General features: G+C 28.5%; 1 protein-coding gene across 2 annotated transcripts; it reads right to left on the bottom strand.

Annotated features, from left to right (window-relative positions):
• Positions 1-61,082: 61,082 nt before the first annotated feature.
• On the bottom strand, positions 61,083-280,824 carry LOC129912169 (uncharacterized). Of its 2 annotated transcripts, XM_055990311.1 has the most exons (5): positions 280,614-280,824; positions 280,487-280,558; positions 241,366-241,404; positions 73,563-74,035; positions 61,083-64,535 (listed from the first exon to the last, which is right to left on the bottom strand). In XM_055990311.1, exons 4-5 carry the CDS (start codon positions 73,594-73,596, stop codon positions 61,897-61,899), a joined length of 2,673 nt encoding a protein of 890 aa, XP_055846286.1. In that variant the 5' UTR covers positions 73,597-74,035; positions 241,366-241,404; positions 280,487-280,558; positions 280,614-280,824; the 3' UTR covers positions 61,083-61,896. The 2 variants fall into 2 exon arrangements, with proteins under 2 accessions (XP_055846286.1, XP_055846285.1); XM_055990310.1 differs by having other exon boundaries at positions 280,487-280,824.
• Between the last annotated feature and the right edge of the window lie 7,534 nt (positions 280,825-288,358).

Genomic DNA, 288,358 nt, shown 5'->3' with positions numbered 1-288,358 from the left:
TCCTTATATTCAATTCCATAAGGATAAAAAAGGGAAACTCGCAATAAATTTTGATGATTATTTGTTCCTGTCGCAATGCGGCTGTAATTTAAATCTCTCTTGAAATTCTCTGGAAAATTGCATTGTGTGCACTAGCATCAGCATCAGCCCCAGCCCCAGCCCAGGGATCGGCTTCAGGAGTAATATATGCCACTTGTTTGTTTGCTTCTTGTTGATTTTTTTTTTTCTTTTTGTTTTCTGTGCAGCATCAGGATATGCCGCATGCATTTTACATGTATGATTGTTATATGTCATTTAAAGCAGAACAGCAGGAGTTTACTACACCACACACGACGAAACCGACACACCTACTGTACAGAAGAGAAACTTATACAAACATTTTTATTGTGAGTGGGTGCTTGTACTCAACTCTGGGGGTTCTTGACCGAAGAATTATAAATAAATTTTCTGTCTACATTTTCTTTTGTGGGTGGATATGAGTTTTCAAACAAGTTGCCAAAATCTTAGAGGTTTTCATGGGTTATCCATATGGAAGTCTGGTAAAAGCTTAAAAGCCAATTTTTTTTTTTGTATACTCCATCAGTAAATTGGAATTAAACTCTCAGATAGAAAGGATTCAAAACATTTTTTTTTGAGAAATTTTACATTGTACCTACTTCTTTTTTTATGTATAGGTACATGCACGGAGAAATAAAGGGCACGTTGAAATAAGACGATGCCTAACTTAAATCCCACCTGCTTAAAAAATACGATTTTAGCTTAAAATAAGTCCGTTTAATTTAAGATGAAAGTCATCGAGGCAAAAAACCATGCAGAAATCCGTTTAATTTAATGCGGAATAGGTTGTAGTTGTAGGATCGATCCCCAGTGGCTGACAGTATTTTCAATACAATACTTCTGCATAAAAATAAGATGATTTTCCGCTTAAATTAAGAGGATTTCTTTAAATTTGCACATTCCAGAAATTTAGAAGGTTTGTCTGTTTAATTTAAGACAAAAGTCACCTTGTAAAAAAAAAACATCCAGAAATCCGCTTAATTGAATGCGGAATAGACCTGTTGTTTTTTAGGATCTTTTTTCTCATTTGTAGGATTAATCCCCAGTGGCTGCCAGATTTTCTTTTACTAGAATGTTTCCACATACAAAATAAAATGATTTTTCGCTTAAATTAGGCGGATTTCTTTTAAATTTGCACATTCAAGAAATTAAGAAGATTTGTCCACTTAATTTAAGACGGAATTAAAAAAAACGTGCAGAAGTCCGCTTAATCGAATGTGGATTCCGCTTGTTTTGAGGTGTTCTTTTTTTCTCAGTTGTAGGATCGATTCCCCAGTAGCTGCCAGTCCACATAAAAATAAGATGATTTTCCGCTTAAATTAAGAGGATTTCTTTAAATTTGCACTTTCCAGAAATTAAGAAGGTTTGTCTGTTTAATTTAAGACAAAAGTCACCTTGTAAAAAAAAAAACATCCAGAAATCCGCTTAATTGAATGCGGAATAGACCTGTTGTTTTTTAGGATCTTTTTTCTCATTTGTAGGATTAATCTCCAGTGGCTGCCAGATTTTCTTTTACTAGAATGTTTCCACATACAAAATAAAATGATTTTCCGCTTAAATTAGGCGGATTTCTTTTAAATTTGCACATTCAAGAAATTAAGAATATTTGTCCGCTTAATTTAAGACGGAATTCAAAAAAAACGTGCAGAAGTCCGCTTAATCGAAAGTGGATTCCGCTTGTTTTGAGGGGTTCTTTTTTTCTCAGTTGTAGGATCGATTCCCCAGTAGCTGCCAGTCCACATAAAAATAAGATGATTTTCCGCTTAAATTAAGGGGATTTCTTTAAATTTGCACATTCAAGAATTTTAGAAGATTTGTCTGTTTAATTTAAGACAAAAGTCACCTTGTAAAAAAAAAACATCCAGAAATCCGCTTAATTGAATGCGGAATAGACCTGTTGTTTTTTAGGATCTTTTTTCTCATTTGTAGGATCAATCCCCAGTGGCTGCCAGATTTTCTTATAATAGAATGTTTCCACATAAAAAATAAAATGATTTTTCGCTTAAATTAGGTGGATTTCTTTTAAATTTGCATATTCAAGAAATTAAGAAGATTTGTCCGCTTAATTTAAGACGGAATTCATCTTGGCAAAAAAACGTGCAGAAATCCGCGGAAATCTAATGCGGATTCCGCTTGTTTTGAGGGGTCTTTTTTCTCAGTTGTAGGATCGATCCCCAGTAGCTGCCAGTTTTTACTTGCTCAATAGGGCAAGTATTGGTTTCGTGTAAAAAAAAAAATTCGAGGTTTTAATCAAAACTAACATTACGATGATGGAGAAGTCCGAAAAAGTGGTTTTCGTCATGACGTCCGTCGGTCTGTGCGTCGGTGCGTCGGTGCGTCGTCACAAAAAGCTGTACATGAAGCTGCAGCCTAAACGGGTTGAGGGATTTTCTTGAAATTTGGTACAGATGATTTTTTTGTAATTTCCAAGGTTGGTTTTTTTTTGTTTTTTAATATCTCGCTTTAAACGTATACCTCCCATACAAAGTTTTGGAGTTATTGCAACTTTCTCGAAAACGGCTCTAACGATTTTGATTAAATTTAACATACGTAATGCTGTTTGCAGTTCTAACATAACTGCGTTTTTAGTTTTTCTCAAAAAATACGGATAATGGAAATATGACTTTACATTTTTTTTAATCTTTGATGTCGGCTCTTCCCGTACACCGTTAATGAGTTATTACAATTTTCTAGACTAAATTTCATATACATAATGCTTTAAGTGATTTTAATATATGTAGCTAATTGCGTTTTTTGTTTTTATCAAAAAAACACGAGTAACAAAAATATGGCGTAAGAAAAACTAAAAAAAATAATTTCGTATTTAAAAAAAAAAAAAATCTTAAAAAAATCAAATTTTAACTAATTCAATATATTTTTTTTTTAAATCTTTGACATAAAAGCTACTTTTATCATAAGAGCAAGTACGTGCGGCCCCAGTCGTGCATTTTATTTTTTTTACTACAATGCTTCCACATAAAAATAAGAGAATTTTCCGCTTAAATCAAGCGAATTTCTTTTAAATTTGCACATTCACGAAATTAAGACCCCTTAATTTAAGACGAAAGTCATTAGTTTGACAAAAAAAACAATGCAGATATCCGCTTAATTCAACGTGGAATCCGGTTGTTTTTGGGGGTGTCTTTTTTCTTGTCTATTATAAATTATATTAATAAAATAAAAACAAATCAAACTTTTATTACCAATCCTATCTCAACATTAAAATTATTACACAATCTAACAAAAACATAACAAAACCAATAAAACTTTATCCAAAGGATTGTTTTGATTGTTCTAAAAAAAAAAATAAGAAAAAAAAAACTCATACAAACTTTCAACAAGCATAATTTTCTGTGTGATTAGTTCTTATAATAAAAATCAACAAAACAAAAAGTTTTTTTTTTTCATTTTTTTTTTATCAATACGTAATAGGTAAACTTTCAAAACGATTCGGGTGGTTGCGTCTAATAAAACATAATAAAAAATATAAACAAAACAATTTAATCCAATTAAAAAGCAAACATTCCATGCCATTGATAAAGTTGTGGTGAAGTACCGCCATTATATTTGACTCAAGCAAACCATCAGGATCACCCATTTACCACCAACGGCAATGGTAACACCGACGACCGCACCAAGCCACCTCTCTTTTAGTCGTCCAACCGACCAACACTTTTCATATAGAACGCCCGGTTGGTTGTTGGGGGTGCCTTGTCGTTTTGTTTGAGGGTATTTGTGTTAGCAAAGTGCTTTGTGGTGAACGAGAGAGAGGTAGGAATATTGTGTTTATTCTGTTTACGCAATCTTCACACATATACACCTACAAAACCAATAGTCCTTCAGCATTCAGCTTCAGTTCAGCCAGCAGCAGCCAAAGCCATAGAGATATCGTTCTCTCTTTCATTCTGGAACTGAACTGAATGTTGGTTTATAAACCACCGTATTATACCTTGTGGCCAGAGTGAAATTGTTGTTCCGTTATTAAAATGTTTTTCTTTTTGGACCTTAATGGAGGAAGCTACGATTGAGTTGCTGCTGCAAAGTTTTGATGAGTTTCGACTTGAATTCACAGTTGATTGAGTCGAATAAAAACCGATTTTATGGTTTTATTATTTTTTTCAGAATTAAAAAAAAAAAAAAAGTTCAACATTTCATGCTTGATTTATCTCATATTTTGGATTTTTTTTTGTTCTAAAGAAAAGATTGTGTAAATAAGTGGAATGCATAGATACAATAATAAATATTTAAGAATACTATTAAAAATGCAATTATTTTGAGTGAACAAAATTTAAACCAAAATGCACATTTTAAAACATATAAATGGGAAAATTATTATCTTGTAAGTCAAAAATTTACGATTTTTACAAACTTATATATAATATTTTTGTCATAAAATAAAACAAATGTTATTATAGATACATAATTAAATATTTAATTTTTCCATTTAACTTTTAAGTTCATATATTTTCAATTTTGGAAATTGCTAATTAAAAAAAAAAATTAAAGAAAAAAAAAATTTGTTCCATCAGGGACTATTTAACCGGAAAAATTTAAACACTCTTGAACTGTAGTGTTTTTAGCACATTAACACTGAAAACTTGCATGAAAAATACCTTCTTGTTTTCGTTTTCATAAAAAGCGATTTAATATTATTTGCATAAAATTTTACAATTATCTTTCAATTTTGTAGGATATGAATAGGATAAGATTTTTAAATAAAATAATTTTGTTTCTAAAGTTTTAACTTCAGCTCTTTTGTTTTGGACGTTATTAGATTTTTAAAAATTCAACCATTAAATAGGAAAAATAGGAATAAAATGAGATGGTTAAAGAAATTATTTTCTAAACCGCAGGTCTAAGTAAAGAAAAATTAAAAAAATTAAATGCTGAGCTATGAACAGTTTTTTAAAAATAATTTAAGGGAAAACCCTCGAACAAGTGCTTATTATAGGTAGCAGAAATTTTTTTCACAGAAACTTGAGTCATCACAATGAAAAGATAATGAAAACAAAATTTAGAGGTCTGGTACGGATTTTTTTAACTTTTTGCAAAAAAAGAGGTTGTCTGTAAAGTCGGTTTACGGACTATAATTTCACGTGATAACGTCGTAAGAAAACAGGTTGTTTGCTTTTGTTTAAAATGAGTCAATCGAAGTGTTTATTTATTTCAAACAATCATAATTTTCAAAAAAAAAGCTAAAAAAATTACCTTTTTTCTTTTCCCTTTATATGAATTTTTTTATTTTAAAAGCTTACAAAAAAATTATACCATTAAAAAGCCAAATATTTCTTCTTAAGAATAAAACCATTTTTAAATTTTTACAATGCGCAAAAAGTATTAAAATAATTTATTAAAAACAATCATTTCTTATGGAAAAAGTAACAAAAATCACATCCAAAAATCAATTTTTTTGATAAATATAACAACCTATAATAAATTTTATACCACCTGAAAGCTTATTGCTTCAGCTCAAAATATATATCGATCATGTCTATTAGACATCTACAAAAAGAGCTAGAATTTTTTGAACTCGATCAATTTTCATCAAAAATAGCAAAAAAAAAAAAAAAAACATATAATTTTATCTTCTCACGCTATTGAATAAATTTTTTTCAATGACAACCTATAAAAAATTTTATATCATGTGAAAGCTCATTATTTCACCTTTCATTTGACGTTTCAATCTTATTTCTGCGATGCCTTAAATTTTTTAAAGCCAACCATGTCGAAATTCCAAACTGAGATTACGCTGGTGGCTGTTCATGATCTACAGATCTCCACAGGTGTTTTGAGGTATTTCGCAAGTTTTTTTAATTTAACATTGTGTAGCTTGTAGTGAATGTATAGTTATGTGTGATATATCAAATGAAAGGTAATATTATCAGGATGCTCAATAAAGTTAAATCTGTTTTGTATCTGATCTAGATCAAAAGATATAACCTGTTGAAAAATAGAACTTTATTTTACCTTTATCTCAAAATTGTGTTTACGAAATTGTTTGAAATTTTGCACAAATATAGTCTGTGTCTATTATTTATCTACAATATAAATTTCATTCATTTATCTGTTGAAGAAAAAAAGATGAAAATAGAAAACGGTTAAAAACAGTCAAAAAACTAGGGACAAAAAAAATTGTTTTTCCCGTTATTCGATCAAAAATCATTTTAAAATACCAAATTTTTTTGCACATGTATGCACACGATCATGGACTAAATGTTCTATAAGCTTGAGATTTTTTGAAAGCTACGAAAAATTTTAAAAAATAAAAACTCACCCAAAAATACCCCAAAATAAGTAGGTGTTTTTCAAAAATTCATATTTCGAATGACGTTTTTCAAATTGTCAAAAAAATTTTCCCTACCTATAATCACTACTTCGTCAAAGGTTTACTTTATGTTTTAGTTTTAAAAAACCAGTTATAACTAAGTTTTGAAATTTTTAAAAATTTTTTTCAATACCATTGTAAGTCTTATAATGAATTTATCTATCGATTAAAAAAAATTCAACTCTTTACATTGTCACGTTTAGAAAATAGACAATTTTTTGCAATTTTGTTTTACCCCTATTTACCCTATTAAAAGATAGAATTTTTTTAAATCCTTCAAATATATTCAACTTTAGGTTATTATCTTTCAAATAAGCTATAGAAGATTTTTGTATCTCTAATAGTTTATTTTTAATTTTCAATTGAAATTTTTGCCGCACTGCGAAAGTGCGAGAGTGGCGTCACTTTTTTGTGGTGGCTGCCATGGATCATCGATTTGTAAGACGTTATCACGTCAAAAATTTGAAAATGCAAATTTTTATAAAATTTCGACCGTTACGTATGAGATTTCGTCTTATTTTAGTGGGATCTTGAATAGCAAATAAAATGATCGAGCCACAAAATCAAGGTTTTCGTGTCTCATCTGAGTTTAGGTTACTTCAAAATTCAAATTTCTGCAAAAAAAATTTTGAATTTCGCATTTTTGGTTTTGATAGACCGTTTTTGGGCTGACTTTTAATAAGAAAACCTTGAATATTTTAAAAAGTATTATAGCTACAAAAAAGGGGTTTGCATCAAATATTTTATTTTAAAAAGCTACAATTACTACCAAAAAAAAATTGAAAAAGTAATTCTTTGAAAATGTCTCCACTAGCCTGATCAAACCGGAATCAAAACTGATTTGAGATACAAAATAATTTTTCTGAACAAATTACCCTTTTTTTATTCCGCTAATTTCAGTCTTATTTAAGTAGAATTTTGTAAAAAAAAGCTTTTAAGGCTATAAAAATGAAGTTAATGTAATTGAAAAGCATTCAAAAAGATGCCAAATCATTGTAACCGCCAAACTAAGTTATGAGTTATGAACAACACAATAATTGAATTTTTCCAACAAAATTTACGAATAAGATATAAATCTACAACTTTCACATTAAAATTGTCTCCAATAAGAGTAGGTAAGTCTAGGAGCGAAAGATAATAAAAATTTTTTTGAAAACTTTAAATAATTTGGCGGAAAGTGCTCGATGTGTTATAAATGAAGTCGCCCATAAAAATTTTCCACGGAAAATATGAAAAGGCGCTTAGATAAGAGGGGAGTAGGAAAATTGTAATTAACCATTAAAAAAAAGGCTCTTGGTAGAATAGTGGCTTTTGAAACATAAAATTAAGGTAGTTTTCAAATCCATTGCATTTGTTAATACGAAAAAACTATACTTTGAAATCAAAAAAATATCTTTAAAAGAAATTTTTAATCATGGTATGTAATTCTTTACATTCTATGCTGGTTTTTTTTTTTTTTTTTTCCTATATAAAAACATAACAAGTTTATTTGAAAACTAAAAAAAAAATAGTCAAGTAAAAATTCACCAATTCTGAAAATCTAAGAATTTTCTATTTAGTATATGCTACTTTATAACTTCAGAGCTCTTTTATCATTTTAATTAATTCAAGTTTCTTTTTTACAGAAAAATATTAATTTATTTCACTTCAAACGGTTTTTTTTTCCTTTCCTTAGAATACTAAAAATATTTTTTTTTTTTTCTTTTAGACACAAACTCCCACAAGAGCTTTACAATATTCACAAAATGTTGTGTGGTTGACAGTTTTCCTTCCCGTTTAAGTTTTTGTTAATGATACGAGTATGAGTTGAGTACCAACATGCTTCTTAACAAAATATAATGGTTTTCTTTTTTTTTTTTTATTTCATCTTCTTATCTTTCATTCGTTTAAAAATATAAAAAGAAAGAAAAAAAAAAAAAGAAATACTTATAACGGAAAATAAATTTACCACTATACATGGTAATTCATCATTCCATCTTGACATAATGAGAAGTTAACGTTTGATCATAATATATACACATGCACCAGTGCGGTGGTATCAAGAAATAGCTACATCCACCTCTCCAACTTCGCATCATCACCCGAACTCAACTCATACTCTGGCACAATCCTCTTAGGGTCCTGACATTACATTAACTTATTTTTATGTTACACTCTAAGCTCTCATGTTTATATGAGACTTCTGGGGGAGAGGGAGAAGATGTCGACTATACATATAAGGACGACAAAGACGACTCCAAAAACGACGACGAAGACGATGACGACAACAACGAACATAGAAGACAGCGATGATGGTGAACGACACCATAATGACAAAGTCGAAGCTCTAGAGAACCTCTTAAAGGAGTCTCAACAGGATATAAGGGAGCATAACTCATATGAGTCCGGGAAACTTAAACCGCATGCATAGAACTTCACAGCAAAAATGATGGCAATGGTGAAGGTACCACAAAACCACCAAAAAAGAAATCATAAATTTAAGTTGAAGTTTTCCCAAAGATTCGTTTATCATTAATGAAATATTTTTTTTTTTTTTCAGTTTTTTTTTTTTGCTCTTCTTGTTGATGTTACACATGTGATATGTTCGTGACATCAAGGAGATGTTAAATAATGTTGCGTCATAAATTTTTCATATATGTGCAACATTATAAAGGAAGTGAATTTTAAATCTGTTGCTGCTTCTTCTCTACTGATGACGAAACAGTTTTCTTTTTGTTTTTTGACTGGATAATACATTGATGAAAATCAAGTTGAAAAGAAAAAAAAAAAAAATATTCGTCATAGTTTGCAGTTAACTTTTGTCTAACAATTTCTGAACAGCTTTACTTTAATAGACATCAAAGAGATTGATGACACCATTCAACACCAATTTAATACGTCACGGATATATCGCTGTATTTAAAGGTGGAATATATTTTTATATTAAGTAGAAAAAAGGAGCAAAGGGTGTTTTTTTTTAAGTCGATGATGTGCCACCCTAATGAAATTTGATAAAAACGTTGCATTTTTTTGATAAAAACGTTGTATGAAAACTCTTTATTCTAGCTTTCTATCCCAAATGCAACATTTTTACAAAATTTTTATTAGTGGCCCATCAATAATTATTTTTTCACTCATAAAAACACCCTTTTAAAAAAGATATTCTCATAGACATTTAAGATTCTTGTTTAGAATATCGAAAGCAAACATTATCACAACAAAAACATTACTGTTAAGAAAAGAGCCAAGTTCTCCTATGTTGAAATTATGCTGGCACAAAAAGTACTGAGATGTAAAAGTGTACCAAGTTCTAAAGTTTGGGTTCAAATTCGTATCAATAAAATTTTGATTGTTCTCTTGACAATTTTTTTTAACCATCGATTTTTAAAGTTATTTCAAAAATTGCCAAGTAAACAATCAAAATTTTATTGATACGAATTTGAACCCAAACTTTAGAACTTGGTACACTTTTACATCTCAGTACTTTTTGTGCCAGCATAATTTCAACATAGGAGAACTTGGCTCTTTTTTTAACAGTAATGTTTTTGTTGTGATTTCACTACTTTTTGCAAGGTATGGCTGTAGAATATAAAATCTCTATATTTGATGAAAATTCAATGAAAATGGGTGGTTGCCACGCCCCCTGCCTGAAATTCTCAAACTTTAAATTTTTTCCTTTGTGTAAACTACCAGCGCCACCATTCTACCAAATTTCAAGATTCTACGACAATCAGAAGTGCTCTATAATATTTGATGAAAATTCAGCGGGAATGCCGGTTGCCACGCCCCCTGGCTGAAATTCTCAAATTTAAATTTTTTTCCTTTGTATAAACTACCAGCTCTACCATTCTACCAAATTTCAAGATTCTACGACAATCAGAAGTGCTCTATAATAATTTATGAAAACTCAGCGGAAATGGGCGGTTGCCACGCCCCCTGGCTGAAATTCTCAAGTTTTAAATTTTTTCGTTTGTATAAACTACCAGCTCTACCGTTCTACCAAATTTTAAGATTCTACGATATTCAGAAGTGCTCTATAATATTTGATGAAATTTCAGCGGAAATGGGCGGATGCCACGCCCCCTGAATTGAAATTCTCAAATTTTCGATTTTTTCCTTTGTATACACCACAAGTCCTATCACCGTGTAAAATTTCAAGTTTCTACGATATCGGGAAGTTCTAAATAATTTTGATGATCTGTCAGTGAGTCAGTGAGTCAGTGAGTCAGTGAATCAGTGAGTCAGTGAGTCAGTTACGGTTTTCGCGATTTTTGAAGCGCTATATCTCAGAAACTACTCATCGTAGGAGGCTGAAATCTTGTGATGTGTTTGGTTTGGACCAGCTCAACAAATGTAGTGAGTTTGAAATTTCTAGCATCTTTGGTGTGGAAGTTAGAGGGGGGTCGAAAATGGCCTGAGTTGTTTCCTGTAAATAAGGGTGTAGTGCCAAAGTTGCTAGAGAACTTGGCTGGGCACTACCGTGCCCCTTGATTGCTGAACTTTATAAGGGTACCACTATTATTACTTAGTCTTTTCAATAGACCCTCATCACTACCCCTAAAAAAAACACCCTTACGCATGAAAAAAAAAACTTAAAGAACTATTTGATTCCTTATTGCCACAGTAAAGACAACATTTTAATATATTTCGTAATGGCACATTTTATACCATTGATTTTATCAGACTTATTGACTATTTTTTTCCCCCCAAAAAAACACCCTTTCACCTAAAATATTTGTATAAACTGGTTAGATTATTTTTTTTTTGTAATAAATGAAATATTTATACCAAATTACATTGGGGTACCACTTTTGTTTTTGTGGTACTAATTCTAAATTTCATCATTTCTTAAAAAAAAAACACCCTTTTAGGCAACTTTTCCAACTTCTAAAATGTGTTGAAGAAAAATGGTTCAAAAAGACCAAAAACAGTAGATTTTGAAAGTCAATATTTTATCAAATTTTAGCCGTATTCAATTTTTCATAGATAAAGTATCTTCTTTTCTCCTTTACATGTTCAATATCTATAAATGCTCAAAATATATGTGATGTAAAATCATCAAAAATTTTTTTTAAGATAAGATAATGGAGTTTTCTGGGCTCAAATCTATACGAAAAGTAAACGGCAAAATTTTTATTTTTTTGTAAACTAGTGTTATTGACAAATCACTTATAAGGAATTACACTGTGTTACAAAAAGAAGGTTTCAAAATATACGCGGGTGGAGACCTATCACGTTTTGTAAGTCCCTAACACCCCCAAAATTTGGAGTTAGGGTAAAAAAAACGGTTTTTTGGACGTTCACCCACTGAAAAAAATTCTAGCTTCGTTACCCATTTCTGATTTTTTTATAGTTTCTGATAGATAATTATACCTTTTCAACAATGTATAAAACATATGATTCGGTAGAACTTATAAGATGTCAAAGTTCGAAATTTTCATTTTTTTCGTCATTTACCCAACTTCGACATCAATTTAAAGTAGTTTTTAAAACAACATGCTGATTTAAAAATATATTCTTAAATAATATTTATTTCCAAATGAAACGAGGTATTTTTACTATGGGCAAGGGGCAATTTTCTAAAAAAATTATTAAAATAAAATAAAATAACTTAATAAATTAAAATAATATTATTAATCGACACATGAAAATAAAGTTTTTCAAAAAAAAAATTTTTTTTAAATGAAATAAAAAAGCAAATTGTAGGTACTTCAAATAATTTTGAAAATTTAGATAGGTACATGCTACATGGATTTTTTTTTTTGTACAAAGATTTTCTTTTAATTCAGTTAAATACACTGAACCAAATCCTTACGTAAATACAACGAAAAAATTCGTTGAGCCAACGAAAATTTAATTAATTTTCAGCCGATGAAAAATTTAATTGGCTCAACGAAATGGCTTTCATACGTTAATGAAGAACTTCATCAATCAACGAAAACTGTAGTATTTTAATGAAATTTTTCATAAAAATTTTTGATCGAGAGTTAATGAATTTTTACATCACTTTACGAAATTTTTCATCGATTAACGTAAAATTTAATTAACCACGGTGATATTTTTCGTTAGTCAATGTATTTTTTGATTAATTTATGAAAGAACTTTCGTTAGCTAACGAATTTTTTCGTAAATTTAATGAACATTTTAATTAAATTACGAAAAAATATTTGTTAGCTAACGAAACTTTTCGTTGTATTAATTGTATTTTTTTATTGGACTTGTTAAATTACACGGTGTAACACTCAAAAAATACGCGGGCGGAGACCTATCAGGTTTTGTAGAGCTAGTCGCACTGAATACGAAACGGTATTTAAAAATCCCCTAACACCCCCAAAATCTGGAGTTACGGGCAAAAAACGGTTTTTTGGACCTTCGCCCATTGAAAAAAATCTAGCTTCGACAATTTTTTACCCATTTTCGATTTTTTTACAGTTTCTGATAGAAGATAAATATACCTTTTTAACAATGTATAAAACATGTAACTCGGTTAAACCACTTAGAATTTATAAGATGTCAAAGTTCAAAAATTCAATTTTTTTTGTCATTTGCCCAACTTCGGCATCAATTTAAAGTATATGTTTTCAAAACAACATGCTATTTAAAAAATATATTCTAAAACTATATCTATTTCCCAATTGATCGAGGTATTTTTTATGAAAATCACTTCAACATTGGCTTAGAAAAAAAAATTTTTCGATTTCAACCCAGATACAGAAATTGGAACTTTTAGGTATAGAACAAAAATGTTGTTTCGGCACGTAGTAGGATAAGTTGGGCGCCAGGATTTGATAAAAGGTTTTTGTAGAGGAGCTCAATACAAACATTTTTTTCTTTGGAAGGGGGGTCTATCTCCCCCCGTTTAGGTGGGAGGGGCATTTTTCTAAAAAAAAATTATCAAAATAAAAAAAAATTATTAAAAAACAACGGCAACACTTACAGTAATAAATGATACCATTTCCAAAAGGCAAAATTGTGCATTTGATTCTAATTTTTAAATCAATATAATATTACCAATAGTTTTTGAAATAATCGATTTCAAAGTTTAAAATAGGGGAAAAAATTTTTTTTAAAACTCATTTTATACTATTTTTGTCCAGACTGTGAATTTTAGTAAATAAATTACTCACACAGAAAACTGCCTCAATTGATTCCTTATCGAACCGTGAAAACTATATGTTTCTATGTCTTCTAGTTTTTGAGAAAATTGAAAAATAAAAAAAAATAAAAACAAAAAATATTTTGAAAAAAGAAAAATCTGATAAAATAATTTTTCAATTTTCCCAAAAACTAGAAGACATAGAAACATATAGTTTTCACGGTTCGATAAGGAATCAATTGAGGCAGTTTTCTGTCTAAGTAATTTATTTACTAAAATTCGCAGTCTGGACAAAAATAGTATAAAATGAGTTTTAAAAAAATTTTTTTCCCCTATTTTAAACTTTGAAATCGATTATTTCAAAAACTATTGGTAATATTATATTGATTTAAAAATTAGAATCAAATGCACAATTTTGCCTTTTGGAAATGGTATCATTTATTACTGTAAGTGTTGCCGTTGTTTTTTAATAATTTTTTTTTATTTTGATAATTTTTTTTTAGAAAAATGCCCCTCCCACCTAAACGGGGGGAGATAGACCCCCCTCCCAAAGAAAAAAATGTTTGTATTGAGCTCCTCTACAAAAACCCTTCATCAAATCCTGGCGCCCAACTTATCCTACTACGTGCCGAAACAACATTTTTGTTCTATACCTAAAAGTTCCAATTTCTGTATCTGGGTTGAAATCGAAAAATTTTTTTTTCTAAGCCAATGTTGAAGTGATTTTCATAAAAAATACCTCGATCAATTGGGAAATAGATATAGTTTTAGAATATATTTTTTAAATAGCATGTTGTTTTGAAAACATATACTTTAAATTGATGCCGAAGTTGGGCAAATGACAAAAAAAATTGAATTTTTGAACTTTGACATCTTATAAATTCTAAGTGGTTTAACCGAGTTACATGTTTTATACATTGTTAAAAAGGTATATTTATCTTCTATCAGAAACTGTAAAAAAATCGAAAATGGGTAAAAAATTGTCGAAGCTAGAATTTTTTCAATGGGCGAAGGTCCAAAAAACCGTTTTTTGCCCGTAACTCCAGATTTTGGGGGTGTTAGGGGATTTTCAAATACCGTTTCGTATTCAGTGCGACTAGCTCTACAAAACCTGATAGATCTCCGCCCGCGTATATTTTAAAACCTCATTTTTGTAACACCGTGTTATTAATTTAATATATAGTCCAAAACCAAAAATTGGCGTTACGACCCGGTGGAGCTCACTTAAGTCAACTGATGAGTCCGACTTCTCGTGAGACACCTTGTCAATACGCAAATATTTTTTATATTCAGCTCAACTTACATAGATTTTTAAACAAAAACCTAATGTGAACTATATAAAGCAAGATTCAATTTTTAATCATTAAAACAGAAATGCACCCAAGTCTACGTTTTTTTTTTTGTAAGGCAACGATTTTTTTCGTTAACTGATGTATTTTTTCATAAGCCAATGTAATATTTCATTAGTATATGAAGAATTTTCATAAGCTTATGAAGATTTTCGTTAGTAATGTTGAATTTCATAAGTTAATGAATTTTTTAGTTACTTAATTAAAACTTTAATAAAGTAAGGAAAAAATTCTTATTTTTATTCTTTAAAATGAGTATGAAATTTTTTCGTTAATTGATGAATCTTTTCATTGAATTGGATTTTTTGGCACTAAAAACGGAGAAAAAATGTATGAAACGTTTTCATTAATTGATGAAGGTTTTCATATTACGAAAAATTTCATATTTTTGTTGAGCCAACGAAAGTTTCGTTGGGCCAACGAAAATGTAGTGTATGAAACGATTTTCGTAATTTTACGAAATTTATTATTTTCAGTGTAGTTTTTGAGAAAAGTTAAAAAAATATATAAATAGTTCTATGGTAGGTACACTGGTACATACTGTTAATTTTCATCCTTAAACGTTTTATTTAAAAATAAGTCACCAAAAAGCTCAAAAAAGACAGAGAAAGACAGATATTTGAATTATGAAAAAGAAACATTAACATTTTTTTTTTTTTTTTTTTTTGAAAATTTTATGTTTATTTTATGACGTGTTGATGCTTGTTGCACAGCGTTCTTTCCTACTTTTTCTACTTTTGGATGGTCACTCATCAATTAAAATTTATCAAATCACAAAGCATAATAAAATGCAGACCTATTCTAATGCTTTTGATATGCTTTTTATGTCACTTGTCACACACACCATAACAACACAGCTAACAAGTTAAATTAACTTCTCGTTGTTTCGATTTAATTAAAAAAGTTGTTGCTGACCCCAACTCCCCACTCAATCCGAATGCCACACATTTGTTGACTGTCGCAATTCACAAATGCAAACACAACCCTGATACCCTTAACCAAACTAGGCACAGTCAGAGGCATTCATTACTAAACGAAGCTTACCCAAAAGCCTGACATTTACAGCTGCTATGTATGGAGTAAAAAATTCTACCTATATAAACACAAACATATTTACTCGTACGTTCCTGTTATATATAGATTCAAAAACAACAATTTCAGGAACGTGAACCAAACCATAGATACAAAATACAATCAATGACAACACAGTCCAATAGGAATGAGCGGGGAAAATTGTACGGACGGGGATAATCTATGAACAAAACCGAGAGACTGTCATTCACTAATGAAAAGTCACTCCACAAAATTTTGGTAATGTAAATGTCGTCGTCCTTGAAAAGTGCCATCTATTTCATTAGCATGAATGACATCATGTTGTTGTCAAGTCAAGTGTTTTGCTTAAGGGAATTTTACAAATTCTTCTTCATGATGATGGTCCTTTGTAAATATTTTGTTAACTAACTATTAGATTAGATAGATTTGACTTCCTTTACCTTATTTAGATACACAAGACATACCTACATGGTTTTACGTTAATTCTTGTGTAGTTTTGGTTTAGTGATAGTAAAGAAATTTTTTCATTATACTTACCATAAATTAAAAATAATTAGTAATATTCTTTTATTTAATTTTGAGGTACTTGTAAAAATGTATTGTTTAAAGTTGTAAAAATATACACTATCTGATTTGTATACTTTTTCAATTCTCTGCAAAAATAGAGCTTAAATTGTTTAAATTTTCAAAACTTTTAATGTAGGTACAAATTTGGAAGATTTATAAGAGAAAATAAAATAAATAAAAAAAAAATAAATTCGTTTTTCAAAGAAAAAAATAGCATCTTATCTAAATTTATTAAATGTTTTCAAAATCCAATTTTTTTTTATAGAAAATTTTGTTTATGAAATATTTTTAAATTATATAAAGCTTTTGAATAAAAAATCTATCAAATCAAACTAAATATTTATTTTGAAGAAATTTATAACGCTTCTATGGGACTTAATGGTAGTTATGATTTTTGAATCAGGTTTTAAAAAAAAAATTAATTTAAAAAAAATGGGTTGGGGTCAAAATTCTGCCGGGGTCAAAATTCTTTTGTCAAAATTCTGCTTTCAAAATTCTGCTTTACAAAATTCTGCTTTCAAAATTCTGCTTTTCAAAATTCTGTTTTTCAAAATTCTGTTTTTCAAAATTCTGCTTTTCATAATTCTGCTTTTCAAAATTCTGCAAAAAATTAAAAAAGGGTTTGGAAAATGTTAAAAAGCGCGCGCTTTTTAACATTTTCCAAGCCCTTTTTTAATTTTTTGCAGAATTCTGTAAAATCATCTTTTTGAAAAATTATCTGCTTATTTGATTACTTACCTACATAATTTGTCATTTTTTAAATGCGAATTAATTTTTGTTTTATAAATGAATAAATTTGAAAATATTAAGAAAAGGTTTTTAATATTAAACATTTCCGAAAATAACTAAAAATTTATTAATTTATCAAATAAAGATGAATATTCAAATTTTGAATAAGAAAAGGAATGTACAACATCGGTTCCAATTAGTATACATATTTTATTTGAAAGAAAGTCAGTATATGCATTTCAAAAAATATTTGCGACACTTAAATAAAAAAATTTAGGAAAGTACCAATGTTGAATTACATTAATGAGGTGTATTTTTCTTTAGCCAGCGCATATGCTATAAAAAAAAAAACAGAATTAGCAGAATTTTTTTGTTCAAATATAATGCTGGCAGAATTTTGAAAAGCAGAATTTTAAAAAGCAGAATTTTGAAAAACAGAATAGAAAAATAGCAGAATTTTGAAAAACAGAATTTTCGCTGAAAAAGCAGAATTTTGAAAAGCAGAATTTTGAAGCCAGAATTTTGACCCGATCCCAAAAAAAATGCCTTTGAAATAAAAAAAAAATTGTTGCAATTAAAAATATTTTGCACTAAAAAAAAAATTTTATCGCAAATAAAAAATTTTCTGGGTTGAAAAAAAAAATTTCAATGCAAAATGTGTGCATTAAAAATACTTTTTTTTTAATATTCGTTAAATTTCTTACAATTTTGTCTATTTTACATTACATAAGGTTAACTATTATAGTTGAAATATAGATAAATATATGGTCAAATAGCCAAAATTATAAGAAATTCGACGAATATTTAAAACAAATTTAATGCACTGAATATTTCTGCATTTAATGCAGTTTCATTGCAATAACATTTTTTTAATGCAAAATATTTTAAGTTGCAGCAAATACTTTTTTTAAAGCAAATATTTTTCAGTTCCATTAACAAAAATTTTTTAAATGCAATTTTTTTTCCAGTTGCAGTGAATATTTTTGTAGGTAATGCAAATTTTTTTAATTGCAATAAAATTTTTTTTTAATTTTAATGGAAAGCAAATGCATACAAAAAATGATTTTTACAATTAGGATTTGAATACAAATTTTTAATCAAAATTTAGAACAAGATTCAAAATTACACTTGAATATTATTTTACCAAAATTGATTGAACCTTTTTCGAGAAAATTGTAATACTTTAAAAATGTTATATATTATGTATTAAGATTCTATTTTTTTCATGCAATATACAAGATAGCTACTTTTAAAGTTCATTTCAAACGAAATGTGAATCCTTAAAGCTCGTCCCAAAATTAAAAATGCTCAAAATCTTCGTTTTGATAAATTGGTTTAATAAAAGACCAATGTCGAAAATTTTTGAAACTAAAAAAAAAAATATAACAGTAGGATGAAACCCATTGGGAAAAGGAGGTGAAAATGATAAAAATGAAAGGAAAAATAAATTACTGGCAAGCCGAGTTCGGAAATTGGTTGAGTTTTTAGTGGTTAAAAAATGGTATATCTCGATTTCCGACAAAACTACAAGTTATATGGAAAAAAGTTGTATGGCAAAGTTGTAGCTTGTAGGTAGTGAAAAAATCTACAACTTTTGTATTTTCAATTTTTTTCACATAACGTCAAAATTTATGTGAAAAATTAAAAAAAAAACCTAGTTTTTGGTTTTTTATTTTTATCTTTTTCAAAAAACAATTTTTTCTATGAAATTTTTTAAAAACTTATTTTATTATGTCCCAAATACACTTTAATTTATTTGATTTAAAATATTAATTTTTTCACCTTAACCCTTTTGTAAATCAAGATCGTAAAAATTTTTAAATTAATAATAGGTATGTCAATCGACTTCATTTTTATTAGTTATTTCAAATTTTACGGAATTAAAACTAAAAATAAGTTTAAATATTTTTTTTTTATATTAATGCAAAAATTCAAACAAAAAACTATCTAATATTTATTTTCAGACACTTTCCAAAAATTCAAAAATAAAACACCGTTAGTTTATGCAGGAAAAATATTTTTTCTGAATTTCGTACTTTTTACACAAATTTGCTTAATTTCAAAAAAACATTAACTGCCAATCAAAGCAATATTGAATGATTATGTTATTAGCTTCTTAAAGAAGAAAAATATAGTTTGAACAGCTTTTGGGGGATATTTGTTGGTTTGTAACAGATATGTCGCATCAGGCTACAAGGGGTAATATAAGAAAAAACACCCAAAATATCAGCTTTTTGGTGTGAAAAAAAATTTACATTTCCTAACTATAGTAGGTACGTGTTCTCGGAAAATGCAAAAAATGAATCAAATGTACAGTTTTGGCCTATTTATTAAAATTTAATAATTCTGTGGCAATAAGACAGCGTAGCTTAAATCCAAAAAAAAAAAATCATGTGTGCAATTTACACGTGGTTGAAGTGAAACCTTAAAAATCATTTAAAAATAAACGGAAAAAATATAATATTTTTTTATTCCATCACTTTTTTTTATATGACAACCTACAATAAATTTTATACCATTTGAAAGCTTATTGTTTCGGCTCAAAAAATTTATATCGACCATGTCTATACAACATCTACAAAAAGAGCTAGATTTTTTTTTAACCCAATTAGTTTTCATAAAAAAAGCAAAACAATAAATCTTTTTTCTCTTCTAAAGCCATTAAATAAATTTAAAAAAAAAACCTATAATAAATTTTATATAATTATAATTTCATCTTTTATATGACTCTTCAAACATATTTCTACCATGCCTACAAAAAAATTAAGAATTTTTTAAAGCCAACCATGTCGAAATTTCAAACTGATATTACGGTACTTCCTCTACTGCTGAACCAGCCAGCAGTAGTACCATCGGCAACAAATCTTCACAGGTGCTTTGAGGTATTTTTCAAGTTTTTCAATTAAAGATTATATCACTTGTAAAGCACGTACCGCTATGTGTGATATATTAAATGAAAGGTAATATTATCAGCATGCGTATTAAAGTTAAATACATTTGTTATGTGCTCTAGATCAAAAGATATAACGTGTTTAGAAAAAGAACATCTTTTCACCGTTATCTCAGAATTTTGAATATGAAATTAATTGAAATTTTGCACAAACACTATTTATTTAATTACCTATCTACTGTATAAATTTCATTCATCTATCTATGAAAACAAAAGTTATGATCAATTAATTTTTCGTGTTGCTTTTTCGTTTCATCTTGTTTCAAATCACTGCGAAACTAAAGAAGTTTTCACTTCAAAAATTTTAAAACCAGTCAACTCTTATCTGAATTTACTCATTACATACCTACAAGTTTTAATTTAAAAACAAAATTACAGAAATTTAGCTAAGATTCACCCTTAAATGTAGAGAAAAATTTAAGTCGACATAAGCTACTCTGTCTTATTGCCACAGATTTAATTACTCAAAAACCATAAGATTTCATGTAACTTTGATAAATCTTATGGTTTTTGTTACTGTTATTTTTTTTTTACTTTTCAATATTTTTGAAGACTTCGACCCTGGTCTATAACCTTATCAATGCCCATGCACAGTGGGTCACCTCCCAAACAAAGTGCGGTCAAAAATATAATGACCATTTTTTTTTTAATGAAACACCTGTATTATCATTTTATATGATTTATTATTGCAAAAAATATATCAAGTCAGTTTTTTAAAATTTTGGTTATTTTCAAGAAAAATAAAAAAAGGTAAAAATTTTTTCTTTTTTCAAAATATAAAAAAAAAATGGTTAATGCCGGAAATGGACCTGCCTGTCAGTGCCAAAAGGAATTTTTTTAGTTTTACGTTGTAATTTTTTTTTCTCCGTGTATCGTCATTTAAACTCGTATTACTCGAAAAGGGGAAAAAATGGCGCTATTATTTCGAAAGGTAGAACGGTATTCTTCATTTGAGAACTTAAATTGTAGAGGGCACTCGACGGCAAACCAACTAAATCTCTAATTTAATGAAAATTGAGCTAAATAAAAATGGTTAAAATTGCTTCGTTAACGAGCCCCATTACAATTAGCCTTAATGTTATTTAACAATATAATTTATGTTTTTAGAAAGTATTAACTTCCTCGTTTAATATCCATAACAATTTAATACTGTTCACAATTTTTAACACCCGCTATCACTATCGCAAGTTCACACCTTATAACTGCAGCGATAAAAAAACTGTACCTTTTTTATATACCGACTTTGAATGAAAAAAAGGGTAACCGTCAATTTTTTTTTGGTTTTGGTTCGATGCGAGATTGTAGAACGTTGTTTAATCATTGGATTTTAAAAAATTGACATTTACTTTTTTTATTTTTTACCTATGGCGGGACCCACTGTGCAATGGTTTAAAAACTGACTATTTGGTTTTTATATGCGTCAATATTGAATAGCAATTTAACCAAGCTGTTATACGGCTCATTGAATAATAAATGACAAAGTGAATCCTTTCAGACAAAAATAAAAAAAAAAACAAAAACCTATTAAAGTATCATCTGATTGTAAACAACAAGACCAAGGTTACTTTCAAAAAAACACCTTTCATTTTCCTCTACAATTCAAGCTGTTAAACACAAATATTTATTAATTAAGAGATATATTTTTGAATCCTTGAACAAAAACAGGATCTCATCACAAAATACAAAGTCATTAATATCCCCCAGAATTCCCTTTTCTCTTATATTTTTAAAGTATCCTCAATTAGAGATCCTTGTTGGAATATTATCCTTTCCCAGTCTATATGGTTTCATTAAGCCACCCAGTAATAATTGTGTCCAATGTGGTGCTTCAATATAGCCCTTTCCCATGATCAACACCATTCAGAGCAGACTTTGAAGCACCATAACAAGAAGGAGGTACCCAAGGATTCGTTTCGCATTTATTTATGCAAAAAAAGAAAAATACATAATATAAAATCAAAACCAAAGAGAAGAGAGATATAAAAATAAAAAAAAAAAAAACATGAAGAACGATGCCCAAAACAAGGACAATAACGAAGCATTAGAGCGACTCAACAGAAGTTGGTTTATCTCTGTGCAAGTATCTGCTGGCTGTGTTCTTGTAGCCCAGCTGTGTAGCCACTAGAGCATTACGTCAAGGTGTTAAATTAATGCTTTACCGTTGAGAGGAAAATTCTCATTAAAATGTAATTACCTTCTATAATTTTTAATTTCCATGGTGGAATTGGGTTTTGCTTTTCCATCACTGCGCTCCGCTAGCTATTCCCAATTTTCGTGATGTTATTTTTCTGTTTTTATTTTACATTTTTTTCCATTTTTCGTTTTTCGAAAATCCAGGAGGGGTTATAATTTTAACTTTTGAAGAGACGTTGTTAAAATATTTTTTTTTGTTGTATTTTTTGTATTTGCATTTTTTGTGTGGGGAATGACTTTTTTTTTGCTATGTGTAGGTAAAGATTTTATACGAGAGGGTCCTTGAAAATTTATTATGTACCTATTTGAATTAAAAATGTTTTCGAGCATCAAGGTGGTTGTTTTTTTTTTTAATAGAAATTATGAAAGCTTTTCATCTCAGATATCTCAATTTGGGTTATGATAGGATGTGCTAGATAATTTTGTTTTTTTTTTTTTTTTTTTTTTTTGAAACTAGATGTCTAGAAATAATTGGAGATAACTTTTTTTTTTTGAGTATTGTTAATTTGATGAAACAAAATTAAACCTTGTCTAGCTTCTCTCCCAAGAGTATCAATAAAATACAAAGCTATCGTTTACCTGATGTGGTAAACGAGTGGAATTTTCAATTATATCGGTAGCTGAGGGCAATAATTAAGGTTGTCTGTTTGATTGATAAATCATGCACAGACATACAACCCCATAATTCTCAAGGATTGAGGAGTACCCAATATTAAAAACATAGAGGAAGGATAATCTTTCCTTTCTCTATGAACAAAAAAATGATGCTTGATTATAACCAAGCATCATTTTTTTGCTTTTTTTAAAAACATTTTAAGTAATAATAGTGATTTACAAAATTGGACTTTTTTACAGTTAGAAAATGAAAAAAGCATAGTTTTTTTGACCACATGGATGTTCTTTTTTTCTTGCTTCATACTTTAAAAAACAGCAGGCAAGATTTTTGTTGTGAGTGTATAGAACTTTGAAACGAATGGTGCAGAGTCCCATAAAAACCTAAGCATTAGTGGTTTTCTAAATATTTTTTTAGTAAATGTTGAATTAAAAAAAAAATAAAATATAAAAATCTCTATTTTTCTTCCCTTTTTTCAAAATTAAAAAAAAAAATAATAATTCTTAAAAAAAAACCATATAATGAAATGTTTTTTTTTTATTTATTTTTCATGGTTATCGAGTTCTCATCAAAATAAAGTAACAAAATTGTGCTTAAAGTTAATTGAAACAAAAGTAAATGCACGATGAGGTCCCACCATCTTCCTGTTAGTGTAAAGTTGCTCTTATTTTAAAATCATTTATATTATACAAATTTAATAAATGTAAAAAAAAAAAAAAATCGCTGTTCAAACGAATAAAACGTAGGTACTTTTTGGAACTCATATTAATTCAACCCAATCACGCAATACGTTGAAATATTGAAATATTGAAAAATAAAACAAAGTTGGTAACGCATTTTTTCTAGGACGATAATTAAAAAAAAAAAACCATTCACCTAAAAGACGAAATTTTATTTTTTTAATATTTTGGAAACGCTTTTATGCTAAATTTTTCAATCAAAACCTCTTGTATTTTTCAATTCGTTGCACCAAACATTTTCTTTTGAAAAGATACAATAAATTTTATGAACAATTAAAAAAATCTTTCGTTTTAAATTTGTATATTGGCTTGAGCAAACAGAAAGTGTACTTTTTAAACTTGCTCTTAGAACTCAAGTTTTTAAAATTTTAAATGATTTTGATATAAAACTTGGTAAATTTAGGTAATTTTCTGAAATAAATAAACAAAAAATAAAATTCGTTCTTAAAAAAAAAAAAAAAAAAAAAAAAAACACATACTTTATTAGAATTGAGTTCTTAAACCAGTAAAGATGTATTTTTTGAAAAAAAAAATAATTTTTTTTTTAAATCGTTGGAGTCGTATTTAAGGAAAGCTTTTTTTTATAAATCACTTTTTAAAAGAAAAATATAAATAAACCAATTTTGTATTAATTATTGAATATAAAAAATCTAATAATCATAGCATTTTGAAAGAAATTTATTCATCTTTTTCTTATTAGAGCAATGCTTATTAGGAAAGAGCGATTTTTTATATAAAAAAATTTTTTTCGCAAATCTCGAGGAAAATGTGAATTTCAGTCCTTTTTTCGATAAAAAAAAATTAAAGGTATGATATTTGACTAACTTTTTGTAATAATCCAGTAACTAGACATTATTATCTTTCAATTAAGCTATGGAAACGTAAAAAATTGTTTAATTTAATATTTTGTACGGATTTTTAAAAAAATGTTACATGAGAGTAACGCTGGGTCCGAAAGGGTTAAGGTATAAAATGTAGATAATTTAAAGCTTTACATTTTTGCCAAAGCATTTTATTCGACTTAAATTATAACAAAAAAGTTATGATAAATACAAGGGTTTTTTGCTCCGAAAAACCCTGTTTTGTTGAGTTCAAACTGTAATATTTTTTTTATCTAACTTCAACTTTGGAAACTTTTATACTTTTTTGAAAACTGCAATACCGGGACAAGTTTTAAAAATAATAAAAAAGAGTCACACAATACAAATTTTTTTGGTCTTGTTGCTCTGAAATAAAAGTAAGAAATTGAGTTTTTATGAAACTCGGAACTGTTAATTAATTTGCAAAAAAAATGGCGTATGAAATAGAAACTATTTTTATTAGTTAATTGTTTCTTATTATTAGGCAATGTTTTAGTGAAAGAATAGTAAAAAACAAAAATCAATTATGGGCAGAGGAAGCAAAATACTGTTGCAAAGTAGGGATTTTAAGAAATTTCACAAGAACTGTAAGTATTTGAGAGGTCTTAAGTTAGCCTATCAGCCCATTGCTTTTAATCCATTACTTTTTAGACAACCTGTATATGCAACAAAATAATAAAAAGTACTAAGCAGAAAAATTAATTTAACTTTTCAATAAATAAAGAATTTCATTATGAACTAGTTTGGCTACAATTTGGATACAGTTATTTGTGTAAGCAGTTATTTTTGTATCATAAAAATATCATCAGAGTGAATTACTTTTACCATAAATATTGAAAATAGAAGGTATCAAATAATGCCTTAAGGTTCCCATTTGACAAAAATTTGAAAAAACGAAAATTTCGATTTATTTTTTCTTTGTTTTTTCTTAAATTTTCTTTTTTTTTTATTTTTCTGAATATGAATATGAAAATAGCATTAAAATAAAGAAACCAAAACAAAAATCAGCCAAAACGGGTAAGACGTTTCCGAGTTTTTGCCAAAATTACGCACGACAATTTTTGTAAAAGTCAGATTTACTTGAAAACTTTATATTGCTCTGCTGACTTCAAAAGTAATTAAAAAAAAAAACATATTTTCCAGATGAGTATCAATATATCTATCATAATTTCATAGTCACAACCCAAGCACAAATTTCGTGTTGACCTGTGTTATTGTTAAATAATTTCCATCTTGACCTCTAATTTTCAAATATATTAAACTTCTCACGTATTGTTTGTTGCCTCATACAGCCCTGTTTGTCTGAAAAAACTAGTTGCATTGAAAATAAGTTTGCAACTCACTAAAACATACATACATACTCCGATTTGCTGCATTACATTCGTAAAGAACCTATTCCCATATAGCAAATAAGAAACAAAAATAAAATCTTTTCTTTTAGAGTAAATCAGAAAGAGAGAAATTTCGATTACCTAATGGTGGATCTAAACAATAGACGCTATAAGAAAACTGATATCCTTTGCCCGACTTATTCACAATAGGTAGACAAATCACTGAAAACTATCACGTCCAGTGTAGGTATCCATACCTACATAGAGAACCAACTGTATCTTTGCTTTAGTAAATGGAGTTCAATTTTTTTTTTTATTTTTGTGACTTGATGTTTTTTTTTTTGGTTGAACTCATAAAATATTAAGACTTTAGAAGATATTCGTTGAATTTAGTAAAAAAAAAAAATGAAGGTACCATCTAAAAGAGTATATATACGGTCATCCTAAGAAAAACAAACGAATTGGAATTCCAAGGAGCGTACCTAAAGTTTTCATTTTTATTATTTTTGTTTTGTTTTTTATTTTTTCGTTTTGTTCTACTCCAAAAAGAGAGGAGATCATGGACAAAAAGTATTGTGTTTATATTATTATTATTGCTGAATTTAAGACATACGATGAACCATCTGGATTCGGAATGTGTTTTTTTATTTTTATTTTATTCGGTTTAGATGTCACAGAATCAAACAAATATTTGTTTAAGTATTTTCTTTCGCTTATATATAGTTATAGAATTGTGCATTCTACCATTTGAGTATATAGAGTAACTGTATGCAACTTTTATTTTTGAAACAATTATACATCCTAATCGGTAATTAGTCTTATTTTTAAAGAATATAGTTTTTTTTTTAAGTAGACCACTTTCACTTACATACACAATGCTATCTTGATTTTATAGGAAATACATACCTTTCTATAATATTAGTTATTTAAGAAACATTTAAAGTAATAATAATAATATGTTTCATTGCACATGTATCACAAACAGCAATTTGTATTTAACTGTTTTTCTATACATGGAAATGTTACGCATACGCCACAGTGACCCAATATTTGTTTGAATATCAAGAAATTTAAAGAGAAGGATAACAAGGTTTTGACGCAGGCTCTCGCATTAAATTATAATGGACGCTCACAATACAATTGAGCAGGATAAAATCCACCACATTAAAAAAAGAGACTGCAGAACCATTTATTATTATCAATATTCACTATCAAGTGATGAATTTATTTCGTTAATGATCTTTTCTATGGAATTAAAAAGTGCGACTTTATGTTTTTAATGGAACGCAATTAAACCAACTGTCTGGTAGCTATCAGCATAGGCGGATCCAGGGGGGGGCACGGGGGCACGTGCCCCCCCCAGAACTTAAAGTTCATACTTAAAGGAAATCAAACTATAAGAGTTTTAAAAATATATGAATAATAACAGAAAGAACTTGAGTGAAACTCTTGTCTATTTCTGGCTGAAAATGCGAATTTTGTTGATTGTTGCATCCCTTTCCCATGAAAAGCTCCACCTCACAAATAAATAAACGGCTATTTGTTGGGTACACACGAATTTTTTTTTTCGATTTAAAAAAAAGTGAATTTTCAAAGTGATTTTGGTGAAAAATTTTGATATGGACATCGAATGAGATTGAATGATATAATTAAAATAATTGTATATGCAACTCTATTTTTTCATACAGAGGGGTTAAAAAATTTGCACTTTTTTCGTTGTTTTTTTTTAACATTAGTGTTTTTAAAATAGCGGAACACGTCACAAAATTGCATAAACTATATATTATAGAACTGCTGGATATGTAGAACAAACTTGCATTTCAGAAGTTTGCCCAAGTTTCCACCCCGAAAATAAAGACCCCTTGAAAAAAAAAACTCCTCAAAAGCGACCCTTACTTATAGATTTTTATAAATATTATTTTATTTAGAAAATTTCTCCAGGGATACCTTTAAAAATATGTAAAAAAAAATAGTGTTCCAAATTTCAAAAGAATCGGTGCAGTAGTTTTGAAGTTATGAGGAGTACCGGCGTTGAAAACATTAGTTGTGGGGATAACAATTTAAAGTTTTGAACTCTGGACTAAAAGACTAAAACGTTCCTAAGGGAAGTATTAAAATACTCATAACTTGGTCAGTTTGGCTCCAAGAAACCTACAATTTGAACACAATATTCTTGAGATATAAAACAATTTAACCCCTTGTAGCTCCATGTGACATTTCTGTAACAAACCGAAAAAGATTGCATAAAAGCTCTACAAACAATTTTTTTTTTTTCTTTTGAAGCTTCTAATATTATAATCTTTAAGTATTGCTTTATCGAAATAATACTTCAAATTTCTAATAAATAGCACCAATAGTTTTTAATTGACAGTTAATGTTGAAAGTTGGGCTTTTTTTTGAAAATAAGCAAATTTGTGTAAAAACTACGAAATTCAGAAAAAAAAAATAGTTTTTGTTAGTAAACCCCACGGGGTTTTATTTTTGGATTTTAGAAAAGTGACTAAAAATTAATATTAGATAGTTTTTTGCTTGAATTTTTGCATTTTTATATAAAAATAAATTAAACTTTTTTTACTCAAAAAATATCGAAATAACTAAGTAAATAATGACTTTATTGAATTTTAAAAAAATACGTGTTTTATTAAAGATTAAGGCCAATCGATTGACTTATTAATTTTTAAATTTACGACCTTGGGTTACAAAAGGTTAATGCAAATAAAAAAAAAACAAAACTGGGTTTCCCGGCAAAAAAAGTATGATTCAGTTTTTTTTGTTATTCTTAGGAACTTTAATATTTATTAGAATGAAGTCTTTAGTATTTGACTAAAAACTACTAGGTCATTAACTAATGGTATAATTATGTCCATAATATTGCAAAATTTTATACAAAATCAATTAAAAAACGTAAACATTTTTTTTTTCAAAATTTCATCTTTAAAACTTAATTTCTCAAAAACTATTTGGTGAAACAACTTAAGTCAAAAAATGAAATAAAGAATAGATTACTAACTTTAATATAGCACAGAATTGTACGTTCATTTTCTGATTTTTTATATTTTTTTTCTTCCGGCTAATCCAGGAGTAAGAGGGTTAGCACTTAAGTGGCTTTTACTGTAACAAGAAAATGAAAATTTTGCCTTCCGAATAACTTTTTGGTCATTTGGTACCTATTTGATGTGGGAAATGTGCCTAATATTTTTGGCCAGGTTTAAGACCACTGTGGGTCGTTAAAATTTTCTGCTTGTTAGTCAGTCGTATGGCACTTCACTTTATTTCTAACTGTTATTGCTGTTTTTTTTGCCAATCCGGCCCTTGTGCCCCCCCCAGAAAAAAATCCTGGATCCGCCCCTGGCTATCAGTTCAAAATATAAATAGTTTTTGTTTTTAAACAATCTTGTGTTATATATATATTTTTTTTTTTTGAATAGCCAATTTCTTGGGAAAATATGTCGAACTTTTTGTCAAGTGTTTGATACAAAAAAAAAAAATTAAAAATATAAAGTTTCAGGTCTAGCTCATGGAAATAAGTCAAAATTATGGTCATAAAATCGCATTTTTTGCGAGACAATATTTTTTGAGAATCACCCAAAAAAATTAAAAGTTCGTCAGATATTTCAATAAAATGTCATTTTGCCTCCATATTGTGAGACAAACCTTTGTTTTGACCAACTAAAAAAATTGAATTTAACTCACGGAATTCTTTTGTATTTCATTTTTTATTGTGAGCTAGCGGACCCGGCGAACGTTGTCCCGCCTCAAAGCAAATAATGAGGAAATAAGGTTAATAAATATACAATAGTCGGAATAAGTATTGAATGAACATTTCTAGATCTGATGAGAATAATATATAACGGTTAAAGTTAAAAGATCCAAATAAACGGTCATTTATATGGGTGGTATTATGCTTCGGTGTTGACATTTTTGTGTTAGCAGTGCGAATTTCTGAGTGAAAAAAAAGTATTTTTACAAAACGTTGTTTTTCAATGTTGGTAAGGTAAGGTACCTAATGCATTTTACATTTTTCAACCATGTATCAAAATGTTGAACTTATTTAGGCTCCAATCGTAAAAAAGTGCAAAACTATTGATTACCAAAACAAAACAACGTATGCTACCCAAAATTTGCTAAGAATGGGCAATTAAAAGAAAAAATGCACTAAAAGAAAACAGGTACATTTTGAGAATTTCACTTTTAATCCCAGATTGACCCATAAAAGACTGCAGTTGAAAATGCTATTCTGTCACCAAAAACTTCATTGCCCAAAGAACAATTCGCAGAGAGTTCGGGAAAGACAATTTTAATTTCTTAACCGTGTGATAACAATGTTTTTACCTCATAGAAACAAATGCATTAACAATGCAGTTTTTGTAAGTACTCTGTATCCTTCTCCTGGTGCTAACCTACCTCTCCACCAATTTTCAACTAAATCGGTTCAGCCGTTCTTCAGTTATAAAAACACCTAAGATTTAATAAAAATCATTCCAAACAATAATATTAACAATTTGTTTGGAGTATTCAAAATTGATTTTTGCCGAACCTTAGACCTACCTGATATGCACACAAAATTTCATAACAATCGTTCCTAAAAAAATTGTTGGCCTACCAAAATGGTTTTGTAGTTTAGGCAAATACATTTATGTATAATAAACTTAGCTTTTTTTAATTAATTTGCCCTTTTTGGATTTATTTTTTTTTTCCAATGATATTTGCTTCAATTTATTGATTTATTAATCATTCGGAAATTTAAAAAAGCAAATTATGTGAAGTAATTAATTTGATAATCTCATAATTTTCAAAGCTAAATCATAAAAATAAAAAAAAAACAAATTATTGGACCACCCTAACCATTGTGTATGAAAAATAGATTTTGACGGATTCTTAGACCTACCTGATACTGTTATTCACATACAAATTTTAAAAGAATCGCAAAAAAAAAATATTTTTGTTGGACCACCCTAACTATTAAGGATAGGCGTATGGTATGACCTTTTAAACCTTCCCTGGACTTCCACCAATAATTCAAGACCAAAATTAGGAAAATCTGTCAAACCGTTCTCGAGTTTTAGCGAGACTAACGAACAGCATTTAATTTTTATATATATGTACATACATAGATAAGTAAGTATTTACATTAGTGGATATTTTGGTTAAAATGAGTAAAAATGGAGCTATTTAATAAAAACGGTACCAACCTCTTTTCCAAGATGGCGGCTGCTCCCGACATCCTATCATCCCAACAAATTGACCTTTACCTTTCAAAGAGGTAAAAAAATATTGGTGTTTGCTCTGAAACCCTATTGTTTAAATACTCAATTTTTACATGGGGCGTGTTTTACTATACTATTCCTTTAAAATCTAAACTTGAAAATACAAAGTGTCACATAAATTAATTTCATATCTACCTAGTAAATTGCCGAATCTTTATTTGCTATTGAAATTATCATGTTAATAAAAAACACATTAAAATCCATGTCGTTTTTTTTTTTAATTTAATTTAAATACCTAGAATGCCACAGTACGTGTTAGCATTTAAGTTTGGAAAACTACTTATATCAATATTTTCAGCATAAATGCACCCGAAAAGAGGTATTGTAAATAAGCAATTCTATAGCAAACAGTACCACACACAAATTGGATATACAGAGTATGCGGTAAAATATGGATAATCCTGACAAAACTGATACTTGCACTACGAGTATTCTATATAAAATGTATGTTAAATAATCCGTGCCTACTCGCAGGAGAATATCTTAACACACACAACATCTCAACGAACAGGAGATCAGCGAAACATTATGTGTATCTCCTTTTTCCTTCTTCCTCCACACACACCCGAATAGTCAGTCTCAACAAGATCTCTCAATAAAGAGGACGTCCAGTCCTATTGCAAATATAAACTTGTGTTTTATTTATTTATAATTACAAATTTATTATACAGTCCGCTAAAGTTATGAACAGATTATTGTTCACGGTCCTTCGTAGCCCAATATTGAGCTATGCACCTATTAAAATTACGTGTTTGTAAAGTGAGAGTGCCAAAATTAATAAAAAACACAAACAATCCACGCGAGTACAAAAAAAAGATACAAACAGAAAAACAACAATAATAAAACAAAATCGAAATGCCGCCATAAAACAAAGAGGATAACAGAAATTGAAACAAACTATAAAAGAAATACCTACAAGTGTAAAATAAAAAAAAAAAAAATAAATAAATAAATAAAACAAACAAAAAGTATCAACAGATGCATTAATTTATGAATGTGATTCAACTGTGCAATATATGGATCTTCAAGGACTCCCTGTTTGTTTGTGTTCATTGATCGAAAGTGAAAATCCAGCGGCAGATCTGGCTGTGCGTAGTTTCAACTGGGCAAATTCCTGTGAAAGCATTTCACATATCTGCACGCTTTTGCATTATAAGTAGCTAACAGCTACGAAATAAAAATATATAAGTAAGTCATATGTATCAATTCCAATTCACCATTTTCATATTTTATTATATTCAAACTACATACATACCTATACATATCTTGAGCCATAAAACACAAAACAAAACATTTTGAAATATCAATTCCCAACGATTTATAAAGGTACATAACACCATACTTAAAAACACACTTCAGTATGTACACATTACATTTTGTTATGTACCTACCTACAAATGTCGATCTTACTTCATTTACAAATGTTATTATTTGCTTGATTTTGCGAATATTAAAAAATATATATATTTTTACCTTTGCACATTAATACCCACTCTCAAGCTAAAAAATAAAATTAAAAAAAAAATTATATAAAAATAATTCCATTTTGCAGTAGATACAAATACCTACCTATGCATGTATTATGTAATGCAGAAGATTGAAATTTTTTAATATTACACTCTAGAACTCAAGCAATTTCGGCGCCAAAATAAATTAAAATCCTATTTACAAATCAGATTCATCATATTTACATGAAATATTTTCCCAATTAGATTTCCAATAAGGAAAACGATCAGTATAAATTCGATTACATTAAAAATACAATTCAACCTCAAACTACAAAACAAGAGACATCGGCCAATGGTGTCGCGGTCGCGTACACATACATCAACCACCGAAATGTATAATTCGATTTAGGTAGATGGTAGTATTTTTTGCACTATGTAGGTACGTAAATGATCTATTTTGCTTGAAAAACTATCCCATCTTTTCCTTTCCTATTTGTTATGCGACCAACTTTGTGGTGCAGCTGTTGGAAAAGAAAACCCCGTTAGGTCATCTTCATAGCCCTTTTTTATGTGTGTAGTGAGAATTTTGTTTTCATCAGTCATTTAGAGGTACATTATTTTTGTTGCTTGTCACTACACATTACCCCTTTTTGTTTTTGTTCGTTCAGATGAGAATTGTTTTTATGCCACAGGTAGCTTTGTGATCCATCCATCCAGCACAGGCGAGGCGCACAGGATCGTTAGGATTTATTTTTTGAAGTCTAGATAATGTTGTTTTGTATTAGGTGCCTATAATCTCGCGCCGTTTTATTTTTTCTTTTTTTTTTCCTCTCTTTTTGGGTGGCTATATGTATGTCCAAGTTTTTATTTGTGATGACTGATGATTCTGATGAGTATCTCTGATTCTGGGTGCCTATGCCTATAAAGCAAGGCTAAATTTAATTATGATTGAGCGGACGCATGATTTGGCATTTATGTCTTTAAAAAGGAGACAGTCGATAGGTACATAAAGAAATGAAAATTCATTTTATACGTTACAGACCTATCTAGGACCTACTTACCGATTTTATAAAAAAAAAAAAAAAATATGATGAACGAAAGTATGTATTATGATTCGTGCACCTACATACACATGTACCTATACCTATTACTTTGAAATTAAAAGAACAGAAACCAAATTGCATACCTTAATTTGCTCGTTTAGAAATCGCACAATTTCTGGATATATCATCCACCGAACTTTTTGTATACAGGTACCTACATGGGTCGTATGTATGCACACATCTATTCTTGGAAAATATATCAAAATCTATTTGCATCGATTTGTTGTTGTGATATAATATGTCATTAAGAAAGTAAACCCGTTAGGTCATCCTTATTGCCCTTTTTATTTGTGTAGGTAGCAAAAGAGTTTTGTTTTCGTTTTCATCAGTAATTTAGGGATGCGTTGCTTGTGTCGCGTGTCACTCGAGTACACATTAGGTACCCTTTTTATTTTTATGGCGTTTTTTGTTCAAATCGCGAATTGTTTTTATGGTGCAGGTAGGAAGATTTATTTTCTTTTATTGATGAGTCTGTGTAGGTACCTACATTCCTACATGAACACCAAGTAACAACATACATCTTCACACACAAAATATGCGATGAGATGATCGCATATACAATAAGTAAAGTAGATATACCTACCTATATATGAATCAAAATATAGTAAATAAAAATATCAACTCCCACGAATAACAAGACCAACGATATATTTACAACTTATTAAAACAGAAGATTATAAAAAAAAAACATACCTAATAAGAAAAATAAAAAGATTCGTTTTTTGTAAATTTCAATTAATTTAAATTACAATTCTTACATATTAAAATATCATTTTGCGGAGGTATATAGGTATGACCCACCAAACTATTTGCAGAAAATAGAAATAGCGGTCTTACACCAATAGTGTAAGAATGTATCTATTTATTCGAGAATCTACCTACGCGCTACGCATTTATCTATTTGTTTTGCAAAGTAAGTATGTAGTTTTTTGTGCGAACAATTTCTTTTCCTTTGTTTTAGGGTTTGTTGTTGTGAAGAATCTATGCAGCTGTTGAAATAGGAAATTCCGTTAGGTCGTTTATTGTCCTTTTTGTAGAAAAAGAATTTTCATGTCATTTGGTTCAATCAAGTAGGTAGGCAGGCATACATTTGGTTGCACAACACATTTTACTAGACAGTAAGATCATTACCATTTTTTGTCGGCTTAAATTGAGAACTCGTGTTTTATGGTGTAGGAAGGTAGACGAAATTCTTTTATGAGAGATGGAATCATAATCTTAGACAGCCACATCACAGGCAATTAAGAATTATTTTATGATACCTTTTGGTATTTTATTTTCGTTCTGATTTAGGTAGGTATCGTGGTGAGTTTGAAGTTCAGATGTGTCAAGGATTAATTGAGTTGTGGTCATAATTCAATTACTTACAAAGCCAATTGAAATACATTTTCCTATGTTATAGCGATTGATAGATAGTGGCTGTTAGCTTTTTCAGTTGTTGTATCTCCTTGGGTAGGATTTGGAAACCTTTAATGTTTTATAGTTTTAGGCTATAAAACTTTATGCAAATGTATTCATTTCGTTGTTTGAAGTAATGCATACAAAACTTGAGCGCTTGTACCTCATTCAAAAGCAAATCAAATAAAAAATAAACAATAAAAAAAAAAAAAAACAAAAGCAAGCAATAATATTATAAAGACAACTGCCATATTTCACCACCTAAATCGTTTCTTGACCTAACTAAGGGTTTATCACATACTTATGCACTTAATAGGAAGTGTATATGTTAAATTTCTGGGGTTAAGAAGAAAATTGTCTCAGAAGGAAATAAAACAACAAAAACTGCAAAGAGTCCGGAACAAGTAGAAAACCATTATACAATCACAGTTTCATATCATATCAAACGTTTTAATCGATTAATAAAACCCACCTTCTGAATGCATAAACAGTTGAACTCAATTAATTTTTCATTTGAAGGAACTCATATTTTTGTAAAAAAAAAGACAAACAATTAGAACATAATAATTCATTTCATAAAAGAGGATTTGCCTATATAGAACTAGGAGTGTGAAAACACACATTCTTGCAGGAAAGTTGTTGTCTGCAAAGGATGCACTTTTGATATCTTTTATTGAGTGTGCGTTCTTACAAAACGCACATTCTTGCAGACAAGTTGTTACAAACGATAACATTTTAATTCTTATATTCCAATTTTGAGTGTACGTTCGCAGGATGAATCATTTGTTAATGAAACAAAATTCATCCCAGCGTACATTCTTGCCGAAAAACAGATCGCCTACATAAGGTGTCCTTTTCTCAATTACATTTTGAGTGTACGTTCTTACAAAACGTACATTCTTACAGAAAAGCAGATCGCCAACATAGGGTGTCCTTTTCACAATTCAATTTTGAGTGTGCGTTCGCGGGATGAATCATTTGTTCAGGAGACAAAATTCATCCCAGCGTACATTCTAACATGAAACTAGGATGAAGCATTTGTTCAAGAGACAATATTCAATCGAAAAACATCCGTTGATATCAAATGTTCACCAATACAAAACACTTCAAACAAACATACATAATAAAAAAAAATGATTATTCCATTAAAACTGCTTTAAAAAAGGCAGCTATATCAATTAGATCGCATTTTATATCCATAAAAAAAAAAAGGGTTAAGCAATTGAAAAATAATAAATTGATAAAACCAAAAGTTCTTCATCCACACCTATGCAAGAGACCTGTTCAATTAGTTATTTTCAAATCACACAAATTAACTTAGGAATTAAATCATTGGAAGCAGAGTCATAAAGCAAACTCAATAAACAAAATTCAACAAACTAAGCAAAATCAAATCATAAAAAATTTCAAAGAGTATCATGCAGAACAAAAATCCTAGTACATTTACATTTTACATCTATGTATGTATTTACTAACTTAAACTGTGTTATTTATGGGTTTATTGTGCAAGAGAAATATTAAAAAAAAAAAATTTAGGTACCTGTACATATATAAAATAAGGTACACAAGGTTGGTGTTCGGGGTTTGACTTTGGTGTTTTAGGTTGACTTTGGGTTGGGTAACTTTTTGACTTTGGGTTGGACTAGGAGTGTGCATCCACACGAGGTGCACATTCTTGCAGAAAAGGATCTACCTACAATGGGTAACCTTTTGACTTTGGGTTGGACTAGAGTGTGCGTCCTTACAACGCGCACATTCTTGCAGAAAAGGATCTACCTACAATGGGTAACCTTTTGACTTTGGGTTGGACTAGAGTGTGCGTCCTTACAACGCGTACATTCTTGCAGAAAAGGATCTACCTACAATGGGTAACCTTTTGACATTGGGTTGGACTAGAGTGTGCGTCCTTACAACGCGTACATTCTTGCAGAAAAGGATCTACCTACAATGGGTAACCTTTTGACTTTGGGTTGGACTAGGAGTGTGCATCCACACGAGGTGCACATTCTCGCAGAAAAGGATCTACCTACAATGGGTAACCTTTTGACTATGGGTTGGACTAGAGTGTGCGTCCTTACAACGCGTACATTCTTGCAGAAAAGGATCTACCTACAATGGGTAACCTTTTGACTTTGGGTTGGACTAGGAGTGTGCATCCACACGAGGTGCACATTCTTGCAGAAAAGGATCTACCTACAATGGGTAACCTTTTGACATTGGGTTGGACTAGAGTGTGCGTCCTTACAACGCGTACATTCTTGCAGAAAAGAACCTACCTACAATGGGTAAACTTTTGACATTGCAGAAAAGGACCTACCTACAATGGGTAACCTTTTGACGTTCAAGAAAAGGACCTACCTACAATGGGTAACCTTTTGACATTGCAAAAAAGGACCTACCTACAATGGGTAACCTTTTGACATTGCAGAAAAGGACCTACCTACAATGGGTAACCTTTTGACGTTCAAGAAAAGGACCTACCTACAATGGGTAACCTTTTGACATTGCAGAAAAGGACCTACCTACAATGGGTAACCTTTTGACGTTCAAGAAAAGGACCTACCTACAATGGGTAGCCTTTTGACATTGCAGAAAAGGACCTACCTACAATGGGTAACCTTTTGACGTTCAAGAAAAGGACCTACCTACAATGGGTAACCTTTTGACATTGCAGAAAAGGACCTACCTACAATGGGTAACCTTTTGACGTTCAAGAAAAGGACCTACCTACAATGGGTAACCTTTTGACATTGCAGAAAAGGATCTACCTACAATGGGTAACCTTTTGACGTTCAAGAAAAGGACCTACCTACAATGGGTAACCTTTTGACATTGCAGAAAAGGACCTACCTACAATGGGTAACCTTTTGACGTTCAAGAAAAGGACCTACCTACAATGGGTAACCTTTTGACATTGCAGAAAAGGACCTACCTACAATGGGTAACCTTTTGACGTTCAAGAAAAGGACCTACCTACAATGGGTAACCTTTTGACATTGCAGAAAAGGATCTACCTACAATGGGTAACCTTTTGACGTTCAAGAAAAGGACCTAGGTACCTACAATGGGTAACCTTTTGACATTGCAGAAAAGGACCTACCTACAATGGGTAACCTTTTGACATTGCAGAAAAGGATCTACCTACAATGGGTAACCTTTTGACGTTCAAGAAAAGGACCTACCTACAATGGGTAACCTTTTGACATTGCAGAAAAGGATCTACCTACAATGGGTAACCTTTTGACGTTCAAGAAAAGGACCTACCTACAATGGGTAACCTTTTGACATTGCAGAAAAGGACCTACCTACAATGGGTAACCTTTTAACAATAAATTAGAAGTATGAGCCCACAAGAGGCTCACGAGATAAAACGTAATAAAAAAAAATCAAAACATGCACATTTCAAACATACATTTATAAAATTTATATTCCTTCAAGTAGGAAGCATGACTAAATATTTTCTTCTTTATTTTCTTTTCTTTCCGAGCATTTCCAACACAGAAAAATGGCTAAGAAAGCCATATGAGCCACGACACAGCTTTTTCAATTCTCTTGATTCTGTAGAATCAAAGTGGGCAGGGACATCTGTTCATAGGCAGATCAAACCCACAACACAAGGCACACAATGCAGTATATCAATAGCAGCAATATTTCGTCATACATCAGTATTTTAACGAGGATAACAACCAAAGCAGCAGCAAGAACTACAAGAACCACACCACAGCACCAACTTGTGATTCATCAAACCATCAACAGAATTCACCAACAAGTTTCAGTAGCTCTTCAATTTTAACCACAAGAATTCAGCAGTATCTACAAGTCTCACAACAATCATCACCAAAAATTTACAAAATAAAACGGATCAAGTTTTTCCACACACAAAGTAGAAAAATTTTCATCAAAAAGTTATGCACCCACTGAAAACACACCAAGAAATCTCCAGATATCTATATTTGGCAATAATAGCAGATATGACACAACACAACAGCTTTCACAACAACAAAACTGGCCTTGACATTTTCAAGTTTCAAAACTCTGGTTCATTAAAACCGCCAACTACGATATTCTCCCGACTCTCAAATCAAAGTCTCCAAGGCATCTAACAGGCTTTCAGTCTGGAGATTCATTTGAACAACGATCTCCTCTGTCACTATAGTCACTTCTTTACATAATACCCGAATCGACTTGGTTTTTTCCATTGGCATTAACAAACATTCAGGGGCGCCAATGGTTTTCCCAATGTCCTTGAGCAAATGCTATTCGGAAGAAGCCCCCAACGCATCGAAGATCAACAATCATCAAATATTAAACCGAAGGTTTAAAGTGGGCAGGATGTTAAATAATCCGTGCCTACTCGCAGGAGAATATCTTAACACACACAACATCTCAACGAACAGGAGATCAGCGAAACATTATGTGTATCTCCTTTTTCCTTCTTCCTCCACACACACCCGAATAGTCAGTCTCAACAAGATCTCTCAATAAAGAGGACGTCCAGTCCTATTGCAAATATAAACTTGTGTTTTATTTATTTATAATTACAAATTTATTATACAGTCCGCTAAAGTTATGAACAGATTATTGTTCAATGTATAAGTCTTTTTTTCGTTCAGTTTATATAATAATTAAGTTTTCGTTCATCACAACCATTAGTCATGAGTGAATGAGTTGGCTCCCGGAAATTACGCAAGAAATTCTGGAAAAATGTCTAGAAAAGTTTTTTTAATTTTTTCCTAGGGAAAAAAAGTGAGAACTTTGTGTGAAAAATGTTTGTAATTTCGGGGTGCCGAATTTTTAAAAACTCCTAGCATTTTTGCCATTTTCATAAAAGTAAAATGAGCCTAAAAATTTTTTTTTTTAAATGCCAGAAAAAAATTGATCCTTTATCTGTTCATGATTCTGAAAAAGAGTGAAAAAGCAATATATCAGTTTTAGATTTAAGTTTTAGTTCTTTAGTTCTTCGCACTTCCCATTGTGCCATGGGTTAAGGATCGAAGTTTTAAATCTAAGGAATTTTTGTTCTCCCTTGTAAATCTTTTTTTCATATTCTGTATTAATAACAACTTGCATTTTGTGAGAAATCAGGTAAGGTACAAAAAAAAATAGTAAAAGCTTTTACTAGAAAAATTGTATATTGAACTTTTTCGATCCACATTTTGTGCATATGAAAACAAGTTTATATTAATTAATTTCCTAGTACTAGTATTTACTATTTTTTTATGCATATGTAGCAGTAAAAGTTTGTTTACTAATGAATTTTTTATTTTTTCCAAATCGAGTTAGGACCTGAGTAAAAATGCCTAAAAAGTGATCCTTAGATTTTGTCTATATGTCAAATCTTTCATCCTGCTTCTGAGTTTTTCCTCTAAACCAACTATAATACACGGAAGGATATCAAAGGGAAGGACTTCTTATGTCATGTTTCATGCTTCTTGAAATATTTTGTATGACCAAAAATAAACGATATCTCCCTTATACCAGTTTTTATGAGTCACAGAAATTCTGTGAGTTGTAATCTTCTATAGAGCAAATCTCAACTTACCAGAATCTTAAAAAGAAATATAAATTCTTTTTGTTAACCTTACATGTTTTGGCTGTAAGGAAAAATTTTAGATATTCAGTCAGAAGTGCCTCTGAGAATAAATCAGTAACATGAATTTTTGAAATTCTGATTTCTAAGAAACAGAACAAGAATTTTGTCTCATCACAATATTCTCTTTATATGCCTACCTATATCTTTTTTCCTGGAATTCAATATATTTTTGCACCAATAATGTTTTTAAATCACTTTTAGCTTATCATGTAAAGATATAGTTTGAGTCAAAATAATTTATCCCCGCAACTTGTCACCTTTTAAGATTGATTAAATTCATATAAACCTCTTTTTCTCGTTCTCTCTCTCTATTTCAACGATTTATGTGTATTATTAAAAAATATCTTCTCATTCCAAAGATGATCCCTCTTAATCTTTAATTTTGCTGACTTTTCTTCTTGTTGTTGTTTTTTTTTGTTATTTGTTTTATTTTGTATGAACCTTGAAACAATTCCAAAACTACACACACACACACCATCTAAATGCTAACAAATCATCCTTCTTTTAAGCACCAAAAGCAGCTTACTACTTCACACAACACACGCCACCATCATCGCACCACTGGGGAAAAGAATATAGCAAAGTGAAACACGATTGTTAATCTTCTCCTGACTTAAACAATCTGGCTGACACTCATACTGTCATGGTTAAAAAGAAACAACAACAACAAAAAGAAGGGTTCTTTTCCCGCAGCTACATTTATACTCTTGTAGTCGAACATAACATAACCTAGCTCTCTAGATGTTCTATTCCGCCCACAACAACTTAGAGTAATTTTTTTTTAAGCTTTTTTTCAAAAAAAAAAACCCGCCCATGCATCAAAAACCATGTTGATATGCTGCTGTTGAAGGTTTTTCTTTAAATTTCTCTCTAATCTTTTCTCAAAACAGCCAAAACAAAGGGGTTAACAATATTTTTGCTGAATAAAAAAAAAACATACATAACATAGTCCTTCCTACTCCAAGTACAAATGTGCTTGTGTTTTTCTTTTTTTTTTTTTTTTTTGTAGGTACTGTTAAGGGAGTCAATTTATCCTTAGCTTTGCATAAATTTTTGAAATTCGAAGAATTCATTTACAGTTGAGGGTAAAAATGTCTGCACGTGCAGGGACCTCTAATTTTTTGTCTAAATGTCTGTCTCAATAAGATTATTGAAGTTATACTTCTTATGGGAGGGTGAGTATGAAAATTTACTTTTTGACAAGAATGTCAAAGGGATTATGACGCGATCACCCTGGGTAGCAGGGCTGTCGTTTCACCTTTAGAGTAGGCAGTACTTTAGTATTTAAAAATGCAGTACGCCGAAGTACGGCAAACATAAAACACACAACACGTTGCAAGTAACATGTTTCATGTGGCAAGTTGCATGTGGCAAGTTGTATGTGGCAAGTTGTATGTGGCAAGTTTTTTGTGGCAAGTTGCATGTGGCAAGCTGCATGTGGCAAGTTGCGTGTGGCAAGTTGTATGTGGCAAGTTGCGTGTGGTAAGTTGCATGTGGTAATTTCCATGTCAGCTCAGCTCACAGCTCAGCTCAAATTTGAGTAAGCTCACTTTTGAGCTAGGTACCATAGCTCAGCTCAAATGAGCTGAGCTGAAAGTGAGCTGAGCTGAAAGTGAGCGCCCCCAACTTCCAACCCCTATATCTCGGAATTTTGAAGAAAATGAAAAAAATGTTTTGATGCCAAAAGGTAGCGGGGACTCTAACCTACATTTGGGTACAACTCCCATCCCTGTAGGTCCACGCGTTCTCAAACCGGGAGAACTTAAAAGTAAAAATAAAAATTAGCCCGATTCTGAAAAAATAGGCATGACGTGGCGGTTTAACATGGAAGATGATTTTTTAAATATCTGACAATGTGCAAAGCGTAGGCCCATGACACAAGCTATCATTTGGCATCATTCCCAAAAATTGCTCTCAAGCGGTTTAGCTTCTAGGAGCGTTCAAAGATTCGGGGATTTTTCGAAAAAAAATTTTACCCCAACTTTCAAAGGCGATTTTCTCGGAATTTTGAAAAAAATCGAAAAACCGGATTATACCACTATCAGGTACCTGAGAATATAAGCTTTCATATTGCACCACTCCCCTGTCTCTAGATCAAAGCGTTCGAACGCCTATATCGCGGAATTTTGAAGAAAATGAAAACAATTTTTTTGATGCCAAAAGGTAGCGGGGACTCTAACCTACATTTGGGTACAGCTCCCATCCCTGTAGGTCCACGCGTTCTCAAACCGGGAGAACTTAAAAGTAAAAAAAAAAATAGGCACGATTCTGGAAAAAAAGGCATGATGTGGCGGTTTAACATGGAAGGCGATTTTTTAAAAATCTGACAATGTGCAAAGCGTAGGCCCATGACACAAGCTATCATTTGGCATCATTCCCAAAAATTGCTCTCAAGCGGTTTAGCTTCTAGGAGCGTTCAAAGATTCGGAGATTTTTCGAAAAAAAAATTTACCCCAACTTTCAAACGCGATTTTCTCGGAATTTTGAAAAAAATCGAAAAACCAGATTATACCACTATCGGGTACCTGAGAATATAAGCTTTCATATTGCACCACTCCCCTGTCTCTAGATCAAAGCGTTCGAACGCCTATATCGCGGAATTTTGAAGAAAATGAACACAATTTTTTTGATGTCAAAAGGTAGCGGGGACTCCAACCTACATTTGGGTACAGCTCCCATCCCTGTAGGTCCACGCGTTCTCAAACCGGGAGAACTTAAAAGTAAAAAAAAAAATAGGCACGATTCTGGAAAAAAAGGCATGATGTGGTGGTTTAACATGGAAGGCGATTTTTTTAAAATCTGATAATTTGCAAAGCGTAGGCCCATGACACAAGCTATCAGTTGGCATCACTCCCAAAAATTGCTCTCAAGCGGTTTAGCTTCCAGGAGCGTTCAAAGATTCGGGGATTTTTCGAAAAAAAAATTTACCCCAACTTTCAAACGCGATTTTCTCGGAATTTTGAAAAAAGTCGAAAAACCGGATTGTACCGGAATTTTTTTTTATGATAAAAAAAGAAATATTTTAGTAAAAAAATAGAAATATATTTACTATTAAAAAACCAAGAAAAAAATCACGAAAAATTATCTGTTTTATTTATAAAAATATCCATGTGTTAAAATAATTCCATTAATAACTAGAACCAAACATCTTAAGCTATGGTGTTTTATAAAAGTTTAAAATATCTTCATATTTCATTATACTTTCCAAATAAAAATCAATGTATCCCCTCACCCATCACAGCTCAGCTCAGCTCACTTTACCTTAGCTCACCCAACAGCTCAGCTCAACCATCAGCTCAGCTCACTTTCAGCTCAGCTCAAATGAGCTGAGCTATGGTACATAGCTCAAATGTGAGCTAGCTCAAAATTTGAGCTGAGCTCAGCTAACTTTTGAGCTTTGTAGCAAATCTGCAAGTTCCATATTGCTACTACTAGTGCTGAAGCACACACAATTCTTATAAAATTACCATATCGCACATTTTATGCGCAATTCATTTACTTTCGTTAACCATATACCGTACGTTCTGAACCGCACAACATGAGTAAATTTCACAGAATAAATTGAAAACTACATGGACGCAAGGAGGATGAAAGAATTAATTTATTGTTCACTTGATAAAAATGTAAAAAAACGAATTGTGGATTAATTAATTTAATAATAGAAATTAAAAATATCAAATGAAATTCATTTACATATACTGAATGAGAAGTATAACTTCAGTCGCGTGTACATGTGTACACACACTCTTTTTTTCACCAGTTAGACAGTAATAGATTTCTGTTCAGATTAGAACTTTTATGAAGAAGCTTTAAGAAAATTGGGAAAAAGAGAAGGAAACCAGGATACACAACAATTATTTAACAAGATTGATTACCAGAATTTATTTCTGTATGACAATATTTCCAATTTTCAGGAAAATAAGTTGAATGGAAGATAATTTTTCTATGTGATAACTTTGTTATTATTAAAGTTATCATTATCAAGCTTTTAATATGTAAGTGGCAGAGATTTACTAATCTTATTTAACTACAAAGCTGGTTTACTATTTCGAAAGACATAGTTATGCTGTTAGTACTCAACTATCACTTCTTATTATTGCAATGTTTAAAATAATGTGGCATACTAAACAATTTCATAATGCTTTTAATTTCCTTGTAAAACAAATCAGAAAAAAATATTTTAATATACTACCTTTAAACCTTTATGAAAAGTTTTGTTATGCATCATTATTTAAACATTGCATTTAAACGTGTTGACGAAATTTGCAAAAAATTGTCTGAGTCATTTTTGAGAAATCTAAAAAAATGTATAATAATATATAAGAATAATAATAACGAGTATATTTTTAATAGTATCTTGGAATGCAATGATGATTTTTAGTATAATTGTGCAAAATTAGAAGAAAATCAATCAAGCCCTAGAGGAGATACATGGGAATAATTCAAAAGCCAATTCCAAGTACCTACAAGAATTTCACTTTGATACAAGGCAAGTTAAGGGGTACCTACCTACCTATAGAAAAAAAATCTAAAAAAAAAAAAACTAGAGGATTTGTTTTTTATTTATTTGAAAACGATTGAGTAAATGTCTTCCTTAGTTTTGTGTTAAGGACCACCCTAGTCCACATCCATATCTACGTAGAGATATAAAAAAATGTCTTTTTTTTAATAAAATCTTATAAATTAAATGCACTTGGTAGCTATGAGTCTTGTGTGATTCTCTAGAAACGAAGTTGAAATTTTATTCTTAGAACCAAAATTTAATAAAAGTTACTTAGGATCCATCGATTTTTTTTTTATTTTTGTGTGATTTTTTGTGATTTTTTTGGAATTATGAAAAAAAAAAAAACATTTTTTGAACCCCTTTATTAATGGTATGGAACAGGTTTCAGAGAAAATTTTCATACAAAGCATAGTAACCGTATTAACTTTAAATTTAAATATAAATAAAAATTTATGATCCTGAACTCTGCTGAGGTTTGGACAGTCGCAAAACTCGTCTGATTTTGAAAAATTAAACTTCATTCGCTTCGTTAAAAAAAAATCTAGGGGCGGTATTTTTTAGTTTTCTTTTTTTAATTTTTCTTAACAAAAAAGTTATGGCCAAAAAACGCAAAAAACATAAAAAAAAATATTTTTTTTAAATTTTAGACTTTCGTCACCACTGTAATAATGGACACATTTTCATAAAATAAACGCTATTCGCTTCGTTAAATAAAAATCTAGGGGTGATATTTTTTAGTTTTTTTTTTTATTTGTCTTAACAAAAAAGTTATGAAAATGTGTCCATTATTACAGTGGTCACGAAAGTCCAAAAATGTTTAAATTAATTTTTTCGTGTTTTTTTGCGTTTTTTGGCCATAACTTTTTTGGTTAGACAAATAAAAAAAACTAAAAATATCGCCCCTAGATTTTTATTTAACGAAGCGAATAGCGTTTATTTTATGAAAATGTGTAAATTACTACAGTGGTGACGAAAGTCCAAAATTTAAAAAAATATTTTGTTGATGTTTTTTGCGTTTTTTGGCCATAACTTTTTTGTTAAGATAAATAAAAAAAAACTAAAAAAATCGCCCCTAGATTTTTATTTAACGAAGCGAATAGCGTTTATTTTATGAAAATGTGTAAATTACTACAGTGGTGACGAAAGTCCAAAAATGTTTAAATTAATTTTTTGGTGTTTTTTGCTCTGTTTGGCCATAACTTTTTTGTTAAGACAAATAAAAAAAAAAAACTAAAAAATATCGCTAATAGATTTTTATTTAACGAAGCGAATGGCGTTTATTTTATGAAAATGTGTCCATTATTACAGTGGTGACGAAAGTCCAAAATTTAAAAAAATATTTTTTTTTGTTTTTTGCGTTTTTTGGCCAAAACTTTTTTGTAAAGATAAATAAAAAAAAAACTAAAAAATATCGCCCCTAGATTTTTATTAAACGACGCCAATGGCGTTTATTTTATGAAAATGTGTAAATTACTACAGTGGTGACGAAAGTCCAAAAATTTTTAAATTAATTTTTTGGTGTTTTTTGCGCTGTTTAGCCATAACTTTTTTTTTTAAGATAACTAAAAAAAAACTAAAAAATATCTCTACTAGATTTTTATTTAACGAAGCGAATGCCGTTTAATTTTTCAATCTCAGACGAGTTTTGCGACTTTGGTGGCTGTCCAAACCTCAGCTGACAAATTGTCTGCAAAGTTCAGGATCATAAAAATTTTGAAGAAATTTTCAAATTTTGTTCTGTCGAAAATGGGTCGATAAAGTTTTTTTAAAATTTGTTTTTAGGTATAATATGTCCATTAATTTAATTCAATGTCATACTAATTTTTATTTTTTTTTTTTTGAAAAATAGTTGAAAAATTTGATATACATATAGTACTTTTTTTTAATATTTTGTTCTATAAGAAATGTAATTGAATGCTAAGTTTTAAGATTAAAAGCATAGATGTTTTAGTCATAACTCATAACATTAAATTAAAATATATTTATATTTATGACGCACAGAAACTTAAATGTCCTCTTTTTTTAAACAAGTATAAAAAATATTTTTCCACCTGAAACATTCTAACGGACTTTCTCTATACCATATATCTTTGCCGCCGGGTACAAAGAGGTTAAGTCATAAAATTGTACTTTTTTGATTTTGTTGAAATAAGAATAAGCTCTTCGTTCTCTTTTATTTTGTATCAAAAACATAAATTTAGAGATACTCCTTTCTATAAAAATAAGAGGATCAATGCTCAAAAATTCATCGATTCAGCTTCAATCGCATTTTCTGGCAAACTATCATTTATGACTTAACCCCTTTGTACCCGGCGGCAAAGATATATTGGTTACTTTTGGTTTCATTTGATACATTTTTTCAATATTAAGAAGAAAGTAAGAATTTGGTAAATTTTGTTTTGGATTTTTTTTTAATTTAAAGAATGGAACCAGAGATAAATTTTTAACTATAGATATGAAAAGACTTTCAAAAAGTTCAGTTTCAATTAAGAGCGAATATTATTCAAATCTATGCTTTTAGTTCATTCAAGTGATTTAATTTTTCTTAAATTTTTCTTAAATTATTTTTTTTTTTTCAGCCTACACATTTTTTTTATTTCACAAATCAGTCATTATTATATTGTTAGAAATCGTAATTTATTTTTAAATTCTGAATATTTTGTTTGATATTGTTCAGCACACCTCATTTCAAAAACAGTTCTTTGTTTCTTCTTTAAAAACTTCATAAATAAAAAATTTCTTTACTCACTTAAATACTGTAGAAATTCAACTAAAACTATATTGTAAATAAAACTACCAAAAAACTATAAACTTACTTTGAACTTCATAAAAAAAAAAAAAAAAATACCACCAAAACGATTGAGGCACTAAAAAAACTGAAAAACTAACTATTCCACATGAATTCATCCATGCGATTATTATCGCAGGAGTAGATTCATCATTTGCAATGTCATTCGCAATATCCATCATAAGCCATCAATTCCAGACTTCTTTGTTAGATACAAATACACATTTGAAATCAGTCTTGAAAAAAAAAACCAGTTCATTCGTGTCAAAAAGAACAAAAAAAAAAAAAAAAAAAAAAAACAGTGAAAAAAAAATAAAAGTTCACTTCTTAATTTTTCTATTCATGGGTTACGAAATCCTTTTTAGCATTATCGGATATCCTTTTTATTCAAATATTTGATGGAGATACGAACGAGAAAATGATAAAGAAAATGCAAGAAGAGAATATTTTAAGATTCTTGCATATTTTTAGGAATTTTTTTTTTCTTCTCGTCGACGAAAAAGGTGTAAAACTTTCCACTTGATTTACAAATTCCATTCGAGTGGAATGAAAAGTGAAGAAAATTGTTGTTGTTTTTCTGAGATATGAAGGTTTGGGTTAAGATAGCATCGTATACTCGTACCTTTAGAATAAGAATATTTTAAGCAAGAAGTATCCTTTTTTTTTTTTGGTTGATTTTAGGATCAATTTTTTTCTTTTTTAAACAAAAAAAAAAAGAAGAAAAAAACAAAATAATTCTTCTTCTGGGTGTCTTAGGAATAAAAGAGCCTTTCAAAAACAACATGAATAGCACTCGAGTGTTAAGTGCCTTTAATGATGGAAGGATGTGCTGTGGGTGGGTTTAAAGGGTATTTAAGAGTTTTTGAAAATTTAGTGGCACTTTCGTTTTTATTTTTAAAGAAAAAATGAAGGGATCATGGAAAATCTCATAAAAAAACATTAAGTTTTGATTTGTATAGTTTTTCATATTGTTCTAGTCAATGTTTCTAAAGGAGTTTTATTGAGGAATAAAGAGAGCTTATTGAAAACTTTAAGGACCTTAAAAACAGTTCTAGGATAAAATTAAAGGATAATATTATTTTATGGTAAATTCGATAAATAAATAAATTATATTCAAGAACTACTAAAATCTTGAGAAAATATTCAGCCCTATCGAGGTATCCGTTTGGAGAAATTTTGTTTCCGATTTGTTCGAAATCGAAGATTTTTCTATCGAGGTATCCGTTCCGATTGACATATCGGAGAATCTTCCGATGAAACACGACGCCTATCAACGCATTACGATGAAGTGTGTTCAGCAAAGACTATTTGACAGTTGTGCTTTGAATTTCGGAAATTCTCCGACATAAAATAGTTGCGGAATATTTTCAGAAAAGTTGAATTTCACAGAAAAAAAATCGTTAAAGCCGTTTTTTAAAAAAATAATTTTGTATACACCTATAAAAATTTTCTAACATTTTTTTCAAAAAAATGTAGGTATTCCATTTTGAAGAAATAATAATTAATTTACAATTTCTCGTTTTCAAAAAACTTGATTTTTCAAAAAAAAAAATTTGAAATATTTTTTAAAAATCTAAAAATGTGTTTTTTGAAAATATAACAAAATTTTAATATGACTTTTACTTAAAAGATTTTGTAAAAAATCATGTGTGCAATTCACACGTGGTTGAAGTGAAACCTTAAAAATCATTTTAAAAAAATCGAAAAAATATACCTAACTTTTTTTTATTAAATCACTTTTTTTATATGACAACCTACAATAAATTGTATACCATCTCAAAGCTTATTGTTTCAGCTCAAAATATTTATATCGACCATGTCTATACAAAATCTACAAAAAGAGCTAGAATTTTTTTAACCCAATTAGTTTTCATAAAAAAAGCAAAACAATCAATCTCTTTTCTCTTTTAACGCCATTAAATCAATTTAAAAAAAAAAAAAAAAACTATAATAAATTTTATATCATTAGGTATTATTTCACCTTTTATATGACGCTTCAATCATAATTCTACCATGCCTACAAAAAAAATTAAGAATTTTTTAAAGCCAACCATATCGAAATTTCAAACTGAACTTACGGTACTTCCTCTACTGCTGGCTAGTCATCGGCAACAAATCTTCACAGGTGTTTTGAGGTATTTTTCAAGTTTTTTCAATTAAAGATTATATAACTTGTAGAGCACGTACCGTTTTGTATGATATATCAAATAAAAGGTAATATTATCAGCATGCGTATTAAAGTTAAATAAATTTTTTATGTGCTCTAGATCAAAAGATATAACGTGTTTAGAAAAAGAACATCTTTTCACCGTTATCTCAGAATTTTGAAAATGAAATTAATTGAAATTTTGCACAATCATAGTTTATTTAATTACCTATTCATCTGTCGATTAAAACAAAAAAGTTATGATCAACTGATTTTTCGTGTCGCTTTTTCATTTCATCTTGTTTCAAATCACTACGATACTAAAGAAGTTTTCACTTCAAAAACCTTCTTTTTTAGGTTGGTATAGTTAATAAAGGTAGGTAAGTACAAAAAATATTTTTTTTTTTATTTTAAAAGATGGCTCATATCTGAAAAACTACACACAAAAATTTCAATCAAAATCGTTTAAGCCTTTTTTGAACAAAATTAATTTTTTATTTTCTTTATATGACAGGTAGGTATACCGTTAGTTTTGGTCCCAAAAAACAAAATGCAATTTGCCCTCTATTGAACCATTTTCTTCACACTTGGTAGTAAATAGTTTTACTACCAAGTGTGAAGAAAATCGCTCCATTACTTTAGCCCGTAGCTACAGACAGACAGAATCGGCATTCTCCAGCATAGTAATGTCATGTAAAATTGTCATCTCGAGCACGAGTTTTTTTAAGAATCCTAAGCTTACCCCACAGAACAAATATCGCAAGTAAAAGAAAAACTTTGTAAAATATCTGTAAACGCACTTTTACACTTCGAGACGTTACAAAATATTTTATCAATGCTGGCGAATATTAACCATTTTTACAATCCATTTGCTCATACTCCAACTCGATAACACAAACATTTAGACACTTCTCTATAAACCTACAAGTTATACCAGCAATTCGATATAAAAATGTAAATAACTAATTTATTGGAAAAGTTTATCAACACTTTTATGCTTAAAGTGTTTATTTATTTTTTTTTATTTTCCATAGCAATATTTTATAACAATTGTTTAATAGATAAAACCCACATCCCGAGCCTACCTTTTAGGTCAATAAAAAATAAAAATACATTGAGTTAAATCAACATAATCAGTATCAAAAGCCATAAGTATAATTAAATTATTTTACCCTTAATGAAAACCTTTTTATTGACATTTAAAACTAAAAGTCAATTAATTATGTAGCTGATGTTGGTAAGAGTGAGTACCAACCTATATTATGAAATGAATGCATGTATTTATTTAAAATGTAGGTAAGTAAAAGTTTGGATTAAATTAAAAGGCATTTTAATTAAACATTCATGCCGGATATTTTTTGTTTAATTTATTTTTTTTTTTGTCTTTATTTTCAATTCGAAAAAATATAAAAGACACACATAGAAGAGAATGCGTCACGTCACGTTATTAGTGTGTGAATGTAAGTACGAATATGTGCGTCCGTTCAAGAGTCCCTTGGGGTAAAATTTTTTGATGAACACAAAATAAATATTTATTTCCGCTACGGATGTGTGCAAATGTATTTCTCTCTATAGAAGAAACACAAATAATGCAAAAACGAAAACCAAAGAGAGAGAGTAGAAAAAAAGGACACCTCATTCCCATGACAATGCCACAAAATATTATTCACAGCATCAGAATTTGCCCCCATAATCTGATGACTTCATAAAATGTGAGAAAATGAATATCATCATCTGGAATAATTCTACATAAAAATGTAACCATAAACTGGCCATTCATGACAAACACGTGCTTCACGGCCAGTATCAGCTTGGTATGTCAGTTTGTTGTGTCTCTTGTCTTTTTGTCATCCTCCCCTTTTATTTTTATTATTTGTTTTTGTTTTTTTTTTTTTATTATTCTATTGTTTTGTTTTGAAGCAGCAAAGTATTAAGGAATTTACCGTATCTCCTCTCTTTTATAGATGGAAGAGAGGGGTTTGGGGGCTGACTGCCCACATCCTGAAGAAAATTACTTGCAGGAAGTTGGCATGAATTTTTATACTTAGTCCTTTTGTCCACTCGAATTGCCTTTTATTATTCCAAAGCACTCTTGCGCTCGTGTATGAATGAGCGCAGTGTATATATGCGGTTAAGTAAGCTTTATATAAAAACAACAACAACAACAAACCGGAAGTGGTAAGGAGGATGTGTGTTTGATACAGCTGGCTGACTGGCTAACTTAGACCAAAAAAGACTGGCCACTTAAGATGTGTGTGCAATAATATCGTAAAATGAATGGACAAGAAGTGGACATAATTTCATTGCGATGATGACAATGAAGGTAGATTATAAAAGATTTCATTTGCGGTATGAATTCTACTCCTGAGTGTTTGTGTAGGAGTATTATAGTTGTAGGTTGGTACTTTAGCAATTATTTATTATTTTCTCTTAGAAAATACTGTGAATATACACTCAGCATCAAAGAATGAATAAATAATGTTTGAATTTACTTTTTTTTTTTAGACAAAAATGTACCCAAAACACTACTTGGTTGAAAGGGCTATATGGGTAGGTGCTGTAGCCATCATTCAAACTTAAACTTAAAACAAAACAATTTTAAACAATCATAAACCCGCTTCTTAATTCAGTATCAAGTTTTCTGCTCAGCTCTTTTGTTTTAATAGTTTGAACCATAGTTACCTTATTTATCAAAGCTGAGACTATTTATTTTCGGCAGACATGTTCGTATAGTCCTAGAAAAATGTTAATCTAAGTTTTTAATTCAAGTGTCGAGCCCAACATTGCCCATATGATCCGAAAAACGTAAAAATATAACCATTTGTTTAGATTTTTTTTTTTTGTGACAAATTAATAAATGAATGAAATGACTTTTTATTTAAGCCTAAGACTGTCTTTAAGGACGTGAATAGTTTCTTCAAGGGATCCCTTTACAAACATTTTAACGTATGTAGATTTTGGCAAACTATTTACATGAATAAGGATTGTTTTTAAGTTCAAATTTTTATAAACATATTGTTGTTTGATTACAATGACTATCTTATTTTTGTACATCAAAAATGTTTTTGTAATAAAAAATAGTAGATTATAAGTTTTTGTTTTAAAGTACTTTGTCAATGTCAAATGTTAAATATGTTTTAATAAGGACGTTCCCTTTTAGTTACTCTACAGACCATAATTTTGATACTAGTACTGTACCGTAACCGCTGATATAAATTTTGTTTTATTTTTTTAAAACTTTTTGTAAAAGCTTTTTTTTTGGTATACTAGTACGAATTAAGAAATTAAACAGTTAAAAAACAATGTTGAGCGTGAGAGAAAAGTAGTTTTTTTTTTACAAATTAAATTCACAATTAGTACCAAAAAAAACAAACTCTGATAAAAATAATACCCAACATAATTGGTAAAAAATATATAATTTACCATAAAAACCAAGAATGGTAACACTGGTCATGGAAGAAAAGCTTTGAGACTGTGGACTGTTGAGATATTTTTAACTATATTTTTTGTCGAAAATAAAACTTCAACCTTATTTTCAACTTTTTTCCAAGTCTCATATGTCTCAAGAATTTTTTGTATTATATTGATAATATTATTAATACAGTAAAATAAGGAGAAAAAAGGGGTAAATCTCGGAATGAATGTTAGTAGAAATTTTTTTTGCTCAATATCTTCCTTTTGCCATTCTATAACATATCTCAAAAGTCTAGAAAAATCTCATGTCCGCTTGTCGCGATTTCAAGGTCAAATCGCGAAATGGAGATTTTCAAAACTAGCAAAAATAGGCTATGGTATTATATACACATATGATACATGATTTCAAGGTATTTTTTAATGCTTATTCCAAAAAATCTAAAATCAAGACAATCTGACGTCTCTGAAAAAAGTTATACCTGTTTTTCATCTGTCAACTCATATTATTATAACAGTTGCAAACTTACTGCCGAAAAACCCTTAAAAGTTATGGTAGATGAACCAAATTTTGCATGAAGATTTTAGAATCCATCATTATTAAAAATCAAAACAATCCATTACAAAAAATATATATACCTACGAAATAATGGTATTTTTTGATGGAGGGGCAAATTTTAGGATATGCACTAAAGAAGATTCTTGTTCATCTTAGGAATAAGTGCGAATAGGCTAATTTTTTCATTTTAATCTTTGTTTGGATATTCTTTAACTACCCTCAAAAATCTAAAAAAATCTCATGTCCGCAAGTCCTAATTTTCTTGGTTTGAAGATAAGTTGCAGATTTTAAAAAATTGAAAAACTACACTTCAGATATTTGTGTCAGATCAACATGAATAAGGTGCATTACTTTTCAGTAATGGTCAGGTTGACTTGTTTGTGAGTTTTGTTGGAATAAGTGTTAAAAAATACCTTTAAATCATGTCGCTTATGTTGGTATACATATAAAAATTTAAACTTTTCTTATTAATTTTTTAAAATCTGCACCTTATTTTCAAACCAAGAAAATTAGGACTTGCGGACATGAGATTTTTTTAGATTTTTGAGGTTAGTTAAAGAATATCCAAACAAAGATTAAAATGAAAAAATTAGCCAATTCGCACTTATTCCTAAGATGAACAAGAATCTTCTTTAGTGCATATCCTAAAATTTGCCCCTCCATCAAAAAATACCATTATTTCGTAGGTATATATATTTTTTGTAATGGATTGTTTTGATTTTTAATAATGATGGATTCTAAAATCTTCATGCAAAATTTGGTTCATCTACCATAACTTTTAAGGGTTTTTCGGCAGTAAGTTTGCAACTGTTATAATAATATGAGTTGACAGATGAAAAACAGGTATAACTTTTTCCAGAGACGTCAGATTGTCTTGATTTTAGATTTTTTGGAATCAACATTAAAAAATACCTTGAAATCATGTATCATATGTGTATATAATACCATAGCCTATTTTTGCTAGTTTTGAAAATCTCCATTTCGCGATTTGACCTTGAAATCACGACAAGCGGACATGAGATTTTTCTAGACTTTTGAGATATGTTATAGAATGGCAAAAGGAAGATATTGAGCAAAAAAAATTTCTACTAACATTCATTCCGAGGTTAAACCCTTATTTGACTGGATTATATTAATATTGATGATTTAACACATACATAATGAACCTACATACATAATAATCCTATAATCATCAACTTTGACCCATTGGTGATTTTTACTTGCGATATAGGTATTATAAGGCAAGTTTAGGATTCGTAAAAAAAAAATCGAACTCGAGATAACAATTTTACGTGACATTACGATGATGGAGAATTCCAAAAAAGTGCGTCCGGCAATTCTGTCTGTCTGTCTGTGTGTCTGTCTCTATCTTGAGCTGCAGCCTAAACGAGTGGAGTGATTTTCTTCAAACTTAGTATTTAGCAGTTTTGGGTGATTCCCTAGAGGGGAAATTGAAATTTTATTTTTATGACCAAAACTAACGGTACCTGCCATATAACGGAAATAGAAAAGTTAATTTTTTTTCAAAAACGGCTCTAACGATATTGATTAAAATTTTTGTGTGTAGTATTACACATAAGAGCCAACTTTTGAAATAAAAAAAAATATTTTTTTTACCGTTATTAACGGTACCTGTCATAGAACGGTTTTTTGATTTATGAATATCTCGTACAAGACCAACTGAATCGTTTATTTCAGAAACAGCATAAGTCCATGAGCACTAACTTTTAAAATATAAACTTTTTTTCAAGTCTTAGCTGGTTTTTAAGCCTTTAAAGTCGCTGGACTTATGTCGTTTCTGCTCAAAACGAATTTTTGTTGGTAAAACTTTTATTTTCATCTAGCTATAGCTTTTGAACCCTGCTTATGATTTCAATGAATAAAATAGCAGTAGATAGAGTAAATCTTTACCTCTTCATTGATGTATAATTTTTAAGCTTGCGTGTCATGATGGCTCCCAAAATAATTAAAAACTGGTAAAATGATATATATTTAACAGTTAAAAACGCTACCACCGCGAGAAATCTGGCTATAACTTTTGAACCCTACTTTCAATTTTAATGAATTTAATAGATATAGATAGAGTAATTCCTAACCTTTTATAGATGTATAACAAAAGGGCGTGCGTGTCAAGATTGCTGCCAAATTTACTTAAAACTGGTAAAAAGTCATGAATTTAGCAGTCAAAAATGTTGTCACCGGGTGAAATGTGTCCATATATTTTGAACCCTTTTTCTTCAATTTTCGTATTTGACATTCTTAATTTTTTTCTAGAAGATGAATACATAAATGAGAAATATTCAAAAAAAAATTTTTTGGGAAAAATGGACTTTATGCTGTTTCTGAAATAAACGATTCAACTCGCTTTCAACGAAAATTTTTATGCAAGATTGTTTAAGTAAAGGTAATATTAAAATTTAACAAAATTTTCAAAAAACACACTTTTGGATTTTTAAAAAATATTTCAAAATTTTTTTTTTTTTCGAAAAATCAATTTTTTGAAAACGGGTTAACGAAAAACTTTTAAATTTCGTTTTTAAGTGTAAATTAATTATTTCTTCAAAATGGCATATCAACTTTTTTTTTTTTTGAAAAATGTTAGAAAAATTATTTTTTTAAAAAACGGCTCCAACGATTTTCGAAAATTTTTTTCTAAAAATACCTTTTTATACAAGAAATAAAATGGCATATACTTGGTTTTTTGTAAAAGATCATTTAAAACGGTGTTTTATTAATTATAAAAACAGATTTTATTTTTTTATACTACTTATGAAATTTCTTCAAAATATCAAACTTTAAATTTGTATAAAAATTTTAACATTAGAATTACTTTAAGCAGCCGTGCAATTTATTTATGATAGTCCATGAACATTGTTTCCTCCAAGAAAAACCGAAGCTTAGTAAAATTCACTCTATAACGACGCGACGGGAGGTAAGAGTTAGCACAGGATAATAATATATCTACATAATATAAATTTATTGGTGCTGTAAATTGTAATGTAATAACTTACTGAGTTTCTAAATATTCTTTTTTCAGTAAGTTTTGAAATATAAAGTGTAGGGTGAGTTAGATTTTCTATTAAAATTTCCAAAAAATTAATTTGGACAAAGATTAGCGTAGGTAACTAAAATTTTGCTCATTATTCACCTGCTATAGTTTTTCATAATTTTCATAAACTCTTACTGCTTCTATTTCTTAGCTGAAAAGTAATGTTCCAAATTAACAATAAAAAAACACATTTTTTTTCTGTTTAATAACCATTTTCTTTTATTTTTCCCAATTTTCAATTGTCATTAAATTTTCTCTTTAACTATAGTACAAAATGCTTTTGGTTTTATTTTAAATTAATATTTTTTTTTTGTTTTTTTTTTTTTTAATTTTTTATAATGTACACTTATATATTCAAAATTATACTTAACGGAAAACTTATAATTTTTTTTCTAAATCATTTTTTTTTTCTATGATGATTCATAATAATATTTTTTTGTTTGTAATTTACATTTTTTAAAGTCAAGTCATTGTAGATATTTTGTTTTTTATAATAAATGTTTGATGTTTTTAATTTTTTTTGGTTTTTGTCATTTTGAAGAAGCTCACTTAAGATTTTTGAGAAGGTTATTGAAAAAACTTTTTTTGTTTGTTTAAAAAATTTTGTTTTGGTTTTAATATTTTTTTGTCATATGAATTTTTCACTATAGAGTTATTGGTTTTAAAAAATATTTATATTAGTTTTTTTTTTTTACATAGCTAAATGAATTGAAGTTTGATTTTAATTTTCGAATTCATTTTTATTTTTACTTAAATTTATAAATATGCAATCCCTCATAATTTATATTCTTTTTACATTTATTTTGTTTTTTTTTTGTTCTAAAAAAATATTTACAATTTTCATTTGTTTTTGTTTTAATTATGATATTTATTGTAATTATTAAGATAAATGCATTTTAATGTTTTTGTTTCATTTTTTTTTTTAATTTTAGAACTTATATTATTTATCTGAAGAATAATACAAGAAATTAATTTTGCTGTCTAGTGATATTATGTAAAGAATTTCTATGAAAATAAAATAGACCGTTTTTTAATAACTCAAAATTTTGAAGTAATATTTTCAACAGAGCATCAGAAAATTTTCAAATACAATAAAATGAGGTCTTGTAAGTATTAGGTAACCAACTAAAAAATCCATAAAAACTTTAACCAATTTTATTAAGAATCAATTTTTGCTAATTTATTTATATATTTTATTTTTTCTTGTTCTAAAATTTATTTGGACATTTTTTTGATAATTTTTTGTTTCCTTTAATTTTAAATTTATAATAAATTTTCTAATTTAACAGGTACTAATACTCTTTTATTTGAAATAAAAAAAAGCAAACATAAAATACATATATCCAAAATAAAAAAAAAATTGATACATTCTTTTTAATTTTTTTTATCATATTCATTTTGGCTTCTTAAAAAAAAAAAAAACATTTTTTGTTTAATTTATTTATGGAATTTGTTTGATTTAAAAACTAATTTTATTGACTTTATTTTGGCTGAATTGATTTTGTTTCACTTTTACTATCTACGATTTTATAACTTTTTTTATGATCGATTTTTTAAAAAAAATTGGTTGTATTTTTTGTTTATTTTGGAATTTATATCAACATTCATCATTAATGAAAAATTTACAATTTTGATTTTAATTTAATTTGTATTCAAGTGCAATGTGTTTAATTTCTTTTTTTTTATTATAATTATTATTATTTTCTTTTATTTAATTTTAATTTTGAGAAAGAAAAAAACTATTAATTTGTTTACATTTGAAGTTTGATACAAATTTTGTTCATAATAAAAATTGGATGGTGGCTTTTAACTAACAGAGCAAATATGGAATGTTCTATGAAATGCGTACAAATTCCAATTTATAATAAAATTATAAATCAAGTTTAGAAGAAAGCATTTCCAATTAAATAACTATATTCTAAGAAACCAGTAAATAGTTTCTGTGTTCACTGTTTACAATCTTTTCTACTCCTTTGAATGAAACTTGTTCTGTGTAGAAAATCAACAGTCGTTAATAACTCCTGTCTTATTTGAGAAAATAACCACGATACTGTGAGATAAAGTAATAGTAGGACTTTTTTGTAAAATAAATATAATGTGCGTTAAATTTGAGCAGGAGTGTAGTTTTGAAAATTTTTTCATATACATGAATCTGACAAGCAACTTTTTCATTTTTTTTTTTAATTCACACTGCGTTGTCACCAAAAATATGGTGAGAAAAGGTGAAAATTTAAACAAAATGTTCCCAGTTATTTAACTAATTTTTTCTTTCTACATAAGGTAGAAAAGTGATAACATGGAAAAATTAACATTTTGATTCGAATTTTCCAGCAGTTAAAAAATCTTGTGTAGTAGAAATTGAATAGATGACTTCAGACCTAAGATTGCAGTGATATTAAAGAAATCCAGATAATTTTATTCACAATAAATCTTAGGATGCAATTAACATTAAGTTACAATCTGCTATCAGGAGCATCTAATTTTCTTAAGTTTAACAGCAATGAAATCTTTCTCAAATAAAAACTAACGATTTTGGATTTTGAAAAAGTATGACCAAGAATCTTTGCACTTCTCTGTTGGAAGTTAATGTTGACGGAGATAATAGAACATTTTCAATTTGAAATAAATGTCTGAACTTTTTTGAAACCAAAAATATTCTGTGTAATCATTGGTTGTTGCGATATCGATGATCAAAGACAAAACGGTAAATCTTACGCTGAAAATTCGATGTCCCAACGAAAAGTGGTCAAATCAATATTTTTTAAAATAGGAACTTTAAAAAATGTTTTTTTTAAATCAGCTTTAAGTTGCTTTTTTAATCACTCTAATATACTACTTTTACCAAATATAATTAATTTTTGAACAATCTCTTAAAAAATGAATTTTTTTTAAGACTCTTTTTTTCTGATCATACAAACTCTATTTTGTTTCCAATTTCCTGAAAACTATTCGAGTTTATCGTGAAAAGCAATGAAACGCGTATAGAAAAGACATTCTTGAGGTATGTATTTTTCCGTAAATGGAAATTTGTAAACATGATAGCTTTTGTTAGGTTTCAAATTACTCAAATTTTCGAAAAACCCTTTGAGTGATTTCTATTTAAAAAGTCAAAAACATCAGTTTCGAATACGAAGTATAAAGAATTTAAGATTTGTTATTATTTTTTCTTGTGAATACTTGTGTTATTTAAAAAATAAAAATCAATAAAAAATGATTCTGCAAAAACTTATAGGTACAGTACTTATAGAATGTAAGTAGGTAGGTAGGTTTACAAAATAGCTTAGAATTAGCAATGAAGTTCTGTTTTCAACTGATTATTTTACTCTGTGAAAGCAAAGTGAGGGCAGCAAAGTCGTTAAGAGATTCGCTTTTAGATTAATTGGAATAACAAAAACTCATATTTAACAAGACCTCTTCAAAAACAGAAGGAAGCTTGAAAATTTTATTCTTTTTTTTTTAGACTTGACAATTTTGCGTTTAACTGTTTCAAAACTGAAGAACAACTAGTTCTGTACTTCCCATATTTAAACAATAAATAACACTATGCAATAAGCGTTTTGTTTTATTAAGTTTGATGAAATTTTGCAAAAGTCCGAAGGATTTTGGTCAAAAGTAAAAAATTTTCTATCACCTCTCGTTTGTGAGCCGTTCACGTTACAAAAACTAAATAATGGATTTGTTGCTACTTTTCGAACATTTCCCTAGCTTACAGTGATATTGTTTCAGGAACAAAATAATACTTTTTTAAAGGTTTTGGGTTGAATTGTTGAATTCGAATCCGAAATCAGAATTTTTCTATCAGTTCAAGTTATCGAGATATTCCTGTTATAAAATCTCAATAATTGATTTTTTTTATCCTAGTACTTGTATCACCCAAACTAATAAAAATGAGACCAGATTTGAAATCAGCAATGCCAAATAAGGAAAAAAAAAAACAGTTAAGAAACTTCATTAAAAATAGAAATATTGCAATTTTGTTTACCAGTTTTATCAATTTTAAAACGATGAAGAAAAATTAATGAGCTTGTATAGTTTTTTCGGGAAACCGACAAAGTTATGAATACCAGAGTTATGCGCGATAGAGTTACGCAAAGCCGAAGTTACGAAAAACCGAAGTTACGAAAAACCAGAATTATGAGCTATGAAACGATTTTTTTTTGGGTTGGCAACCATTGAGATGAACAATATACGGGAGGAACGTACCAAAAAGCTAGAGCGTATAGGTTGAGTCAAGGCAAGAAAAAATTGTATGGGACGAGGGTGTCCATTCCCCTCCGTTTAGCAGGGAAGGCGGATTTTCTAAAAAATGACTTAATTTAAAAAAAAAAATATTTAAAATCAACTGTTGCCAACCCAAAAACCACGTTTCATAGCTTTGGTGTTCATAACTCTGGTTTTTCATAATTTCGGTTTTTCGTAAATTCGGTCTTTCATAACTTCGGTTTTTCGTAACTTCGGTTTTTCGTAACTTCGTTTTTCCCTAATTTTGACGCGCGTAACTTTGTCGCGCATAACTCTGGTATTCATAACAACAACTTGTCGTACAAGACACATACAAATATTAAAAATGCCTTCCAGCCACACATCCAATTTAAAAACAAAAGAAACGAACAAAAAACAAAAAAAAAAATGCCATAACAGTATACTTTACAATTTTGCCCTAATTTAAATTTAATTTAATTTAGTTGTTTTTTTTTTTCCTACATTACGCTATGTGTTTTTATCATTTATACCACCTACATACATCTTGTCTGTCTTTATTTATTCCTACACACTATATAACTACTACTACAGTGATACAAAATCACTACCACCCTGCATTTCACTTTGGCCGCATGTTTGCGATTGTTTCGATGATGATGATGATGACGATGATGAGGACGAACCTGATGATGTTGTTGCACCATTTATTTCTTGCTGCTGTTGTTGCTGTGAATCCCTCTGGTGTTGTTGTTGTTGTTGCTGCTTATTATTGGGAAATGTAGTTGTCAGCGGGTTACCCTCATTAAATAACGTCTCATTCTCAAGCCTCTCCTCATCAGGCAGTGACAACGTCGAATTACCACTGGCTGTTATCCTTCGGCCCATATTGTCGTATTTCAAACAAGCACCACCTAAAGCTGAACTCTTCGCTCCCAACGACCGCATTTGACCACCAATGCACGTTAACGACGTTCCACCATCCGAGTCATTGGCATATGCCAACGGCGGAGGCGGAGGTCCTTTCATACAATTAACACACGTCGGTGCCTTTAGGCCACAATTACTCGAACAACTACTTCCGGTTGCCGTTCCACTGCTACTATTACTGCTACTGCTACACCTGCCGCCACCCCCTGACGCCGCCGATGTATGTTGCTGTTGTTGTTGTTGTTGTTGTTGTTGCTGTTGATGATGATGCAATGCATGCAACTGATGCTGATGTTGCTGTTGCTGCTGCATTTGTTGCTGCTGCTGCTGCTGCAAATGCTCCTGCTGATGATTGTACCCCTGACTGTAACTAGTATCCAAATTGTGATAACTCACAATCTCATCGTGTGGATATAAATTCGTCTGCACCGAAGGATCCTTTTTAAGTATACCCCGACGCTGATTGTTTCTGGGCAAAGTGGCAAATGACGACACATTAACTGGCAACATTGGCTGTTGCACCACTGAACTACTGCCACTGCTGCTACTTGCCGAACTACCATCCACCACTCGTTTCGGTATATTCAACAGGTCCGGATAGATGTTGATGTCGGAACTGTCAAGCATATCCTGTGTCACCGAAACGGATATAAATATATTTCCATATGCCGGATTGGTGACGACATTTGAACAGAATTCTGGTGGCGGTGGGAAGACTCCAACGTTGAGAGGGAATTCCTCAGGAATTTGATTCGGATTGGAATTCTGCAATCCGACAACTCCACATTGACCTTCCGCTGACATTAACTGTTGTTGTTGTTGTTGCTGTTGTCGATGTGACGGATGGCCGGATTGCATTGGAATACTGACCTGTTGATGATGAGGACCGATTCCTCGATGATGGTTCTCTACTGTGATTTCCATTGGCTCAAACCCAATTATGGATTCAGTCTTATTAATTACGGGGCCGTTGTTATCGATGCCTGCGCAGCTATCACCACGATCATTGGTTGTTGTGGTAATGCTCAAGTCTAGTAGTTTTTTCTCCTGATCGTTGAAACTGACGCTGCCTTTGATATTCTTATTTGGGTGTCGCCTCTGGCGCTGGGTTCTTTTGCAGAGGCAGACTACAAAAGATATTAGAATCAAAAGGAAAACGGTTCCGAAAGTGCCCATGATTAGTCCGAAGTACCAAAAAGTTTCAGGGGTCTTCACCAAAACATGCTGAACGATTTCAGTCAAGTAAATGCTTATGTTTTGACTTGCAGAGCCAACAACGTTCTGGGCGGCACATGAATAAGTTCCTGCATCGAAACTGGTCATATTGAAGACTGTCAAGTTGCTCCAAAGCTTGTCGCTAGTTATGCTATCCTGATCGAAAAGGACATTGTCGTTGTCAAGGATTTTTCCATTGAGTTCCCAAGACACTTCGGGCATAGGGTCTCCATAAACAAGACAGCTGAATGTAGTATTGCTTCCAATATCGATATTTTGAACATCTTCGTTGCTGAAAATTTCCACTCTTGGAGGACATCCGAATTGGGCTTCTTCCACAACTTCCCAGTGTTTGTCTTTGTGCTGATAAGGACCTTTGCAAGTTAGACTTATGCTGTTAAGTTTATTTTGGACATACCACGTTCGGAATTTTCTCAATTTGCAATTACATTGCCAAGGATTTTCATCCAATACTAGAGTCTTGAGATTGGTCATGTGTTGGAAGACATATTCCGACAAGCTTTCCAATAGATTGTTTTTGAGATATAGGAATTCTAACAAATTCAAATTAGCTAAAGCCATTGGATCAATATAACTAATCAGACAATCATGCAAATCTAATGTTCGCAAATGAGGCAGTATTGGAAATTGATAGGCTACAAGTTTTTTCAATGGATTACCATTTAAATAGAGTATTCGCAGCCTGTCATTGCCCATAAAAGTATCTTTATCGATCATTTCTATTTTATTATCACTCAAATCGATTTCAACTAATATTTTCAAATTCTTAAAAGTTTCCTTGTGTATGTATTGAATTTCGGATTTCTTCAGATATATTCGTTGTAAATTTAGCAGACCTAAATTGGTGAATTCTTCGCGGTTCAAATTTGGTATATGGTTGTCATTGAGAACGAGTACTTGCAGTTCGGTGCTAAGGGTAGTGGGTATGGTGGTCAATTCGAGAGAACTGCAGATGGCTGATTTTTTGCCATTGGTCCATTTGCAGGTGCAATTTGAGGCACAGCTTGCTGACCAGTCGTCACCCATGATCGGTGGGATGAGGGCCGTGAATAGAAGAGCAACTGGAATGAGAAAAAAAAAATACAAATTCAAAATTAATTGAGATGAAAAACAGGCACTTGTGTTTTATTAAGTGAAAATGAACTTTCATGTCCGATTTTTTTGGGAAAAGATTTTAGGAAAAAAAAAAAAAAAATCATTCTATCGTGAGTGAAGAAAAATTATATTTTTTTTAAAACTTGTTTTACTTCTCTAAATACATGAGGCATACCAAATTTGATGGAAAACGTTTAAACTGTTTTGAGAAAATTGCAATATTTACTTCGAAAAAAAAAAAATTAGTTTTTGATTGGAGGTACCTACACTCAAAAAATTTATTAGTAAAACGGCTACGAATGGCATTCGTAACAAAAATATTTGTGCATTGTACGCATATTCGTAAAATACACGCAGTATTCGTGCAGTAGAAATTTTACGAATGCATTAGTAATATTTTACGAATAACTGTAGTAATATCCACGAATTTATTCGTTCAATGTACTAATTTTATTCGTAAACAAAAATTAAACAACTTTTATTAGTACATTGTACGAATTATTGCGTACATATAACTAATAACATTCGTAAATTCTTCGTACGAATGCATTCGTAATTTCTTGCATTGTATTCGTAGTATTTACTAATAAATTCGTACTATTTACTAAGTAAATACTAATATTCGTAGAGAAATTTATTCGTAGGGTGCCTGTACGCATTATTCGTAGAATATAAGAATAATTCGTTGAGTGGTACCAAATTTGAACCGAAATATCCGTTGTTTCCGTTATTTGTTAATCATTTTCCATTCCTAAATAGCATCAAAAAGTTAGTTGCTATACGCGTGTCGTCGCTAGTAGATCGCCTATATTTCACGGAAAATATAATTAGATAATTTAGTAACATAAAGTTTGTAAAAATAGTGTTTGAAGTGATTACAGAACCAAGGATCGACTGAACAACCAGAATCACAACAAAAATCAGGTGAGTAATCTATGTTTAAGATTAAATCATTGTCCTTTATAGCTTATTTCATTTATCCTAATTTATTTTTTGCCTTTTAACTTTCATTTTAGAATATTCTTCCAACGTTTGCATCAAGAATTCATCAACAATCAGCTTTACCAATTGGCAAATGGCGGACCATATCAAAACCTCTCTGGTTAGAAGTACTTTTCTAAAATATTTATTGTAAGTATAGACATTCTTTCGAGCGATTTTCAATGTTATTATGTTTATGTATATATTTTCAGTGGTCTTCCAAGAAAAACAATACAAGAACACCAGGGAATACATGTGGTATAATATGTGTATGCAATAAATTATTATAGTTTTGAAGTACAGTTATATGCTTGGCACGGGTCGTTTGAACGCGACACTACTCGAAGTGTCTTGCACTCCATATGTTTTGATGCAGAAATGTTCCTTGGGGTCTAAATAGTAAGAAAAAAGCTTTTTTAAAATTTTCTATCGAGCTATTCGTTTTTTATGAGCTTAATAAGTTATGAAAAAACGTACTTTTACGTACTTTTTCACACGTTTTTGTTAATAACTCTGTTAATAATAATGGTAGAAACTCAAATAATGGCTCTATTTTTAGAAGAAATATGCCTCTTTTTAATGGCATTTCAATGAAATTAGTGGCATTTTTAGATCTTCAGATATTCGAATCTAAGTCCCATCATTTTTTCTGCCCAATTCGATTTCACTAATCAAAAAGTTTTTTTTTATAGAAGTCAGGGTATACTTTTCTAATGGTTTTTCGTATGCTGAACTCGAATCTGAAGTCAAAAAAATTCCATCACATCAAGTTTTTGAGATATTACAGTTAGAAAATCCAAAATACCCTTTTTTAACAGTTTTTGAGGTTATGTCATCTTGCGTGATAATTTTTTATAATTACATTTGTAGCGGTTTCTTAAAGAACTAAGTTTCTTCTTTTAAAATCCGTTTAAATCATTTCGATATCGCTTTTCTTCTCCGAGAAATCTTAAAATCAATTCAACATGTTTGGTGAATATTCTCTATGAAAAAAAATCTTATGTTCGTTTGGGTTTCATGGCAAATCGCTAAAAATTTTTGCATTCCTTTAAGTTTTTTTGTTAGTTTATGGGTAAGAAAATTTTTGACTAACCAAAAAACTTAAAGGAATGCAAAAATTTTTAGCGATTTGCCATGAAACCCAAACGAACATAAGATTTTTTTTCATAGAGAATATTCACCAAACATGTTGAATTGATTTTAAGATTTCTCGGAGAAGAAAAGCGATATCGAAATGATTTAAACGGATTTTAAAAGAAGAAACTTAGTTCTTTAAGAAACCGCTACAAATGTAATTATAAAAAATTATCACGCAAGATGACATAACCTCAAAAACTGTTAAAAAAGGGTATTTTGGATTTTCTAACTGTAATATCTCAAAAACTTGATGTGATGGAATTTTTTTGACTTCAGATTCGAGTTCAGCATACGAAAAACCATTAGAAAAGTATACCCTGACTTCTATAAAAAAAAACTTTTTGATTAGTGAAATCGAATTGGGCAGAAAAAATGATGGGACTTAGATTCGAATATCTGAAGATCTAAAAATGCCACTAATTTCATTGAAATGCCATTAAAAAGAGGCATATTTCTTCTAAAAATAGAGCCATTATTTGAGTTTCTACCATTATTATTAACAGAGTTATTAACAAAAACGTGTGAAAAAGTACGTAAAAGTACGTTTTTTCATAACTTATTAAGCTCATAAAAAACGAATAGCTCGATAGAAAATTTTAAAAAAGCTTTTTTCTTACTATTTAGACCCCAAGGAACATTTCTGCATCAAAACATATGGAGTGCAAGACACTTCGAGTAGTGTCGCGTTCAAACGACCCGTGTTGGGTAATTATTTCAACAATTAATATTTCAAGAAATTTCAGGAAAAAAACCAATGGCGGAAAGTTCTACAATAAATAACATTCGTGCATTATACGAATAGCACTGTACAATGTACGAATTATTAGTAAAGCCATTTGTAAATATTACAATGATATTCGTACAATATACGAATAGTGGTGTACAATGTACGAATGAATGAGAAAAGCATTAGTAAATACTACAAATTATTCGTGCAATGTACGAATGGGAATGTAAATCTACTAATAGTATTCGTACAATGTACGCATGATTTTCTACGAATACTAATAAAATATTCGTAAAAGTACTAATAAACGTCCATTTTACGAATAACATTCGTGGCTGAAAACCACGAATAAAATTCGTAGAATGTACGCAGTTATTAGTACTATTTACACATGAAATTTTTTGAGTGTATCCGTTCTTAAAAAATATTAGAAAAATGAAAAAAAAGGCCCTTGTAAATAAGTTAAATAATCATATATACAGTCTACACCAATTTATATAAATATTATGTTCCTTTTGGTGATAGAGTGTTTTTTATGTAATGGAGATAAAATAACAGCCAAAATCTAGTTTCAAATATGGTATTTAATTGAAATGTGCTAATGATGTCATATTTGGCGTAGAAAAAAAAATAAAATTTTATTTCTTAAGAATTTGTTTTAATGAAAACAAATAGCAAGCTAACTAAAGTATCAAAACGAAATACTTCTTTATTTCTACACTGAAAAAATTATTATTCTTAAAAACTATGAATCTTGTTCATAAACCAAAATTCATACATTTTTAAGAAAAATTCATTAAATTTAAGAACAAATTCTTAAAAAAAAAGTTTAGATTTAAGAAAAATTCATAAAATTTAAGAATCAGTTTTCATTAAAATTTTCCTATGGAACAAGTTTTTATGAATTTTTTTAAGAACAAATACGAAGGTTTATGAATAAATTCATAAGCTTCTAGCTCCAATTGTAAAGAATATTTTGCTAAATCTTAGAATCTGGACATACTTTTATGAATGAAATTCACTATTATTTTCCATTCAGTTGTATTTTGAGTTAAAATAATTTTTAAAATTGACTTTTTTAACTTCTAAAATTGAGAAAAATCTATTTTTAAAATTACATTTGTAAGGAGTTCATAAATTTTGTGTTTTTAAGTATTTTTTCTTAAAATGAATGTATTTTTTCATTAATTGAAAAATAACGAAAATTTTACCGTTATCCTGCATTCGGTATTGAGAACTTATTCTTAAAATCTAAGAATCTGTTCATACTTTTTAAGTTCGAAATTCATATTTTTCCAAAATTTAAGAATTAATTCTTTAATTTTATGAAAGTATACATATAATTTATGAAAAAATTCTTAACTTTTGAGTTTTTAAGTATATTTTCTTAAAGTCTATGTATGTAAGTGTTGCATGTTATTTAACTCCTTTAAATATTTAAATTTTGTTTTAATTTTGTTTTATTCTATATAATGATGTATCTACCTAAATTTTTTATATTGTGATCTTTCCCCAACTTATTCAATTTTGTATTGTTTTTTCTTTCAGCTGCAGAGCCTAATGCTGCCGGTTACAAAAAGGTAAAAGATAATTCTACCTCCTATTTCGATTTTTTGAACCAAATAGTACATAGTCATTTAACTAATATAAGCTTTTTTTATCTTTCCAGATGATGCATCAATTAAAAAAGAAAAATTAAATTAAAAAATAAATGTATAGTGACAGTGACCAATAAAACATTTTTATTACGTTTAAACTCAATCATTTCTTTTATTTTTAAAAATTATTTCATTTGTTTGTTTTAGATTTTGGGTTGTTTTCTTTGGCTGTTTGTTTGATTGGAATACAATTTTTTTCAGGAACAAATTAAATGCTTGGAATGGTAATGTATATTATATGCATCTATATAAATAAATGCATACATTTTAATGAAAAGTATATTACATTTTATGAAAACAATCATAAAACTTTAAGAAAAATTCATAGTTTTTATGATTTTTTTTCATAAAATTTAAGCAACATTTCATTCAATTTTTTGCAAAATTTAAAATTTAAGAAATAATCATAAAATATAAGAAACTTTTCTTAAAATTTGTTCTTAAATTATAGAAGAAAAAAAAAAAAAAAGATTTAAGAAATAATTCTTAAATTGTATGAATTTTTCTTAAAATCTAAGAAACTTTTCTTAAACATGCTCAAAACTTTTCGAATTCGTTTATGAACAGAATTCTTAAAATTTAAGAACTTATTCTTTATTTTTAAGAAAGATTCATTCCCTTATGATTTTTTTTTAAAAAAGATTCTTAAATTTAATGAATTTTTACATTGGCTCATTTGCCATGAATTTTTACATTAATTTAATGTACAAATTCATTAATTTTATGTACCTTTTTGGTTCAGTGTAATATATAAAAAAAAAGTAGGTTGTTACGAGTTAAAATATGGTCGTACGAACAATTTGGTTTATCAATTTTATTTTTTTTTGCGATTTTTAAATTGTAATAAAAAAATTATTTAAACGAATAAAAATTTCTGATGTTTGTAACAGCAGGTACCTCTCCAATACCTGTTTTTTTATTTCAACTTTTTCTTTTGACTCCTTATCAATTCTAATCAAACTTCTTCTATTGATGAATCAAGTTTTCGAACCGAAATGAACCATTTTGTACTTCAAAAGGTAGGGTAGAGTTGCCTAATTCCGGGCCTCTCCAGTAGCCGGCCACCTTTCAGAAAAATCGTTATAACTAGTGAATTTGTAGGATTTATTCCAAATTTTTGCTCTTATGCTGTTCGTTTAAATGTCCCTCCTAAAATAACAATATTCTTAATATTCTTGTTATTCAGTTTTCTTAGAAAAAATAACTTTTTGTGAAGTGATCCAATCGGGTATGGTTTTTTTGTAATTTTACTGCCGAAACCCACTATCGTAATTAATGTTTTGCGGAAACAATTTTAGAGCTAATGCTTTGAAGTGTTGTTTTTCTTATTAAATATATATTATTCTTCAAATAAAATATGTTTTTAACAGGAAAAATATACGAATTTTGGTAATTTTAAGGGGGGCCGGAGATAGAACACAAAAAAAAGCTTTAAAATTCAAGAGTTTCCTGTATTCGACCCCCTTTTATTGATAAAAGTTTAAAAAATGGGGAAAAATAGATACATTTTTTAATCATTTAATGTTATAACTTATTAACAATCAAAATTGTTTCTAAATTCTTAAAACACAAAGATTTAAATAAAAAACATTCAATTTATTTAAGCTTGACCTAATAAGGTCAGCGGCCGGAAACAGGACACTAGATGGCCGAAAATAGGAAACAAATGTCGGATTTAGGAGAATCAGACTTTTTTAGACAAAAATTAAATATTTTTGGGAAATATTATTAATTTTTTTTTTAACCATACCGAAAAATTAATAAATAAAGTACATTTTATTTCAAGAATTATTGGAAAATGTTGATAAATGACGTTTCTGTGCTTGATTTTATGAGACAAAATCCTTAAGAGGCCGGCTATTAGCAACTCTACCCTATACAAAAACTCGATTTATACTATTTTGGTAAAAAATTGTTTTAGTCACACAAGAACAAAGAAAATGTGATAAAATCAGGAGAATGCAGTTTTAATGAAATTTCTGGGAAAGCCATAAATTGAAGCTCATAATAAATTTATTGAACTGTTACGTCTTAACCCTTTCGAACCCAAGCTATGAAAATCAGTATTAAAAAATGTTTTTTCGGTATTATCGGGTCATAAACATCACAACTAAGAAATATGAATAGCAAAAAGTTATTTTCCAAAATAATAAATAGCAAAACTAATGTGTTTTTCTCATGTTACATGTAAGCAACATGCACTGCCTGTGACAACCAAAACAAGTCGGAGAGCTGAGAAAATAACTTTTTATGAAACTATAATGTATGCTACTTCTTCTAAGCAAAAAAACAAAACACTTTCTGCATTAACATTTTTTATATCTTTTTTTCAAAATTATGACCATTATAAAAAATTTTTTTTTGCAAAAAAAAAAAAAAATGTGAATTTCAGTCATTTTCTCGATAAAAAAAAATTAAAGGTATGATATTTGACTAACTTTTTGTAATAATCCAGTAACTAGGCATTATTATCTTTCAATTAAGCCATCGTAACCTAAAAAATTGTTTAATTTAATATTTTTTACGAATTTTTGAAAAATGTTACATGAGAGTAACGCTGGGTCCGAAAGCGTTAATTAACATTTTTAAGTGATTCTTGTAAAGGCTTTTTCAATTGATTTTTAAGGTCTTATGATCACAGTTCTTGCCACATGCAAGTTAATTTTCTCAAAAACGGTTAGCTACTTCACTTCTTTTAATGAAAACGAATTTTTTACAACTTCAATGGAATTTATTATAACTAAGTATATGGCCCATATCTAATACAAACTAAAATTAATAATCTTTTTTATCAAAAAACAAAACCGACTTCCATGGATCAAAACTGGGTTTTATGGTTTTTGTAATAGTTCCTATGGCTTTAACTGAACGAAATTGAAATGGGACCACATTGCAGCCACCAGCTTTACAATACAAAAAGAATTATCAAAATTGGTTCACTCAGTCCAAAGAAGTTATGAGGTAACAAACATAAAAGAATACCTCCTCCTTTTTGGAAGTCGGTAAAAAATTTTCAAAAAGGAACAACATTTTAGGACTTCTAAAAATGCTTGTTTTTTTTTTTTTTTTTTTTTTAAACCATCATAAAGAAAAAAAAAATTTTTTTTGATAAGTTGAATTTTTGTGTGTTTAATTTCAAAAATATGAAAAAAAAAAAAAAATAAGTTGTAAGCCAATAAATTTCGGCAATCCGAGTCGTCACGTTAACAAAAATTAAATACTTTCAAAAATGTTCACAACTTAAATACAGTTAAAATCCCCAACGATTGATTATGTTTTTGGTAAATAGGATAAGCTAGTGTACATTATTTGACACCGGGGAAGACTTGACCTTGCGTTTTTCAGTATGATCATGACCTTAATAAAATGCAAGATTGGGTGGGTAGCACGTACTTGCTCTTATCGTGAATGTAACTCTAATGTTAAAGCTTTTAATTGAACAAAATTAGGGAAAATAACTTGATTTTTTTAAAGAATTCCATATAATTCAGTCAAATAAGAGTTTCACCTCGGAATGAATGCTAATAGAAATTTTTTTGCTCAAAACCTTCGTTTTGGCATTCTTTAACATACCTCAAAAGTCTAGAAAAATCTCATGTCCACAAGTCGCGATTTTCAAGGTCAAATCTTGGTTCATTCTTGGAATTAGTGCTAATAGCGTAATTTTTTTGTTTCTATCTTTGTTTGGATATTCTATAACTTATGTCAAAAATCTAAAAAAATCTCATTTTCTAATTTTCCTGGTACTGATTTTCAAAAAATAAAATGAAATATTTCTTAAAAACTTCTTAAAATATAACGATTGTTTTAACGTTTCTAGATTTTTTTTTTTAATTTGGTAAAGTTAATTTTTATGAAACTATGTAGGTATTAAAATATTTTGAATAGCTCCCATTAAATGGATGAGTGTAATATAACTGTTCTGAACTACTGCAATTTCCTCCAAAATGGCTATATCGGTTTTCATAAAAAAAATCATGTTTTCCTTTTTGGCCTATCTTTTAATGATTTTTTTAAGTCATTATCAAGGGAGAACTATCTACTTTAATTTAACATTAATATGAATAAAAAAAAAACTTTTATTGAAAAAGAATTAAAAAAAAAAAAACATAAATTGTCAACAGTAGGGGTTTAAATAAGGACTCATACATCGCGAGTTTGATTCTTCGTATTGAATTTTGATTTATTTTTGGTTTTGCGTAAAGTGCAAATGAGCACATTGAAATTTATATCTCTATACTTTTTTTGGTTGATCCTAAGGGAAGTGCATCTTACTAAAAGTACCTGTTTATGCACAACCTACCCTAAATGTGTGCCAAAAACTAACCAAATCGTTGACCCAACAATTGAAAAAAACCTTGTAAGCTATATTAAAAACATTTGTTTTACAAATTACTATTCCCTCATATATGTTCTTTCTACATATTTAGGCAAAAATGAATAATTTTAGTAAACATAAATTAAATTTTAATACAAATGAATATCCTTACCTGACAAGCGAATTGCAACGCAATATATTTTCATATTGATAACATTTAGTTGTATATCCTTGATCCTTTCAACTATGAAACTGCATTTTCCAATTTAATGTTCCACTTCCACTCCAATTCTTCAAATCCAAATACAAACACACATCAAAACACGTTCAACTCTCGGTACTCTTCGCATCCGTAGCCTCGTTGTGCTCTTGCTTCTATAGGTATTGTATTTCTATGCCACATGCAATAGAAAGGTAGATACAGCTGAAAAGTTTCTCACATGACTTAGGCGCTAAAACTGCAATTGAATAATTTCACTGTGGTGTGCATCCTTTCTATTTCGTGCGAAGAATCGATTCGAAGCCAGCATCCGTAAATATTCTTTTTGATTTGATGCTTTGAATTCGTGAATCTGCTTATTTCAACAATTTATTTAAGCTCAAAAAACCAAGAGCAGTAGTTTTCTGTTTCAATTATGGTTGCAGCTGGAAATACAAAAAAAAAAAAATACAAAATTTTGTATTACTTTTACGAAAAGCCACACCAAGGATAATTACATTTTCCTATCAATAAAAATTCCAAAGTAAAAGGAAAACACATAAAATAACACAGCAGTAAGCATTATTTACTGTGAATTCTTGTTAATTAAAAGTTCAAAGAATTATAAGGGTTTTAAAAAAACTTACTATATACAAGATGAAAAAAAAAACAAACAATATCCTTTCCCTATCCCAATGGTCCTTCAATTCTCTTCTCTCGTCGGCATCGTCGTTGCGCTATACAAACGCACAACGAAATCCTTTGATTCATTTCCGGCGGAAGGGAGCCAATGTTAAATAAAACAAAAAAGGATCCATTTGTGTTAATTAAGGGAATGTCAACGGAATATTTAAAAGAATTTCCAACGCGATGGCATAAGCGTAATGGTCGAGAGAGAGTGAGTTTGCCTATCCAAAGAGCATCACGTAAAGGGTTTTTTTCCTTTTTGTTTAAAAATAAAAAAAAAAAAAAATACAATGTTTTCTTGTGTAAATATTAATTTTTATATTATAATACTTTTTTTTGTATTTTTAAAAGTTCTGTTTATGACAAGGCATAGAGGTAGGTATAGATAGAAATGTAAAATATTATAATGGTCAGAATTCAGGAGTTATATCAATTCATTAAATTTAGATATGATCTGATTATTTTATGGGAGTATATTTTCAAAGCATATTTTAATGTTTTCTTTTGTTTTTGTAATTCACCCACATAATAAAATCACTCGTTTTTTTGTTAAATATGTCAATTAGAATATTTTATGAAATCAAACATTTTAGTGAGGGCTTTTTTAGCTGGAAAAATATGTTGAAAGCCTCGAAATGGGAGACAAGATGACACATTTTTGTTCGTAGAATTCGATTATATTAAGTATTTTCCGTATTCAATATCATTAAACATATTTTAGAATTCCAGTAGTTTGTCATTATTCAGGTTAAAATTAGGTAACTGAACTCTAGATTCGAAAAAAGGGTTATTACCATTTTATGTCACATTTTCAGCTTCAAATTGATGAGATGGTATTATGGAGGATATTTAAAACCATTCGTATCGACAATAGCGACCTTAAAAGATGTCATAGGTATTTCAAAAATACTGTTTTTTTTCGATAATCAAGTGAATTTCAGTGAAAATGATTAACGTTACATCGAAACGAAACGTTAAAACTAGTGATGGGAACTATCGAATAAAAACTATCAAACTATCGATAGTTGTAAAATATTCATTCATTCGATAGTTTTAAATCATTCATTCATTCATTCATTTAGTTACTATTTTCATTCGAATAGTTTTTTTAATTCGATAGTTTAGTTACTATTTTCATTTGAATAGTTTTTTAATACGATAGTTTTTTCATTCAAATAGTTTTCTTATTCGATAGTTTGTTCGATAGTTTTTATTCGATAGTTTTATTCGATAGTTTTTATTCGAATGAATAAATGAATGAATGAATGAATGAACTATTCGATAGTTCAAATCATTCAGTTACTAACTATCGATAGTTAAAATCATTCGATAGTTCCAATCACTAGTTCCAACGTTGCACAGAAATTATATCTTAAAAGCGTGTAAATAGTATAGGATTTTTATTTTGTATTAAAATTAAAAAATTTTGAATTTTCAATCTTGTCCATAAAAAAAAACTAAATTGGTAAGAACATCAGTAAACTCAATACAAGTGATATAATGTTACTTTAAGAAAAATAAAATGCACTGGGACCAACCAGCCATATACCTAGCTTCAATTTTAAAATTTTGTATGACAAAATTTATGGAATAATTAAATTTTTGACATTTTCTAGAATAAATTATTTAAACAAATTATACAAGCTTGTTTTTATAATTTATTAAACACCGTTTAATATGATTTGTACCACGAATCGAAATATTATCTATTATTTAGTTTCATCGATAAAAAAATGAAAATTTTTTTTGGATTAAAAAATTTCTATCATTCTTCAAAACCAAAGTTTGGTACCCATGCCATGTTCAACAAAATTTATACCTACAAAAATTTAAATTCGAATTTTTGTTAACAAAAAATTGATTTTTCAAAACTAAATTTAAAATATTATTAAAAATTCAAAATTATATTTATATGTTTATAAAAATTAAATATACTCGTAAGGGTTCAATAAACGCATTTGAAACTAAAATTTCGTTGAAATTGTCTAATTTGTTCACGAGAAATATAGAAATAAAAAACGGTTCTATGGCAGATAATGTATATCGGTTCAAAAAATAATTATTGTTTTTCCGCTTCTTTACACACACAAGTTTTAAACAACATCTAAACTCTGTTCTCTTTATTTCTTGTCCTTAGAAAATAAAATGCTATGACTGGATTGCACGAACTTGCTCTTATTATTCAAGTTGCTAACATTGTTAAGATAAAATACCTATACAAATTTTGAAAATGTACAAAAAATAAAAAAAAAAACATCATCCTAAATTTAACTGAGCTACAAAACAAGTATACAGTAGACGTGCAGTGTAACGAATACCCGATGTATCTAATTTCGATATAACGAAAGTTTTTTAAAATTTACTGTAACATCTCTAAATAGCGAACGATGGTCACAAATTGCTATCCGATATAACGTATCAGATCATCGTTTTTATTTGCTTTACACAAAAGCATCAGGATCTCGTAAGGCTTACAAATACAATGACCTAATTTGAATCACGGGAATAATAAAACATAGCTATTGAAACCAATTTAGATGAACAAACTCTTTGCAAAACCGTTGAACCTAGTTCTGAAAGCAAAGGTGAGCAGACTGTCAGTAGGAATGTTACTGCAAAAAAAAAAGCACGTGGAAGCTGCCAGTTTCTTATCATTTATTCTCCGATGGGAACAAAAAGTGAGAGTTGATATGGCTTAATTGTTTAATATTAAGAAAAAGCTAAACTGATTGAAATCTCATCTTGAAGGGAGAGAGTGTCGTTAAGTAATTAAGTAAATAAATTTATCAATCATTTATTCTTGTTTTAAATTGAAAAGAGGATCAATATACGGAACGCTCTCGATATAGTGAATGACGTCGAACATTATATCATTCGTTATACTGGACGGACACTGCATGCAGTTTAATTTCCAAATTGTAATACCGTATTTAAAACTATTTTTTATAAATTTTTAAATAAAATTGTTATGCCATTTTGTAGAAATTACCAATCAACACCCAAAACTAAAATTTCAGAAAAGTTTTTCCTGTGGCCAAATTCCGCAAGTTGAACTTTTTTTGTGAGTTTTTCTCTGCTTTGTTCGCAATGCAATTTAGACGTTTTTTCGTGTACACAATCAGGAACTCAATCAAATTTGTCAAAAAAAAAATTAAAAACCAAAAATTATTTTTTGTAAATTTTATTTTTTTATTTAGGTATGATAAAATCATATTGGTACATAAATTCTTTCGTATAAAAAAAAAACTCATCTAAAAATATTCATTAATAGATAGACCTTGTCTAAACACTAATATTTTAACTTTTTTAACCAAATCCTTGGATCTGTTTTCGAGAAAATTTAACTTACAAAATTGATCTGCATATACGAGAAACCGACGAAGTTATGAATATCAGAGTTATGTGCGACAGAGTTATGCGGGTAAGAGTTACGGGGGGAATAGAAACCCCCGTCTTATAAAATTTTTTCTTTTGTCTTGACTGAACCTACACAATCTAGCTTTTTGGTACTTTCCTCCCGTATATCGTTCCTCTCAATTATTACCAACCCAAAAATTACGTTTCATAGCTTTGGTGTTCCTAACTTCCGTCTTTCATAACTTCGGTTTTTCATAACTTTGACGATCATTACTTCATTAATTACTAATTCTAGATATACAGATCAGATATTTTAATACGACAAAACAAAAAATCTAGACTTTGAAGGGAAATCTGTCAAAATGAAAAATGTATTTTTAATTTTTTACCATTTAATACCTATCATTTTTTACGTTTTTTACTTCTTTCATTCTTATTTACACAAAAAATTTAAAAAACAGTTTTTAACAACAAAACGTCCAACAGTTATTGTTTTTTTTATTTTCAAAACAAAGTTTGATATTTTTAAAATAAACAGATCATTGTGAAGTAAAACAAATCATGGCATTAGACTAAAATGTTTTATTTAATTTAAGCTTCATCTCAATAAGAACAAATAAGTTTATATAAAAGCAAAGTCTATAATAAGTCGAACAACCATAACCTTAAAAAAGAACAACCTTTGAATCGTTTTTCTGATCCTACAAAAATACCCAAAATAAACTTCATGCGTCTTAGCAAATATCCTTTGATTAAGTATCAATCTTTTCTTCTGAATTAATTGAAATGATTCAACATTTTTATCTTTTCGTATCTTTTATAAAAGTAAGCTCATGCGGCACTCATACGAAAATCTACTCTTCATTTTTATACAAGAGTAAAAAAAGAAAAAAAGATTTTATTATTACGTCTTAAGTGCTAAATCCTTTTCCAGCTGTTATTGTCATCCCATGAATTATAATCACAAAACAAGAAAAGCATTAAATGTCTTCATAATCCTGCAACTGCTCTCGGCAAGCCAAAACATTTTTATTGTTTATTCTCATTTAATTCTAAAAAAGACTGCTGATGGTTGTTATTGCTTCTGCAAGATCCAACTCAGACTTGAGACCATAATAAAACTGACCTCTCTCTTTCCTGATTAAGTTCAATGATAAATGAAAGACTTCCACATATATACATTTCTTCTAGCATCATCCAGAAGCACAGCAACAATGTTTGCTACAAGCGGAACAAATCACCATCATTGCCGTCACAGAAAGAGATTTACTAAAGCTTCCAATGGCCGCCTCATCTTTTTAGTCTCTTCTCTGTATAGTCTCTTCCACTTGTTGTTCGATTATCCTTTTGATAATAATTCATTATAATATCATTGTTGTATATCCTTTCTTTCCATATAACCCAGTTGATGTATGTATAGGTACATTGGGGGCGAGTATAGTAGAGGTGTATAATATGGGACAGGGGTATAATAAACTTTCAGATAATGTACAATCCACTCACTGACTAAGCAATTTAGTTATACAAGATGATGACGAAGACGACGATGGACGACGACGACTTACTTCCTTCCTTCACTTTTCTTCTTGTTTATTCAATTTCTTAACGTTGCGAATTCATCCACTTTATCCCAATTGACCCTGAGAAAAAAAAAATAAATAAGAAAGAAATTATATAGGCTTTGCGAAGATTTGCTATCCTCTTATATCCTGAATTCTTTGGTTCTCTTGTTCTTAGCTTTTGTGTATGCGAATAAACATCTTACCAGAACAACCAAAAGAAGAAGAAGGAGAGATTTTTTTTTTAATAAATTACAACCGGATGTTTATTGTTACTCTCGCTATGGCTATCAGGCTTTGGTCACCATGAAGTAGGTACTAAGTGTCCCAATGGTAGACAACATATATTAACAGTAAAATATGGTATTTTGCAAGGACTTTGAGATGGTTATATAAAAATAAAATTCATTTTAATTTGTATTAACTGTTATTGTGTAAGTTATAAAACATACCAGTTAAATTAGGATGTTTTGGTTTATTTTTTTTGGAAAATCAAGTACGACTGACGTACACCTCCAAAATTAAGTTGTTTTAGCATTTATTAACTTATTGTTTTAATTAACAATTACCTACATTTTTTAAAATTAACAGGTAGACCTGAAATTTTCTATCTAAGCACAATTTAAATACCTCAATCTTGAAATCCAACTACAAAAACTTAGTTTTTATAATATTTGTATTTTTTTTATGATTTTTCATATTTTTCAAAAAAAAAAATTAAATAAAAGTCTGCAAACCCATTTTGAAAGGCTCATTAATGACGAATTATACTGTCGATATAAGTTTTGTAAAATCACAATTCAGTTTTTGATGGAAAAAATTTTGACAAAGCGTGGACACTTCTCCTTTTCAAACTTTTAAAGAAAACAAGTTTTATGAGGTTCTTGTCTGCATTAAATAGAGTTTTATAAAAGGTATAAACCATCTTCGTAGAACCAGAGGTTCAGTCAGGATATGTTTTTTGGGTTTTATTAATACAAGGATTTTAAGAAGTATGAAAAATAAAATCTGAAGAAAAAAATTGCATGCATGTCCGGACTGAACTTCTGATCCTAGGAAGATGGTTTATACCTTTTATTTATTTTTTATTATTTTGAAATAGTTTTTCCACACTGAGTCAAAAAAACGCAACGTAAAATGTTCAACGTTTATTTAATGTTGAAAAAATTAACATGAAACTTTTTCAAAATAAAATTGAAACAACGTAAGAAATTTTTTTATTTTTGTCGGACTTCAGCTTTTGTTGCATTTTATCACTCTAATTTTCAGGCCGTAAATACAATTGCGAATTCTATTCCTCCAGGTCGCCTACTTACTGGCCTTCCGATACTAACAAAATACCAGACCTTATTGACTTTTTCGTAGCTAAAGGAATCAAACGAAATCACATTAGTGTCGAAGGTAATTATGACTTGTCATCAGATCATACTCCAGTGATTCTAACACTAAGTGAATCGGAAGTAATAGAAAAAAGTAATCCAAAGCTTGTAAATAAGAAAACAAACTGGAGTGATTTTAGAGAAAGGCTTTTAAGTTTTATAAATTTAAGATCTCCCATGGATACAATCGAGCAAATTGACCATGAAGTGGAACAATTTATTGCTGATGTGCAACAGGCCGCTGAAGAAAGTACTCCAACATTTTCTAATAGAAGACAAAATGAAATAAAATATCCTTTAGAGATAAGAGAGTTGATAAAAGAGAAAAGAAGAGCTCGAAGAAAATGGCAAAATACTAGATTTCCAGATGATAAAACAACGTTTAACCGTATAAGCAACAATCTTAAAAAACAAATTTATAAATTCAAAAATGATTCACTCAGTACATTCCTAAAGAATTTAACGACTGATGCTTCAACCGATTTTTCGCTATGGAAAGCAGCCAAGCGCCTGAAAAGACCGCAGTTACTAAACTCTCCCTTGAAATCTCAAGATGGGAAATGGATCGGTAACCCAAAAGAAAAAGCTAACCTTTTCGCGGAGCATCTTGCGAATGTTTTTAAGCCATACCCAACAAACGCGGCTGAAAATAGCTTGCAGTTAGTTGATAAGATAGATGAAAGTGAAATACCAATTGTAAGATTAAAAGAAATAAAAACTATGTGTTTACATCAACTATCAAATAAAAAATCACCAGGTTACGATCTAATTACTGCTCAGGTTATGAAAGAAATGATTTTGAAAGCCTTCATAAAACTCCAATATATAATAAATGCATGCCTTAAGCAACGGTATGTCCCACACCATTGGAAAATTGCTGAAGTGATTGTCATACCCAAGCAAGGTAAGCCACCTACAGAAGTGACGTCTTACAGACCAATATCGCTTATACCAATTATGGCAAAAGTTTTTGAAAAACTGCTTCTGAAGAGACTTAGCAAAATTATAGCAGAAAGAAGGTTAATCCCAAATCATCAGTTTGGCTTTAGAAATAAACATTCCACGATAGACCAAGTTCATAGAATAACGGATGTAATAGAAAAAGCATTAGAAGAAAAACAAGTATGTTCAGCTATTTTCTTAGATGTTGCTCAAGCCTTTGATAAGGTTTGGCATGAGGGACTTGAGTACAAACTGCAAAGGGATCTTCCCAGACAGTACTATGAAATATTAAAATCGTACATCTCAGACCGATTGTTTAGAGTAAGGTACGATCAAGAATATTCGGAATTGAAGAAAATAGAAGCCGGTGTACCACAAGGAAGTGTCCTAGGTCCTACCCTGTATTTACTATACACATGGGATATCCCAGTTGGGAATCACACCATAATGGCTACTTTTGCAGATGATACCGCAATTTTGGTACCCGACAAATGTGTCTCTAGGGGAGCAGTAAAGCTGCAATATGCCGTCGACACAGTCAGAGATTGGACCGAAAAATGGCGTATCAAACTCAATGAAACAAAATCTTCACATATAAACTTTACAAATAAAAAGATAAACAATATTCCAATATTCATTAATAATAATCAAGCTGTACCTTACGCCAATACGGCCAAATACCTTGGAATGACTTTGGATGCAAAGCTAAAGTGGAAAGAGCACATCAAAAAGAAAAGAGAAGAACTAAACTTGAAATATAGAAAAATGTACTGGTTACTTGGTAACAACTCTGATTTATCAACCCAAAACAAAATAATGCTGTATAATCAAGTACTAAAGCCTGTTTGGACCTATGGTATCCAATTATGGGGCTGTACAAAGAAAACAAATACCGAAATCATCCAAAAATTCCAAAACAAAGTCCTTAGTGGAATAGTTAATGCACCTTGGTACATAAGAAATAACGGTTACAGAAGTTGTTAAAAAATACGCTGTATCCCATAATCAGAGACTGCAAAGTCATACCAATTCTGGAATGGTGTCCGTCTTGAATACCAGAAACCATGTTCGGAGATTAAGAAGAACCAAGCCTCATGAGCTTATGGTCTAAAAAAACATGGGAAAGTATTAAAAGTTTAAACTTCCCCCAAAGTGATTTTACAAAGTTAAGAAAGAAAAATCTGATGTCGATCTCTCAAGATTGGTCCTGATAAAGAGGTGGTTTTAGTGGTTAAGAGTCCCACACTACTTGGTGTCGAATACTGCCAAGTGTCTTTTGAAGATTTCCTCCCGTCAAAAAAAAAAAAACTCTAATTTTCAACAGTGAGATAGCACGTTGGTAAAGCATTCGCCTAGTAACCCAAGAGTTGTAGGTTCGATCCCCAGCCCATTTTTTATTTGTTTTTTTTAATAAATTGTTGCTTTTTTTTTAAGTTAAAACAACTTTGATTTAAAGATGTTTTATAACGGTAAACCACTTTAAACTAACGATCTTCTACTTTGATTTTAAAATTTTCTTCTTCAACGCAAAATCATTCCGAAAAATAGTTGAATCAACGTGGTTTTCGTTGATTTTAAGTTGTTTTTTTTCCTCAGTTCACTTAGAATTTTTTTCTGGAAAAAAAACCCTTAAAACGAACACCCTGAGCCACACATCTTTAAGGTGCCGAATACCTAAAGTTTTTTAAGTGACAATTAAATAAAGTTCTTGACACTGGTACCAAGAAATTTTATTTTTAAGATCCAATTTTAAATGGAAATAAAATCGATTCATGGAATCTAAGTAGATTAAGCACAGTACACTTTTTAATTTTTGATAATAGCAAAGCAAAATAGCAAAGAAAATAAAAATCTGATAAAAAAAGTAGTAAATTTGAATAAGTAAAAAACTTACTTTTTTGGAAACTATATGAGTCTTTAAATTAAGTAAAAGATAAAGAATTATTTTCTTATACTCATATATTATATGTTGTTTATTTACTTTAAAGAAAGTAGTTTTCCTATTTTTCAATTTTCTCAAAAACTAGAAGGCTATACAATAGGTATATGGTTTTCAATATTTGATAAAGAATTTATTGAGGTAGTTTACATTATCGATTTAACCCGTATTGAAGTTCATAGTCTTGATAAAAATATTATTCAATGTATTTTTTCATACTTATTTTTTTTTCACAAATGTTGAAATCGATTATTTCGAAAACAACTGATTAAATTAGCTTGATTTAAAAACTCAAATTAAGTGTACAATTCTAGCTTTTGAAAAAGGTATTATTGATAACTGTGATAAGTGTTGCCGTTGTTTTTTTAGTAGTTTTTTTTTAGAAAATTGCCCCTCCCGCCTAAAGATGGGGACATAGACCCCCCCCCCCCCTCCCGTAACAAAAAATGATTGTATTGAATACCTCTACAAAAAACCGTTTTCAATTCTCAATTCAATTCTTCAATTTCAGTGTTATTTTAAAAATTATTATAAATTATAAATTTTTAATTATATTTAAGAAATAAAAAAAAAAAAATTGAAAAATTTTAAAAATATTTTTCAAAATATTAAATTCCAAAAAAAATATAATAAAATTTTAATTAATAATTTAAAATCATTTCTGCATCAAAAGCTGAAAAATGCCTGACATCTATGCAAGAGTAACGAACCTAATTTTTATTTCGAAGAATTGGTGAAATTTGTTGTTATTTTTTTTTTCCTTTCTTATAAAACTTGTGTCATGAATAACAAAAATTAATTGTCCTAAGGCTAATCACGTCAAATTCAAATTTCCAAGAATTTCAAATTTGATGAAAATCATCATCATCTATTTTTTTTTTTCTATTTTTTGATTGAACAACAATAAAAAATCTCAATTACTGCCTTTATACGTACATATTTTTCTGTAATGAATTCAATTGTACTAACTATTGAATTCATTCAAACTCAAATTTATTTTCATTTCAATACTCAGAATATTTGAAAAAAAAAAATGTGAAAAATTGCAATCAAACTATAAAATTTATTGATTTGTTCTTTTCCTTTAAAAAATAAAAATTCAGCATTCAATTTGCTTTTGTCAAAGGAAAATCCAACCAATGTCGAAAATGTGTTAATAAACAATCCTATAGATATCCTGATTCACCATTAAAAATATACAACTCATGTTCTTTTCCAGCCACAAATAAAGGAATAATACAAAAAACAAAATCAAGCGCCTAAAACACTACTTCACATTCAAAATTCATTCACTTTCAACAATATGTCGGTATTGAATTGTATTTTTTTATTTTTTTCTAATACCCAATTTAAAGCACATACTAACCCTAAATATTCTCTTAATTTGCATTCTATATACACTGGCAAAAAAAGTATGAGGTCCGAATAAAAAAAAATATCTCCCCCAATTAAATTCAATTTGCTGCAAAATGCAATTGATTTTTCCATACAAATGTAAAATTGCATAAAACCCTTATACCAACAAAATTTTCCCAAAGTCACCTACCATCACAATTTTAAGCTTACATATCCCTTTGCAAAACTGTTAAATTTTCCAGGAAATAGTGAAACAACTTTTTTAGCACCGATACCGTTTTTTTTTTTTTTTCTTTTTTTTTTGAAAATGTCCTCCAAGACCTCAACCTCTCCCCAACATTCATGAAATAAAAGTTTTTTTTTTTTTTAATAAATTAGATTGCGACAGGAATTTTTTTGCTTTTTTTCAAACAAAGGATACCTACAAAAAAAAGACAATGTCAAAAATTCCTCTAAATGGGTCTACAGTCTGCTTCTATTCAAATCACAGCCAATTTTATACACATGATCGGACCCATAACCTTCATAAGAGGAGCAAAAACCGAGACAACTATCATCCAATAACTATTATATAGACACTATTACAAGGTTTGTTTCTAGATTTAGATATTACCTTGGTCCTTTGCAGGACTTTAATTTAGCTAAGGCTCAATACCAATTCCCAGTAGAGATGCAGTAAAAAACTTGGCTTCAATTCAATACACTCCTTTTTAGTCTCCGGATTAGCATCACTATTGGCAAGGGCATTCAGTTTGAATAGTTTGTTGCACCCTCTGGATGGTGTTCCAATTACCCCACAGGCTAAAAGGCTTGGAATATTCAAAGGTTGACTGTTATAATACAAATACCTTCAACCTATAGGTACTTAGAAAAAAAGACTAGAAAAAAATTCAACGAGAGTTAAATAAAAAGCGATTATTTGCTAAAAAAAACAATACAATACTAAAACACAACCGGAAATGCCTGAAGTAAAAAAAACAAAAACAATGCAGGCTCAGGGGATATAGTCTCAACTCAGGAGGAGATTTTTATTCATTCAAAACTAAAAGAATAAAAAAAAAAAAAATAAAACAAAAAAATCTTTTTTTTTTTTTTTAAGAACAGCCAAATGGAAACATGTTAAAATTTTATCGCGGCAGAGTTTTTTTTTTTTCTTTTTGTTCATTGTTTTCAACGAGAAACTCTGTACAATACTTGAAAGCAGTTGGCCATACCAAACGTTATAATAAAAGCAAAAAGCTTTCAGCAGCAAACTTTGGAGTCTACGTTGCTCCTGGATGGTTGGCAATTTTAGTTTTTTTTGTTTTGTTATCGTCCCTTATTTTTTTTTTTTTTGGTGGTGTATCCACACACGTAAAATTTTGTTGTGGCTTCTGGGTTATATTTGACACTGGAATGTACATAAAAAAGTACGCGAAAAATTCGACTGTAAAAAAAAATGGGTTTTAGAAATTGGCTTTGAGGTTCAAAGTTTAAGTAACGAAACATTTATAGCAGCAGACGTGTCTAGGATTAAAAAAAAAAATTGGCCTACGAAAAAGTTCAAATAAACAAAAAAAAAAAAAACTGAAATTTAAGTTCTTCCCCGAGAGATTTCTACACAAAAATTATTGCTTGATTTTAAATAAGTTGGAAGACTTCTTCTAGCAGTGAAAACTTTCAATACAACACACCAAAAACGAACCCTTCCTTCAAAATAGGTTGAATTAATATTCTTCAATCTGTAAATACCTACTTCACCAAAAATCATATTTTTGTTTCAAGAAAATCTCAAGGGAAATGAAAACATTAATTGACATCATACAAGACAAATTATTTTGTGCTAATACACATAGACATTGTCAATTCAATTATTTAATCAACAACACGCACAAGTTTTTCATGTTCTTCATAACGTGTATAGCTTGCTTTTGCTATCTTTTCTGTCACCACTCGTGGCCTTGATTTCATAATAATTTTATTTAAAAGCGCTCCTGACAGGTACTTTGGTAATACTTGCTTTGCTATAAGCTGTCTACAAGAATAATAAAATAATATTGTTTGTCTACACTCTGTGTTATTGGAATGGAGCTATTTTTTTTAACAACTTAAAAAAAATATCAAAAAACATCTGAAACGGGGTCTTAAGGCTATACTTTTTTCTCCGTGGGGTCCTAATTCGTCATGAAGACTTTTTTCTTTCATAAATTCGCATCTTAAAAGAGGTCTTAAGGTCATACTTTTTGCTTCGTGAAGCCCTCATTCATTATGAAGACTTTTTTCTTTCATAAATTCGCATCTTAAAAGAGGTCTTAAGGTCATACTTTTTGTTTCGTGAAGTCCACATTCATTATGAAGACTTTTTTCTTTCATAAATTCGCATCTTAAAAGAGCTTTTAAGGTCATACTTTTTGTTTCGTGAAGTCCTTATTTATTATGAAGACTTTTTTCTGCCATAAATTCGCATCTTAAAAGAGGTCTTAAGGTCATACTTTTTGCTTCGTGAAGTCTTAATTCCTCATGAAGACTTTTTTTTGTCATACGAATCCAACGTAGTTTGAAATTCAGGATTTATTGGATAATAAAAACTTATGAGACCACCAAAAAGTATGGAACTAGAAAAAAGTTTATCATACTAATACTTTTTAAGGATTCATTCATTCGATCCAGAGTGTATCAATCTCCTTATAACATCTATTATCTACTTTTTCATCTCTTTTTCGTTTTTAATTTCACCCAAACCTTTGCTCGTCTTCATATCTTGTTTGTTTGTATAAAATGCCATTTGTCAGTCATGTTAAGAACAAACAAACAAGCTGGAAAACATCCTTAGGGACAATTTATGAATGATGATTGCGGAAGTTTTTCGCCATTTCGTCATATATATAAAAAAAAAACATACTCGTACACTTTCGCAGAGGGAATATAGAAATGATATAGGTACCGAAAATCCATGGTGCAAAAGAAGTAGAAGAATATAATATTATTTCGGGGGATATGTTTATTGAGCTTCCTGGCGTATATTTGTGGGAGTTTGTTTTTTAAGTTCATATGAGTGTAAGATTGTAAGTAAGTAAGTATGTATTATTTTCCACCCACTCGAGCACGTATTTTTATCACCATTCTTCCTTACAGACAAACACACAGAATATATTAGGTTGATGATGTGGATGGTATGTATAATTGTAGGACCCACAAGTTGATAGGAAGAAACCAACAGATTTTTCATTTCAAAATCTCTTTCCTTTTTCGCTCTTGATAGATAGAAAGTATATCTCTGTCGCTCAAAAAACATGAAAACTTGAAGCCATATGTGTGGCATTCTACTACTCTCTACTCCTTCGGAAAAAGTTGAAGTGAAGAAGCAACATCCTGCCATAAAACAACAAACAACCCAGAAAAAAAAAAACCAAAAAAATGAAAAAAAAAAAGGAAGAGCCTATGGCAATCAACATGACTCGAATGATTAAAATATAAATTGTTTTCTGACAGAGAGACCCTGATGGGTGCGCTCGCTATGGTGAATGGTGGTGCGATGCTGCTGAAATGGAACTCTCTGCAGGATCTCTGCAATGGTTGTGGGAAATAACTTTTTAAGTGAACGTATTTGCTTTTGCGGTTTTTATTGGGGCCGCTTTACGCACATGTATACTTACCCCCAATACCTACCCAAACTCTCTAATCCCACATCCTAACCCCAACTGTTACATCAACCCCCTACTACCCCCTCCCTTTTTTTTTTTTGAAGCCTCTATTTAACTTTGCTTGGGGGAACAACATCAGGAAAGTAAGTAGTATAGTGCGTATGTGGATGTCGTATATGCCCCTGATCCTGAAAGCTTCCTGCTGCGGAGATGATGATGATGATGTGTCAGGCAGCTACTCCGCACAGAGTGAAAGTAGGTTTATTTTTCAATCCCTAGAGTCTTGTTGTAACCATTGGGACTAAATAATATAAGCATTTTGCAAAAGTATGGTAAAATGATATATATAAAAATGGGTAAACTAGCAAAATTAAATGCAATTTGACAGACATAGACTTGAATTTAAGAGAGTGTTGGTACATGAGTTTGAATGTGTGTGTGTGTAGAAACGATACGAGTATGAAAGAAGATGACTTGTGGCGCATGATTTATAAAGTTAATTAAAATTATATTATTCGATATATGTATGAGTGTGTGTGTGGGTAGTAGTAACCTACCTATCTATTAGAGTTGGTATAACTCTGCATTAAATATTCTTATTTTTTTTTTTTTTTGAGTGAAGTAGAATGCGGTACGTTGCGGTGCGCTCAGGGAAGAAATTCAATTACTCAAATATACGAACTCTATGCGGGTGTTGTGTGCTAAATTTAATAAATGAAGGCATTTTAAGCCATATTTCAATGGGACCACTTTCACCACTCTGCTGCCAGAGGTTTGGAAGAATGTCTTGAAAATTGAATTTTAGCCTCGGATGTGTAATTAGATTATATGGTTTGTATATACCCAAAGGAGTTTATAGTAGGGCGAAATAAAAGAAAGCTATGTTATGATATTAAAGGTTGAAATGTATTATAATCTTTTTTTGGGCATCCTCCTATTTTATAATTTTCATCATACAAAGGAGCCTATCTCTTGGTAGGACGGAAAAGTGGTTACACCGTGAGAGCTTTTAGAATAAAGGAGGAGGTATCCTTATCTTTAGGTAAGGGAATACTACTTAATAGATAAATTTATCATACTTTTGACTCCGTCTGAACTTATGACTTCTAATAAGGTATACAGTCCTAGAATTAAAAAAAAAAAAAAACAAACTGAAAACACACGGAAAATACCCTGGTGACTTCGGCAATAGCACTTTTTACTTGCGATAAAATTACCTACTAAGGGCAAGTTAAAAATTCGTAGAAAAAATCAAACTCGAGATAACAATCAGCGATGAAAATACGATGATGGGGAATGCCTAAAAAGTGGGTACCACAATTTTGTCAGGTCCGTCTGTCTGTCTGTATGTGTTTCTGTCTGTTTTTATCTTGATCTTCAGCCTAAACCAATGAAGCGGTTTACTTAAAACCTTACCTATGTTTAATTTTATTATTTTTGTTGATTCTCTAGATAGGGGAAATTGAAATGTTATTTTTCGAATTTTTTAAACCGTTAGCAACGGAAGGTACTTGTCAAAGAAATTTTCTTGATTTCAGACTTTCTCATAAAGGAGTTAAGGGGGAAATCCCAAATCTTTTTTTTTGGAAAACTGAAAGCATTAATTAAAGTTTGGAAAAATACATGATATTATTGACATCATGAAGTATTAACCCAATTTTTTTTTTGAAGTAATAAAAAAACAAAATGGCGGCTCTACAGTCGTTTAAAGTTGATGCCTCGCATTTGCGCCGTGCAATGCCCAGGTCCAGTTAATTATTTATAATCAAAAGAGAATTTTTTTTCCATTAAAATATATTTATACGCATTGCATGAATCTAAATTTAGCAAAAAAAAGTGTAAAATAAAAATTAGAGACCAAAAAAACAACAAATATATAAACAAATTGTTAAAAAAAATATTTATTGTGAAAATTATATTAAACTTTTAGGTTCATGCAATTACCAATGAGTTAACGAGTAATTTGCACTTTATTTCAAGTCGATATCTTCATTCGTTTTTGAGTTACGTTGCACGGCGCGGAAAAAAACGTGTTTCGAGAAAAATTCGTTTTCATTTTTGTAAATAGTTTCTTCGGTTGATAAATGATTTTTTTAGGCAAAAAATTAATAATGCAAGAATAAAAAAATTCCAGAGGGTTTTCCGCAGTTAAGCGATTTTAATATTAAAACAAAAAAAATATTTAAAAAAAAAATATTTTCGGATTTTAAAATTTTTGTTTAAATTTTTTGAAAAACGGATAAATGAGTTTCATTGAAGCTTTGTTGTTATGTGTCAATTAATATTTTCTAACCAAATTTTTGTTTTGAAAAATTTTTGAAAATTTTTATATAATAAAAACTATTTTTCTCTAACGATTTAAAAAAAATTTCTAAAAACTTTATATATTATGTAAGTATTTCGTCTTGAACTCAAACCCATTTATGGAGATTTTTTCTCAACGTTAAACCAAATTTGTATTACTTATATTTTAAGTTTTTGTACATAGCCGTGCATTTTATTTAAATTTGTACGTAAAAAGCTTAAATTCCACATTCAACAACCCCGTATACCTCCCTTCTCCCCAGGCAAAACTTTTGTCTTACTAAGTAAACATACGAGGAGATATCTTGCAATCTTGGTGCTAGGAAGCAAAGAAAAAAAGTGTTTTCGGAAGATACTTCCGACGGATACCGTCGAAATGCACGAAACCAATTCCGATAACGAGTTATATCGTCAGTATTTTACATGTTATCGGTCGCTGTATTTACTGCATCGATCCCAATCTTCCATCTATTGCCTATGAAGCCTAAACTATCCATTTTCATTGCACGATTTTCAATAAGATTGCATGCATGAGCTTCCAAAGCTTTGAAACTGTTTTTTTTTTTTATACAATTTTGCAGATTCGTGGTTTTGGCTTTGTGTCACCGATATAGTTTATAGATAAGACTAGTCAAGGCTTAGCTACAAAACTACAAGAAAATAATGTGAAACGTACAACTTCGAATGGACAACAAGCAAGTTTAGATAATAGTTGACAACATTGACAATTTTCTCATAAAATGACGCCTGTAGACAAACTCGGATAAGGTTATTTTCTATTTATATACTCAAGCGAATCCAACCGAACCACTTGAATTGGATATGGAAAATTTGGAAACCTTGTATCGATTAACATTTAATTTTGAAAACCCTACCAGGTGAGTATCTTTGGTTTTAATCTAAGTACACATAAAATAGGCATTTAAAAAAAATTGTTAGCCTCAGGAAACTTTGCAAAAAGTTTTCTATTGCTATAAGAACCAAGGATACAAAAAAACTGGATAGAAGGCTGTTTTTTAGCGGAAAATAGGGAAGGGGTAAAAGTCAAAAATATAGTGTACCTACACTGAACCAAATCCTTACGTAAATACAACGAAAAAATTCGTTGAGCCAACGAAAATTTAATTAATTTTCAGCCGATGAAAAATTTAATTGGCTCAACGAAATGGCTTTCATACGTTAATGAAGAACTTCATCAATTAACGAAAACTTTCGTATTTTAATGAAATTTTTCATAAAAATTTTTGATCGAGAATTAATGAATTTTTACATCACTTTACGAAATTTTTTCATCAATTAACGTAAAATTTAATTAAAACTTTCGTAAGCTAACGAAGTTTTTCGTAAATTTTATGAATATTTTAATTAAATTACGAAAAAATATTCGTTAGCTAACGAAACTTTTCGTTGTATTAATTATTTTTTTAGTAGATTATTCTTACATTCTTTTCGTAGAGTAACGAATTTTTTCGTTAACCTACGAATTTTTTCATTAATTTTTCTTTTTATAAATATTTAATTGGACCTGTTAAATCATTGATTTAATAGTCCAAACAAAAAATTGGCGCTTATCCCGGTGGAACTCACTTGGACTCATCAGTTGACTGACTTATCGTGAGACACCAATGAGACGTCAATACGCAAATATTGTTTATATTCAGCTCTACTTAAATGGATTTTTAAACAAAAACCTAATGTGAACTATATCCAACAAGATTAAATTTTCAATATTAAAACAGAAATGCACACAAGTCTACGTTTTTTTGTTTTGTAAGGCAACGATTTTTTTTCGTTAACTGATGTATTTTTTCATAAGCCAATGTAATATTTCATTAGTATATGAAGATTTTCATAAGTTTATGAATATTTTCGTTAGTTAATGTTGAATTTCATAAGTTAATGAATTTTTTCGTTACTTAATTAAAACTTTGATAAAGTAAGGAAAAAATTCTTATTTTCATTCTTTAAAATGAGTATGAAATTTTTCGTTAATTGATGAATCTTTTCATTGAATTGGATTTTTTGGCACTAAAAAGGGAGAAAAAGTGTATGAAACGTTTTCATTAATTGATGAAGGTTTTCATATTACGAAAAATTACATATTTTCGTTGAGCCAACGAAAGTTTCGTTGGGCCAACGAAAATGTAGTGTATGAAAAGATTTTCGTAATTTTACGAAATTTATTATTTTCAGTGTATAATGTTTTCAAGGTATTTTTGATGCTGTTCTAAAAAAAGTAATTGCCGATTAATTTTATTTTTTGTTTCGATGACAAATAGAACGTTTATACTTAAGTTCTTAGACTTTATACACGAATCATTGGCTTTTTGGGACCAATTATACAGATCTTACTATCTTTTCGAAAATACACCCTTTCACCCAAAATTTTTTTATGATAACTCTTTATTCTTGTTTTCTATCCCAAATGCAACCTTTTTGTTAAAATTTCATTTTAATTTTAAATTTCTTACTTCCAATCTCAAAAGTAACATAATTGCTAGATTTCATTATAATAAGTCTGATAAAATCAATGGTAAAAAAAGGTACCCTTGCGAAATTTATTAAAAATGTTGTTTTTACCATTGGAATTACGAAAAAAGAAATCTTAAAATTGTAGAGAAATTGTGGGTATATTGGAAAAATGAAGTAATAATAGTGGCTGATGTTCCTATCTCCCAAAAAAAAAAACACCCTTTCAAACAAAATATTTTTATAGTATACAGCTCAGATTCATGGTTTCTTCTTTAAATAAAACATTTGTTACAATTTTCATTGGGGTAACATTTTTGTCCTAGTTTTTGTGGTACCTACTAGTTCCGAATATCATCATTTCCTAAAAAAAAAAAAACACCCTTTCAATCAAGATAATTTTGTAGAATCTGTAGATTCTAAGTTAGTATAACGAACGAAACTTTTTCAGAATTACTTCTTTGAGAGCAATCGTATTGACTGTATTTCATTAGATTTTTTTACTATATTTTCGGCCTTACCCCTCGCTCTTTTTCTCGAAAAAGTACCCTTCCACCCAATATTTTTAATTGCGATATGCATATATATATGTATAGTAATATATCAAGATACGCATTCTTAAAAAAATATTTAATAGGCGCGTCCCACCAAGAGAAAATCTCTGTGAAAGAGAGCAAAATAATTTTGTGGGACAAGTTTCTCACATGAATCCAATTTTTTTCAAATCAATAACTTCAACTGCAACTTCACACAGTTGCAACTTTTCTTCGAATATTAAATTGTGATTAAAATTTCTTCAAAATATGAGTTATTTTGTGAAGTAAGCTCAAAATAGTAACATATTCTTCAAATTTTTATTAAAATTTTCAAGTTTTTAGCACTTTTATAACAGAACACCCCCATGTTTTGATGTTTGTTATTGGGCGGTGTGCAGTTATAAAAGTGCTAATAACATAAAAAATTTAATGAACATTTGAAGAAAATTATTTTGAGTAAGAAAAGTAGGTAGCAGTTGTGTGAAGTGGCAGTTGAAGTGTTAAATTTGAAAAAAATTGGATTCATGTGAGAAACTTGTCCCACAAAATTATTTTCCTCTCTTCCAAAATGACATTGAGCCCTCAGAGATTTTTCTTGGTGGGACGCGCCTAATATCGCAATCGCAACGCAACGCTTTACTCGCAACAAGTTGAACAAAAAACAGAAGAATGGGAAGAGAAAACAAAAGAAAATAATAATAGCTTAAAATACAGATAATTTTGTTGCTTCTGATTTATTCTGCAGACACCCCACCAAACAATATCCCTTCTATAAAGCTTTACAGGAGCAACAGTTATACCTGTAAAGCTTTATAGAAGTAGGTATAAGAGGAGAAGGTTTAAGGCAAAAAAGTAATTAAGATTTTATAGGGTAAATAGGAGTAACACGTCATTGAAAAAAGAAGCTATTTTCTAAACGGTAAGTCGTAAAGATTTGAGTTACACCATGAGAAAGATATTAAAAAAAAAATTAGGGGTCTAAAACGGATTTTTTTCATAGGCCCTGTATTTTGAAATAAAAATTTTTGAAAAACAACCTAATTTTTAGTTACATTTTTGAGTCTTTTATTTTTTTGGAATTTTTTAAAGTCTGCAAAAAATCTCAAAGTTATAGGAAATAAAGGTTTCAATCATGCGCATGCATGTACAAAATTTTTGTCCCAAGTTTTTTGTCCGTTTTTAAAAGTTTTTTATTTTTATCTTTTTTCTTTAATAGATAAATGAATAAAATTTACAGTGTAGAAAGATAATGGGCAAGACTATAAAAATTTGATTTATCTTTATTGAGCATCCTGATAATATTACCTTTCATTTGATAACACATTTTAAGCGTTAGAAAATAAAATTAAAATTTGGTTTTTTGTACGTTCGCTAACCGGCCACACCGGCTAACTTATTTTGCTTATTTTTTTTAAATCAAAGGGGAATAAGAGTAGAAGGTTTTAGGCTAAAAAATTAATGATTTTATAGGTTAAATAGGGGTAACACGACATTGAAAATAGAGGCTATTTTCTAAACGGTAAGTTGTAGAGAGTTGATTTTTTTTTTTTAAATGATAGATAAATTTATTGTAACGTTGAAAAAAGTATTGCAAAAATTCTAAAAAAAATCAAAACTAAGTTGTGAAGGTTTTTGTGCAGTGAAAACATGTGGTAGAACTTCGACAAAAGGCTTATTAAAGGTAGGGAAATTTGTTTACGGAAACTTGAGTTACACGATTGGAAAGATACTAAGAAAAAAATTTAGGCGTCTTATACGGAAATTTTCCATAGGCCCTGGATATTGAAATTTGAATTTTTGAAAAACAACTAATTTTTAGGGACATTTTTGAATAGTTTTTATTTTTTTTGTAATTTTTATAAGCCTCCAAAAAATCTCAAGCTTATAGGAAATAAAGGCTTTATAATGGAGTAACTAAAGCTCAAAAATTGGCAATATTAGGGAACCCGGCCGAACAGCTTAGATTTTGATGATCTTTTTTTCAAACGTCGGTAATTAAAAATACTTTAAAGTCTATAGATTAAAAATTGCCGGTGTTGCCGTTTTGATTTTTTAAATTTTATTGAAGATTTTTGTGAACAAAAACAAATTTTTTTCAAAAATTTTTCTTAAATTTCATAAATTAATTGATGCCAAAAGATTGTCTAGGAAATGCAAGGAAAAAAAATATATATGAGTGAGGGACAATCTTCCATAGTTCAGCGATAGATGCAATTTTCTTATTAATTGATTTCAAACACAAAAAAAAATATTTGAACACAACAGCAACACCTACAATATTCAAATATACATTTTTTAAAAGCTAGAAGCTTAGTCATATATGTAAAATTAAAATTAAGTTAATTGAATGAACGGCTTTTGAAAGAATGGTAATTGAACTCAGATTTTTGAAAAAAAAATTATTGAAAAAATTTTAACATGTCGTTTTTTAAACTTGGTCGTAATATAAAATGCATTTATTTTCAAATTTTTTTGGCCGCATTTATTATGATTTCAAATTATAAAAGGAAATGTCAATATGTATTACGGTTTATGAAAAAAATTAAAAAGTATTTCATTTTCGAAGAACTTTTTTTAATAAAAGTTTTGAAAAAAAAATGTAACTTATTTTTTTTTTTTAAGTTCAACATCTAAACATAAAATTATTTTTTATTCATTTAATAACCCTTACTGTTGAAAGTTAAATAGCAAAAATTTAAAGTTTCTATTTACCACAGTCTTTGAGAAAATTAATTATTTCAATGCAAACATTCAGTTTTAATAAAAAAAACCATTGAAATTGAAGTAATTTTTCATTTTTTGTTTCAAAAGTGTGATATATTTTATCTTTTTGGCTTCGAAATTCAACTGATAATATTTATGGCCAAAAATTTTTTTAAAATAAATTCATATTTTATTAGAAAAAGTTTGGAAAAAAGTCATTTTAAATTTTTCTAATAACATTTTTTTTTTAATTCTGAGTTTGAGGACCATTTTTTCAAAAAGTCTTGATTAAATTTAGTGGATTTAAATTTAAGAGATAAGCATGAGCTTCTGGCTTTTTAAAAATGTATTTTAAAATATTGTAGGTGTTTCCGTTGTTTTCAAAATATTTTTTTTGTGTTTGAAGTCAGATTGTGAGAAAATTGCATTTATAGCTTAAACGATGGAAGATTGTCCCTTACTCCCATATATGTGTTTTCCTTAAATTACCTAGAGAATCTTTTGCTATCATTTGTTTTATGAAATTTAAGCAAAAAAAATGGTTTTGTTAAAAAAAATTAATTTTAATTTAAAAAAACAATACGGCAACACCGGCAATTTTTAATCTATAGACTTTAAAGTATTTTTAATTACCTACGTTTGAAAAAAAAAATCGTCAAAATCAGAGCTGTTCGGCCGGGTTCCCTAATAATTTGCTTTAGTTACTCTACTATTAGTCATGCGCAAGCATTAACAAATTTTTAAATTTTAAATTTTTGACCGAATAACGGGAAAAACAAGTTTTTTTGTCCCAAGTTTTTTGGCCGTTTTTAACATAGGTCATATTTTACATAGGCCACTTTTGCTAAAAGTATAAAAGTGAATATTTTTAAACTCATTTTACGAACTTTTCAAGTTTTAAATCCCTTTTTCATTTAAAATGTTAACTAATTATAGAGTCGAAAATTAAAAATAAATACAAAAAATAGCGGAACGAAGTCCGCCGGGTCAGCTAGTACCATCATAAGTGTAATAATTTTTCGTTACGTTTTTTCTGGGTTAGTTTCCCCATGCCAGGCCTGCATTAAAATCTATGCAATAATCTTCACTTTGAACTTTAAGAACATCCATTAAATAGTAATGTTTTTTTTTCTTGGTACACTTCAGCAGAATTATAAAAGAACAATACCATTCCATCACTTATTTTTAATACCTTTTTTTTCTACAAACAATTTTTATGTATCTTTTCCATCATCTCTTCTATCATCGGTTAAAATTCTTTTGAAGTCTTCAGCCATCTGGGCACCATACTTCTCGTATACATGTATGAAATCACATTGAACAAACAAACACAAAAAAAAAAAAAAACCGAGAAAAAAAGTGAGAGGATTTAACGGGAAAAACCCCTTATAACAACAGGTTCAGAGGAGAGGTTAAAGTACCTCAATGACGGGTGCTGACGCTGATGAAATCAGTTCAACCAGCCAACCAGCCCGAGCGCCATGCATCTCCTCGACGAGTATAACGAGTCACAAATACAGCGCATACCTTTCCTCTAGGTTATTGGATTTCCGAATGGAGGAAGGCATGAAAGGAACATTCGATATTTATTATTTGATTACGAAAATGGTGTGAGTTGAGACAAGTACCTAGTAGTTTCAGAGAGGAGCTACTACCGCCGCCGAAGGTACTCTGATATCCAGGAATCGAGTAGTATGTCCGTTCTTACCTCTCAGAGTAATCGATAATTTTTGCAAAAAAAAAAAAAAAAAAGTAGAAAAAGAGGTAAAAGCTGAATAATTCCTTTGGAAAATTAATCATAGATGTGGTACACCTTCATGTGAGTCTGAGAGTGTTGGTGTGTGACTGAGGGCTTAAAGGTACATAAGGGTCATCATTCAATTTCATTGGCATTCGTGCGCTGCACCCATTATAAACCATCAATAATATTGTCATCGATCAGGTAGAGGTATTAAGGATATGCCATTGGGTTGCTGATGGCAGTGTGTGACTCTGTCGAGTATGGAATTCTTCATTGAAAATTGAAGATTTTGAGGAAGGATGCAATGTATTAATTTGTAGTTTTAGTGTAAAAGGATTGATATATGCTGGGAAATTTGATGGATATGTTATTTTAGTGCAAATTATTGGAACTTTGAAGAATGCGTCAAGATCGAAATAGATGCTACAAGTTATTTCCATAAACCAAATAAATGAACTTAAAGAAAAGTTTTAAATCCTTTAAAAATGTCATTCAACTGTTTTTTTATTTAAATAAGCCCTTTATAATTTTTTAAATCTTATTGTTAGACCGTAAATCATGCAATCAAAATGTTGAGAACGAAAAAAACACAACTCAAACAAAAAGATATAAAAGAAAAACACAAAATACAATAGAATATAACTAATGAAAATGTATCCTTCTTTAGAATTGACAACAACAAGAACAAAAAAAAAAAAAAATTGATGAATTTCGAGAAGATAACAAGAAGAAAAAAAAAAATAATACACGATGGTATTTTTTTTTTCTTTTTTTTTTGTAATTTCCGTAAATAAGAAATGATTAAAGGACCCTAAAGGAAGACAATCAATTTAAAAGACAATTCGAGTGGTAAACACAAAAAAAAAATAATACATAACGAAAAAACGTAAGAAATATAAAAAATTTCTCCTTGAAGTCACACAAAAGGCATTATACGGTTCAATAAAAGGAATTTGATGTAATGGAGCAGACAAATAGAATAAGAAAATAATCTTAGGTGTACTTGAGGAGAGACAGTTTTTATAATTTTTTTTTTTTTTTGGCAACACTCAATGTAAAAATTTAAATCTAGCTTAACAGAAAATAACAAAAATATACTTATATAGGAGCTTTATGTAATGATAAACACCAAAAAGTGCGTTTTTATTTTGTTGGCTTTTTAAGAATATCGATTCTAATTTACGAGTCAGTATAGGTATATGAACACTAACAGATCTAAAGAAATTTTTGATGACAAACATTTGCACAAGGTAAACAATTTTTCATAACATATTGTTTTTGTTTATTTGATCAATGCTTCTTTGAATTAAAATATGTATTCAAAAACATGTTTGAGATTTAAAAAGCTTTTTTTATTTAATTTTTTGTTTGTTAAAATGACTCAAACACAAGATATTCTCTTTTTCTGATTCGAAAAACAATGATCTTCCTTTCTTCGATACATCAATTTCTTTCTTTCTTCTTATTTTCAAAAATGAATTGTGCATCTGGAAAGTTTGTGTGTTTTTCTTGATATTTTTTGTAATCATTCTTACTCAGAATAGAAATTTTTTGAAATACAGCTTCCAAAATTTGCTGACTTTTACTTTATTAATTATTTCATATTGATTTTGTTTATTTACTTAAATCTTAAAACTTTAAAAAAAAGTTAAATGTCAAGTCAATGTTAACTCAGACCCTAACTTTAATTAATTATTATTTATTGTGTAAATAGTGCTAAAATATTTAAAATTTGAAGTTATTGATTTTTTCAAAACAAAAACGTTTTTTTAAAGGTACAATGTCACAAAATATGTCACACCCGTTACATTTTTGAATTGTTATAAGAACACAACTTTTTCTTAAAATTTCATTCAAAAATATGCTAACTGGAAACTTTATAATACATATCTCTTTTTATATTAGATACATCTACGACTTTTCATTCAAAAAACTTGAATACTGCTTGTAAAAGTCACCGAAGCAAACTGAAACGGGTTTCTAAAGTCACAACTGTTACATCTTATCTTAATAGACTGTAACGTTGAAAAACAAGTAAACAAAATATAATTTTTCCAAATGTATAAACAAGGGTCTAATCTATTTAATTTACAAAAAAAAAAAATGCGTGACCAATTTTCAAGTTTTTGGTCTTTTATCATTAGCCAGAATTTCGTTTTGGAAAGGGCTTACTTGCTTCACGAGCAATAACAAAAAACGATAAATTTTTATACTACACAGTCCTTTTTGGTATGAGACAAGGAAGATCTGTCGTAATGCCAGTAAACTTTAAGGTACAGAAGCTATTTGATAATTTACTTAAATTAAAATCATGTGGAAGAAGTTTTCAAAAACCAAAAAGTATGTCTTTTAAGAGACCAATTTATGAAAGAAAAAAGTCTTCATAATGAGTTAAGACCTCACGAAGCAAAAAGTATGACTTCAAGACCTGTTTTAAGATGCAAATTTATGAAAGAAAAAATTCTTCATGATGAATGAGGACTTCACGAAGCAAAAAGTATGACCTTAAGACCGCTTTTAAGATGCGAATTTATGAAACAAAAAAAGTCTTCATGACGAATTAGGACTACACGAAGCAAAAAGTATGACCTCAAGGCCTCTTTTAAGATGCGAATTTATGAAAGAAAAAATTCTTCATGATGAATGAGGACTTCACGAAACAAAAAGTATGACCATAAGACCTCTTTACGGATGCGAATTTACGAAATAAAATATCTTCATGACGAATTAGGACATTAAAAACGAAACAAAATTGTTGAAGTTGTATTGTGAATTTTTTTAAATAAATTCAGTTTTATTGGTAGGTATGTTTGTTATATTACCTTTAGCCCAAGCATCATCTTACTGATGAGCCTTACTTTTATGGCTGAAGAAAACGTATTGCTTGGACTTAAGGTTATTCTAAACCAACAGAAAATTTGTGTACCTTCTTAAAAAAATATTTAAAAAAAGCCATTAACTATCCTTCAAAAATCAATTCACAATTATTTTATAAAATAATTAATGGCAACTACGAAAAAAAGGACATATTAAATTCTGCAAAAAATAGTGTTTAACTAGAAATTTCAGTTTTGATCGGATTAAATTTTTATAACAAATTTAAATCAGATTCATTATTTTTAGAGAATTTTCAAAAATAGTTACCAACTCCAGTTTCACTGAAAATTGAAAAAAAAAAAACATTTTTCAAAGGAAAATTATTATATTTTGGTCACAGCAAAATGAAAAGCCAGTCAAAACTTAAATTCTCTTAACATTTTAACATAAATTACCTTTGGTTTTTTCTTAATATAGTATGTGTGTAACATGTTCGAATTTATTCAAAGATACCCTATATTTCTCATATAGAAATCCAATTAAATGTGTCAAACTGAAAATTGCTTTAAATATTATTCTTCTACTTTGTGTATGGGTCCACTACCTGTATTCAAAGAAGAGTTTAGAATACGAATTTTACAGAAAATCCGATTGGTATCTTTTAAATAACAATTTTACAAAGTATAGAAAACCGACATAACTACATACAAATACAATCTACATAACCAAATGCCATTGCACCAGAATATGAGCACAAAGGCAACCTGTAAATTCAATATACTACAATATATTCTTATACAATATTTCACCCCCCTAGAGCCATATAAATTGATTATGCAGAACTTCAAATACATTTAAAATAATAATAATTTCTCAAAATCACATTTATTATATCGTTGGTTCTCTTGTGCATTCTAAATTTAGAAAATATTGATAATCCTGGTTCGAAAAAAAACCTTTAACAATTTTTTGCTTTTGTATTCTCTGAACGTCTATGTGCTATACGTGGAATATAAAATTGTATTTTTTTTTAAGAAGAAAAAATTCTATTTTTGCTCTGAAAAGACGTCAGGACGATAATTAAAAAAAAAAAAAAACCAACAGATGATAAAAAGTAAAAAATTATATTCGTGTGTTTGTTCTACACACATACTTTACTGCACTCGCAATGCTCCATATTTTAATGGAGTACACTCGAGTCCTATTAAAGATGTTGTTTATACACATTCACATTTTTTTTGTGAAGGAGAAGCTAGGAATTTTCATTCGGTTAGATGTCACGTTCAAGGAAGAGCATCCTCCTTTTTTTTTCTTAAAGCTGCTGCCTTTGAATTTCCATTCAGGATTACTATTTTGTATTCTTTTTTTGACTATACGATAAGATATAAAAAAAAGCGGTCGTATTAACTTCATTGTATCTACTTTAGTGGGTTAATATTGTATTCGAGCGTGTGTGTGTGTGTTTGTTGGTATAGAGCCTTAGCCCTTATAAAGAGCCTAAGGTATTTTCGACTTTTTCCCGATTGAATATACTACAATATGCTGAATTCGAAAATTCGTTGTTGGTTTGGGTGCTGCAGTTATGTGTATTTCTATTTTGCAATTTAAATTCAGTATCACTGGTGAATCCTGGGATGTGGTGTTTCGATTATTGGTATCTGATTGAGTGCCTGTGGGGTATTATTATTGGGATGGAATTTTGTTTTTTGGTGAGATTCTGTGTGTGTGTGGATATAGGATGGGATAAATTGGATTTATATTATTTTTACTGAATTTCATTATATTTTCTTGCAAAGGAATGTCATTATTTTTCTGGATTTGTGTTTTTTTTTCGGTCGGAAAGGGAATGTGTATAATTTAAAAAAGCTCAAAAGATAATCACAATTTTTTTTGTACATTCTTTTTATTTATAATGTATAAATTATTATATAGCTTTGACTTTTTGGAACACAAAAATAAGGTTGTAATCGAAATCATAATTTCGCATGTTCAACGCAATTTTCTTTATGAAAAATAGTGAAATTAATTGTTTTTTGTAAAAAAACAACTTCACAAAAAAAAATAAACCATCATTTCATTTAATATGTAATTATTAACAATAAAAAGTGTTAAAAAAAACCACCTCGCAGGAAAAGACAAACATTTACAGACTATTAGACACACAAAATAGTTATAGTTAGAATGAAAAAAAAAAATTGGTACAAAAATTCCAGCAATTTAAGTTGAAAGAATTATTGTCAGAAATGTTCTCAATATTGCCTTATAAACTCCAAAAAATCGCATCAAACTTTTCATTAGACTTGAAAAGTATAATACACTACTGGGTCCCTTAAATTTGCTTTAGCACTCAAGTGGCTAAAACTTTTAATTTATATAGAAATTTAGAAAGTGTAAATAAAAAAAAAAAATAACATCGGAATCAAATTAAGCTCCAAAACAGGTATGTAATTTGATTCCTTTTATTAGGATGTATTTTTAGAAAAAATTCAAAATCATTACAGTCGATTTAAAAAACAAAACTAATTTAATTTTTTGAAAAAAAAAAAATAAAGTTGGTACCTATTCTATTTTGTAGAAATTATTAATCAATTCCTTAAACCGAAATTTCCAAAAAAATTCAATATCCTGTAAAATATGTTGATGTTTTTTATAAGTGCAACACGTTAAGCTATGCACATTAGGGTGGGTCAAAAAAAAATCGAAATTCTTTTTTTTTTTGATTTGGCACTCCGAAAAATCGATTGCTAGACACTTCTAGAATAAACACCCCAAATATGAGCTCTTAATATTAATGGGAAGGTTCTCCGCTTCGCAATTTTCCATTTTTACATCAAGCTTCAATTAAAAAAAATCATTTTTATATTCTTGTAGGAAATTGAACGCTCTACAAAAAAGGCTTTGTACACTTTTTTCGTTTATCTACCTAACCGTTTAATAGATATTTGAGGTCCAAAAATCGAGAAAATCCTTCAAAATTCGTTTTTTGTTCTTAATTTTGTAACCAACTGAAAAATTATAATAATCACACGGGCAAGACATATTCTTGTAGGAAATAGATTTTTCCACAAAAAAGGTCTTGATAACTTTTTTCATTAATTTAACCATTCTAAAGATATTCGAGGTCAAATTTAAAAAAAAAATTATAAAAACAATTTTTACTTTTCAAAATTTTCTAATTCACTGAAAATTTATTATTTTCAAATTTGCAAGATATATTCTTGTAGGGGCTTAAACGTACTATAAAAAATTTCATGGAAACAAATTGATTGCTTTAACCGTTTAGAAGATATTCGTATCCAAACCAAAACCCACTGATTTCAGTAGTTTTGTTATGACTCGTATGCATTGCGATGCAATCAATTTGATTCCAAAGAATTTTTTGTAGAACGTTCAAGCTCCTACAAGAATGTATCTTGTTAATTTGAAAATAATGAGTTTTCAGTGAATTAGACAATTTTGAAAAGTAAAAAATGTTTTTATAATTTTTTTTTAAATTTGACCTCGAATATCTTTAGAATGGATCTAAATTTTTTGTGAAACAATCTATTTCCTACAAGAATATGTCTTGCGCGTGTGATTATTATAATTTTTCAGTTTGTTACAAAATTAAGAACAAAAAACGAATTTTTAAAGATTTTCTCGATTTTTGGACCTCAAATATCTATTAAACGGTTAGATAAACGAAAAAAGTGTACAAAGCCTTTTTTGTAGAGCGTTCAATTTCCTACAAGAATATGTAAAGGAATTTGCTAAAAAGTCGATTTTTAAAAAAATTATTTTTTTTTAGTAGAAGCTTGATGTAAAGATGGAAAATTGCGAAGCGGAGGACCTTCCCATTTATATTAAGAGCTCATATTTGGTGTGTATATTCTAGAGGGGTCTAGCAATCGATTTTTCGGAGTGCCAAATCAAAAAAAAAGAATTTCAATTTTTTTGACCCACCCTAATGCACATCCATTAAATATGAATAAATTTAAATATAAAGTTGATTTTATGATACTGTAACTAAATTTTTCGTATAATAGATCTGCAAAGATACTCAAACGCAAAGCAGGTGTGCATTTTAAACTGATTTTATTTTTTTGATTTTATGTAAATAAATAAACATATTACCTACCCTCATTAATGTCAAGTAGTGAGTTTTTTTTTGCGGAACTTTCATAAAGAAAACAGTTTTTTTTTGTAGAAATTATTAAATAACCAAAATTTCAAGAAAAATCAATACCTATCGTGTTTTTGAAAATTTGATTTTTCAAAAAAAATTTTTAAACTTTTTTAAAGATCCAAAAATTATTTTTTTTTTTTTTTTTCAAATTTGTTGCTGATTTATGTATAGAATTTAAATAACTTCTATTTTTTTAATTTTTTTTTTTTTTTGAAATTGAGTAAGTCGTTTGGCAGAAAATCAGATTTGAAAGAAAAGGAGGTACCCTTAATAATGATTTTCAAAAGGAAACTAAGATTTGAATTTTGTTTGACAAAATTGTAGGAGCCGTTTTGGAGAAAATTAAACTTTTTCAAAATCGGAATATGACAGGTTATTTTAAAAAATTATTTCCGAAAACCCACAAAACGCCATATACCAACTTTGGTGTTAATCAGTCAACCCTCTTAGGCTGTAGCTGTACAGACTGACAGATAAAATAATAAAAAATATCTCATAATTTTTTTACTTACCTTATGAGATCATTATAGCATTAAGAAAAAAGTTTGATGAGGTTATTGTTTGCATTAAACACCGTTTTCAAAAAGGAATAACTCATCTTTCTAGGACCAGGGATATGCATGTTTTTTTTTTGGGTTTTTATTAAAACAAGCAGTTTTCACTAAAATTATGAGCTTGATTCTCGCAAAACCCTTAAATAACGAACAACCTAACCTATCGCAAATAAAAATTTATAACACATTTTAAGGTTTGCCTGTATAAAAAGACAATATAATGTAGATAACTGTTTTTGAGTATTCAATACATTATACATTGTAAAATATTCATATTTTTGTAGGTTATTTAAGTTTAAAAACGAAATTATTTGTGGGTCACTGTGGTGTATGCGTAATATATTATTCTATGGAAAAACTAAAACAGTATAAAAATCCAACAAACTTATTTCTTATGATCAATTTTTTATTTTTCTTAAATGGGTATCAAAACTGGTAAAAAGTCATAAAAAATCCTTTTTGTGAGAAGAATTCTTATTGTTGAGCTTTGGGAGTTAAAAACAAGAATGTGCAGAAGAAGTACATGTTTTTTTTATTTACTCCGTTTTTGCTATCTTCAAGCTCTTATGCCTCGCTATAGGTCAACAGCATATTTCATAAAGGTTTTGTATAGAATAAATATGTCCAGAAAATTCTATTTATAAAAAAAACCCCTTGAGTAGTTATAAAAGTGTTATGAAGACAAAGTACCAAAAAATTCCAATCACCTTTTTCGTATTTTCTATAATCGCTGTGTCATAATCGATATTGTGTTTTTTTTTTTCTTCCATAAAATCTTTTTCATTTTAAGTAGATAATCAGCAGTCAGAGTGTGAACAAAATATCAATTGTTTTCTCTCCTTATTTTTCTAATTTCCGTCGATGATGACACACTTAAATTTTTAACATCATCGATTTGGCTTAATTTTGATTCATATGAAATACGTGCTAGCCATTTAAACTTTTTTTTTTTTTGTTTCGTTACGAAACAACACAACACACAATCTTGCTTGCTGCTGATGAAGCAATTCAAAAAGGATATAATAATAACGGATGCTGTACAATCAAATATAGGATAAATAGGCCATTGCCAATTTAATCGGCTGTACTAAAATCAAAGATCTAAAAAAGGAAGCAGACTGTGTGTAAAAGCAAGACAGAGTAAAAAAAAAAAAATTGGAACCTATTATCATAAATTTATTCATCATGATTCCCCTATGGCTGCGTATGTTTTTTTTTTTTTCATTGTTGTGAATGTGTGTGTGTGTGGGAGGGTGTCTTTATATGAGTAGAATCCTTTTTTGATGCGTATTTATGTTCATAAGAATCCCCTCAACTATATAGTTTCGGTTAAAGGTCACTCTCGCTTTTTCTCTCTAACCGAATGGGATATTATGATTAAATCAAATTTGTGTATTAAATGAGAAATGAAACAAAACGAATGGATTCGAAGAGCTTATATATATGTATACCTACTCCCTAGTCCCTAAGCTTTTATCCTTGAACTGATGGAATGTAGGTTTTTTAGTGGGGCATGATGTTGTGGTATTTTGAATTTATATTTTTTTGTGCTTGAAGCAAAGTTTTTCAGGGTGTTGTTATTTTTGCTATTTTGTGTATGACAAAGGCAATCCAAAAATTGTTGTGTTGGCATTTTTTTTTTCGTTTCATTTCTAAGTTTGTACATATATTATTTGAAAATGGCTTATATTCATGTGTGTATATGCGTATTATGTCGACTTGTATTATATAATCAGAAATATTTAGGCTCACAAGTATTTTAGACAAAGTTAAGAGATTTTCTTGTTGTTGTTGTTGTTGTTGTATTTGATTGAATGAGAGCTTCAAAGAGAATATGTCGTCTGGATTAAATCTGTTGTATGTTGTTAGGATACATAAACATTTTCAATGTACATACATAACATACGTATGTTTTGGGATTTTCTTTAAATGCTACTGGGTATTATCCTTGAGACTCTGGACAGGCCAATAATTTGGTAACTGGACAATGGACATAATACTTATTAATCTACCCTTTTTGGCTCAGGGCCACAAAGGGATTATTGTTTTTTGCCTTAATTTTTTTTTTTTTTTTGGTTCACATGTAATTTGGTTACTCTTTGAAGTAGTAATTTTGAATAGAAAGAGGAGTAGAAAATTACTTTATTTAATACTTGTTTTGTATTACAAAAAAAAAAAAAAAAAAAAAAACAATAAGGACTTTTTTTAGAATGGGAATTTATTACAAAAGATTAAATTGTGGTAACACATAATGCTATGGTTTATAATTCCTCTATTCTAAAATTTTTTTTAATTTCTTTTGAACCAAAAACCAATCCACCCATTCAATTGAAGGTTTTTGGAGATGTGTTAATTTGTTTCATGTTTTCTAGATGCAACAGGTAAAGCTACACGTCAGATAAATACCAAAACAGAAATATAAATTCTGTTTTTATACTTAAGTAATCACCGTTCTAAATGAACTTTTAAACAAAACTAAGTATGCTACTAACTTGTATTCTTGTATAAAAAAGAAATTTTTAGAAACAAAATTTGCAAAATCGTTAGTGCCTTTTTTTTAAATAATTTTGTATATATAAAAATTTTCTAACATTTTTGAGAAAATATTATTCAACACATAAAAACAAAATTTCGATAAAATTCATCAAACCGTTTTCAAAAATCTGATTTTTCAAAAAAAAAATTGTACATTTTTAAAATTTCAAAAATGTGTTGTTTTAATTTTTTTTTAAATTTTATATAACGTTTATGTACAAAAATTTTGTTGAAATCGGCTATGGCATCTACGAAAAATTCATAAATAAAAAAACCGTTCTACGTCGCGACGATGCGATAGTACAAAAAATATTTTTTTATATATAAGATGGTAATACTAGTATTAGTATACTACACATAAATTTTAATCAAAATCGTTAGATTCGTTTTTGAAAAAAATTATATCCATTGTATGTAAAACATAATTTCCAAAAAAGTGGATTTCATTTTTTTTGTTGAAATTTTGATAATTAAGTATCTACTTAAAATAGCATAGTTACCATTGTTCTTAAACATTTTTTTTTATTTTTTTTTTAAGTACCTATACATTTTTATAAAAAAAAATTGATTTTTGTTTTTTTTTTTTGTTTTGGAAATAGCTAGTTTTAGGTATTAATTAAAAATTAAATATAGAAAAATTAATTTATTGGATTAAGGGCCAGTTTGTTCATAGTCGATTATCTTCTAACCAAGGACTATTCAATACGAAAGTCATTGATTAAAAGATAATCGAGTGTGAACAAACAGGCCCTAAGAAAAATATAAATTTTTCCTTATTACATGACCTTTTTTAATTTAATTTATTCTTCGTTGCCTACAGGTCGTATTTTGATTTTACTTTTTCTCTTCTGTCGACGTTTCGATTGTGCTTCCAATCTTCCTCAGAACTCTAAGAAAAAATGTTCTAAAAATTGCTTATATATTTAAATTTTATACTAATCTTTATCCTAATGGCTTTCTTATAGTTCTGGCTTAATTTCTTATTTGTTTTCGCTGTTGTTTAAATATTTTAAAATTCAATAAAAAATGTCTTGAAAAAGACGTTTATAATCATTGAAATTTCAAAATATAAAAACTTTTTTATTTGATAAGAAACTCGAAAAAATTTTCTTATCAAATTTAATTTTAGGAATTTAAGTTGACTTTAAAATTCAACTTAGAAATTCCTTCTATCAAACTGACTATAAATACTGCTAAGCCCTTCACAATCTGTTCTCCTATTAACAGTATTCTCTGTATCTAAAATATGTAGCATTTCTTATAATATTCTTTTTATAGTGCTATTCTGTTTGTAAAATATCTACATTGTTATAATCTGGTCTATGTCCTTCATCTATATACAATGTAAAGCTAGAGCAGTTTTTTGTGAATGTTCGTTATTTATATGTATCTGATCTATGACCGGCTATACGGTTTTTCAATTTTTGCATGGACGTACCTACATAAACTGATGGGCAATTGTTTGTTCCATCACCTAAACATTTTATTTTATATACGATATTTGATTAATCATTTTTAGAAAATTCACCTTTTAAATTTGAAAAAAGTGAATTTTTTAAAACATTTACTGATTTAAAAGCTAAACGAACATTATCTTTGTTTCTAATAAGAGCATCTTGAAGTCGATTCGAAAGATTAGGAATATACAAAAAACTTCTGTACGAAAACTGTGTTGTATTTGTAACGTAATTTGGTTGAACCAATGGATTAAAATATTGGTTCAATAATGTTTTTATTATATTTATTGGAAAAGAATTTGAAAGCAAAGTATCCATGATTTTGTTAATGTTATTCTGACGAAAGGCAATGTCGCTGATATCCAATACTCTGGTAATAAAAGTAAAATCAAAATACGACCTGTAGCCAACGAAGAATATATAGTACCTACCCTACATATATTTTTTAAATATCAATTTTCGAAAACGGGACATATTTTTCAAGTCTTAGTTTTAGGCCGTGTGTGAATTTGGTTAAATTTTTAGCCGAGGATAAGTTTTTGACATTTTCATCTATGTCTGTTGAATAAAGAATTTATCTTGAGCTTTATTTAGCTGTGAGAATCAGGATACATTTTTGAATTCGCTAAATACTTTCTTAGTTGCAAAACAAAAGAATTAATGGTGTATAAGACATTTATAAATATTAACAATTTACAAACTTCCACCAAGCGTTGACCTGTGAATTTTATTTTTGCGTTTCCATTCACTTAAATTTTTTTTTCATCATCAATAAAAGCTGTGTTTTATTTATTATTTGTACTCTGAAGATAAAAGCTTAACCGGCTCCCAGAGCAGGGTAAATATTTGGCAGCTGAAAATTTTTTTTCTAAAAAAATGTATTGTCAAAAATTTAGCTCAATTTAAGCTCCGAAACAAAATCTTCTCGAAAATACATTTGATCTAAGAATTTGGATAGAATTTTGTATGTTAGCTAAAATTTAGCATATATTTTGAGCACTTGACCAATTTTTTGATTATTTTAGAAGTAAGTTTTGTTTTAATCCTGTGACCATTGAAACAATTGTGCTAGAATTATGTACATATATTTCTGCCTTGAAAAAAAAAAAACACAAACTTTAAATTATTTGAATAAATTCAAACTTCATTTTCACCAGTCTTGCCAATTGACAACCACCAGTTGTCAATCTAACAATCAATTTCTTGTCCATGTTTAGTATACTTTCCAAAGCAGAATCCTTTCAAAAGCATTGAAATATTTCATGGAGAATATCCGGATAGCAAAAAATCAGTGTCATTATTATATTTTCTTGAGAACAAGTTATGAATACTTTCTTTCTTCAACCCTTTTTCTTATTGCCCATCTTCAAAACCATCCTCATATCTCTAGAAAATGCATCATTTTACACAACCAAGTGTTTCTGAGTGTTGTCAACGGAACAAATAATATAGATACATTCAGCTACACAGACACTTTATTCGTATAGACAAATTGTATGGACCGTATAAGAAAAACTGTTCAGTACACAACAACAAAAAAGTTAGATGAGGCAATGAAAAATGTTGATAACAATAATGGAATCCTTGCTTGTTTGCTGAGTGGAAATTAAAGGCGACAATCTACATTTTACACTATAATAAACCATGTCCAAGTTCCAATGTCCTCCATGGTCCATAGAAAAAGAAGAAGAATATACCTATACTGACTGTATATTATAACGATCGTCTTGGTCTTGGTCGTTCGTTGGTCGTCATCAACATCGTCGTCAGTAGTTGTTGTGCCAAAAAGAATCTATCTAACGATATATTCTTGTGGATGAACATGAACAACAACAAATAAAAAGATAGAGAAAAAAAAAACCATCTTGAAATATAGAGCAAATTGGATTTAATAAAGTTGTCGACTTTATGATGACATAACAATAGATCTTCAAGGATGTGGAAGATACTGTTACGAAACTGAACGGAACGAATAAACATGGCAACAAGCTGACTACAACTACTGCTACTAGATGAGTCGAGTCAAGTCGATTTTCAAACACAAGGAAGCACACATAAGGACGAAACGAAGAACTTGTTGTAATTCTATTTCATTTAATACAATTTTGTTTTGTTTTTTTTTTTTTTTTTGATTCTTTCATAAAGCGAAAGAAGTTGAAATCCTAAGTTTCTTGTACATTTATGCTTTTTGTATAGCTCGTATATATCATCGAAGTGGAAAATATGAATGGACATTTCCTTGTGTGTGCAACTTAAATGCGAACAGATTGAGTTGAGCGTTTTTATCAAATTCATAGTATTTTTTTTTTTTTCTATTTGTCTTTCTTGGAATAAATAAATCTTTTCTAATAATTATAGTTTTAAGATGTTCGTGATTCGATTTTGTACGGTTGGATTCATTTTTGAAAAAAAAAAAAAAAAGATTGATCAAAGTCTTAGGGTTGATAAACCATTTGTTTTGGTATCTGATAAAAAGGAATCACATTATATAGTGTAGTAGCAAATTATGTACTTAGGAAGCCGACCAAATGATCCTGTTTTTCTAACGGATATAGCAATTTGATATTTTTAAAATTTAAAATAAAATGTTTTTGAAAAAAAAAATTTGTTTCAAAAATTATGTTTAAATTTCATAAGTTATGATTTCGAAAGATTGTCGAGGTTATTTCTGGAACAAAAATATATGTATGAGAGTGAGGAATAGTTTTCCATGTTTAAAAATAAAAAAAAAAAACAACAACATTTAAACAGAAAGGCAACACAATATTGTGAAAAACAGTTTTTTAAAATACAAAATACAGAAGTTTATTCCTTTAATTTGGTATAGAATGCAAGCGTGAAGAGTTTTCATAAAAAAAATTTAGATGAAAGGGTGTTTTTTTTTCGAAGAGACAGTAAAATCAGTAGTTGGTCCAAAAAGCTAATGATTCGGTTTATTTTTGGTTTCGATGACAAACTGAACGTTTATACCTAATAATTTTGGGATTTTTCTGTTTTTTCGAAAAAGACACCCTTTCACATAAATTTTAAAAAAGCAAACTCTTTATTTTTGATTTCCATATCCCAAATTCAACGTTTTCCCCAAATTTCATTAGGGTGGCTCATCATTTTTGTTTTCACTCAAAACAACACTCTTTTAACCATTATAATCGTATAGACACTTTAGATTCTTGTTTATAATATCAAAATTAACATAGTTGCTGAATTTCAATAGTAGGTATACCAATACTAATAGTTACTTTTTCCAATATACCTATATTTTCTCTACACCTAAAAAAACACCCTTTATATGAAACAAATGTAGGTATAGACATATTTTATTCGTAATTCCCATGGGAAAGACAACATTTTTAATAAATTTCGTAAGTGTAATTTTTATACCTACCATTGATTTTCCCAAAAAAAAAAACACCCTTTTACCTAGTTTTAAAGACTTCTTGATTCCTATTATGAATGAAACACTTTTACCAATGTTCATTGGTGTGACATTATTGTCCCAGTTTTTGTGGTACTAATTCCGAATTTCATCAATTCTTAAAAAAAAAAAACACCCTTTCACTCAAGATAATTATGTAGGCTCTTTAGATTCTTAAAAAAATTAATAAAATTTATGTCAGCTGTTATGATACCTTTCTCACACAAAACTCATCCCATAAAAAAAAAAAACACCCTTTCACCAAAAATATTTTTAAAAATTGTATGAATCCTTTGTCCGTGTTTTATCTTAAACGTTCATCATGAATTTTGTCAGTGTATCATGTTTTTCACATGGGTTTCGGTTATATTTTATTTTTTAACTGTTGAAGAGGTCAAAAAACATTCAGCCTTGTTTTTAATCGGCAATAATTTTTCATAGGGCATGAAAAAATACCTGAAAAACATATGACACATGTTTTTTAGGTATTTTTTCATATCAATCTCATATGATTATATTCCACACAAAAATTCTTTTCACTCCCTCGCGAAAAAACACCCTTCTCCCAATTTTTCTAATAGACTTTTTTGATCCTTATTTCTCATCCTAAAAGCAAACTTTTTGTCAAATTTCATGAGTGTAACAATTTTTTTTTTATTTGATGATTTTATAAGGTCAAGGCCATTCGATTGAATAGCTTACCTTAAAATAAAAATCCGCGATGTTTTCCGCTAGTACAAAATTATTTTAAAATCAAAAATAAAAAAATGTTTTTTCATTTAATAACTGTCGTATCTTTTGAATTAAAAGCCTATATTATTGACAAATTTCTAAACAAGTTTTATAGGTACCAAATGTTTTGTGACTGCTTATAATTTTGGAATACCTCGACCAATTGGAAATTAATCCGAAATTTTATTTAAAATTTTGTCTTCTAGATGTCAAATCTTTCTATAATTGTGCCAAGTCTGGGAAAATTTGTAACTTCTAACATTCACTAAACATGTTTTGAGATAAAACATGTTTTGAAATTAGTCAATAATATGGGCGTTAACTTTAGTTAAAAGATGATTTCTTTTCTAAAGCCAATAGACATCTTAATTTAAACAGAATTTAATCAACTACCTACTTAAATTAAGCTATCAAATTTAAGTTTTTTTTTTTTTCCTCAAAAACTTCTCCTCGTATTGATATTAGTCATTTGTCATGTCAAATTGTATAACAACGGATTTCTTTGTTTCAAAATCCTTCAGCAATAAAATTTAATCAAATGAAACATGGCGCCATCCGTTTTGTCTTCCGCTGCCTCAATACATCATCAACTAAGTCTCTCTATTTTATTGATAAGTATCTCTCTAGCCTATTTGTCATATAGTATGAACACACTGAACACACACTGACAATCTTCTTCTTCGGTATTTTTCATCCTGTTGCATGTAAACAAGTCACGAACGACCACTTATAATTGAAAGGATTGAGAATATATTCTTTAGGTATATTTATTTTTCTTCGTTTTTTTTTTAGAATTTTATTCTCCAAAACATCACATTCAATCTAATATGTAAATCTTTTCTCAATACAATAGTCTCTTCATGATTTTTATTTTCTTCGTAAGACTTTTTTAACGAAAAAGTATTGGCTTCTGAATAAGAATTTGTGTTTCTTATATTTTAAGGGTCTAAAAGGAGGAAGTAAAAGTTTCACATTCGTGAAGTACGGTTTTATAAGTGTAATCAGTGGTATTTTTATTTACTTTGATATAGTTATTTAAATACATTCCCTTTTGATAATGCTCAGTTTTTAAGTAATTTTTTTTAAGGATCAAATATTTTCCCTTTAAAACAAAACACATAAAAATTCAAAAAAAGGATAAAAAAAACAAACGAAATGCGTTCACTTGGAATTCAATTCAGTAACGTAATTTGGAATGTAAAATTTACACCCTTGAATCCCCAGAACAAAAAGGACGAAAAAGGATTTGTAAATTCGTAAATTGAGGTGAAATCGAAAAAAAAAATGCTATTATTTTCTTACGATCTTATATTTACCTTAAAGTAAAAAAAAAAAAAAAAAAAAAAAATAAATAAAAACATTCACATGGGAATCCTGGCAGTGAAAAAAAAAAAATAATATAAATTTTTTTTTGTATCATCAAAAGGATCGATATTGAGGTAAAAAGAAAAAGGATTACAGCGACAATCCTTTCGGGAAATAATTTTTTTTTTTTTTACTCTGCACAATCCCCTTAAGGATAATGGCGGAACATTATGCAAACATTTTATTTCCTCCGCTCTTCGTTCATGTTAAGGTATGCATAATACTATATACCTATCTACTGTGGTTCTCTCTCACTGATTTCCATTGTTGCGTAGGTTCTCGTCCTTGGTTTAACATTGTGTTGCGTTCCAACGCAAAAAAAAGGCAACAAAAAAAGAATAAAATTATTCCAACTTATATTTACATATATATTTAAGTTTTATATCACAAAAAAATATATATATCCCGATAACCTACCAGGATACACAATATCTCTCTCGTTGCTGTGCTTGAAGCATATTCATTTTGGTCACTTTTCAACATGATTGAGAAGTGTAAATCAAGTAATTTGAGCCTTTTGTCAAAAAGCCATAAAAAAAGAGGCAGCGAGTGCTTAAAAATTCCATTTTCATGTTTTTTCTGATTTTCGACACATCGATTGGCCAGGACGTGTTGGCAATTTTGTTCCTTTGATTTTCAGATATATATTTTTTTTTTTTTTTTGAATATGTGATTTTATTTTTGTGTGTATGTGTGTTTATATTGTTTGTTCGTAAATACATTGTACCTTCACAATGAAAAAAAACAAGAAAATTGTTGAAAATTGTCAATAACCCCAGTTACCATTGGTTTTGGTGTCCTTTAAAAAAAAAATTACAAATAGGTTGGACTTTCTGTTGCACACTAATACTATGAAAACCCAATGAAGATTTTGACAACGTCGTACACACACACACATTTACCTAAAAAAAAAACGTGTGAATAGAGAATAAGCATTGTTAAAGCTAATGGTCAAAGTCGTTATCCTTAATGGTTTTGGGGGGTGCCAAAAGGACAATTTGTTAGGATTTTATTTCAATGAGAGTGAAATTGAAAGGGACACGTAATAGGAGATAACTACTCCTACTAATGCGAAATAGGCATGAGAAAAGTTTCTTTCCTTTTTGAGTGTTGTTCATTTTTTTTTTCACTCTGTTTTGTTGCTGTTTTTGTTGTTGTTGTTGTTATGTGTTCTTGCTTTTTTAAGGGTCAAAAGATACACTTGGTCTTGAAGCAATTAGAATGAAAACTCGCAAGTGTCCCCAAAAACTAATGTCGCAAGGTCGTAAAAGTGCTCTTTGATTACCTTTTGACACTTTTGTTTAAGAGAGGATACCTATAATAATAACCAGAGAGAAAGGAGTTTGTTTTTGGGACTTAACAGGCCTTAAAATGTTTTAAAGTGTAAAAGGTTATAGAGGGTACATACCTATACACCTACCTTACTAACACATTATTGTGAAGCGTGAACTTTTATTCAATTACTAAACAATGAAATTTTGTGTTTTTCTCTTTGTTTTGGGATTTTGTTAGGATATTTTAGCTAAATGAAAACATTTTGTATAGCAAATAATAAAACGATAATAATAATAATAGAAAACAATATTATTCGTAGTTTTAATACTTGTCAACTCGATTAAGCAATTATTGCTTGGTAATTTGATATTACACTTTGAATAAAGTTTACAAATTTGTTTCTAACAAAAACATTAATTATATTATGTATAAGAGTATTATTAGAGTGGAAATAGTTGAACAAATAATTTCAAGAGTCGTAGTTCAGATTTAACCTATCTTACTTTAGTTGATAAACTATAAATTACCTTATATTATCTAGATGCAAAAGTGATAAATTGAAAATTTTGTTTTAAATGTGTATAGTGGATCTGCAAAACCTTTAACAGATAAAAAAACCAACTTAAGTTCAACAAAATAAAAGCTAGTTTGTTCACCATTTCTTTCTCTAGAGGGCTCCATACTTGAGAACAATACCAGAAAATAAAAACGATACTTTTAATGATACTTTCGGACTTTATACACTAATTTTTAAAATGGGAGACATACACTAGCTCAGAAAAAAAATATCTCATTCGGATGAAATCCCCACAAAATTTTAGTTAAAAAAAAAATCTCTAGGGGAAAAGGGGTTCAAAGGACAATATCCCCAAGAAAAAATCAATTTTTTTTTAATATATCCAAAATCTCCAAAAATGTCCACATAGCGTAAGGGGTACAATGGTTGGCATCTCCGATTTTTCTACCAATTATTGGCACCCTTCATGCAATAAAGCATTTCACAAAAACTACTACGCCCAGGAACAAAAATCATGTTTTTTTTCATAAACTGTATTAATTCTCTACACTTCGATATTTTTATTTAGGTCTTTTTCATTCTCAGTTCCTTTTAATTAGTAAAAAAGTAAAGCCGTTCTAATTTCATGAAAAAAGTGCAAAAAATACTAAAGCTAAGGACACTGAATTTGGTAACTGTCCGTTTTTTGATTATTTTTTGAGTTTTTGGATGAAGATTTACTTTTTTTGGCTTAACAATATAATTGTTTTTTATATAAAAAATATTTTCAAATTAATTAAAAATAATTGTACCTTTAAGAATGCCAATAATTATACCGTGTATCCGTTATAAGTCGGTGACCATCCGTCCCGGTTTACCCGGGACTGTCCCGTATTTCTACAGCTTGTCCCGGGTTTTTATTTAAGAAACCCGGGACGTATAAGTGTCCCGTATTTTGTAATTTGTCCCGTGATTGTCCCGTATTTGCACATTCTCTGATTTTTGTATTCAATATTTTAAAGACTTTGTACGAAAAACAAGAAAACAGTGATTGGAAATTAAAATTTTTCTAGTACGCTGCTGAAGCAAAACGAAAAATTTTCTAAGTCTCCAAAGTAAAAAAACGATAAAAAAAACTCTCCATATATTCTAGCACAGGTAAGAATTTCGTTGCCTAAGCTGCGTACTGTGCAACGAAAAGCAAAATTTTCGTTTACGATTTCGTTTTGCCTCTAGATTAGGCTTTAGTTTTTTTTAAATGTTCGTCCACTCGTATTTAGTTCCAGCTTCTGTTTGTCAGGTTGGTACACCAGGAAAAATGTTTTCAAATAAAGAACAATATATGGAAGAGTAAAGAACCCAGATAAGTTTCAAAACTTTTAAGGACATGTTAAAAGTTGTGTTAAGGTTTATACAATTTCAAAACCATTTAAATAAAAATGTTAAAAACAGCTCTCCCGATTTTGATTAAAAATATATTTTTTTAGAAGTTATAAACAGACATTATTAAAAAAACCATTTTCTTGATTTCTGATTTCGTAAACGACTTAAATGATTTCAACAAAAACGCTCCCTAAAAATCGTTTAGGAAATCTTAATATCAAAAAAAGGAAAAATTATGAAAACTCATTTAAAAAAAATTTAAATTTTTTATCCGTCCCGGGTTTGGCTTCCAGAAATATGGTCACCGTAGTTATAAGTTTATGTTTGAAAAATTGGGGAAAAAGAGCTCAAAAGGTTTGATAGATTTGCCAAAAACTCGTTACAGACCATTTGTACGTGATTTCCAAGACCCGTTTTTATTTTATTTTAATATCTCGTTCTTAACGGATATCTCCTATATAAAGTTTTCTAGATATTGCAATTTTCTCGAAAACGGTTCGATTAAATTTGGCATACGCAATGTTCTAAAAAAATTCTAACAAAAAAGCTTGTTTAGTTTTTCTCAAACAAATTGTGGAGCTGAAATATGATGTTTCTCTTTTTTGCGAAAATGACATAATTTTTAGTTAAATTTAAACTTAAAAAAAGATTTAACTTCCAAAAATTATCTAAGATAAAGGTATGTAATTTGAAATGCAAGAGTAAGTACACACGACCTAGTCTTTTATTTTATTAATTTTTTTTTTATTGCGTTAAATGAAGATTGTTTGTTATATTAAACTGTTTTTAACTAAACTTTGCTAAAAACTATCATGAAAAACACTTGGGATTTTCTCTTAGGGATTTTTTGTTTGACCTTTTTTTGGGGGGATTTTGGTTTTTTACCATTTTGTTTTTTTTTTTTTTTGCTGATTTTGGCTTCGGGGGATTTTCTTTTTGAGATTATCGGTTTTGGCCATTCACCACTTACCCGTATAAAATTAAAAGACAAAAAAGTCCGAATTTGAAGTTAAAAATCTTTCATTATTTAGATCTAAACACGAAATATTTTTCAAAATGATATGCATTACACAATCCTAATGAATTCCGTTTATTTTTTTTTTTATTTTTGTTTTTTTTTTTCATTAAAAATGTGAAAAAAGTGGATGTTATACGTTTTAAATAGCAAAAATTTCTATCCATTTCTGAGTTTTAGACCCAATTTATTCACTCTCCATTATATTTAAATCGCATACGAATTTTAAAATTTCAAATTTTAAATGGCGACTTTAAATTTGATGGAGAGTGAATAAATTGGGTCTTAAAAGATTAAAACAAAAGAACATCAGGCTAGATAAAATTTGAACTCTTAAAAATTTTGAGTTTGAAATTGCTCCAACAAATATAGGTACAGCTTTTTAAAAAAATTCGGATTTTTTTTTTTGGTTGATGTACCTAAATTTTTTTCACTGGTGTATTTTGAACTGATTTCTGTAATAAACTGAACAGTAAATAAAAAAAGAAAAAAACTTCTTAGATTTATCACAAAATATACTTTTGAAAAAAGCAGGTTTAGGCAAGGTAAATTAAAAAATAAAAACAATTTTTTGAAAATAGACTAATGAATTTATGTTTTAAACTTAGTTTTTTTTTATCGATTATTATTTTATTTTAAATGATATAATAATTTTTTTTTAATTTATTGAAAATTTTTAAAATATATTTAAATTTTATTTTCTAAAAGTTTTTCGTTTTACAATAAATTTAATTGCATACTTGTTTTGGAGTTAAAAACATTTAATAAGATGTTTATAATTATAAAAAATTTGAATACAAATTTTATATTATTTTAAAATTTAATTTAATTTTGATTTCAAACGCTTAAAAATATAGGTACTAGAAAATGCGCGTTTTTAGGGTTCGTCTGTCGTTTATCATTGGTGTTTTTTTTTTATTAGTTAAGTGATGGGGTAAAATTTTTTCTTATTTTAGTTTGTTTTTTCCGAAAAAATTTACTTTTGATGCACATTTTCTCTGCAAGATGAAATTATTCCAAATCACCATGACTTCGACTAATTGTAACTTTCATATAAAATGGTTACCTATCACGCATAATCTGCTGGGACCTCATGGTCTAAAAGAAAAACAAACCCACTATAACACACTTTAAAAGTAATTTACTATGTCATTGTGGTAATAGAAAAATAAAAAAAAAACTTAAACATCTTCAATAAATTACTCTTAAGAACCTTTTCTAAAAGTGCAACTTCAAAGTAAACCCAACAACTTCGTTGACTAGCATCTAAACTTACTTTAAAATATATCAGTTTGTACCTATTTTTAAGTTTTCAAGTCTTAGGAAAAAAAAAAAATAACCTTAAAAAAAGCAAAAGATTTCTAACTTTTCCTTGATGCTTTGGCATTAATTTGTTTGTCTTGTTGGGAAAGAAAACTTTTCAAACTCTAAGTTGTTTTTTCCTCATTTTTAAAGAAAATTCATCACGCCCCCTTTCTTCCACCACAGCCAAACACACATTGACTTTTGGTTTAAACAACTCCAAATATATTTTTTTTTATTCCTGTTAAAATTGAAGTAGACATAGACGAATTGATGGGTTTTTTTTTTTTGGTGGGAGTGATTTACAGCAAACAAAAATCGGAAGTCGTTAAAATTGTGTGCGCTTTTTCTCCCAAGAATAGGTTTCTATTGGTTTTGGCAATATTCAGTGCAGTATAAACCTTCAACAACACAAAAGAGTTCAGTTTTATTTTTTTTTTTTTTGCTTTAGCTTTATTTTACTCCCAGGATGTGTGCCTTTATGCGGTATTTAGAGTGCAACTGCATGGTACTTTGAACTATTTTTAGAAAATTCTATTTTTTTTTTTCTGAGTTCCTGTTGGCAAAGTTTTGTGCTCCACATCCTTTTAGTTTATTTCCTGGGAAAAGTGAAGGACTTCTTTTTTTTTTTAATTTCAGAAGTTTCTCCCACAAATTCACAGCTACGTTTGTTTTTTTAGGGCGGCAATGCAATTTTTTTCAAAAGTTTTTATTTTTATGGAATATTAAAAAAAACTAAATAAGTGTCACTTTTTATTTAAAAATAAAATCTCACTTGAAAGGAATATGAATTGAATCTTCATCAAGGATTTTTGTATTTTTTTTTTTTTTTTCATTTGACTCTCTATTACAATTGCATACTTTTGACTTATTCGGAATCTCAATTAATCGTTGACAAAGAGTAAAGCTGAGTGGTTAGAATATTGTAACTAATTAAATATTTTGGTTTTGTGTAACACACCAAAGAGCCATTATGCACCTCTCAACCAAGTGGTCGACTTTGAATCCTCGACACAATTTTTCTGTGTTTTTTTTTTTTTTCTATTATCCATATCAAGGACCCAAGATTGGCCTTAAATGAAAATTTTTCGTATCTACTGACCGAGAAAAAATATTCAAAAAAAAAAAGAGCAAAATGGCAAGGCGTGCAAGTACAAACACTTTTTGCCTATGAGACGATGCTATGATGCTCGACACCCGACACCAAAAAAAAAAAAAAATCCTCAGTGAAGACCCACGAAAGGACAACACACAGCCAGCACCAGCTGAAGGATATAACAACTTGGGATAATTTGGAATGCAATTGCACGCTCACAGTCGGTTGCATTTTTATATTTATTTGCTTTATAAATTCGCAAGTGTAGCTAGAGCTAAAGCCCTGGCCAATTCACTGACGACGACCGAACGACGAGTAGGTATAGCTAATGCCGGTTTCTTTTATTTTTATTTTTGTTATTTTTTTTGGGAAACAATGCAGTTTCATTAATTGGATTTTTCACCAGAAATATCCTGAATAAGGATAAGAGCGAGAGAAAAAGAGAACTGTAGAGAGTCTTTTATTTTATTTCCCTTTTGGCAAATGATTTCAACTTTGTATGCAGTCGAGGCTATAAAATGGCTAATTAAAGGCCAAATCTATTTTGTGTTTTTTTTTTTTTTTTTTCCTTAGGAGTCCTTTTTTTTTGTGTAATTCCAATAATAATGATGGTGTTCATTTGAATTTTTTGTAGTTTTCTTTTTTTGTAAATTTTATTACTTTAAATATACGCAAAGGATTTGTATACTTGGAAATTGTATAATTAGTAAAATGTGAATACATATTTTTTGGTATTGCTCAAAGACTTTGTTGTAAGTTCTTTAAAAAAAATTTTTTTTTAAACTCAAGGATAACTTTGCATTTGAAAAATCAATTAGGCCCCCTAGATTTAATCAAAAACTAAAACTGAAATTACAGAGAAAATAAAATACACTTGCAATATTTTAAAGATATCTAGTTATTTTTTTTTTATAATAACGTGTTTCGTGTTAGTTTTTCTTTTTCTTAGAAAAAATTTCAATTTTTCTTTTCTTTATACGAGTAGTTACAGAAGGAAAAAGTTAAAAGAAAAACTTTCTGTTTTTGCTAAACTATTTGAAAAAGCCATACATTTTCTATGTACAGTACATAATGTGTCTTTAAATCAGTCACAAAGTCTGAATAATTTGGTCCCGTAATTCCGTCGCACAGTGATGCCTTTGGTGTTTTTTGACGTCAAAAATCATTAACACGGCTCATTCTTAACGATATTAGTACGGAGAGTACTTTTCAACAATGTATATAAGCTAGAAAATTGGATGAATTCATGTCAAAAAGGTGTTAGATCTATAATTTAGGTAAAATTGTGCATGGGTACATATTCCATCAAAGAAAATATGTAAAAAAATTTTGAAAAGTGCCATATTAGTACATACTGAAAAACATGATTGGTATCTATATGTAATGAAAAATTGCAATGTTCACTCAAGTAGCACACTGGTGTATAAATTGGTGTAAAAAAAATATGGTGTATTTCTCAAAATTATTGGTATAAAATTTATACCACAGTCTTTTCTGTAAAAAATTTAAACATTTTTTTAAGATTCAGTGCAAACAATACGCCGATATTAAGTTGTTTTTATAATATAGGTACCATTAATGGTGCATAAAACAATTCGATTCTGAAATCAACCAAAACGTTATATTTTGTACACTCTCTTTGGTGTAGAAAGTACACCCTGTGGACATAAAATTCACCAGAATGCAAAATTGGGAGACGACATATTTTTCAATGGCCGCCATTTAAAAAAAGAAGACATCGATTAATTATTTTACTATAATAGTATATTTATCGACCTAATTATCCCGAATTCTTGGTTTTTTCGATTCGGTATATTATATTATAAAAGAACTCTTCTAAAAATGTAAAAACAACGAAAAAATTATAATTTTTGAAAAACTGATCTTTAAAATCGAAAAAAAAAAAATCATTAATTCACTGACTTTTTTGAGGCGCTCGATTTTTAGAGGGGGTAGTATCTGAAATTAGTAGACAGAATGTGTTTCGTTTTAAAATTTGGCAAACAAATTCATATTTAACCATTAGTTTCTTATGGCAATATTATGAAAGTGAATAAAAATTCATTTTCATTTATTTCATAAGAAATGGTGTGAATTAGAATTCATCAAACTGTTTGAGGTAAAAAATAAACTTTGGTTAAAATTTTAAATCAGAATAATAATTTAATATACCACTAGCGCCATTTATACACCAAAAATCGGTATATTTTTTTAACCACCGGAGTTTATTATATACGAGCAAATGGTGTATTTTTTATATTTAAAATTAGTGATGGGAACTATCGAATAAAAACTCGTCGCCTGAGAATTGTTTTGTCGTATACGCCAATTTTGGAATTTTGGGAAATCGCATTTTAAGGTTTGAGCTTCTATAAAAAAAAAACTGGCCGATAGATTTTTTTCAATTTTTAATAGAATATTTTGTGCGATATCTTCTTTATATTTATGTTGTCAAAATTGTCACATCTAGTTTGGCTTTCAAATTATCGGGGTTTTTACCCAAAATCAGTTTGTCGTAAACGCCACCAAAATCAACTTTTTTTCCATCCCATACACGTACGACAAAGTAGGCGCACGTACGACATTCCAATACCAAGACATAAATAAAAAAGTAAATTTTCAATTTTCACAGTTCGTTTTTATTTATTAATTAAACATTTAAAAAATAGTTTCTTATTACATAGTAGTAAAATAAATAGATTAAGAACAAAGAATAAAACAATAAATATGACCATAAACATGGAAAAAAAAATTAAAAAAAAAAATTTTTAACAAAAACTAAAAGCCATTCTATGACTATGAAACATGAAAGAAACAACAAATAAAACAATAAAACCGCGACCTTTTTTCACTTTAAGACAGCGCGCTTGAACGAAGCGCCGCCCGCGACCGACGGTCGACTTGTTGTTCTTTTGTGCTCGATACAAGATCAATAAGTGTAAAGCAATAAAACAATAAAACAGCGACCTTTTTTTCGCGAAGAACAATGGCGCCTTAAAAAAATAATTTTCGACCAGCAGGTGTTTTTGCGAGCGGGTGCAATAACAAAACTCACAGCAACCCTTTTTCGATTCGTTCACGACAGCGCGCGTGAACAAAGAGGCGCCACGGCGAGGCGCCCATGACTACAGTCGACTTGTTGATCTTGTGTGATCGATACAAGAGCAATAAAATAATAATACAGCGACCTTTTTTTCACTTCACTTCGTTGAAGACAGCGCTCGTGAACGAAGCGACAAGATCAATAAGTGTACAAAAATAAAACAATAAAACCGCAACCTTTTTTCACTTCTTTCAAGACAGCGCGCTTGAACGAAGTGGCGCCCGCGACCGACGGTCGACTTGTTGATCTTGTGTTTTTGATAGAAGATCAACAAGTGTACATATTTATGAGCCACACCCACTTCCATATTGTGTCAGATCGGTTCTTGCGACCGAGGATGAGGTCAAGATACTTGCGGCAGGAACAAACGACAAGAACCATTAATTAAACACAACATTTGAGATGTCTCTGAAATAAACTTTTTTCTTCTTTGCACCTCTAGGAATAAAGCAAAACCTCAAGTAGCGCAGAGCTTAATGCAGCCCATAGTTTTTAAAGTCGTTGTCCCTATAGCACATGAAGTCCTTATTTTCAATAAATACTTTTCTAGTAGGTATATTATATCTGTTTATATTCTATTTCGGATATATACCTACTTTTACATACATGTAAGAAAAAACAATTTTAAAATTTCTTTCGAAATTTTCTACCGTATCGGTTTTGTACGACGTACGACAAACCAATACTGAAGAAAAAAAAGCTGAAATATACATAGAATTTTTGTCGTAAACGCCAAAAGTTGGCGCTTACGACAAACCAACGCTAATCCAATGCGTATTTTGTGGATATACGACAAAATGCACACTAATTATCTCAGTAACGGTAAACGATAGGACAAATCTGATAACAGAAATGAAAAGAGAACGTTCTAAAACCTATTACTACACATCCAGTTTAAAAAAGTCCATTTTGGCGTTTACGACAAAACAACTCTCGGGCGACGAACTATCAAACTATCGATAGTTGTAAAATATTCATTCGCTCGATAGTTTTAAATCATTCATTTAGTTACTATTTTCATTCGAATAGTTTTTTCATTCGATAGTTTTTTATTCGATAGTTTTTTCATTTGAATAGTTTTTATCCGATATTTTATTCGATATTTTATTCGATAGTTTATTCGATATTTTTTATTCGATAGTTTTATTCGATTGTTTTTGTTCGAATGAATAAATGAATAAATGAATGAATGAACTATTCGATAGTTCAAATCATTCAGTTACTAACTATCGATAGTTGGAATCATTCGATAGTTCCCATCACTATATAAAAATGTATATCACGAAAGTGCAAAAAATACACCAAATATTTTGGTGTATTTTAGACTTTTGTGCTACTTGAGCAAAAACTGAGAATTCATTTTTTTCTAAGATATACTTTTCTTTGAAAAAATCTAAAATCTATGACGTCACATTTTTGAGATATGAGAAGTTCAAAATGAATTTTTAGCTTCAAAACGTGGTGCCATAGTTTTTTTTAGCTTAATTGTACACCAAAAAGCACCAAAGGCACCACCGTGCGTCAGTTGGTCTGCGCTTGCATCCAGTAGACCGTTTTTTTTTAATTTAATACAAATGATTTTTATTGAATTCTGAAAGTAATTTTTTTTTGTGTTTTTATATTTCATTTAGAAAACGTGTACCTTTTTGGTATACAAGATTTTCAAGTTATTGAAAACTTTTGAAAAGCCGCTCTAACGATTTTGATAAACTTTACAAATTGCAATATAAGACTGCATTTTTGTTTTTTTTTTTCAAAGAAAGTAAAATTACAAATAAAAGTACCTACCTAAATGTAAAATGTAAATGAAAAAAACATAAGATTCGATTTTCAAAGGAAAAAATTATTTTTTATAATTAATTTTTTGAAAAAAAATACCATTTTGTAGAAATTACTTATGAATTTTTAAAACCAAAATTTCAAAAAAAATTCAATGTCCTTTTCCGAAAATTTTATAAAAAAAAATTAAATTAAAAAAAAAAAAAATTCTTTAAAAATTTTATTTTGAATTTGTATTAAAATGGTATAAATTCTTTAGCATAAAAAAACAAGTAAATATAGTTGAAATCGAATAAGAAGCTTAGTAGAAAATAAGATTTTAAAAATGTTCTATGACAGGTAAGTACCGTTAATAATGATTTTGGAAAGAAAAATTTTTCATTAAAACATGGCAATTGTATAAAAACTAGCATATATGAATCTTTGGAGTCATTTTTGTGTAAAAATAAACTTTTTCAAAATCGGCATAAGACAGGCAGGTGCTGTCATTTTTGGGGCAAAAAAATTAATTCCAAAATTCCTAATATATAACACTAATATAAAAAGAGCTTTGAAATGCAATCACGTGCAACCCAGTCGTGTATTTAATTTATTTTCTATGTGTTTGTAAAATATTTTTTTATAATTTAATGAAAAGGATATTCATAAGAGGGCTATGTTTTTATAACACACATAGGTACATTTTGCATAAAAGGAATTTGTCATTCTGGTAATTAAAATTGACCTAAATTTTCTTCTGCCATGTGACCAAAACTAATATTTAGAAACAGAAGGTATCTAACCACAACTTTCTTTTATTAAAAAACAAAAACTTTGTTCTGTATGCTTGCCAATATCAATGTTTCAGCTGTAAATCAATATTGCACAAATGTTATTGTAATTTTTCCATCCAAAAATATTTGTCTTATACTTTGTATGTTAAAAGTTATATGTGTAAAATTCCAATATCTCATCCTCAAAAATGGCTGAATATACAATTTGTAGAAATTCCACATAACACACACGCACATACACTTAAAAATATATCCACAATAATGTACTGCTGCCGTTATATTGTGTTGTTGTTGCAAATTTTTATATCTAAAAATAGGTACATCCATAGACAGCAAACAACCTTTAAGATATCAATTTCACACTCAACCATTACTCACTAGGCACATTCCATTTCCTCTTCGTTCCGTTCCTCATCTAACCAAGGTATGTATAAGTCCCTTCATTGCATTTCATTTTACCAAAATATTATGCGGATTGCATTTGCAGAAAATGTTTACGAAGAAAACCTATAAAAGGAGCAGCATCCTATACAAAATATACACCGACAACACAAACATGCATCCCATTCACAATATTCCTGAATTTCTCTACAACATCCTTTCCTCTGCTGCTGCACCCATCCTGGCATAGATAAGTTCATCACCTAATACTCCGACACCATATGCATGCATGCACAGCAGCATGTGAGATGTACAAATTGGAATAAATGTAGGTAAAGGACACGAGCGGGCGATATGTAAAAGCTTCCAAAAAAGTTGATACACATATCTATACCTCTCCTCTAGCTCTACTTCAATTCGATATGTGTTGTGAGAGAGAGGTTTTTGGGGGGGGGGGGGGGGGGGGAACTGTGGGGAAAAGGAACTGACAGGCCCAAAAATGCTACCGTTCCAAAATTTTATGTTTATCTCGCACCAAATACTATTTTAATGGCTTTGCGGTTCTGCAGCAGAGTGCCAGCGATAAAAGTTTCTCTTTGCTGCATGACGACGACGACGTTTGGTTGGACGACAACATTACTGGAGTGGGAGCTTGATGATAAGGTGGAGGCGAAAAAGTGGATATGAAAGCAAACACAACAACATAAAAGCAAAGAAGCAAAATCGTATAGATGTGGCCACATAACTGCGACAACGTCAGAGATGAAGAAGGGAATTATTTTGTTGTTGCGGAGGAATGTTTTTTCGGTTTGTCATTGTTGCCAACCAAGATTATTCAATCAGAACTTATCTAAACTACATAACCAACATTATTTTTCATAAATTTTTCATCCAAGAAATTTGATTGCACCTAGGGATGAGAACAACCGGCCCGTTTAAACCGGTTTCGTTTTTTTTTTGCTTCGGTCAACCGGTTTTTTTCGGTTTTTTTGTCCTCCCGGTTTATACCGATATTTGCAAAAAAAAAAAAGACAAAAAAAACGAGACAAATAACTGAAAACCGTCAAAACTTTCATTCCCTCTCTCAACTTTCCAAAAACCGGTTTTTTGGCCCGGTTTAAAACCGACCGGTTTAACCGAAACGAAAAAAACCGGAAAACCCGAAAACCGGTTTTTGTACTTACAACAGCAATTTTCACCGCGATGAAGAAAACCAAATGCCCTAATTATTCTTTCTTCATGTTTCTTTATAGCTCGAAACTCGACCGGAATTTAAGGGTCTATTTCATGTATGAAGGTTATCTTACTAGTATCCATTATGTATATCACCATTGCTTGAATTTAAAATCTCGAGCTTTCCATGTATCGGCTGAAATTACAACCGAAAATTGAGAGCTGAAATTACTAATATTATTTCCACTACCAAAACCGACTCTTCATACTCCAGTATAAGCTTTAAATTCTTTGCCTGGAAGCCTTTTCTCCATTTGGAAAGAACAGTCTTTCAGTATTTTTAACAGCGAGCCAATAGTTTTCAATGGATTATATTCGCAGTTCTTGAAAGAGTGGCTTAACTTTTTAAGTGGCCCCTGTCCACTGTCTTTATTTGAAACGATACTAGACCGTAATAGTCTTAACTTTAAAAGTGCTACAAGAAGCCATCAAATTATAGGTCGTCTAACTCCTTAAGATTTGAGTGACTATGAAAAAAATCAGCTCTTAGAAAGATTGATGCCAACTCGCAACAGTTAAACCTTAATCTCTCTTAGTCCTTAAGTGCGTTTTTCAATAAAATGTACGACTGGGTCGCACGTACTTGCTCTTATAGTAAAAGTTGCTTAGAAAGTTTAAGTTTTTTTATATCATTAATAAAATTAAAATTTTAATTTAGGTACTAATTTTATGAGAAATGTAAAAAAGGATTAAAAATTGTTTTTTAAATTACGAAAACACCTTTTTAAAAAGTTTTAATTTCCAAACTAATTATGCTATTTAATTTCTGGTGTAACAATGAATTTCATTTTTGAAGTGAAAACTTCTTTAGTATCGACAGGAAAAATCAATTGATTATAACTTTTTTGTTTTAATAGATAGATGAATGCAATTTATACTGTAGATATAGGAAAAAGAATGATGTTTAATTGTGCAAAATTTCAATTAATTTCATATTCAAAATCCTGAGATAACGGTAAAAAGATGTTCTTTTTCTAAACACGTTATATATTTTGATCTAGAGCACATACAAATTTGATATGTCACACATAACGGTACTTGCTCTACAAGTTACACAAAATTGAAAAGCTTGAAAAATACCTCAAAACACCTATGGAGATCTGTTTCTGATGACTAGCCACCAGTGTAGAAAGTACCGTAATATCAGTTTGAAATTTCGGCATGGTTGACTTTCAAAAAATTCTTACTTTTTTTGTAGGCATCGTAGAAATATGATTGAAGCGTCATATAAAAGGTGAAATAATAAGCTCTCAGATGATGTACAATTTTTTATAGGTTGTCATTAAAAAAATGGATTTAATGGTGTTAGAAGAGAAAAAAGATTGATTTTTTTTTTTGCTGTTTTGGTAAAAAGTGATTGGGTTAAAAAATTCTAGCTCTTTTTGTAGATGGTGTACAGCCATGGTCGATATAAATTTATTGAGCTGAAACAAAAAGCTTTCAGGTGATATAAAATATAGAAAATATGGATTTAATGGTGATTTAATGAAAAAAATTCAGATTTTTTCGATTTTTTTTTGCAAGAAAAATTATTTTTGAAGGTTTCACTTCAACCACGTGTGAATTGCACACATGACTTTTTTTTTTAATCATAGAAACCGTTTTTTAAAAAATAGTTTTCACTAAAAAAAAAATTTTTTTTAATTTTCTCTCCAAATTTTTTATCCAACACACAGAAACAAAATTAAAAAAAAAAAAAAAATGATCAACCCATTTTCAAAAAATTGATTTTTTAAACAAAATTTTAAATTTTTTTTAAAAATACACAAACAAATTTTTTGAAATTTTTTCTTAATTTTAATTGAGGCTGCTAAAAGGTTTTCGTACAAAAATTTTCGTTGAAATCAATAAAGTCGTTTATGGGAAAGTCCGCTATTGCAAATTGTACTTGTTAGAATTTCATGTTATTGCTGGGATTATTTGGTAGGCCTTGTAAAACTTCATTACACCACGTTCTTTATCATCCAGACAGAAGCAACAAATATTTTGTTAATTAAAGAAACTTGGCGTCGTTTAGAGGATCTTTAAAGTATTTTTTAGTAGAAAAAATGCTCCACGTGCATGTAACTACCAAAAATTTTGAACCAAATTTCGGATTATGTAAGTGTTCTTAAATTTATCCACGCATTTTTTTTTTCTTACAAAATACCTTGAAACCAACTAAAATTCCAAACCTAATCATTTGATCTGCAGAATTTTACGTAAGTTGGCAATGTATTTGCGTGAAGGTATCTACAAAGTTCCAATCTAGAAAAGCATGTCTGTAACGATACATATCTATACTCTTAACGAACGAGCAGGAAAAAAAATTTTTTACGATTATACTGCCTGCCTGATGGTTTGCTATATCGTATAGAATATAAACGTGTAACGAACATTACACAAGGATATTGAAAAATACGAAGCAGACAAAATATATTACCTCCTGCTATACTTTTCAAGCAACCAAAAATCTAGATATAGGTATAGAGAGGGAGCAAGCTTGAAAAGGTGATGGTGGTCTTTTTGGTTAAAATTTTTGGATAGTGTGTATAGAAATTTTGCTACTATCTTGGTTGATACATGAGTGGATGTGCCCTTCATGCGGTCTACGGCATCGTCGTCATCATCGTAGAGCAATTTACATAAACATTTGCGACTTGATGCCACAAAATTCGAATAAACACCGACGAAAAACATTTAGAAGAACGTTCGTTGTACCTAGAGCCTAGGTATGGATGAAAAGTCTATGAAATGAAAGGCTGCTAAGGACTTATAGAAGAAGATGAGGACAAATTTTCATTTCACGGCGGATTAAATGCGGTATAAGGCGATATTTAAGAGCGCAAACCATCATAATGTCAGAGGGTGCCTACAAAGCATAGGTATTAGAGAGCTAGAAAGAGATAGGGAGAGCATTTCAAAATCTTGTTTTAGTGGCAACCTTGCTCCGTTCGAGTTCAAAAATCCATCAATTCGGAAAATTTTAATCCATAAATATTCATATAAGAGCATCGCATATCGCATAAAGAGCTTATATGAGCTTCCGGGAAAGACCGATAAAACTACGACGCACATGAGAAACTAAAACGATAAGGATGCGTAGCACTATACCTCCAGTGAGTGCGTTTTCCATAAAAGGGCCTTTTAAAGTTTTACAAGAAGCGGCAGAGATACATATTTGATTAGATACCTCTCCGTATCTTTCGAAAAAGGTTTTTGATGTTTTCTTTTTTTATTTTTGTTAGTTTTTTAGGCTTTAAGGCTTTTAGTCGGCAAGTTGGTTGTAATATGAAGGTTTTATCAAGCATTAAAAATGGGTTCGTGTGCAAGAGTAGATTGAGAAAGAATTTGCATTTCGGTCCAATAAACTAACTTATATTAGTTTTCATAATTCGTTGCCTTTAGCCTCTCAGAGATAAGTGTTAAATGTTTCTCGTTTCGAAAAAAAAAAAAAACTTATCAAAGATCTTTACCAAAAAAATTTACTATCATATCAGGTTAAAAAACAAATCGTGATAGGTTTTCCTCTTGAACATTAGAATTCACAAGGTCAACTTTGTTACTCAGAAAGTTGATTTTAAGCGTTCACTTATCATTGTCAAATTTGTTTTGTATTAATTGGTTATTATTTTTTTATCAGCGATAGAAATTTCATATAAATCCATTACATTTGTTTACGGAAAAATATCACGCATACACCACAGTGACTCAGAAAAATATTTGATTACTCATTTGAAGGACCTGTCTAAAAAAACTTTCTTAAATTTATTCTATCTAATACAAAATAGATAAATGCATAATAATACTATTCCGTTGGATAATTTCAATGAAAGGATAGAAAACAATGCTGCGAAACAGTACTCAAACTAGTGATGGGAACTATCGAATAAAAACTATCAAACTATCGATAGTTGTAAAATATTCATTCATTCGATAGTTTTAAATCATTCATTCATTCATTTAGTTACTATTTTTATTCGAATAGTTTTTTTATACGATAGTTTTTTCATTTGAATAGTTTTTTATACGATAGTTTTTATTCGATAGTTTATTCGATAGTTTGTTCGATAGTTTTAATTCGATAGTTTTATTCGATAGTTTTTATTCGAATGAATGAATGAACTATTCGATAGTTCAAATTATTCAGTTACTAACTATCGATAGTTCAAATCATTCGATAGTTCCCATCACTAACTCAAACCCTATATTAAGGAAAATCGTGCGTGTTGTCTGCTTGGACAGTCCACCTTCGATTAAAAAAAGTTTTTCCTATTGTATCACTAAAATTGAGGTCTTTAGTAGGCTAAGGAAAAATGACAACAATCAGCTTTTATATTTGGAATGAGCAATAATACGTATTTAGCCTGTTAAACAATAATTGGAAAACTCTCGAAATTTGACCATAGTGAAAAGAGGGGGTTCGATTTTGACTCAGTCGACTTTATACATACCTAAATCAAAAATTAAACAAACAAAAATTGATTTTAAATAATTCACACATAACCTTCAATCATGAGTATTTTTACTCATATTAAGATGGTGAAAATCTGCATATACCTACTGTAATTAATTAAAATTTTTTTTAAAACTTATTTTAACATATTTTTGAACACTAGTATGTAGAAGCCATTTAACTATTTATGATATCATAAGCTGGCTTCCTGCAACTTAAAGGGCTTTGTTGACAAATTTATAAATATAAGACGACAAGTATGTGTATTAGGGTGGTAATTATTTGGGACATGCAGTTGGAAATACCTACTGAGAAAAATGTTCCCTAATTTTTTTACTTGCGATATAGGTACTATATATCAAGTTATGCATTCGTGCAAAAAAAAAAAAAAGTTGAGATAACAAATTTCCATGATATTACGATGGTAGGAGAATGCCAAAAAAGTGGCTCCCGGAAGTCTGTCTGTCTGTAAAAGGAACTACAGCCTAAACGGATGGACCGATTGACTTCAAACTTGGTATGTAGCATTTTTTGGAGACTCTCCAGAGGGGTTTTTGAAATTAATCTTCTTGGACCAAAAATAACGGTACTTGTCATATACCGATTTTAGTAAAGTTGAAATTGTTCAAAAACGGCTCCAACGATTTTGTTTAAAAAAATTCAAATTTAAGTTTTAGAATAAGGTCTATCTTTAAATGAAAAAAATTTTAATCCAATATTCTCCGAAACGGCTTATTCGATTTCAACGAAACTTTTTGTTGAGAAGCACTTTTATAACTCAAATATAAGCCAAAAATTAAATTTCGAATAAAATAATTTTTAAATTTTTAAATAAAATTTTTAAAATTTTTTTTTGAAAAATAAAATTTTTGAAAACGGGACATTGTATTTTTTTTAAATTTTGTTTTTTAGATGTTGATTAGTGATTATTACAAAATGGCATATTAATTTTATTTTAAAAACTTTTTTTCCAAAAAATTAGGTATTTATAAAAAAATAGTTTTTTTAAAAAACGGCTATAACGATTTTTTAAATTTTTTTTCTAAAAATTCATCTTAAGATATTTATCAAAACTGCATACCTACTTGTTTTGGAGGGCAATTTAATTTCAGATTTTATTTTATTTTTTTTTAAACGAATTTTATTTTTTTTCCAAATTTCTATATAAAAAGTCTTAAAAATTTAAGAAACTTGAACTCTAAGAGCAAGTTAGTGCGTCCCAGTCGTACATTTTATTAGATTTTTATTTGTCTCCTTTTCTCTCCCGGACTCAACGGGAAAAAAACACAAATAATATTCTTATCTTTAGCTGAAATTAGCCCAATTTTCTTGAGACAGGTTGTTTGTAATGTCAGTTTACAAAAAATTAAGGAATTAAAATATACTAACAGCTATCAAATGTTCAGCTTTTGAAAATGTTATGCTTTTGAAAATGTCAGTTGTAAGCAACACAATAGAAAGCGCACATTCATAATATGAACTGCACACGGTAATATCACAAATATAGTTTCGATATTGGTTTCGATATTCTCTAAGATAAAATTTATGAAAGGGGTGAATTTCTTCAGCATAAACGCATTTTTGTTGATATTTTTTATGTTTTTTTTTTTTTTTTTATAAAAAATACTGGAGATGACAAGTGTTAAACTAACAAGCATTTTTCGAACTTTAAATCATGACACATCTACCTATTTGGCTTCGCAAGAAAATGTTCCTTTTTACATGACATGTGACAGCTCGCAGATTCTAGCAATATCTATAGCAGAGGATTCAAGTGAAGGATGACAAATACTGACATTTTTGATAGATAGAAAAACTTGCCTCGTATAATGATTTACCTTGTGATATAATCCGTAGTAGGTACATGGTGTCAAAAAAATGCTTAATACTTTCGTTTACAGAAATACTTTATTTTTTTGTACAGAATTTTTTGTTTGCATAAGGCAATTAATGGCAGTTCTTAAATTTTTATAAAAAGGAATTTCTTTAGGTAAATGGTTCCTAGAAAAAAAATGAAATATTGTTAACATAAAAGGTATTCAAATAAAAGGTCAAAAGCCAAACTCCTATTTCTATTAGCATTTTTGAATTAGCATCTCTTAAAACTCTTAATTAAAATATTTATTTAAAATTTAACTCTTCTTCACTGGCTGTTTCCACCTATTTAATTAAATGATGAATATTTACACATCTTTGGCTTTTAGTTTTGGGGAGAACCTTTTAGCAAAGTTTAAATGAACAATAAAATCTCCGCCATATTGCCTTACCATCAACACTAATCAACAAATTTAAATTTCCCTATAATAAAACTTAAATGTTTATCCTTTTCCACATGTGAGGACCCCTTCTTAACAAATCTATCTATACAGAGGTTATGCGTGTATATGTATGTTTGTACATAATCCTTCATAAGTTCGTGTGATGTGCAAACACAAACAACAGTTCTAAACAAACTGAGAATATCCTTTTGCTTTTGGCCACCATGCCAACATATTCACCAAAAACGTCTTCATTAAATATAGCTGACTTGGTGAATATGCAAAGTGATTAAGTATGCTAATCGAGGCGAAAAGGAAATTATAAGAAAATTTATTCGCCTTTTCATCATCATCATCATCGTTTTCATCATCTTCATCGTCATCATCATCATAGCTATAATGCGACTATGGAATTTTTCTACAAAGTTTGTTGCCTTTTTATGCTAAAACAAAAATACACAAAAAAAAACTCACAAGGCAATATAAAATATCCACAAAATTGTTTTTTTTTTTTCTTTTTTTTTTTTGTATAATAATCATAATCACCCATAAAATTCTATCGGAGGACTCAAGAGTCAAGTTTTCAAGATGCAGCCTGGACGTTTTTTTCTTCTTCTTCTCTTTAATTTTTTTTTTCTTTTTTTAGTACACTTTGAAAATGCATATAAGAAAAGACAAACAAAAGCGACAGTTTTCAGAGAGAGTTATTATTATTAAAGCTATACCACGCCGCTGCATGATGATGTATATCCTTGACATAGTTATTATATATATATATATTTTTTTAAACTTATTTTCACATCACGGAATTATATGAAACATGGGGATAAGAAGGAAGCCATAAAGAAAGTTTTGTACCGAGGCTTAACAATGAGAATTAATTTTTTTTTTTCTTGTAGGACCTTCAAAAATTAATCAAAGTTGATAATATATTATATGCTTGGGAATACCAGGCAAAGTTTCTTATTTTCAAGGTAAATATAGAGAGGATTCAAAGAAAGGTCTTAATTGAAGTACCTAAGGAGCCTATATTTCTAATATGGATATTCATACAAAGAGATCAAACCATTTGGGAGAAAATATTAAAATTTCTTTCGTGAACCTTGAATCTTGAATCATTGCACTGACCTTAAGACTCAAAAATATGATCATTCAAATTTTTTTTTTCATGCGCTACATCATACATGCATAAATTATATTCCCTTAAACTTACAGAGCAATTGACTAATTACACTAGTCTGCAAAATTTATCTTTTTTTCTCCTTCACATAATTTTTTGAAATTATGAAAGATTTGACTTTCCTAAATCTAAATCTGGTTTCAGAAAAATTCTAGGACGTACCATTTTTTTTTTTAAATTGATTTTTGAAAAATATGAGTAGTTTTGTTGAAAATAAACCTTTTAGATTCGGTTGACCTAGTACAAAAAAAAACAACTACACTGAGGGAAAAAACAACTTAAAATCAACGAAAACCACGTTGATTGAACTATTTTTCGGTATGATTTTGCGTTGAAGACGAAAATTTTAAAATCAAAGTAGAAAATCGTTAGTTTAAAGTGGTTTGACGTTATAAAACATCTTTAATTCAACGTTGTTTTATCAATTTATTAAAAAAAAAGGAAAAAATTGTCAGCAACTGGGAAACGAACCTACGACTCTTGGATCTCTAAGGGAATGCTTTACCAACGTGCTATCTCACTGTTGGAAATAAGGGTGATAAAATCCAACAAAAGCTGAAATCCGACAAAAATAAAAAAAAAATTCTTACATTGTTTCAATTTTAATTTAAAGATGTTTCATGTTAATTTTTTCAACGTTTAATCAACATATATTACATTTTACGTTGCGTTTTTTCCCTCAGTGTAATATTCGTATTGAGATAAAATTTGGAGGACTTACTTTAAATAACATGATCTATTAGGTATATGACACCAAATTTGTATTTATTAATTAAAGTTTACACACAATTTATGATACTAATTGACAAAAACAGCAAAAATATTGAAATCCTGCAGTTTTTAATAAATCCCACATCTTAAAATCTTAAAATTTGCCTCTCCTAGGAACAAAAGTATACTTTTCTTATAATGGTCTTTGATGTGCTCAGTTCGAATCTGAAGTCAAAAAGAATCTAGCACGTCAGGAATTCAGGGAAATCAAGTTTTTAGTTAAAAAATCTAAAAAAAACTACCTACTATATCTCAAAAACAGGAGCTGATCGAAATTTGTTTAATTCGAATTCAAAATCAGCGTACTTAAATCTATTAAAAAAGTATACTTTTGTTCTTGGCAGAAGAAATATGAATTTTTAATAATTAATTGCTTTATGGTAAGATATGCCAAATCTACTTAACTTACTTAAATTTAGATATATTGAATAAAATAAAATGCACGACTGGGGTCGCACGTACTTGCTCTTATGCTAAAAGTAACTCTAATGTTAAAGCTTTTTATTCAAGAAACACCGTTTTGAATTATGTTTAACAAAAAACCAAGTATGTCATTGTATTACTTACATAAAAAGGTATTTTTAGAAAAAAATTTTCCAAAATTTCAAAAAAGAGCCGTTTTTTAAAAAAATAATATTTTATATATATAAAAAATTTCTAACATTTTTCAAAAAAAAAGTTGGTATGCCATTTTTAAGAAATAATTAATTTACACATAAAAACGAAATTTCAAATTTTTTCATAAACCCGTTTTCAAAAAATTGATTTTTCAAAAAAAAATTTTGTAATATATTTTTAAAAAATCCATAAATGCACTTTTTGAAAATTTTCGCTGAAATCGGGTTTATTTTGTACGAGATATTCAGAAACCAAAAAAATCGTTCTATGACAGGTACCGTTAAAACGGCACAAAAAATATTTTTTTTATTTCAAAAGTTGGCTCTTATGTGTAATACTACACATACAAATATTAATCAAAATCGTTTGAGCCGTTTTTGAAAAAAATTAACTTTTCTATTTCCGTTATATGGCAGGTACCGTTAGTTTTGGTCATAAAAAAAAATTTCAATTTCCCCTCTAGGGAATTACCCAAAACTGCTAAATACCAAGTTTGAAGAAAATCACTTCACTCGTTTAGGAGGCAGCTCAAGATAGAGACAGACACACAGACAGACAGACAGTTCTTTTATAAACCGTGACTAGTTTAGTTGAAAAAGTTTACATTACGCCAAAATATTGCTTCGAAAACAGCAAAAAAAAATGGGTTTTCGAGATTTTCTAACGGGAATATCCTAAAAACGTGACGTGCTAGGCCAATTTTAGACTTCGGATTCAGAATCAGCACACTAAAATCCTTTAAATATTCAAAGAAATCTCTACGACTCTGCGAGGCAAGACATACATACAAGTGGAAAATATACAAATGATCTGCTTAACAGTCGGTTTTTGAAAGATTCAGACTTCAGACCCCAAAGTCACAAAATGTACAGGATTACTTAAAAAAAGAGTCTGTCGGAACTCTACACAAAAAATTAGTTTTAAATATTGCAATTGTATACACAGTTTTATATATTTTTAATTTTAATTTTTATTTTTATATTTATTTCAAATATTTTGAATACAAAAACAATTAAAATAAAATAAAGACATTTTAATTAAAAACTAATTTTTAGGCACCTAAATTATAGCTTAATCGTCGAAAAAATCGAAATTAAATAATCGTCTACTTCTTGCTTAAAACATGAATATTAAAATAAAGTAAAATTTTATTAGAAAGGTTAACGACATCTCAAGTAGCACAAAAGTCTAAGATACACCAAAATATTTGGTGTATTTTTTGCACTTTCGTGATATGCATTTTGAATATAAAAAATACACCATTTTCTCGTATAAAATAAACTCCGGTGGTTAAAAAAATATACCGGTGTATAAATATATTTTGGTGTATAAATGGCACTAGTGGTATATTAAATGATCTGTTTTTGGTGAAAATTATCCCTTTGAAATTGAAAAATACACAATAAATCTATGAATAAAATACACCATTTAAATTATTCTGATTTCAAATTTGAACCAAAGTTTATTTTTTATCTCTAACAGTTTGATGAATTCTAATTCCCACCATTTCTTATGAAATAAATGAAAATGAATTTTTATTCACTTTCATAATATATTGCCATAAGAAACCAATGGTTAAATATGATTTTGTTTGCCAAATTTTAAAACGAAACACATTCTATCTACTAATTTTAGATGCTACCCCCTCTAAAAATCGAGCGCCTCAAAAATGTCAGTGAATTAATGATTTTTTTTTCGATTTTAAGAATCCATTTTTCAAAAATTATAATTTTTGTGTTGTTTTACATTTTTTTAAGAAAAGTTATTTTATAATGAATCGAAAAAACTAAGAATGCGGGACTATTAGGTCGATAAATATACTATTTTAATAAAATAATTAATCGCTGTCTTCTATTTTTAAATGGCGTCCATTGAAAAATATGGCGTCTCCCACATATACATTTTGGTGAATTTTATGTCCACAGGGTGTGCTTCCTACACCAAACAGAGTGTACAAAATAAACCGTTTTGGTTGATTTCAGAATCAAATAATTTTATGCACCATTAATGGTATATTATAAAAACAACTGAATATCGGTGTATTTTTTGCACGGAATCTCAAAAAAATGTTGAAATTTTGTACAGAAAAGACAGTGGTATAATTTTTATACCACTAATTTTGAGAAATACACCATATTTTTTCAATTTTCTCAATTTTACACCAAAATTAATGAATTTACACCAATTTATACACAAGTGTGCTACTTGAGATAGGAAACCAATAAAAATAAAAATTGTTGTGTGCGATTTCATAGTGACCTTTCCCTATAATAATATACCTATATGTAATATTTATAATACATTTGTTGCATAGACCAGTGCCAATCCGGGAGAAAATAGTATATGAAAAATGAAAGGGGAAAAATAAATTCCTCAAAAACAAATTGGGGAAAAAAGTGTGGGTGGGCGAAAAAGTGGGATGTTTTTCTTGCAATTTATGTCAATAGAAGATCTCCTCTATCGAAAAACAAAAGTTTTTGAAGTTCAAAATTCGATATTTCAATGCGCGTTAGAGCAATTCAGGTACTAGATTTGAATTCAAAAGGCAAAGACTATATGAAAAGTATAAATTGGTAATCTGGTCAATATTTGTATCATTTATAGAAAAATCAGTCAAAAAAAACGTTTTTTTATTATTTTTTTTTTTCAATTTTTCGCAATACATAGATAAGTTCGGGTAATGTGGTATAGGTTGGTAATGTGGTACACATTGTTTTCTAAGAAACTAAAGATAATAGAAGGACGTCTTTTGAAGCAATAGGTGACAACTTTTGTTAAACAAATAATGCGCGTACTCAAAAACACAAAAATATTCAATACATTTCAAAAAGTTGATAAATCTTTATAAACGGTTACGTGGACTTTTTTTGAGAGCCTTACAAAATGCATTCCCAAGCGTTTAAAAAGCAATATTTACAAAAATGTATTTTTTAAATAGAACAGTTTGCTATTGATTTACGTGATTTCGATATGAGTTTGGTTCAAATCTAACTTTAAATATATTTTTTTTAGTGTTTTGTACAATATCTCTGTTTCCGCTAATGTGGTATACTTACAATACTCTAATGTGGTATAGTAAACTACTTTAGATTATGCCAAAATGAAATTAATATTTTATCTTAAATTTAACAAAACATAAGTTATTTTTAACCTTCTGATGTTTTTTTCTTTCATTATTTCAAAAATGAAGACACTCATAAAATATATAATATTGTATATGAAAAGTTTATACCACATTAGCAGACGTATGTGTACCACATTACCCTCCACTTTCCAAATGTGGCATTTTCGAGGTCATTTCACTTTTTGATATAAAACTTTTTTTCTGAAACGAAAAACCACTGCAAAACATTCAAAACACGAAAATAATATACCATTGCACATCTTCACAAATTTTCGATTACTTTGATATAATATTTTTCGAAATATATTCCGAAAAGAAACATGTATACCACAATACCCGACTTTACTCTATTACATAAATTAAATGTATAATTCTACATAGTTGTAAATAAAAATCTTAAATCTTTTCAAAAATCAAAATTTTTTTCGGTGACATTTTTTGATTTTTTCAAATCCCCAAAAATACAAAAACAAATATTTTAGTTTGAAAAAAAAAAAATTAAATAAATTAAACATAATAATAAAGTAATGGCGTTTTCGATTGGCAGTCCGGAAGCGTCCGGAATCACTCTGAAAAAAATTTATTCACACAAAACTGTCAGTTTTGTACGAATAAAACGCTTTCAGAATGATTCCGGACGCTTCCGGACTGCCAATCGAAAACGCCATAAGTTTAAGTTTTGTAAAACTCCAACAATTTTTGTAAAAGATGAAAATTTAAAACCAAAAACTCGTTTATTGAATTTTTCTATCCTAAATTTTCCCAACACCCATATGCTACTAAACCTGTTTTTGATAAAAAAAAAATTTAAATAAGATATTGGAATTTATACTAATTTGAAAGCGCTTTGTGTTTTTCAAAGTAATATTAATGGTATTAAAAAAAACTAGAAAGAAAAAAATATCATTATAATTAACTAAATCTTAATATTCACTTAAAACACATCATATATTTGTTTTTTAATATAAAAATATTAAATTTAAAAAAATTTTTAGATATTGAAATAGAAATGTAATTAATTAAAATATTTTTTTTTGGCGCTACCTCATAATGAACCCAAATTTTCGTAAAAAATACACCAAAAATTTTTTAAAAATTTTTTTAAGAACAAGGATTCAGGTTATGAACAATAGTTCGGTTTTCTGAATTAAAAAAAAAAAATTCTGTGTTTAATATCTATTTCGCACTAAATCTTTCATTGTCATCGCTTTCCTTGGTAACAGCAATAACTGACAACAGAACTTCAATTCATGAAGAACTAATAAAAAAAATTTTTTCGTCAGAATGCCTTGATTTGTTTTGAAAAAATTAGACAGAAAACTAATATGCGATGGTCAGGTAAAAAAATTTCAATAGAATCATTGATAAAACCAAATTTTGATAATTTGTCAATTCGTTATCGAACAAATTCCCTTTGTCAAACCTTCAAGGAAACCGAAGTCAAATTCAAAGTGAATTGCATCACCAGCTTCTGTAAAACGATAATAATAGATAAATATTTATTTTCTCTATGCAATTATCCTTCAAACTAGAATTTCTCATGTAAAAATATAGAAAAATTCAAAACAAATTAAATTATTACAACATAAATGTGCCAATTAAATGCTTAAATTATAATAAAAACTAAGATTGCAATAGAAAACCGCAATAATTGCACAAAGAGAAAGAGAGTATTTCCTCCATTAATTTAACACCAACTTGGCTACATGGGGGTCCTTTTCAAAAGCTCATTCAATGAGAGTGACACCTCTTAATGAGAAATATAACCACCTGGTAATGCAATTAAACCTCTGGCAAGTTCCTCACGATGTATTCTATGTCGTTGTCGGTCTATAATGTGTTTTCTTGCTTGCTTTAGCTTGTGTATGAAGCTTATTTTCTATTCTGCTAAGGATTTCAAGAAATAAGAAAAAAATCCTTCCATGATGGTTGTATTTCTACTAATCCAATCACCATTCGTTTCGTTTTCATTTGTATTTGTGTATAAGAAGGTTTAATGTTGCAACATAAAGCTGTTGACTTACGAAAATTGCTCGCACACGAAGCGCATTTAAAAATTTTCTTAGCAAAAAAAGCAATATTCCCAAGACATCAACCAAAGCCAAGGTGTGTACTATATAAAAACGACGACTACGACGCTCACACGCACTTCAGAGGAAAAAAAAAAACCTTTTATCCTTATGCCACGTAGGTAAGTATTTTCTATATACCAACATACAAACATTATATAAGTATACACTTTGGCACCTGAAAATAGCTTTCTTCTCACAAATGAAATGATGATACTATCCTTTTAGCTGCCAGAGAAAATGAGAAAGAAGAAGAAGAAGGCACAGAGGAGCCACCCAGAGCAAAGGAGCAATTAAAAAGTAACCCAAGTTCTTTTGAAAGAAAAAAGAGAGAGTCTCCAACCAAAGCTATCGTTCAGTAATTTCTCGAAGGTGGCTAAAATTCATTCAATGGGTAAAAAGTTATCCCTTGCTATTTGGATTAATGTTTTGTCCCATATTTTTGTTTTTTTTTTTTTTTTTGTCGACTTTGTTTTTCTTTAAAGTAATTCTCTATTTCAAAGGATATTCCTTAACACCAGGATCAGGAAAAACGTTCATACATATATCCGTTTATAGTGTGAAAAAAAAAAAAACATTAAGAGCAATTAATTTTTAATTAAATCCATAAAACGATATATTTATGAAATTCATTTTGTTTACCGAAAAATTTTAACCCTTTTTGCAAGGAAAATTGAAACATTTTTGAAAGGTGCAAAAAAGGATTAAGCAAGCAAGCATAGGTAGGTACATATATAAACGGTGAGCGAACGTATAAAGATGTTACATTTTAATGGCCACCTCCTAAAGGGCTTAAGTGACGACATTATATTTCTGACTTTGACTGTTTAAAAGTCTTAATTATAGTATTTGGAACAGAAAATGGCTGTCATGTTTTTTTTAAAGGTGTAGAGAAATTCAATTTTGTATGATATTTGAATTTGTAGTTTGGATGTGAGAATGAGTACAAAAATGAGTCATTTGTAGTGTGAGTAATTGGTTGTATGAAGAAGCCATCAAAACAACTCGAATTTCATGTTTTTGAGTCTTTAAATATTTTAAGGTACTTTTTGTCATAGGCTTCAATATAATCTTTGTTTTGGAGGTTTTATTATTCACATTGTTTCAAAAGGTTTTTACAGTGGGTTTCTAATAGTTCAATATAACATAAACATATACCTTTAATACTTAACGTAACTAAGTTTTATTTGAATTTAACTGCGTCAGAAGTATCCACTATAAAACCACAGCTTAATATAGCTGACATCGTTGATCGTTATAAGACCACTGTCTGAGATTGCAGAGACCACTCTTAACCCGGGATTCAACCGTCACTTCTTGAATACTTAATGGGTTAAAGTTTAGGGTAATACTTCATCACAAAAATAGTATTTTTGGAAGTTCAAAATTCGATATCTCAAAAACTTTGCACGTTAGAACCATTCTAATGCTAGATTCAAATTAAGAAAGTCAAACGCCATTAGAAAAGTGTAATTTAGTTTCTATTGAAAAATATTTCTCGCCAATATTATTGTCATTTACGGAAAAATCGATCTTAAAAATCATTTTTCTTTTTTAATTTTTTTCAATATTTTCCAAAACAAAAGTTAGTTTTTCTACATAATCTTAAAAACCTAAAAGGTTTTAATCTAAATAACTGCATTCCAAACTTTTTCAAAAATCAAAAATTTTTTCAGTAACTTTTTTGATTGAAAAATAAATTCGTCAAAAATCCAAAAATTAACTTTTTGCTCAAAAAACATTAAAAATAGATTAAAAAAAAAAACATAACAAAGTATTTTTTAACTAAGTTTTGTAAAATGTAACGATTTTTGTAAGAGATAAAAATTAAAAACCAAAAAATCGTATATTTTCATTTTTCTCAATATTTTTAGGGCTATATGTATAAAAAAATAGTTTTAGTAAAAGTTGTAGACATTTTATGTATAAAAAAATAGTTTTAGTAAAAGTTGTAGACATTTTTACCATCTACAACTTTTGCATCTAACTTTTGTCGATAGGAGGTCTACTTTCTACAGAAATTGTAAAAAACGAAGATTTTTGACACCCCTTTAAACCAATTTGTTTGTGGGCAATTTATTTTCCCCCTTTTATTTACCAATTATCCTAAATTTTAAACCACCTTTTGTCTGGTATATTTAACTTTACTTCTGATTACATTTAATTGATTTCAGGTATATTTAACTATAATATGATTAAATATACCAGAAGTAATGTTACTTCTGGCGTTATTTTTTCTTCATATGTGTGGATGGGATAAAATAGTTCTTACAACGTCTGATGAAAGGTTACATTTCGGTGCATTTTTAGTTTTATATCTTATTATTGGTCCCTTCATAAAAAACAATAATGGAGGAATTCAACCTTAAACAACAGCAAAAAGATTTTTTCTTTTTCCTTAGTAGTGATTTTAGCAAAAACGATTTTGACCTAGACTTCCTTTTAGGGATGGCGGTTGTTAGTACAGAAACCAGTTTTTTTTTCCTTTCGGTTAAACCGGCCGGTTTTAAACCGGGCCAATAAAGCGGTTTTCGGTTTTTTTTTTGCTTGATTTAACATACAAAAAAAAACCTAATTTGAAAAAAACTTTTCGAAGAAAAACCGCTTTAAAACGCTTTTTCGAAAATTGATTTTTTTAAAGTTCAGGGTTTTTTTTTAAAAATTTTTGAACCTCTAAGTTCAATATTTCCAAAGTTAACGGTCGATTTTTTTTTTAAGTTTTTACAATATTTTTAAACTTTTTAAAAGAGTTCTTAATATTGTTCCTAAATATTGAACTCGTTTAAATCATATTTGTTATATAATAAAAACCAAAAATAAAAAAGACACAAAAAAGGGCTAGAATTTTTTTGTTTTCTAGTTCTAACCTTCGAAATATTAAAAAACATTAAAAGACTTAATTTTATCAGATAAGGAAACCCTACAGAAATTAGTAAGATCATATCATTCTATCCTTCCTTCCTTCGAATGCTACCAGTTAAATATTTTTAAGCTTGTTTGCAAGAATAAAAAAAAAATTTGAAAATTTAAAATTTTTTATTTCCATTCTGATTTTTTTATTTTGTCGTATTAAATTACAATTTATATCCTTATTCCTTCCTTGGAAACAATTTAACAATATTTAAATCTCAAAAACCTACAAAAATACCTTCCAGCTAGTCTTATATCATTTTCCATCAAATTGCTTCGATATTAGAAATCGAAATTTAATATCCACACCATAGATATAGATCACATGAAGCACAAATATAAGAAAAAAAAAAAAAAAAAAATACAACAAATAAAAATATATCGTATGACATTAACATCATTCACCATCATCAGCCAATTTATTCGCATCATTTTCTTCGAATGACAGAACAATCATTATGCTTGGAAAGTACTATATAATATATTTTTCAGCAACACCTCTATAATACCCTTGAGGTCGTTGTGTGGGATTGAAATTCGGGAGATTTTTTTTTTTTTTTTTCAATGCTTTTGTCTCTATTTATATGCGTACATTCAGGCTCAAATTCTTATTCTCCTCTGTGCAAAAGAGGTCGATTAAACTGATAGATGAAGCCTCAGCAAAGAGTGTCAAAAAGAGGAGATTGGAATATTGGTACATAAACATCTCCTCTGTCTGTCATCCTTTTTAAAAAATAATATTGAAAATCAATATAAGAGTATTGAAAAGAATGAAATGTTTGATGGAAAATCTCAATTCAAACTGTTACACAAAATTTCTTTAGAAAAATCCACCTCTTCTCTATACGCGTTAGCATAAAAAAATTCAAAGAAATATCCTTGTGCTTTGATGTGTGTATAAAGAATAAGCTTGAACTCAATATCAGTGGAAAGGTTTTGTTGTACAAATTCTATTAAGGACCTTCATATAAATCAAACAAGTTGCAAAGTGAAGCATTTTTTAATTGGATTTGTTTGCGATTAGTATTTGCTCAAAATTGATTTGTTATGTAATAATTTTGTTGCGTAAATTTTGTATGTTTCATCTGTTGTTGTGTTACGATATGGGTAATAGACTGATAGAAGTATACGATATATCAATTTTCCAGTTCATTCAGCTGAAGCTATTTATAATTTTACACTGCCAGCAGAAAAATATATGCACATAATGACTTAAAGGACATTCAAGACCTTTTGGTATACAAAATTTGTTTTGTAGTCTAAAGACTTAGTGACTTTGAACTGGCAACCATTCCTGTGTACGTGTTATATATAACACACGGTTATAAAAATATCAATTAAAAAAAAAAAAAACATTTGAAAACAAATGTTTTGCACATAAAAAATGTTCTGCATTGAAAAAAAAAAATTCATACAAATTGTGTGCATTGCATGTTTTTTTTGTTTTGTTTAATATTTGTCAAATTTCTTACAAATTTTGGCTATTTGACCTTATGTAAGAGTCAATACTTGAAATCGCTAATGTATGGTCAAATATCTAAAATTGTGAGAAAATCGACGAGTGTTAAAAAAAATTTTAGTGAAAAGATTTTGCATTGAATTTTTTTTATATTTGAAATACATTTTTTTTAATGCAAAATACTTGTATATTTGCAATGTTTTTGGAATTAATTTTTTTGGACCAAAAATAACGGTACTTGTCATAGGTATACCGATTTTAGTAAAATTGAAATATCTCGAAAACGGCTTAAACGATTTTGTTTAAAAAAATTCAAATGTTAGTTTTAAGCAAAGTTCTATCTTCTTATGAAAAATTTTTATTTTGAAAATCATTATTAACGGTACCTGCCATAGAACCGTTTTTTTTTTTCAAATCCGATTATCTCTGAAACTGCTAAATCGATTTCAACAAAACTTTTTGCGAAGAAGCATTTATATAATTTAAATATAAGCCAAAAATAAAATTTCGAAAAAAATAATTTTTGGATTTAAAAAAAAAAATTTGAAAATTTTTTTTTTGAAAAATCAAATTTTCGAAAACGGGAATTTGAATTTTTTTGAAATTTTGGTTTCAGATGTTGATTAGTGATTTCTACAAAACGGCATACCAATTTTATTTTAAAACTTTTTTTCCAAAAAATTATTTATAAAAAATTAGTTTTTTAAAAAACGGCTCAAACGATTCTGAAAATTTTTTTTCTAAAAATGCATCAATCAAAATTGCATATTTTTTTTTTGGAGGGCAATTTGATTTCAGATTATATTTTATTTTTTTTAAAAAACGAATTTAATTTTTTTTTCCAAATTTCTATATTAAAAGTCTTAAAAATTTAAGCAACTTTAACTCTAAGAGCAAGTTCGTGCGACCCAGTCGTGCATTTTATTTTTCTATAATTTCGATAAGACTTATATTAAAGAGCTATACAAGCTCTTAAGATGCTACATATAAGTCAAATTTCAAAGATTCTTTTAATCTTCTTATAGACCTTATATATGAGGAAATCGTTATTAAGGGTCCTATTGGCATAACGTTCTCCTTTTTCCATGCCAAACCCTTAATAAAGTTTAACACAACCTGAAATGTAGCTTCGGTAATACCTTTACTGAAGCTGAAATGTTAGTTGGGAGACATTTCGACCAAAAATCTCCTATGATTTAATCTATCAGTGATCACAGTTATTGTCTTCCTTGCCAAGATCAAAACATCCCATAAGGATTTTTTGACCAAGTGCTCATATTCATATTCAATAGTTTTGAAGTATTTCTCCAAAATAGGAGCTTCCATTTTCAAAGAACATCCAAAGAAAGGTTTAATAAAATTTTAAGCAATCTCCCAAAAGGCTTTACTACACAGGGAAAATTAAGGCACTTAGAATCAAGTGGATTACCTTTTAAAATGTATCTTCTAAAAATAATAAGATTATACCTAAAAATATAAATGGAGTCCGTTTAAACTCTGTTAAAGCCTAATGTCATTTAATTTGATTTAAAAAAAAAAATTTAAGTGTATCTCTGCCAAAAATGAAGTGATTTCTCATAAATTTTGTTTCTGGCTTTTGCATATAATTCATACTGTGTTTGTTCCAAAAATAAGTAGGAACCTCTGAGGTTGTGTAGAATTTCCTAATTGTTCTTACTTTTTATGATATTTTTTTTTTTTTCTTGAAAATCTCCTTATGCAACGTTACGTTAAAACATTTCCACAAAATTGTATCATTATGTATGGAAAAAGTTGAAGAACGGCCAAAATTTCAATTCTGAACTGAAGTAAACAACTTTTCGATAGACAAATACATTACAGTACTCAAGGATATTGGCATAGCGAATAACAATTTATACCCACAAAATACAAGATTACCCTTAAAACATGGTATTCCTCTCAACAAGAAACAATATTTCAAATTAGTCGAACATCTTATTCGATTCGAACATAACCTCGTACCTATAACATTTGTATTCCATAACCATTTTGCTCTTATACACAAAATTTATACACAGAAAGCAATATTAAGAACATAATTACACATATATCCTCTTTCTCTCTCTCTACTTTACACTGGACATGCACACAAAGATGAAATCATCCATTAATTGGATAATAAAGCAAGAACATGAATTCAATTGTAAGCCAAAAGTCCTTATCATACCTCTGCTACATAATAGATCCTTCTTCTATAATGGAAAACATAACATTCAGAGAGAGAGAGAATTACAGAAGGTATGGCATATGTCGTAACTAAACTATAAGTAGTAAGTAGAGAGTTAAGTCCTCTTAACCTACAAAACGTTTTATACCTCTGCACTATTCACAGACAAAACACAAATTTCAATTCTAGAAATTTGCATCTTGGACAGCAAAGTGAAATTCCAACAAACAAATGGTATAAACACCAGTATAAAATAGTAAGAGGACTTTATGAATTGTTTTCGCACATAACATTTCACCATACATTAATGTTAAGCGAGAAGTGTGTTTTTTGAGGTTACATATAGTGGAGGATTATTATAGTTTATAGATGTGTTTTTGTTGAAATGCATTTATATATTATAGTTTTTGATGCCAGTAGGAGAGAAAATGTATGCATTTCGATTTTTAGTTCACCCTCAATTTGGACTTATTTCACTTGATTGGTTGTAACAAGAACAAAATTGGCAACAATAACCAATATGAGACAGGCAATCATTATAAGTTTCATGAAGTAGTGTCCTTGTTCTTAAGACTCTCTAAAATTGAGGTTGTTGAAGTAAACAATATGGGTCAATAACTATGCAATTATCTCTTCTGTCAAAATATATGATATTTGAAAATAAATCACATGGTCAAAATAAGTGAGTGGTGATAAGCTCCTTTACTTAACAAAATAAATTTTGTAGTAGTTCAGTCAAATAAGGCGAAAAAAAGGGAAAAATTAGGAACTCATGCTAAGAGGCTATATATAATTTTTTTGAAAATTTTATAACTTATCACGAAAGGATAAATCTAGTGCCCACAAGTCGCGATTTTTATTAAAAAAAAAAAAAAACTAAAAAACATTTTTGGGTTTTTTTTTAAATATGCGACACATGAATTTATAATACTTTTTATAATCAATTTACCATTAAAAAGTACTTTGATTTCATATGTTGCACGTTTCGAACCAGCCAAAATATGTTTTTTATTATGAAACTCCATCTACCGGTTGGGCCTTGAAAATCGTGCATTGCAAACATGAGATTTTTTAGATTTGAAAGTAATGTTATAGAATATCCAAACAAACATAATATAACTTTTGGTCTGTTGGCATTCATTTCAAAGTTAAATTTTTCTTTGATTGACTAGACTATTGGTTAAGAAATAAAAAAAACTAAAAAACAAAACAAAAAAAAATCATCAAACCTTAAAAATCATTTAAAAAATATATAACTTTTTTTTATTATATCACTTTTTTTATATGACAACCTACAATGAATTTTATACCATCTGAAAGCTTATTGTTTCCGCTCAAAATATATTTACATATATCGACCATGTCTATACAACATCTACAAAAAGAGCTAAAACTTTTTTAACCCAATTTGTTTTCATAAAAAAGGCAAAACAATCAATCTCTTTCCTCTTCTAACGCCATTAAATCCATTTTTAAAAAGACAACCTATAATAAATTTTATATCATTATTATTTCACCTTTTATATGACGCTTCAATCATATTTCTGCCATGCCTACAAAAAAAGTAAGAATTTCTTAAAGCCAACCATGTCGAAATTTCAAACTGAGATTACGGTATTTCCTCTACTGCTGGCTGGTCATCGGCAACAAATCTTCACAGGTGTTTTGGAGTATTTTTCAATTTTTTCAATTAAAGATTTTATAAATTGTAGAGCACGTACGTGTGATATATTAAATGAAAGGTAATATTATCAGCATGCGTATTAAAGTTAAATAACTTGGTTATGTGCTCTAGATCAAAAGATATAACGTGTTTAGAAAAAGAGCATTTTTTCACCATTATCTCAGAATTTTGAATATGAAATTAATTGAAATTTTGCACCATCATAATTTATTTAATTACCTATCTACTGTATTAATTTCATTTATCTATCTATCAAAACTTTTCGTTTCATCTTTTTTCAAATCACTACCTACTATACTTAAAAAGTTTTCACTTCAAAAATGTATAAAATTTAACTTTCAATATTGAAGTTAATTTTTAGTTTTCATTTTTGTATACGGGTGCATATTGAAAACTCCCACACATTGAAACAAATTTTTGATAAGCTTTAAAAATGTCATAACTAGTCATTACAAAAATGAAAGTTATAACTATTAAAAATCTTAAATTTACATACAAATTTCTAATAAGCTGATTAACATATTTTCGTTCACTTTGTGTTAAGAAAGTACCTATACAATTTTTTTTTGAATTTTTGATTAACTTATCTTGACTTGTTTAATGAAAAAGTACTTAAACACATAGAAAGCAGTTTTTTGAGACACTTTTACGATTGTGTGTCACCCAAAAAAATAAGTTTTCTCCTTTATAGATTTACATTTAATTATTTATTCATTTAAAATGATTCTTTTTGCATGCAATTGCCATTTGATACATTTTGCAGTTCACTATAAGTAACATTTTCTTCCATTTTATCTTTCAACATACACAGGTAATTCAGTAAGAAAATATCAAGTAGTTGTAACTTTTGATCAGTAATAAAAAATAAATACCTATTTATATTAAATAATAATAAAATGAAAATGTTACTCATACGTCACAGTGCACTTAAAGGTTTTAACTGTAAAAACAAGAAAAACGCATCTTCTCTGCAGAGTTCTGGCTTCTGGGATAATTTGATAAAAACAATTATAATTTTAAAATATTAGACAGAGAAAAAAAGAAACACAATATAAAGATGAAAAATATTTATGTATTACAAGAAATAACTTTGTATGTTACAAGAAAGTAGCCAACATACTTTATAGTTTTAAATAAATAAGTCTGATAAAATTGAAAAAAAAAAAAGAATGAAATAAAATCTTTCATTTGGTTTTGGAAAACATTGATCTGCAATCCTGTGGATTTATAATTTGGTTTTGTTAACCCTCAAACAAGTCTAAAAGGAAGGTATTATTCAGAATAAAGTGAAAATTGTTTTTTGTTTATTAAAAAATGGTTTTCACTTTTCATATAGAATTTTCCTTTTGTCTTATTTTTACTTTTCATAGAAAATTTTAAAATGGTTCAAATAATTTTACATCTATACTATATTACTTTTTTAAGATTTTAAAGAAATTTATTTCCGTTAAAAATAAAATACTCAAACCTTTAATTTGTTTTCATCTTTTAATGCTTCTTACACATCCATCGAATAGATTCTTACCTAGAATAAAAAAAAAAAGAGAAAACAACTTAATACTCATGAATATGAATTTTATTTATTAATCTTCTAATTAAATTACCTAAACAAAAAAATTAAATTTCATCAAAATAAAAGCAAACGATTTTCTGTTTTCGTTGTTTTCATAATAATGATTAAAAATGTTTTTTTTTTTTTTTTGTAAAACGTAATATCAATACATAAAATTTACATTTCTCAATTTCTTACTTAACTTTCATTGTCCTTCAATAGAAATTATATCTTATAATGATGTATACTAACAAAATAACAAACAAAAAAAAAAAAGCTCAAATCTCACTCCAAAAAAAAATTGAATAAAAAATAACAATTTTAAGGATCTAATGATTATCCACCCTTGCATAATGTTTACTCTCCTTCAACAGACAGTTCTCTATAAATGAAATTCATCTTCATTTCTTCATTTTTATTTTAACATTTTAATACATTATCTCTTCGTAGTGTTGCCAAAGATGCTTTATTAATTTTTTTTGTATTCGATTAATAAATTTTATTTTCTTTAGATACACTTATTAGTTTTATGTTTTTCTAATTTAAGTAACAATTTAACAATTTTATTGCATTTCTTAAAAAAGAATAGTTACTCATACACCACAGTGACCGTCTAAATTTTATCTGAAAAACCGTGTTTACCAGTTTAAATTTAATTGAATTTCTCAACAATTTGATAATTTGAATTAACACTGATCTGCATGAATTGACAAACAATCTTATTAAATTAAACATTTATCTGTTTAAAAAAATATTTTAATTTTTATTTTATTTTAGAACTAAGATAGCAAGATTCAAAAAGGACATAAGGTCTCAATCAGTCAAACATTTCTTGAGATCCCATAAATCAAACACCCAGTCTTGGCAACCCTCTATTTCTTTCTTAGAGGGAAGCAAAAAAATACAAAAAAAAAACACACTCCTAGCTAAAATACAATTTTGTATTCTCTTCACGATTTCAATACGAACCAACAACTCAGCTATATCGGCAAAGGTTATAAGAAAAATTGAAAATAACAAAACAAATGGCATCTTTCAAAAAAAAATACAAAAAAAAAAAACAATAACAACTGCCACAATGATTTCAAAAAAATAGGAGCTGCCGGAAGAAGAAAATAAAATTCCAATCCACACTTTGTTCATTCAAATCAAATGAAAGGGAAACACCAAACCGCAAAAAAATAATAAAAAAAAAGAAAAAAAAAAAAAAAAAAAATGTAATATTATACAATTTTTTATATTCGCGTTTTTCCTTCATCTAAAATCCAAATTCAAATCCAAAGCTAAATCCAAAGATCGAAACGAAAAAAAAAAATGAAAAACCTCCACCTCATGAGCAATTTTTTATTCATCACAGGGAACTTATCATCAGAAATTCTTTTCTTGCCATCAACCTAATTTGAATTCGAAAATTGACAGGGATCTGAAGTGCGGAATCCTTTCATTGAAATGAGAAACAATAGCCTTCCGCGTTTGGTTCGTAATTTTTTTTTTTTTTTTGTTTTCTCTTTTTCTTTTTCTATCGAACTGCCAAACCATGACCAACCAATAACGATTGCAAAAAAAAACAAAAAAATAAATTTAAAAAAGAAAAATACTCAAAAAAAAAATAAGAAAAAATGTGAAAAGTTACTTTGAAATTGGATCATTTGTATTTGGTGTTTAGGCTTCACATTTACACACACAAACACACACAAACACACACACATTTTTAAACCAAAAAAAAAAGGACATACAAAAACCATAAAAGAAGAATTCGAAATTAATAGAACATAGAAAATCGAGAAGGCGTCAATTTTAAAATGACATCTGCATTAGACACGAAAAAGGCCTCCTATCGAACTCGTCCTTTCGCAATTTTATATACCTAAATTCATCGTAAATGTAAAACAGTAGGAGGATATCAAGGACAACATCATTTCACTTCACTTCTGAAGCCCTTCCGATTTTTATTTTTTTTTTTTTTGGAATTAATTTTGTGTTTTTTTTTTTTTGCTTTTTCGTGCTAATCAATGCCCGATTTCCATTGCCTTTGTGATGTTGATGTATCCTGGCCATTTTATGTAGAAGTGTCCTATCGATCCTTATAGAGAGTGTCAACGAATAGAAAGAATGAAGAGAGAAAAAAAATTGAATTATGGTAAAAAGGATTTCGAAAATGTCATTGATATGAACTAAGGATTCTCATTTGCTTTCTCTTCTTCAACCCCGCAAATTGGTTAGCAATTGTCTCCCTCTTTATAGTCGGCGGCGTCTGATATCATAAATCGACACTAGAGGACACGTAATCGGATAAGCAAGGACATTTTTTTTTTTGTATAGAGAAGAAGACTTTTCTCCTACTTTTCTTTATATTTTTTTCTTCTTAACTGTAACTGTTAAAGCAATGTGAATTATTACGAGAAAAAGTCCTTTTCGCTGTCACTTAAAGTCCTAGAGAAGAGAAGAATGAATAAGAAAGATTTTCGGTTGCGTAGGAGTAGCGAGTTAGGTGGGAACGAAGAAAACTTTTTTTTTTACAAAATGCGGTCAAAAGGGAAAGGGAATAAGAAAGAAAAAAAAAAAAACTAAAAAGAAAAGATTTGACGAAGGAGTAAAAAGGATTCTCTTTATATTAAACAAATTGCATTTGTATTGTAGTTGTCCAATGAACAAAACCAAGGATTTATTGGGAACCATTTTTTGGAAGGTGAATATTGTATATATGTGACTTATATATGTATCTTTTCTGCCTATAGAGATATGTAACTCGATTTTTTAGAAGGCTTCTTATAAGCCGGCTTATATTTTGTACAAATTGAATTCAAAGGTGCACAAAGAAAAAAAAATCTTTTTTTTATTTAAAAAAAAAGGGTTCATGGATTTGATAGGATTTCACTAATAGATAAAGTGAGTAACAAATTGCTTTGAGAGAGGATTGTTGCTTAACATAATATACTAACAAAAAAAATTTGTAATACATACATAGCTCTAACCATCAAAAAGGATATTTTCGATTTTGAACTTTTATTTTATTTTTTTTTTTTTTTTTTTTTGGTAGGTACCTATTAAGGTATTGTTTCTTTTGTATAAAAGAACAGCTTTTGTAAGAGTTCAAATTGGTTGCAAATATTAAGAAAAAGATTTTGGAAAATTAATGGATGTGGAGGCAGGTTTTACCTACCTTAAAAGTAGGATTGAATGAAATTGATCGAGTTTAAGTTTTTAAGTACGGTTGTTTCTCTTGTTTTTTGTTTTTTTTTTTGCAAAAAAGGGGCAGATTTTAAATTTATTTAATTGAATTTAGAAATTCAACAATGGGTAACTAAACCAATTAAGGAAAAATTTTTCTTTGAAACTAAAATAAAAAAAAAGGTCAATTACGAAATTAGGAAAAAAAGGCTTCTGGATGATATGAAACAAAAGAAAAAGGTACCCTGTCACTGGAAATTATATTTATTTATGGAAAAGGCACAAGAGATTTTTTTTTATAGAATTTTACAAGAAGAAATAAAATTTCATAAGGTCAAAGTTTTGACCTTATGACACTATTCAGTTCCTTGGAACCAATAGAGTTTAAAATTGTTTTTATTTTACAATATTTCTTAAATTCAAAATTTGGTTGTTTCGGTTGATTGAAATTTTTGTAATATAATAGTTTTGCATTTTGTCTCAATACAAAATTTAAAAAAATATTTTCGGGTCATTTACATGTTTTTTTTTTTTGCAAGAAAGGTTACAAAGATTTATGTATCCAAAATCTAAGGTTTGTAACATACTTTTGTATGGGAAAACTGCCTTATAATTAGAGATGGGAACAATCGAATAAAAACTATCAAACTATCGATAGTTGTAAAATATTCATTCATTCGATAGTTTTAAATCATTATTTATTCATTATTTTCATTCGAATAGTTTTTTCATTCTATATAGCTTTTTCATTCAAATACCTAGTTTTTCTTATAGGTACGATAGTTTTTCATTCGAATAGTTTTTTTTATTCCATAGTTTTTATTCGATAGTTTTATTAGATGGTTTTTATTCGAATGAATAAATGATTGAATGGATAAATGAACTATTCGATAGATCAAATCATTCGAGAGTTCACATCACTACTTTAAGGGCGATTTTGTTCACTATTGATCAACTTGAAGCAAACTCTCAAGTTGACAAACTTGAGAGTTGACTTTAACTCGAGAGTTAAAACAAAAGTTAAGAATCTATTTTGTTCACTATTTTTTTCTTAACTCTCGAGTTTAAAAAACAAAAGTTGACCAACTTTCAGTTTTGAAAATATCCTTGGGATATTTGTGACAGTAACACAAAAACTGTCAGTTTATAATCATATATTGAATGTTTTACGTCAGTATAAAGGTTTGTGTTATATTTGGTCTTCAAAATGTCGAATTCTTTTTATTATATGTGCGCCGTTTTTCAAGAATTAAAAATCCAAATCAAATCAATTTTGACGTACGAATTTATTTGATAAAATTATATTTTTTGTGTGGCTGTTAATAATATACCTAAATGCGGAATAAATGAAGTGTATTGAATTGGATAGAAGTGAATAGTAAAATTATTCAAGCCTTTGCCCCATCGGGAGTGATCTTAAACAGAAACTTAAAAAAAATTCAAGAAAAAAACTACAAAATCATATACTTCAAGATCCATAACACCAGAAAAAAATTAGTTTTGTCTAAAATAGAATGCTTTAATTTAAAGGTTTTCATAAAAATACATAATAAAATATACAATACAATTCTTTCTCTGTTTTATGTTTTATTTTTTTAATGAATTTGTTCTTTATTCGTTAACACAATAACTGCCAAACAAAATTTTGACAGAAAAATTAAAAAAAAAATTATTTTGAAGCAAACTCTCAAGTTTGGTTGCTTAACTTCTACTTTTTTGGGAAGTTGAGAAAACTGGAAGTTGATAAACTCTCGAGTTTAAAATCGAAAGTTAAAAACGTCAACTTTCAGTGAACAAAAGCAAATTGGGAAGTTGAAGATAAAAATCCTCAAGTTATGTTCAACTTCGAGTGAACAAAATCGCCCTAAATGGGTTTGAAAATTTTTAACTTTTGGATTTTTTGCCAAATATATTCTTAGACTAATGCAGGGCCAAATTTTCAATTGTTAATGAATGGTAACTATTATAAAACACTTTTTTTTTTGGTTTCTGGCTTTCTCTAAAATTACTTTTAATGAAAATTTGTATACAAAGCACTGGAAAATCCATAGTATTAAAATTCTTCCGTTTTTGGAATTACTTGTTTTGGACCAAAAATAACGGTACCTGTGATATACAAATTTTGAAAAAGTTTTATTGTCTCGAAAACGGCGCCAAGAATTTTAGTAAAAAAATTTAAATGTTAGTAGTTTTTAAGCAAGGTCTGTCTTTTGAATGAAAGTTTTTTTTTCGAACATCATTATCAATGGTACCATACCAATCATAGAACCATTTTTGTGCCAAATCTGATGTTCTAATTCAATTTCAACGAAATACAACAAATACAAAAGAAGGTATGTATTTGTATAATTTAAAATTCCCACGCCTCTTTCCCCCCCAGATACCGCACGCGCTGGGGTCCATTTTCACCGAGTACGAAGTCATTTGCGGATGATTATCGTATCGGCACTTTTTAGTGTTTTTTGAAGGTAAAAACAAATTACAAAGAACTAAATAAGTAAAGAGAATGGTGATACGAATATCAAAGGAAGGTAAAAGATTGGGACTGCTTAGTACAAGCATTTATTATATCTGTGCAAAATAAAAAAAATTTAAAATGAACAAAAAAATAAATTTAATATTTCATGTTTAATTTTCAGAAAGTGTCAAAATTTTAAAACAAAAATGTTTTAATAGTCAAGAGTGTTGATAAAAAAATAATTCAATATACATATGTACATACAATTAGGTATAAAGACATTAAATGAGAAAAGAATCAGTAAACATTGAACATAAATACAAACAAAAAAGTTTATGAGCGTGGTACACTGGTTTTTAGTATTTTTTTCAGACTAGTTTTATTAATATTAAAATCAAACAGATTAGTATTCTAATTTACAAGCTTACACATGCGAGTTAAGGGCACATGCATACCATAATTAGTACGGTGTTGGGGTAATTTTATTAAATCTAAGCTACGAAAGTTATAAGCACCTCTCCGGTAGTTAAAATTAATAGAATTAAGCAGATCCGGGCCATCAATTACACCCGTTATAAGTTAATGAATAAATACAAGGTCGTTATTTACTCTCCTTTGAGACAAGGTTTGGATCTGCAGTAGGTTGATTCGATGCTCATAGGAAGGAAGGTTAAAAGGGTCCGTCCATGGTAAGCCTTTTAAGGCAAAACGAATAAAATTACGTTGGACTGATTCTATTCTTTCTATATGGATGCTGTAAAAAGGTGTCCAAACTTGAGATGCGTATTCTAAGTGGGGGCGAACTAAGCAGTTGTAAAGAGCTAATGTAACGTAAGGGTCCCTAAACTCTTTCGACCAACGCTTGACAAAACCTAACATAGAATTGGCCTTGTTTACAATCAGGTTTATGTGCTCTGAGAAATCGAGGTTGGAGTTAAAGTTAACACCAAGGTCTTTAAAGCTATGCACACGGAGTAAAGTGTGATGCGATATCTTATAATCGTACAGACTAGGAGTTTTTTTCTTTGAAAAGGTCATCGTCTGACACTTAGTCGGGTTGAGATTTAAACCGTTCCTTGTACACCAAATAGCAAATCTATCAAGATCATCTTGCAAGGATATGCGGTCATTCACAGAGCTAATGCTTTTGTAAATTTTCATATCATCTGCGAAAATAAGAATTTCACTCTTACGTAAACATAACGGTACGTCATTAATAGCTAAAATAAAAAGAAGAGGTCCCAGGTGACTACCTTGCGGGACGCCCGATTTGGCAATGAACGATTTTGAGAAGGTCCCTCTGAATTTCACCTGATATGATCTATTTTTAAGGTAAGAAGAAATCCAAGTGATAAAACTTATAGGAAAACCAAACATTTTTAATTTAAACTTTATGATGTCATGAGAAAGTTGATCAAAAGCCTTAGAATAGTCTGTATAAATGCAGTCGAGTTCCTGTCCACTTTCTAAAGCGAAGGAGCAATTTTGCAAAAATGAAAGTAGATTCGTAACCGTTGATCTTTTTTGCATGAAACCATGTTGTTGATTACAAATAATATTTTTACAGTAGAACGTTAAACTATCACAAATAACTTGCTCAAAAAGCTTTGGAATACATGAAAGTTTAGATATTGGCCTATAGTTAGTTATGTGGGCTTTATCTCCCTTTTTAAAAACAGGAGTAATATATGCGCTTTTCCATATGTTTGGAAATATACCCGATTTAAGAGATAATACGAAAATGTGTTGAAGAGGGAGAGCTAAAACGGATCTACAGTTTTTCAAAACTATCGGAGGAATTCCATCAGGTCCCAGAGAGCAATCATCATGAAGAAGTGAAAGACAGTGTGAGATCTTATCGAGCTCAACTGGAATACTGTTAAATGTAACTTGGGGGTAATCACGTAAATAATGGAAGTAATCTATATCTATATCGATGGGGGTATCAATAAAAGATTGACTAAAGTTATTTGCAAACGCGTCAGAGATCTCAATAGTACTTTTTAAGATATTATTGTTATAATTAAAGTTGACTGGATAGCCGTCAGACTTTTTTTTTGAATTGACGAGTTTCCAAAAACTTTTAGGGTCTTGTTTGATAGAAATCTCCATCGACTCAAGATATTCTGCATAAATACTATTAGAGAGAGTCTTAAACTCATCAAAAAGAGAGATGTATAAATCATGATTTTCCGGGGACATATTTTTCAAATAATTTTTCCATGCTTTATTTCTTTTGTTTCGGAGAGTTTTAAGTTCTTTGGTATACCATGGATGGCATATGCTTGTGTATTTGGATCTTTTCAAGGGAACTATCTCCGCTATACAACTATTTAAAACGTTATAAAAATATGACACCGCGTTTTCAACGTCACACGAAACTGGAATATTTACAATACCAGATGCACTAAGTTTATCAGATAACTGATGAAAATTAGCTCTCCTAAAGTCAAATTCATATGAATTGTCTTGAGAATTACTATTTACAAGTAAATGACCTCCTAAGTCAAGAAATATGTCAAGTGGGGGATGGTAAGGGTCTATGTTAGATATAGCAGAGGAAGATTCTACCACTACTGTATTAACTGCGTCAGATGAGAAGACTAAATCGAGTAATCGATTTTTAAAATTTTGAATACAGCTGACTTGCTGTAAGTCTGTAGAGATAATATTATCCAAATTCTGGAGCTCCAGTTGAGATGAAGTTAAAGAAGCTTCGAAGTAGGACTCGTCTTCTGATGGCACCCAGTCAATGTTAGGAAGGTTAAATATAAATCAGAAAAAAAATTTGAGAAATATAACAATTTTTGGATTTAAAAAAAAATTTCGAAATATTTTTTGAATAATAAATTTTTCGAATACGGGAAATTGAATTTTTTGAAATTTTGGTTTTAGATATTCATTACACTTGTCTGCAAAACTTATTTTTTTTTTCTCCTTCAAATAATTTTTTGAAATTATGAAAAATTTGACTTTCCTTAATCTAAAACTAGTTTTAGAAAAATTCTAGCACTTACCATTTTTTTAAAAATGATTTTTGAAAAATGTGAGTAGTTTGTAGAAAATAACCCTTTTAGATTCGGTTGACCTAGTACAAAAATAAAACTAATATTCGTATCGAGCTTAAATTTGGAGGACTTATCTATCTATTATATGACATAAAATTTGTATTTATTAATTAAATTTTACACTCATTTTAAGATATCAATTGACTAAAACAGCAAAAATATCGAAATCCTGCAGATTTAGTAAATCCCACCTTAAATAAGGAAAATGTAAAATCTCAATGCCTTATCTCTAAAACTTAAAATTTGTTTCTACTAGGAACTCTTACGGTTTTTTTATGTGCTGAATTCGAATCTAAAGTAAAAAAAAAAATCTAGCACGTAAGGATTTTGAGATATACACAAAATCATGGTTAGAAAATCTCAAAAAAACTACTATATCTCAAAAACAGGAGCTGATCAAAATTTTTTGAATTCGGTTTCAAAATCTATTAGAATAGTGTACTTTTGTTCTTGGGAGAAAGAAATATGAATTTTTAATGATCAGTGTCTTTATGGTAAGGTATGCCAAACCTACTTAACTTACTTAAATTTATAGATATCTCGAATGAGAAAAGAGATATTGAGGAGATTGAAACTGAATTTGAAAGTAAAAAAAAATTCTTTTATAAAGCGTGACAACTTTAGTTGAACAAGTTTACATTATGCAAAATATTGCTTCAAAAACAAAAAATAAATGGGTTTTCGAGATTTTCTAACGGGGTTATCCTAAAAACGTGAGGGGACTTCGGAGTTTCATTAAAAGGAGGATAAGGTAAGGAGGTAATTCCAAAAATAAATCACTGTTGAAAGAAAACTGTGTTTATGTTTGAGGACTCCGATGCTTATAGCTTTCAAATTACTTAAAAATCCAATTGCACGAAATATAACCACCTTCATACTTCCTGCCTTTCAATGAAATTTCATTAAAATTGGTTGGGTACCTTAAAAAAAAAGGTTAAAATTAAATCCTTTAACGTTTGCACCACGTGACGTCAAATATAGTACAAACTTACATCATAAAATCGCACGTGAAAAGAAAATAATTTTTTTTTACTTTCACTGCACTTTCTTCACAAAAAAAAAAGTGAACTCAATTTAAATAGAATGGAAGTTTTCATTTAAAATGGATGAGAAGTTCGGAGATGAAAGATGCGATGGGGTGGGTACCTTTAGTTGAGTATAAAGCTTTTCTTTATCAATACATACAAAAGAACTACCACACAAAAAGAACTTGATACTGGCTGTGTGCAAATATGCAAAGACTTTGAAACTGTGTGTACACAAAAATTGCAAGTTATCCAAGAAATTATTACATTCAAGACCTTTGTTAGCTTCAAGGAGCAACCACACATGTCACTGTGACAGCATTCCGATTCTACAGAATAGATAAAAAGAGGCAGTTGAATGAGCTCAAGTATACCTATATGGCAATTGTTTGCTCAAGTATGTGGCAAGGTTATAAATTTCCTTGTAAAGCTTCAATTATTTCATTGACTTTTTTTTTTTGTCGTAATATATTTTACATTTTTTGTCTCTACAATCTATTCACACACTAGAGCTTAAGCTATGAAAGGCGGAGGTAATCATTGTTTATTTATGGCTTTTTATTTAACACTAAATTGCTTTGCGTTATCTCAACTGAATAGAATGAAAAAAAATTGAAAAAAATCCTAGAAATATGCAAGAAAAAACGACGAGATGATATTAAATTTGTTTACTGTTATATGAAAATATTCTGTGAATTTATAAGAGTATGAGAGATAAAAGATGTTAAGTGTTTTGTCAACTTGCCATGAGCCAAGTATTTGAACCTATTCCTATTCAAAGTATGAGCAAAAAAAACTAAGATATAAGCACATATCATTGCATATTTTTTGGATGAAACATGAAATAAATTCAGGTGAAAACTTAATATGCTGCTCTTGATGGCATAAAGCTTCAAACCAAGTGAATATGTATCTACACACGTACACATAGATATTATAAGGACTCCTCTCTTTCAGTTCGGTAAAGGACTTGGGAGCACAACAGTGATGCTACAAGAATAATGGCTCCTGAAAGTATGCAAAAATGTTATTAATTTTCATGTTTGTTGGCCATAAAAAGATATTTATGAAACATTGAGAATATTGTTGTGCAAAAAAATTATTTGCGGCCAAGTTGGCAATAAGTCAAAAAAAAATGTGTCTTCTTGTTTTTTTTTTTTTTCTTTGATGGTTATTCTACTTTCTTTTTTTTGCGTAACATTTTTAGGAGCCTCCAAGTAATTTTACTTCGAGTGTGGTTGGGGGTATCCGTTAGTATAATTTATTTTACGTTTTTATTGTATACTCTTTTTCAATTTGTGTATCATTAAAATTATTTACGTTTAATTTTTTTTTTTTTTTTGTGTCCTGATATTGTAGAGTGATATGGAAATTGTAGTGAAAAAAAAAAACCTTAGGAATCTCTTAATAAGTCCGGGTTTATGATTTGTTGACGTCTCTTCTTAATGTGCATTTTATCTCTTTGGTTCGTACACCTTAAAATGGTAATTTAATTTGAATTGAATGGCAATGTTAAGGTATTTATGTTTGTATACCTTCCTATGAATATTTCACTTTCGTCCTTGCTTTTGCGTGCAAAGGTAAATATTTATTTTGTAGCTTTTCAAGCCATAAAGGTATTTTAGATATTTAAATTGTCTTATGTACCTCTAAAATATTTGTATATAAAATGCAATTAGTTGACAATTTTTGACATTAAGAGTGATTGATATTTGAAGAAGAATTTTCATGATGAGTTTCCTTTTCCCATATGAATGTCACAAAACATAAATGATGTAAAATTTAGTGGTAACATGGTATTTTAATAAATGGTTGATGGAAAAGTCGTAAATTTATTGCTTTTAAGGAAACAAGAATGTTTTCTTAGAATTTTAAGAATGTCAAAAGGTTTACTACCTACGCATATATGAAAATCTTGTCAACATTTATTATTAGATCATGAAGGAACATCACTTTGTACGTCAAGAACTAAAATTAATTAATTTTTATTTAGTTAGAACTCAAACCACAAAAATTCGGTACTAATGGATTTTATGATATTATTATAGTTTGTTTTGTTGTGATTATCTTGCTTAGAATGGATACCTCTCATATTTTTAGATGCTCTTAGAATTCAAATTACTAAAATATTTAAGACTAAGCTTTACAAATTTTCACAGATTATGAAAATAAAAAATAAAATTCGTTCTTTAAATGAAAAAAAAAAAAAAAAAAAATAGCAATTCCTTAAATTAAATTGAGCTTCAAAAAAAGTATGCAGTTTAACTTCTATTATAAAGAAGAATTTTTAGAAAAAAAATATTTTTATTAATATTATTTGAAAAAATAAAGTTTTAAAATAAAGTTAGAATGCCTGTTTATATCATAAACAAAAAAATGTTGTAATTTTTTTAAAGATACAAATATTATTTTTTTTAAGAGTTTTTTTTATAGGTATAAAAATTCTTTTGTTTAAAAAACTTGGTCGTTTGCAATAAAATCAGATTTAAAAAATACGGTTCTATATAGGAGCTATCGTTAATATCGATTTTTGAAACAAATTTCATTTAACTTGAAATGTTTGATCAAAATAATAATTGGAGTCGTTTTGGATAAAAGTAAACTTTTCACGACAGGTGCTGTAATTTTTTGTCCAAAAAACTATTTTTTCCATAAAAAAAAACGTAACAATGGTATAGGTACTTTTTAAAAATGTTGCTTTTTTTTTTTTTAATCACTTTGACTATTTTTTGATATTTATTAACCCTTTCGGACCCAGCATTACTCTCATGTAACATTTTTTTAAAAATTGGTAAAAAATATTAAATTAAACAATTTTTTAGGTTACGATGGCTTAACCCTTTCGGACCCAGCGTTACTCTCATGTAACATATTTTTAAAAATTCGTAAAAACTATTACATTAAATATTTTTTTAGGTTTCGATGGCTCAATTGAAAGATAATGATGCCTAGTTACTGGATTATTAAAAAATTTAGTCAAATATCATACCTTTAATTTATTTTTTATCGAAAAAGGAACTGAATTTCACATTTTTTCTTTTTTTTTTTGCAAAAAAAAAATTTTTTTATATATGGTCATAATTTTGAAAAAAGATATAAAAAAAGTTAATCCAGAAAGTGTTTTGCTTTTTGGCTTAGAAGAAGTAGCATATATTATTGTTCCATAAAAAATTATTTTCTCAGTTGTCCGACTTTTTTTGGTGGTCATAGGCAGTGCATGTTACTTACATGCAACATGAGAGTAACACATTAGTTTTGCTATTTATTATTTTGGAAAATAACTTTTTGCTATTCATATTTCTTAGTTGTGATGTTTTTGATACGATAATACTGAAAAAACATTTTTTAATATTGATTTTCATAGCTTGGGTTCGAAAGGGTTAATTGAAAGATAATAATGCCTTGTTACTGGATTATTACAAAAATTTAGTCCAATATCATACCTTTAATTTTTTTTATCGAGAAAGGGACTGAAATTCAGATTGTTTTTTTTTTTTTTGCAAAAAAAGATATTTTGAAATTTAAAAAAAAAAAAGATATAAAAAATGTTAATGCAGAAAGTGTTCTGTTTTTTTTTTTTGCTTAGAAGAAGTAGCATACATTATAGTTTCATAACAAGTTATTTTCTTAGTTCTCCGACTTTTTTTGGTGGTCATAGGCAGTGCATGTTACTAACATGTAACATGAGAAAAACACATTAGTTTTGCTATTTATTATTTTATAAAATAACTTTTTGCTGTTCATATTTCTTAGATGTGATGTTTTTGACCCGATAATACTGAAAAACCATTTTTTAATATTGATTTTCATAGCTTTGGGTTCGAAAGGGTTAAAAAGGTGCATTGTTTTTTCTATAAATACATTTAAATTTAAAAAAATCAAGTTACTCGTTTTTTAGAGCTCAAATTTGTTAAAAAAAATATGTTTTTTTCTTGGAGGAACGAATTTCAATTTTTTTTTTGATTGGGTTCGATAGCCCGCTTTATAAAATTACGCTTTTAAAATCCCTTTTTTTATAGTGCCGCTTTTTATAGTCCCGGTTTTTTTATTATCCCGATTTTGAATTCAAAATGTAGTTGTTTTATTTTGAAAAATTACACGATTTTTGAAAATAAAACAAATAGTTTCGATGGGAAAATTGGAATAATAAAATAATTAAAACCCATTAATAAATTAAGAATTTTCTAAATGCCTTATTTTTACTTGCGAGGGCAAGTTTAGGATTCGTAAAAAAAATCGAACTCGAGATAACAATTTTACATGACATTACGATGATGGAGAATGCCAAAAAAGTGGGTCCTGCAATTCTGTCTGTCTGTCTGTCTGTCTGTCCGTCTGTCTATATGTACCTCGAGCTACAGCCCAAAACTATTCGAGTGATTTTGTTCAAACTTGGTAGTTAAGAGTTTTGGGTGATTCCCTAAAGGACAAATTGAAATTTTTTTTTAGGACCAAAACTAAAGGTACCTGTCATATAACGTAAATAGAAAAGTTAATTTTTTTCAAAAACGGCTCTAACGATTTTCATTAAAATTTTTGAGTTTAGTATTACACATAAGAGCCAACTTTCGAAATAAAAAAAATATTATTTTTACCGTTATTAACGGTACCTGTCATAAAACGATTTTTTTGATTTATGAATATCTCCTTCAAGAATATCCCGATTTCAATGAAAATTTTTACACAAAAGCATTTAGGTAAAGGAAAATTTTCAAAAAACTTATTTTTGGATTTTTAAAAAATATTTCAAATTTTTTTTTTGAAAAATCAATTTTTTGAAAACGTGTTTATGAAAAATTTTGAAATTTCGTTTTTATACGTAAATAAATTATTTCTTCAAAATGGCATACCAACTTTTTTTTGAAAAATTCTAGGAAATTTTTTTGTATAAAAAATTATTTAAAAAAAAAACGGCTCTAACGAAATATTTTTCTAAAAATTCCTTTTTATACAGTAAGTAAAGTGGCATACTTGGTTTTTTTGTGAAAGATCATTTAAAACGATAGATATTTAATTAATTATAAAAACAGATTTAATTTTTTTTTTATTTCTTGAAAATATCAAATTTTCTTAATTTTCTTGAATAAAAAGCTTTAACATTAACTTAAAGCATAAGAGCAAGTATGTGCGACCCCAGTCGTGCATTTTATTTTGTAAGCTTTAACAAATATAACATCATAAAAATATAAAGTACCTAAAGTAGTAGCAGTAGGTACCTACTCTTTTAAAACAAAACAAAAAATAAAATTAAATCAATTATCTAAGTACCTATTAATATTTTTATAATGTATTTAGTTAAGCTGTAGGTAAACCGTGGGCTATATGATGCAAAAAAAATGGTAAGCCTTAATTATGTACATTGGCTTTAAAAGTAAAAAAGTACAAAAAAGAACATTTTCAAACTTATTTTGTGATGGTTTCAAAGAATTACAAATTAAGAAGAATGAAGCAGAAAGATTAGTTTTTGGTTCAAAATATATATTTGTTACAATTAAATTGTGTTAGCAAGATAAAAAATATTTGTACTTTTGTACTATTGTAACAAGAGGTCAATGTAGATAAGCCTTTACTCATTTTTTTTTTCTCTTTTTCTCATGATATTTTTTATTAAGTTCAATCCATGTATTTTGTTAAAAAAAAACGGGATTGTCGGAATTTTACGGGATTTTAAATGAGGTCGATCACCTTTTATTTATTTATTTATTTCAAGTGTCACAACTGCCGGAGAGGGTTTGCCTCCAAAGAGGATTAGTTGCCAGTGACAACATTAAGCAGTGTCTTGCAGTCTTACCTCTGATCAAAGCAGATATTTTCAAGTCCCTGTAAGAGTCTTAAATGGGAATGTAATTTAATTTTTTATTAATTTATTTAACTATTTAATTTTTTCTTTATTATTAATTTGTTCTTAATTTTTCTCTATTGAATTTTAGCGAAAACAATTTAAAGTATCTCAAACTGTTCTTAAAAAACGGCCTTGTTTTTTTTTTTTTTTTTTTTTTGCGGAACCCAGTCTCTTTATCAAACTTTACACCAAACCGAATCATACTAACTTAAAAAAAAAACAAAAACTTTAGCAAATTATCAGGTTACAAAAGCAAACCGTCTGAATTATTTTTATTTTATTCTTTTTTTTGCCGAAACACCATCTGCACAGGTAAATTAATACAACTCACGCACGTACCAGCAATAAATAACTTCCGAAACAAGAAGAGAGCACGTATTAAATTAAATCTCGTAGCAAGTTATTTTTTTTTTTTTTTTTTAGAAAATTTAAGTTTTTGCCAAAAAGAAAGGTGAACATTTTTCCCGGTTCACTATCAACCATAGCCTTCAAATAAAGTCAAGGCGAAAAAACCGCAGTGAAATGTTACCAAATTAAGGAGATACAACTTTTTAGTTGCAAAATTCCCCCAAAAAAAAAGGATGGATAAAAATGCAATCGACGACGACGAAGACTAGTTACGTCCCGCAGGATACAATCAAGGCGCTACAACAACAAACTCATGTTGTATCTTAGAACGAACATTTTTCCCCAACGCTAAACTAACTAACTATAACTTTATAAAGAAGAAGAACATTTTCTGTAGAAACTATGCATTTGATAGAAAAAAAGGAAGAAAAAGCCAAATGCAACGTAATAGAAAACACCAGTTGCTAAGGGTAACTTCAGGCTTCCTATACACAAACCCACATGCTTTTTTTTTAACCTTTATAAACAGATAAAATAACAACCTTTAAAACATCCTGTTTTGCCTCTTAGATTTTGAATCTTTTCCCACAAAATTATATAAAAAAAAAAAAAAAAAAACATGTTTTGTGTTGAAAATAGGCGTCTGCTTGCCCTAAAAATGGAAAATACTTTCGGCGCTGTACCGTCATAAACTTGTCGGTCTTAAAGAATCTCTTGCTCTCTAGCAGCAGCTAGCTAGAGTTTATGACAACATTAACTCTGAGGTTAAGATATACAGATAAAAGCCATAACTTGGAAAATGGATGAAGTTAGTTTAATGTTTGTTTATTTTTTCTCATTTTTCTTTGTTGTTCCCTTTTTTTTTTTTTTGGAAAATCACAAGCTATCATCAACTTTGCTGTTGTGTTTTTAACACAGAACAGAAAAAAAAGCAAAAGGCTAATATTTTGATAATAAAACAATTATTTTTAATTATTTCAATGAGCTTCTAAAGGTTATTTTTATGGTTTATTAAATAACAACTGCGGATGGCAAAGGGTGGACAAAGAAAGATTAATTTTGATGATTTTCAATTTACCAACCTTATCAAAAGTTATCAGTTTTATTTATTATTTTTGTTTTGGAAATATTTGAAGATATAAAAATGATTTCCCTTAAAAATATAAACCTTTTATTTTATTGATGGAAATTATCGTTTCATAAAAAGAGTTTTTGAGATTTTAATCACACAGGAAGAAGGATCCAGCAGAAGTCGAAAATATTTTGATACATTGTAGTGAGTTTTTTGAATTGCTTGGTTTTAAACATTCAAATCAAGATATTCCGAAAAAAATTTTTTAATTTTTTGTTTTTTGCTAAAAAATTCAAAACTAAAAATAAACACAAAAATGTTGAAAACATCCTACAAAATGTTATTTTTATTTCGATCGTGGGTGGTTCGATTTTAAGTCCTTTTCATTTTTGAGTAGAAAATCAGGAAATAATAGTTTATCTATTATATATATTAAAGTTTGATTTTTTGTACGTTCGCTATTCGGCCACACCGGCTAACTTATTTTGCTTTAGGTTTTAGGCTAAAAATTTAATGATTTTATAGGTTAAATAGGGGTAACACGACATTGAAAATTGAGGCTATTTTCTTAACGGTAAGTTGTAGAGAGTTGAATTTTTATTTTAAATGATAGATAAATTTATTGTAAGGTTGAAAAAGGTATTGCAAAAATTCTAAAAAATTTCAAAACTAAGTTGTGAAGGTTTTTGTGCAGTGAAAACATGTGGTTAGAACTTCGACAAAAGGCTTATTAAAGGTAGGGAAATTTTTTTATACGTCTTATACGGTTTTTTTTCATAGGCCCTGGATTTTGAAATTTGAATTTTTGAAAAACAACATATTTTTAGGGACATTATTGAGTAGTTTTTAATTTTTTTGTAATTTTTATAAGCCTCCAAAAATCTCAAGCTTATAGGAAATATAATCTTTAGTCATGCGCAAGCATTTACAAATTTTTAAATTTTAAAATGATTTTTGATCGAATAACGGGAAAAACAATTTTTTTTGTCCCAAGTTTTTTGGCCGTTTTTAACATAGGCCAAAATTTACATAGGCCATTTTTGCTAAAAGTTTAAAAGTGAGTATTTTTAAACTCATTTTACGAACTTTTCAAGTTTTGATTACCTTTTTCATTTAAAATGTTAACTAATTTTATCAATCATCAGTAATTAAAAAATCTTTAACTTCGTTAGGTTAAAAATTGCCGCTCTTGCCGTATTGATTTTTTAAATTTAATTGAAGATTTTTGGAAAAAAAAACGTTTTTTTTTTCAATAAATTTGCTTAAATTTCATAAATTAATTGATGCAAAAAGATTTTCTATAAAAAAAAAATATCTTAGTTTAAGCGATAGATGCAATTTTCTCACAAATTGACTTCAAACACAACATAAATATTTGAACACAACGGCAACACCTACAATACTAAAACATACATTTTTAACCCTCTGTATGCACACCTCTTTTTTGTGACGTGATAGGCACACGGGTGCGAATTTGGTTTATACTTTTTCATGTCGCTAGAACTTTTTTCGGTCACAATATTTTATAGAGAATCAAGTATGAAATTGATGTAGAATATTCCGGAAAAAAATATTTTCACCCTTATAAAGAGAATTTTTTGTGACCACTTTTTTGAAAAATCGTAATTTTTTTATTTTTCTCCTTCCAAATTCGCACCCGTGTGACGACAGAGGGTTAATACTTTTTTGTAATAAAATATGCATTTATAAATATATATATATAAATTACAGTTTATGAAAAAAACAAAAAAATAAAAATGTTTTATTTTTGAAGAACTTTTTTTAATAGAAGTTTTTGAAAAAAAAATTAGCTTATTTTTTTTTAAAGTTCAACATTTAATATAAAATTATTTTTTCTCATTCAACAGCTCTAATTGTTAAAGGTTAAAATTTAACTATTTAGTGGTGAAAGTTTGAACGTCTTATTTGTCAAAGTCTAAGAGAAAATCAATTGTTTCAATACAAAAATTCAGTTTTTTACAAAAAAAAAAAAAAAAATACAATAAAATTTAAGTAATTTTTAATTTTTTTTTCAGAATTAAGCTATTAACATCTTTGGTCAAAACACTTTTAAAAATAAATTCATATTTTTTTACGAAAAAGTTTGAAAAAAAGTCATTTTAAATTTGTTTAATAACATTTTTATCAAAATTCTGAATTTTAGGACCTTTTTTTCAAAACTTCTTCATTAAATTAAGTGGATTTAAATTTGAGAGAAAGGAATGAGCTTCTGGCTTTTTTTAAAAAGTGTGTGTTTTAAATATTGTAGTTTGTAGGTGTTGCCATTGTGTTCAAAATATTTTTTTTTTTTTTGTGTTTGAAGTCAGTTTGTGAGAAAATTGAATTTATCGATGGAAGATTGTCCCTTACTCCCGTATATTTGTATCCCTGAAATTATCTAGAGAATCTTTTGGTTTCATTTAGTTTAGAAAGCAAAAAATAGTTTTATTAAAAAATTAATATTAGTTTATAAAAAAACAATACCGCAACAACGGAAAATTTTTAACCTACAGAGGTTAGAGTATTTTTAATTACCGACGTTTGAAAAAAAAAAATTCGAAATCGCAGCTGTTCGGATGGGTTACCTAATAATTTGCTTTAGTTACTCCACTAAAATAAATCTAAAAAAAAGACAAAACGTTCATTGAAACTTTTAATGACAGTGATGTTCCGAAAAAGTTATGTCAATTTTAACTACTATTTGATTCCTAAAAGCTTAAAAACATCATGGAAGTTAAGTTACTCCATTTTTTTTTTGTATTCAATGTTTATGTTTTGGTTTGGTTTGGCGCTTCTAACTATACATCACTTGTGAAACGAAACTAAACCGGAATTTTAAAAGTAAACGTACAAAAAATATTCACTCTGGTGTATACTTACTAAAAAATTTTCTTACTAATTTTTTAAAATTGAAATATAGGTACTAAACATTAAAATTAATATAAAAATACTTGAAGCTTAAAGGAAACCCTGGGAAAATTGAAACAGGGACTAGTTTTAAAACTAAACATTTAGTAGAATCAAGTGCAATCTATATTTTCTCGCAAGTATAAGTAAGACAACAAAAATTTATATAAGCATTGTCCATGAACACGTGTTTAAAAATTCTTTTGAAACTTCCTTACAATGTGAAACTGAAATTAAAAATTGTCAAAACAAAAGGCAAACTATTCAAAACACATATGTTTACATACTCGAATACCAATTTAATTACAAACTTCATTAAATTTCAAACTTTAACTAAAACTATCATCATCATTACAAAAATGAATTTCAATTTCAACATTGAAGACAAAATTCTTTGAAACACTGTGTATAGAAAAATGACGCTGCTGCACAGTGCACACATACACTGAGGGAAAAGCCACCATAAAACAACGTGAAATCAATGAAAACCACATTGAATTAACTATTATTCGGAATGATTTTGCGTTGAAGATGGACATTTTAAAATCAACCTGGAAAATAGGTTAATTTTTTATGTTTTCGTATCTTAAAGTCACATAAATCAAAGTAGTTCAACTTTAAAACAACGACGTTTCAACTTCAATTTATTTTTTTCCTCAGTGTACATGTGCACAAAATACAGAAGCACAAACCCCATTATTATGTTCTTCTACTTTTGAGAAATTGTTTCCTTCTTTTCTTTTGTAAAAAACTCAATGTGATATTGAATTCCAAGTAAAGCTTGAATTTCTTTGAAAAAAATATTGTTCCTTTTTATACTTTTATGACAAGTGCAAACATTTTTCCTTCTGACTGAAAGCAAAAGGCAAGTTTAAAGTGTTGCTGGTAGATTTTACATCAAATTCAGGGAAATAAATTAAGGTAGATAGAAAATATGGCGGCATTTCATGTTGATGGTAATTTTGCTTAAATATTGATTTTGAAGTTAAATTAATTAACAAGAGTTAGACTTTTTTTTAATAATTTAAAGTTCTATCCTCATGAAATAGGATAGGTATTTGGTCCATTGTTGTATAAAGTTCCTTCTAAATCCTGCTTGATATTCATTCAAAAAAAAAAATTTTTTTTTCAATTCAAAAGTCAATTAAAAAGACCTAAACGATTCGCCTCTATAGTTTTTAATTTTTCAAAATTCTCATGAGATCCTTTTTTTTTTGTTGGTATTGGAGATTTTCAAATGATTTTCATGGGTATCCTTTTAATAAGCGTGTCTACTTAAGGATTTTGTAATTGTGTGACAGCTCACAGTTTATTAGTCTAGTCTTTACTAGAGACGGAAATTAGGCCTCTGTCTGATTCTTTCTACGATTCGCTAGCCCTTCTTAATGAACTCTAAAAAATTTTTGTTGAGAATTACTACAATTATTTTATGCAACTAATCGGTTACAATAATTTTAGTAATTTTCAAAACAAATTTTCGGTATTTTTTATTCAATATTGGATAAAAATTAACATTTTTTGTTTATTTTTCAACACACTAAAAAAAAAACAATTTCTTTGATTGTGTATCGTAGATCGTAAATTCTAGATCTAAGGTTTTTTAATCAATAGGTATTCGGTGAAAAGTAAACATATTTTTACCTATACAACTTATTCCGGATTTATTGAAAAACCAACATTTATAGTAAAATAACCAACAAATAATGTCAAATTTTCTTCATAAATAAGAAAATAATGTTTTAAGTAGGTACAGAATATATTTTAAAGAGTAATTTTAATTATTGTTCAAAATTAAACAATACTTAGATACAGTTACCTACTAAACAATTTCGCTGATAATTCAACATAAAATTATGATTTTTTATAAAAAAAAACGCTAGAGAAAATTGTATTCAACAAAAAATGTTGAATTATAAAAAATTCGATGTACCTAAACATATTTGTGTGGGATGTAAATATTATATCGTATTTTCTATAATTAAACTTTCGGGATGTTTTTGAAATATTTGTTCGCTCAAAATAGTTTATGAATAGATAATGAAAACGATCAAATTAAATTAAACAAGACATGCTAAAAGAGAGAAAAGTGATATCCAAAAAAATACGATCTGGGATATTGAATTTTTTTCTCAGACAATTTTTAAGCTACAACTACATATAAGCATTAAGCCTGTATATAGTTTCAAGTCTTTGGAACAAATAGTTTGGCTGAAACTTAAAATTGATCGGAAAAGGTAGGAAATTTCATGTTATTCCCATAAGAAACTTCAACCGCTAGAAGGCACGAGTTAGAATTAAGGTAGAGGTTTCAAACTTGGGTAATATTTTTTGAAGTGAAAACTTCTCTAGTATCGTAGTGAATACACGTTGAAACGAAAAAGCGACAGGAAAAATCAATTGACTATAACTTTTTTGTTTTAATAGATAGATGAATGAAATTTATACTGTCGATAGATAATTAAATAGTTAATCTATAATTGTGCAAAATTTCAATATTCAAAATTCTGAGATAACTGTGAAAAGACGTTCTTTTTCTAAACACGTTATATCTTTTGATCTAGAGAACATAAAAATTTGATTTAGAACGCATGCTATTAATATTACCTTTCATTTGATATATTACACATTTTGAAAAATTTGGAAAATACTTCAAAACACCTGCGGAGATCTGTTGCTGATAACCAGCCACCCCCACCAGTGTAGGAGGTACCGTAATCTCAGTTTGAAACTTGGATATGGTTGGCTTTAAAATATTCTTACGGTAGAAATATGATTGAAGCGTCATATAGAAAGTGAAATAGTAAGCTTTGAGATGATAGAAAATTCATTATAGGTTGTCATTTAAAAATATGGATTTATTGGTGTTAGAAGAAATAAAAATTGATTTTGTTGCTTCTTTGATGAAAACTGATTTTTTTTTAGAAACTTGGTTTTGAATTTTTTTTGAATTTTTTCAATACTTTTTTTAACTATTGAATAAATTTGTCTATCGAAATAGGTAAATATTTTGAGCTGAAACAATAGCCTTTCAGATGATATAAAATTTATTATAGGTTTTTATTTATTATAGATTTTTTCGATTTTTTTTTTGCAAGAAAAATGATTTTTTAAGGATTTTTTGTTTATTTATTTCTAACCATAATAAGCTTTTATTAGCAAACAAATTCATTTTTTTAAGTAGATAAGGTCGAAATAAACTAAATAAAAGTCATCTATTATATATATTAAAGTTTGGTTTTGTGTAGGTACGTTCGCTAACCGGCCACACCGACTGACTTGTTTTCTTAATTTTTTTTTAAATCAAAGAGGCATAAGAGGAGAAGGTTTAAGGCAAACAAAAATTTAAGATTTTATAGGGTAAATAGGGTAACACGACATTGAAAAAAGAGGCTATTTTCTAAACGGTGAGTCGTAAAGTGTTGACTTTTTTTTAAATGATAGACAAATTTATTCAACAGTTAAAAAAGGTATTGAAAAAATTCAAAAAAATTTCAAAACCAAGTTGTGAAGGTTTTTTTTGCAGTCATAGACCTTCGACAAAAGACTAATTAGAGGTACACAAAATTTTGCACAGAAATTTGAGTTACACCATTAGAAAGGTATTAAAAAGAAATTAGGGGTTTAAAATGCATTTTTTTCATAGGCTCTGTAATTTGAAATATAAATTTTTGAAAAACAACTAATTTTTAGGGACATTTTTGAGTAGTCTTTTATTTTTTTTTTTTTTTTTAAATTTTTAAAAGTCTGCAAAAAATCTCAAACTTATAGGAAATAGGTATAGGTTTTAATCATGCGCATGTATGAGTATTTTGCATAGGCCACTTTTGCTAAAAGTTCAAAAGTGAATATTTTTAAACTCATTTTATGAACTTTTCAAGTTTTGATCCTCTTTTTCATTTGAAAATTAACTAATTACAGAGTCGAGAATAAGAAATAAATACAAGAAATGGCGGAACGAAGTCCGCCGGGTCAGCTAGTAATTTTATATATTTTGAACTTCAAGTTTGAATAACTTCAGTAGGGTTCACTCTATGAAAAAATTTATTGAAGATTTTTGGGAGAGCTCCCAATTTACTATTAGAATCATAATTCAGTTATTTTTTGCATTGCTTCATTGTAAAACAATAAAAAATAAAAAAAAATTATTTTTTTTATCATGTTATTTATAGCTATGGAAAATAGAAAAATTTCATCTTTTGAGAGAATTTTTTCTTCATAGTTTCAAAAATGTTAAGCCAAGTGTTCTAACCTGAAAATTTGTAAACTGTTGCCATTTGGAAGAACATTTTCAATTCTATTTACACAATATAAAAAGAAAAATCAACAAAAATCTCCAGGAAATTAAATACACACGTCTCGAAAATCAAAAACAAATTACCCAAAAAGGCTCAAGCATTATCATTTAATTCTTCATAGACTCAGACGATCAAACAAATAGGCAAAAACAAAAAACAAACGAAAAATGAAAACACTTTGTTCTAAATGGCGTTGACAACCCCCAAAACTTAATCTTCAAAAAATGTCCCTTATATAAAAACAAAACATCCAAAAAAAAAAACAAGAAAAAAAGTAAAAAAAAATCCTATCCAAAAGATAACACTAAACTCATAACGTATACAAATCACTACCTTTCCTTTCCATTTAACAAATTGTTTTTGATCCAAAAAAACAACAAAAACAAATAGCAACAACTTAAAAGTAACATCAGAGACAGCGGAAGTAGCAAAAAAAAAATAAATAATAAGAGATTTCCAATAGATAAAATCCATCGATACATCTCTTATCTCTTTCTCAAGGAGAGTTACAAAGGATTTTTACCATTCTATCGATTTCCAATCCAATAGATAATAAGCTTTATATTCCGGTCCGGTTCAATAGCAGTCGCCCTTTACAATCCATTTTTCCACTTAATAGATATTTTTTTTTCCTATATCCTTATATACGTTCCATAGTAGTAATGTGTCCTTTTACTATACAAAAACAACATACACACAAGGATTTGTGATTTTAAGTTAAAATTGAAACAAAACGAAACAAAATAATAGAAAGAGAGATGCATTTTTTTCTAAAAATTGTATAAAACAAATGCCAGGGTGAATTGAGCCCTCCAACGACCGCCTCTCTGGAGGCTTTATTTGGATAAATAAATAGATTCCCTTGAGCATATAACGGATGGCAAAACTGAATGTAAAAGGTGGATACAATGGATTGCAATATCACAAAACATCACATCCCACCAGCTATTCCAGCCTTAGCAATGAAGATTTCAGCAAGCCTTGAATTCTGTGAAACAACATTTTTAGAATGAAAGAAAACCTGTGCAGGAAAATTGCAGATCAAGCGATAAATCTGGTGGTGGAGGGAACTGCATCCAGGACCGTTTCAAGTCCTGTCTACATATTATGAACACAGACAAACAGCAAAACTTTGGCCATCAATATTGATATACTCTCTGTATGAACGGATGACATGCATATCCTGAAGACTAAAAAAAAACCCACCTGAGGGGGGCAGAGCCCGCATTGGGCGCCATTTATTTTGTTTCTGCAATTCTTCATATAGGTCTTATAGTTCTTTTCGTGTGCATGTGTATGTGTGTGGGAAAATATCTGCAATCGAAATTGTTCCACAGAGATACCTTCAATCTATTTATAGAGATACTCATTCGGGAATCTGGGCTATGTTCCTAGGAGAATACATACAACATAGGAAGATACCTTTTACCCCTTCAAAATGGTTTGCAGAAGTTCCTAGGATAGCAACGACGACGATGATGATGGCATCCTTACGCTGGCACTAGTTGCCTAGGTAAGTTACGCTTCTTGTTCTTCTTATTTTTCTTTAGCCCGGAAAACAATGAATTCCCTGACTGTGTTTGAACATGATAGCGAGGTGGTAGGATTAGAGAAAAAAAAACAATGCTTTGTCATTTCACATTCTTTTATTTTGTTTTTTTACTCCTTTTTTTGTCCTTCTATTTTCTTCATTTCTAGTTAGAATAAAAAAAAATTCTTGTATTTGTAATCGAAATATAGAATAAAAAAAAAATAAAAGATAGACAGGAAAAATCTTTGAATTAGTGCCAACTTCATTGGCGTTGTTTACAGGAGACGATAAATTTTACAATTTTTTTCTCCATCTCCAACTTTTCTTTTAGCTATTTTTTTTTTCTCTCTCTCGTATATCCTTTTTCTCTGTGGGTTTCTGCTGATGGTCTTTTGTACAAAGGGCTTAGAATTTTTGTACTGCAGTATGTTCACAATGTTGGCTATGAAAACAAGGAGCAGAAGAATGTCCTTTTTTTTTGTGTTTATGTTGTTGTTGTCATTCTTGTTGTCCTGATTGTTTTCTATGGACAAAAACAAAAAAATGCAGACAAAAAACAATATCGGTGAAGGAAAAGGATTTCCCATCCAGTTCGAATGCGGACATGCTGCTGTTTTGGATTGTAAATGCATATATGTACGACCGATGTATATTTCTTAAGACAAACTCTCTGCCTCTCTGTTTTTGTCTGTGAATACAATCGATTTGTTGACTGCCAAAAGCCATAATGTAGGCGATGAAAATAAATTGGTAAAAATAACAAAAAAACAAAATCAAAGAAAATGAAAGAAAAACCTCAAATGAAATGCCTTTTGATTGACAGTGATTGAATTATATTTCTAGGAAATCAAAGTTGTAGACCATCCTTAACTGAATGAAATTAATGTTTATTCGAATTCAAATGAAGACTGAAAATAAAAAGTGAATAGTTCAGAAGACAGTGGGAAGTTTCCAAATTTAAAGAGTTCAAATGAATTTTACCGTCTTCATCTTGAATTCGTCAAATTTTACAAAAAACTATCGGGAGCCTGCTTTAAAGTTTTTCATAAATATACTATTTGAAGAGGCCAAAAACTGACTTCTTAAAAAAAAAAATAAAATAAAAACACCCTAAATGATAACTAAATTTCCTTAAAAAAGTTTAGCCACGTTATCGTTCTGTAATTTTGATCCCAAAACCGTCTCGGAAGACCTAACAGTTTAAAAAATTTTGTTATTAGATACCATACATTTTGTGGAAATCGAATGAATTAAAAAAAGTGGTTGTCTGTAAAGCCGGTTTACGTTTGATGATTTTACGTGATAACGTCGTAAGAAAAAAGATTGTGTGCTTTTGTTTAAAATGAGTCAATTGAAGCGTTTATTTATTTCAAACCTTTTTTTTTTCTTTTCTCATTATATTAGTTTTTTTATTTGAAAAGCTTAAAAAAAAATTATACCATTAAAAAGCCAAATATTTCTTTTACAGAATAAAACGATTTTTAAATTTTTACAATGTGCAAAAAGTATTAAAATAATTTATTAAAAACAATCATTTGTTATGAAAAAAGTGAAAAAATCACATCCATCACCCAAAAATCCATTTTTTTTATACAACAACCTATAATAAATTTTATACCATTTGAAAGCCTATTATTTCAGCTTAAAATATTGATATCGCCCATGTCTTTGCGACGTCTACAAAAAGAGCTAGAATTTTTTGAACCCAATCAGTTTTCATTAAAAAAAAGCAAAAATATCAACCTTTTTTATCTTCTCACGACACTAAATTAATGTTTTTCTTTAACAACCTATATTAAATTGTATATCATGAGAAAGCTTATTATTTTACCTTTCATATGAAGCTTCAATCATATTTTTATGATGCCTACAAAAAAAAGTTAGAATTTTTTAAAGCCAACCATAAAAATGTAAAACAAATAAATTTTACTTTTAATGTATGTATTTTGAAATAAGATTTTACGTTAAAATTATTGAACTAAGAAGGATAAACAAAAACAGTGAAGCAATTTGTTGGAATAAATACCGTTAATTCAAGAAATGTGTAAAAAATATAATTTTTACACTGAAAACATTTTTTTTTTTATTATTAAGAGGTTGATAATTAGAAAATAAAATGTGTCTGTCATAATTTTTGAACTAAGGTTGGGCTCACAAAAAAAAAAAGTGATTTAATTTGTTGTAATTAGCATGGTTAATTGAGAAAAAGTGAAAAACGGACAATTTTTATACAAAAACAAAAAAACAAATTTTGAATTTTAGAGGTTTGTAATTTGAAAAAAGTTTTTTTGTTATAATTTTTGAAGGATGGGTGGGCTAACGAAAAAAAGGTGATGCAATTGGTTAGAATTGTCAAGGTTAGTTCAGAAAGGTCTAAAAAGTTTTTTCCGTGTACTTTAGAACTGAAAAATAAATCACTTCACGCCATTTTATATTTACTGTTACTTTTTATAAATGTTGGGATATATTTTACTAAGCACGTAGCTTTTCTAGGTGCTTATATGGCAAACCAGAAAAATCAATGATTTTTACACTTGAAATAATATTTGTATGGTGTGGTTTTTTAGGTGAAATGTCAACTTAAGCTTCTTAACAGGAATGTTTTATGGACTAAATACAATCAAGTAAAAATTCCAAGTCAAATAAAAAACATTTAAGGCGCAATGCAAACACCAGGTCACTGTGGTGTATGCGTACTTTTTTTTGTGCGGTGAATAAAAACTAATACTTCTATAATTTTTAAACTAAGCGTGGGATAGCGATAATAAAAGCTGGGCTATCCTCGGCAAACGTCTAGATTTCTAAAAAACCGCAATACTATTTTTTTTTCAAACTTTTTCAACACGTTCCTAGGCAATGTTTAAATAAAGTTGCATTTTTGTAATTTTTTTTTACAAGAAAATTAAAGCACGTAGGTATATGAAAACTTTTTTGATATGTAGGTAAGTGATTTTATTTTAACGCATGGAAGACTTTAAAAAGAAAAACATTCCTCCAATGTGTCTTATTTCCTAAGGCCTTTTGTGTACATTTCTTTTTTACAAGAAAATCATAGGTACTATTATAGTCCATTCAATTCATCATGGATATAAATGTATAACACAAAACCCAAATTTAATTATGTTACATGTTTATTTTCTTTTTTTATTTCTCTTCTTTTGACATACATATTTCAGCCATTTTGTTCTTAAAACAAAAACAAAAAAAAATAAAATAAACGGTGTACGAAAATAAATATGCGCAAAAACGAATTTTGATAAAAGCGCAAGATATAACAAAAAAAAAAAAAAGCAATTTGTATGCCAACAAAAAAACTCAAATGAAAAGAAGGACATTGTCGATTTTATTTTTGTCGTTCCGCTTGTAATGTTTTCATATACTAACACTCTTACACGCTCTTGTCCTTGTTGGGTAAAGATAAAAAAAAAAAAAATATATAATATTTTTTTTTTTACCCACTGTGGTTACTCATAGTTTTGGCATTGTAACACGGCATTGAATTCAAATTTATTACCTCTCGTTTTTTGTATTTTTTTTGTAAAAATTTTCACAATGAAAACATATCAATCGATTGAATTTATCAGCTTTTATGCGATATGAAATTTTACTCATTGGATTGATATTTTAACCTAAGGGATTGAGTTATATAAAATGAAATGAACGAAAAAAAAAAAAAACGTTTTGAAACCAATTGTATTTGATTAAAACATAAATATTATAACCTTATACAATTTTATTTATCTGCCCCTAAGTAAAATAGATCAAAATAAAAAGAACAACAACTCTATTGAAAATAAGTCAGATTTAAATGTTGTTCATATAAAAATATAAGCTTATGAAATTTTCATTTAATTGATAAAAAAATATTAACACAAGTGAAAAAAAAAAAACATTTTTGAATTTACGTTTGTTTATGCATTAAAAACATATACAAATACATACATTATACACAGGGTATATTGAATGTAATAGTTGATTTTTATTGATGTGTTTTATGAAAAGTCAATAAATACAACATCCGCTTATATGAACAGGAAAATAAATTGGAAATTACTTTGAATTAAAAATGGGAAACATAATTAATCCGTACTTTTATTTTTCATCGAATTATTTTTTTGTTCAAGTGATTAATATTTATAAGTAATATGTTTAAGTATTTAACTTTTTAAATGTATTGTTTTTGTATACATTATTTTTAAACTATTAGGTGCATTTTTTCGCTGGCTTTGAGCGCTGGACCGAATCAAGAAATTTCTTAATGAAAAAACCTAACACTACCCATTCAGGTGCTTCGCTTAACGAGTAAGTTTATGGTACAACTGTACGAAGCGAGAGACAAGCGTAAACAAAACACCTGTGGGAGATCGTTTGCCGATACCAGCCACCAGTTTTTATTTTGAAATAGTTGTCTTTCAAAAATTGTAACTTTTTTTTATAGGTGTCCTACAGATATGATTAAAGAAAATTTTTAAGGGTGCAATGATAAGCTTTTCAATGATACAAAATTTATTATGAGTTGTCAAATAAAAAAATGGATCAAATCGAGATGGAAGAAAACAAATTTGTTTTTTTTATGAAAATATATGTATTGCTTTTTTTCTAGATGTCGCACAAACATGATTGAGGTTAATATTAAAAGCTTAAATAATAAGCTTTCAGAAAAATATAAAATTTATTATAGGTTTCATGTAAAAATATTGACAATTTGATGTGTAAAGAAAAAAAACATAATTTTTTTTCTTTTTTTTTCATGAAAAATAAGGGATTCCAAGAAATAATTTTTATACTTTTTACAAAACATATAGGCTTTAGTTATGGTTTAATTCTTAAGAGTAAATAAATGGTTTATTGAAGGTATAATTTTGTTTCCTATAATTTAACATGTTAAAATATAATTAACATAATGAGAAATGCTAGTTTTTAAATTAATATTTATATTTTTTTATATGTATTGAGCTTCAAAAATTTGGAATAAAAAAAAAGTTGTTAGCCTTTCCGTGATGTTCAAGCTAATGTACTTCAGTGGTCCAAATTTCATGACTTTTCGTCAAGAAATTCTCGTAATGACAGGTTTGTGAAGAAACCACTGCTTCACAGAACAGAAATGGATTTAAATGGTAAATTTGTGTCAGTCAGAGAACCTTAATGGATCAGAAATCCGTCAAGTAAGTAATAAATTTATAAAAACTCGTTAATTCAAAAGAAAATTTATAATATTTTAAAAATGTTTAAATTTTAAAATATGTATCAAGTTCACACAAAATTTCCCAACCCACCTAAACCCGACATTCAAAAACATTTACGTGCTTTAGCTTTTTGTCACATCAAATTCCAATCACTCCGTGAAAATTAAAATTTTCTTAAAGTACTTGAGTCCTTAATCCTGTTTAAATCAACTCTTATTGATAAAAAAATTAAGGACTGTCAAATTATAGCTCTGGCACTGTATTTATTATATAAACTCAATAGAATGGGATTTTCAAATAGAAGCAAATAAAAAATTACCTATAAGCAATGTATTTGGCAAAAGATTCCACTGCCTTATATATAAGTCTCCAAGGGCTTATATTCGAAGAAGAGCAAAATCGATGATTATATTTTCCAAATCATTCTTTTTCAAAAAGAAAAAAAAAAAAAAATCAAGAAAAAAAAAATACCTCCAATCTTCCGTTTGAAATGGATCCGCAATTCCCAAATCGATAAATTATTGTCTGCGTTGACTGTGTGGCATATCTAAGAATTATGTCTTATACAACCTTTATAGCAATAAATTTATTTTTATAAAAAAAAAATTATATTTTCCGTACAGACATAAATTATGCCATTTTCCATTAACCTAAGGTTTGTTATCTAATTTTTTTTTTTTTCTTAAAATTTGTTTTTCCGATGAAAATTAACCAAAAATAATATTGGTTTAATTTTTTTTTTTTTTCATTCTTCTTATGCTTAACCAACCAGACATATTACCACACAGACACACCTACTGTTATTTTTTTTTTACTTGATAAAACAAATTATACCTACAAACATTCCCACAGAAATTGTAGAATTTTTTTATTGTACTTCTTGGAACCACAGATTGTAACCGGAGACTTTATGGAGGTTTGGGGTTATTTTTTTTAACTCGTGTTTACTTGTTTTTTATCTGTTGACTTTATATTCAATGAATTTGAAAGAAATCAGAAACCACACACAAAAGGATTTTTTTTAAGCTTAAACACAAGAATTTAAACAGAGGGTAAGCAGTTTACACTGGTTTTTACATAGTACTTTTTTTTTGTTGGATTCAAGGACATTCCATTTTAAAAAGTTACAGATATTCTTTTTTTGACATAGTTTAAATTTTGTTAAAGTATATTAAATCCACTTATTTAATTAAAGCTTAAAGAGTTAGACCACATGAATATTCGAAAGGACATTTATTATTGGGAGCCTTAAACTTGGTTTAAGCCAGCAGTGTTTCTTAAATCACGAAAAAGCGCTAGGTGAAGCTCTACAAATTTCTAATGAAAACTGGTCGGCCCGAAAGGCCAGTGCAGGGTAAAAAGTTCAAAGCCGAATGATAAGTCTGATTGCCAAAAAGCGCAAGTTAAGAAAGATAAAATTTAGTATGAGTTTAGAGTAACTACATCTGAAGGTACAAAACATCTTGAAAAAATGCATAAGATGAACATTTTAGAAAATATATCACACACACAGAAAAAAAAAAATCCGAAAATTTCACGACTTTTCGCAAAACACACAGTTAAAACAGGTCTCTTCAAGCTGTAAAATTGGTTTTAAATAGTTTATTAAAGCAAGCATGTTGTATTTAAACAAACAAATGTAATAGCATGAAAATTAAAAAAAAAAAAAACATGCATGTCCTGACTAAACCTCTGGTCCTAGAAAAATGGTTTAAAATTTTTTTAAAACTGTGTTTAGTGTAGACAAGAACCTCATAAAAAAAGTGGCCTCTTAAGTTAACATTTACCTATTTCAAATGAGAAAAAAACTTAACGCTCTTGCTGCGCCATCTGATGTCAAAATAAAAATCTGCAAATATTAAAGGATTTTTTTTATTATTTTGGTATAGTTCTTTTTTTTAAGCATCATGATTCTCTAAAAACCCTGATATTATGTAAATGTATGTACGTTATTATGTTGAGTTCTGTTTAACCTACTTTAAAAGAACTTTGGATTGTTAAGAATATTTAAATGAATTAATTTTTGACGTCTTATAAATCGATGAACCATGGCAGCCACCACAAAAAAGTGACACCATTTTCTAACATTACACTCTCGCGGCAAAAATTTTAATTCAAAATTAAAAATAAACTATTAGAGATACAAAAATCTTCTATAGCTTATTTGAAAGATAATAATCTAAAGCTTAATCCAAATGAAGGATTTTTAAAAATTCCGTCATTTAATAGGGTAAACAGGGGTAAAACGGAAAGATGAAATTTAGGCTAAAATCTAAACGCGAAGTTGTAGAGAGTTGATTTTTGCTATAGATAGATGAGACTAATTTAAGAATAACTGCATTTAAGAAAAAAATTCTTAAAAAAATTTTAAACTAAGCTATAACGTTTTGTTTGAACATTGTACACGTGTTGGGGCTATTACAAAATGATGATTTTGGGTAGGGAACATTTTTTTTGACAATTCTAACAAGACATTTCTTACAAGAAACAAGTTTTTAAAAAACACGTTTTTTTACCGTTTTTAACCGATGTTCATCGTTTTTTATTTTATCTTTTTTTCTTTAATAGATAAATAAATAAAGTTTACGGAGTAATGATAGACCATGACCACGACTAAATGTTGGCGAAGTTTCAATCATTCATTCGTAAACACAATTTTGAGATAACTGTAAAATGAAATTTTAGAATTCAACATGTCATCACTTTTGACCAAGAGCAGACAGAAATTTTATTAGCATCCTGATACAATTACCATTCATTTGGTATATAACACATAACGGTAGACTAACTACAAGCTACACAATGTTAAACCAAGAAACTTGCGAAAAATCTCAAAACACCAGTGGAGATCAGATGCCCCTCGAATAGCCAAAAGTGTGGGAAGTACCGTAATCTCAGTCTGGAAATTCGACATGGTTGACTTTAAAAAATTCTAACTTCTCTTGTAGGTATCTTTGAAATGAGATTGATACGTCATACAAAAGGTGAAATAAAAAGCTTTCACATGATATAAAATTTTTTATAGGTTGTCAAACAAGAAAATTGATTCCATAGCATGAGAACATAAAAATAAATGTTTTTTTTTTTTGCTTTTTTTAATGAAATTTGATCGAGTTAAAAAAATTCTAGCTCTTTTTGTAGATGTCTCATAGACCTGATCGATATATATATTTTGAGCTAAGACAATAAGCTTTCAGATGGTATAGGTTGTTAGGAATTAATGACGTGAGAAGATAAAAATTTATGTTTTTTTTTTTTGCTTTTTTTGATGAAAATGATTGTTTTTAATAAATTATTTTTATACTTTTTGCGCATAAAAATTCAAAAATGGTTTTATTCTTAAGAAGAAATACTTGGCTTTTAAATTGCATTATTTTTTTTGTAAGCTTTTAAAATAAAAAAAAATTAATATAATGAGAAAATAAAAAAGGTATATTTTTTTTAGCTTTTTCTTCTAAATTATGATTGTTTGAAATAAGTAAACGCTTTAATTGACTCATTTTTAAAAAAAGCACACAACCTGTTTTCTGACGACAATATCATGTAAAATCATCGTCCGTTAACCGGCTTTACAGACAAAAACTTTTTGAAGCAGATTTGAAGTAAAATCCAGTTTCCGACCACTGATTTGGATAAAAAAAGCAGCAAAATATTGCAGAAAAATATACATTTTAGACCAAATATCAAAAAGCATTTAATTCAAAAGTCGTTTTTGAGACTTTATAGCGAAAGAAGTGATGAGTAGAGCTAAAAAACTAGACGTGATTTAATAAATCTGTAAACAGTTTTGAGTTTAGCACACTCAAGTCAATTAAAATCACCTCACACAGTTCTTGCTCCCAACTTTCTTTTTTTTTCGTTTTTTGCCGACCAGTGCAATTAAATGTTGTTTTTTTTAGTACAAGGTGGTATTATTTTTATGCTAAAGAAACGCCGGAAAAGAGGTATAATTTCAAAAATGCCTGCAACCCAAATTTGTCATCTGGATAAATTTAGTTTTAATATATTTACCTGACCTCAATTCATCTTTAAAGTCATTGTATTATATATGTATTATTTATGTCATATAGATCTTGAATTACCTGAAAGAAAAATAAAAGAAAAACAATTATTAGTTATTGAATAAATAAATTATTGGAAAACTAATTACCTACATTAAATTTAAATTTATACAAATATACACCTGAATGTACATATAAATTTTTTTCTTCTCTCAAAACTCCTCTCAAACATAAAATAACAAACTTTTATTCTCTTTGTGTATTTGTTATAGGTATTCTCAGAAACAAAATATATAAATTTTACCCCTAAGGGTAAAATTTCATTAAATTGTATGCATATCTCTCCCTTACTTTTGAGGTGAACCTGAACTAAAATAATAAGAACATTATTTCTTATTTGTTTGTACTTTTGTTACTTTCCTACTACTACCAACTATCTGTCTACCCTTAAAAAATGAAGATGAATTAAAACCCTTTTGGCTTTGCCCACATAGATTAAGGTCGGTTGTAAGATTTGATTTAAAGCCTGGAAGGGATAAAATAGTGATTGATTTGTATGAAATTTCTATTGTTTAAAATTCCTTGTATTATATAGTTTGTAATTTATGTGCAGATGGTTTTTAGGATTTTGATTTAAAATTCCTTTTGAGAGGTTTTGCAAAAGATTATATTTGGGAATTAAAATGGAAGAATTATACTAGGTAGGTAATTATTATTTGAACCAGAAAATGGATTAGAAAATGTGTTTGAGTAGCTTTCGGGCAGGTAATAATTATTTAAAAACATTTTTTTCAAATAAAAATCTTTATCATATTGCTTTAAGTTTGATAAAAAGCTAGATAAAAATTGTATTTCAATTAAGTTTGTCTATTTTGAGAAAGTTCAAATCAGATTTTATGATTTATTTCACAAAAAAAAAAAAAAAAATACTCATACGCCGTAGTGAACATAATAGTTGCATTATTTACATTAGAAGTAACTAAGTAAGGTACTTAAGAATGGTGGTCTAATAAGATTTCTAGACTCACGTTAGCTTATGTGTGTTTTAAAGTTATTTAAAAAAGACACAAATTCCTAGAAACCAATTAAAGTGATAGAACGGCTCAAAACCAAATATATACTCAGAAGATTTTAATCTCTAATGTAGCACATAATTTAAAAAGCCATCACTCTCAAAGATTTTCCTTGATTTTTCTTACTCTACAGATTGTTATTTTCCTGATTCAAGTATAACCAGATAAACGCCTTTGGAAAATTTTAACCGTAACCAAAAGCAATACCATAGGAGATATTCTATTATCCTGGGGACAGCATACTATCCTATCTGTTTGTGATGCTGCTTTCTATGTCATCAATGTCAATCAAGAGAATTTGATTTTAGAGAAAATATTCAATTCCAAGAAACTAAGATTGACTAAATTTGGAATTTTTCAAAAAGGGTGTTTTCCTACAAAATTATTGTCCTTGTACTACAAGCGTGCAAAGAATTTTGTCAGAGGATAAATTTTCTTAGAAACCTCTATTACCTACTGGAGTTCTACGAAAAATAAGTGAAAAATCAATATGCTTTATTTTTTCAATTAAGCAATTTTCAACGAATTAAAAATAAAATAGTACGCATACGCCATAGAGACCAAAATACAAAAAATTCCTCAAAGTATAAAATTCTTATATTTAAAGGTGCTTGAATGTTTTTTTTTTTTTCCCGGAAATTGATAATTATTGATAAAACTGTAGAAATTTAGGATCTTTAAGCATTTCGGTAAAGATGAGAAGAAAAATATTAAAGTTATCACGAGAAAACAGACAAAATTCTTGTACAAAAATTAATGTGTTTTTTGTTTTCAAAGAAGGAAAATTCCCAAAAACCAAAAAAAAAACAGTACCTATATCGCATTTTAAATGAGGTCTTAAGGCAATGATTTTTGATTTCTGAAGCCCTGATTCATTTTGAAGACTTTTTCTTTTATAAACTCGCATCTTTAAAGAGGTTTTAAGGCCATATTTTTTGCTTCGTAAAGTTCTTATTAGTTTGGAAGACTTTTTTCTTTCATAAATTCGCATCTTAAATGAGGTCGCAATTTTTGTCATGGCTACTCTAAAAGAGGTCTTATTTTCGTGTTGAAAAATTCCAATACTGAGCCGAATCGATAATAATCCAAGCTAAAGGAATTTTTTTTTAGCCGCCATGAGACAAATAACTAGCCCAGTTGCCGAGTCTGAAAATATTTATAAAATACATAATTTCAAAAAAAAAAAAGAAAACAAAAGGAAAAAATAAAAAACCCCTCTTTTTATCGGCTTCTCATCAAAACAATTTCAAAGTCATGTTTTGATTAAAATCTTGATATTAATTATTTTTTTCGAAGACTTAACTTGTGCCTTTATCGAAATTATAAAAGGCTAAGGAAAAAAACACAAAGAAAGACATCTATATTATTATGACAACCTACCTACAATCTATCTACCTTTCTTTTCGTTCGATTTTCTCCTCTCATCCTTATTGTGTCCTTAAAAGATGAATTTCATCTTATGATGTCTACCTCCATCCTCAATCTCAAAACCAATCAAAAAAAGAAAACGAAGAGCAAAAAAAAAGAAAAAGAACGATGATGGTTTCCGATTTTTATCAGAATTTAATATACATAAGGACATAGACTGAAGAGAAAGGGGAATAAATTCATCTCAGACTGAAGCAGTATAGGTAAAATCTATATACGGTATAAGAAAGTGGGGCCTTTATTACATACAACCCATAATGGTGGAAAGGATAAGTCGTCTCTCTCTCTGTGAGAATGTTTTGCTGATTAAGTAAAATTGCTGCAAGGATATTGTCATTAATTTTGTGTTATTTTATAAAATTGTGTCTATTAGTCTTGTGCCTTGTTTGGGTTAAGGTATTTTAGGTATTCATTTATGTGGAGTTGATATTATGCTTGATTAAGTATTGAGTTATTGAACTGGAAAGAATTGAAATATTACATCAGAATTTTCTTTTTCTTATCTTCGAATCAAGATCCATAATTCAGTATCAATTTATGGGGAGTGTATATATTTTTGGTTTATTTTTGTTATGAAGAGTTTTTTTTTTTTTGAAAATCTTATCAAAAATCAACCAACATGGTATAGATTATTTATTTAAAATTTCTTTGGAACACTTAAGTTCAGTTAAGAAGAACTCTTTTGCTTAAATGGTTCTTCATGAAAATGAAAGGAGAGATCTTAATACAGTACATTAAAGCTTTGTAAGTTAACAATCATGTGTGTAAGTTGAAAGAACAATTTTTGGTATGAGAGATTATCTAAACACCATCAAGCATGCATGAGTGAGGAATAAGTATAGCATTAAAAATGAAATAACACATCAGAAGGATAGAAATGGAAGAGAATTAGAAAAGCCGGAAATGCTTCCATAAAATAACAAAAATTATGTATAAAGATGTTGCTTGTTTTTTTGGTGAAAAAAAATTAATCTTTCAGATCCCATTTAATTAATAAATTGAAGTTGGTAAACAAACAAAATCTATTTATTGCTGGGAAATAAAAAAAAAATCAAATACTTGAAATTGAAATCAAATCAATAAACTCCTTAGTGATTGAAACCTTATGTCAAATCCGGTCCTCAATTGAAGAATAATCACTGCTTCAATTGGAAAAAGGGACCCAGGTGGTTGTATTAGATTTTCTTTTAATTCATAATGTCATTTCAATTAATATCCAAAGATTTTGTTAGTTCATTAAGCAGGCTTGTGAGATATTATGTGAGATGCATCTTGAATTAGAGTTACAAAAGTCAATAACACTTAATACCCAAAATATTAAAGACAAACAGTTTTAATTAAATAACCAGACATACCTAAAGTTAAAAAAAAAAGAAATATGTATATTAGCAACTGGTATTTTGATAAGTCAACTTTTGCAAAAACATTAAAATCAAACTTTTGACATATCAATTAAATTTGACATTACAATGATAGAAAAATACAAAAAAGAAGATATCATTTTTTTGTATCACTTGAGCTTAAAGTCAAACCTGAAAAAGGTCAAAACTGAAGTAGTTTTTGTTCTCTTGATTTTTCACTTTTTCGAAAACTATCAAAGAAAATTTTTAGATATAAAAAAAGATATAAGAATTCAAAGAAAATTTTTAGATATAAGAAAAAATTCAAAATTTGTTTTTGAAAAATTATTATTTTGTGTATGGATTAATGAATTTTCTTCAAATTTTGTTTTAATAAATGCGGATTAATAATTTCTTCAGAACGGCGCACAGTGGGGCAGCCTCATATATGTAGTGGTGATGTAAAGGTTATTTTTTAAACTAAAGCTATGGGAAAAAAGATCAGGAGTTCTAAACTTAACAGTAAAATTGATTAGATAAGCTTGAGCATATTTGTTTTGTTCAAAGTCTTTAATTTATGTTTAGTCATGCGGTTGAAGTTGAGAGTTTTAGAGAAAAAACTCAGTTTTTAATAAGTAATAAAAAAGTGTTCTTTTGCTTTTTTTTTATTTAAACTCAAAATTACTTGAGAAAAAAATAAAATACAGATTTCTTACATAGATAAAAATATGTAAATTACTATTCTTCTGAAAAAAAAAATTTAAAAAAAAATTTCTTGTATTTAAAAATTGAATAAGCAAATAAGGAAGTTTTTGAAACGCATCTTAAAGTTTTTTCTCAAAATCTTCTGTTAAGGCAAATATTTAGAAAGTCTAAAAATGGAGAAAGCATGATAAGTAATTACTCTATAAGCCCATACAAACACTTTTGCTAAATATTTGCCTAAAATATTTTTTATGAAATTTTGAACTTCAAAAAACTGTTTTTTTTTTTTTTTTTTGTTTTTATTAAAATAAATTACAAAACCATTCTTTTTTGACATTCATGCACTGATTATACTTACAAACAATGTTTTTTTTCGATTTAACCCTCTACTGCATGAATTAATATTAGCGGACGAAAAAATTAAAAAATGCTTTACATGGGTTCTTTTGGTTGTTTCAAAACGGTTTTCATTAAAAAAATTTGTTTAAATAAATTTGTTTAAAAAAATTGTTCATAAGCCAAATTTGGCTTCGTATGCATTAAAAGGTTTAAGAAATTTTACTAATTTTATTTATTCAGATTATGTAAAGAATACAATTAAAAATATATAAAAAATAAAGTAAAATAAATACATTTGCATTACAATAGGATAAGAACTAATTCAAATTTAGCTCATTTTAAGACATTTTTTGCAATTTGTTTTTGTCCGTTTTAAATATTTCTTCTGGTTCACATTCTTTCCACATGTCGAAGTTAGTCTTGCTTCAACATTTTCACCCACTCCCAGATCTTACAAAAACTAAAAAGTAATAAAATGATTGAAAAATGTTGTAGGTGAGCCCCCTGCCCCTAAAATTTTTCTGGTTACGCCGCTGGAAATGGGGTTAACATGAGAAAAATGTCTCTAAAGGCGAAGGGGCTCCATTTCTGAAGCAAAATAACAATGTAAAGAAACAAAATTTTCCAATAAAAAAAATTTAAGAAATTGTGTAGATTTACAACCCCTTAATGCATACGAAGCCAAATATGGCTTCCGTACTTTTTGCCCTCCCAAGACCAGGCCAATAATTTTTTTTCAACAAAAATTGGTTCATAGCATACGCAATAACACAATCGATCAAAAATAAATTTTAAATTCCACTTTACTTTCCAAACAAATGCAGTAATTAACACTTAAAGTATGAATATATTCTACACTTTCGATTTCAATGCAGACTACTGATCGACTCACCTGTGATCATAAAATACACCTTTATTTTGTGTCGGACACACGATAAAACTATCTCTATGGGTTCTCAGAAACACAAAGAAGAGGATTGTATTTAATCTTTACCATTTTTTTGTGACAGAGAAGAGAAAAGTGCATACAAACAGACAAAACCATATTTGGCTTAGTATGCAGTAGAGGGTTCAAAGTTGTTTTTTTTTTTTTTTTCTTTTATTATAAGAAGATTCGTGAAACAAGGTGATTTGTTATATTAAGTTAGTGCTTTTGTTTTTTACTTTTTTTTATTAAAATATTTTTTAATTTAATTTATTATTAATTTTTTTCCAATTAAAATTGATGCGGCTATAAAGTTTTTTAAAAAAAGCCCCACCTTACAAAGCAAATTTGAAAAGAAAAATAACTTGAACATCAAATTTGACAATTTTTTTTTTTCAAAGTTTTGACTTTGAAATTTTATTTCACAAAAAGTATAAGCGAAAACTACTTAAATCGAAGAACATTTGAAAGAATGCAAAATAAGCTTTCAAAAAAGCTACTGCACAGTATTCTAGGTCTTTTTGTTGATTTTATGTATTTTTTTTTTAAATTTAAGGTTAAATTTTCAGAAAATTGCCCCTCCCACCGGAACGAGGGGTAATACAGCCCCCTTCCCATAAAATTTTTTTCTTAGATCAAACTAAAGAACTATTTCTTAAAAAAAAGTTCACTTTTTATACAAAAAAAAAAGTTCATAAATTTCAAGAAAACTGCTAACTTTTTAGTTACAAAACCAAATAAAAGTGACAAAAAATGTCTTATTATTAGTAGAAGTAATTAATATCACAAATCGACCTATTCTGCCCCACTGTGCGGCGGCGTACCAAATTCTTTAAATATTTCAGTAGAATTTCCTTACACCAATCTTCAGCTAAACGAAACAAATTCTAAAAGGGTCTTAGTTGTTATATGAGAAAGCTGATTGGGTTGGAATCAACTGCTTTTTTTTTAGTAATTTTTACTGATCAGTTTATTATTTGGATAACGAAACTAGTTCGACTGCTAATATGATTTCCTTCTATTTGAGTCTTTTTTTTTTTTGACCTTTTTTAACCGAACTTGCAAGCTAATTATTTCTTATTTCTAAATTGGATGGTTCCAAATTATTTTTTTATGTTGAAATCAGCGTTGTAGTGGTTAGAATGTATAAATTTAGTGTAGCAAATTTGTCCCACTTTACGTCCTTTTTCTTGCAAATGCTATGTTGATCTTACCAAATTCTCTAACCAGTTTAATAACGACAATTTATTTAAAGTTACTTACAAAGATATTTAGATTGAAAGTAAGGCATTTATATGTACCTAAACGAAATAAAATGCACGACTGGGTCGCACGAACTTGCTCTTGGAGTTAAAGTTGCTTAAATTTTTAAGACTTTTTATATAGAAACTTGGAAAATAAAAATAAAATTGGTTTAAAAAAAAAAATAAAATAAAATCTGAAATTAAATTGCCCTCCAAAACAAGTATGCAGTTTTGATTGATATATTAACGTGCATTTTTAGAAAAAAAAATTTCAAAATCGTTAGAGCCGTTTTTTAAAAAAACAATTTTTTATAAATAATTTTTTGGAAAAAAAGTTTTAAAATAAAATTGTAATGCCATTTTGTAGAAATCACTAATCAACATCTAAAAACAAAATTTCAAAAAAATTCAATGTCCCGTTTTAAAAAATTTGATTTTTCAAAAAAAAATTTCAAATTTTTTTTAAAAATCCAAAAATAATTTTTTGGTTTATATACAAATATTTTTTTTTCTACTTTGCATTAAAAAAAAAGTTAAATTATTTTTTTATAGCCATTGTTCAACGGTTATAACACTTTTTTTAGTAGTTATGTGTAAGAAGAATTATTGTCAAATATGACTGATTAAAAAAACTGATGGAATCCATGCATTTGTGGCAGCAATGTGAAAAACTTAAGATTTTACAGTTAAAATAATTTGTTAAATTAATAGGCTTTTTTTGCACTTTGGTACCAATAACTTGCTAGTAACTCTAGATTTGATAAAAACTTTTACCATTCTGCAATCCCCTTTGGACGCGCATATTTCTAAAAAAGTTGGCCACCTACGTTCCTATGGATCTTTTTTATACCACAGGTGTTTGAAAATTTTCATAAAATATTTTTTTTTACATTTTGCATCGAAAAACTAATTTCAATTTTTTTTTTAAAGAAAAGATGCAACAGTTTTTAAAACTTTTAACTTCTTATGTAGTGAGCCAATTATTGTAGAAAGTAATAAAAATAAGAAATTTATAAAATTCATTCATTCGTGGTTATGGTTAAAGAAAACGTAAGATGATGAAATTTAAAGTACACTGAACGAAAAAAAGCTAATATTTTCTAAACTGGTTGCGATAGAAACTTTTTCTATTCGGTTTCAGAACAGTCAAAAGTGCACCTATCAGCCATTTTAGGCTTATCCATTTTCTACCGGACACCCTGTATATAATTTCAGTTTAAGGGCATGTATCAGTACCTACCTATTTATTTCAATAATAAATTGTTCTCGCTTTAATTAAAAAGAAATTATTTTTTGGAATAGAATATAGTATATTTAACTTATTATTTTGTGTCATTAATTAATTTTTAATCATTTTTTAGTATAAGCAAATGAAATATGTGGACTAGATTTTTTTGTACTTTTTTTGTGATTACTTTTAAACTGTTGCCGCTAGACTTACATTTTTTTTTTTTGGGTTCAGACTTGTTATACCCTTAATTTCCATATGTATATTTTTTCTTGGAAACGTTCGGGACGACAATTACAATTGAAAAAACATCTTACTTTGACTTAAGTATACAATTTGGCGGCCATTTCAAGGAACAAAACAGCTTATTGTTACTTAAGCTGTTTTGCAAAATTGGTTTCGATTCAAAATACAATTTTTTAAAATGGCTTAAGTCGACATAAGACCACAAATGGTTTATTCGACCACAAGTTTAAAATAGCTTATGTTGACCTAAGCGATGAATATATTTGAATTCAAATTGTCATAAAAGCTTATGTCGTGACTTAAGCAGTTTTTGTCCAAAAAGACTTAAGCTACTCTGATTTTTATAAATTTAACGGTTTATATTTTGCATAGAGAAATGAGACCCGGCTTAAACAAAGGTGAACATGTTAAGCAATTTTCACTTATGTCGACATAAGCTCTTTTGACTTATTACCACAGTATTGTTTGACAACAGTAAATGATCTAATTAGTCTCTGGTTTTAAAAATCCCATTATTTGGTCACGACTGACCTTTGAATTTCCTAATTTTCCTCAATACGTTTTAATACGCAATATTTATTTTGACATGCGTGACTCTGTCAATAACATTCATTTCTGATAACCTCAAACTTATATTCACAAAAAAAAATAAAAGCTCTAATTGCCTTTCGCACTTAACTGACTTTTAATGAGTTAACCCATAACAAAAGCAGAATTATAATTTAAAGGTCAAAAGCCTCATACTTTTGAATTCCCATGACCTTTAACTATGCTTTTGGTGCTGATTTAAGTTTTTTTTTTTTTTTACTTTAGTGTTATAATCAAGAATTTATTCCCTAAGGCATATTATCCTTTAATGTCTTGGTTTTTGTATCAAATTATCTAAATATGAATATGAATACGAATATAAATGAACCTTCCGCACAAAATTCATATTTTTTTTGTTTGTATATTTATTTATGTCCTGCCTACCTTTATTTGCAAGTTATAGGTTAGGTATCTCCTGTTTTTTTTTTGTCCAATTTTGTCACAAAACCTACACCAATTTTCTTCTTTTATGCTTAGTTAGGTTACACACACGTAGACCAACAAAAAAAAAAAAAAAAAAAAAAAAAAACGAAAAACGATGCACAGCAACGGTGACGATGCCCTCGTAGACCTATATTCCACCTCGTATATACCAAAAAAAACCTTCATCAATCAAAGTTAAAATATCCTTGTTTGCTATTTCTCGAGCATTATCATCTTCATCTCTTTCTCTTGAGAATATTTTTTTTTTTGGCTTTCGTAGGTTTTTTTTTTCTCGTTTTGGGTCAAATTTTATTCATTTAAGTCACGTCCCATGTGTGAACGTATATTTGGTGTAATGTGAACTGAACATGAAGGTGAGACCACAATGTAGGTACACACCTTCGACGTGTTTGTACCCAAATAGGGGATTTATGAAAACAAACACTACAGTCTGGTAATACAGTGATGTGTGGACTTTTTGGTCAAACGGATACGAACTGAAAGACTTTAACTGAAATAAACTGAAATGAACCAAAATGAACTGAAATGTAATGAAATGAACTAAAATAAACTGAAATGAACTGAAATGAACTAAAATAAACTTAAATGAACTGAAATTAAATGAAATGAACTGAAATGAACTGAAATAAACTGAAACGAACTGAAATGAACTGAAATGAACTGAAATTAACTGAAATTAAATGAAGTGAAATGAACTGAAATGAACTAAAATGAACTGAAATGAACTGAAATGGACTAAAATAAACTGAAATGAACTGTAATGAACTGAAATGAACTGAAATTAACTGAAATTAAATGAAATGAACTGAAATGAACTGAAATGAACTGAAATAAACTGAAACGAACTGAAATGAACTGAAATGAACTGAAATTAACTGAAATTAAATGAAGTGAAATGAACTGAAATTAACTGAAATTAAATGAAATGAACTGAAATGAACTGAAATAAACTGAAATAAACTGAAACGAACTGAAATGAACTGAAATGAACTGAAATTAAATGAAATGAACTGAAACGAACTGAAATAAACTGAAACGAACTGAAATGAACTGAAATGAACTGAAATTAACTGAAATTAAATGAAGTGAAATGAGCTGAAATGAACTGAAATGAACTAAAATGAACTGAAATGAACTGAAATGAAATAAAATAAACTGAAATGAACTGTAATAAACTGAAATGAACTGAAATGAACTGAAATGAACTGAAATGAACTGAAATAAATTTAAATGAACTGAAATGAACTGAAATGAACTGAAATGAACTGAAATAAACTGAAATAAACTGAAACGAACTGAAATGAACTGAAATGAACTGAAATGATATGAAATGAAAAATGAAAAATGAAAAATGAAAAGTGAAATATGAAATATGAAATATGAAAAATGAAAAACGAAATTCGAAATGAATAATTAAATGAAAAAATAAAAATAATGTTTCATTTTGGTATATACAATAAAGTATAATAAAATTGTTTTTAACCCAAATTCGAATACCACCAACACTTTTCTCACCACTATGTGGCAGCATAATGTAGATACAATATTAACAAAATTGTATATTCCAGATATGAAATTCTTTTGATAAATTTTCTAAAAGAATATTGTCACACGATACCAAAGTATTGGATAATATTACAGAAAAAATATAGTTTCAAGCTTAAGTACACTAAATTATTAGTTTCAACCAGCCAGCTAGATTCTTCGCCCATTTTCTTCATAATTTATTTGTAATATAAGAGGGATTTCGATTTCTTCTTATAATATAACATTGAATTTTATTATTTTGTGAATTAGAGGTTTAGGTTCTTAGAATTAAAAATAGGGAAAGATAATGGTTATTTAAAAATAGCTCAAATAGGGTTTACATGGACAAAAAGGATACCCTTAATTGGATATTAATTAAATTTTCTATGTGCAATAGAGACTGAAAGTAATAATTGAAAAATCAGTTCCATAAGCTATGAGTTTGTTTTTGTTTTAATTACAAAAATAGGGTAGAGTTCATAGAACTTAGATCGATGTGACCTTCTCGGTACTTAATAATAATTTTATTTATAAAAATTTAGAATATTTATGGTGTAAATCTTGAACCAAAATATCTTAAGTTTTATCAAATAAATTAATTTTATCCTAAATTATTGATATTACTATGTTGACATAAACAAAATTGTCTATGACCTGAAAATATTAGCAAGTTAGTGTCACAGTTTAATCATTTTTATTGATGGACATTAAGAAAATATCTTCAGAAAAAAAAAAAAAAACACGATGTTAAATAGAATTTTGAATAAATTTGAAGAAGAAGAAGAAAAAAAGAAAATTCAAGTCATTATTCAAATTTGTCGTTTTTAGCAGAGCCATCGTCAGCAATTTTAACGACCCATCATCTTAAAGGCAATAAGTAAACAATTTATTGATATTAAATGTATATTTTGTGTACTCAACGCCACAACAACAATCTTTATATTATGCATTTGATAGCTTTTATTATGTTTATCTTTTATATAAATTGTACATTCATATTGACTTATACACATTTATACATATATATTTTCGCAATAATGTTTATTGTGTAATATAATTGATGATCAAAATCTTTACCCATCAGCGAGCGGATGAGACTGGAAGTTGGCAGAGGCGTTTACACAAATATTTTGCCATGTTAACAAGATTGTCGTCAGCCGTTTTATTTGCATTTTCTTGTCTGTTGTTAAAAAAAAAAATCATATATGTTTGTGCCTATGATTGATAGGAAGAAAGATAACAAATGAAAAAAAAATGTTTTTTTATTGAACACGAGAAAGGTTTAAGTACCATTAGGAAAATAAATTAATGGTTAGTGTCAATAAAGATTTAAACTCTAATGGGTTATTAATAATTTCATGAAAATAATCAAGCACAAAAAAAAATCTTGAGCGTGGTTCCATTTAATGAACTTTTTTTTTTATAAAAAAACAGATAGTACATTTTAGAGCTTACTTATAGATCAATTTGAACATCTTTTGAATTACAAAAAATATTGCTATTATTATGTTTTTTTTTGCTACAGTGTTACTTTATCAATGTAATTTTTTTTTATAGAAAACATTTGGGAACAATTTTTTATTATAGTATAGGTAAGGTCTACGAGAATCAACAGATACAATTTTTTGCAAATGTTTGTTTTCGTAATAATAGAGAAAAATGTTCCACATACGCCACAGTGAACCCGTAAACTTCTACTTTAAAAAATTGATTCCATTTTTCTTCTGTTGCCTTAATAGTCTAAGATCCCGCCTAGGACGACCTACCTTCATCGTTTTACCAATTGAGAGTTATGGCAGGAATAGAAAAAAAAGTTACAAATTAACAAATTGAACAACCTATAACTTTTTTTTAGCATAATTTATGAAATTAACATTTATTGAAGAAGAAACTGATAAGCAAATTAAATTTTTTTTGTTTTGTTATATAAACCAAAATATACTTTTCGTAAGGTTTTTATTGTGCTGAACTCGAATCCGAAGTCAGAAAAATTCTATCATATCACATTTTTGAAATATTCCCGTTAGAAATGCTGAAATGTCGTTTTTTAACAGTTTTTGAGGTTATGTTCTTGAAAGTGGTGATTTATTATAAATACATTTGTGACAGTTTCTTAAAGAACTAAATGATTTCTTTTAAGGCCCGTTTAAATCTTTTCAATATCTTTTTTCTACTTTGAGAAATCTTGTTTTGTTTATCTTCTCTATCTACAAAATAATCGTGTGTTTATTTGCGTTTCATAGCAAATCTCGAATAGTTTTTTGTCAATCGCTTTCAAATTTTAAAATAACTTTTTATTTGCATTTTCGTAACTTCTTATCTTGGCGAGGTTAGTGAATATGCTATAATTACGGTGACCATATTTCTAGGAGCAAAACCCGGGACAGTTAAAAATTCGTTGAAAATCTCGATTTTTCAAAAAAAAAATTAATTTTTTTAAAAATGACTTCATAATTTTTCATTTTTTGAGATATCTATAACGATATTAAATATGGAAAATTTTATTTAAAATTTTCTTTGAAATCATTGAAACGTTTACAAGGAAGTCAGAAATGAAGAAAACGGTTTTATAACAGGTTCTGTTAATTACTTCTAAAAAATATTTTTAATACTTTTATCCAAAAAATAAGAAAAACTTTTATTTTCCAACCACTGTTTTCTTGTTTTAATTACAAAGTAATTAAAATTTTGAATAAAAAAAATCAGCGAATTTGCAAATACGGGACAATCACGGGACAAATTTAAAAATACGGGACACTTATACGTCCCGGGTTTCATAAATAAAAACACGGGACAAGCTAAAGAAATACGGAACAGTCCCGGGTAAACCGGGACGGATGGTCAACGAAGCTATAATACACAGTAGAGCGTGGCCGGGTCAAGTAATTATATTAAAAATTTAGTATGCAGAAAAAATATAATTTTTTTCTTTTTGTTACTTGTTTATAGTAAAAAATTAATAAAAACATCGATGTTTTTATTTTTGTGATCCCCTTGAAGCTGTTTCTCAAAAAATGAATTATTTTGAGTACTTAAATCGCAGTACATAAATGTAAATATCTCTGGCAATAGCAAACAGAAGCAGACTAAACTTTGCCAATATAAAGTAAAGACCTAAGGGTAAATAATATAAAAAAATTATCGATATGATTTTCAATATTTTTTTTTAAATTAAGTTTAAAAATTAATTTTTTTTTTGTTGCTTTTTATCAAAGAAATTTTAATAACTCATATATAAATTTTATAAATTTAAATTTTTTTTTGTTATACATTTTACAACAACACTCAAATAAACAAAATAACAGCAACAAAATTTTTCAAACATTCAACAAACGTGAAATATATACACTCTCAAAGCTTCGCATAAATTCCGCAAAATATCATCGATTTCCGAGGTATTCATGTTTTGGAGCTTATTTTGAATACATAATCTGGGTTATTTTCTAAGATAAATATGTTTTCATATGAGTTGACACTTCTAAATTATATTAAAAAAAAAAAAATGATTTATCATAAGGGGACGACACACTGTGAGACGCTTTAAAGTCATGTTAGAAAATATTAAATTTAAAAATTTGAATATTCAGGATTTTTAGAAAATTGACATTTGAGTAGGTTAAACTGAGGTGAATTTAGAAAACGGTCAAAAATCTGTTTCCTAAACAAAAAGTGATAAAAAAAGATTGATACTAGAATCCTAAATTGTAAACACCAGCGTTACTCTCATGTAACATGTTTCGTAAGAAGTATCACAACAAAAAATTACTGTTAAAAAAAAAGCCAAGTTCTGTTATGTTGAAATTATGCTGGCACAAAAAGTATTGAAATGTAAAAGTGTACCAAGTTCTAAAGTTTGGGTTCAAATTCGTATCAATAAAATTTTGATTGTTCTCTTGACAATTTTTTCTTTTAATTACCGATTTTTAAAGTTATTTTAAAAATTGCCAAGTAAACAATCAAAATTTTATTGATACGAATTTGAACCCAAACTTTAGAACTTGGTACACTTTTACATGTCATTACTTTTTGTGCATGCATAATTTCAACATAACAGAACTTGGCTCTTTTTTTAACAGTTATGTTTTTGTTGTGATTTCACTACTTTTTGCAAGGTATGAAAATCTCTATATTTGATGAAAATTCAATGAAAATGGGCGGTTGCTACGCCCCTTGCTGAAATTCTCAAATTTTAATTTTTTTCCTTTGTATAAACTACCATCTCTACCATTCTACCAAATTTCAAGATTCTACGATAACACGGTGCGACACTGAAAATACACCCGAGAAATAACATAGTGTAGGCTGTTCGTATGGCCGAATAATGCATAAAAATATTTTTGTTATATTTTTGGAACCCTCCATTTTTGTTTTATTTACAAAAACCATTTTTACAGACCTTACGATGTAATCTATCAATATTTCAGTCATTTTTCTAACAACTCTCAATATGTTATATGTTTTTGGAAAGAGGATTTTCAGACCTTTTGAATGATGTATATAAGTCTATTGTTTAAACAAATTAAGTGTAGGTTTTTATCCCACAAATCTTGAAAAAGTGATTTTTTTCCCAATTTTTTCAACTTTACCCAATTTTTTTTTGCAAAATAAAACAAACAAAAAAATAAAATAAGGTTATATTCTGAAAGAATATACATTTAGGCACAAATCGGTGTATTTTTTTATTGAATTTGACCAACACTGCGGAATCTATGCTATTTTTTCGTAAATAGAAAATGTGGCTTTTCATGATGTGATTTGCAAGGTGCACAATAGGGTGTTCGTTATTTTAAAATAATAAGAATTTCTATGCTCCTAGGATCTTATATGGTTGGAAATAAACTAAAAAAAATATTCCCTAAGTTTCAAGTCTCTAACTTAATTCTAACCTGTGCCGCCAAGCGGTTGAAGTTTCTTATGAGAATAACATGGGTTTTCTTGGACCTTGTTCGATCAATTTTAAATTCCAGCCAAACCATTCGTTCAAAAAATTTTAAACTTTACAGACTCAAATTTAATAAGTGTAGCTATCATGTGAAAATTTTTCAGATTTTTAATTGTTATAATTTTAGAGATTTAGCTTGGTAAAAAAAGTAATTTTTTCAGACTTTTTCAAAAATCGCTTTTTACCCGTTTAATGTCAAAAAATTAAAAAACATACATTTTTATTCACAAATAAGCGTTGTATGTATATTTAAAATTTATATTTAATTCAAAGTTATATAATTAACTAGTTTTTTATTTATTTACTACAGTACTTTTTCTTAAATAGGGAACACGTTTTTTGAATATCGATGTGACTTGAAGAATGAATACACAACTAATTTTTTATATAACTATGAATTGAATTTGCATTTTAAATATACATGCTATGCTTATTTGTGAATAAAAATGTATGTTTTTTAAATTCTTTGCATTAAACGGGTAAAAAGCGATTTTTGAAAAAGTCTGAAAAAATGACTTTTTTTACCAAGCTAAATCTCTAAAATTATAACAATTAAAAATCTGAAAAATTTTCACATGATAGCTACACTTATTAAATTTGAGTCTGTAAAGTTTAAAATTTTTTGAACGAATGGTTTGGCTGGAATTTAAAATTGATCGAACAAGGTCCAAGAAAACCCATGTTATTCTCATAAGAAACTTCAACCGCTTGGCGGCACAGGTTAGAATTAAGTTAGAGACTTGAAACTTAGGGAATATTTTTTTTAGTTTATTTCCAACCATATAAGATCCTAGGAGCATAGAAATTCTTATTATTTTAAAATAACGAACACCCTATTGTGCACCTTGCAAATCACATCATGAAAAGCCACATTTTCTATTTACGAAAAAATAGCATAGATTCCGCAGTGTTGGTCAAATTCAATAAAAAAATACACCGATTTGTGCCTAAATGTATATTCTTTCAGAATATAACCTTATTTTATTTTTTTGTTTGTTTTATTTTGCAAAAAAAATTGGGTAAAGTTGAAAAAATTGGGAAAAAAATCACTTTTTCAAGATTTGTGGGATAAAAACCTACACTTAATTTGTTTAAACAATAGACTTATATACATCATTCAAAAGGTCTGGAAATCCTCTTTCCAAAAACATATAACATATTGAGAGTTGTTAGAAAAATGACTGAAATATTGATAGATTACATCGTAAGGTCTGTAAAAATGGTTTTTGTAAATAAAACAAAAATGGAGGGTTCCAAAAATATAACAAAAATATTTTTATGCATTATTCGACCATACGAACAGCCTACACTATGTTATTTCTCGGGTGTATTTTTTTTTTTTTATTTTGTAGCACAGTGTAATCAGAAGTCCTCTATAATATTTGATGAAAATTCAGCGGAAATGGGCGGATGCCACGCCCCCTGAATTGAAAATCTCAAATTTTTGATTTTTTTTTGTATACACCACAAGTCCTATCACCGTTTAAAATTTCAAGTTTCTACGATTTGATGATCTGTCAGTGAGTCAGTGAATCAGTGAGTCAGTTACGGTTTTTGCGATTTTTGGAGCCCTATATCTCAGAAACTACTCATTGTAGGAGGCTGAAATTTGTGAGGTGTTTGGTATTGACCAGCTCAACAAATGTATCGAGTTCGAAATTTCTAGCATCTTTGGTGTGGAAGTTAGAGGGGGGTCGAAAATAGCCTGAGTTGTTTCCTGTAAATAAGGGTGTAGTGCAAAAGTTGCTAGAGAACTTGGCTGGGCACTACCGTGCCCCTTGATTCCATTAAATAATTTTTGAGGTTTCGATGGCGAAAGATAATAATGCCTAGTTCCTTTTTTAGTACAAAAAGTTAGTCGAAAATCATACTTTTAATTTTTTTTATCAAAAAAAGGACTAAAATTCACATTTTTTTTTTTTGCTAAATATTTTTTTTTATATATGGTCATAATTTTGATATAAAGATATAAAAAATGTTAATCCAGAAAGTGTTTCGTTGTTTGGCTTAGAAGAAGTTGCATACACTTTTATTCTATACAAAATTATTTTCCCAGTTGTCCGACTTTTTTTGGTGGTCATTGGCAGTGCATGTTACTTACATGTAACATGAGAGTAACACATTAGTTTTACCATTTTTTATTTTGGAAAATAACTTTTTACTATACATATTTCTTAGTTGTGATGTTTTTGTTATCTCTCGACCTAATACGTTTTGCATATTGAATATAATAAAACTGCATAATTTGTTTTTCAAAATACCTCCAAAATCTGGATTTCGGGACAAAAAAAAAACAACTGTTTTTTAGACCTTCAAACATTGCAAATACTCTAGCTTCGTCAAGTTGAATCGCATACTTCCTTCAGAGGTTAAAATCATTTTAGTTCCTGGATATTTTTGTAATACAAACCTATAAAAATTAAATTAAGATAAAAAAAAATCTTTCAGGATCTGTGGCAACAAGCAAAAACAAAATACATAAGTCAGTTTTTACAACTTTTCAGGGGAGTGAGCGTTTTGAAAGTTTGGCTTCTCATTACAATTCAATGCTAATGTCATTTTTCTTTCACTTGTTATTCATAAACATCTTTGGATAAAAATACGAAAAATATATGGTAGATGGAATCGTTTATTATGCATCAGATTTTGTAATAAACTCAATTTCGACAAAAGTTGACTTATGTTGTCATTCCTTGTTGCCAAAGAATATCAAGTATGAAAAATTGAATTAACTTTGTTTTAGGGTTCTTTTTTACTCACAGAATTGGGAGAGGCCCCAATATTGGCAGCAAAATTGTCATTAAGTTTACAATCATTCAAAAATTAAAAAAAATTTTCTGGTTTTGTTCTTTACGACACGAGTGATCAGTAAGAAGTCAGAGTCCCCTGGTAGATTTTTCTATTTTTTTTTTTTTTTTGGGTGGAATCACTTGCTCGAATCATAAGTCTTACATTAATTTAAATTTATTTCAAACTGCCTCCAAGACGATTTAATTTTTATTTATTTAAAAATTAAATTGTCTAGTCAAAAAGGACCTTTTTATGTTTTCTTTCGTTGAAAGGAAAAAATGTAACCAAATTACCACTGACGGTTACCAAGGTTAATTCAATCACAATAAAAAGAAATAAAAATACTTTGAAATTGTAATAATTTTCTTTAAATTTGTTTTTTTTTCTCATGTTATTCATCTCTCTTGTTGCGTCTTCTTGAGTACTTTTGTCTTTAAAAAGTAACTGAAAAAAAAGGGAAGTAAATTTAAGCCTTAAAATGCTTGTATTGTATTTGTAATATACTCCTTTTAACACATTCATTTACTTTTTCCAAAGAACAGAGAAAAAAACAAAAAAATACAATTTTAAATGGATTGCAACATGTATCCATAAACATACATATATTCGTAACATTCGTAAGTATAGGTATCCTGAAAAAAAGTGTTAAAACTGCAATGTGAATTATTTTAAACGAGAATGGGGATAGTAAAATATATAACAACAGTTCACAGAGATTAATGATGTTTCTCTAGGTTTTATTAATGCAAAAAAAAAAAAAATGTGAAATAAAAATTTATATGTATCAACGTCGTTATAGTGCCTACATAAAAGTGTATACATTGTTCTTGTTCCTCTGATAAATGTATAGAAACACTTATACCTACCAACAATAGTATTAAAATAAAAAAAAAAAATGTTCATAGGTTTGTAGGAACAGTGCACATTGCCATTAACATACTTTCGTTTACATATTTTTGTGAAGGCAACTTTTATTTATGGATGATACTTATTTTATTCCTTTTTATCGTATCTGCTTTAATGTTAACACATTTCGGGGGTAAATATATTGCAATATTTATTTTAACAACAAAGTTAACAATTTATTTTATGTAGCTATATAATGCGAGTATAGTATTAATAAAAAAAAAAATAACAAAAAAAAAACTATAGTTTTACTTATTAATTGAGAGAGAGACAGAGTAACATGTTATATTTGTAGTAGGTGCCATATGGTTGTGGGACTCAATTGCATTCTAGATTATTCTCTTTTCTGTATGTCATTGATATTTTAATGGAACCTACCTATTTTATTATGGATTAATACTTTAAGATTATTTACGCTTTAACAGATCACAAAGTTAATGCTTATCAATATTAAAAATATGGCTTTTGAATTTTTCGGAAATCATAATAAACTATCAGCATAAAAAATGGACAAGCTGATGAAGATACCTTTGAGCAGGGTTGTTAAAATATCAATTGAAAAAAAAAAATGCAATTATTGCAAGTATAAAAATTTGAGTTAAAAAAAATTTTATTGCAACTGAAAAATTTTTCAAATTTTATTGCAAAAAAAATATATTTTTTATTTTCAATAATTTTTTTTTTGAATGCAAAATATTCTTAGTTGCAATAAAAATTCTATTTTCAATCATCAGTTGAAATTACATTTTTTTGTTTAATTTTATATTTGTAACAAATATTTTTTTTTTAATTATTTTATGTTTTTGTCTCCCTCCATGTTGTGTGTAAATGATATAGGTGTGTACCTAGTAATAAAATAAAAATTTAAAAAACTTTCAAAATTAAACAAATTAAAATATTTAAAATTTTGGTTTTATTTACCTAATATTATATTTATTTTATTTTTAAATTTAAGGAAATTATCACAACATTATTTAGTTTTAAAGTTTTAATTAGCTACTTGTTTCAGATATTTGTCATCCATCATCGAGCTTAATTTGTTGACTTGTGAGATCAAATTGGCCACTACACCATAAGTCAACAAATTAAGCCCGATGATAGATGTTAAGTATCCGAAACGCGTAACAAATTAAAACTTTAAAACTAAATAATATTGTGATACTTTTCTTAAATTTAAAAATAAAATAAGTATAATTTTAAATAAAACCAAAAGTTTAAATATTTTTTTAATTTTTATTTTATTATTACACATCATATAACAAATATTTTTTTTGTTATTTCAAATATTTTTCAGTTGCAAAAAAAGTTTACAAAACTTTTAATTTCCACTAAATATTTGTTTTGAATTTGTTGGTGATGGAAATCAAAAACATTTAAAAAAATGATTTTTTAAATAATAGGTATTTTGTATATTTAATTTTTATTTTAGGGTCCAATAAATTGCATAAATAATATAAAATTATTAAAAAAAAAAAATATTTTTCAAAATAAAATTTCGTCTAAAAAAACAATGAATTTAAAATTTAATTTAAAAAAATTAAATCGAAAATTCATATTTTTGAAAATTTTTTGTTTCAAAATTTTTGATTAAATCGGTATCCGAGAAAGTCAGAAATCATGTTGCACAAGTTTTTGAGAAAAAAAAAAAACAAATTTTTCATTTTGGTCATGAGCAAATACGATATTTTTAGAGATCCTTAACTTGCCCTGCCTAAAGTAGATATATTGCAAGGAATAATATGTGCCAATATGTTTTTTTTTCACACACACCAAACAAAAATCTTCTAAATATTAAAGTGCATTTTTTAATCTCCCCAAAAAAAGACCATACATACTAGGGTGGGTCAAAAAAATCAAAATTTTTTTTTTTGAATTGGTACTCCGAAAAATCGATTGCTAGACCCCTCTAGAATATACACACCAAATATGAGCTCTTTATATTAATGGGAAGGTCCTCCGCTTTGCAATTTTCCATTTTTACATCAAGCTTCTACTGAAAAAAAATAATTTTTTTATTAATTAACTTTTTAGCAAATTTCTTTCCATATTCTTGTAGGAAATTGAACGCTCTACAAAAAAGGCCTTATACACTTTTTTCGTTTATCTAACCGTTGAAAAGATATTTGAGGTCCAAAAATCGAGAAAATCTTTAAAAATTCGTTTTTTGTTCTTAATTTTGTAACAAATTGAAAAATTATAATGATCAAACGCGCAGGACATATTCTTGTTGAAAATTGATTGCTCCACAAAAAAGGTCTTATTAACTTTTTTCATTAATCTAACCATTCTAAAGATATTCGAGGTCAAAGTTAAAAAAAAAATATAAAAACATTTTATATTTTTAAAAAATTTCTAATTCACTGAAACTTCATTATTTTCAAATTAGCAAGATATATTCTTGTAAGGGCTTAAACGTTCTACAAAAAATTCCATGGAGTGAAATTGATTGCTTAAACCGTTTAGAAGATATTCGTATCCAATTCGCAATGCATACGGGTCATAAGAAAACTATTGAAATCAGTGAGCATTGGTTTGGATACGAATATCTTCTAAACGGTTTAAGCAATCAATTTCACTCCAAGGAATTTTTTGTAGAACGTTTAAGCCCTTACAAGAATATATCTTGCTAATTTGAAAATAATGAAGTTTCAGTGAATTAGAAATTTTTTAAAAATATAAAATGTTTTTATATTTTTTTTTAACTTTGACCTCGAATATCTTTAGAATGGTTAGATTAATGAAAAAAGTTAATAAGACCTTTTTTGTGGAGCAATCAATTTTCAACAAGAATATGTCCTGCGCGTTTGATCATTATAATTTTTCAATTTGTTACAAAATTAAGAACAAAAAACGAATTTTTAAAGATTTTCTCGATTTTTGGAACTCAAATATCTTTTCAACGGTTAGATAAACGAAAAAAGTGTATAAGGCCTTTTTTGTAGAGCGTTCAATTTCCTACAAGAATATGGAAAGAAATTTGCTAAAAAGTCAATTAATAAAAAAATTATTTTTTTTTAGTAGAAGCTTGATGTAAAAATGGAAAATTGAAAAGCGGAGGACCTTCCCATTAATATAAAGAGCTCATATTTGGTGTGTATATTCTAGAGGGGTCTAGCAATCGATTTTTCGGAGTACCAAATCAAAAAAAAAAATTTCGATTTTTTTGACCCACCCTAATACATACCTAGTTATCCACCAATGTCCCAAACAACACTACTTTCTTTTAAAATCATTTCCCTTTGACAATTATCAACTCCGCCACTGTTGATATCCTTCTGAATCTCTTAAATTCCACATGAAAACTTTAAAATAAGCCTCTCAACCTCAACACTATGCATAACAACATTCAAATTCAAAATGTTATAATTTTTTTGTTAAATGACAGGGAAAAAAAAACTAAATTACCCTCAACCCATTTATGCCACCATTTGAATATCATCATCATACTTTTCTTCAACGTGTATTCAACAAGAATTTTTTTTGTATAAAAGCCTTAAGTATCCTTGAACTTGACATTTCAAATAGCAAAAAGCATCCTTTTTAAATATTTTTTTTGCTTCGTTCTTAAAGTTTTTTTTTTTTATTTTTTATGAGACATCTTTTATACCGATGTCACCTCCTTTTTGCATATAACACCATTCCTTCAACAAAAATATGAATGAATAAAAAAAAATAAAAAGATACAAAAAAAAATGATGTATATTTTATTTGCTCATCTGTGGATCCTTTCAATCAAAAAATGTTGTGTCTTTAAGCAAAAGCAGCTTCTTCCTGTGCATTTTATTATGTTGTCCCTCAAAATCTTGATTTTCTTTTTCATCCCCACAGTGCCTATAAAAAGCACATCAAATCTGTGGAATCCTTTGGTTAAAAGCAAAAAAAGACAGAAAAAATAAAATAAAAAAAAAAAACAGGAACACTGATGATATTGACATCGTCAGAGTCGGATTTGTCGTCAGGAGAATACACATCACCATCAACAACAACTGCCTCAAATTGACTTTTTTTTTTTTTATTCAAACACATGCATACATGTATGCATGTTTGTATTTTTTGTAAGAATGGGTTTCAGTATAGAAATGGAATACATATCTCAATGTCCTCAGATGAAAAAAATAATAAAATATGAAATAGCACACAAATAGTAGCAATCAGCAAGACGAAGATACTAAAAGCGTGCCGTCCGGTCTTTCTCAGGAGATCACGTAGGCGCGTCTTCGTCGTCGTCTTCGTCCTTGTTTATTAAGAAGAGGGAAGAAGATTTATTTTCCAAACGTTAATATCAAATAGAATTACAGGGTGTTTAAGATTAAATAAGATATTGAAAATTCAACTTAAAATAGTATCAGAGTTGAAGGTTTCATGTTTAAATTGAATTGAAGGCATTAAAAAAGCAATGCAGCAAGTAATGATGCCTGATCTTGAGAAGAGCACGAATAATGATTTTTTTTTTATTCTGGCAAGGTCATTAAAAGAACGTTCAACAATGGCCACATGTACACAAAATTATGATGCAAAATTAAGACTTGGATACCCTTGAAAAAATTCTACCAAATTCTAAGAAAAATATGCATTCAGTTAATTGAAGGCTAAAAGTGGGTTTCACAGATATGTAAATAAATTCTTGTTAATTTTGATAACCGTGTGGTTTTTATGTTTTCCAACAGATTGATTTTTTGAATTTTAAATCTGTGTTTATTGTTAAACTGAAAAAAAAAAAAAAATACAAAAGAACAATCATAAAAGGAAAATGATTAATTCGATGTTTTCGGAATTAAACCAATAATCAACAATTACGAAGAAGAGCGTGTAGCTTTTAAAATATTTTATAATCACCGTCACGTACAGACACATTTGCTATACTATTGTATATATTTTTAGACAATCTCGGTTGAAGTAATTCATGTTTCTGCAAAGACATCTATCATTTTCGACAAACAAACAAATTAAATTCAATCGCAACTTTATTTTAATAAGACATTAAAAAAATGTCACGTACAGACAAAGTTAAACAAAACAATTTTATGGAATGTTTTGGAAAATCTATAAGACTTAATGGAATGACATCTAAAGAAAAACACTAAGCTTATATTTTTGATACATTTGCTGAATTAAATGAAAAATATCGTAATTTTTAAATCAAAATGGAGTCAAGTTAATTTTAAGTGTTTTTTTTTTAACAAAATGCATCATTCAAACACTTTAAAAAATTGGTAGTAAAAAAACGATTGAAAAGGAAATAGGTTTGAGAAATTAAGAGTTCTGTCGTCAGGTAAAAATATGAAGAGGATAAAAAGGTATTAGTCTAAGAGCCCAGAGCAGATTTTGGGAGTTTTTGGATAACCGAAAATGGGTCATATGTATGTGTAGGTAATAGCGTCCTGATGAAGAATTCGAAAGTCTGGTAGCTTTATTTCACGGCATTCTATGGTTTATGGGGAGTTGAAAAATGCATTTTTTCCGATTTTTGTGTCGAGTATATAACCACTTTAATTCATATAGAGCCGATAGAGGGCGATACCTTGATTGCAAAAAGTTCGGTCCCAGACGTTTTATTCGCGGCATTACCCCCGCCAGACGTCCTTGAAGATTCGCGAAATGGCGATTTTCATACAAAAGTCAGAATATTATTTCTTGCAAGATATATAACCGTCTGGTGGTACCTATTAAAAAATAACCACTAACCCTTGATAGAAAATAAATTAGTGCCAGACGTTTTAACCACGGCATTACCCCCACCAGACGTCCTTGAAGAGTCCTGAAATAGCGATTTTCATACAAAAGTCGTTATTTCAGGACTCTTCAAGGACGTCTGGTGGGGGTAATGCCGTGGTTAAAACGTCTGGCACTAATTTATTTTCTATCAAGGGTTAGTGGTTATTTTTTAATAGGTACCACCAGACGGTTATATATCTTGCAAGAAATAATATTCTGACTTTTGTATGAAAATCGCCATTTCGCGACTCTTCAAGGACGTCTGGCGGGGGTAATGCCGTGGTTAAAACGTCTGGCACTAATTTATTTTCTATCAAGGGTTAGTGGTTATTTTTTAATAGGTACCACCAGACGGTTATATATCTTGCAAGAAATAATATTCTGACTTTTGTATGAAAATCGCCATTTCGCGACTCTTCAAGGACGTCTGGCGGGGGTAATGCCGTGGTTAAAACGTCTGGCACTAATTTATTTTCTATCAAGGGTTAGTGGTTATTTTTTAATAGGTACCACCAGACGGTTATATATCTTGCAAGAAATAATATTCTGACTTTTGTATGAAAATCGCCATTTCGCGACTCTTCAAGGACGTCTGGCGGGGGTAATGCCGTGGTTAAAACGTCTGGCACTAATTTATTTTCTATCAAGGGTTAGTGGTTATTTTTTAATAGGTACCACCAGACGGTTATATATCTTGCAAGAAATAATATTCTGACTTTTGTATGAAAATCGCCATTTCGCGACTCTTCAAGGACGTCTGGCGGGGGTAATGCCGTGGTTAAAACGTCTGGCACTAATTTATTTTCTATCAAGGGTTAGTGGTTATTTTTTAATAGGTACCACCAGACGGTTATATATCTTGCAAAAAATAATATTCTGACTTTTGTATGAAAATCGCCATTTCGCGAATCTTCAAGGACGTCTGGCGGGGGTAATGCCGCGAATAAAACGTCTGGGACCGAACTTTTTGCAATCAAGGTATCGCCCTCTATCGGCTCTATATGAATTACAGTGGTTATATACTCGACACAAAAATCGAAAAAAATGCATTTTTCAACTCCCCATAAACCATAGAATGCCGTGAAATAAACCTGCCAGACTTTCGAATTCTTCATCAGGACGCTATTACCTACACATACATATGACTCATTTTCGGTTATCCAAAAACTCCCAAAATCTGCTCTGGGCTCTCGGTCTATATTCCTAACAGGTCATTGATGAAAACAAGAAAAAGGAAAGATGATAAGAAGGAGCCTTGTGGAACCGCTGTACTGATTTTACAACTTGTATTAACCGGTTCGAAAGATAATTTCTAATTCATTTGATTAGAGAATGTTCAAAACCAAAAGTATTAATTTTTGACAAGAGAGCTATTGAATACCTTATAAATATTGAGTGCAATAATTTTACAAAACGTTGAAGGTATTATTTTCACGTTTCGCAAAGATAAGCCATTGGATCCCTGGTGGACCTCCGGCTACAAAAACAGTAGGTACTGTAAATTTCCGTTCTTTAAGATTTTTAATATTCTGAACATTTACCAACTTTAAAATGACCTTGTTAGTGAAAGTTTAAGGGGGATAAAGATTCACATTTTTTGGGGATAACTGAAAAGTATGCCTCTTCAAAACTAAAGGACATACAAAATCTGGACCAATGGATTTTTTTTTTTTTGGAAACGTAAGCAATACTTGTCTTTAAAGAGCAAGTAAAAAGATACTACAAAATCATTTTTTTAGCAAAAAGGTATAATTTTTAAAACAACTTATTATTTTTAAAATGTCTTGTGTTAATTTTTAGCCTTTGGATCATGCAGTTTTTGATATGTACTAGATAATCAAGTGATAATAATCAGGACAAAGCTGTACCACTTTTGTAGACGTGACGTAAAATAATGCCCTTAGAACAATCAAAACATTTTAAATCGGTGGTGCAGCGGATCCGAGTAAAAATATGAAAAAAAAATTGCTGCACCACCGCCGTACAACGAGTCCACGACGTACCACATCCGCACCATTTCATTTTGTACGAAAAAAATTGGTGCACCACCACCGCACTACGTCTGCACCATGATCACAAATTCTATTCTCGTACTTATACAAATGTTTAAGTCGTCTTCAAAGTTCTTTTGACTTAAGCAACGAATTGCCAGTTCGTGCAAACATGACATGGTGGTCGAGTGGTTAAGGTATTAGACTTTTAATTGAAAGTGCTCTGGATACTCGGGTTCGAATCTCCTTCTCGTCGGTAGTTAATTTTTGCGGTGGTGTACCGAATTTTTCATTCAAAACGAAATGGTGCGGACGTGGTGCGGCGGTTTTGCGCCTAAATTTTCCGCCAAACAGTGGTGGTGCAGATGTGGTGCGGCGGTAACATTTTTTTCTTTTTTTTTTTTTCTTTAAAAATTAAATTTCTATTTTTAATCGGGGAATTCCATTTTTACTCGGGTACCCGAATTAAAAATAGAAATTGAATTTTTAAAGAAAAAAAATCTTGACAGCCGCACCACAGCTGCACCACTATTCATAGAGCTACGGGTGCATAATTTCTTGAGGTTTGTGCATTAATAACACGGTGTAACACTCAAAATAAGGAATCAATTGAATCAATTATTTTAGAATATATTTTTAAAATAGCATGTTGTTGTGAAAATATATACTTTAATTTGATGTCGAAGTTAGGTAAATGACGAAAAAAATGGAATTTTTTAACTTTGACAGCTTATAAATTCTAGGTGGTTTAACCGAGTTACATATTTTATACATTGTTAAAAAGGTACATATATTTATCTCCTATTAGAAACTGTAAAAAAATCGAAAATGGGTAAAAATTTGACGAAGCTAGATTTTTTTAAATGGGTGAAGGTCAAAAAACCGTTTTTTGCCCCTAACTCCAGATTTTGGGGGTGTTAGGGACTTTTTAAATACCGTTTCGTAATCAGTGCAACTAGCTCTACAAAACGTGATAGGTCTACGCCCGCGTATATTTTAAAACCTCATTTTTGTACCACCGTGTAATCTGTGAAAGTGACACAAAATGATTTTTTTTTTTGTTTTCAAATCATAGAATATTAAGTAAATTTGTAAAAGAAATCAACAATTAATAGCCTCAATTCTACTTGTCAAATAGCAATATTCAAATTCAAACTGCAAAGTCATTTCTCTTGTTGTAATATTTACTGTCAAATCCTTTCAAATGCAATATCTTTCAAGTGCATTAAACAAAATTATTACTTTTTTCCTTTTTCTATTCCCAGTTGTAGTCCCCAGTTAATTCATCATAAATTCACTTTCTCATAACTTGATTCAAATTGATTTTGTCACTTTCTTCCTTCCCTCTGTCTTACTTTTTTAACAAAAAAAAAAAAAAATCAATAGATTACATTTTCAGAGCCACATGGCCATTGTAATAATCGCGAAACTAACATTACCCAACCACCCTTCCCGCATAGATATGACGTTGCACCATTTGCATTATTATTTGTCAGAAAACAAGGGTGTCCCATAGTTTCTATATAAAAATAAAAAAAAATAAAATAGTAAAAAAAAAAAACAAATCGAGGACAAAAGGGAGGCAAAAATAAGTTGCCACTTTAAAACCAATTATTTCCACTTCAATGCGTATCCTTGCAAATGAAAGGAGACGAAGAAATTACACGACGACACGATACGAAGTTTGCTTCTGGCATTATAATGAAATTATGATATTCCTCAGAGTTTTTCATTTCATCTCTCTGGTTATTTCCTGACGCTCGCTCTGGCTGGCAAACGTTTGAATCGAATTTTACTTTGTTCTTACTTTTATTTTTTGTTCTATTTTTTTTTTTTTCACTTTTGTGTTATTAAATTTTGTCCTTTCATATTATTTCTGTGAGAAAGTAGGTTTATTTTTTAATACAAAATATAAATAAAATAAAAACAAAAGAAAAAAAAAAACTTTCTCCTATCCTTTCAGGATTTAGTAAATAAAATATTATGCGATGGCATTTATAAGAAATAGTTTTGAAAAACATATTTTAGAAAAAATCAGAATAATGATTTTTTTTTATATAAATTTCGTGTTATTAATTATTATTTATTAAATCGAGAAGCATAATATATCAAAATCACTTATGAACATCATGTATGTAAACTCTGGATAAAAACCAAAAAATTAAATTTTTGAAAGATGTTTGCTTGTATATGGAGTTACTAAAAAAAATAAACAAAAAATATGATATAACAGGAAATATGATATACATTCAGTGAAATCAAGACTAGACCCCAGTTTCACTGAAGTAGAACTACATTATGTACTTGGTTTTTGATAGATTAAAAAATATCCTTCCAATTCTATTCCGCGGCCTGGAAACCCTACAAGTGCAGATTTTTAAACAATAAAGAAAACCCGATTGTTTAAATAAGGTTTCCTTCTTTGATGAAAACCATAGAGAAATCTTATTGTTTTTGTTCTATTTTATGTAATCTATTTTTCTCTGTGTACCATTGATTTTATCGGACTTATAGCGGGTTTTTCCCTATTTCATAAAAAAACACCCTTTAATCTAAAATATTTGTATAGACTGTTCGGGTTCTTGGATTCTGTTATAAATGAAACATTTTTACCAATTTTCATTAGTGTAACAATTTTTTCCTTGTTTTTGTGGTACTAATTCCGAATTTCATCATTTCTTAAAAAAAAAAAAAACACTTTTTCATTCAAGATAATTTTGTACACTTTATAGATTCTTAATTCTTATACCAACCAAAACATTAACATCAAGCTTAAAAAATTAATAAAATTTAAGTCAGCTGTTAGTTATGATACCTTCCTCACACATAACTCAACCCATCAAAAAAAAACACCCTTTCACCAAAAATAATTTTAAGAACTTTATAAATTACACGGTGTAACACTCAAAATATACGCGGGCGGAGACCTATCAGGTTTTGTAGAGCTAGTCGCACTGAATACGAAACGGTATTTGAAAATCCCCTAACACCCCCAAAATCTGGAGTTACGGGCAAAAAACGGTTTTTTGGACCTTCACCCATTGAAAAAATTCTAACTTCGACAATTTTTTACCCATTTTCGATTTTTTTACAGTTTCTGATAGAAGATAAATATACCTTTTTAACAATGTATAAAACATGTAACTCGGTTAAATCACTTAGAATTTATAAGATGTCAAAGATCAAAAATTCAATTTTTGTTGTCATTTGCCCAACTTCGGCATCAATTTAAAGTATATGTTTTCAAAACAACATGCTATTTTAAAAATATATTATAAAACTATATCTATTTCCCAATTGATCGAGGTATTTTTATAAAAATCACTTCAAAATTGGCTTAGAAAAAAAAATTTTTCGATTTCAACCCAGTTACAGAAATTCGAACTTTTAGGTATAGAACAAAAATGTTGTTTCGGCACGTAGTAGGATAAGTTGGGCGCCAGGATTTGATGAAGGGTTTTTGTAGAGGAGCTCAATACAAACATTTCTATGTCTTCTAGTTTTTGGGAAAATTGAAAAATTATTTTATCAGATTTTTCTTTTTTCAAAATATTTTTTGTTTTCATTTGTTTTTATTTTTCAATTTTCTCAAAAACTAGAAGACATAGAAACATAATAGTTTTCACTGTTCGATAAGGAATTTATTGAGGCAGTTTTCTGTCTAAGTAATTTATTTACTAAAATTCAATTCATGGACAAAAATAGTATAAAATGAGTTTTAAAAAAAATTGTTTCCCCTATTTTTAACTTTGAAATCGATTATTTCAAAAACTATTGGTAATATTATATTGATTTAAAAATTAGAATCAAATGCACAATTTTGCCTTTTGGAAATGGTATCATTTATAACTGTAAGTGTTGCCGTTGTTTTTTAATAATTTTTTTTATTTTGATAATTTTTTTTTAGAAAAATGCCCCTCCCACCTAAACGGGGGGAGATAGACCCCCCTAACAAAGAAAAAAATGTTTGTATTGAGCTCCTCTACAAAAACCCTTCATCAAATCCTGGCGCCCAACTTATCCTACTACGTGCCGAAACAACATTTTTGTTCTATACCTAAAAGTTCGAATTTCTGTAACTGGGTTGAAATCGAAAAATTTTTTTTTCTAAGCCAATTTTGAAGTGATTTTCATAAAAAATACCTCGATCAATTGGGAAATAGATAAAGTTTTAGAATACATTTTTTTAATAGCATGTTGTCTTGAAAACATATGCTTTAAATTGATGCCGAAGTTGGGAAAATGACAAAAAAAATTGAATTTTTGAACTTTGACATCTTATAAATTCTAAGTGGTTTAACCGACATAACATGTTTTATACATTGTTAAAAAGGTATATTTACTTCTATCAGAAACTGTAAAAAAATCGAAAATGGGTAAAAAATTGTCGAAGCTAGAATTTTTTCAATGGGTGAAGGTCCAAAAAACCGTTTTTTGCCCGTAACTCCAGATTTTGGGGGTGTTAGGGGATTTTCAAATACCGTTTCGTATTCACTGCGACTAGCTCTACAAAACCTGATAGGTCTACGCCCGCGTATATTTTAAAACCTCATTTTTGTAACACCGTGTTATTTGTCCCTGCTTTATCTAAAACCTTCATCCCGAATTTTATCAGTGTAGCATGTTTTTCACATGGGTTTCGGTTATAATTTACTTGTTGAAGTCAAAAAACAAGCACCCTTGTTTTTAATCGGCAATAACTTTTCTTAGAGCAATCGTATTGACTTTATTTTTATGTCATTAGATTCAGCATCAAAAAATACCGTGAAAACATGCGTCATATGATGATATTCGACAAACAATTTTTTTCAGTATATTTTTGACCTTCGACCCCTACCTCTTGTCCGCGAAAAAACACCCTTCCACCAAACTTTTTTTTATAGACTTTTTTTGTCCTTGGTTCTTATCCCAAGAGCAAACTTGTTGCCAAGTTTCATGAGTGTAACATTTTTTTTTTATTTTACCTGTACTATTCTTTACATAATTTTCTTTACAAAAAAAAAAAAAAAAAAAAAAAAACAGATAGTTGCAGAATCGAGCGGGGTGATATTAGACTAGTACGTTTATGAGTTTTTAATTTTAAGACAAGGTATATTTTCTGAAATTTTATTTTTCGAAAATCTTAATAAACGGTACCTACTTCACAACTGCTTATTATAATTTGAATCTCTCTCAAACGTCTTATTTAAATGCAATGATTTTTTATAAAAATAAGTTTCTATATGTTTTTAAAACAAACTAAAAATAAAATTTTGAAACGATTGATTTTTAGTTAGTTAATTGATTGATTTTCTTTTTTTTTTTGAAAAGTTAATTATTCTATAATTGAATCATTTATTTTCAAAACATGATAAGTCCACTTTTTTCAAGTTTCGTTTTTTTGACTAAATTAGTACTCCAGGGATAACCACGTCTGTCTTCAAAATATGAAACATCTACTTCATCTATATCCGATTTTACAGCTACGCGAAATATTTTTTTAGTATCAAAAACAGAATAAGTCCCAGACTTATCATCTTTTGAAAATAAACAACAGCTTCTTTTTGTCTAAATGCTATATTCGACTAATGATTGAAAATCTTAAGTTTAAAGCTACTTTAAAGTTACATAAATAGTCCGGACATTGTATTTTAATCTCTAATGCAATTGTTTGACAGATTGGGGCTAAAAGCAAAATTGTATTTCCATTTTAAAACTAATTTCACATCCGTTTATTTTCAAAGTATGATTAGTCCAAAAGTGTTTTTATTTTTTATCTTTTGAACTATCGCTCCAAAAATTAAAAACGAAACGGTATTTTGTAGCTAGGCAAGAGCCCTACAGAATATATTTTTTATAAATTTTGCTACGCATATCAAAAGAAAATACACTTAGGAGCAAAAAAATGGAATCAAACTTTTCGTTCTGTTTAAACGATAATAGGTCAGGATGTAATTGACATACATGAATGTTAATTGCACCATTAAAAAGCTTGAAACAAAAGCTTTAAATCAGTGCTAGGAACTTAAAAACTCGTTCACTTTATAAAGATCCAATCAACATAAATGAAGCATGTAAAGAAAAAAAGACTGAAACTGAAACAGAGAGTATCTGGAAAATTAAACTTTTAAAAAATTTAAGTGCATTTTATTGACAGATAACGTCAATAGTAACGTAAAGAAAAAAAGACTGACATTGAAGCAGAGAGTATCAAGAAAATTTAACATTTAGAAAAAAATGAAGTGCAATTTATTGACAGATAGCTATGATACTATCGTATGCATTTATAAGTTTTCACCAACAATTAAAAGTAAAAATTTCAAGCTTTTAAATGAGGCCATGAAACTTGAAGAAACATTATTTTATCCATTGCAATTTTTGTTTTTAAAATAAATAATTTTTTTTGATTCCGTTTTTTTGCTCTTAAGTGTAGAACGTTTTTTTCTTCTCCTGAAAAATTAAAAATCATGGACTTATCATGTTTTGCAAATAAATGATTCAATTGGTACAAAATTGCATAATAAGTTTTTTTTTTAATGTTTTTTGCAAAGTATTATTTATAGAAAAAGCTTTTTAAGAAACCGTTCTGAAACTTTTATTACAAAAAGAATTAAAAAAAAAAAAATAATTTATTGCAATCTTCACGAAAACAGCTCAAAAGATTTCCATTAAATTTGTTGTGAGTATTCTAACAAAACTGAATTTTTTGTTTTTCTCAAAAAATTTGGATATAGTGGAAATATGGCGTTGCCCTTTTTTTCAAAAATTAACATTTTGATTATTTCGTTGAAGGCTAGACTGATTTAATTTAAACTTCTTTACAGATCGATGTTTCTTATTATTTTAATGATCTTGTGAATAAAAGTTTAAACAAAAAAAAGTTGTACAAAATAAAAAAATATTTTTTTTTACAATTTTATGTTTTTTTTTTTCATAATTTAGGAGGTACATTGACCAAATGCGTATATAGAATGTTTTACACATTTTAGCTATTTTATTTTTACTATATTTTGTTTGTGTTATTTACAAATATAATAATCTTAAACCCGACAAATTTTAAAATAATTTTTTTTATCTTGATGGTTTTGTTTGAAAAATTTTGGAATTTTTTTTATAAAAAAAAAACTATTAAAAAACGGGAGTTTTTTTTTAAATTTCTCGTCTAGCAAGAAAATAATTGTTTTTTAAAATTGCTTTTCACTGTGCCTCTTTTTATAATTTTTTTGTTTCAAAATTGGTCTATTTTTAATGCTTTTCGTTTAAGATCCTTTTTCCTGTAACCTCGTTGTGAACCTGAATTTTTTATCAGTCCTTATGAATTTTTCCTATTACTGTAATGTGGCTTTAAATATTAAGATACTACACACTTTTGTTAGTTACATGACAGGTTTTTTTTTTTTATTTTTCAAAAACAACTTTGTGTCTAGTTCTCCGAGTATCCGAATAGTTGATCAAAACAAGGAAAACATATAAAACCAAACGAGGGACAGTGATAAAACGACACCTTCTTTAAAATAAATTTTCTATGTCAGTCACTTCTGACAGTGGTATGGGGGTTTTCTTTTTTAAAATAAAATAAAAGAAAAAAAAAATAGATACCAACAAGGCCAGACTTAACAACCATCCACATCTTCAATGTCAAAACCTTCAAACCCCCTCCTAACTTGCTATATTCCTTAAGTTTTTTTTGTGTTGTAAAAAAAAAAATTGAACTTAATCGCACGCAAAAGAATGTGATTATTCTTGTTCACCAACTACTTTGTTCCTTGTTCTTTTTTCTTCTTTAAAAAAAATAGTTAATGATGCTTCTTTTCTTTTCTAGGGAAAGTATATATCAACTATGCTTGCTAAAAAGACAGTGTGTTCAGGGACGATATTGTCACACTCTTTTGAAATTATTTACATTTTTTTTTCTGTAATGGAGTGGGGTATGTATGAGTGAGTGAAAAAAAAAACAAAAAAACAAATTATTTTACTTAAAATGTTTCTTTTGAGCCAAGACAAAAATACAAAAAAAAAAAAAAATTTTATTTTAAAGTAAAAATATTTGCTGCGGTGTATTATGGTGGTCGGTGGAATATTAAAAATTATATGCCTTCAAGAATCTTTTACAGAAAAAAAAAAAACAAGAAAAGGAAATGCCTTAAGACACCATTAGAGATAAGGATTTTTTTTTTATAGAGCTATTTTTTTTACTTTATTTTTTTTTTTTTGTTATAGTAATTTATGTTAAAGGTTGCTTACTCTAAAATGTCAGAAAAAAAAACCTTATGGATGATATGCGTGGGTTCCAAGAACTTCGAAAATAAAAAAAAAACTAAATCGATAACCTCGGGAATTTTTTTTTTTTTTCTAATTTTTAAAGAATTGATGTTTTTTTTTACCCTATGTTCGCTCGAAGGACAATTTTATTATACCACAAGTCATTTTAAAAGTTTTTTTTTTCGATAAAACTAAGATAATTTTTTATCAAGGACTCTTATTTGACAGGTTTAAAAACTAATTCCCCCACATGTTTTCGTTTTTTTTTTTTTCTGAAAATGTCAAACAATTCAACTGACATGAGATATTTGATATTTATACCCACATAACGCATGTTGAGATAAAAAATGTCTAAAAAGCCTAGAAAAAATACTTCAGAGGATAGTGTACTAGGGTGCTTTTACCTAATTTAAGCTTAATTTATATTCTTTGATTTTATTTACGGTATACTTTAATCGTAAGTTTTAAACTTTATTTCAGATTTTTAAAATTAAATTTAAGCTTGCTATCAACTTTTTATAGGGAGAATTCCTTGATTTTACCAAAACAACTAGTGATTTTACTTAGGTGACCCGTGATTTTACTAAATAAAAACCCTTCTCCAGAATATCAACCAAGGAAAAACATCTGCATTAAACTTGAAATAAAAAATTCCTCGAAAAACCAAGGAATCTCCTCCAAAACTCAATATCAAAAATCTGATAGTTTTCCCAGGTTAATGGGAGAGGACTTTTATGAGTTGGCAAATTCAAGGAACAGGTCTAAATTTATTTTTTAACCGAGAATCTAAATATATCTTTACTTTTTCAAAAGCTGTTTTTTTTTTTTTTTTTTTTATTATTTCCTTCAACTTTTTTATTCAACTCAAGGAATAAAAAGGTGGTTGGATGTAGTTCATACAAAAAATTCAATTGATCAATTTGACACGTTTAAAAACAGGCTCTCGAATTTCAGATTATCAAAATCGACCGATGGTCTGGTCCATGAAAAAGAAAACAAAGATAGGCTGGATAGATTTTTGACAGTTCGGTGTGACGTCATTGCAATCTTGATTAAAATTAAGACTTGTTTTCTGTTCATCATGGTCTGCACAATTTTTTTTTTTTAAGAAAACTTTGACGCTTATTTATCCTTTTCAATCATTTTTTATTTGCGATATAGCTAAGTACTTTATTATGTATCAAGTTAATTTATGCATTAGTACAATGTTGAGATAACAATCAAATATGAAATTTTAATAAAAGAGAATTCGAAAAAAGGTCTAGAAAGTCCGTCTGTGTGTTAGGATGTCTGTCTGTCGGTTTGTATAAACGGATGGTAAATGTAGCACTTTTTAAATCATGAACAATTTGAAATAATTTTTTTACCAAAAATGCACATACATTTATAGTTTTTATATACCTAAATTAAAAATTAAATTTTTAAAAAAATAACTTTTTTCATTTTTAAAAAAATTTTGAAAAATTTATTTTTAAAAATCATATTTTCGAAAACGCGACATAAAACTTTTTGAAATTTTTGTTTTAGGCGTTAATTATAAATTGATACAAAATGGTGTATCAACTTTATTTAATATTTTTTCTTTTTTTTTAATTGTTATTTATAAAAAATGTTTTCAATATTTTTTTTTTCTAAAAAATCTCTTAATTAAAGGAACCAAATTGCATTGCTAATTGTATGTTTGTTTTTATTTTGTTTTTCATATGTATATTTACCAAATTGGTAGGTATATAAACAGTTTTAAAAATTTTACCACCTTGAACTCTTATTATCAAATTCGTGCAAAACAGTGGTGCATTTTATTTAAAAAGGGGGAGAACTCTTAATGGGATACAGTGTTTTTTTGTTTAATATTTAGAAAATACCGCTGGGAAAAAAAGTCAAAAACAATTTTTCTGAGAGTGTATTAACCTCTCAAAACAAAAAAAAAATGTCTCATTATTCACCGTGCAATTTGCACTCTAAATGTTCACTTTTAAAGAGCCATTGAACTATCTCTTGAAAAATTTGCAATAATTAAGTTACGCATACACCACAGTGACCCACAAATCGTTTAGTGTTTTTTACTTGCTCTATAGGGCAAGTATTGGTTTCGTGTCGAAAAAAAAAATTGAGGTTTTAATCAAAACCAACATTACGATGATGGAGAATTCCAAAAAAGTGGGTCTCGCAATTCCGTCTGTGCGTCTGTGCGGTTGTGCGGTTGTGCGTCCATCTGTACACATTTCCACAGCCTAAACAGGTGGATGGATTTTCTTCAAATTTGGTACAGATGATTTTTATGGAATTCTGAAAGTTGGTTTTTTTTTGTTTTTTTTTTTTATATCTCGTTTAGAACGTATACCTCCCATACAAAAAAAAATACGATATTACGAATTTCTCGAAAACGGCTCTAACGATTTTGATTAAACTTTGTATACGTAATATTTAAAGCAGTGGCAATAAAACTACATTTTTATTTTTTCTCAAAAAATCAAATAACAAAAAAAATTTTTTTTTCATTTAACATAATTTTGGCTTAAATGACGGCTCTTCCTCAATATCAATTTTTTTAAAATTTAGATCCAGCTTTTAAAATCTACAAGTAGACTAACATAAAAGTGCTTTGAGCTGCAAGAGCAAGTACGTGCGACCCCAGTCGTCCATTTTATTTTTTTTACTTTCTTATAAGCCTGAATTATTTGCTTTTTTTTATATTCTCGCAAAAAGTGGAATTCCAAATAGTTTTGCGTACCTACATACATAATTTGGTCATAAACAAAAACAAAATTGCATTTCTTTTGGAAAAAAAAAAATGTTGTCGTGGAATATGCTTGAGTACATTTTCTCTTTATACAATACAAATTGATGGAACGGTTGGTGCAAATGAAGAGCCTCCAAAAATATGTGATGCAAGAAAAACCAAAACTCCTTAACAAACAAACTATGAAATGCTACAAAAACCAAACAAAACCAAAGTACTCCCGATGATATCCGATTGACTTTGAATTTTCTTATAATAAATCTACCTTTTTAATAAATGAATGTAATTTAATTTATCCACAATAATTAAAAAGCTTAATGCTCCACTTTATTCAAGACGAGAAACATTATCCTCTTCTATCCAACCTAATTGAAACCACATCTATAAAAAAAATTAATCTTTTTTGGCAGACCTTTCCCAAAAGTTTGATGGTTCATAACTCTCCAAAAAATACTAAACAAAAAAAAAAAAACAAAAACCTAAAAAACCAAAATAAAAAAAAAAATCTCAATCGACTTCCATCCTGTCATGACAAAAAATGACGAGGGTTAACCCTGTTCTCTTATAATTTTATCAACCCTTCAATTCATCAGGTCATAATATCGATTAAACGCTTATTCCTTTTTTTTTTTCAAGAAACTTCAAGTTTAAAAAAAAAAACTTGTGTCTTTAGGGAAATAGTGACTATAGCATTTTCTTTCAAGTCACTCTATATAGATATCCATGGAAAATGTGAATATAAAAAAAAAAAAAATAAAAGGAAAACCATTTTAAGCAGCTTATGGTCCTACCAAAGTACAACATCGAGGGTCAAGTGGTTAAGCTTAAAGCCTGTATAGTTTTTTTTTATTTTTTGTTTAATTCTTTTACACAATATGTAGGTAAAGTATGCTGACCACTAAAAAAGTCTGATGATGACGATGATGATATCAACAGGAAACGAAGAGCCAGAGAAACAACTGTAATGGCTTACTATTTAGGTCAAGCAATAAAATGAAAACTTCAGGTCTTTTCACCAAAAAAAAAAAAAAAGAAAACAAAAAAGTATTTTTGAAAAAAGAAAACTTGATAAATCCCAGTCAGTTTTCAGAACACACTATAGTATAAAAAAAAAAGTCCTGACAGCAAGAAATCATACATACACAAGTACAAGTGTAACATTTCCGTTTGTAGGGCACCTTTTGAGCTAAAGGATTTTTTTTGTGTACGCCATGAACATGCGAGAAGATATTATATTTGGAGTTTTTTTTTTTTTTTTATTTTTTTGCTTTTGTCGATAACAACGTTTTATCGGAGGACGACACTTAATATCCTGATTCAGGAGATTCAACTTTTTTCTTGTAGAAAACTATATACGCATATCACATATAGAATACAGAGAGAGAGGATGGGTATTATAGTGCAAATTGGAATTTTGTTCCAAAAACTGTGCAGGTCGACGACAAGAGAGTAGATATAGTTGATGCTGATGTACCAAACACTTACTCACCAAAACCTCATCCCACTCTCCCCCTATCCCCTTTATTTTCCATCCATGATGGTGTTCTAAGGGAAATTTGATTTGTCACAATTAGGTTCGTAGAGTGCACTCTTGGCACTTTGATCAGATTTCTTCCGAAAAAGAGGAAAATGTGAGAAAGTTCTTTTTTGTCTATGTATGTGTGTGTTTTAGTTGATACTATGAACTTTGTAGAGGTGAAAAAAAGGAGTGAGTGAGTGTTTAAAAGGCTTCAGAAGTTTAAAATAAATTCGAAAATTTTCTAGATGTTATATAGATAGTTACATTGAAGATAGAACTAGAAGAAGACTTTTAAGAAGATTTTATTTAAAGTGACTGTTAGTAGTGTTTAAAGTTTTTAAAACACACAAATAGATTATAAATAGTTCAACTTTTCAACACAGGGTGATGGTGTTTGTTTTTCAATTTTTATTATTTTATTACGAAGGTATATGTACGTGTGTGGGAAATAGTATGGTTTGTGGTATACTTTGTAGTAGGTATACAAAAATCAATATTGACTAATACTTAATTATAAAAAATAACAAAAGCTTGTGAAAATTTCATTTTATAGAGAAAAACAATTTTTGTATGCATAACCAAATTCTAAGAAATTCAGTATCAAAGGATTATTTTACAATATAATTTTTGTAGAATACTGTTTTTTTTTTTTTGTAAATTAATTAGGTATGTAAATTTTGAGAGAATATCAAATAAAATAATAAAACGTACAAAATTGATTATAATGATGCCGTAAGCCTTCCTTATAATTTTATGGTATTCTTTGTGTACTTTTTTAGTTTCTTTGAATTTTAGCAATAAACTGATATATGAAATTCAATTTTTAATGTTAAACTTTGAGTTAAATAGAATTAAATATATAACTTCTCCAAAAATAATTTTTTTATACAAACATTTTGGAGACCTGGCGAGTACAATGGGGTCATAATCTTAATAATCGATAAATAATCAAAAACTAGCAAGAAAATAGAAAAAATATTCTGATAAATTACAAAACCTGAAAAATAATACTACTACAACTCATAATAAGAAAACAATAAGGAAACAAGCTGATAGAAGTGTAGGTCTAATCCTAGAGTTGCTAGAGTCATCAAATCAAAAAAAGCATAGAAAAACAAGTCTGATGAGATAAAATAGTGTTATACTTGTAACAATTACAGGATTTATTATATTATTAAAAAACTAAATCAGCAGAAGTGTAAGTCGAGTTATAGGGTTGCCAGAGTAAAAAAAAAAAGAAATCGTGCACAGTATGAACCTCATAGCTCATACAAATAATATGAATGTAAAAACGTAAAAATGGTTGGGGTCAAAAATTTAAATATCATACTAAATTTCAATAGAGACTGAATTTTAAATAGATTCGCAAAGTCGTTACTAATTTCATGCACCATAAAATAAAATAAATTAAAAAATTTTACCAATTTTTTCTTAAAGCATGATCTGGAAATACTCCATTCTTATATAATTTAAATTAAAAAAAAGTGTTCATATGAAAAAAAAAATGAAATTTATGGTAGTAATCGCTTAAAAAACAGAAATTTTTGAATATTTTAATAAAATAGGAGGTATAGCGACCTATAACTTAAATGGCACAAATTTGAACTAAGTCTTAACAGTCTTTAATTGTTGGCTTTTCAATCATCTCAACTCTTACAGTAAAAACAGGTAAAATACGCATTTAAAAAATAAAAAATTGTTACACAAAAAAAACTTGGCAAAAAGTTTGATTTTGGGATAAGAACCAATTATAAAAAAAGTCTATAAAAAAGAAGTTGGGTGGTCGTTTGTAAAATATCACCATTATGACACATGTTTTTAAGGTATTTTTTGATGGTAAATCTAATGACATAGAAATAAAGTCAATACGATTGCTCTAAGAAAAGTTATTGCCGATTAAAAAAGGGTGCTTGTTTTTTTTTACGTCAACAGGTAAAATATAACCGAAACCCATGTAAAAAACATGCTACACTGATGAAATTCGGGATGATGGTTTTAGATAAAGCAGGGACAAAGGATTCATAAAGTTCTTCAAAATATTTTTGTTGAAAGTGTGTATTTTTGAGGGGTTGAGTTATGTGTGGGAAAAGTATCATAACAGCTGACTTAAATTTTATTAATTTTTAAAACTTGGTGAAAAATATTTGGTTGGTATAAGAATTAAGAATCTATAAAGTGTACAGAATTATCTTGAGTGAAAGGGTGTTTTTTTTTTCAAATGAAGAAATTCAGAATTAGTACCACAAAAACTGTTACACCAATGAAAATTGGTAAAAATGTTTGATTTATAACAGAAACCAGGAGCCCAAACAGTCTATTCAAATATTTTAGGCGAAAGGGTGTTTTTTTTTTTGGGAAATAAGGAAAATCCGCGATAAGTCGCATAAAATCGATGGTAGGTACATATAAAAGGTAATTTTACAAAATTTATTAAATAGGGTGAAAGGGTGTTTTTTTTTTAAGGTGTGGAGAAAATATTGGTATATTTGAAAAAGTGTGTAATACTAGAGTAATATTATCAGTGGTACCCTATTGAATTTCAGCAATTATGTTACTTTTAAGATTAGAAACAACAATCTAAAGTGTCTATACAATTTTCATGGTTAAAAGGGTGTTTTTTTGAGTAAAAATAAAAATGATCAAAATTTTATTGATACGAATTTGAACCCAAACTTAAGAACTTGGTACACTTTTACATCTCAATACTTTTGTCCCAGCATAATTTCTCTTTTTTTAACAGTAATGTTTTTTTTTTGTGATTTAAAATCACATCATATAATATAGTTTCTATACTTTATGAACAAAACCGCTTTTTTCAAAAATCTCGCAATAACGACTTTAAATTGGTCTCTTATCTTAACCCTCTACTGCATGAATTAATATTAGCGGACGAAAAAATTAAAAAATGCTTTACATGGGTTCTTTGGGTTATTTCAAAACGGTTTTCATTAAAAAAATTTGTTTAAATTAATTTGTTTAAAAAATTTGTTTATAAGCCAAATTTGGCTTCGTATGCATTAAGGGGTAAGAAATCTTACAAATTTTATTTATTCAGATTATGTAAAAAATACAATTAAAAACATCAAAAGATAAATATTTATCATTTAAAAACAAAATAAAGTAAAAAAAATACATTGTATTACAAAAGGTTACGAATTAATTCAAATTTGGCTCATTTTAAGACATGGAACCGAGAAAAGCAATTTGTTTTCGTCCGTTTTAAACATTTCTTCTGGTTCACATTCTTTCCACTGTCGAAGTTAGTCTTGCTCCAACATTTTCACCCACTCCCAGATCTTACAAAAACTATAAAGTAATAAAATTATTGAAAAATATTATTGGTGAGCCCCCCTCCCCCTAAAATTTTAAAGGTTACGCCGCTGGAAATATGGTTAACATGAGAAAAATGTCTCTAAAGGCGAAGGGGCTCCATTTCTGAAGCAAAACATAACTTCCAAGCAAAATAACAATGTAAAGAAACAAAATTTTCCAACAAAAAAATTTAACAAATTGTGTAGATTTACAACCCCTTAATGCATACGAAGCCAAATATGGCTTCCGTACTTTTTGCCCTCCCAAGACCAGGCCAATAATTTTTTTTCAACAAAAATTGGTTCATAGCATACACAATTAGACAATCGATCAAAAATAAATTTTTAATTCCACTTTACTTTCCAAACAAACGCAGTAATTAACACTTAAAGTATGGATATATTCTACATTTTCGATTTCAATGCACACGACTGATCGACTCACCTATGATCATAAAATACACATTTATTTTGTGTCGGACACACGAAAAAACTATCTCTATGGGTTCTCAGAAACTTAAAGAAGAGGATTGTATTTAATCTTTACCATTTTTTTGTGACAGAGAAGAGAAAAGTGCATACAAACAGACAAAACCATATTTGGCTTCGTATGCAGTAGAGGGTTAACAATGTGATCTTAAAAATACAACATGAATTTAATGTTTTTAAAATGTTTTTTTATTTAAATCTTAGTTGCAAAATGCAAAAAAAAACATTTCCTTTAAAAAAGCTTTAAAATTTAATTTAATTCTTTACAACTTCAACAAAGGGCACTAGTTCCATCCGTTTCTTATTAGGTACATATACCAACTACCCAGAATAATTAAAAAAAAAAAACTAAGGAGTCAAAAGTAGAACCTTTCATTAACCTGTTAACTTTATAATAATTTTAATAATGTGATATAATAAAAGCTGAAACCCTTTATGTTAACTAATTCACTATCAAAGAAGAAAACTTCTCTGACAGAAAAAAAAAAATTCAAATGAAAAGCAAATTACCTTCCAGAATAAAAGTCAAAAAGCTGTCATAAGAAATTATCCACCTGTGATATTTCAAAGGATTTGCAAGCTGTTGCTTCGACATCGAGTGTATAGTTCCTCCTTTTCAAAAAGGACCAACCTAGTGTTTTATTAAATAAAAAAAAAAAACACATACACATTCATATCCAACACACTTAGTAAATAATTTAAGTTAATGAACGACACTAATGATTTTCTTCCTTGCCGCACTTTCATACTCAACGAGTCCTTTTTGCTCATTTTTTTTTTCTGTTTTTTTTTTTTTACTCACAACTCAAAAACCCTTAGACGAACGGCCATAACCCTAAAATGCATCCAACTTACACATTAAAAAAAAAAAAACTTCAACTCTAGAGGCCAGTAATAAAAAACAGGACGAACGAATGAAAAAAAAAAAAAAAATAATAAAAAAAAACAAAAATATCCTTCAAGCAGGCAAAAACAAGGTAAAGAAAGCAAGAAAGTTAAACCTAGAAGAGTAAAAATTATTACACAGCTTAGGTATGAAATTTCCATTTTAACAGGAAGGACATCACTATTTTCTCATTCGCACAGGCAAACTTGTATTTCTGTTTGTTTATTTTTCTGTTGTAGGTATAGCTGGGCTACTATGATGTCGTTGTCCTTGCTGGTGTTTATCCTAGCGCATCAAATGCGATCTTAAGGAGAGGGTACAAATAGTATAGCACTGGATAGGTATAAAGGATGCACAACGAATTTAAATTCTCTAATTAGCGCGTGTCGGAAAATCCTGCGGGAGAATAACAACCGAGCTGGGGCATAATCATTAGGATGAAGTCGAGTGTTGTGGTATATACACCAGTTAACGGGCTTTGTGTAGTGTTTTTCTATATAGTAGCCGTTAACATTAAACCAAATGTTTCAAAGTTGAAAATTTCAAAATACTGCATTTGCTATTAGATTTTTGCAAATTTCACTGCATTGCTCCATTATCATCATGATTATCAGAAAAATGAGAAAAGGATAACATTTTTGATAAATTTAAACTTTTATAGCTTAAAAGTGGTGCTTAGCTTATTTTTTGTTTGTGTGCAAACTACGAGTGTATTAAGTACCTCAGTTTTTCACATAACAATCGCTAGGACCTTGGTTTTTTTTTTTTAGTCCTTTGAAAATGATCATTACAAGTAGAGCTTCCTTTTTGTATTGAAATGTTTATATCTGGGATTTCTTGCTTTCATGATTCCACATTTTAAGCTCAAAGGTCCTTTGAATGATTTTTTTTTATCTTTTTCTTTTTTATTCCTTCAAGGATGAGCTCTTCTTGAGCTCAGTGAAGGAAAAACACAAATGCAAATTCAGGTTCTTGCATTGAGACAACAACATTTTAATAACATCGTTGTCGCCAAAATGTCCCTGTTTTTCTCTCTCGTCCCCATTCCTATATTCTTCTGGGAAATCATTATGAGAATGGTTTTATACAAAGTGCGAGGCAAACCACGTTGTCGTTTGTTGCAACCACGAACGACAACGACAGTAGAATAAAAAATACAAAAAAAAAAAAATTACAAAAAAATTAACCAAATAAGAAGGAAACAGGAAGCGATATCGTTCAGCGCGAAAAGCAAACGGGTAACAAATTATCCTGGTAATATAACAATATTCATACAACTATGTATATAGTTAACATGGTACAAATGTAACTGTATTTAAAATGGCTTTTTGAGAGATAGGAAAGCACATAGCACTTGCATTTATATGGGGTTTCTCTCGTTTCGTGGAGGAGAGGAAAATGGGGAGACGCTTTAGCGTGGGATAGTTAAAGGATGGCTTCGAGGTCGTTAAGTTAATGTGCGAGCACAGTTTTAGTTAATTTATGGGTTCGTTATTTTGGCGTTTTGTCGTCGTGTTTATGAGGTGGGTCGTTGGGGGTATTTAGCAAAAGTACACACAGAGTTCAGGGAAATAATTAGGGGCGAGGTTTTTTATTCATTTTTGTGCACTTTTTTGTTTGTGTTTGTTGATTTATTTTCGTGAGTTTTTTGTGTATTTTTATGAGGGTCCTCTTATTTGAGATGAAACACGTTTCTTAAAACTTGAAAAAGTACATAGGTACTTAAGGAAAATAAAACTAACTTTTTTTTAAGTTTTTATAATAGTTAGATGCTATTTTTAAACTTTGAACAACTTATACCTTACTTGTTGTAAACTAGAGTAAATAAATAATTATATTCGTAGAATAAAGTTACTTGAACAGTGTAATCTTAAAATTCCAACGTCAAGTCCTGAAGAAATTACTTCGCCCGGGCGGAATCCCGAAAATCCAAAATCCAGAATATCAAAATGCAGAAAACTCAAAATTCCGAAAACCCTAAGTCAAGAAAACCCGTAAAAATAATCAAGGTTATACAGGGTGTTTGGTAAAGAAGTGATAAACCTGAAATAGCTACACTTTTGACTATTCTACATAATTTCAGTGAACAGAAAATTTTGAAGGGTTTTTTTTTTTAATGTTTTCAAAATGTTGGCTTTTTTTAATTTTGGGTTTTCTAGATTTAAAGTTTCTGGATTTAGGGTTTTCTGGATTAAGGTTTTTCAGGATTGTGGTTTTCAGTATTTTCTATCTTAGGTTTTTTAGATTTTGGATTTTTGGGATTATGCGCTTTCCGAATTTTGAATTTTCTGGAATTTGGGTTCCCCGTATTTTGGATTTTCAGGATTTAGGGTTTTTCGGGTTTTCGTGCACAACTCGATTTGTATTGGATTTAGTGCTGTGCCCTGATAGATATTTCTAAAAGATTCAGATGTGAATTATGAGGCACAGAAAAAATGCAGTACAAGAAGATTTTTGACTCCCAACTTATACCAGGCGTGACGATAATGATTTTGATAAGTTGCTTGAATGGTTTTCTTAACATCCATCCTTTCAGAAAATGATGTGACTATGAGTAAAAGTTCTGGAATGATTGTAGAAAGCGATAAAACTGAAAAAAAAAAAATGCAGAATTTCGTTGTTTTTTGCAGTATTGTGAAGGGGCGGAGAGGGCGTGGCTATGAATTTTTTTTCAATCTACCATTCAAATCTGATAACATATCAATACTTTAGAACCACCCGATCTTTTTCAGAAAATACATTTTATACATTACATTTTTACGGAATAAGACCATTTTGCAAAATTGTTGGGAAAACGCAAAAAACTGAATAGCTTCTGTATTTTACTGTTTTCAGATGTTTGACCTTCAGATATAAAATACGTAAAGATTATGTAGATTTGAGTAGAATGAGACAAAAATTTTATTTCTATCGGTTTCTGGTAGACAGGTATAACGGTTTAAAAACGTTGGACTTATTCGGTTCTTACAACTTACGGTTTGAAATTTCACCCAAAAGCCAAATTTTGAATGAAATAAACATATATAGAATGGTCATTCTTCGGTTAATTTTCAATGAAAAAACTTTTTCAGCCCAGCATTTTGAAGAAAATTTAATCTTCTGCATTTATTTAGAGCAATGCATATGACTATCTTAGCCCGAAAAAAATAATACCGTTAAAAAGGCAAAAAAACTCTAAAAATTCTTGACTTTTTTTCATGTTTTTTTGGCCTGTTTCGGTATGGAAATTTTTTTTTTCAATTTTTTTAAAACATTTTTCCGATAGGTATTAAATTTGATTCTCTTCAACAAGTTTCAAAATCAATTTATCAAAATTATGCCTTTCTTAAGAGATATATTGAAAAAACCAAAAAGGGGGCTTTTTACCCTATCTTCAATTTCCACCCCCTCATTTAGTAGCACTCCGCTGTATTATCTTCTCTTATAACCCATTCAACGTTTTCTGAAATCAAAACTCGTGAACGTCTTAGTTAAGACGTAATCAATAGCCTGAAATCCTGGATTAATTCTGTTCTTCAAACTTATAAAATTTTTCAACCCCTGTAATTTCGACACCCAACATAATTTTTTTGTTTTTTTTTTTTTCAACTTGGAAGATGTGTCTACCCCTACCATCAAAAAGTCAATTTTGGAAAAAAGTGGACTTATTCCGTTCTCACAACTGACAATTCAATTCAAAAACCGTTAAAATCTACTTATTCAAAATACTATTTTACTATTTTAGCCCTAACTCGGTTTATTTGAGTCACGAAATCAAAGTTGTTTACATTTTATTGTATGCAATTAAATTGTCTATAAGTTGGAATATGAAGACTTTAGCATTATAGCCAATTGTTAAAGAGTTATAGCCGTGTTAAGTGGCAAGAAACTGAAAATATAGCAAAATCCAAAATCTTACCCGTATTTGGAAGCTTCATAACTTTGTTGTTTTGGTTGTATAAAAATACTACCAAACTTGTTTTTGTTGGAAATTTTGATTTCTTCAAGTCGACAAACAACTTTTTTTTCAATAAAATGCACAAGAAGAAAGTTATGGGCATAAAACTGGAAAAGGTGCCAAATTTCTATGGTTTTTCGGTTATGCTGAAGAAAGCGGATGGGGCGTGGTTTTGTAAATTTGGTTTTTTCATCTACCAACCATACTTAAGAACATATCAAAATTTTATAACTACACAGAGAAAAATAGACCACATAAAATAGAACAAAAACAATAAGATTTCTCTATGGTTTTCATCCAAGAAGGAAACCTTATTAAAACAATCGGGTTTTCCTTATTGTTTTAAAATCTGCAAAAAAAATAAAAAAAAACGATGACCAGGCTGGGAATCGAACTGGAGACTTCAAATCATTAGTCGCCCACCTTACCACCTGAACCAACCTGCCATGAAAATATTGATCGCGATTTTTGTTCTAGTGCTAAGTTGCAAAAAAAATCAACTTTTCAGTCAAATTTTAATAAGATTTTCTCTATAAAAATAATAAGAAATCTCCTTAAAAAAAACCTTATTAATCGTTGATTTTAATAAGATTTCCTTATGAAATGTATGGACGGTAAAACAATATGGCAATCTGTTAGTTTTTAGCGGGTCATATTTTTCTCTGTGTACCGGACTTTTTGTAGGGTAACCTTGTTTTTTTTTAGCTTCGTTTATTGGACTATTAGAAGGACGGCGCAGTATATAAATACAAAAATTGAAAAAAAAAAATCCTTCAATGTATTTTTCGAATTGAAAAAAAAAAACATAAAAATGCGATTCTATCTACATTTCTACATTTTACTAACCAAATTTGTTCCTTAAAAAAAAAAAAATATTTTGCTATTTTTACATCTCCTAAGCATACGAGTGTGTAGGTAGGACCTCCAACGCAAATGTTGCATAAGGATTTAAATTTAACAAAAGTACCTACAAAAAAAAAAGAATAAATTTAAAAATATGGGGATGGCATTTTAATTTTGCGCCATTCACAAAAAAAAAAAAAAAATAGATATAAAAAATACGAAACACAAATGAAAAGAAAAAAAAAAATATATGTACGAGTCTGCATATACAAGAGTAAGGAACCTAGGATCCTAAAATAATAGGTGAAACGTGCCTCTTAACGTCGTGGTACTGGTATTCGCTGTATATATTCATCCTTTTCTACATTTCATTCTTTCAACACTGCCATATTGGGCGAAGTTTAATCGGCATTAATACTTTTAGCCACTTGGATGATGGTAGCAATATAACAATGCTAAAGCTACATACATTCATATTTTTTGTTGTACATTTTTTTCTTCGGTAGGTACATTTCCGTCCATTTCCAACATTTTTCTTGGTTTTATGTAAAAATGAAAAAAAAAAAAAAAATATACAAAAATGTCAAAAACCCACATTATCCTTTTGATTTGTATGTTTAGCATTTTAAGTTTATTTTTTTTTCTACCCTTCTTTACTTTTTGCCTTTCGTTTTTTTTTTTTTTTATGAGAATGCGGCTTGTATAATGTACCACTATGCTGTTAACTTTTTGATTATAATGGGTAATTACATACAAAAAATTTATATATATAAACTTTACAGAAGATAATAATGTATATACCTAAATACCTTACCAAACCACCTTACTGCAACGTTATAAGGATTTAAATTTATTACCTTTTGAGGTAAGGTAGCTGTTAAATAAACAAGAATTAAAACAACTAAGAGAGTATAATGGAGACCCCGGAAGTGGTTTAGACGTGAGTCATTATTCCAATGCCTTTCCGGCTTAGAGTGAATAAATTTAAAATAAATTTTATTGAAACTTAAGTCATTTATATTAAGTTTTAATTAACATTTTAAATAATGGCTGACACTATCTTAATAGAAATTGGAAAAAAAATGTTTATTTTTTTTTTGCAAACCACCATTGTTTTATGTTCTGGTTGATTTTTTGTTTAATTTAATTTAAAGTTAAGACTAAGGTCTTCATGACCATTCAAGACTTTACGAAGCAAAAAGTATGTCCTTAAGACCTCTTTTAATAGTGGAGTAACTAAAGCTCAAAAATTGGCAATATTAGGGAATTTTTTGATTTTTAATAGTGGAGTAACTAAAGCTCAAAAATTGGCAATATTAGGGAATTTTTTGATTTTGGTTGATTTTTGATGGTTGATTTTTTGTTTAATTTAATTTAAAGTTAAGACTAAGGTCTTCATGACCATTCAAGACTTTACGAAGCAAAAAGTATGTCCTTAAGACCTCTTTTAATAGTGGAGTAACTAAAGCTCAAAAATTGGCAATATTAGGGAACCCGGCCGAACAGCTTAGATTTTGATGATCTTTTTAAGACCTTAAGACCTCTTAAGACCTCTTTTATGATGCGAATTTATGAAACAAAAAAGTTTTCATGATGCATTAGGACTTCACGTAGTAAACAGTATGATATTAAGACCTCTTTTAAGATGCAAAATTATTAAAGAAAATAGTCTTCATGATGAATTAGGACTTGACGTAGTAAACAGTATGATCTTAAGACCTCTTTTAAGATGCAAATTTATGAAAGAAAATAGTCTTCATGACTCACGTAGTAAAGAGTATGATCTTAAGACCTCTTTTAAGATGCAAAATTATGAAAGAAAATAGTCTTCATGATGAATTAGGACTTCACGTAGTAAACAGTATGATCTTAAGACCTCTTTTAAGATGCAAAATTATGAAAGAAAATAGTCTTAATGATGAATTAGGACTTCACGTAGTAAAAAGTATGATCTTAAGACCTCTTTTAAGATGCAAATTTATGAAAGAAAATAGTCTTCATGATGAATTAGGACTTCACGTAGTAAAAAGTATGATCTTAAGACCTCTTTTAAGATGCAAATTTATGAAAGAAAATAGTCTTCATGATGAATTAGGACTTCACGTAGTAAAAAGTATGATCTTAAGACCTCTTTTAAGATGCAAATTTATGAAAGAAAATAGTCTTCATGATGAATTAGGACTTGACGTACGTAGTAAAAAGTATGATCTTAAGACCTCTTTTAAGATACAAATTTATGAAAGAAAATAGTCTTCATGATGAATTAGGACTTCACGTAGTAAAAAGTATGATCTTAAGACCTCTTTTAAGATGCAAAATTATGAAAGAAAATAGTCTTCATGATGAATTAGGACTTCACGAGGTAAAGAGTATGATCTTAAGACCTCTTTTAAGATGCAAAATTATGAAAGAAAATAGTCTTCATGATGAATTAGGACTTCACGTAGTAAACAATATGATCTTAAGACCTCTTTTAAGATGCAAAATTATGAAAGAAAATAGTCTTCATGATGAATTAGGACTTCACGAGGTAAAGGGTATGATCTTAAGACCTCTTTTAAGATGCAAAATTATGAAAGAAAATAGTCTTCATGATAAATTAGGACTTCACGTAGTAAACAGTATGATCTGAAGACCTCTTTTAAGATGCAAAATTATGAAAGAAAGTAGTCTTCATGATGCATTAGGACCTCATGTAGCAATAAGTATGACCCTAAGGCCTTTTTAAGATGATTATATATAAAAGAAAAAAGTCTTAATGACAAATAAAGACTTCACGAAGCAAAAAGTATGATGTTAAGACCTCTGCAGTTATGAAAGAAAAAAGTGTTCATGTCGATTAAGGACTTCACATAGCAAAAGCTTTGACCTTAAGATCTCTTTACAGATCTTTCATGGTGCGGCGGTTAAGCCTATGAAAAGCACTTTATTAATGAATTATGTTGGTCTAAAGATTATGTGTGTATATTGAAGATAACTAATTATAAGTCTCTTTAATCTGTAAAGTAGTTGAAAAAACACAGTGATATGTATCATGCCTTAAAAAAAAAACCACAAAGATATTAATTTATATAATCGCTGTATCCTTATATATACATTATACAATGTGCATGTGCATCAACCACATCTCTTTAAAACCAATTAAATAACACACCAGACTCCTGGGCATCATTCACCAAGTACAATTCGAGGAAATTTTACTTAAAAATATTTTCTGTGAAGCTACATTTCGTTTGAGTGCTATAATACTTTATAAAGAATTAAGCATCCAGTAGTAATCAACGAAAAGTTAATTTAATGTCCATTTGAATGAGTATTCTTTGAATCCTTTATGCAGGATGTTAATCCTTAAAAATTATATATTTTCATAATAATTGTTCAAAAGTTGGAAGCAATTGAAAACATTGAAATTAATCTTTAAATAAATAATTTTGTTTGTTAAAATTTAATGCTTCCTACACAATCTGACATTTTTACCTTTCTTTCAGAACAGTTGTTAATTTTTCTTTGTTTGAAAAATATTAATTGAAAGTTATACAAAATATTCTCAGAAAATGCAATTATTGAAATTTTTGCAATTTTAATGAATTTATCTGCATAAACTTACTCATTCGCTTTAAGAAGATTAATAAATTCAAATAACACAGACTTCTTAAAATTTAAAACCTTGCAAATCTTTCTTTGAAGTGATTTTTTTCAGACTTATCATCATCTGCCCTAATGTACTTTGTATTATTTTATTAATTTACTTACCTTAAATCTCAGCTATTTTTCGTTATTCCAAGGAATCTCCTGCAAAAAATAAAAGAGAAATAAAAATAAATATAAATTTTTTAAGTACACATCAAAACATTTAAACAGCAGTCTTTTAGAGCAATTTAATGACTTATAATGTTGTTTAAGAAAAACACAAACAAAACTCAGCACTCAATTCCTTATTACTTCCAAAGCTTTGTCTACTTAAAAAAAAAAAAAATAAATGCGCTGGTTTCACTTGGCTTCGTTTCTTCATAGGAAAGAGAGATACCATAAGAAATTACTATAGCCACTTAAGGGAAACATTTGCTGGCAAAGAAACACCCTCCCCCATCCCACCTTTTCCTCTATATTTCTATGATCTTCTCTTATAACCATCCCCATATACTGTTTATGTCAACAAGGAGGAAAGAAGATAGTCAAATTTATTTTATGTCGTCCTTTAGAGTAGGTATCTCTCTCGTTAAGTAACTAAAATTTACTCGGACCCATTAGGAAGGATTTTGTAAATATAATTTTTTAAGCTGGTGATTTCATGCACTTAGGTTAATATTTTGTTGGAGCGAATAATTTTCTTGTGATGTTATGGTCTGGATGAAGTAGTATTTTGAGTTTGAGAACAATCCATTAAGTCGTAGAATAACAAGGAATTTTCGAAAAAGGCGTTTTGATAAATTTTGAAGTTATGATTTTTTGACCATAAATTTTTAATTTTTTAGGACTTTACATGTGAAAATGAAACACACAGAAAAAAAAAACACCTAGAACTAGTGCCATTTTCTGTCAAATCGATATGGAAAAAGGGTCTTTAAATTGTTTTATTTTTTCATACCAAAAGCATAGTTTGCTTATACCTTTTTGAAGTAAGGTGTTATTTTTCATTTTAGAGAAGATTCAGGCAAATTATGAGATGAGATCTAGTGTGAAACGACTGAGATCCTCATTTACTGTATCCATTTGAAAATTGAACAATATACATTAGGGTGGTCCTTAAGAAAAAAAAAAATGGGGACGCCCCCTAGGTTGCTTCCAAATCAGGAAAAAAAAATAGGGTACTTTTTTTTTTCCTCATTTGGAACCAATGGAACACCCCCTACGTTGCACTCAATTTTCGCAAAAGAGTAAAATAAGGACCACCCTAATATACATATCTTTCAAAAGCTCTGTATTAGAAAATTAAGAAACTTTTGAAAAAAAATCTGTAAAAATTTCAGAAAACATTTTTTTCTTAAAGATCAATTTCGTTTAGATTTACAAGTTTTCAAACAAACATTTTCATATCTTAATCTTTGTTAATTCAAAACATGAAAATTTATAGATTTTTTTGGTATGAAAATTTGAATTCCTTTTATATTAAAGTTACATAACAACTTTTATATATATAAATAAAATATCCTACTGATCGCAAGTACTTTTTCCTATGGTAAAAGAAGGTTAAAGTACTCAAGCTTTTTAAAAACTCATAAAATAACAGTTTTAATTTTTAAATAATAAAAAAAAATAAAAATAACATTTTGTTTTTAAAATAATAAAAAAATGGATATTCTGTATAGTTGCTGTACGTGATAACGTCATAAGAAAATTAAAAAAAAAAAAATATTTTTGAGCAAAAAAACAGAGTAGGGTAAAGTCGGGGGATATGGCACCCATTTTCGTTTTTCGTTATTACTTGAGAAATAAAGAAGACATCTATTTCAAACAAAAGCGGATTTATTTTAAAACTATTTCTTAAATACAAAACAGGTAGATAAGTGTAATTCAAAGATAATTTCTTGTTATTTTTTGCAAAAATAAAAAACATTAAAAAAAAAAATGATTGAACAAATGGAGGGTGATATGGCACCTAATCGAGGGTGATATGGCACCCTATTTCTTTTTGATATTTTTTTGTGACACTTGTTGCATGTGTTGTTGAAAGACGTACACGAATCATGAGACCAAAAGTGACATTATGATTACTCCCTTATTCCGCACTTTTCAGCCAATCTGAAAGCTATTTATCAAACTTTTAGGCTCTGGTCATTTAAGAAGCCTTTTTAATGTAGTGAAGTGTGGAATCGCAAAATGCTTAGGTCCTGCTTTTTTTTTGACATTCAGCAGCTCCAACGGCTGCTGTGATCTGGGTTTTAGTCCACTTGGCCTGGTTTGCTGAAGTTTTTTGTAAATACAATTGTCAGTTGAAAAATAAATAGGTTCAAAAGTAGATGCGGGGGAAATGGCACCGGTGCCATATATCCCGATGTTTTTGGGTGCCATATCCCCCATTTGACTACACTTCTGTTTTTTTCCAATGACACGAATAATCACGTTTGCTTTGGTAATGAGCAAACACAAGAATATAACCGTTACCGTTCTTTTTGTGTTAAAATGAACCCTCTGCGTCAAATACTTTTGGAACCACACGTACAACAATTTTACACAAAAAAACTTTTCGCCCAAATTGAACTCACTTTTTTGTTTGTCCATTTTTTAAATTTTAGTGGCAATGGTTACTGCGGATCCGAATGCATCCCCTGATAGCTTACGTCAGACTGAATTCTTTTCTGCTCTTTTTGCTTTGAAAAGAAGTCACTAAGTGGGGGATATTGAAAGGGTGCCATATCACCCGTGGTGCCATATCACCCGACTTTACCCTATTGTGCTATTTTTGGATTCGAAATTCAGATCCCTGTGGTGCAAAAGACAAATCGTTCATGTATATGCGTACGGCTATCTTAAGTTGGACTTGGCTTCCTATGATACCATACTGCTAACCGTAAGTAGAATGTCAGCATGAGTTACACTTTTTCGTGCATGCAGCTAGTTTTCATCGATTTATAAGACGTTTCACGTCAAAAACAACAAATATTAGATTTTTTTTGGCACTTTTCCAAAAGAAGTTTACGTACCTACACGGAAAAAAAAATTTGATAATAACAGCTATCAAATTAACATTTTTCAGTGACAAAAGTCGTCCAACAATTAAAATATCAATTTTGATATTTTATCATATCATTTTGACATTTTTTGATTTTAGGTGGATAGTGAAAATTTCACTTTGACAATTAAAATATCATTTTGACATTTTTTTAAGTTTAAGTGGATAGTGAAAATTTCACTTTGACAATTCAAATATCAATGTTGACTAGATTTTACGTTTTAGTTTATTATAATGAAACCTATTTCTTTCTTTTTCTTTTTTATTATTTTTATTATTTTAAGTATTTTCTTTCTTTTTTCAAAATATTACTGAAAGTAAATATTCTTTACAAAATAGTGGTGATATTATTTTTTCTATTATAGGTGATATAATTGTTTTGTTATTTTCTACCAAACTACCTATGTGAAATAAAATCTTATTGCCGATCAAATTTTCTCAGTAAATCATACATTTTACTTCGAAAAAACACAAAGCGCCTTTAAATTAGTACACATTAAGAATTTATTTAATATTTTTTAATAATTTGGAATGAGAACTTGATATGAAAAAATGATAATAAAATATCAAAAAAAATTTCCAAAATGTGACATTTAAATATCATCCTGATAATAAAAATGTTGTTTTAACATTTTAAATATCATAAAACACATTTTATAGAGCATTTTTGGCTGATATTTGAAAAATGTAAATTTGATATTTAAAAAATGTTAAATTGATACCTATTATTTTTTTTTTCAGTGTAGGTATAGAAATTTTCAAAAGTTTTTCAAAAAAAAAAACTTGTATACTAAGGTGTTCCAGTAAGAAGAAAATATTAATTGACAAAATAAAGATTAAAAAAACATAATTAAAAAAAAAAAAAAATTGGAAAATTGTATGTTTGATTTTTTTTTTTTCAAAATAATATCCAAAAGGGCTTAAGTATGCTTAGCAATACTTTAAATATTTTTATTTTTCACGCCACATTTAAAAAAATGATCTTAAACAACAAAAAATAATTTTTTTCACCAGAGCCCAAAATGAGATAATTTTTCAAATGGTATAGCAAATTATTTCATTTTGGCTCTAGTGAAAACAAGCTATTAATATCTACATAATGTTATCAGAGTACGGAAAGACTGAATTTAATTACAAATGATAACATTTCTCCTAAAAATTTAGATCGCAAAAAAGTTTCTACCATTTGTATCAATAGAAAAGTTATCGATAACATGAGTCAAGGTATATCAAATAAAAGCTTTTTTTTAATCGTCGCTAAGTGATATCAACATTGTAGATAGAGAGCCTTACTTTAGAACAAATTTTTACTTATAGAATATACTCAAGATATACTCCTGAAATTTGTCTTATCTACTTACCGGACACCCTGTATATTATAACACATGACATTACTATGGTGGGGCACTGTGGCGTATGTGAAACACTTTTTTATTAATTTTTTTTTTCAATCATTTTTAGTCGCCAATACAAAATAAAAAAAAAAATGGTTTTGATCAAAAATACATGATTTTATTGAACAATTATTTTGTGCAGCAGTACAATAATTTACAAAAAAAAATTAAAAACTTTTTATATAAATTAAAACCAATTTTCGAGTCTTTTTTTTTAATTTTGAATTTTGGTGGTGCAAATGTATAGTATGAATCTGAAAACTTAGTGATACAAATTATTTAAAGTTAATTTAATTATTATTGAATACAATGGAAAGCGTTATTCATAATTACTACCACTATAAAGTAAAAATAAGAACTAGTTTTTTAAATTTTTAAAATAAGTGAATAACACAAATTAATGTATCACAAGTTCCTCTAAAAAGTTCCTTTAACAAAATCCTAAAATCATTATACCCTCATCTAATACCTAAGGCAATAAATTCGTTTAAGCAAAATTTCGACAAAGAGTTTGTGAATTTAGATTCTTTCAATAATTCTATCCTTGAAAATGTGCTTTCATAAAAAAACGAAAAAAAACTTCTTCTTCAAAAGACAAATTGGATTGAAATAATTCTACAGTAATCATTTGAATTACCCTCAAAATGCGCGTCTTTGTTGTTTCGTTTCATCGTTTTTTTTTTTCTTTTTCATGTTCTTTTTCGTTGTATAACCAATGCCATTAAAATCTAAAGTACAATCTCAATATCCCATTCCTTCTCTTTGTTTGACTCGACCACATCTTAAATTGTGTATATTTTGCCATGAAGAAATACCAGAAGGATTCTATCGTCTTTTTCGTTGCTATAGAAATTCCAAAAATCCAACGATTTTTCGATAAAAATAAGAAATAAAAAAAAAAACACACACACACAAATACACAGACAGAGACATACAATGATAATAATGGTAACATTTTATATTGTACCCTTAGTTTGTAATTAAATGGTCTGAAGAGCACACTTTATCGCGGGCCATTCCAATTTCAACAGACGAATGGAGAAGAAACGAATGACGATGATGACTACAACACTATTATACAGATACAGTACAGATACACTCTGTGACTGGGTGAGCATTAAAAACCAATGGACTCCTTCGCAAACTCTGTAAAACTTTGAATGACTTTATTGGCGCTCAAAGAATAAGAAGAAGAAGAAGATCGAGTGCCTTGTCGCTCGTGCAAGCATTAATAATAATTTTTAATGACTTGACTCCAATCAAAGTTTTTCTGGAATCGTCTTTTTTTTTTTTTTTGGTTTGGTGATGGTGATTGTGATGGTGGTCGTATTTCTGAAGAAAATCATTATAAGTTAAAAAATAATAAAAAAAAAATTCACCATAAGTCTTGAAGGACATTTTGAATTAAAAAGAAAAAAAAAAAAAAAAAACATAAGGGTATCGAATGCTCATAAAACAAGAAAGTTGATGAAATTCTTAAGGTCAACTTGTTAATTGAAATCGAAAAAGTACCTACAAAAAAATGAAAGAGAACAAAAAAATAACATAATTTTTAATTTAAACTCTCCTTCAAAACAAAAATAAGCATAACTTTTTTAAGGCCTAATGAGATTTTCCCGATGGCATTATTTAAAAGAAATGTATTTGAGGTTTTCATATTTTTAAATTAAAAAGATATATTGGATTAGGTCTGCCTGTTAATGTGATTTTATAAATAGATTTCTAAGAAATCCAATACGTGTCTTATTATTTGAGATTCAAATTTCGGAGAACCGAGTTCTAAAATTGTGATTTTTTAATTTTTTTTTTTTTTTATAATTTTTTGTTTCTTTTTTCAGTTGATAATTTGATTTTAACTTATATATTTTTATCATTTTTTTTTTTGGCCTATTTATTAAAATTTACACTTTAACTACTCAATAACCAATAGATTTATCAATGAAACATAAAATCTAATGGTTTTTGAGTAATTAAAGTGTTAATTTTAATAAATAATCCAAAATTGTTAATAATGATACAAAATTTTTTCGAATTTAAGCTTTTTTAATTTTTTGCATTTTCCGAGAATATGTACTATGGTATACTAATGTAAATTTATGTTTACACCATCAGAAAGAAGACATTTTAACGAACAAATTACCGACCGATTTTTTTGAAAAAAAAAAACTGATATTTTGACACGTGAATTTTCGATTGAAAATTAGGGTGTTTTTTTGATATTAAGTCAAAATAAGGTTAAAAAATTAATATTTTAAATCAGATAAATTACTGTGTATTTGAGATATAATAAGGTAGGTTTTCACCAAATTTTGTAGAAAAAAACATCTTTTTGAAAAAGATAAAAAAAAAACCAAAAACTCGGTTTTTTGAATTTTTCACATACATTTTGAGGTTATGTGGAAAAATTGTAAATGCCTAAGTTGTAGATCTTTTTATTACCACCTACAACTTTGCGAAACAAATTTTTTCCATAGAACTTGTAGTTTTGCCGGAAATTGAGATATACCATTTTTTACCATTAAAAACTCAACCCACCCACTTCGCGAACTCGGCTCGCCCGTAATTTATTTTTCTTTTAATTTTTATCATATTCACCTCCTTTTCCAATGGGTTTCATCCTACTATGATGTTTTCTTACTTTTTAATGTTTTTGAAGGCTTCGGCACTGGTCTATAGCTTATGTTTCCAATTTTATATAAGGACAAAAATTAATTACAAATATGTACCTATCACCCGAATTTTCAATGGCCATATAGTCCAACAAAAGTATATAGAGGATGAGTCGATTAATAAATCAGTTCCAGGGATAGTAATTTTTGTATTCATTATTTTAGTATTTTAATAGAAACTAATATTACGCATACGCCACATTGACCCAATTCGAGAATATAATTAAAAGGATGTGAAAAAGGGACGAGGTAGAGAGTGGGAAAGGTGAATGTCAATAAAACAATAAAAAAATTGTTTGCGTTAAATAATCATTATGATACATATGTTTTTATTTAATTATATTTGATGCTGAATCTAATAACATCAAAATCAAATCAATAAGTACGATTACTTTAAGAAAAGATTTTGATTTTGAAACGTGAAAAACATGAAACACTGATGAAATTTGAAATGGCAGTTTGGATGAAACAAGAGTCAAGATGCCTTCCTGTCCTTAAAAATGTTTGATGTGAAAAAGTGTTTTTTTTTTAGTTTTTTTGAGGTATTAAGCTATGTGTGAGCATTAGGGTGGCACAAAAAAAAATTTCGATTTTTAGTCGGGACACACACTAAATTCGTTCCACTTATCTATAACATTAACTTTGTGAAATTTCAATTCGCTATCTTAAGCAAAAGAGGGTGCTGATAACAGTTCAATTTTTAGAATTTTGTAGGTACGTAATCTTGTTTTTGTTTTTAAATTAAATATTTTATTTAAGTTTTACTTGTCTTTATAAAACACATAAAATATTTTTTTTTTTTTTTTCGAAAAAAAAATGGAACTAAATAATAATTAATAATAATAATTTATAAGCAAAAAGTGCAAAAAAGTGTGTGTATACTACCTGTTGACTAAATTTACTTGGATGTGGTGCCAGAAATTATTACAAAGAAAACAACAAAAACAAAATAGATTAGAACTATTTTTAAAATATTTTTTTTTCCTTGAAAATTCAACAGTATAATACCAACAGGATGTGGAACCAAACTAGGGAGTGGCCCGACGACTTTTTGAAAATTTTATTTTTCCCATACAATCATGGACCACCCTAGTGAGCATGTTATCAGAACAGCTGACATACATTTTGTTACTTTTGTTTTAAGAACAAATAATCGAAAAAATCTGCAAAATTATTTTTTAAAGGGTGTTTTTTTTTTTAGAAAAAGAGAAATTCAGAAAAAGTACAGCAACAAAAAAAAAAGTGGTGGCAAAAATGATACCCCATTAAAAATTAGTCAAAATGTTCCATTTAACATAGGCACCAAAAATTTAAGCAATCTTTAAAAAAATATTTTGGTTAAAAGGGTGTTTTTTTTTTTTTTGGAACTAAGGCAAATTCGAGATAAGATAAATGGAACTCCTTGTGATTTTTATCAAAAAAAATTCTTTGCCATTACTATTACCAATTCAATAAGTTTATACTTTTTTTTTCACGTAAAAGAGTGTTTTTTACTTGTAATACAAGGGTACTACATATATAATAGTGGAGTAACTAAAGCTCAAAAATTGGCAATATTAGGGAACCCGGCCGAACAGCTTAGATTTTGATGATCTTTTTTTTCAAACGTCGGTAATTAAAAATACTTTAAAGTCTACAGATTAAAAATTGCCGGTGTTGCCGTTTTGATTTTTTAAATTTAATTGAAGATTTTTGTGAACAAAAACAAATTTTTTTCAAAAATTTTTCTTAAATTTCATATTTTAATTGATGACAAAAGATTGTCTAGGAAATTCAAGGAAAAAAAATATATGGGAGTGAGGGACAATCTTCCATAGTTCAAGCGATAGATGCAATTTTCTTATTAATTGACTTCAAAAAAAAAAAAAAATATTTGAATACAACGGCAACACCTACAATATTCAAATATACATTTTTTAAAAGCTAGAAGCTTAGTCATATATGTAAAATTAAAATTAAGTTAATTGAATGAACGGCTTTTGAAAGAATGGTAATTGAACTCAGATTTTTGAAAAAAAAAATTATTGAAAATATTTGAACATGTCGTTTTTTAAACTTTTTCGTTATATAAAATGCATTTATTTTCAAATTTTTTTGGCCTCATTTATTATAATTTCAAATTATAAAAGGAAATGTCAATATGTATTACGGTTTATGAAAAAAAAATAAAAAGTATTTCATTTTCGAAGAACTTTTTTTAATAAAAGTTTTGAAAAAAAATGTAACTTATTTTTTTTTTTAAAGTTCAACATCTAAACATAAAATTATTTTTTATTCATTTAATAACCCTTACTGTTGAAAGTTAAATAGCAAAAATTTAAAGTTCCTATTTAAAACAGTCTTTGAGAAAATTAATTATTTCAATGTAAAAATTCAGTTTTAATAAAAAAAACCATTGAAATTGAAGTAATTTTTCATTTTTTTTTTTTCAAAAGTGTGATATATTTTACCTTTTTTGCTTCGGAATTCAACTCATAATATTTATGGCCAAAAATTTTTTTTAAATAAATTCATATTTTATTAGAAAAAGTTTGGAAAAAAGACATTTTAAATTTTTCTAATAACATTTTTTTTTTTAAATTCTGAGTTTGAGGACCATTTTTTCAAAAAGTCTTGATTAAATTTAGTGGATTTAAATTTAAGAGATAAGAATGAGCTTCTGGCTTTTTAAAAATGTATTTTAAAATATTGTAGGTGTTGCCGTTGTTTTCAAAATATTTTTTTTGTGTTTGAGGTCAGAATGTTAGAAAATTGCATTTATCGCTTAAACGATGGAAGATTGTCCCTTACTGCCTTTTATATATTTTCCTTAAATTACCTAGAGAATCTTTTGCTATCATTTGTTTTATGAAATTTAAGCAAAAAAAAAGGTTTTGTTAAAAAAAAAATTAATTTGAATTTTAAAAAACAATACGGCAACACCGGCAATTTTTAATCTATAGACTTTAAAGTATTTTTAATTACCTACGTTTGAAAAAAAAATCGTCAAAATCAGAGCTGTTCGGCCGGGTTCCCTAATAATTTGCTTTAGTTACTCTACTATAAGGAAAATTTCAAATTCTTAAAAAAAACGAACTCGAGATATCAATCAGACCTGATTTTACGATGGTATTGAATGCAATGGTATTGAATAAATGGTTCTGATGAGTTTTCGGAGATTCCCTAGAAGCAAAAGTGAAATTTTATTTTTTTGACCACAACTAACGGTACCTACCTCACAGTAACCAAAACTAAAAAAAACTTACGAATTTAATTAAAATTTATGTGGCTAATGTGCTAGATCGTACTTTTAAAGTAGGAAAATATTTTTTTAACCGTTATTAACAATTAACGGTACCTTTCATAGAACCGTTTTCTTCATTTTTGAGTGAAGCGATTCAGTCGATGTAAAATACACCATAAAGAAGAAAGAGTCGATTTATTTCCGACATAATTGCCAATTAGTCATTAAAATCGACTATCCTTATATCGAATATAAGCTGAAAGTTGTAGTGTTCCTTTGATTCCACTTCAAGGGTCTTTGATTATAAACTATTTACTTCTATCCAATATATATATTTATTACACCAGGATAACTATTCTCTCAGTTCTTTAAAACTTTTTTTTCCTAGAGTCACTTAACCTATGAATATTTCTTCAATGTTCGTAGTAATTATAAAAAATAAAAACTTTGTTAAACTATAGGTAAAAAGAAGCTTTTATCCACTCTTCATGTATCTATATTCATTAAAAACTGCTTAAAACCAACGCCTTTTCTTTCCAACACAGCACTTGATTAATAGCAACTGTTAAAACCATCGCTAGACAAGCTTCACTCTAATTAAAGTTTCAAAAACTGTATAAATGCATACAATGGAAAAGTTTTTTTCTCACAAAATAAAAACACACAACCCTTATTCTTCCCCACAAAAAAAAAAAAAATAAAAGGTTCATTGCCAAAAATTTCTTCATTAAATAAGCAATTTATATCAGCTGGTTCTCTCATCAAAAAGGATAACAACAACAACATCAACAATAACATCCAGTTCCTTTCCTACTGCATAAAATAACACAAAGCTCGTTCATCAATAACATCGAAAATAAACTTCATTTAGTCAACAATTACTTTTCATTTCCGTCTCCTTCTGTACATTTTCTATTTGAGACGCGAAACTTCTTCAGAAGACACAGTTTTCATCAGTCATTCATTTTTATAGAGGCAAGAGAGAAAGAGTTTCTTGGTTAAAATTTTATATATATATAAGTAATATTTATTATTTTCCTCTCAGACTTGATGCGGAACATCCTGGTCCAGGGTCTGTGTCTGTAAGCTGCCATTGCCACTGCCACTATACCGTGCCGGTTTGGGTCGATTCGGTTCTTCTAAAACTTTCAACCATCGCGCTACACCATTTTAAGTTATTCGTAACTTTTTGCAATTAATTAATCACTTTTTGCCAGCAATGAATTTTCAAACCAACTGCATCCATTTAGGGTGAACCGCAATCGAGAAAATATTTTTTTTTTTCTTTCTTGTTGTTGTTTGCCATGGCAGGGCAGGAGCAGAGGCTCTTAGTATCCTTGCACTTTGGTGGTAGAATCAAAATCAAAATCAACTTTTTCCGGCAAACTAGTTCCGCAATTAAAATTTTAAATTTATTTCTTTAAAATGAAACTTAATTATAGGTAATTAAAAATATTTAAAAAAAAAAATTGTAGAAAAAAGGGAAAAGGGAAAGTTTAACTAGAATTTGAAGGACTTTAGTTGGTTGCTCTTTTTATTCTTGGTAAAAGTGTACTTAAAATTTTCAAAGGTTATGTCGTCCGGCGCTAAATTAACAGTATTTTTAGTTTTTTAGGTTACAAAATGGTTTGTTTGTTTGATTGTATGTTTTTTTTTTTTTAATTTATTCTGATGACCTTTTTTGTTTGTTTAAAGGAGTTAAGTTGTAGTTGATAATAATATTTTAGAATTTTTTAAAATAAAAATGAATGGACGAACAAACTTGTCATAAAAATTTATAAAATTAGAAAAGTTGAAATAAATGTAAACTTTGTCAAACTAAATATTTTGTATTTTAGATGCTAAAAAATGTTAATTTTGATTAAGAAAAAAGGAGAACAAGGCAACGATAATTGATACTTATACAATTGTAGAAAGACAATTTGGTAGACAATTTATTTAATAAACTTTTAAATGGTAAGGATTTGTAGGTGATTTTTTAAATCGATCTGTAAATTTTGTTTTTTTTTTTACAAATTTTTGGTAGTTTTTTTTTTAACAATTGGCTATAGCTTCTTTTGAACAATTTCTAAGAATAAATAAAAATTGCATATTGCTGTCAACTATAACCAAAAGGTAAAACAAAAATACCTCAACCTGAAGCAAAAAAAAAAATTGAAAATAATTAAATAGAATTGAGAACAACCCTTTAATTTAAATTGTAGATTAAATTTATCCCCTACGTGTCTTTAACAATACAAAACTCCCCCAAATTAGACTCTTATTAATTCCCTGCCACTGAAACCACTGAAATTTTAATTTTTTGTTTTGAAAAGGGGTTCCGTAATTTTTGTTTAATATTTATTTTTGAACCCTTTTCATTCAAGTTTTAAATGCTGAAAAGAAGTATACAACTTAATCAATTTTTCATACTAATTGTAAGTGATATGATTAAAATCTATAATTTAATGACATTTTCCACAAACAAATAAAAAAAAAATGATTTGTTTATTTTTATAAAAAAAAAAATAAAATTTATCCTCATCATATAAAGACAAAAATTATACCTGAAAACCAATTTAAATATTAATTTGAATGACCTGTTTGAATTTTAAATAACATATATTTCTCTTTATGGGTTCTCATTTAAATTGGAATTGGAATTGGAATTATTATACTTTTCAGTTTGTTCATATTTTTTTTTTACATAGCGATGTGTATTAATGAAGGTATTTAAAACTAGATTTTATTGATTTGAAACTTATGTAAATATATTTTATTACATTTTAGATAGTGAATTTATTGATGAAAAAAAAAATATGTTTATTACATATTTAAAGTGAAGGGTGCTTCAAAACTCAAGAAAAATTTGAAATTAATTGATACTATTTATTTTTTTTTTATTTCAACATAATAAAAACAAAGATAACCCAATCAACAATATTTTCTCAAATACTTAAATTATATATTTTTATTTTTGAATTTTAAAAAATATTGATTTACAATTTATTTTAAAAATCTACTTAAGGCTTTTGCAACCAACTGAGAACTAAGTACCAAAAATAAGTGGAAAATATTGAAATATCAACTTCATCCTGAAAGACATTTAATTAATCTTCCGATTTTTTTTGACGTGATAACGTCTTATAAATCGATGAACCATGGCAGCCACCACAAAAAAGTGATGCCATTTTCTAACGTTACACTCTCGCGGCAAAAATTTCGAGGCAAAAATTTCAATTAAAAATTAAAAATAAACTATTAGAAATACAAAAATCTTCTATAGGTAGCTCATTTGAAAGATAATAACCTAAAGCTTAATCCAAATGAAGGATTTTAAAAATTCAATCATTTAATAGGGTAAACAGTGATAAAACGGAAAGATGAAATTTGGGCTAAAATCTAAACGCGAAGTTGTAGCGAATTGATTTTTTTTCTATAGATAGATGAGACTAATTTAAAAATAACTGCATTTAAGAAAAAATTTTAAAACATTTTGAAACTAGGCTATAACGTTTTATTTGAACGTTGTACACGTGTTGGAGCTATGACAAAATGATGATTTTGGGTAGGGAACATTTTTTGTGACAATTATAAAGGGATGAGATGAGGGGAAAAAAATTAGGCGTCTAATACGGATTTTTTTCCAACACTCTGGGTTTTGAAATATCAATTTTTGAAAAACTCCTTGCTTTGTAGGGGTATTTTTGGGTATTTTTCGATTTTTAGCTTTTTTTGGAGCGTTTAAAAAATCTCAAACTTATAGGTTTTGGCCTTATGCATACATGTGCAAAACGTTTAGTGAGTTTTAACTGAATAACGGAAGAAACAAGTTTTTAAAAAACACGTTTTTTGACCGTTTTTAACCGATTTTCATCGTTTTTTATTTATATGTTTTTTTTATTTAATAGATAGAGGAATAAAGTATATGGAGTAATGATAGACCATGACTAAATGTGTGCGAAGTTTCAATCGTTTTCGTAAACACAACTTTGAGATAACGGTAAAAATAAAATTTTAGAATTCAACAGGTTATAACTTTTGACCAAGAGCACATAGAAATTTTATTAAACTTTTACGAGCATCCTGATACAATTCGTCGCCTGAGAATTGTTTTGTCGTATACGCCAATTTTAGAATTTTGGGAAATCGCAATTTAAGGTTTGAGCTTTTATAAAAAAAAAAACTGGCCGATAGATTTTTTTCAATTTTTAATAGAATATTTTGTGCGATATCTTCTTCATATTTATGTTGTCAAAATTGTCACATCTATTTTAGTTTTCAAATTATCAAGGTTTTCATCCAAAATCAGTTTGTCGTAAACGCCACCAAAATCAACTTTTTTTCCACCCCGTACACGTACGACAAAGTAGGCGCACGTACAACATTCCAACACTAAAAAATAAATAATAAAATGTTCACAGTTCGTTTTTATTTATTAATTAAACATTTAGAAAATAGTTTCTTATTACATAGAAGTAGTATTGGTTTGACTTAGAGGCTCAATTATTAAAATAAATAGATTTAAAATAAAGAAAAACCAAAAAATATGACCATAAACATAAAAAAAATTTAAAAAATGTCTTAACAAAAAATAAAAGTCATCCTTTGGCTATGAAATTTGAAAGAAATAAAATAAAAATAAACCAAGTTTGGTTAAATTAATAAATTAATATATGGTCATAAATAAAAGTAAATTAAATAAATATCAAACTAAAGAATTTATTCTAATTTTTTGATTTGACGCTTCATAATATTCTTGGTCTGATTTAGGCATAAATATGAAAAGGCTTTTAATATCAATAATCTTATCCTTAGTTATCGAGTTAGATTTTTAGTAATTTGAAGACATTGGCTGAACAAATTTACAGGAGTTGCTATGGTAGACTTTTTATATGTTTTAAATATGTTTTAAATATGAGCTTTTATATTCCACTTTTCTACCGCTCGCTTTATAAAATAGTGTAAAAGTTTCATCAATTTGCAAAACAATAACGTAAATTTAGCGAAGAACTATGGCGCCTTAAAAAAATAATTTTCGACCAGCAGGTGTTTTTTGCGAGCGGGTGCAATAACAAAACTCACAGCAACCCTTTTTCGCCTCGTTCACGACAACGCGCGTGAACGAAGAGGCGCCACGGGCTCGGCGCCCACGACTACAGTGGACTTGTCACTTCGCTCAAGACAACGCGCTTGAACGAAGCGGCGCCCGCGACCGACAGTTGACTTCTTGATCTTGTGTTCGATAGAAGATCAACAAGTGTACATATTTATAAGCGGTACTTGCGACCGAGGATGAGGTCAAGTATCTAGCGGCAGGAACAAACGACAAGAACCATGACAAAATTAAATACAACATTTGAGATGTCTCTCAGATGCACTTTTTTCTTCCTTGCACCTCTAGGAATAGTGCAAAACCTCAAGTAGCGCAAAGCTTAATGCAGCCCTTAGTTTTTAAATTCGTTGTCTTTATAGCACATGAAGTCCTTATTTTTAATAAATACTTTTCTAGTAGGTTTATTATATTTGTTTATATTCTATTTGGGTCATATACCTTCATACATGTAAAACAAAACAAGTTCGAAATTTTCTACCCTATCTGTTTTGTACGACGTACGACAAACCAATACTGAAGAAAAAAAAGCTGAAAAATATATAGAATTTTTGTCGTAAACGCCAAAAGTTGGTGCTTACGACAAACCAACGCTAATCCGATGCTTATTTTGTGGATATACGACAAAATGCACACTAATTATCTCAGTAACGGTAAACGATAGGACAAATCTGATAACAGAAATGAAAAGAGAACGTTCTAAAACCTATTACTACATATCCAGTTTAAAAAAGTGCATTTTGGCGTTTACGACAAAACAACTCTCGGGCGACGAATTACCTTTCATTTGGTATATCACACATAACGGTAAACTATCACAAGCTACACAATATTAAATCAAGAAACTTGCGAAAATCTCAAAACACCAATGGAGATCTGTTGCCCCCCGAACAGCCACCAGTGTGGGAAGTACCGTAATCTCAGTCTGGAATTTGGTACAAAATTGTATAGGTTGTCAAAAAAAAATTGATTCCATAGCGTGAGAAAATAAAAATAAATGTTTTTTTTTTGCTTTTTTAATGAAATTTTATCGAGTTAAAAAAAATTCTAGCTCTTTTTGTAGATGTCTCATAGACCTGATCGATATATATATTTTGAGCTAAGACAATAAATAAATTATTTTTATACTTTTTGAGCATTGTAAAATTTAAAAATGGTTTTATTCTTAAGAAGAAATACTTGGCTTTTAAATTTTTTTTTTCATTGTAAGCGTTTAAAATAAAAAAATTAAAATAATGAGAAAATAAAAAAGGTATTTTTTTAGCTTTTTCTTGTAAATTACGATTGTTTGAAATAGTTAACGCTTCAATTGACTCATTTTAAACAAAATCACACAACCTGTTTTCTGACGACGCTATTACGTAAAATCATCGTCCGTAAACTGGCTTTACAGACAACCTGAGATGATTTATTTGTAAGTACCTACCTACTTAATAAGATTTTGGAAAAAATTCAGCTAAATTAATTGAAGTGGTTTACTGCGTCAGGTGTGTTAAAAATTGGTCTAGTGTATATAAAGCTAACCATATTTTTGCTTTTTCACTTTTGTGTTCACCATTTAATCGATAACACTAAAATTTTTGTGCAAAAACGTTTGGCTTTATATTAATTTAAAAATTCTGAAAAAAAATTCAAAATTATTAGTTTTTGAACTTTATAAAAACTGAGAAATGAATTTTCTTAAAATTGCGTTTTTATATACAAAGTATTAATATTTTCTTCAGAAGGATAAATTGAATTTTTAAATATTTTTATACCTACATATTGCAAATTTTTTTTAAGGCTCCACCAATTTTCCAGTCATAACCTTTTACCATAAGAACGAAGTACGTGGGACGTGGAAACAGAAAGTTTAAATTAAAGGAAAACAAATTTGTTTTTAAATACTTTTTTGTTATCATTTTTTTTTTTTTTTTTATTAAAAATAAAATAAAATTGTATATAATTTCTTGTTAAATCTGAAAAATGTTTTCATTGTTTTTACAATTGTTTTATATTTTTTTTTTCTTCTCCACCATAAAAGTAACGTATACATCACCGACAGAAAAAAAAAAGTTAACGATGATAAAAATTCAATTTACATCGTCAAGTGCTTTTCAAAGTTTCATCGTGTGTTTGTGCTCATTGTGATGGTGGTACTTACCTTTTATCAAGTTTTGCATTCTCCTTATCAGTCAAATTCTCGATAATCATTCTTTTGGATTCTTCAACAAAAACTCAGATATAATATGTATTTACAGACTTTTATAAACTTAAAAGAGAGAAAAAAGAAAGAAAGCGAAAAAAATATTATATAAATTAATAAAGAATCCCTAAGCCACATCGTTATGTCTTTCCCTACCCCAAGGTTGTGAGTTGTGTCGGTAAACATCCTTAGCAATGTTTGAGAGCATGCAGGAGGGGGGTTTTAACGGAATTTATTAAATGGGTGAATATTAAATTTTCCAGTAGGAATCCTTCAACCCCGACCTTTTTTTTTAACTTAAACCACAAAGCTTTTGGAAAATAAAAAAAAAAAATTAAAATTTCGTACACAAGCGGAAAACTGTATTATGAATTTTATTTTTTTTTTTTCATTTTTTTTTTACTTTTAAGTTATGAATTTTTAAGATGTGTTTAACGCATGTTTATTTTACTGATTCAATAATGATAATATGGACCTTTGTTGTTGTGTTTCTTTTTTTTTCAAGATATTATAATATAAAAGACGTAAAAGAAATCCTTCATACCTATTATTTTATGGTCCTTGGATAATAATGAGCAGGATTTATTTCCAGAGTCGAAATTTTGGGGGGAACCATCAAAATTATGTTTGTTTTAATATAAATTTTGTTTGAAAATGTATAATATGTTGGGGTGAGTTAAGGTGAAATTGAAAAAAAAAAATGTATTTTTATCTTTCTTCAACAATATTTTCTTCGTTATTATTATTATTTTTTTTTTTATAAAAATGAATACATTTTACAATTATTTTATGATTGAAAATACTTGCAAAAGTACCTACTTAAAAGGTTTATTTTTATTGTAATTGTTTTAAAATTGGGTTTTACTTACTATAACATCAAAACAGTTTACTAACTTGTGTAACATTGAAATAACTCGAAAGATAAATACAAAATATATATAATCAAGATGAAAACTAACTAACTACCTATTCTCCGTGAAGCATTGAAGTTGAGTTTCAATTAAAAATGTCAAATTGCATTCATAATATGTATATTGTATAATCTGAAAAAAATTGTTGAAGATGTTTTTAAAGGAAATATAATACAGTAAAATAAGGAGAAAAAAGGGGTAAATCTCGGAATGAATGTTAGTCTAGAAAAATCTCATGTCCGCGGACATGAGATTTTTCTAGACTTTTGAGATATGTTATAGAATGACAAAAGGAAGATATTGAGCAAAAAAAATTTCTACTAACATTCATTCCGAGGTTAAACCCTAATTTAACTGGATTAATAATAAATTTCTGATATAAGGATTTTTAAAATTTTTTCAAACAATATCAATAAAAGAAAAAAATCTATTTTAGATAAGCTCAGCTACAAGTTTGTATAAAACATTTTTGTTTATATTGTTTTATAGATATATGGTCTAGCGGAGGAATAAATAATAAGGACATTTTTCATATTGTAAATCACTTTAATATCATCCCGCATGTACCTACCGTACATTCGTTATGTATTCGTTAAAAATTTAAAACGATTTTTAAATTTAAAAAAATAATCTTAAATTTATACGATATTTTTCAATAAAATTATTATCAAATAAACTCAAAAAATTTGATTTTGCCCATAAAAAAGTTACAAGAAGTAAGTCATTTAGACCTGCAGATATATGATGTTTTATTTCATCTCAAAAGTTCAAACCCTCACAACAGAAAAACTGCTTTATGAATAAGTCTGAAACTTTGCATACTAATTACAGGTATATAAAGCTTCAATAATTAAGCCTCAGTTTAATCTTATCACCCATAGAAATAAAATAGCGGTAAATTTTCTAAAAAACCGTAAAAATGCCTATTTTGATAGCTTTTCTAAATTAATTTAAAAAATAAGAAAACATTTTGTTTAACAAAGAAAACTTAATTACTTTGTAGAGAATTAAATGAAGTTTTTAAATGTGTCCTTGAATGTTCTGTACAGTGATACGTTGTTGAGATATTGATAGTCAAAGTCAAAAGTATGGTTTTTGGTTTGATGACTTATATTGCAATTTAAAAAAAATCGTATAGAAGTTGGAAACAAAATGAATCTTAAAGCCAAATAAATTAGTGAGGCGGCTTAGCATCTAAATCGTGCACTTTGTGATAAAAGCATGAAATTTATATCATGGGTATTACTCAATATTAGAGTTATTTTGAGATATTGGGCCACTTTGTATTCCATCCAGGAGCGTAGATACAAGAGATTTTCTGTGTTGCACCCGCATTGTTGCATATCATAGTATAGCTGATGAAACCTTTTTATTAATATAATACATGATTTCGAGGTATTTTCTAACGCCCAATCGAATAAAATCAATACCAAAATGTCTCGACCATCATGTAAAAAGTTATTGGACTCTTTATGAATTGTCTTTTACTCAAAGAGCAAGAGTCAAAATATTATCAAGTACTCCTTGAAAAAAGTGGTAGGTTGATAAAATTTCGTGTGGACGTTTCATATACTATAGAAAAACATAATAAAATATGTTCATCAAAAAATTTCAGGTCAAAGGGTGTTTTTTTTTAGCGAGAAAGAACACTTTTTAAATGGTACCATTGCAACACATGGAAAATTTATGAATTTTTTTGAACCGCATATATATTTTATACATCGTATGAGAATCAAAAATAATCAAAAAATGAATTATATTTACCATGGAATGTTGAATTTTCATGCAAAACTTAAATTGCTTGCTTTTATTTTTTATTGAATTTTCATACAAATTAAAGTTTTGAAGGAGTGAGGTGCAAAAGTAAAAGTATGAAAAATAATTGTGCAGTTTGTGATAAAAGGATCAAATTAATAGAATACTCCTTGAAAAAAAGTGGTAGGTTGATAAAATTTAGTGTGGACTTTTCTAATACCATAGAAAAAAATAATAAAATATGTCCATCAAAAAATTTCAGGTCAAAGGGTGTTTTTTTTTAGCGAGAAAGAACACTTTTTAAATGGTACCATTGCAACACATGGAAAATTTATGAATTTTTTTGAACCGCATATATATTTTATACATCGTATGAGAATCAAAAATAATCAAAAAATGAATTATATTTACCATGGAATGTTGAATTTTCATGCAAAACTTAAATTGCTTGCTTTTATTTTTTATTGAATTTTCATACAAATTAAAGTTTTGAAGGAGTGAGGTGCAAAAGTAAAAGTATGAAAAATAATTGTGCAGTTTGTGACAAAGGGATCAAATTAATAGGATTGTTAGTACAATATATAACCCTCATTTAAAGATATTGGGCCACTTAATATTTTACCTTTGAAGATATTTATAACGATGCACAGAAAGCAATTTAAATGAAGTTTTGTGAAATTTGTGATTATTAGATGGCTCATGTACATCCTCATAGGTGAAATATTAAAAGGCCCAATATCTTAAAATGAGGGTTACATATTGTACTAACAATCCTATTAATTTGATCCTTTTATCCCAAACTGCACAATTATTTTTCATACTTTTACTTTTGCACCTCACTCCTTCAAAATATTAATTTGTATGAAAATTTAATAAAAAATAAAAGCAAGCTATTTAAGTTTTGCATGAAAATTCAACATTCCATGGTAAATATAATTCATTTTTTGATTATTTTTGATTCTCATACGATGTATAAAATATATATGCGGTTCAAAAAAATGCAAAAATTTTCCATGTGCTGCAATGGTACCATTTCAAAAGTGTTCTTTCTCGCTAAAAAAACACCCTTTGACCTGAAATTTTTTGATGAACATATTTTATTATGTTTTTCTATAGTATATGAAACGTCCACACGAAATTTTATCAACCTACCACTTTTTTCAAGGAGTACTTGATAATATTTTGACTCTTGCTCTTTGAGTAAAAGACAATTCATAAAGAGTTTAATAACTTTTTACATGATGGTCGAGACATTTTGGTATTGATTTTATTCGATCGGGCGTTAGAAAATACCTCGAAATCATGTATCATATTAATACAATATTTCATTGCCTATACTACGATATGCAACAAATCGAGTGCAACACAGAAAAAGTCTTGTATCTACCCTTCCGAATGGAATACAAGGTGGCCCAATATCTCAAAATAACTCTTAAATTGAGTACTACCAACGATGTTAATTTCATGCTTTTATCACAAAGTGCACGATTGAACTCTTTTTTAATGCTAAGCCGCCTCACTAAATAGGCTTTTCTAAAAATAATAATCATTTTATCAGAAAAAAATTTCCCACTTTCTTAGGGGAACAGAAAAAACAATTTAGCTATTTTACCGTTAAAAAAAAATTATTTGAACATTTAATCCTGCATGCTTTTTATTTTGTCATGATGCGATCATTTTTTACTGAGATACAGGCTATCAAAAATCACTAAAAAAATCAGGGCTAGTGTATATAGGAGTGAAGGACAAAATTCCATTGTTTAGGCGATAAATGCAATTTTTTCACAAATTGACTTCAAACACAAAAAAAATATTTGAACACAACTTCAACACCAAAAATATTTAAATATACATTTTTAAAAAGCTAGAAGCTTATTCTAATTTGTAAAATTAAAATTAAGTAAATTGAGTAAAAAAATTTTAACACCTCCTTTTTAAAACTTTTTTGTGATAAAATGCATTTATTTTTCTAATTTCTTTTTGCCCACATTTATTATGATTTGAAATGAAATGGTAACGGAGTTACGAATAACAGAGTTACGCGCGACAGAGTTACGGCCGTCAAAGTTACGCGAAACCGAAGTTACGAAAAACTAGAGTTACGAATTCTAAAGTTATGTTAAGCTATAACATGTGATTTTTGGGTTGGCAACAATTGCAACAACAGTTCACCACACCAATATTAGTTTGCAATATTAGTTGGAGAAATAAGAAGTTAAATTCAATTATGTCTCCCAAACTTACATAATTATACTCATGTTTTTTTTTTCTATTTCAACGTTTTTGCGATCTTCTCACAAAAACAAAACCATATATGAATATCTATACCTATCCAATCAAAATTTTACAAGATTAAATAACACCCATTTTCGCTTTACTCATTTAGTTCTGACCAATGAGAAAAATGTTAATCTCTTGTTTGTATTTCCATAATTCCATGTCGTTCCTCGCAATTGTTGCCAACCCAAAAATAACATGTCATAGCTTAACATAACTTTAGTATTCGTAACTCTAGTTTTTCGTAACTTCGGTTTCTCGTAACTTTGACGCTCGTAACTCTGTCGCCTGTAACTCTGGTATTAGTAACTTTGTCGGTTTCCCATTTGAAATTATAAAAGGAAATCTCAATATATACCTATTACATTTTATGAAAAAAAAAATTAAAAAGTATTTCATTTTCGAATTTAACTAATTTTTTTTTTTTAAGTTCAAAATTTAAATATAAAGTTATTTTTTATGTATTCAATATCCCTTGTTGTTGAAAGTTAAATAGCAAAAGTTTAAAGTTCTTTTTTGCCAAAGTCTTTGAGAAGATCAATTATTTCAATGCAAAAATTCAGTTTTTATCAAAAAAATCCCATTAAATTGAAGTAATTTTTATTTTTTTTTCTAAACTGTTACATATAATACCTTTTGCTCTTCGAAATTCAACTGATAATATTTATGGCCAACAAATTTTTTTTAAATAAATTCATATTTTACAACGAAAATTTTGAAAAAAAAGTCATTTAATTGATTAAATTTAGTGCATTTAAATTTTTCAGATAGTAATGAGATTCTGGCTGTTTAAAAATGTGTATTTAAATATTGTAGGTGTTATCGTTGTGTTGAAAATATTTTGTTTGTGTTTGATGTCAGTTTGTGAGAAAATTGCATTTATTGCTTAAACGATGGAAGATTATCTTTTACTCCCATATATTTTTTTTCATTAAATTACCTAGAGAATCTTTTTTTATCATTTATTTTATGAAATTTAAGCAAAAAAAAAAATGGTTTTGTTAAAAAAAATGTAATTTTAATTTTAAAAAGTAATACGGCAAAATAAGCAATTTTTAACCTATAGACTTTAAAGTATTTTTAATTACCGACGTTTGAAAAAAAATCATCAAAATCAAAGCTGTTCGTCCGGGTTCCTTAATAATTAGCTTTAGTTACCTACTCCACTAAATTATGGAAATCAAAATATTATATATCGCACATGTACTACAAAAGTGTCACAACTCAAAAATCTTCATTTTTCAATAGAGACGGTAAACCAATTTAAGGAGAATAGAACGAGTATATTTATTATTTACTTAATTTTTAGAATAGGAAACACACTTTTAACCAATTTTAGACAACCACCATCATTTTAACTATCTTAAACCTTGGAAATTCACGTTTTTAGAGTTGTGACAATTTTCGTGATCTTTGGACTAAAAATGTGTCATTTTTGTCAAAGTAGTTTTTATTTCAAATGAAACATCTAAAACGACATTTTACCTTCTGGAATAAAAACTATTCAAATTATATCAATGGCAACTAGATAGATTTGTCCGGGAAAATTTCAAATATTTTTTTTTGTCAATAACTAAAAAAATCTGTTTTTTGAGTTGTGACACTTTTGTAGTACATGTGCGATATATTTTTTGGAGTAAAACTAGTTAAAAGTAAAATAACATTTAAAAATTGTGAGGCAAAATTTAGTAATATACGAAAACAGACACGAAAACAAAACCCAAAAATGTTCTTGGTCATTTCTAAAGGATTGTATTGTGGAATTTAATGATTCATAAAGCTTTTTTTCTATGTTGGCATAACAACATTGCATAATATATCTCTATCTATATTTTTGTATACAAATACACTAAATAAGATATCCTGCCAATCTATCGTAAGCCTTTTGTGTGAAAGCTAGACAGTTAAATTAGGTACCTAAGTGGAATCTATAGCTGGACAAGGAATTCATGGTGAATGAAAAATTGCCCCACAAGATGCTTAGTCGTCTATTTTTCTCTCAATATTCTTTTTTTCTATGATATAAAAGAAAAAGTAAAATATGAAAACAAAAGCAAAAAAGAAAGAAGAAAAATTCAGTTTTATGTTCTCTTTTACGGTTTATCTATATCGTCCAGCTGAATCATTATCCAAATATCCTTATATAGACAAAAATACTACTACTACTATCATGAATATAGGTAGTATGGAAAAGGATAAAAAAAAAAAAATATATAGAAAACTTTTCGTTCATTTCTGGATTATTTTGACAGGACATATCTAAACTGTTATCAAATCTTCTATACTGGCCAGTGCCACCCTATATTCAATATCATTTGATGATGATAGTGTCCAGTCTAATGTCTTTGTTATGGTCCTTCTGCCTCCTCCTTCATTATATTTCCCCCCTTAAATCCAACCTGTTTTCTCCACCCTATAATTAACTATTTCAGTGTGTGTGTGTGTGTGTGGATAGAAGTGATTAATTTATTGATGGGTAATAAATCAAATGACCATAGAATTCATTTTGCACAATTATACATGAAGACCAAAAAGCATTTATATTAGACTCCAGTTCATGTTCGACGACCTGTAATGTCATCCGGAGACACAATAGAAGAATATAGACAGAGCTTATGGTATTTATATTATTAAATGTTAAAGAGATTAATTTGTCAATTGCTGGATAAGTTATGGCTAAATAAGTTTTACCAAATATACAACATGTATTATATAAATTAGTAATGAAAGTGTACTATCAACAACATAACTAACAAGCAATTGTCATCCTTGTATGGAAGGTATAAATTATTTTGCTTTCAAGTTGTAAAGTTTGATATGGTCAATATTTTGGATTAAAAATTATAATTGAGATTGATTTCGACAAATTATTGTGTTAGTATTGACATTAAATTATTTATATTTTACAAGACATATTTAAATTAATTTCATTTATGATTCATTGGAAGTAATAAAGGACTTTTGATGACTTTAAAAAAAAATAAAAATTCAATGTAAATCATCAGAGAGTGTTCAATTGAATTAAAATAAATTTGATCATACTGAATTAAAAAACAACATTTTTGAAAGACAATTATCTGTTTTACTATTTTTGTATGTTGTAAAGTATTATAGTTTGTTTTATCCAAATGGAAAAAGAACTATATTTTTATTTATTAGTGTAACCTCGTATTTGAATAAAATAAAATGCTTTAAAGGATATAAAGGGAGTTAGTTCAAGACACAACTATTGTATGGGGGAACAATGAAAAAAATCTACAAGATGATATTTTGTTCCATAAATTTCTCCAAAATCCCCAAAAATCTGCACATTTCGTTCTAAATCCACTTTGTTCTAAATCCACTTTTTATCGAAAATGTGTTAATGATGGAGTTTTACTAATTTGAGGGAGCTCTTTCCGAATTTGAAAACCATTTTTGTCAAAAAAAAAAAAACCGATGATGGTTTACAAAAACCGAAACGCGTCGCTGAATTAATTTTTTTAAATAATTTAATGTTGTGAAAATTTTAAAAAAATTTAAAATTAAAAAAAATTATAAAAAAAAAATATTAATAATTAAAAATTTTTTTTAATATATTCTTTATATTTTTATTTAGGTTTTTTCGGTATTATATCGGTTTTATTTCAGAAATGAAGAATTCTACAACAAAATTGTAAGCGACAAAGTTGTAGAGCATTCATTTCCTACAAAAAAGTTCTCAGAATTAAATCTCTTTTACTGATATTTCTCGAGATAATAAACTAAGATTTGTTCATAACAATAGGTTTTCATAACTTTGCGTATCATATTTGAAGTTTCTAAACGGTGAGTGATACAATTGCATAGCAATTACTTTTAAAATAAGCTAAGCTACAAGTTTGTAGAATATATTTTTTTATATAAAACGAGAAATTTCAAATCAATCTAAAACATACAGTTTTTTAAAATAAAAATAATGTGACTTTTGATCTCATGAAACGGACTTAACTCAATACCAACCAGTGTACCAAAAATCAGCCAGTTAAAATAATTTTTACTGCGCTAGTAAATTTGAGTCGCAGTCTTGAAAATCGCTAATTATGAACGAATCTAAGCTTATTATCTCGAGAAATATCAATAATATAGATTTTATTATAAGAACTTTGTAGGAAATGAAATGCTTGATAGAATTAGAAGTACAAAGATCCGAGGAAGCCTTCATGTTAAAAATACCATCTCCCAAAAAATTAAACACGACCGACTCAGTTGGTATTGCCATGTTCAAAGGAGAGATCCTGAGAACCCCGTCAAAAAAGCAATATCATATAACGTTCCAACACGAAATAAAAAGAAAGGTAGGCCTAAAAACTCCTGGTACAAGCAAATGCAAAAACACCAGCATTCAGTTGGCCTCAGAAACGGAACAATACAAAACCGGGAGGCTTGCCGCCGATTTCTGAGGTCAACCCGGCGAACCCCACAAGCGGATCACTAGTGTGAAGCAGTAAAGTGGGAAGGTTATGATCCCCTCGACATCGAGATCATAACAGCGCCGAGAAAAAGGAAGAAGAAGTAAATGAAATGCTCTACAACTTTGTTGCATACTATTTTGTTGTAGAATCAGTCATTTCTGAAATAAAACCGAAATAAGACCCAAAAAAACAAAAAAAAATCATGGAAAAATGGATTTCATGACCTGTCCTGTCTCACTGTTGGAATTTACATTAAATTCAACAATGATATTTTTAAAGAACGTCCTGAGGAATATGCTCTTTGATTCATTGAAATTTTAAAAAAATCGTTAAAACTTGCATGTATTTTTTGGTAAACTTTAAACGCGAATGGCGAGTGCTAAATCTTGTAAATGTGTAAATCAGAACTAATTCAGAAAGTATTTAGTGTGATCACTGGGGCGTATGCGCACTTTTTTTGGTTTTTGAAATACATATTGTTGAATATAACTTAACAAACAAAAAAAAAAAAAAAATACGTAGCTATTTTGAATAAAATATTACCTATTCGTATCACTTTATTTTCAGTTTCTGAAAACTGTTATCGTATTTGTCTTACTGACATTTTCATCTTTCAGCCTCTACCTTTATCATAGAATTCGTTGACCTTTAATATGAATTCAAGAATTTTCAAAAAAGCATTTAACCATTCATTTTAATATTTCATTAAAAAATATGACATTCTAACTATCTCTTTTACTCACTTCGTTAAGAAAAAAAACATTTTTTTAAATATTTAAATCCTCAGATCGACAAGGAAATTCATTTCTGATAAGAATAACTCCAGATTTAATCAATACATAAGTATATTTGATATTTTAAGAACTCAAATGCAACATAACTCATAGCTTACGTAGTTTAACAGAAACCTTGAAGCCCCTCTTTTTGTTGATCTGCTTACCTTCAACATACTTTCTTTATGACTTATGCAATATGAGATCTATATTTTGCTTTTAATTAAGCATTGCATTTTGATTAGTTTATTTATGCAATATCCTTGAATTCTCTCAGACTCCTTTACACGCTGAAAGTCTTTTGTTCTCGATTTAATTACGTTATTACCAAATCATTTATTACCACATACTTGAAGTAATCACACTTTACGTTTATATACAATTTGCATGACACGCCTGTATGTTGCCATCAGTTGCATGAATTTAATAATAATCATACACAGGCGTTTAATAACTTCTACATATTAATCGCTTGCTGCTGATGGCTGTGGCAGGAACAAGGATATTATATGCCCTTTTGCAGTTTCTACCTATGCACACAAGTGTAGATTGTTGGAGGTTTTCGTGCCAAAATTGGCATCTCGTTTAAAAGGAGAACCAACTTAGTTTAATCGATATATCTTCTGTGGCTGAGTAATATCATGAGAGCGAGTGGACTTTAGCATGTTGGCAGCAGCATCAGAAACATGCCGGTTGTTGAAGCGAAGCAAAACTGTGTGTAATGTTATAAATACAACACTTAGCCTTAATGGCATGGCCATCAATTGAAGCATTAACGAGTGTCATTAATTAAGACAAGCAGGATCAATAGAGAGAAAGAGAGAGGTAATGAGCATTTATAAAGACATTGGTTATTTTTTTTTTCTTTTTTTTTTCATAAGGAGAGGAAATTACTTGTCAGACATAATAAAAATGTGGCTGAGTTTGAAAGTATTCTATATGAACCACCCACAACTCATATAAACAACCCATATACTCATTCAGACACACACATATGTGTGTAGAGTACCTACAAAAAAATTCCATAAAAATTAATTTTTAAATTACCACCATAAATCTTGAGAATTGGCTATTTGGAGTGAAAATGAGAAAAACATATGATTTGTGATAATGGAATTTTGTCATTTCTTTCAATTAATGTTTGCAAAAGATAATATAAATCAAAAATAATTGTATAAAATGTGTGGAAAATAATATACCTGATTACATGAACATAATAATGTGGTAAAATGTATGCATGTTTTTGAGCTTATTAAAAGAAAGTGTGAAAAACAAAACCCGCTTTAAACCATTTTTTAACTTTTGTTTTTGCGTGTTTTCAACCACGCACCATCATTTGAATAATCATAAAAATGGAAACTTTTCGATTATTTCTATTTTTAAAATATTGTCTAATAAGAAAGTACCTATGTACATTATTTTGAAGTTTTGAAGTGACATCAAAAAAATTATTGCCAGGATTTTCTTTGCAGTTAATTGTATTGGCGTATTCCTTCTCCCACATTTCTCTCCTATTTCTTCACTTCACTTATTCATTATGTTAGAATATGTTTCACGGGTGAGCCGGTATGTGTTCATTGGTGACACCACAACTTCTTATCTACTTTTTGTAATATGACAAATGAGATATCGTGGGAAGTTCTTGCTTATATTTGATAGTTATAGGCTATTATGTTTTACATGAAACTAATTATGGCGCCCTCTAGAGGAAAAGTTATGAATTATTTGTTTAACTATGTGTATTCTTTACGAACGACCGAATGAAAACCATATAACAATTTTAGATGATTTTTGTTTTTATATTTAATATAGCTGTTTTTAAAAATTATAACAGCTCAATAATAAGTTTTATTAATTTTAATTTAAAAAATGCATTTTTTTTTAGTTTTGATTAATTTTTTGTTGAAAAACTAAACAAATCCTGTTTTGTAAAAATAAGGTACATAAATATAATTTTAGAAAAATAATTTAAGAAAATAAATACTTTTATAATCGGAAGAAAAAATGATAATAAATGCTGTCAAAACTAGAAAATGTTGGAAAAATTACTCAATATGATTAAAATCGTCTTTCTAATTTGGAAAATCATAAAATGGACAGAAACGTATAGTGAGATATGCTTAAAACACTAATAAAAGTTGTATTAGGGCATATGGTTTAATAACATGTAAAAAAGTATTATAATATCGTTCGTCTTTGGCTCGCTCAAATCGGTTGAAGTTGTTACAAAAAAAAAAACGATTTTATATGAAAAAAAGTGATTTTTTTTCCCTTCGCTTATTATTTCGCAGCTTCTTTACTAAGTTTTAAGTTTCAACAATTATAAGCTTAAAAGTTTTTTCTTGGAATTATCTTTTACGAGTAAGTCTAAAAATATTTAATATACCTACCCATATTTTTTTTTGTATCCAAACGACGCAGTTAAAATCAAATGTATTTCAAAAATCTCTTAAAATCCAAATTTCTTCGATTTCTTCCTATATTTTGAGCGAGTCAAAGATAATGGATTCTAAAAAAAATTTTAACTCTGAAGTGTCGTCCTCGGTGATTCCAAAACGGAAAATAATTTTTGTATAACTCTCTAAAAATTTGTAAGCTTTGTTTTTCAGAAGCAAAAATGCACACTAACATGTTTCTTTGAGCATTAAATTTTTTCAATTTATTTTTATTTTATTTTTTTTTCACATGATTTCAAACTATAATAACTTACCTATTACTTTTCTTTCTAGTTAAATTACTTTCTTATAGCCACTATCAGGGATGGGACTTTTTGAAAAAAATGTAGAAGTAGATTTGAACAAAAAACGCAGTAGATTCATTTTTATCGCAGTAGATTTTTATATTTTTAGAATTTCATAAAAAATAACAAAAACTAAGCATTCATTTCTTTTTAGAAAATATAACAAAAACGGACCAAAACAAAAATTTATGCATTTTTGTATTAATTATACGTAAAAACACACGTTACGTATTAGAATGAGATTGACTGCATTCAGAATAACGATCAAACAAATAAAATAAATAATATGCTGATAGTATTTTTACATGAGATTCACGTGGAAATTTTCCACACGAAACATTTTTGTTCGCATGCAATTTTAATAACGGCAAAACTAGTTTTTTGTTCGCCACTAAATTTTAACCTCGCAGAGTGTTGCCAGAATATTTAAGAAGCAAGGAGCCGATTTTGAAAAATCTTGGAGCCAAAAATAGCCTTTTATTTTGTAAACAATAGTTGTAAGTTTATATGCTTGTATTAAGCTAATAAATAATAAATAAATAAAAAATAAATTATATGGCATACAAAACGCATATAGTTTTGTTTTGCTATGAGATTTTTTTTAATTTTCAGAAAAATTTTGGATATCAGACCTCAAGTACAATTTTTTTTTTCATACCTATTTGATACCTATTTGTATATTCTGGTTTTTATGCTCATTGACGGGCATGAAATTAAATTAGTAGTAGTTAATAATGAAAAGTGTATGCAAATTGGTTATCTCTGTTCACATCTTTAATGGATTTTTGTTGTAAAATGCTTTGATTTCAAAGGAGCCTTAAGTAGCCAAGTTTAATATTAAAAGGGCCAAATTCCGATAAATCGGAAATAAAAATTTTAAGTAGCGGGTGAAATATTCAAGGAGCTTGTTTGGCGATAAATAGCCGGCTCTGGCAACACTGCCTCGCACATTACCTGAACAAAATACGAGGAGTTTTCTGAACGTCAACAACTTTCCTCATGGAACTCATAATAGAAATAAAAGTAATTTTCCATTTTTTCGGGTGAAATCCTGTTCACATGAAACTCACAATAGGCTGATAATTTTTTTTTTGTAAAACAAAAAGTGCAGTAGATTTTATTTAAAGGCAGTAGATTTGTTTCTTGAAGAAAATGCAGTAGATCTACTGCAATTGCAGCAAAGTCCCATCCCTGGCCACTATTCAACGGTTATAACATTTTTTTTTTATTGGTAATGTATTAGAAGAACTATTGTAAAATATGACTGTGCAAAAAAAACTGATGGAATCCATGCATTTGTCGCAGCAATGTGAAAAAACTTAAGATTATAGGTATAGTTAAAATAATTTATTAAATTAATAAGCTTTTTTGCACTTTGGTACCAATAACTTCCTAGTAACTCTAGAAATTATAAAAACTATTACCATTCTGCAAACCCCTTTGGACGGGCATATTTTTAAAAAAGTTTGCCACCTACGATCCTATAGATTTTTTTATACAACAGGTGTTTAAAAATATTCATAAAATAATTTTTTTACATTTTGCAAAGAAAAAGTGCAACAGCAATGCAAATTTTTAATTGCTCATGGTTTTAGTCAATTATTGTAGAAAATTATAAAAAAAAAAGAAATTTATAAAATTCATTCATTGGTGGTTCTGTTAAACGAAAACGTAAGATGATGAAATTTAAAATACACTGAACGAAAAAAAGCTAATATTTTCTAAACTGGTTGCGATAGAAATTTTTTCTTTTTGGTTTACGTAGTCATAAGTTAAGCTATCAGAAATTTCAGACTTAACCATTTTTTAACGGACACCCTGTATAAAAAAAAACAGTTACCAAGCCTTTGACTATCACGAGATTCATCATAACATAAAGTTTATTAAAACCGTCATGTTCCCTCTTTTATCTTTAACCGTTACAGATTATTCTTATCAAATCGATAAAAATGTTAATTTCGTCAAAATACAAACAGTACATTCGTATTTACCTTAATTTAGAAATTAATAAATTTTCTTGAAATTTTCTTTTTTTGTGAATTTTGTGGTAGATAAAAAATTTTTGAAAATTCTTATAAAAGAAACATTTGTTTTTTAAAGCAGCTCTAACAATCTTCAAACAAATATTTACAAAAATTCTTTGTTACACAAGAAATAAAAACTTCTGTTGGGGGTTAAAACCATTTCAGAAGGTGTTTCGTAATTAAAAAAAAAAAAAAAAAAACTTTTAAAACTATTTTAATTTTTTTTTTATAAAATTAATGACAAAATTAAATTAAAATTCTTGTTTTATGAATTGTTTACACGACTGCTTAGTTATATTCAATTTAAAATCAAATTTAATTGTAGAAAATAAATAAAATCGGTATTCAAAATATAGAACAAAAAAATATCAATAGTTGTAATATGATTATATCCATCGTTAAAACTTAAGAGAAAAAAAAAAAAAACATCCATACCCTTGAATTCGATTTAACTGCAAAGTAATCTTCCCTTATTTTGATTGAAATGAATGAGAGTTTGTCATAAAAGAAGCTAAAATTAGTTCTAATAAGATTTGTTTTTGCTTATTTTTTTTCAATTAATCTTATTGTTAAGGAAATTCTCATCCTCCATAAACGAACGACAAAAAAAATTCTTTCTTATTAAAACAAAATGTGTAACTGATGGAAACGGAGGAAGGTTTTTGATTAATTATGCAGAACGGAAATCCAGTCTGCACGTTTTCGATTATTTCATTCAAGCAAAGTTTAATGAAAATAACAAAATATACAATAACAACAAAAAAAAGCAGAAAAGATATTCTAAGAAGAAGTTGAAGAAAAAAAGTCCTTTTTTTCGTTAATTATAATAAAACGGAATGTAAACAAAATTTGCCAGAAATGGACTTTTTTTTTTTTTTGTTGATTAGAAAAAATTAATCTCAATTTAATTCAATTTTATTATTCTGAATTAAGAATTAAAAAAAAAATTGTATTGTAAATATCTAAATTGAAAGGAAATCAATTACTTGAGCGCATTTTTTATTTTTCAAAATCGGATAAACTATGGGTGGAAAGTTAATTTTAATTATGTAGATTTTTAAAAGTCAATTTTTCTTAAAATAATTGTAAGATTAATGATTAATTGGAATCAGATGATTTATTTATTTCTTCAATTAAAACATTTTCATTTATTTTTTGTGTTAAAAAAAAGAAAACAAAAAAGATGTCTTGGGGCTTAATATCCCTAATTAGGTCTTCATGGTTTGAGAATCTACTTTTTGAGGGCAAGTTATATCAAATATTTCCTTTTTTTTTTTGAAATTTCAAAATTTGAATGAATGAATTTTAAAATTCATAGAACCCACACCAATGAAATGGAGTGTAGATAGCTTTTTGAAATTTATTGCAAACTTTCACCAGAGCACACAGCTGAAATGAAAATGAGATTTTAATTAGTGCGGCAAAGTGTCGTTTGGGAAATGAAACTTTGGCAATTTGGTGCATTTGTCTTTATGCCGAATTCAGGTGTAAGATGGAAGTTTTTTTTTTTTTTTTTTTTTGTTCTTTTTCTGTGTCTCTTTTTCTTTTACTTATTTCTAAAAAGGTAAATGAAAAGGCTTTTACGTGATGAAAGTAATTAACAAAGATACCGAAAGAGAATTTAAAGATTTTTTGCACTTTAAAACATGATGGTGCCGCATGTTTCGAGGCTAAGTTATTGTGGTTTTTATTTAATGAATATTTAATTGTTGTTTTAATGTTTCATATTTATTTGGGTAAAGTGATATTTAGAGGTGTACAAAGTTTTTTTTACTATGCCTACTTTTACAAGCAAAAAATATAAAATTTCAGCCTAATGATCTCAGACTGAAAACATTCAGACCTACATATACATTTGTCTCTTAAGCTAAATTAGACTTTTACTTTATGAATAGCTAGTCTACTGCAATAAAATGAAATTTAATCAACTTAAGGTAAGAAAATATTAAGAAAATTTGATGATATTTCTAGTGAATATTTTTGGTTTTGAAAATGTTTTTGAATAAGAAGGAAGATTTTTAAACGTTTAAAGAAAATTTATTTTTTTCAATGAAAAAAATAAATTAGCACTTAGGAATAAGTGCTAATAGGCTAATTTTTTCATTTTAATCTTTGTTTGGATATTCTTTAACTACCCTCAAAAATCTAAAAAAAATCTCATGTCCGCAAGTCCTAATTTTCTTGGTTTGAAGATAAGGTGCAGATTTGACAAAATTAAAAAACTACACTTCAGATATTTGTGTCAGATCAACATGAATAAGGTGCATTACTTTTCAGGGATGGTCAGGTTGACTTGTTTGTGAGTTTTGTTGGAATAAGTGTTAAAAAATACCTTTAAATCATGTCGCTTATGTTGGTATACATATAAAAATTTAAACTTTTCTTATTAATTTTTTAAAATCTGCACCTTATTTTCAAACCAAGAAAATTAGGACTTGCGGACATGAAATTTTTTTTAGATTTTTGAGGGTAGTTAAAGAATATCCAAACAAAGATTAAAATGAAAAAATTAGCCTATTAGCACTTATTCCTAAGATGAACAAGAATCTTCTTTAGTGCATATCCTAAAATTTGCCCCTCCATCAAAAAATTACATTATTTCGTAGGTATATATATTTTTTGTAATGGATTGTTTTGATTTTTATTAATGATGGATTCTAAAATCTTCATGCAAAATTTGGTTCATCTACCATAACTTTTAAGGGTTTTTCGGCAGTAAGTTTGCAACTGTTATAATAATATGAGTTAACAGATGAAAAACAGCTATAACTTTTTCCAGAGACGTCAGATTGTTTGATTTTAGATTTTGTGGAATCAGCATTAAAAAATACCTTGAAATCATGTATCATATGTGTATATAATACCATATCCTATTTTTGCTAATTTTGAAAATCTCCATTTCGCGATTTGACCTTGAAATCGCGACAAGCGGACATGAGATTTTTCTAGACTTTTGAGATATGTTATAGAATGGCAAAAGGAAGATATTGAGCAAAAAAAATTTCTACTAACATTCATTCCGAGATTTACCCCTTTTTTCTCCTTATTTGACTGTATTACTATGCTATTTCTTTGATTTTTTTTTTGACGTGATAACGTCTAATAAATCGATGAACCATGGCAGCCACCACAAAAAAGTGACACCATTTTCTAGCGTTACACTCTCGCACTTTCGCAGTGCGGCAAAAAAAATCAATTAAAAATTAAAAATAAACTATTTGAGATACAAAAATCTTCTATAGATTATTTGAAAGATAATAACCTAAAGCTTAATCCAAATAAAGGATTTTTAAAAATTCCGTCATTTAATAGGGTAAACAGGGGTTAAACGGAAAAATGAAATTTGGGCTATAATCGACACGCGAAGTTGTAGAGAATTGATTTGTTTTGCTATAGATAGATGAGACTAATTTAAGAATAACTGCATTCAAGAAAAAATTCTAAAAAATTTTGAAACTAAGCTATAACGTTTTGTTTGAACGTTGTACATGTGTTGGGGCTATAACAAAATGATGATTTTGGGTAAAGGAAATTTTTTTGACAATTCTAAAGATGCCAGGTGAAAGATGAGAGAAAAAAATTAGGGGTCTGATACGAATTTTTTCCCAACACTCTGCCTTTCGAAATATGAATTTTTGAAAAACATCTTGTTTTTTTAGGGGTATTTTTGGGTAATTTTTGATTTTTAGCTTTTTTTTGTAGCGTTCAAAAAATCTCAAACTTATAGGGCATATAGGTTGGCCTTATGCATACATGTGCAAAAACTTGGAAACGTTTAGTGAGTTTTGATTAAATAACGGAAGAAAGAAATTTAAAAAAAAACACGTTTTTTTACCGTTTTTAACCGATTTTCATCGTTTTTATTTTTATCTTTTTTTCTTTAATAGATACAGGAATAAAGTATATGGAGTAATGATAGACCATGATTACGACTATATGTGTGCGAAGTTTCAATCATTTCCGTAAACACAATTTTGAGATAACGGTAAAATAAAATTTTAGAATTTAACAGGTTAACTTTTGATTAAGAGCAGATAGAAAATTCATTAAACTTTTATGAGCATCCTGATACAATTACCTTTCATTTGGTATATCACACATAACGATGGACTAACTACAAGCTACACAATGTTAAATCAAGAAACTTGTGAAAACCTCAAAACACCAGTGGAGATCTGTAGTTGCCCCCCGAACAGCCACCAGTGTGGGAAGTACCGTAATCTCAGTCTGGAATTTCTACATGGTTCACTTTAAAAAATTCTAACTTCTCTTGTATTCATCTTTGAAATGAGATTGATACGCCATTTGAAAGGTGAAATAATAAGCTTTCACATGACATGCTTTTTTTTATAGATTTTCAAACAAAAAAATTGATTCCAAAGCCTGAGAACATAAAAATAAATGTTTTTTTTGCTTTTTTTAATGAAATTTGATCGAGTTCAAAAAATTCTAGCTCTTTTTGTAGATGTCTCATAGATCTGATCGATATATATATATTTTGAGTTAAGACAATAAGATCCGATGGTATAAAATTTTTTAGGAAAAAAATGGAATTAATGGTGAAAATGATTGTTTTCAATAAATTATTTTTATGCTTTTAAACATTTTAAAATGGTTTTATTCTTAAGAAGAAATACTTGGCTTTTAAATTGCATAATTTTTTTTGTAAGCTTTTAAAATAAAAAAATTAATACAATGAGAAAATAAAAAAGGTATTTTTTTTAGCTTTTTCTTGTAAATTATGATTGTTTGACTCATTGACTCCTTTTAAACAAAAGCACACAACCTGTTTTCTGATGACGTTATCACGTAAAATCATCTACCGTAAACCGGCTTCACAATCTCTTTTTAATAAGCAACAATTTTGACAACTTTCCTATCTATTTTCTTGAAAAAATGAACTAATTTTCTGATTGTTGTAAACTTCGTTTTATTTAAGTAGATAAAAATACCTATGAAATAATAAAAATTAGGATATTCAACAAAAGTGAGTGTATTTTTTTTTTTTGAATCAAAACATATGTTCTTTGCTAATAGATTTTAATTTTTTTTTTTATTCCAATTTCAAGTTCTTAATTTGGTAAGAATATGATCACAAAGTTATTAAGACAATTTTATTTATTTTTTAGTCAAATCCTTTTTTTTTCATTATTTAAAGTTACTGTAGTTATGCCGTGAATGCAAACAAAAATGTTCCTCTTTTGGTGTTCTCAAAAAAAAAAAAAAAAAATTATGAAAACTTTTTTTTTTGGAAATCACATTCCATACATAGTCAAAATAATTTTTTTTTATCTGTAAATAAAATGCAAACTCATAAAAACTTTGTTTGGCAGTTGAAAAATTGTACTGCAAGCTTGGAATTTTTTAAGAAAGTGTGTTAAAATTGTATAGTATGTGGTTTTACTATATCTGTGGCCACAACCAATAACCGCTTAAGTCGAAAAAGAAAACAAAATTAAGTCTTACTATAATGCTCCGCATTTTTTAATTTACCTCAAAAACAACTCAATCTTTTATTAACTCGATGTATAGATGGTTTTAATCTATCGTTTTTTATAGTTAAAACAGTAAAAATATGTAGACTTTGAATTGGAAAGCATCATAAGACCACTGAAAATTTTTTGTCTTAACTCACTTAAGCGGTTATTGGTTGTGGCCACAGATATTTAAAAATGTGTTTAAAAACAAAAACACCAAATTAAAAGGATATGTTCAATCAAAAATTTGGCAGATATGTACGTGTAAAGTAATTCTTGTTTTGAAGGTATCACTTTTTGTGTTTTTTTTTTTTTTAGAAAAATTAATCCGTATGGAATAAATTAAGTTTTTTAGGTACATTACATAGTTTCGAGATCAAAAATGTTTGAGAGATTATTTTAAACTATACTTAAAAACAATTTTCATTTTTTTTGTTACCTATAATATTTTACGGCAAAAAAAGTTACATTTGATTTTTTATAGTTCACATTATGTTTTAATTTAAATGTAATAATTTATTACAAAAGTTTTTTATAAGCCTATGACCTCGATTAATAACCCCCTTTGAGCAATTTATTCTCATAAACGCTTCAAGTTTGCCTGATGTCTAATAAAAATCATATGATTAAAACCATTGTTTGTTCATTGAACCCCATTGCATGTAACCTTGTATTTTTAATATGTTAAGAAAGAATTTTTAGAGTAATATGCATAATTTAATTCTATTAAAAGGATTTCACAATAAATATCCGAGAAAAGAGCAAGAAAAACTAAAACTCTTTACATACTTACATTCCCATCCAAGTAGAAAAAGAAAAAAAAAATTAAATAGAAAACATTTAGATAAATTAAACGTACAAATAAATCACACAAGACTGACCCCTGTGGGATAATGAAAATCCTGCCACTAAAACGTATCCATCAATTAGCTTCCAAATTAAGGATAACAGCTAAATATATGCTTGGTTTGGTTCAGTATGTGCGGGTTTGTATAATGTTCTTCTATTTTCCCACTTTTTTTCGTCTTATTTTTTCTTTCATCATCATTACATCCAGGATCTAGAGCAGACAGACAAAACTTCGTCTATGCATAAAATTGTGTTGGTTGTGTGTCCCGGATGGGATCAATTTAATTTTTTTTTTTTTTTTTCGTTTATATAATGGAATTAATGTCACATACAGTTGGTATCCATCTGTACACACATACATATACATACAAGTTGAATAATTTTAAGCTAAAAACTTACCTTCGTTAGTCCTTGATGTGAACAGATTCCCAGAAAATACCAGATATGCGAAGAGATTTGATTATGAGTGTCCTGTAAGTTTTTTGTTATTTTTTTTTTTACTTTTTTTTGTGTTTTAATCCTTTACCACACATGAGCTTAGCTCATTACGACGAAAGTAGGGAACAGTTGTGAAAGACATTTATCCTGTCACTGTGGCCAATTTTATGTGTGGATATTTCAGCAGTGACCTGGAATTATAAAGTAAATGGGTATGAGTCCCTGATGTGTTTTTTTTTTCTTACACTGAGAATAAAAGTAATTTTTTTTTTAGAAATTTTTAAATGTCCTTGCAAAATTATTTTAAGGAAAATTGTGAAAAGTAATAATCTATTTCATTTTCAGAGTAAAAAGTTGTATTTACACACATAATTTTTTTATATTGAATTTTATAACTTGAGTTAAAATCTGTAAACTTTTTCTTCAGTGTATAAATGTACAAAAATAAATGATAATGAGCCAAACGCATATCTAAGTGAAAATAAAATTTGTTAAAAAGCTACTTAGACTAATTTCGAAAATAGAGAGTTGGTATACCTATTTGCAATCGTGGTTATCATGAGCTCATTTACTTTGAATATAATTACTAATTAGAATGAAAAAGTGTCCTTTGAGCTTAATATACATACAAGACATGTCAAAAAGTTGCTGTTTCCTCAATTTCTCTGAATTAAAATGATAAGATTTTTGTCCAAGTACATATAATTGGTTTAGTAAATGAGCAAGGACTTAAACTTTGTATAAGTAATTAGAAGAGTTTTTTTTAAATGTTGATGGTAATTATAAAGAAACTATGACGACCATGGAACACTGAATTGGAGTAATGGCTTCAATTCAATTTTGCTCATTTCAAGAACTGATATAAAAATCTTGACTTTATGGAGTAAAAAGGCTTTATTATGATGCGGCTTAATGAAACAGAAAATGTCATAATGTTTAAGGACCTCATAAACTAAAAATCTTGATTATAAGATCTCATGAAAGATGCGACTTTATAAAACCGAAAAGTTTTCATAATATTTTAGGACCTCGTCTTTATTTTTTAAGTCAAAAAGCCTTATAAAAGATGCAGCTTTATGAAGCAGAAAAGACTTCATAATATTTAGGTCCTCTTCATGTAAAAATTTTGACATTAAAAGCCTCATGAAAAATGTGAATTTATACAGCAGAAAAACCTCCAAAATGTTTCAGACCCCAAGAAGTAAAAATCTTGACTTAATGAAAGTTTTTGGTCTTTAAGACCTCTTTTAAGATGCAAATTTATATGAGAAAAAAATCTTCATGATGAATAGGGATTGCACGAAGCAAAAATTTTTACCTTAAGACCTCTTTTAAGATGCGAATTGATGAAAGCACAAAGTCTTTATGACGAATAGGGACTTCTAAAAGCAAAAAGTTTGATCTTAAGACCTCTTTTAAGATGCAAATTTTTGAAAGAAAAAAGTCTTCATGATGAATAAGGACTTCACGAAGCTAAAAGTTTAACCTTTAGATCTCTTTTAAGATACAAATTTATGAAAAAAAGTCTTCATGATGAAAAAGGACCTAACGAACCAATAAGTATGATCTTAAGACTTCTTTTAAGATGCGAATTTATGAAAGAAAAAAGCCTTCATGATAAATAAGAATTTCACCAGGCAAAAAGTTTAACCGTAAGACCTCTTTTATTTTTCGAATTTATGAAAGAAATAAGTATTTGAATAAGAATGATAAATAAGGACTTCACGAAGTAAAACGTTTGACCTTAAGACCTCTTTTAAGATACGAATTTATGAAAGAAAAAAGTCTTCATGATGAATAAGGACTTCATGCCTCTTTCAAGAGGCAAATTTATGAAGTAAAAATGTGTTCATCATGACCTTAAGACCTTTTTTAAGGTGCGAATTTATGAAAAAAGTATGACTTCATAACGAATAGGGACTGCACGAATCCAAAAGTTTGACCTTTAGATCTTTTTTAAGATAAAAATTTATGAAAAAAATTGTTCATGATGAAAAAGGATCTCACAAACCAATAAGTATAACCTTAAGACCTCTTTTAAGATGCAAATTTATGAAAGAAAAAAGTCTTCATGATGAATAAGGACTTCACGAAGCTAAAAGTTTGACCTAAAGACCTCTTTTAAGATGCGAATTTATGAAAGAAAAAAGTCTTTGTGATAAATAAGGACTTCACGAAGCAAAAACTATGATCTTCAGACCTCTCTTAAGATAAAAATCTTGATGAAAGATGTGACTTTATGAAATAGAAAAGTCTTCATAATGTTTGACTTAAGGAAAGTCATCATAAAAATACGACTTTATGAAAGAAGTAAAAAACTTAACTCTTAAAGGCACAATGAGAGATGCAAGTGTTTGAAAGAGAAAAGTTTTTATAATGTATTATGACCTCATGAAGTAAAAAAATTGACCTTATGAATGAAAGAGGCCTCATGATTTATGAGACTCCACGATACAAAAATCAAAATTAAAGTTTTTTTTTACTGCTATAAGTAGGTTTTCATCTTCAATAAAATAATTGGTATGGTGCGATAACCTCGTAGAAGTTAATTTGTATGTTTTTTACATTAAAAAAAAAAAATTCATGTCATAATTGAATTTGAAGTAAAAAAAAAAAAAAACAACAAAAATCTGAAAATATTTAAGAGCTGTCATCTGCACCAATGTTGGAGTGGTCTCTTCAACACAATAAATGAACACGAAAATCCTTGTCCCATTATAAAGTTCGATTGCCCCACGGGGGTATAGAGTTCTGTATTTACTGTTCTTATTGTTTCTGCTGCGGCAATAGTATAAAGAACATTCTACCACATTGTGGGGGTATAAACCCCCACCCCCACTTCAACCAACGCGCTCTTAAGAGAGGCCAATTGAAGTATATTTCCGCCTCTCATCAACATCACATTTCATGTCTTTTTCTACTCCCCCATCATCATCGTTATCAACCACAATTTGTAATTACAGCCTCCTATCACCCTCCCACCCACCTTTAACACCCACATAACGGTTAGTTATAACAAAAATCCTTCTGACACATTCAAACTCGCAAACCACATCGAATCGAAAAATGGACCTTCTCTGTGCTCCGTGTCGGATTAGTGATTTCCATGAACACTCACAATTTTCTTTTTTTTTTCGTTATACGGAAAATTATGATGATGGGAAAGAAGGATACTTGCTCCTCGCTCTGCCTCCTCCAAAAACCAACCAAAGCCCTTGACAATTAATATTGTGAATGAAAAAATCAAATCACGTGTCATGTTGTGACGTTGTTCGTGTATTATATACAAAAAGATTTTTGCCAGAAATGAGAGAGGTTTTGGTTGGCTGCTGGTAAGGTTGGGGTTCATGCTGTAAATCGAGATGAAATCTTCAAGTTTTTCATCAATAATGCAACTTAGACAGCAAATTTATTTCGTCATGTTGTTGCTTGTTAAACTTTCCGTATGTTAACTGTTTGGGTTTATTAGGGGTCTTCTTCAAAAGAGAGATAGAAAGAAAACGAAAGTGAGTGGGTGGCCTAAGTTTTATTGAGTGCAAAAGCCCAAAATGAAAGGCTAAACTTATTTAACCAACAAAAGCCCAACAAAAAGTATTATAGAAGTTATTTTGACATGTTGTTAAAGAATTGATCTAGAAGATTTTATAGATAAAGGAGATGCTTTAAGAGGATAGAGCAATAAATTTAATCCCGAAGAGAATATCTTAACTTTTTTGTCTTTGTGATTGTTCTCATACTGTTTTTTATTTCTCTTTTTTAATATATATAGTGTTTAGGATTATCGAAAATAAATGCAAAGTGTAGGTATACAAAAATTCAACTCTTTATATAAATTGGTAATTTTGTAACCAATAAAATACTTGTTAAAAAACATTTTAAAATTAAAAAAAAAAAAAAACAACCCCTTGAGTTGGAATATAGTTATTTTTATACTTTTTATAAAAGTTAGTAATTTTTTAACCAATAAAATACTTGTTAAAAAATTTTCACATATGTAGTTTTTTTTATATAGTTTTTTTTTTAGACTTAAAAAAAAAGACAAAACAATTCACTGAAAAACTTAAAACCGATCTTAAAATAAAATAAATAAAATCTTTACCAGTAAAACAAGTTCTTTCAAAACCGATTACATACTCGAAATTAAGTTGGTTGCATTGTTACCAGTAAAACAAGTTAGCTATTTCAAAAAAAGATTTTACATCCAAAATTAAATTGGTAAAACAAGTAATTTCAAAACCGATTTTCACCCAAAATTAAATTATTTGCATTGTAACCAGTAAATCAGTTATTTCAAAAACGATTCCCTAGTTTTATTACATTTTTACTAATAAAATAAGTTTTTTTTATAACTAGATTAAAATTTATGATAAAAATGGTAAATTTTTAGCCAGCAAAATAAGATACTTTTTTTATAAAAAGTGGTTCCCTTTCAACCTATAAAATTAGTTTACGAGGTAGTTTTGTGTTTGATTGATAAAATTAATAATAAATTAACAAGAAAATCGAAAAAATTATTTATTAGTAGAAAATAAACCAAATTTTAAACATATTTTTTATTGTATGTTAAATTAAAATTAGTTCTTAAAACTTATTTCCAACCTAGGTTTTGAAAATATCATGATACAAAGTTACTAGAAATAAGCTTTGGGTTGGTTCAAGGGTTTGTTTTTAGGGAAAAATTATTCGTAGTTACAAAATAACCATTTTGTAAAAGCTTCTATTACAATTAATATTTTACCTTAGTAAATGGAAGAAAAAGTTGAAGTTTATTAGTTTGATGGCAGCTATTAAAACGTTAATGTTCACCATTGTTGCCTTAAAACAAATTTTACGTATGATATTAAATTGGTTGTATTGTACATAACCACTCAAAATGTATTATATTAAATTGGTTGTATTGTAACCACTCAAATTTTTAGCCAACAAAATTAGAAAATATTTAATTACCAATTTCAAGAGTGGTTCTTTTTTAACCTATTAAATCAGTTATTTTAAAACTTGTTCTCATTTTGATGTTTGAAATTGGTAATAAATTAACCAGAAAATAGAAAAAAAGTTTATTATTGGTACATTATTTTGTATTGAATTGCGTTTTTAAGCTAAGTTGGAAAAAGGAATTTACAAAACTAATTTTAAACCCTGGTTATGAAAGAAACGAGAAAAATTAAACAACAATACCGAAAATTAACTTTGCATTTATTTAAGAGTTTGTTTTTACCGTAAAACTACCACCAGTTAGAAAATAACCAATTTATAGCCATATTAAAACCGCGGTTATTTCAAGTAATATTTTTACCGCGGTAATTTGTTTGTAATTTGTTTAAAGAAAATTTTGTATGTCCTCTTACGCTTTTCCTAGTATTTTCGATCCCTTTCCAAAAATCTTTTTAAAGGTGTGGTCAATTTTACTTTAACACTATTAGATTAAATCACGTGTCTTAATATGTGTCGTGTTATTCTAATTGACAGACACCATCCCTTCAAACTATTTTAGTTTCTCAATTCTTACACACCACTTACTTAGATTTACTACCTGCGTTAATATCATAAATGGTTTCCTTTATAAACCTTCATCCTGTATAATTTCAAGTTTAATACAATCCTAGTTTCACACAAATATACTCACAGAGAAGCTGTATAGACGAATAAATAAATGGACCTTCTGTTATTGCGGAAACTAGGAAATAAAATGAGATTTTAAGAAAAACCATTTTGACCCACAAAAAAATTAATATTAATGAAGAAACAACAACAAGTTTTTATAGGTAGAGATGAGATACTTTATATATATAAATGTGTCCATCTTATGTGTTTGATTTTTGGACACGAAGACAAAAAAGAGGCATCTTTTGACTTGGGTAAAATAATTTATATATCTTCTATAGTGTGTAATTTTATTCTGTCATATTTTTGTATGGTGTTGGGGATAAAGAAGCTTTTATTGCTCTAAAGCACCTTCATTATAATGAACTATCTAAAAAGGACAACGAACGACATACATGAGAAACTTTTTGGAGAGACTTAAATGTTAAATTACAATTAAGAAAGGTCTTATCGCTTGGGTTAGTCTTATGATTCTTTTTGAAACACATATAGTTTTGTTTGTGTTGTGATGAGTTTTGAGTTTGGAATGTAGACAGAAAATAAATTTATCAACTTCAATAAAATTAGGAAAAAAACATTTTGGTAGAAGTTAGAGTTTTTGGAGTAATTTTGAACATTTTTGTGAGAAAATTATTTAAACTTTTTGAATTTTATTAAATTAAAGAAAAATGTTTTTGTTTCCATTTTTTTCTTGAAATTTGAAATATTTGGTGTTAATTAAAGATGTGAAATAAAAAATTGACAGTAGATAAACGTATAATACCTAAAAGCTAAACATTTTTTAAATTGTGTGAAAAAAAAACACAGAAATAAAAAAAAGTCCTTAAAGATAAATAAAAAAAATTTCAAGTTAAACATTTTTGTTTTGTTAAATTTAAATGACTTTTTCTCTTCAACAAAAGACTTGATAAATGACAGTTTATTTTTTGTTTTGTTTTGTTTTTTTTTTTTTTGTGTGCAACGAAGGAACAAAATTGAAAATATAAAAAAAAACTTTAACCATTAATTTTTAAATAAAAAAAAAAAAAAATCACATTGGAGCTAAAAGTCTAACGAGCTTAAAAATTGCTGAAATTCGTCTTCCTGTCTTGTCAACAAAAGATTTTATTTTTTTGAAAAAGAAGAAGAAAAAACTTTCAATGTCCTTCTTTCTTCTTCTTTAGAAAAATATAATACACATATTCTTAAGAACACTGTATACAAATCATTGGCTGTGAAAGTTGCTTAAAAAAACCTAAAAAGAAAGTCGTTTAGAGAAAAAAAGAGTAAAAGAAAAAGGTATATTTTTTCTTATCCTTTTTTCCGAGACAATTGATTTAATATCTTCAAAACTGTTAAGTAAATCATTTTTTTTTCAATTTTTTTTTTGAAGAATGACAAAAAACTTTTTTGTTTGTGGTTTATCACCACGCTTATGTCAAGAGCAGAAGCAAAAGTTTTATTCAAAAAATGAAAGTATAAAAAGAGTTTATCTGGATTTTTAGCGTCAGAAGATGACTGATTAATAAATAAATTATGTAAACTTTTACAGAAAAAATCTTCAACAATGAAAATAGTTTTCTAAAATTGTAAAATTAAACAGATTTATAGTGTTGAATTTATGAATTATTATTATTTATCAGAAATATTTTATAAGTAAAATTGTTTTTAAAGAACTGTTAGCCTTTGAAAAGAATGTTTAATAATATCGATGGATCAAGTGAAAATTTACAAACTTGTAATTTTTCCAACTTCTATAAACTAAAATAGTGAAACTAACAATGAATTAAAGGGTCTATTCATTTTTTTTCCTTCGCATTTAAATTAAAAATAAAATCAGAAAAAGGAAGTAAAAGAAGAATAAAAAGGGAATAAAAAAAAAAACTTTTCTTTTCCTTTTGCTATCGTTTAAAAAGCATTCATTGATATTCCATTGAGTGCCATCCTATTCCGAACACAGAAGTTCAAAACGGTTAATGGAAGAATTAAAAAAAAAAACTGTAGGTATGAACAAACTGAATAGAGTTTGAATAGAGAATAGGTACAAAAAACAGCTATTAACAAGGAATAACTTGTCGCAGGAAATTGTCTTGGAAATGATTTCTAATAAAATATAATTGTGTGTATGTGTGTGTGAATGAAAAGTAGAAGGTGTAAATTTTTCTATAAAATTTCTAGAAATAATTTTTTATTATTTTTGTTATTTTTTTTCTTCGTTATTATATGCGATTATTTCAGATTTGTGATTTT

This window comes from Episyrphus balteatus, chromosome 2, assembly GCF_945859705.1.
Source record: "Episyrphus balteatus chromosome 2, idEpiBalt1.1, whole genome shotgun sequence".
NCBI classification, from domain to species: Eukaryota; Metazoa; Arthropoda; class Insecta; order Diptera; family Syrphidae; genus Episyrphus; species Episyrphus balteatus.
The sequence above is the reverse complement of the archived record's forward strand: the minus strand, read 5'-3'. Positions and strand labels throughout refer to the sequence as shown.

Coding starts and splice junctions, on each gene's coding strand:
- LOC129912169 (XM_055990310.1), bottom strand. CDS start 73,596: ATGAAAATATATTGCGTTGCAATTCGCTTGTCAG. Junction 64,536..73,562: donor CGTTGCAATTCGCTTGTCAG/GTAAGGATATTC, acceptor TTCTCATTCCAG/TTGCTCTTCTATTCACGGCC.